At 41.3% G+C, this 230,702-nt stretch overlaps 2 protein-coding genes across 7 annotated transcripts; one reads left to right on the top strand and one right to left on the bottom strand.

Moving 5' to 3' along the window:
* Positions 1-1,675: 1,675 nt before the first annotated feature.
* LRRC40 (leucine rich repeat containing 40) lies at positions 1,676-19,076 on the top strand. Its single transcript, XM_055815787.1, has 15 exons — positions 1,676-1,861; positions 2,358-2,539; positions 3,033-3,106; positions 4,062-4,191; positions 4,649-4,772; positions 5,470-5,612; positions 6,721-6,893; positions 7,196-7,286; positions 9,635-9,680; positions 12,107-12,215; positions 13,079-13,186; positions 14,808-14,918; positions 16,621-16,698; positions 17,468-17,653; positions 18,685-19,076. The coding sequence occupies exons 1-15, from the start codon at positions 1,714-1,716 to the stop codon at positions 18,788-18,790; spliced, it is 1,809 nt and encodes a 602-aa protein (XP_055671762.1). The 5' UTR covers positions 1,676-1,713; the 3' UTR covers positions 18,791-19,076.
* A 474-nt stretch (positions 19,077-19,550) lies between these two features.
* Positions 19,551-203,307, bottom strand: LRRC7 (leucine rich repeat containing 7). 6 transcript variants are annotated; one of them, XM_055815786.1, is made up of 26 exons: positions 203,133-203,262; positions 129,901-130,103; positions 123,976-124,093; positions 122,985-123,063; positions 122,157-122,246; positions 119,127-119,183; positions 92,832-92,895; positions 88,659-88,733; positions 85,742-85,886; positions 83,696-83,768; positions 78,142-78,271; positions 77,636-77,751; positions 68,204-68,273; positions 65,672-65,771; positions 64,830-64,954; positions 59,291-59,491; positions 53,012-53,134; positions 50,979-51,090; positions 50,586-50,766; positions 47,962-49,639; positions 46,018-46,167; positions 41,295-41,414; positions 36,186-36,404; positions 34,814-34,906; positions 32,186-32,260; positions 19,551-27,870 (listed from the first exon to the last, which is right to left on the bottom strand). In XM_055815786.1, exons 1-26 carry the CDS (start codon positions 203,155-203,157, stop codon positions 27,763-27,765), a joined length of 4,530 nt encoding a protein of 1,509 aa, XP_055671761.1. In that variant the 5' UTR covers positions 203,158-203,262; the 3' UTR covers positions 19,551-27,762. The 6 variants fall into 6 exon arrangements, with proteins under 6 accessions (XP_055671761.1, XP_055671756.1, XP_055671757.1 ...); XM_055815781.1 differs by lacking the exon at positions 53,012-53,134 and having other exon boundaries at positions 203,133-203,261; XM_055815783.1 differs by lacking the exon at positions 53,012-53,134 and having other exon boundaries at positions 27,806-27,870; positions 32,186-32,243; positions 203,133-203,307.
* Between the last annotated feature and the right edge of the window lie 27,395 nt (positions 203,308-230,702).

The raw sequence follows: 230,702 nt of genomic DNA, 5'->3' as shown, positions 1-230,702 counted from the left end.
CTGTGACTGTACTTTGATTGCTCTCTATACGTTCTTCTCGATCATTCCTGATGTGGGATTGCAAGTAAAGCAATCTGTTACTTCCAAAGGCTGTAAAAATGATTTTTAAGTAATGAATATGAATCATTCCAGGAAGCTCGGCCCTGCCCCCAGCGCCTTCCAGCCATTGTCTGGAATTTTTGCCTGTTCTGAATGAGCTTCAGCTTGCATAACTTCTGCCCTTCCCAATACATCTTCCTCTTACGGGAACAAACAAGCTTAACTTGGAGGCTTCACACAAAATTCTAGTGCTGGGGTTTTAAATGCTCTGTTGAAATAACCCAGCGTTTCCATATAGGCTGGTGACTCCCAAAGAGAGAGGTGACAGGAAAAGAGGGGAATTAAAGACCAGCAGTAAAAATATAAATGAGGCCAAAAATCCTTAGTACTAGTGCTTGAAGTTTCTTGAGTCACTTACGTAATGTCATATTTGGTCCTTGACTAATTTTAAGTTCAATGGAACTAAAAGTAGAAGTTCTTTTTCAAAAAGGGTAGTGTTTGAAACACAAACCTAGTGTCTGGAAGTGAAAAGAGCTACAGCTAAAAATGTTCAATGTCTGAGGGGAAAACACTCCTTTTTCACAATGTACTTCTCACCGGGGACCGCTGTTGAGAGTCAGGCAGGCATTGCTCCGACTCGCGGACCCAAGGGCAGCAGGGGTGACTGGCCCTGTTAACCTCAGGCGTTGGCCAGAAGAGCGAGGTCATTCACCTGGTGTGCCAGAGTCAATCGACACACAAGAGTCAAGGTATTTATTATAGAAAATGGGTGGTATTCCACAAAGCAAGCCCAAAACTCAGAAGAATAATATTTATGCAGTCTTCCCAAACGTTGCTTAAAAGATACTATTGGTAATTAGTTATGCACAGTAGTTTTCCATTGATCTATACCTCCCTTGCTTCAATTTAAAGTTATAGTATGTTTTAGTTTGCAAACTCTGGACCAAAGGGGAAAGGAAAACCAAATTAATATAAAAGTGCCTTTGTATTTGTTTTACCTTGTGTGTATGTATAAAATATTCCCAGGTTGTTTGTTCTGTATTCACACTTGTGACAAAGGTGAAGGCTTTGGCAAGCTGAGATGGGGGCGAGGAAGGCTGGGCAGGCCGGTCTGTCTGCACAGGCTGCAGTCTCCTTTCTCATTAAGAACGTGATGCCCGCAGTTGTGTCAGCTTGCCTTGCCCCGCCGCAGGCCCTGCGGGTTTGTGCCGAGCGTTCGGGCCACTCTCCAGGGCAGCGATGCTGTGGAGGGGACGGACCTGTTGGTGCAGCCGTTTGTTGGAGGGGGTCACTGCCGACGCTGCGGGCCGAGCCGGGGGATGAACACCGCCCGCGGTGCAGCCGTGACCGGGAAGCCCGCAAACGGCAGCCCCCGTCCTGCGGCACAGGCACGGCCCCGCCGGGCGGCCCCGCGGGGGCTCGCACACCCCCAGCCCCTCGGGGAGGTGCGGGGCCCCCGTGCGCCCGCAGCTCCCCGGGCCGGCAACAGGGGTTGCGGGCCGGCCCCGCGCCCCAGCCGGGCACCATTTCGGTGGCCCGGCCTCCAGCTGGCACGGCCGCGCGGGAAATGGCGGCGGCGGGCGGCGGGGCAGGCCCGCGGGGCGGCTGCCGGAGCCCGGGCCCCGCCTGCTCGGCGGGGCGGTGCCGGCCGGCGCGGGAGGGAGGGAAGGAGGGATGGCGGCGGCGCGGAGGGTGCGGGCTGGGGACCCCCGCGCCGGCTTCAGGCGGCCGGCGGAGCCGGGCCCCGCCGTGCCGCAGGGGCTGATCCGGGCGGCTCGGAAGAGCGGGCAGCTAAACCTGTCGGGCCGGAGCCTCAGCGAGGGTGAGCGCGGGGAGCCGGCCCCGGGGCGGCGGGGGGCCCCGGCGGGGCCGCGCCGCGGCTTGCCCTGCCCTGTAGCCGGCGGGTACAGCGCTTCTGCCCCGCGCCTCAGCCACGCTCAGCCGCGGTTGCCGCCGTGGTGGGCCTGCCGCCCGCGCCCTTCTGCCTTCTGGCGTGAAGAGCCAAGCCGCTCTTCAGCTGAGGGAGCAGGCCGCGGTGCTTGCGTGCCTGGGGTGCCTCCCTGCGCTCGGCGGTGCCACCCGGTCAGGGCAGGAGGACTACAGATGGAGCAACAGCAATGAGTATTTCCAGCTATCTGCTTGCAGATCAGCTTACTTTTGGCCGTTGCTGGCAGATTGCCATTAGCTTGTTAGTGTCTGCTCTGGAAAAATGTCTCCTTAAAAATACAATTGACTGTATGTGTGGATGTGTATGACAGTGGAAGTTGTAGAGTAAATACATGAAGAATTTAATTGCTGCCTGTGTTTTGTGAACATAGTGCCTGATCATGTGTGGAGGATAAATTTGGATACTCCGGAGGAAGCTCATCAAAATCTCTCTTTTGGTGCTGTGGATCGCTGGTGGGAACAAACAGATCTGACCAAGCTGATACTCGCCTCAAACAAACTGCAGTGTCTTTCAGAGGATGTCAAACTACTGCCCGCGCTCACTGTTCTGGATGTAAGTACGGTGATCCCATCATGGCAGGTGGGAAAATAAAGTCTTGGATCTTTGTTTTGCATTTCATTGCAGCGGTGGGCATGTAGAAGTGGCACAGGTGTATTCCCAAGATAAAGATTGTTACAGAGCACTCTGACAATGTATTGGTTTATGTGCTGGTAGGGGTTACTGTTTTGTGGAAACATCTAAGAAATTTTGTTATGGACACTGAAGGAAGAGCTACTACTGGATGCAGCCACCTTTCCTGCACACTCCCCCCCCCTCCCCCCCCCTTCATATTTAATCTCTTAATGTTTGCCGTCAATTAAGTAGAATTTTGCAGATCAGCAGTTGCAATGCCACATTTGGTAATTGCTTTGAGGCACGTACATAGCTGTTAACCTGTGTACAGAATTATTCGCTGTATTAGGTGAGCAGAAACAATCTGAGATAGGCAAGGAAAATGTACAAAGTAAGAATTAGTAAGTGTATTCTAAAAACTTGTATTTTCCAGGTGCATGATAATCAGCTGACATCACTTCCTTCTGCTTTAGGACAACTAGAAAATCTTCAGAAACTTGATGTCAGGTAAGTACACGTTGCAAAACTGGAACGTGAGAAATACCGCGGTGGCTTTCACAGTGAAAACAAGAGATTGCAGTATATCACATTTTCTTTCAGAAAATTAATTTCAGATTTTTAACTAGAAAATATGAGTATATTGAGAATAGTAAGTTTTGAGTCAAAACTGATGATCATACGTTAAAATTACTTTTAATGATCTGCAAAGTCACATTCTTGCCTGGAAGGTGAAAAATGGTGATGTTTTGGATAATGACACAAGCAATATCTACATTCATTTCCTTCAGTCTGGCAGTTTTGAGTATAAAAATACTTTTTGTTGTGATTAACATACATTGTAAATAGTTGTATAGATCTTGTTATTGCTGGCAAGTTCATAACATTGTTTACTGGAGTAAATTTGTGCAGAGGGAGAAAGAGGCTACACTTGCCACTCTTGAGTGTGAACTACATAAAGCCCCCAAAAAAGGTCCATCTGGAATATTGTAAATTCAGATAAGGATTAAAAGTATTCTTGAACAAATAAACAAACAAGCCTAATGAATTTCTCCCAGGAAACTAATCCATTGTAGAAGGCTGTAACAGTTGTAGGAGATGGATTTTTCTTAAGGGTGATGGTACCCTGAACAGTGAGCACATGTATATGCCGCAACATGAGAATGTTTTGCAGAAGCCTGTCTGTCTGTCAATGTAATTAATAGTTAAGTCTGTGCCAGCACAGAATATCCAGTGTTTCTGATGCTGGATGTGCTTTGTGCGTGCTCTCACATCTGAAGGCTCTCACATCTGAAGGGTTTGTGTTTCAATAGGCTGTGGGTGGCTAAGATAAACCAGCTGATAAAAGTGTTGCAGCTGTAGTTTGGACAGCATCATGTGTAGCACAAGTGTTCTGTAAGTGGTTATGTTCTTAAAACTACTTAGTAATTGTTTTTTCCTTTTGTGTTCCATGTTTTAATACCAGCCACAACAAACTGAAAAGTGTCCCAGAAGAGTTGATGCAGTTGTCACATTTGAAGAGCCTTCTTCTTCATCACAATGAGCTGAGCCACTTGCCAGATGGATTTGGACAGCTTGTCAATTTAGAAGAATTAGTAAATTACAACTTTTTTAAAAACGCTTGTTTGTGCAGATATATCTGTGTTTTGCGCTGATATATCCATGTTTTGTTACTGCTAATTAAAAAAATCCATAGCTTAGATGGCAGAACTCTGAATATTCTAATGAGTATTCTAATGGTGGGCACAGTGGTGGGTTTTTGTTTTGTTTTGTGTTGGGGTTTTTTTGTCTTTTTTTTGTTTGAAACCAAGTTTTGCTCTTGGTTTGCCAAATATTTTAAGAAAAATCAAATCCCTTGTGATCTGTCAGTCAAGGGAGACTTTTTTTTCTTCTATTCACATTTCTGTCAGGGAGATCCTGAAGATGTCAGCCATCTAATTTTAATGTTCTGCCAGTAATTAATTTTGCAGTAGCAATACTCGTGGGATATTTTAAACATCTCTTTCTAACCTCACTCTCTTCCTCTTTTTTTTTTTTTTAAAAAATCTTCAGGATCTTTCCAACAACCATCTCACAGACATTCCATCAAGTTTTGCTTTGCTCATTAACTTAGTGCGACTCAATTTGTCTTGTAATCAGCTGAAGAACCTGCCTGCGGATATCAGTGTGATGAAAAGTAAATTACTTCCCTCAGATTATTTAATGCCATACAGCCAGTTCTGTAGTTATGTTCAGAAATATAGTGTATATTACTCAGGATTTTGAAAATATGTTCTTAAAAGAGCTAATGTATTCTCAAGAACGTTAGTTCAGAATGATTTTTAAAAAATCAGTTACAGCTGCTGTATATCAAACTGCAGTCCTCTTATGGTTCATATTTCTTGATAAGTGGGACATGGAGTGATGAGAAGCACGTAAGGATTAATAAGTTCTGCTTAGAAGTTAATAGCCTTAAGGCTGCAGTAAGAAATTTGAAATTTTTTTGTCTTTATTGCATATTTTGAGTGGAAAGTAAAGCATAAATGAGAGATAGGTGGAATTACTGGAGAGGAAAAACCCCTAAATTAGAGTGATAAAGTTCACTTCTAACATTTAAATATTAAATACAAAGCAATATTAGACCCTTTCTTGACAAGAGGTAGTATTTGTCAGTGTCATTGAAAGCATTCCAGAATGTTCTGTGAAGCATAAATGAAAAGCAGATGCCTTGTTTACAGAAATGTTGATGCTAACTGCTTTGATTTCTGTCAGAATTCTGTTTGGCGAAATGTTGTTACGTTTGTTTTGAAAACCAGGATATTTATGCTTCTGTAGAAAATCAGTTTTTATTTTACCTTCTTTTTCTGTCTGTCATGGCGTGCTTACTTCTGTAGGCTTAAGACTACTGGATTGTACTAAAAACTACCTGGAAACTGTACCTTCTCAGTTAGCAACTATGGCATCTTTGGAACAACTTTATCTGAGAAAAAATAAATTACGTTCCTTACCAGAATTTCCCTCATGCAAATTACTGAAGGTAAGGTTTGAAGTGGTCGGTAGGCTGTAAATCTGTTTGCTGTAAACTTTTAAAATAATGACTGTCACTTAAAGCACAAATTTTTGTGAAGTGCTGTGATCAAAAGTTCATAATTATTTGTCTAGAACTCCATTTAATACACCCTCATTTGCAATTACTGTCCACATTGGTCAGTCTTAAGGTCACTAGGAAGACAAGTTTGCAGCAGTGTTCTTCAGATTTGAAAAATAAAGGAAATACTTGAAGAGGAATGACTGAAAATCTAGATTTAGTATTGCCTGCAACAGTTGTGCTATGTTATTGTTTTATCTCTAGGAGCATATTCTGGATAAATGTATTTTGTTCATTATAATTTTTTTATTTGTAACGGCAGAGAAAGTACTGGTTTTTTTGTTTTTTTCCTCTTCCTTCTAGCATAATTAGATCTTCCAGATATTTTGTAGCCTTAATTCCTGGTATGTTTAAAATCGAAAATCGCCTGTCTCAGAACATCAGAAATTTGTTACTCAATCCACAGAAAAATGATTGGGCCAAGTGAATGCCTTTATCGCTGTGTTGTTTTCAATGATCAAATCCATCAAAGAATGCAGATGCTTTATTTCTGCATAACTCTGAACTCAGTAGTTAAAATCCCAATCTATTTCAGCATTTTCTAACAAAATTCTTGGTGTTTGAAGTTGAGTGCCTTAGTCCATACAGCAGCATGTGTGTACATTCTTTTTGGTCTAAAGAACCATTCAATTTTTCCATTATAAATGAAACATTTCCAATAGGGAGATGGAGAGCTACCCTCTCAACTTCCTATAACTTGACATTTAAGAAACTTCTTGAGTAAAGAAGTTGTTGACAAGTTCCTGACAGAAGTGGAGCAAATTTATTCCTGGCTTGGAAATGGAACTTAAAGCTGAGGGATCTGTGATGGTTCCAAAAAAGCTAAGTTCAGACTTGGGTCTCTCTTTGGAGTGTTTGATGTTTCATGTGCAGATGAAAGATAATATTTTCTCCATGTCATCATCTGTTTTTGCCAATGTCATGATTTAGGAAATGAGTAAGTTACAAAGCAATCTTTCTAGAGTGACACAATTGTGGATGATCTTTGTTTCCATAGGAATTACATGCTGGTGAAAATCAGATCGAAATACTAAATGCAGAGAATTTGAAGCATCTGAATTCCCTCTCTGTACTGGAACTTAGAGACAACAAGATAAAATCGGTTCCTGATGAAATTACTCTGCTTCAGAAGTTGGAGCGACTTGACCTCGCCAACAATGATATCAGTAGGTAATATTAAAAGCTGTGTTGTGTCTGAGATGAGGCATAGCTAATGCCATCTAATGACAACTAATTCTATAATGATGTATTACACTTTGTAAAATGTAATTTAAAAAGGGCTCAGTCACAAAATGAACCATTTGTACATTGTGTAATTGTTATGGTCAAACTGTGCCTTTGTTAACTGTAGTATGTTCTGTATCTTTTTATTGGAACCTGAGGTTGAGAATACCAGGCCATCTGACAAACCATTGCAAATTCTTTAGAAATTGTTTGGAAGCCTCTTTGAAATGAGTTGTTTCCATTTGCAGGTTGCCTTATACGTTGGGGAACCTTCCTCAGCTGAAATTCCTGGCATTAGAGGGAAATCCTTTGAGAACCATTCGAAGAGACCTTCTGCAAGTAAGCACTGTAGACTGTATGTAAAGTTTGGTTATGTTGCATATGTACATGATCCAAATTGTGTAGCCAGAACAGTAAAAAAACCCCACAGAATATGCCCAGATTTCAAGTAACCTGTGCAACTTTAATCCATCTCTTTTGTTTGTGTGTATTGTGATTTGGGTACTCTTTCCACTCAAGTCTGATCCAGTGCATAAGACCATGGGGACTGTGGAATAAAGGCAGTCATTGCTTTCTGATGTGCTATAGAAGCTGTAATATATATTGCAAATGAAGCAATAGGTCTGCTGCCTAATCCCGTTGCAATGCTGGGCGAGTACTTTACATCAGGCTTTTCCTAGACGTGCATGGATTTCTGTTTTTTGTTTCCTACTTCCCTGAATTAAGGATCTAGGATTCAATTTCCAAAGCATATTTGATGGCACATCCATTTTGAGCAATAACAAACTGATGTAGTATGTTTTCTTAAGAATAACATACACCTCAGATTTGCCTTCCCTTTGTAGGTGACCGCCAAAGTGAAGGTGTGAGCTCTGTGTGAGCAAACTAGTACATAGGGCAGGAGGGAGGCTGGAGCATGGGCACTGCAGCCGCTATGGAATTGCCTGTTATTTTTATTCCGAGGCAGGCCCCTCTTCCTGTTGGTGGTATACATTACTTCTTTCTGTGCTTCTGCCAGTGTTATAAAATAAATGTTTACAAAGCACTGGGATTCTCTAAAAGTAAGCCTCAGTGAAGACTGTTGAAATGATTTTTTTTAGTATCTGTCAGAAGAGGCAAAACATTGTGTATCTGATTAAATGGGCATTGTATGCACTAAATTAATGAGCAAGGCCTCAGTGGGTGGAAGTCATACATGATTCCAGAGTTCAAACTTGGCTTAAAATGCGCAGACAAAGGAGTTTGAGTTCAGGTTGCCTGGTTACTTCAGTTCTGGTATTCTCTAGCTTCTGAGGATTTGCTGTCTTTCAAATGTAAGAGCATAGATGTGTGTAACTTCTAGTGTGTATTTCAGATTTGTAGAAAACGGCAGGTACAAGGATTATGATATTTTATACTTAGACTGTCTTGATCCATTACCCACATGTGAATTCATATAACTGGAATTTTATATACTTACCTAGACTTTTTTACATTTGATTTAGAAGAGTAATTGGTAAAGCTTGTAGCGTTCCCCAGGCACCACTTAGAAGCAGGTGAATACTGAGATTAAGGATTGGCAGGTACTGGGGAGTAAGCGTAGCACAGCAGGCACTTGTCCTGTTTCTGGATGACTTTCTAGTAATTTTCTGTTAAATCCTAGTCTCTCCTTTTTGTGTAACATACCATCACATGGCTGATGAGCTTTGTCTTTCGGTCTGCTTTCCTCTCTGTGCAAGCCACATGACTTTACTCAGCTTTCTGTTTGATGACCACCTTTTCCTTAAAAGTTTTCAGGTTCTTCCATAGTGGCTTCCCTTGTCTTACGCAGCTCAGCACATGCTATGCGTAGCTGTGCCTGTAGTCAGTCCCGGCCTCCTCTGGCCTCTCTTTCTCAGCCTTTTGTCTTCTGTTTCTGTCATCTCACCAGATTCCTTGCGAGGGTTCCTCCCTTTCCAACATCCACATTTTCCTTATCCCCTCTGCATTCAAATCAGCCAGTGTCTTACTGTGTGTAATACAGATGGCAGCTGGAATGAGAAATGTTAATTCATATTCAGCACTTTAGTTCAGTCCCTGGTTTTAAAGCATTAAGGAGAAGCATGTAAAAACTGTGAGGAAAACCTAGCTTTATCCTGAAATAAATGGCCTTGTGAGATTATGCTTGATTACTCATAGACTTTGTTTTACCAGTAGAAGTTGCTGTGACAGGATAGAAAGTAAAGTCTTCGGAGGATCAAGCTGTTAAAAATTCATGCAAATTATGTAAACTGCAGTGGTTTTCCCAGAGGTTATAATTTTGTACATAAAAAGTCACCAAAGCACTGAACAGTCAGCTTCCTTGACAAAATTTAAATGTCTTCTCCAAAGCATAATGGTACTAGACCTTCTGCAAGGGAAGATTAAGTTCATTTTTCCCTTGCTCTTGGAACCGGGTAACTACTTAAGATAAAAAGCTAAAAATGTGGAGCCTGGGGTAGTGATATGGGATTGGAAGTTTTCAGCTGGAATAAAACAAAATTGTAAATAAGCAAGTTGATCAGCTGCTGCAAAGAGGAGGGTTTTTCTATGGGAAGCCTTAGGTGGATTTTATAGTCAGCAGTGCCACAGGCTCCACCTGTGTGACTGGAATTGTCATTCTTCATTGTCAAAACAGCTGTGTAAACACTGGCTGGCAAATGCTTACTGGCTTTTTTTATTTTTTAAAGAAAGGCACCCAGGAACTTCTGAAATATCTAAGAAGCAAAATCCAAGGTATGTTGCTGTATTGCATTGCAGTTTAAAGAGAACCTTCTTAAGAAATTAAATTAGAACCTATGGAGGGTAGTTTTTTAAATCCAGGTTTCTCCAGTTCTCCTGCAATAAGAATTTTCTTTACACTTTGCTCTTATATCTCAACGCTGTTTCTCTTTCTTATTTTATTAGATCATACTGAATAACAAACAGTCCCTACTGAGGACTATAATTTAGTAAAATAATAATTTTTCCCCTGGTCCCTTTATGCATTTTGCATGAGGAATTCCAGCAGCTTTTTTATTTTTCCTCCGAACATCAACATGGGAAGTTTTAGATAAGGGGATCTTCCTTTTAAGCTTGCCATCTGTCTGCTGGCTTGGTCATTATACTGTAACCAAGAGTAGGTGACATTTTGCAGAGATATTATGTATTACTTATGTAATAGCATGGGCGGTGCAGTCCTGTGATTCCCAGAAGTACACGCGTGGAAATTCTGCCTTCAAGTCTTGGTGATGTCATGAAGTCTACCTCATAGCTGACTAAGAATATAAAAAGTTTTGGGGAGAAAGTAGCTGATTATTTTAAACATCATTCTAATCCTGGCCTGTTAGAATTTATCTTCCTACTGTCCAGTAGCCTTGATCCCAACATTTCCTATAGAAATAATTAAAAAGACATAAAGCAGAAAATGAGATGAAATGTTTCAAGGTGATTCTCTGCGCAAATGCGCTGTGTTTTTTGCAGAGTCCTCTCTTGTATGCAAAGCTCTGTCTCTGTGGATTAAAAAGCACCTAGATGATTCTGTCTCGCGTTTCTCTAACAGATACGATACCTTGTGAAAATGAACCTGTAGTATTAAAACAGACAAAAACCTGTGAGTTGCTTCAGCACACTCAGGTCATTTTCCAGATTGATACTGAGGCTTCTAATTCACTGAGCTACTTTGGCATTTGGATTTGTTTTTTTCTTTTCTGTGTTTTCTAAACAAAATAGCAGAGATATAGTTTATTTTTTGTTATATGGGAAACAGGCTGTCAGAGTCCTTAAGTAGCTTGCATACTGAGAAGATGAAATCCTTTCAAACCAGGACTTCGGTTTACCATCTCTAGAGATCTTAATCTTTCTTAAGTTTTAAAACATAAAGTAGTCAAAATATCTGCATTCACTGGTCGTGTTAAATACGATATTTATATTTATGATTATGCTGCACTTAAATGGCAAAAAATGCTTAACTTATCAAATTAGAAGGAGCCTTGATAATACATGTAAGCAACTTTTATTGAAAATGGTATGTGTGCATTTTCCGTTTAAAGTAGATTTTCTATCCATCTGCCAGAGGATGGCAGTATTAATTAGGTTACTGCAGCATATAAAATTGCTTCAAAATGTCAGTTTCTGTGCAAATCTGACATTATTAACTTAACAGAAATTGAGTAATAAAATAATTGAATGCTAGAGGACGTACTCAGAAGCTTATCTGGTGAACTATAATAATATAATTGTGGATAATAAAATCAGCTAATGTCTTGTATGTACAACAGTGCTTGTGATTTTACTCTACCTGTTATGGTATCTGAGTTGAAGCTAAAGCAGTAGCAGTCCTGTTTCTGTGGAGGTTTAAACTGGAAGAAGGCCTCTTTTTTTGCTTGGTTTTGACCTTTTTGACCTTCCTTAATGAAAGGATAACTAGCTGCTGTTAGGTGCAATTGTTATAGATTTTTATTCGTGAATACTACTGAGTTTCCATAGAGTTTTGTTCAATCTCTTTTAGCAGAAGTTGGATTTATCATATATTTGGACTTCTAGCTAAGTTTTACCTCACTGATGCGTATGTGGATCCCTGGGGTGTGATGCCACACCTCAGATGTGCAGAACAATGCTTTTAATCCGCATTTCTTAAATATTCAAAGTAGCCTTGCAACACCACGAGCTTTTTTTATGTGGATTGTAGGTAGTAATCAAAAGGAACTTAATAGAGAACAGTGTGATGAAAGTTTATAAGTATTAATGTTTAAAAAAAAATTGTGGCCGAATTTGCTGTTTTGGGTATAGGTGGTGTAGATAATTTGTAGCCCAAATTCCTTGTTTATCATTGTTTCTAGCTCCTTGACCGATGGAGGCTGCTGCCTAACATAACAGCTAGCATAACATCTCTATGGCTTCCTGACCAGTTTTTAAAATGCGTGTCGTCCCCTCTCCCTCTCACCTCCCCAAAACCAAACAAACCAGAAGCCCAAGATTACAAAAAATCTAAAATCTTTACAATAAAATTCTTGAAATCATCTGAATCAGATTGTATTCCATTGAGCCAGGATACAGGAAGAATTAAAAAAGTGTGATGGCAGGTGACTAGGGACACCGAACCTTTCCATCCTGGTCATTCAGAACACCACAGCTGGCTGCAGCCTGTAGTTTGTGTGACTGTATATGCTTGTTATCTCTAGATGATGTGACTAGGCCAAATGAAGAGCCTCCTGTGACAGCCATGACTCTCCCAAGTGAGTCAAGGATTAACATGCATGCCATAACATCACTAAAATTATTGGAATATAGGTACGCGTTTTGAAATATTACCTATTTTTAAAGCTGTAAGAATACTTTTCTATTTTTTGACACACACACACCCCCCTGCAAAAACTGGCTGCGAATCCTGCAGCATTTGTGCATTTTTAACTTTGTGTGCTCAGGAATAGGCAGATTTGAATTGCCAGGGTTTTTAATTATTTCATTGTAATCAAATATCCCACAGTAATGTTCCTGTTAACTCAGTGAAATGCTTAATACCTTCAGGTGCTTTTAATACCTTTTAAACTTCTTTAGCAGTTTTCATTAAGTCTCAGATTATCTTGTAGTAGGTGAGTCCCTCTTTGGTTATTTCTTAAATGTAACCAACAATGTAACTAGTTAGGCTGGGAAAGGGGAAGAGCACAGTGTTTGCTGAGACCTGCTGGTGAAATGCGTAGTGCAGCTGTGAGCTGGAAGGTGGAAAGGACCTTGCTGTGGTGAAAGGGCTGGGCCGGCCACAAATGTTCATTTGTGATCCCAAATAGAGTCGTTACTCACTGAGCTGAGAGGGGGAAATCTGTTTAATGCCAGTCTTGCTACCCTTTCTGGCCCACTGTAGCACTTTACACATTTGTTGAGGTAGTGGCATAACTCGGCTCTTGCTGATTTTTCTTAAGCAAGGTAACAGATCAGGGTGCCGGTGTGAAGTGACGCTATTGCCCAGGTGCCATGTAACACTGTACAGTGAATGGTAGCTTTCTGATTAACAGTCCTTCGAGGACTTCAAACTGTAGGTATTTATGTATCTATTCTACTACTCATCTTTTTCTACAAGAACAGGAAAATGTCTTGTTAATAGGAAATTGTTAACTTGTTCATGTTATCCAGCTTAAATGCTTTCCATTGTGTAGTGAGAAGCAGGCAGCTGTGATTCCCGACGAACTGTTCAATGCAGTCAGAGGCAATCCGGTCACTACTGTCAACTTCAGCAAAAACCAGCTGAGTGAAATTCCTCCAAGGTACTTTTGTAAAGGTCATTCTCTATTCGTTGCTTTCTTTTTTATTTTTGTTCCTCAGCACCTTGTGTTTTCCTGAGTTGAGTAGATTTACACTTTATGCGGTGTATGTGGTTGTATATGCACACAACACATAAATGGAAGTATAATTGGGAAGCTGAATAAGGCACTTGTGTTTCTAGTACGAATAGCATGCAGGTGGGTCTGTTGATTAACGTGAAGATGGCGATAAAAAGCAGCTTGGCTCTACTCAGTATTGCTTTCATTACATGTTGTTTTTCATCTTGCTTTGCTAAGCGTTGTTGAAATGAATGGTGAGAGACTGATGTGACTTCTCATAATAATGAAGTGCTGTACTTAGCTACAGTGTAGTATTGTTTTCTCTATAAAGCAGTCTTTTTCCTATATGAAGATAATTCACCACTTTATTGGGTGATAACTTCATACTATAGCTGAGGTTCTATTTAAATTCAGTGTCTTCAGATAGCATAATTGTTTGTAGTTCCTTTTTTTAAGGAAGCCTGAACAATTTCCATGCCTTTTTTCTTGATAGGTTTTCTGTCTCATCGCATAGCGTTTGATATTATTGCACTTGTTATGTCATCCACAGTTAAGGAGAAGCATTCTCTTAACATTAATGGAATAAATAGTCTCTTTGTGTGAGGAGGAAGGTTACTGCATCTCTGGTAACCTTCATTTCATAAGAAAATCATGAAAGCTGTTTTTTAAGGTTACCACCACGTTTGTGGGGGCAGCTTATTTCCATTCTTGGACCCAAGCGTGCTGAACATTTAACCTTTAGCACATAGAACTTGAAGAGGCGTGATCTTTTTCTTATAGGAAAAAAAATTGCTCCTCAGCACAGTTTCTAGAAAATCAATTTAGCAACATAATGCCTGTGCCTCCTATGCTTTTTCTCTATATTAGAGGCTGCTGCATTCACTGGGGATAGGTGTAGGTGTGCAGCCGCTAGGTGCTAGACAATTCAGTGGCAAGCAAGATAGGAGAGAGGAGTATTTTGTCATTTAATTACCTTTTATTTTTAGGGCTAAACCAGAGAATCTATTGTAGGGAATTTTTTTTTTTGGAGGGGGGCTTTTACACTAAAGCATCTTAATACGATACCCTTTTACAAGAAGCAGCAAATGCTATGTTTCCTGGAATTTGTAATCGGAGAACAGTGGGACAGAAAGGTAGAAATAAAATAACAATCTCTTTCTGTTTGTTTGGCTGCTAAAGAAGATGGATAGAGTCTTTTGTTAAAATATTTACAGGGCAGGAGATGGCAGTGATGGCCATATGTGCCATAGTTTCTGAAAATACCTCTTAACTGCATTTACGTGAGCAGGCTTTTGTAGTAAAATTTGCTCTCCTAATCAATGAAAGAAAATTTACTCTCCCAATAACTTTAGTTAGATGATTCTGAGCTTTGTCTTTCATCAAGTGTAAGATGCCAGGACAGGCAACTTTCACAGGTGGAACTTTCCATTATCTTCACAAAACTGCTTCTGAAATGTCAGGTGTCCTTGATTTATGGAATAAAGCAGGGTTTCTTTCAATAATTTAGAAAACAGAATGCAAACGTGAGCTTACATAATAAAAGTATATTCGTGTTGGCTTTCAGGATTGTGGAGCTGAAAGACTCAGTTTGTGCTGTCAGCCTTGGCTTCAATAAAATCTCATCTATTTCCTTGGAGCTCTGCATGCTCCATAAATTGACACATTTGGATATCAGGTTTGTGACGTGTGTTGGACTTCCTTTCTCTAACTTATTTTAATGCCTTTTTAAACCAGCCATCTGTTACAGTGGAATAGCAGTACTGAAATAATTTTTCATTTCCCAAAATGCCTCCGTGACAGTTGAATGACCGGCAGATTGGAAATAGCAAGTGGCCTAGATTTAGGCATTGCTTAAAGAAAAACAGAAAAAACCCCAAGTGGCCAAGCTCTGAGACTTGCTGTGATGAAAGGTCTTGCCTCAGTCATAAAAAGGCTGACAGGGATGTTAAGTTGCTATTTAAAAGCAACCCCCAGCCACCCCACAAAAGAAACCCACCCCCCAAAATCCTGGAGGGTAGTTGGGAAGTGGTACAGGCAGGGTACAAATCCTGTTGTGCTGCCTGAATCTGAAGCTGTCTGTGGCTATTTTGTTTGCAACAGATTGCTACTTACTGTCATTTTACCTTCTCCAACTCCTGAATAATACACAATTGGGATTAGCTTCCTGGCATTTTGTCTTTGGCGTTTCACAAAATGAGAAGTAGCAAAGTGCAGCCGCAGACAGGTTTTACCTTTGGCTTGATCTAAAGTAATCTGCTTGTGTCTGGAGAGAGTCCAGCGAGGGGCCACCAAGCTGAAGGGTCTGGAGCATCTCTCCTCCGAGGAGAGGCCGGCAGAGCTGGGGCTGCTCAGCCTGGAGCAGAGCTCAGGGGTCTCGTCTGTGTGTGCAGACACCCACAGGGAGGGTGCTGAGGACAGAGCCAGGCTCCTCATGTGGTGCCCTGGGGCACGACTGCAGGCAACGGGCACACAGGGACACCCAGGAGGGTCCCTCTGGACACCAGGAGACTCTTTGTCCCTGTGAGGGTGACTGAGTGCAGGCACAGGTTGTTCAGGGAGGTGAGGGAGTCTCCATCCTTGGAGAGCCCCGGAACCCAACCGGATGGGGCCCTGTGCCACCTGCGCCAGGGGCTCAGACCGCATGAGCTCCAGAGGTCCCTGCCACCTCCAACCAGCCAGTGATTCTGCAGTGTACATGCTGCCGATGGAGGAGCGAGGCTGAAGACCACAGAAATGTGTGATCATATTGAGATTGATGAGGGAACGAGGTTGAATATCTTGGTGATTAAGGATTTAGGTCTAAGTCTGGGCATCTTGTAGTGAGTGGTCTGCATTTTTCTGGAGTGGCTCTTTGTGTCACACTCAGGCTCTAGGGGTTTGTAAGGACAAACAAGGTGTCTTCCTTGTATTTAAGAAGCTTCTGAATGGCTTCCTGTCGTGGGAAACACTACGTTGACAGTAGCCGTAAACGAGTTTGTTACAGCTATTAGATAGTGGGCTAAAAGACTTTTGAAGAAGTTTAGAGTTATCCTACCGATTCACTTTGGCACCAAGATGTGGGCGGTTTCTTAAGCTTTCCTCTGAAACACAAGGAGCTGAAGTGCCGGGCAGGTTTGTGGAGTTGTTAGATGCTTTGAAGTACTTGGGAATCTTTAGAGGACAGACTTTACATCTCCTGCTGGCAGAAATGAGAATGCAAACTGGCTTGCAGTAGCAAGCATCTGTACTTGAACGTGGGCTTGACCCATTTATGAAGCAATTAATTGGGTTAAGACAGCATGTTGGCACTGGTAAATATGCATATTCTGTCTCTGTGGATTCTTAACTGGACTTTCATAGAAGTTAGTGATTATTTTTTGTCTTCATTTGATACACAGAAATAACTTTTTGACATCTTTACCTGAGGAAATGGAGGCACTGACAAGACTGCAAATAATAAATCTTTCTTTTAATAGGTGAGCAACTATTTAGATTTTTTAAAAAATATACAATAATAAAAAGAACTGAGCCAAATTCAATGTTATTTTCGTGTGATGTAAGAATGAGGAGGCGCTTGATCAGCAGGCTGTGAGCAATGAAGTGAATATACTACTTTACACAATGGGTAGTGTATTTTGGGAACTTTCCGCCGCAAACGTTTTGGAGAGAGGCAGTAGCAACAGGTTAAAAAAGGGATTAAACAATGTTGTGAATGATATAGATCCAAAAATGGATGCCAGCGGGACTACCCTCCAGCATCCATGGTACAGCCATTCCAAAAAACACAAGGGGAATGGTCGGCAGGAAGCAGGCAGGCGGTGTCCCTGAGGGGCAGCTGCTGCTGCTCTTGCAGCAGGGGCAGGGCTGGGCCGGAAGCAGCCTTCCTCCACCTCGGCGGGGTGTTTCTGAAGTACACGAGAGAAGAGCTGGCCTCCCTTCCTTACGCTGGCGAGTCGTGTTCTGTGAGACAGCCAGTCTTGTAAAATGAACGCAGTCAGCCTGCAGTTCTGTTAGAGGTGCTGAACTGGCACTCATTTTTGAATGTGCGCGTTTTGTTGACCTTTTTCACGATGTGCAAGGTAAAAGAATGGATTCTTTCTCCTTTCAGAGCGGTATGTTTAAACGTGTACCTTAAATGATAAGGCTGAAATGCTGTCTGATGTTTAAAGGCTGCTAATTTTGTTAATGCCCTGTTTCTGCTCTATTTCTGACTTTCATTGGTTTGCCTCCTTTTTCTTCTTGAAGATTTAAAGTATTTCCCAGCGTCCTTTATCACATCCTAGCACTGGAGACTATCCTGCTCAGTAACAACCAGGTTGGGTCCATAGACCCTCTGCAGCTAAAGAAGATGGACAGGCTTGGAACACTGGACCTGCAGAATAACGATCTCCTCCAGGTGCCACCGGAACTTGGAAACTGTGAAACTCTAAGGTGTGTGTTCTAAGTCTATGTAGTGACCTGTTTTATAAAAAAATATATCGTGACTGATTTCTTCAGGGCTTGTATCATCAGAAGAAAAAGTATTACTTGGCAGTATATGTTCATATAGGTCTTGATACATAAAAAAGGTCTCTCTTAGCATTTGTAAAACAGTTAAATTCCTTCCTTGTTTTCTCAGTATTGTAGAGAACTGGGGGCAGTTGTTTCATGATTAAAAAAAAAAAAAAAAAAAAAAAAAGGAAAGGGTATGTTGCTTTGTGTAGATCTAATGTTGGAAACTAAGTCAGTTACACGCGCCTGTGTGTACAGACCCGCTGGTGGTCCACCTGCAGACAAGCCGGTTAGCCAGGCAGGCCAGCTGATACATTCAGCTCCTTCCCGCTGCGTGTAACTCGCGTTGCTGCAAAAGAGACAGGATAACATTCTCAAAATAACCTATAACGAGAGGTGGCTGTGAACACCCTTACATAATGCACACCGAAGGGGACAGTTAGGCATAAGCGGTCTGTCTTGTTAAAGACAAATTGCTGGTCCCTTTGGCTTTCTCCTTTAAGGAAAGTTTCTGGAAGGACTTCAAAAATACAAAACAAAACACCACCGCCACCCCCACAAGCAAAAACCTCCGCAGAGATTTATGCATGCCAAAGAGGCTAGCAGCTAAGCTGGAAATGGGAGGGTTGCAAATTAATGTAGTTTTCCTTTTTTACTGTACCATTTCTGTATTTCAGAAGTTCTTTTTCTCACCCTCTCTTCTGGCAGAGGCTTGCTGAAGAAGTAGGGTATGTGTGTATTATGCGTCTACAGTAATATATCACCACTGATTTATTAGCATAAATTAAAATTCAGATGTCTCTAAAGAAGATAAGTTAGTGTGAACTAGGGAAGCAGGAATTAAAATTCTTTTATTGGAACAGAAGAGGAATTAGTTATGAATTTCAGAAGATTTAAAAACCTCTGTGCAGCTTATGAACATGTTGGTACAACGTCTATACAAGTAACTGAAACCCTCTCATTTTTTCTAGGACACTTCTGTTAGAGGGAAACCCGTTCCGCACTCCCCGGGCAGCCATTCTGGCAAAAGGAACAGCTGCAGTGCTGGAGTACCTGAGAAGCCGCATTCCTGCTTGATACAACAGCCCGTGTCCTTGGCAGGCTTGGGAATCCCAGTACAAGCCAAGCCTTACCCCGTCCGACCAAAGGCTGCCCGGTTTGACTGCCTTCCTCCCACCGCGTCAGCTCATTGGTAACCTGGCCTGTGCCATAAAGCATTTACAATGGTGTTTATAGTTTGCATGTTAAGAATGAACTCGCCTATGAAATACTTTCCCCTCAAGGCTGCACGTTTGGGGAGCGCGTTTTAAGATACCACAACCGATGTTTACACTTTCTGTAATAAAAATACCACTGAAACTGCCTTCAGTAAATGGGGATAATGTTTGTTCTACAGTTAAGCTAATTTTTAAAAAGAATTGTCACCATTGAAGTATTTGAGCAAAAGGCAGAAGCAGCCACTTTGATTTTTGTATGCCTGTTTTACAGTCTCCTGTAAGGTATTTGGTCGCTCTTCACCGCTGCCTCAAAAAATTGGCTGCTGGTTTGTACGTGATGAAACACACGAACTGTACGATGATGTAAGGGCATGGTCCGAGACGTGCTGCAGCCGTGTGCGTGCCTCACGTACAAGGTGGTTGATGTTGGTAGCTGCATTGGAACAATAAATGTTTCCTCTTGGCTGTATGGTTTGGGGTTTTTTTAAGTACACACTGTAATTCAGTTTTCCTAGCCAGTGACATTTATTTGCTTTTCATTTTTTATTTCAATATGCTTCCACATCCTGAAAGTGATACTTTTTTTAGTAACTACTGCGTCATGGATATTAATAATATAAAAGGAAGGGCTGGTGGCTTTGTGACTGCCGAGCCATTGTGTCTCTGTCAGGCTGCTCCAGGCATTAGAAATGGGTTTGAAATGGGTACCGGATGGATTCCTGTTGGTGGCGTTTGGTTTTTTAAAAACTACACTGAGTGCTGCCATAAGCACACAGAGAAGGACCAGCCGCCTGTCACTGGAGCTGTGCGGCTGCCTGTACCGCGTGGCTGCTGTGGGCAGCACAGCACATGTGGCCAGGCATGATGCCGGGCCAAGGTGGCTGCCTTGCTTCTGGTATTTGAGCAGGGTTGTCTGTTTTCTCCCACTTTTTTTGCTGCTGTCCCTCTGTACAACTGCTGCTCCTGACTGTAACTGCTTACTGCTTTGCAACACAGGAAAAGCTTTCAAGTGACAGGTACCCTCATGGAGCTTTAGGGACAGGGGTCTGCCGCACTCTGCCATGCAGCCTCTGTGCGAAGGCTGCCGTCGCGTGGGTATCCTTCCTGGGGTATGTGCTTATAAGGAGGCAAAAAAAAGAGTGTAATGGAAGTGTTTTCCTTTCTCCACTTGTCCTTTCAGTAATGCAGCAAAATTTAATCCGGTTCAACCTTTCCAGGTTTTGTATTTTATGTCGGTTCTGGAGACGTTCACTTAACTCATTCTCCGGGTCTTGAGATTTAGCGAGCACCATCCAAGAAGAGCAAGGCTGGCTGAGGCGCCTTGCACGCCGCTGTACCCTGTCACCCCCAGAGAAGGACCGGAGCGTGGCTGGAGCCGCCGCCTGGCGCTAACCTGCTCTAGATGAGAGGGACTGGGGTGGCAGCGGAGAGGGAAGGGGAAGGCGGCTCCTGGTAAACTTACGTGATCGTGTCTGTGTGCCTTGTTTGGGCTTCAAACAGGTAAGAGCTGTTGTGTAGTTACTCAGGTGGTGGAACTGCTGCTGTCATCCCCCAGACCCTCTCGTGTTTTCCCATCTGTCATACGGATTGGTACCCGAGCAGCAGCTGCTGAGCGGCTTCACAAGCTTGCAGCCACTCTATTTCCGTATGTCATGGCTCACCAGTAGCTACAGCTGCACAAGGGAGGCAGCTTGATTTTGAGGTCTCTGACCTATCTGGTAATGGGAATCGGTCCTTCCCTCTGAGTAAAAGATGACAAAAATGAATTACAATAAGGTGACGGTTTTATTATTTATACCATAAAGAGACTTTTTAATGTTATTCAAAACACTTTTTTAAATACTGAAAAAGTTGGGTACACCAAAGCCGAAAAATGGCTCTGCTATACACTGCACAGCATTGTTTTAGTCCCTGTATTTGTTTTATGTACAGAAGCATCTGCAAAATGCATTCTAAACACAATATGCACCTTACGGGTAAGTGTCATACATGAAATAAAACTGGAAGGATACAACCTGCATGTGCAAATGAACTAACAATATAATTGATTGCACTGAATCAATAGATTTAAAATATAATTTTGAAGTACCTTTCTGCACATAAAATGAAGCAGCTTTCAAGTTCAGTAAGTCTTTATACTGCAAAAAACATTAAGTACATTCACAATCTATGTTAATAAAGTAGTAAATATTTCTTCATTCAGCTTTATTTACATTAATACTGTAATTAAACTGAAAAGTACAGTTAGTCATTTGTAATATAGCAATCTTTTAACACATACAAAAATGACCATTTTCTGTATATAATTTAAGCTCAAAATCACAATTATCTCAAAATATTAATTACAATACAGCCATCTCCATCATAATTAAACATGTCTTTTATAAAATGGTAAAATTTTTATTAAAGTAAGCTGTTGGTTCTGAACTGGATACAGTACTCACAAGTAGAAAACCGAACTGATGAGAGCGTTTGTTCTGCCCAGGGGTTGGGGGCAAAGCCAGACGTGCCAGCACAGAGACAGAGAAGGCCCCGACTGACAGAGATGAAGCCTCGTGTGCTGCAGGGCTGTGCCCGGGCTGTGGTGCTGCGGAAAACACCTTACAAGGGCTGGGGAAATTCTTACGCAATGCAATGACATCTTTCACTTCCAGAATATTCGCTGGAATTGTCCAGGAAGAGGACTGGCAAAAAGCAATTGGGTTTTTTGGTTTGGGTGTGGTGTTTGTTTTGGTTTTTTTTGTTTAAGAGAAACCATTTAAATTCTATGATTGGCAAATAGTGTCTTTTTGAAATTTGCTTTTCCATGGAAGTTGCCACCAGCCGCCCTGCACGCCCTCGGCGGGGCAGAGCGCGGGCGTCCTCGCCTGGCCTCTGCATGCCACTGCTGTGCCGCACACGTGGCTTGACGCCCGCCATCACCAAAGGTGTTCAAAACAAAACCAAACCACCAATTAATTCGTATCCTATCCAAACTACTGGCCTGAAAGTTGTATCGTTACATTGTATTCCGCTCACACTGGCAAGACTGACAAGTGAAATTTAATCCTTAAATCCAATTGCCTAAAAATGAAGTCATACATCTTTCTGCATTTGCTTAAAATTGAATTTTTGAAGGCAGAAGGGAAGAGCGCTGAGGCGGGACAGGGACGTGGTGCACACTACCAGCCCGTGGGCAGGGAGCTCAAACTTCAGATAAAATGTTATTCTCATTTGGGAATCCTGAAACGTAAAATCCCACCAGTTACAGCTGCTGCTAAGGTAAGTGGCAACTCCGCAGCCCTCGACCGCGGCGTGCCAGCGCCTGCTCACGGACTGTGGCAATTGGATACTTGTGTCTAACCCCGTTTCTGTTTTACAGGGCCTGCCTGGCAGTGTGGGAGAGGGGTGGCACGGTGGTGGGACACAGCCCCGCTGCTTGTCAGCTTCCTTCCATGGAGGAGGCTGGGCAGCGCCGCACCCGGGCTCTGGCCCTTTTCCTCTAGGCGGTTACTTCCCCTGAGGCCCAGCGCTCCTGCTGCTGACCTTGCGTCGTGTCTTGAGACCAGAGCCTGCACGTGAGCCGGCTGAAAGGTAGGGTTTGTCATTTAATACTCCCTTTGCATTCACTGTTGCATATATCTCTATCAGATACATACATATATATACACACATATCCATAAGTACGCATTTTTGTGATTGCATAAGGTAACTAAATGCTATATTACAAGCCAGAGAGGTTTAACCAAGGAACGCCTTCACCTTCAAAGTGCTTACTAGCAACAGCACACCAACCTCCTCGATGTTTTATACTGCAATTCTGAGTTGGACTTTGGGCTCATGAAGATTCGTGCTGGTCTGTAACATGAGGGGTTTCACTTTCCAGATGTTCCTGTATGAGCTGGAAATAGAGCTGTTAGAGCAGCGTGGCCAAAGGCTTCTCACTCTGTGGGGAAGAAGGCTGCCCTACAAACGCCTCAGCGGTGGGGCAGGCGGGGTGTCCCCAGCGACCCCCTGAAGGGCTGCCTGCGCCGCTCCCAGCGCTGGGACCTTACCCTCAGCTGTCGCTTACGTGCTCAGCTTTGTCCTGCGCCCCTGGCTGGCACACCCTGGCCTCCCCTCGGGAGCTAGCGTAGGGCCACGAAGCATAGACATGGACATGTTAAAAATATCTTGGAAAACACCAGAGCAGATTTGATGATGTTCATGGTCACAGATCTGCACAACTGACTGCTAAATGTCAGAGTTTAGCAACACCCAGATAAACACTGCGAGCTGTGAATGGGAAAAGGTGTAAATTATGAAGACCGGTGAGCCCTGCAGGTGTCCTGGGGGGCTGCTCTTTCCTTATTTTGGAAAAAAAACAACTAAGCATTTTGGAAACAGCATTTTTTCTCCCCCTGCTCCTTTCTTTTATCCCCACAAGAGCTGCCTTGTAACAAGACTGCAGAAAAGCAAATGAGCTCCTGCCCATCTGGCCACTGGGTTTTGGCACAGCACGCTGGGTGGAGGAGGCCCCGCAGGGGGGTACAGCGGGTAGCGCAAGAATGGGAACAGTGGCACTGACCACTGAGACCCTTAAAACTTGTTGCAAAATGAGGATGAGGGAATTACTGTGCAGGCTTCCTTTTCTAATCTAGCCCTTCCCTGAGGAGTGTTAGTTAAGTGTTTATTGCATGGGAAAAAAAAAAAAGCCTAAAAAAGCCAAACGGTGTGTTCCCAGCTAACAGACGTATTGCCATGGGAACGCGCGCTGGCGGGGGAGAGCTGCTGGCTGCACGCTGGACTTCCCCAGGGTGGTTCTAGGCACAGCCCCTTTCAGTCAGTAGGAAAATTACCACCAGTAGCTTTACAAAGATCCTGCGTTTGAGTGCTTGCGTTGGTGCGGGAGAGCGCTCCGTGGGCTGGGAGCGCTGCGCGGCCTAGAGAAGGGGAACCACCTGCGTTTTGAGACTCTGCTTGCCTGGATCAAAACGCATTCACGCACAAGAAAGTGAACCCACCCGTGGAGCTCACCTCAGGGTGAGCTGCCACCTGACCTCAGCACTTGCCATATAATTGCATTTAGTAGAAAAAAAAAATAAAATACCCTAACTACATGCGAAGCATGTGCATAACGTCATACCCTACCCGTGCCCAGCTGCACGTGGTTGTGTCTGTGAGGTTACAGGAGACCTGGCAGGAAAGACAAATGTGCAAGTTTTTCTGAAAGCCTAATGTAGAAATCCTAAGTAGTCCCATTTAAGTAATTTTAATTGCTCATAATATTACTAGTGATAGCTAAACATAATTTCAGCCAATTTGAATAAAAATAATGCAAAAAATAAGTATTTGGTATTTTTGGGGCGGAGTGGGTTGGTGTTAAAGTGTTGCTGCTGTACGTTTCAGCTGGGAGTCCAGACTCTCCCCCAGCCCCTTTTAGAGTGTCACTGGGAGTTTTGGCAGAGTTAGGGACTTATATGTGACAGTCCACTGCACTAACTTGATTTTATTGTAATTTCCTTTTGATTATAATTCATAAACGAAAGCACTCTGCAATGTTGAATCATAGTCCTGCACACAGCCCCACCGGTGATGCCACTGTGCTTCAGCTCTAACAACTCAGCCTGCAGAAAACCACCTGAGCTCAGAGTATGGTATTCACAAGCGCCAAAGCTCACTTGCTTTTTCCAGTTACCCCATTTTTACCTGTCAGTTGTTACCTGGCAGAGCCTCCTCATCCTTCTTGTATCTGCAGCTCCCAGCCACAGTTCTGGTGCTACGTATGGAACGCGTACATGTAATGCTGCTGCGTGTCTCGGGAGCCCGCCCTGGCATTGTGCTTGCGGGGGGCAGCTGGGTGCGTCGTGTGCTGTATGGTGTCATCGGACAGTGGTGCAGCATCATTGGAAGCTGCCACAGTCACTTACTGCGTTTCCCTGCTGGAAGTGGCATCCAGGGAAGGGTCTCTGGGCTGGGGAGCTGTGCCGTGGTGCAGTGCCTACAGCGTGCGTAACAGCAGATGTGCCGCTTCATCCTGCACGGTCACCCTCAGAAGAGTGATTTTCCGCATGAAAAGACAAAAGGCAGCTCCACAGAATAATTTAATGCATAAATGTCTACTAAGGGACCGAATTCCCATTCAACATAAAGAAAGTAAAAGCTATGTAGGTGTCCACAATTTCCTGAACTTGATATTGAAGAAATCCTTATTTCTGCGTTCAAAGGGCAGTGATGACTTCAGAATGGAAGGTTTGGCCTCTGAAAAGCCATGAATGTTAGAAAAGGTTGAGGAGGGCTCTGCGGTTTGACAGCACATGATGAAACTACATCCATGTGCTAGAAAACTGAAAGCAGAAAAGACTAGGCAAACAACGAAACCAAATCTCGTGAATTCAGCAAGTTTTTTTAGCTTGTGGTATCAGGAAGATTTAAAAATTTGTTGAAAAGTATTAATTGTCTATTAAATCTATGTTCTGAATATCATAAAACCATTTACTCAAACTGTAAATTTTTGGATCAGCTGTGGCTCACTGTGGCATCTGGTGGTGTGTTGCCTCTCTGGTGGTACAGAAGCTCTTCCAGCCGGAACACTCGCTTGGATAAGGTGAAATTCATGGGATGTGGGAACCTGCTCAGTCAGCTTGGAATTTATGTTTTGTTAAAGTTTATACTAATACACTTAATTGTTCCTTTTGACTGAGGAGAAAAAGGGAGATGCAGCCAGCCGCAGCACAGGGAGCTTATGCGCCAGTGTGGAAGTGTCACTTTCCAAGTGACCATGAAAGAAATCCCCGAGCGGAGCGGAGAGCGGGGCTGCAGCTCTGCAGTGACGCAGCCCGCCGGTTCAGTGCCACGGCCTGGCCGGGCTCTGCTTCTCACCACTGGCCACAGAGTCCAGAAAGAAAGAAAGGAAAAAACCCCACAAACCAACCAGAGAAATTATAAAGTTGGGGCTTCATAATAATATTAGGGGGTGGTTCCTACTATACCTATTTGACTAATTTGTAATTTAATTGTTAGGTATGGGTTCTTTTCTCTCTCCTGTGTGCACAGGTGCTCTTCAGCCACCCGAACCCAGAGCGAGTGCTGGGCAGCTGGTACCCTCAGCAGGTTTCTCTTCCCTGACTTTGTTTTGCTGCAGCCCGGCAAAGGCCCTCGCACCCCAAGCTGCCTGTGTGGGAACGGGCAGTGCCAGTGCCTTTCGGTGGTGCCAGGGATGCTGGCAGCGCCTTCCACAGCTCAGTCCTCCCGCTTGCTGTGCACAGGCCGGCAGCAAACCCCCACAGAACGTGCCTGCACCTCTGGGAGCAGCACTAGGCCCACAGAGCAGAGCAGACGTGGGACAGAGTGGCTGTATTGGCTTCTGAAATTGAGTTGAATTTGAAATATAATTACCTCAGTCAGTGTGCACTTGCTGGGAAAAGGAGGAAGGTCTAGGAATTTCTACAGGCTCTTACACGCAGAAAAGGAAAATGTTTGTGGCTGTGCCCTCGTGCTACAGCTACACTCCTCTGACCTGGGGTTTTCGGGGTGTTTCTAATCCAGCTGGAAAAGGTGCAGGCGAGCCTGTCCCTCCTGGAGCAGGTGCTGGCTCTCCCTGCTGTCCCTTGCCATCAGTGGCAGCAGGTCAATGGAAACTGGGTCCCCTGGAAAAAATCTGGTGGGAAGTTTTCTTACATTTTTCCCTCCTGCTGTCAGTTACGGACACCTGGTCTGCAGAGCTGAACCCGGCAGCTTTGCAGTCCTGTGCTGTCAGCGCTCCCCGTGGGGACAGCGCCCGGGCTCCCACCTGAAGGGGCTCCAAGCCGCACACTTCCGCAGGGTGGCTCGGTGCCACTCCTGCTCCCCTGCAGCGTGGCACAGCCGGGCTGGATCTGCTCCCATTAACGAGACCGTGACTGAAGGAAAGGATCACATCGAGGTTAAAGCCTCGCTGATGGTGGGTGCAGCGAGCAGGGGCCAGCGAGGCTGGGCAGCAGTGAAAATACAGACCAATGTAAGACTGGGGCAATGGGCGAGGTAAGGAAAGGGCCTGCAATTTTAAATTAAAAAGTTAGGTAATAAGATTAGCAGCAACAAAAGGGGTTCTACTGCCACCCGTCACAACCTTCTTCCGTTTGTGAAGCATACCTGTCTGAACTCCCTGCGCGTCGTTTAGTGTGTTCACACGGAACCAACTACAAGTGTCAAACGAAAGGAAGTTAACCAATTTCCGTGTAGTTATTCATATCTAGGTCCCAGAGTTGACAGTATAATTTATTAAGTATCTCACCCTGTATAGTGACATTTTTTTACTAATTAATATGGAGCCAGCTATACACACTGCATATGTACAGGTATTTTCATAAGGCATATAATATCTTTGCATTGAAAATAAATGAACACTATTAAATTTAATTTAATATATACTTTCTTTGAGGTGTTTATGAAAATATTTTTTCTCTATATTTTTGTATGTGACATGATAGAAATATTTCATGGGAAGTACAGGTTAATATATTTTATCTTTATAAAGGCATATACAACTTTGAGGCAGTGTTTCTGATGGACAGTAGAATTCCTAAAGAATTTGTATGTGCTTCTGTGTTTTGAAATCATATGAAATTGACTTTTAAGAAGTAACTTGGTTAAAAAAACGCACCAATGCACAGCCAGAGGCTGACAATTAAAACTAATACATAGCCACATGAACAATATTTTATATAGTTAATATATTTTTTCCAAGATGATTGGTACTAACATAGAGTATTATACATTTGGCACTACTGTTTGCCATTGGTCCAGCAATTGGCAAAAAAATTTGTTTCCTATGTATAAATCTGTTTGAACATTAGATCTGGCTAGACATATTTACTATTTATAAAAAAATATTTAGACAGTAAGCTCACGTTGAATAACTAGGTCTACTGTATTCTGGAAACTCTTCAGTAGTAGCACAGCTTTCTCGTGTTCCATATGTACAAAACTGTGTCCGTTCGCCTGTAACACAAAGACAAGAAAAGAGAAATCAAATGAGGTATCAATTAGTGTCTTCATTTTGGGGCAGCAAAGGGGCATGTGAAAACTAAAGCCAAGCCTAAAATAAACGGTTACTGCGTTAACGACCTCCTGCAGGCAGGGGTTTGTGCCACTGAGAGAGCACGTTTCTGTTGGGCAGATGCTGCACCCCGTGGCCTCGGGCAGGGGCTGAGCTAGCTGAAGCCGGGGCTCCTTTCCAGCTCACATTCTTCCCTGACTCTGGGACATCCCGCGTATTTGCTGAAGCAGCAGGAACGCTGGGGCGTAAGGTTCTCAAGCACTGTGAAAAGCTCAAAGTTCATGCTGCCAGGACGCATCGCCGACAGCAAAGGTGGGCTGCGGCTCAGAGCAGGCGCAGACGTTCTGCATGTGCAACGAGGCAATAATTTACTGGATACACTGTCCTGCTTTCAGGCTAACCAAGTCCTTCCATAACTTGGCAGTTAGCATGCTAGTTAAAAGAGTCAAATTTTAAACATAATTGCCAATGGTTGAGTGCGATCCATGAGCCAAAGCAGAAGATACAAAGCGAAAGACTCAAGCGAGCCTGCGAGGCCATCGGACCTGGACGGGGTGCCGCTCTCTGCAGACACCTGCCACCCCGCTGGCCGTGGGAGCCTCCAGACGCCCCCCGGGTGCCCTGCCACAGGGGGGGCCCGCAGCGGGCAAACGCTGCCCCTGCCCCCGCCATGCCCCAGCCGGCCTGGCCCCGGGGCCCATCGCTGCAGGCCGGCACGGCATGGCACAGCGCTCGCTCCGGCAGGCGGCCAGGCTGTCGGGGGTGGAGTGGGGCTCCAGCTCCCAGCCGTTCTGCAAATGTGCTGCACTCCCGCAGCACACGTGCATAGCTGCCTTAACTAGCGTGTACACCAGGTTAGTGATGCCTTTGTGCTTTGGTTAATAAACTACCCCTGGCTGTATTAAAGGCTGCCGGGCCCGGAACGATGGTTACAGAAGGGCAGCACACACGTGGCTGCAGCGTCACCTGGGCAGGAAGCCCCTGAGCGTGGTGGCGCTTCCTCGGCATGTGAAGGTTCCTGCGCAACGGTGTGGGTTGCTGCGAGCTCTGGCGCCAAGCGCTGCACAGGTACGGCAGCGGGCAGGCAGAGAAAAAGCAGCAGCCACGCAACAGTGACAAGTAGCTCACACAATTAACTACAGCACACAATTAACTACATTTGCCCTGAGAAACAGGAATACAGATTTTGGGCAGGAAGTTTCAAAGACATGGATTTATGAGCCACAGTTGGGCACCCTTCTGGCACTCAGTTTGAGGCCAGCTTGGACTCTCACGTAATTCCGAGGGAAACTGAAAAGGTTTCAGTTTATTGGCCACACAGCACTGGGATCTGTACTGCTCATTCGGAGAGGAAAAACAGTAACCACCTGCAAAGAAAGCTGAGAGCAGGCCAGCTCTGCCTGCCCCCTTCTCGGCCCCAGCCGCGGTGAGGGGCGCGGGAGAACACGGGACAACACGACACGTTCAGCTCTTGCTAGTGGAGAAACTTCCCTACAGGGAAGGTTTCTCGGTGGAAGAGGGCTGCAAGGGATACACATCCAAACATTCCTAAGCAGGTCACACCCAGAGGGATTTGCTACTTAACATATAAATTAATGATAATCAAAATCTACTCCTTTCATTCCTGCTGTGGTCTCACACCCCTCACAAAATATGCTATGAAATCTGCACTTATATTTACACATTGAGTTACTATTTGGTTCTAATTATTAGAATGGTTTTTAGCTGAATCATGGAGCCACCAAAACACGATTTCATAGAACTGAAGGGCAGCCTTTAACATACGGTGGAAAAATTGTGTGACATGGCTGACAGAGCTGCTCTCTCCTTGCTGACAGCCGTAGCAGCCATGCGACTGTCCCTCCTTAAAAGTCACCTAGTAAACTGCTGCTATTTTTGTAACAGAAAAATAATTCCTACTTATCAAATAATTCAAGGGCAGAGGACTAAGACTGAGAAAACACAGGAAGGTGGTTCCTCCCTCAGAGTCCCAGCAGAAACTGGTGTCACCACCAGTGGAAGACAAGCGGCAGAGATAGCACCAGAGCCAAAGAGCAGAGATAATGGGTGAAGAGGAACTTCCTCTGATGCGGTAACTGGTGTGACAGAGCCCTGGTCTCTGGCAGGGGGTTGTCCCATGAGATAAATGCAAACAGAGGTGATGGTAACAGTGGAAAATGGGGGCGGAGGTGAAGTGATGCTGGTGACTATCAGCAGTTTCAAGTTCTGTTGCCTAGGGGACTGGATACTTTCAGCTGAAGGCGTTGCTTATATCTGAGACGTAAAACATCCTTCATCACAGTTAGGTGTTTTCCTCTGTTAATTCCTTCATGAGATTAATGACCGCCCTTTTACTTGCCACAATACAAACGAACACCTGGTGCTAGCTACTAAGCATGGGCAGAAGTAATTGCAAATGAAAGCAAAGTGTTCTTGCCAGAGAACTGGACATGATGTGCGGACGGTGACAAACGAGAAACCCTGCTGAGTCTAATCCATGATCCTACAAGAATGCCAATATGCAACGTCAAACAAACTTCATCAACCTGATTAATATATAAGGAGAGTAAAAACTGCTGTCCCCCCAGAAATGCAGCAGTACCTTAAATGTGACTCTGTAAATATACATAAGTGCTCTTAGTTCAGGAACACATGCTGAAACACGAGAAATCCCAGCTCCTGAGGGCCTGCTGCCCATCAGAGGAAATCACCTGGCATAACTATAGCTAGAAAATAAAGGCAGGTCAAAAGCGTACGGCTTTGACAGAGACACGCGAGGGGCACACACGCAAGGGGCCTGACCCTGTGCAGAACACCACGGCCCCCGCACCACTCCGTCAGGACCACTCGCTGCCGTATGCCCACTGCGTCCCCATGCAGGCAGCCCCCTCACCTTATTTTGCTGTTACTTTTTAACATATTTTACTCATTTTTGTTTCTCAGATCAGCTTTCAATATAGCACCTTGAGTATTCTAACTACCTCTCTATTCTGCATTTCACTGGTATTGGAACACAGTAGCCATTAAACACGCGTTGCCTGCTGTAGGCTTGAGCTGGTAAAGTGCAGTGCCTGGTAGGAGGGGCAGGGGGAGCGAAGGACAGAGGGAGGCAGGAGGGGACACGCTACCGAAGACACTTGAAACACCTTTGGTTTGCTGACTTCCTTCACACAAATGATTGAAACACAGTTAACTTCTTACCCTACCCGTGGGAATGGCTGTAAGGACTGTTACAAGCCTTTCCGACAACTACAGTGTGACTCTCTTCCTTTTGTCAGAAGCAGCTGCCAACAGCAACACATTTTCCAGGCTTAACAAAATAAAAATCCAAAATCAACCTCGCAGGACATGGTAGAAAACACTTTTCTACATGGATGCTGTTATTTTCTGTGAATGAGGAATTTGTGAAAGGTATGTTCAGCAATAGCCCGCCTTTCTATTTAAAAGTTCACTGGAATGCAGAAAATACTTGTTACAGAAACAAAAAAGAAAACAGAAAGCTGAGATTTCTCTGTAAATTAGGCAGATGCTTCCATGATCCAGCATGGATTCAATAGTGGCTGTTTTTCATGAGAGTGCATTCAAAAATGCTGAGGCAGTGAAAGAGAGGCAAAAATACTGCAATTCTGTCAAAAAATGTGACTACATAGCTCCTTACCCCAGGGCCAATCAGCTGCAAAGGTAAAAACTAAACACGCCTTGCTTTGTCATATACTACACTTGTGAAACTGCTTGTAAAGCTCCTTCCTCCCTGCACCACTGGTGTGGGGAAGCCGGATATGATGTAAGGATTATTTTGATTTTAGAGTTTAAACATGTCACCTGAGTCCTTTCTGTGACAGTTTATAAGCATTAACCCTTTCCTGCAGTGCCGCCCCCGGCCCCAGAAGGCTGGTGCTGGCAGCCACAAGCCTTACTCAGCACCCCTGGGGAGGGAGCAGGCAAAATGCAGGATGGCCTGGCTCCTGGCTGTGCTGCGGCCCCTCTGCTCTCAGGGTGCTCCCCGGGTGTATTTCAGCTCCCCGCCAGTCAGGCAGCACGCCCCAGTGCCTCTTTTTCACATCCTCAGTTTGCTTTCAAACAGCTTTATTCCTCCCAAGACCAGCTTTCAAAAGTACTGCGGTAACACTGGCATAACTCAATACTGAACTCCTGTAACAACACCATGAGCAGTTAACTTGTACTGAAAACGGCGTCACTGTACTTCTAAGACGCAAAGACTGAGCTGAGTTACAAAGCAGTTAAATCCATCCGTACCTGGAGGATCTTATCGCCAGGCTGGAGCAGGCTGGATGCTGGTCCGTCAGGCTGAACCCTAGTAACAAAGATACCCTATAAGTCAGAAGTAACAGAGGTTAGGATGCTATCACCAAGAACTAGTTCCCAAAATACAGGTGTCTCCCTAACTGGTGTCTGGGGGCTTTATATACTCTGGCAATGGTCTAAACACTAAACTCGTTTTTTGATCTGATTGCAGTCAAACACTAGTATGGGTTTGTAGCGGCTCTCCATGACCTTCAGCTGCTCACCACCCGACAGACACATAATTGTGGGCCATTTGAAACTAAGATTCCATGTCACAAAATAATGTCCAATATGAACATGGCAGGAGTAACAGGGTTATCAGGAGGATAATTAAAATGGAGCAAGCATTGATTTATTGGAATAACGCATACCATAATCTATCAGTGACCTTTGTTTACTTCCTCTAAGAAAAAAAAAAAAAAGTTTAAAAATAATTTCTAAAAAGTGGTCTCGCTATTCAGCCCTTGAGATATTCAGAACAATGGTCTGTAGGACTGGCACTTAAACCAGTGTCTGATGAGTGAATGACTGTGAAAAGGGAAAAGTTGTTAAGTAATATTTTTAGATTTTTTTTCAGAATTTCAGTAAAATATGTTAATAAGCCCCCAAATCAAAGATGGAGTTCCTAGGTGATGAGCACATTTGAAATATTTCCCATACAGCTCATGCTGCCCTTACTTCTGTCCCCTCAGTCCCTCCCCCTGCTGTGCCTGCCCCGTGCCGGGGTGAGCACTACGCAAGCTAGAGCCGAGCTCAGGCTGACCCTTAGCCACTTACACTGCTCTCACAGGCACCAGAGAAATTCCCTGCTTGGTATCACCATGCAAATCATGTAGGTCCTTGAGGGATCTGATAGCCTTCTGCAGCAAGGTACTGTCCAGGATTTCTATTAACCTTATAAAAACCTGAGCTCCTCGGGAGCAGAGCGATGGGCTGCTTAAATTTCATCCACGTGCCATTAACTTGACCCAAGTCTGCCGTTCGGAACGACTGATCGCTTCTGTGCGTTTTATGCTTTTCCTGTCCTTTCCTTGCCAAACCAGCAGCGTGCCACGGCAGAGGGGTATCGTCAGGCACCAGTGCTCACTGCCATCCCCGCTGACCCCACCTCACAGACAGAACAGTACCCTACGTGCGACTTAAACCCATCGCAAACGACTGGCGTGTCTGACGAGAGAGCACCTCCCTCTTAGCGCCTCTGTGATATTTAAAACATGATAAATCTGACTGAACGGTGCAGGCAGCAACATTTCAGAGTAACAACACAGAAACATACAGCTGTAAATAGTGGTCTGCACATTACTGGTGCAGACACATTCACAGTGGGATACAGACTCTTCTTTAGTAATTTCAAGCGAGGGATAGATGGCATAATGCAGCTTAATTCTAGCATCACACACTGAACTGTGGAATAAACCCATAATGTTATAAAGTGTAATTCTAGTGTGCAGTCTCACAGAAGGACATCGAAGTATGTATGTTTTAAGGGAGAGTCATTAAAAAGCCTAATGGTTATGTCATTAAATGGAACTACTCTTGATGTCCAAAACAGGGATTGTCAATGAGAAAACTGAAAGGAATTAAGACTGTGTTAGATTTCTATTTCCAAGGGTATTTTACATTTCCAGTTAGCTTTCTGTTGTAATTCCGAGTCATGGGGAAATGATTTTATTTAATTTGCCTGCAGATCTCAAATTTTTGAGAAGAGATGAAAAGACAGTTTTAATTTCATCATTTGCCAAACATAGTATTTATGGAAGTTATGACTGTCTCTTACTGAACCCAGTACTATCAAAGAATATAAACTACAAGAATATGTTCTACAAAGAGATACCCATAGTACTTGTTTTTCAACAAACTCCAGTCAGTTTTACTGCACGGAACAGGTAAATTCACAGGTCTAAGAGCCCACTTCCTAATCCCAAAGCCCCGTGTAGCTGATAGTCACCAGGTGTTGTGTTTTTACTAGGCTTCCTTTTACTGTACAGAGATTTATCAGCCTCTGAAACATGCAATTCCCAGAACGACTACTGAGTCTCCCTGGCCCTCATGTACCATAACGGTGACATGTTTAATTCCCAGTACAGAGCACAAGGCTGCTTCCACGGTGTGTGTGAGGCACCAATGATCTCCAGGCCAGGGTCCAGCCAGGCTGGTTTTATTCGGCATTTCAGCTACCTAGCGATGCTATTACTGGTTTAGTATCCCCTCTAATGACTTTACTCAAAGTCAAATCAGGGGCTATATTGACTCCTAAAAGAAAGAAGTGAGAGACACAATTCGCCAGAAAACAATCTGAAAAACTCTCTTACACATGGAATACAAGGCAGACACCTATGTGCTTTCTGCTTTGATTCTCTAATCTTCATTAACCAGGGGAAAAAAACAAACAAACCCAAAAATTAAAAGGCAGCGAACAGCACTCCCTTAACAAAAAAAACCCCCAACTAGTGAGGCACAGGAAAAAACTTCTTTCAATTATCACAAAAGAAGTGCATAAAAATTTTACTCATGTTCTCTATGTCTCCACTACATAGCACTCTAAAATAAGGACTAATTAGAGAAAAACTTATAACTTACCTTATCAGAAGGTTTGAATGGATTTCCTTGTCCACTTATTCCACCACTGATACTAAAACCAAGGCCAGGATTCTTCTCTATCCTCACACAAAACTAGGTTAAAAAGATACAGCAAGGTAAGTCAATGCCAGCACTGAAGCTTGTCTAAACAATGGCATCTTCTTTGCACAGATCCCGTCTCACCATTAACAAGACGAGCTGACTCTCTCAGAAGCTGCATTACACAACACCAAGTCAGCCGAATATCGTTATAAACTGAAAGTATTGCCACGATTTTAGCCTGCTGCAACGATGCCGTAATATTCACAGTGCTACATGGATTTTTGCATATATTTTAAGATTTTATTTTCAAGCAGAAAAAAACAACCCTTTAGACTTCAGCAGTTCATACCAGCCAAACATTCCAATTAAACACTGGGATAAATCAGTCTGTGAGGCTTCACCATGTGCACTTTTATTTTTCTAGGTGTCACACATGCAGCATCCCTGGGTGCTATGCCTGGGACAAACCCAAGGAGTAAGTACTGTGAAGCTCTGAGACCTTCAGACCATTTTCAGGACCAGAGCCACAGCCCTGGTAGCCTGCACTGAACACCAACCACTTTTACAAGTGCCATACTCCGGGAAATAGTGCTGAATCTTATCTTTTAGTCAGGATGACTCTAAATGACATTGGGTAATTGGATTTAAAATAAAAATTGCTTCAGTGTAGCTAAATGACTACTCATTGAGCCAGCCTGAGCATGTACTCGAGCCACACAAGCAATTGCTTCTGAAGCTCAGTGCAATACTCTGGGAGTTAATATAGGCAGCCACTCGTGTGAATTATCAACACTTGACACAAGAGAAAGGTTTACTAATGATTCTGAACATTATTCTACAAGTCAGGTGTCTCAGTTGCCATCATTAAGGGACAGGACCACTTAATGAAGAAACTCCTTGGCACCCACTTGGCTAGACAGGGGTACTGGAGCCACAGCTGGCCTTCCGCAGGGCTGAACCGGAGCAGCCGATACGAAGCGGAGAAGACCTGCGCCGTGCCAGACACGCTGCACGCTGAGCACTCAGCTAGGTTCCTGGGAACTGGCAAAGCCAGCCAAGTCATTTGGTATGACCCAGTGACATTAGGTCTGTTTGGGAGCTTCAGTGCCAGATTGTGTCGCTTGGTCCATCCAAGAACAAAAAGGCTGTTGGTGCTGGTGCTGGGGAAGAGGCCAGAGCTGCCCACCCACCCCCAGCTCGGCCGTACCTGCTGATGCTGCCCGGCCCTGCTGCACTGTCACTGCCCCAGCTCCCTCCTCCTGCTGTACACAGGGCAGAAAAAAACAGGGAGTTTTTGTCCAAGTGTTATTTTATAGACACACTTTCTCACCTGCTCCTGATATGCATCCGTACTTCTCTGACCCTTGGTTTGGATTAAACATCGCCCCGTCTGAGGTGCTCGAGAGCTCTGCGAAGAGGGAATCTGAATAGGCAGCGGCGGCTGGAACTGCTGGATGGTGACTTTGTTCATGTTTCCTTCATACTGCTGCTCACGGCTCCGATGCTGTAGGCTTTGCGATCCCATTAAAGTCTGGATATGGCTACCTGCCTGTGGGTAACGTAACCCGTTAGGCCAGAAATTCAGGAAGCTGAAAAGAAGCAATTATTACAACTTACAGAGTCAAGTAAAAGCAAACCTCTTAAATCATATCAGAGGTTTGCCTTTTGACCACAGTTGGAAGAAACTGTGATTAAAAGCAGCAAGGATAAGGCCATTGCGTTCAGTGACCCTAGGCGGTTGAAGGGAAGTTAGCTGTATACAGTATGTTTTATAAACAGAAAATATTTCTTTCCTTCACGTCATGATGTATGCTCCTGCTCAGAATGTTTTGTGAACTGAAAACGTTTAATAAATTGAAGCAGGGTGGATTATTCATCATAGCACACTCTGAAGATAATGGAATGGGTGTGGTTTTTTTCTGAGGGTAGTTTGGAACAAGATTTATAACCCAAATATGGGTATTGGCCAGTATTGTGCACTATGTACGGAAAGCACAATCAGTTGAATCCTGTGCCTTGTCCTCAGAACAAATGTGGCTCTTGCAAAATGTAACTAATCAAAGTATCAAATTTCTATGGTAACATCTGCTGATTTGAAGCTCTAATATTTTGTAAATGTAAGTGAAATACTGCATGTACATTGACATGGCCTTTTGATATTTTCAGAAAAAAATGGATGACTGCTATCACTCTTCGTTGCCTCTGTCCCCACCACCTTTCACGCTTGCAGCTGTGACCTAACAGGTGAGGTCTGCTTTCTGTATTCTGTTCTTGACATGGTGAAGTTACATACTTGCTTACTCTTTGATACACAGTCTCTATTTAGGTACACAGATTACATAAATATTTGAGGCAAATCTTTGCAAAAGATTGCAAAATGTTGTTTCTTATAAATACTCACATGCAACTTAGCTGTAAGGGAACAAGCAAAACCCATGCTCTGTTGTATGATCAAACATTATTACCTCCATGAAATACCACACCGTTGCTACTGAGAGTTTTCAGATTATATGCACCCACCAACCAGCGCTATTATTTGAACAGCTTGAATGTGACAGAGCATTCTGATTGCATGTCCCAGTACCTGTGAGCCTCTACGCACAAAACAGACCTGCTTAAACAACGTTTCACATTGTGTTGTTGGCTGGTGTAACCTCAATCACATCACCTCGTGAAGGTCTAATCCTCAGCGCAACTGAACCTTTATGATCCTGGGTGGAAGAGTCACCAATTGTGAGTCTGTATTTTAGACAAAACTAAATTTAATACAGCAAAAGATCAAAACATTCCTTACCCATTGGCCAATCATCTGGCCTTGGAAGTTATAGCAGCCAGGGCACTGGAAGTAATTGCTTGTTGTCATAGCAAAAATACATATTAACAGATTTGCATCATCTGCAGAACGCATCGTTAATACAGATGCAGCTGGAGCTGCTCGTGTCACTGAACACAAAATCCCAGCGAGACGTGCAGTGATTACAAGCAAAACTGATCTGCTCTGTCTTATTTTTTTGCTGACAACATTTAAAGAAAGGGACTAGGCAGAATTATACGTCTGATGGTTCTTCGTTTTAGTACAAGAGAGATAGTCTCAAGTGCGTAATGACAGAGACATCTCTTACTCCCTGTGCTGAAATCTTCAGTCCCCAAACTCTCCTTGACATGGAATTGCTCAAGAGACGATGACAAACTTACTCCAAGAACAGCCTGGTGAAGTCAGTCTGTACTGTGAACTTCCCTCTCTTACAGGTCAGAGACCTTCAATCAACCAAGATCGGAAGGGAAAGAAAATGCTCAAGACAAACTTTGCAGCTATTCGTTAACTGCCCAGCAGCAACAAGCCGTAGCCACAGCGGGCGGCTGAACCCACGTCACCCCCTGCACTGCGGAGATGCCAGGTGAGCAGGTGACCACGTGCAGCATGGTTCTGCACTTCACATTGTGTCACACTTGTCACAAGATGATCCCAAAAAAGCAGAAACTCATAAATTCTGCTGTTTGCCCAACAGTCTACAGCAGGTGTCCCGTCTGCCTCAGAGGAAGATGTCTATTTCAAATACAAACATTTCTTCACTGAAAAACCTCAAATCTTTTTATCAGGCAAAAAGGCCTCTGTATTGAGCCTCCCATCAGTGGCTAACAGAAACACTCCCAAGTCAGAAAGGGAGAGAAATGGTGACTCAGACACTTTTGTACATGGTAGTTTTGAGGCAGCTGCCTTGCTCCAGTTCCACGGTATAGGCGCCTTCCACATCCACCGAGACCACTACAGCCCACGCAGGCATCTCCACGAGTCTGCATGGTGTCAGGTGCCACGTGGGCTGCTGCAGTCCCGCAGCCGGCAGCCAACAGAGACCGGCACCCCCCAAACCTGCATGGCTCGCCCTCAGTGTCACCACCCTGTAGCCACGGTGGCCAGCCTGAAGCCTGTTCATTTTCCATCTTCACTCTCACTCTTCAACCTCCCTCTTTCACAAGCAGCAATTTTCAGGTTCCCTTCTGGTGACCCCAGCCACACTTCCACCCTTTCCCTTTGTATGCAGAGGCAGCTAATGCAGAATACAATTGATTTAATCAAGAATGTAGCTGACTTCCGTCTTGTTGACATGACAGAAAAAGTCATCTTCCAAGAAGCATAAATACTGTGGTCTTTTAATAAATCAGTGGCTTATTCAATTTGAAGATTAAAATATCCAGCTTTCCACAGGAGAAATAGCCCATGAATTATGGGATGATCACATAAATGATCATACTTAAAATAAAACTGGCATTTAATCTGTATTCTGAACAGCAAAAAGGACAGAACCAAGAATTTACACCCCACATAATCATGTGGAGATTACTATGTAGTATTCCCACCCTGCCTACCATACATAAATAGCCATCACTATACGTACAGCAGCCCCCTGTGTGTGGATAATTTAGGAACATGTATTACTGCGTCTGTATACATAGTACATCAGCCTGAGTACACACTCCATCCATCTGTAGCGCAAGCTCTTCCCCTTGGAAGAACAAGTCCCAGCTCTTCCTCCAGGGATTTCCCAAGTGCAGCACTACCATGTAGTGACTCTGCTCTGCAGGAGCCCATTCACACTAGTGCTGTTAGGTTAGTAGAAAAACAAAACATATACTACAATTTATATTTACATCACTCAATTGTCTGTTATGTTGAACTTCAATTCTATAGATTTTCTGAGTCTTGACTTCAAATAATTGCTATATTTTAATCCCCAGATGCTGGGAAACCAAGACACTCGAGGTCACTTTCAATGGAGAAGAGATTAGCGTTGTCGTAACTGCACAGTGCAGACTACCTCCTGAGAATGGTGGGTAAACATTTTTCAGAATTCATTTTCTCACTCCTACTAATAAACTTTGAAGAGATCATATCACTACTTCTTGTGTATGCACAACGTGGCTCTTGCTGGAGATGGATAAGCTGCCTTTCCTGGAAATGGGAATTATTTATTCTGCAGAAAAAATCTCTATTGTGCAGACTGCTTCCCCTATTTCATTTGTATTCTTCATTTAACATCCACCACAAAAGTTAATTATTTTCAGCTCAGTGTCCAATATTTACAGTATAATTAAAGTAGCTGACAACGGATGTAACAATGGATTGCTCCACTGAGTTAAGCAGATTTCAGTATGGTTACGCAATGTTTGTACTTACCACATCTGAGCAGCCAGATACTGAAATATTCAGAACAAAACAGAATCTGTGGTTTCTTATTATAGTAACACTGATGATGCACAAATGCAAGACATAGACCGTGTTAGATTGTGCGAATGGATAAACACAGGTTTTATACCAATATGCCAACAAAGATAAGCAATGACTCCTTTTAAATTTCTTACCCTAGTTTCTTGCATACTAGAGGATAAAGAAACCCTTCGAGTTACTTGGCCGTCAGAGCCAACTCCATGAACCACGCCAGGGCACCTCCTCCTCACCCTCCTGTGCCTGGGAAGGAGCCTCTGGGCTGCTCTAGGTGCAGTGGCTTTCGTCCCCCATCTCCAAGCACTTGTCTTGTACATATCTCTCATCACTACTTCTGTATGAGTGCTACTGCTTCTGAAACTGTCCCTGGATAAAAAGGTGTGAAGCCAGTAGGGACATACTTGCCCCATCAGTGCTGTTGGTTAATCATGCTACAGAAGTCATTAGTGTGCACATTATGACTTTCACACCGGTCTTCACTCACAAGGCTTTACTTCAGGAAGGAGCAGGACTGATCTCCGTATGGGTAACAATCAATGTAATCATCACTGCTTACATGTGCTGCTCCACCTTCTAAAGTTGACTGCAAACAGTTTAGTTTGTCAAGATCCCCCATTCTCTGGCTTTATGATCAGAGCTTCTAAAAATGAGTTTCTCAGTCGGTGAGCAGAGCCAAGTTGGGGCTGGGAGAGAGCAGCCAGTGTTTTCACAGAACCAGGCCAGATTCAAGCACTGTAATTTAGTATCTACCACCACAAGGTACTTGAAATTAGGTCCCTTTCTAATGAGTTTATCAGCAAATGATGTGTGCTTAGCATGTCTGTGACTGACCAGACACCGGGCTGGCCTCCATCTCAACACATTTATTTTTTGTCACGATCTGAAAAATGTAATTGAAACATTTGAATCAAGACTTTTCAGGACAAGAGGGAACTGATGGCTCTGTGATACATCCAGGAATAAACCTGCCAAGCCCACTGTGCTCATTTCACACACTATAGACGTAACTACTGGCATCTGCATAAATAAATACAAAAATGGGTAGCAGGCATGAAAACACCATCCTTAATACATAATTATTATTGCTTTAAACTCTGAAACAAAAGCATGTGTTTCCCAAACCTGTCCTCATTAACCTCTTCTCCTCCTTCCAGTGATTTGCTGGGGAGAGACAACAACCATGGCTATGTCAGCAGCTTTGCTCTTGCTGCTTACCTTCTTTGTGACGGTGTCCGGGGGCACGTCCCGCCGCCCCAGCGGGTAGGGGTTCCACTGGCTGCTCACAGACACCTCCTCCTGCCCGTTGTCCAGGATGCTGCTCTGCTGCGATGGGGTCTGTTGCAGAAACGGTAGGGCAGCCTTTAGTCACTGGACACACCACGACAGAAAATTCTCTCTTCATATTTACTCCAGTAAATCAAACCAGTTAAACTGCAACACACTATTGCTAAAATGGTAATCCTCTTGCATTTTTACATTATGTTGTTAACGTGCAATCATATTGTTGTGGGAGTCTCTGCAAGCAGGACATCTTGAAAGATATATAAAAGAAATATTGAGAATAATGAATGATGGCAGAAAAGAAAATTAATTTAACGTAACTCATTATTTTCAGAGGAACAAATTTTGGCAAAGTTCCATGCTTAAACGTGCAGTCTGCTGTTATTCAGGTTTAGAACTTTCTTACTGGTCATTCAAGCATCGACAACTTCTTTATTTAGTGTTTGCCACCAAGATAAATTATATCCTTGTATCTTCTTCAGCAAATATTCCTTAATGGCAATATTGAATTTGTGACTACTCTTACCTCGCACTACGGTCTGTGCATCGCTGTGCGCGGTGTGCTTCTCACAGAGCTCTCTAGGCTATGGCTGGTTTTGCCCAAGTTAAGTGTATCATATGTACAATATTAATCAGTAATTAAATGCTTTCCTGAATATGAATGGACATAATACACATTTAAAGTTTCATAAATGAGCTTGATACTTCTGTTATTATTTTCCACTTTTCTCTCCTGTTACACATGTTTCTTCACTTTTCCCCCTGGTTACTTTACTCCTATTTTCAGTACTTTAGAGGACATGTACCCTTTTCTGTCCCATCCTGATTTTCTGTTATCTGTCTCTGTATTTCTTTACCATAACTGGAAATTTTGGTAACAAGGGCATGCCTTGTGTCAGACTTTCCAAAATGCCAACATCGCGGGACCACTGACAGCACTCAGCATTATGCAGTGCTTAGTCAGTTAATGCTTATTCAGTTCTGCCTAATGGCAATCTGCAAAGAAAAAACCCAAGTCTATTCTTCCCCTCTGCCATTCAAGTAATTTCTTCTTCATTTTAGATTAAAAAAAATAATCATGAAACACTTCTTTAGATGACTGAAGAACAAATGAAATCACTGAAATATTAAAGCTGGTAACTGGTCAATTACGAACAATTATTTTTTTTTTATGCAAGCTTAAAAAGCCTTTAAAAGTAAACAGAAATAAATTGTGATTTAAATCATACTGCTCAGAGGTTAAGTGAAAAAATTCAACAACTGTAACTATTTAAAAATCAAAGAAAACTTGCATTATAATTCCCTCACCATTCAAGAAGTCTTCTGGAAAAATGAGGAAAGATGTGATTTTCCTTATATTAAAAACCACTAGAAAAACATTTCCCCTGCTGAAACCACAAGACCTCCCTTGTTGAGCTTTCTTTAGACACATTAAAAATGGGAAAATGGGAACGAAGCTCAGCACTTTTTCCATAGGTTATCCCTCACAACTCAACAGACACTGGTCCCAGAGCCTGATGCAGCAGTGCTGCTGCTCTCAGCTAGCACAGCGCTCTGTTAATGCCGGCAGGTTTGAGCCCAGAGCTGCACGCTGCCATGCAGGCATGCATGCAACCTGACTGTATGGCTTTTAAGTCCCTCACAATGCAGCTAAACCTTTTTATGTGGACAGGCAACCAGGACTGTGAGCAGCCTGCCTGAACACGCTGCCCGGGGTTAGCCCCGGCCCGAGGCTTCCCAGCCCAGGGTGCGCTGAGCCCTCTTCACCCAGAGATCAGTCTGGGTCCTGGTTTGGGCCTTGGTAGGGCTCTTTGTGCCCTCACAAACTCATGAATCAGCCGTTCTGCCCAGTTTGCTGCACGTCCCCACGTAACCGTCACCCAAACGGGAGGACATCATCAGACCAGGGCAGTAAACAGCTTCTCAAATGAAAAAGTACAACTGCAAAAATTTCTGCTCTCAGTAGTAGTAAAAAACAAATCGTCTCTGTGATGTGAGTCACCGCTTCCAGAGTCACCTGTGCACTGAGGTGCCCAAGGCTGTGCTGGAAATCTGCTCACCTCCCTGGGAGGTGAATGTCTAAACCATGCTAGGTGCCCTCCCCACGCAAGGACAGAGGCAGCTTCCTAAAGGAACTTCTGGTTTTCCTCCTAAGTGATCCGTGTGAATACGCTGATTATTCCTACAGGGAGGCAGTACTGTACACTTCTGAGAATGAAGCACACCAAAAAAGAACTGTGAGATGGATGCCAAAACCTGAAAGCATTCTTCTGAAATGTGTTTCTTTTGTTACTGCAGACAATGCTGCGCTGTTTTTATCAGCCACTGACTAATCTGCAGAGGTGAGTTTATACTCAAAATGGAAAAAGAGAAAACACAGAGGGTGCTTTCAGTTTTCTCAATAAATAGGAAAATTCTGTGATAACAGGTTTTTCTTTTCATTTTCTGCAGCAAAATGAATTTGCTTGCAACATTATTCATTTACAGAGCTTTGACAGACTGCAGACAAACTATCTATCTATTAAGTCTGGGTAAAAAATGAAAAGCAGCAGTTCAAACATTGTATACATGGTGTAGAATCGATATAATAAACTTTCCCATAATAAGTAATTTGCTATACTTGATTTCCTGATCTTCCACTGGACAATTAGACCTCACTCATTACTCTCTTGAATCCAGGCCAAAAGAATGAAGAAGAAGAGGTGAGTATTAAACTGCCGTGGCCTGGATTCTTTAAGAAATGCAAATTCTTTAGAACATATGAAGGGATAAAACTAAACAATACTCAACATTCATATTACTTGTCCAACAGTAATTTTTCTCTACTTTCCAAATAGACAGTAAGAGAATAAACCCCCCCTCATGCAGTTCAGCATCACATTTTATATGGGTATGTAGCAATGAAATGCTGGTGAGATATAAAGCAGAACAATTCACGTAAGACCATACCCCAAAACATGTCACTCTCAACAATTTCATTAATTTCCTCAGACACATCCATCTATCAGTACCCACATTCATCTACAGCCTAAAATTCTTAAAGTTTTATATATATATATATATATATATATATATATATATATATATATAATGCCGTATTCCTAAATGTGTGCGGATAAATAGTACCATTGTTTGGAGTTGATGTCAAATGGACTTCTTTCAAGGACTTGTGACATGAATTAGTATATACCCAAGTAGACAAACAAATTCTTTGAAAGAAAAAAACAGTACGACCAACACCAGCAGGCTGCCTGTGCCCAAACACACACACACCTACAGTGAAGATTTGGCCTAGATGTCATCAACTCAACAACAGAGAAGCACACGCTAACAGCAGGACTTGTTTAAATCCAGGGACAGCTGAATGGGAAGTATAAATGAAGTTAACAGTGTACAGAAAGTCAGTTACAGCAGGAGAAATCTGACAATGACGTACGTGTGTGTGTGCGCGTGTGCACATGCTGCTAACCTATCACAGCTTTGCTGGGAAATCCACTGTACCACACATATGCCTGTATTGGTAAGCTAAGCAGCGCTAAGGTCTGTCCTTTGGCCAGCCAGCACAATCTGGTCATGTTGCTGCCATTAAATTATCTTTTTCTTCTAAACAGGCTTGGATCTAAACTCTGAAGTTGGGCATTGGAACCCTCCTTTGGGAATTTCTGGCCAGTGCTGACTCTGGAGCCCTGGCGAGGGATTGCCTGGGAGGGTGCCAGCTGGCCCGGGCCAAACCACACCTGAGGCCAGCCCAGCAATTAACAGCACAGACGATCTCATTTCAGTGCCTGGATCTGTGCTCTGTTACCCTTTAATTACTCACAGACAGAGATGCTGCTAATTCATACCACAGCTACTACTGCTAATGCAGTAAGACACTTAACGATGCTCGTCACTCCCAGCACTGCAGCAGCCCCCTGCCATTACAGACAATCCCAACAGGGCGGCTGCTTGCAAGCGTTGGGCAACTGGCTGCTGCTGTGACTCCGGTGCGGCCATACGTGACGCAGAGCAAGGTCTCAGCATCTCCTCTCTGATACTCTGAAAACACTTCAGCAATGTCCCTCTCTGGCTTGTCATGTGCTTTTCCCATCAAGCATTTGGTTGTATAGAGTTTTGTATGCATGTACTTATCAACAACATATCGTTAATAGCTGAAAAATAAACAGTTAAAAAATGAGAAAATTATTTTCTTTCTATAGGCATTACTCAAGAGAAGCTTAAGATTACTTTAGGTGTGGTAGGCATGTACTCAAAACTCATCAACTATTACAGCATACCAAATTAATGTTCAAATATTAAAATCTCTGTCTCTCCAAGCCTATTTAAATGCATATTAAACATTTCTACATTAATTTTTCTAAGATCAAACAGTCACAAAACAAAACATGTTCTCCATTTCTGTGCAAAGATTAAGTCATTGAGAAAATGATCGCATCAGTCTTAACACGAGAGCAGAAAGCAGTAATGACAGCCATGTGAGCTACTTAATCCAAAAAGCAAGATTATTGAGTAGGAAAACTGTATTATCATCATCTTTGCTTTTTGGATTTTGTATAGTATAAGCATGAATAATAGGCAAAAGCTAAACCAGGAAAAAGCAAGGAGTATTATTAATTTATTTTGTAATGCTGGTATATGCTGGCTATCCCATACTTACTTTCGGTAGAGGTAGCTCTTGAAGCATTTGGTTTTCAAATTTAGATTTAGTCTGCAAGTTTAAAGTCATGCTTCTGCCGGCATGCATTGCTGAAAAACCTCCAGAGTGCAGCATGCCAAGGCTAACTGTGTTGTGTTTGTAAGCAGCGGTCTGAGTAGAGGAAACAACCACGTGACAGGATATGAACACACATGCTCATTGAATTAAGTATCACACATATATGGTTAATTTCACAAAGTTTTAGTTTAAGCAAACAAACAGTACCAAGAAATAAATAGCTTCTTGATGCATGCACTGGGTCACATGGAAGCAAATACATTGCTAGTTATACATAAAATGGATACCATAAAAGACTTCAACGCTGACAGCAGATGAGATATGTCATTATCTGTTGTTTGAAAATTGCAGTATATAACATGGTACAAGTCTTTATTTTGCAAATACGGCCAAATTTTGGTACGTCTGCACAACCATGGATGGGCCAGAAAATATGTATCTAGTGTAAAAGAGCATCAGAGGCAGAGGAAAAAACCCTGTACAAGAAGGCTCTGCGCCATCTTACGAGCTCTGCGACTGCTCCCCAGCTGCAGCTGCGCGCAAGGGACGAGCGTTGCCTGGGCCCTGCGCAGCAGGTACATCGGTCCTGCACGGACCAGCATCGCGCCAGCCCCGGGCAGAGGGGCAGCGGCTTCTCCTGCAGCAGCTGCTGCATCGCAGTGCCCAGGTGCTCTCACCAGCAAAATCTCCACAAGACAGCCCAGCTTCTTAGAGCTTTGCTTATGGTATGTTGCAAACAACTAGAAACTAGCTCACTGGCACCTGCAGGGATCACTATCAGCTCCGTGTCACTAGAGAAATAACCAGTGTCAGCTTTCCACGAGTTAAAGTATTTCTTAAGCAAATACACATTGTAAACTAAGTGTAAAGGTATTTCTTAAACAAACAATATCTGGGAAGTGTTTATTTCCACCAGAAATGTCTCTACTTGGGGTGCACTATTTTGCCTAGGTATCAGGTATTTTCCAATCAGTTTTACACAACACAAGGAAAATAGCTGAAGTAAGGAAAAAGCTTCAGCCTTCAAGCCAGTTTTTAAAATTTACCCATTTGATCCTTAATGATATTTAAATATGCATCGCATCCAAGCAACTGGAAGGTAATGAATATATTAACACCAAACTCATGAAACACCTAGCATAGAATAGGTATATGGACACATTTTGAAACTAACTTATGCATTTCATCAGCAGTAATTTTTCACAACCACTTCAGCTTATGAAGTAAATCAGATTCATGAAGTAGGTCATTAAATAGTCAAGATAGTGATTGAAATCATGCACTATAGTACCTGTACTGATTTGTATAGAAGGCAAATAAACGTAACTTCCTACAGCTAAGAGGATTAATAACCATATTCCTCATTAAAAACAGTGGCAGAGTATATCCCGTGATACTTTTCAGAGTTAAGAGATACCTTTAAATCCCCTCCACTAACAGTGGCATGAAAACTAAAATACAGTATTTTACTCTTTATCTCTGATGTTTTTCTTTATTTCCTTTTACTGCAAAGATGTACCCAGCATGTTTTAACGCTCTCCAATCACTACTGAAGTGGTGGACTTCAGCAGCACGTTCACATCTGTTGATGAGGAGAGATTATCACGGTTTTTATTACTTCAGACAGTGCTGCAGCAGTTACCACGTTAGTAATGTGCACCGAGGTGCGTTACTTGTGCAGAGACTCTTTATCACTCATTTCCCCGGGAACCCCTCACTCCAGCTGCTTTTGAGCACCCCCAGACCCCTTTGCGGGCCAGTTCCTCTGACACCAAGGCAGGGATTTCTTTACTGGGAATTCTGGTGGTTACCACTGTACGTGCAAATAGTTTGACATACCAAAACACACAACTAAAGGCATTAATTGCAGAGAAATGCCAAACATACCCTGTCTAACCTTCTAGCTTCTATATGTCTAAGTAGCTGTTGTCTCCAGTCAGCGGGCATTTTAGCACAGCTCTCATTTCCCTTCACAGGGGTAGGCCTTGTCTTTATATCACTGTTATCGGAAGGCTTGTCGCCATAGTTACCCAAGTTATAGTCTGACGGTATCTTTTCCAGCAGAGCTGCCATTGTTGGCCTCGCTGAAACCGGCCTGGTTTGGGATGTGCCGTAACTCTCTGTACTGTAGCTTCTTGCAGACAATGGCCGCCTTTGTGTAAGGTTTTTAACTGGAAAGCTTCCAGTCTGGGCTTTCACTTCTTGGTAGGAAGGATGCTCGTCTTCGTACCTGCCGTTCCTCTTGAGGAACTGAGACTCAGAGACCGAGATGCTGCTTTGGCGCTCCACAGCTCCTCGGTAGGGAGGCCTGCCATACCTGTCGCTCGGGGGCAGCTCGTGGGGCTCACTGACTCTCCTGAACATGGACATCTCGGTGGAGCTGGCCAACGAATCTGCTCTCCTCAAGAACCCCGGCCGAGACCCCTGGCTTGCGAAGGGGGCACTGACTGCCTCGTCGTTCACTGAAGGCTGGGAGAAGGAGAACATGTGCTCCACAGGCGGGTAGCCGCGGTAGGCCCTCGGGCTGACCAGATCCTGGGGCAGGTTTTTACTCTGCTGGGGGATGTACTCGGGGTTGAGCTGGAAAGGCGGCAGTAGCCTCTTCTCGGCTGTGACCTCCACTGCTCCCTGCGGGTTGAAGCTTTGGTCAAACTGGTAGACCTTCTTTGTGACGGACGACTTCTGCTGCGGCTGCACCTTGACGCTGCCGTAGGTCAGCAGCTCATCATCCAGCATGGGGACCGACTGGCTGCGGGACATGCTCAGCATGCCGTGCTCCGGGCCCAGGAGCTTGTCCACCCTCTCGTGGGTGCCTACAGTATCATTACCAGATGCATAGTTTTCTAAGGGTATATTATACACTTTGTATGTACCAATGTCTATCTCATCGATACTTTGCGACTTCTTAAATTTGTTAGTTTTTAAATCCCGCATCATTGGAGAAAGCCGTTCTGTACTCTTGCTGATTGAAATAATGTTTTTGGAAGGATCTGGGCGACAGTGGATATGGGAAAAGACATTTGTGAGACTTCTGTTAGCATTTGAATCGTGGTATTCCCATGCTATTCCCGGAGTGAAAGTGCTAGTCATTTCAGGAGACTCTTTGACATGGTCTTTCCGCTCAGGCAAAGGGCTGGTGGTGGGAGTGCTTTCCAGTTTGGAAGGAAAAGCTGTCCTGTCTTCAAAAGGACTGGGGGTTCTGGTCCAATTTTGCCAAGGATTGGGAGGAGGCACTTCAGATTCGTGTGTGTTTCTGAGCGTTGGCTGCTCCAGCTCCAGGGGAATGCCAACTATCCTGTCTTGTCTAATCAACGGCCTGCGTCCGTGTGCAGATGTGCTTCTAGATTTCGTGCTCAGGAGGGGGTTAGCACTAGGATTCTCCACCGTGCTCTCCTCCGCCACAAACCCTGTGTTATCGTAGTGTGAGCTGTCATTCCAGCTGTCGGCGAAGGTTTCGCTCAGCGGGCGCCTGTCGGTGCGCTGCGGCAGGCTCCCCGCTGGAGCAGATTCCCGCTGGCTCAGCAATGGCTTTGTTTCAAGGGGCTGTGGAAATGACTGTGCCAGCCTGCAAAACCGAAACAAAGCGAAACAAGATAAAATGCCCGCTATTAGAGCACATAAGCAGTCATCAGAGAGATGCAATTATACAGCGCTTTAATACTCTCCCATCTATGCTCTGGCTTTGGGATCGTATGAGATGTGCATCTTGTGCCACTGGTTTGGCAAGAACAGCTGCAGCAGTTTTTTGCACTGAAGGGCAGATTCCATAAGTATGTACACAGAGAAACTACGTCATCAGTCAAAAGTCCTGGATGGCAAATGCCATGTTCATATAAATCCAGCTGAACAAATTCTCCTGCTTTAAAAATAATTTTCTGTGAGTGCAGTGGAAGATTTTCTTACTTATACTAGATTCAGTTTGTGTATGTTCTCACCACCAAAATTTTACGCACCTCCAGTGAGCAGGCTCTAGCCTCTCTTTAATGGGGCAGAGCCTGTGGATGGAACTGTTAGGTGATTTATAGCAGGAACAGACAGGGCAGGGTGTTCTCGGTATGGCACGAGAATGGTTTCAGGTTGCTGATAGCCAGTGCAAATTACAACTTTCAGAGAACTGTTGTTCTTGGAGGTCCAGGGCAGAGTGAGGCTCAGGACAGCAGTAACAGGAGAGACATACACTGCTGTCTATGCTAAACTACAGCCAGCTGCAGCTCAGGACCACACAGAGCAGAGTAACTGTAGCTCAATGTCTAGGCACTTTTAATGCATGGTTATAGCACATAGTCGAAAAAACAGCTGTAGACTTACTGTCATTTATAGAGTATGAACGGGTGGCCAACTCTGCACAGCCTGGGCTCTGAATAGCTATGTACACCTCTGCAAAACTGTGGTAAAAACATTGTAGTCTTTTAATTGAGTGCCTCAACAGATAGCAAATGATCACTTTGAATGCATATGACAACATAAGATGAAAGGCAACCAGAAGCTGTGTTAAAGAAAGATGATCACACCTGTTCCCCCACAAAGAGTTATTCACTGCTTCTTTAGCCGTTGTCTGCAAGGACCCCATTTTAACATGCGCGTTGGAGGACCCTGAGGAAGCCTGGGAAGGGGAATAGTCTGAGTAAGTGCCTGAGGAAACGCTGTTATTCAGACAATGGATCTTATCTGCTTCAGACTCATCTGTCGATTCTGCAACAAAACACAGCAAATGTTTTCAGGAGGTGATATTTGAAAACTTAACTCCAGAAAAAATTGATACTATGGAGAAATACATATTCGTGTGCACAAATATGCATGTAATGTTTTAAAATCAGAGTGAAGTGCAGAACATCTTAAGTAATGCGTCTCTTTGCGTACATTACGTATGCTTTCATCTAAAAGGTTGTAAGTCAGGTTAGTACCTTTCTTCTCTTTACCCAGAAGAACAAGTTTGGGTGGGTACAACGGAGTCTCTGGCATGGAAGGACGAAGTTCCCCTATCCTCATCTCACTGGCAGGATGTCCAAAGGCATCCTGAGGAATATAATAACGTAGCGTAAACATGGGAAACAGAATCCACTTCAAACTGCAACGAACAAACATTTCACAGCCTCCTTTTCATGAATGTGACAACACACCAAAAGCCCACCAAACGGGTAGTGTCTAATCACGCTGGTTTGTCAGCTGAAGATTCTAATTAGTCCTACACAAATACTTGTAAAAATTATGGTGATGTGTTCATTCTGAAAATGTGGACAAAACAGATGGAACTTGCGACATACATTAAGGCCACATAAACATTTTTGATGAAGTAAAGGTCACAAAAATGCAAGCTACCAGCAGAAATAAATAAAAATTTAGAATAAATAATTACTTCTTATTTCAGGAGTAAGTACTCCTCATCCATTTATTTGTGGCACAAGTCCTTCCACAGATTCAACTGTCCCTATAGCTATATTTAGTTAAAATGACTTTGAAGAGTTTTTTGCTAAATTAAAATGATTTGGATTTCATAAACTTCTCATTGAGAGTTCAGCAAATCTTGACTCTCAAAGACTGCCCTGCACAGCTGTTTCTCTCTTCTAGCCAGCCACAGGATACATACTGAATATAACATGAGTTAAAAAGTGGAAAGAAAGGAAGATATGGTCTTAGGAAGGGATATTTTAAAATAGGACATTTACATTAGGCTCATAGGATGCTAGCAGGGAATGAAGACACAAACAGGGAACCCGCAGCATTTCTTATCCCTGGAAGGCAGTTCAGAATGAGAAAGACGCTGACCTGAAGACAGGTGCCTTGGGGAGACAGGGTAGGAGATGAGACCCTTACTGGAGGAACGACGCTGGTAACCCTGCCCTCAGCAGGGGACTTAAGGACCTTGAGGGAGCCCAAGGAATGAGTGATATGGGAGACCCACTTTGTGGGTGTTGGTGCATGGGCTCAGGGGAATGTCATGGAAAGGGAGCTGGCGGAGACGGGCACAGCAACACTGGGAAGTTGTGCCAATGCCGATCAAGATCCTTGTGGGGAGGCATATGAGAAACATGCATCATCTCGGAAGCGAGAGGATGAGCTGTGAACTCATAAAAAGGACGTAAGTTGGAGAAGGAGAGTATCTAGTAAAAAAGAGGAAGTTTTGAGAGATATTAGGAGAAAAATCAATAATCAGTAGTATAAATGAGGAAGGAAATAGTTAGGAGAAATTTAGGAGGGAGACACAATGGAGACACTATGAGGATCTCTGTACCCTGACATTTTGCTGTTAAAGGTACTCCAGTGATTTTGTAGAATGAAGTCAATAAAGAGATGTAATATTTAGAGAAACAATTTAAAATGAAGTACCAAACTGAAAACCACATTATTAAAATATAAAATGCTACAATATTTTAAAAATATACTTGCTTTTACTCGTAAGGAGAAAACTTTCAGAGGTTTACTCTCCAATAACTACTTTTCATAGTAACAGTTCAAACAGAGATTTGTAGAAGCATTTGCCACGCAATTTATCCTTGAAGAATATAATTATATTTGCACAATAGGTATTTTAATCCTTTTGCATTTGGTGTTTCCTGGAGGTAGTACCATACCAAAACAGCAAAGAACAGGTACCTTCACAGCCCATTTAATTAACCCCCTCAGTGCTAACATTTAAACAAATACAGCTACATAGTGATTCTTATATGGTGTAACGTATTCAGACTTTAAAATACTTTCACATGCAGAGATCCCTTGTTGCGTATGGTATTTCTTACGTAACAGTAACAGATGTACACACAACTTAAAGCTAACAATAGTGCAACAGTATTTTTCCAGTGCAAAACAATAATTTTCTAGTGTGATGTAAAAACTTATGCAAAACCATTTTTTTGAGAAATAAAAAAGTGCATAGCATTCGCAGAGTGTGAAATTCTCCACCTTTGAAGCATGGTGCACATTAAGTTTCTTGTTGTACCTCTGAGCTTTTTGTATGCTTTTCTTCCTCCTTCCTATCTGAGATTTCCAGAGTCAATTTATGAGTGTTGTCTGTATCAAACAGGTGGCTCTTTTGGAATTCTTTATTTTCTCTATCTTGAACCTAGAATCCCAATATTGTGCCATGAAACTTCCAGAAGTTATAAGCTTAAATGAAAACTACTTGCTGTAAGATAGGAAGAATGAGCAGTCCCATTTTTGACATAATGATGAACACAGGTTTTTATTTCAGGTACATGATTTTTTATGAAGTTTTCTATGTTATTTTCTTTTTAGCCCCTAGTCCAGCTATTCGAACAAAAATCAATACACTTTTGAAAGAACTAGTTTGGCATTCGTGAATATGCCACGAAAGTGAAATGCATTGTAAAAACCCAAAATAATATTTCATTTAATTCTACTTTGTTTAAGAGGACATTTCTTCTTACAAGTCCAAGAACAAAAAGGTCACTAATGGAAAAAAAAAAGAAAAAAGAAAAAAATATTATTAATAGGACCGATTGCAAGAACAAAGGGAAGAGATAAATGCAATTGTGTTGTGTCAGAACCTACTCCTCAGGGCTAACCAGCGAAAGATACAGGTATAAGACAGAAAAATATGGTGAGCCGTTTCCCACGAGAAAATACATGGTAAAACCCATTAAAATACCTGGGAAAGAGAAATATCACCAATTATTCATGCTGACAACACAAGAACATTAAATTACAATCTGGAGAGATGGAATTTTCAAAATAATCTATCTCTTAGGCTCTGCTTGCAAAGAATGTAAGACCTCCCAACAGAGCAGACCAGGGTTCTGGGCAGACACAGCATGTGCAAGGCTGAGGAACGCAGGACCATTGATGGTGGATCTATTCCAGAGGAACAATTAAATATACGTAGAGGGTTGGAAGCACTTCTAAACTGGAAAAGGCCAGGTCAATCTGAACAATGACAAGCTAGCTATAAATAAATGGAGAAGCAAAGAAATAAACTGATTAAGGCAAATGTTACTCAGTCCAGATTTTACTAAAACTTTAAAGAAAAAATAAAGGAGATCACAGAAAGTGCAGAGCAAATGCAACCAGACAGCTATCAGAACACCCCCAGACACAAGCAAGACTAACTGAGGCACAGGCTTCTTCCTTGAGAATCAGTTAGTGGTGAGGTTTTGTAAGAAAGCCTTGCTGAGCCCCTTACCCGCGTTGCAGTCTCTGCACAGAAAATGGCAGTACTTCCATCTCTCAGCCCTGTGTGTCAATACTTTCAAAATCCCACTAAATAGTCTGATGTAAACAAAATTCAGTCACCAATACAGGAATGCACTGACAGTCACCCCAAAACAAGGGATTACCCAGAAGAAAGCAGTGGAGGATCTTCCACCTACTCCTAAATCTTTCCCGCTTTCCTGGCTGCAGTGGCAGCTTCCAGAAAGGCCAGTTTCAGTAGCCACTAGATCTGAAGATTGTGCCCAATAGGATGTTAACAGAAGATACAGCTGAGGCAACGGAAGGAAAACTTATGAACGTTGATATGGAATCTGAAAGTGGGATAATGAAGGAACCCCAACACACTTTCTACCTACAGACGTGACACAGCAGCCAGCACAACATTACGGCACTGATGCAATGAGCTCTCACCTTTCCAGCTCCAGCAGGCAGTCTCAGGCATAAGACAGAGCTTTAAAAGGACACGTGCATGAGGAACAGTCTGGGGCAGAGGTAATTTTTTGGACTCCACATGGAAAGACATAACAGATCCTGGAAATCGTCTGCAGGTAGGGCATGATTGGTTCTGCTAGGCGTCTCTTTGCCTTGCAGTCCGGTGGACCGGCAAGCAGATGGAGGAATGCACATGTTAACCTTGCTTATTCAGGTGATCAAAAATACAGCCAAGGGGATGCTGTATTTCTGACTGGAACTACCTATCACCACAGAAGTCAGAGATGCCCCATCTACAGAGTTTTCAGCATGAAAACTTCCAGTTCCAGTAGTGTAACCTCATTTGGCTAAGCCTGTTAGCTGACAAGCTCAGGATTCCACAAAGATAAACTGCAGATGCTTATCTGACCAGTCTTCAGAGAATGGAGACCTAACATCATCCCCAATTACAAACCATGGAGAGGCTCTGTACACGGCCTTCAGCATGAGGACAGAAGTCTCAGTACTGCCCTGAGTTACAGCACCCTGATATGTGAACTGCTCTCTCTGTGCTCTCCCATATCTGGAGGAAACAAGCTTCTGTTGCTCTCTATCTAGATGGAAATGCACCCAAATTGCAGGCATCTCACCGAGGTTGCTGCCAATAGAGAGAGACTGAGGCCTTTTGCAAAAAAGCCCCTTCATGGTCCATCAAACATAAACCGAGTCTACATGTCCTGTGTATACAAGCTTGTACCGTGCCATGTCCAGACATGTAATGCTGCACCTCCTGAGTCCTCATGCAGGCGGGGACAGACAGAACAGGAGCCTCAGGGGGTCAAGTGATGCCTCAAACTGGTTTCATGTAAGGTAGGCTTTATCTTGGAGACAGCCCTAAATAACATCCCTCCAATCCAGACACCTAGATAAGAGCCAGGCAGAAGTCCAAGTAACTCGAAATGAACATTTAGATATTTTGATATCCTATCTGAGGAAAGGTCTCTTGTGGAGTCAGACCTCCAGATGAGTAAATCACTACCTCCTTTCTGCTTTGACAAGAAGGCACCAAGGTCATAACCTCAGTAAAGATCTTTTGTGCCATGAAGAAACCAAAAAACTCTATAATGAAGGTAATTCTCACTCCTGGTAAAATATAGGTAATCCTGTTGCAAAGAGCTCATCAAGGCATAAGCTTAAAGCAGATACAAAACAAAACTCATTAGCATGTATTCTTCTCCCAATCAAGAGAGACTGTCACTGTGTATCTCACTAGTGGAAAACAGCTCCCACAATAGACACATCAGCTCAGTCAACTGAAGCCAGGCGTCTTAGGGGAAATAAAAGTGTACACGTCTTCCTGGAAAGGCAAGATGACCATCTAAAGACAGTTTCAAACTTTCACCAAAAACAAAACAAAAAGAACATTCTCCTCTACCCCCACCCACCCAAAAAAAGCCACAACCCATACCCACAAAGTAACCAAGTCAGAAGTTAAAAGGCTGAAGTCTTATTTTGACTGAGACAAGATGAAGCGCTCAGAAGATCCAGTACAGCTGAGGCAGTATTTTTCTAGCTGTTAGCACTGGTGTCTGCATCAGATCACTGAAGAATGACAATCTCTCCTGTTCAACAGTATCAATAAAACTTCTAGGAATTAACACAAAAGGATGGAATGCTGAAGGCTGGACTAGAAAAGACTTAAGACTTTTCTTTTTTAATCTAAATCTGAGGGTTATATAAAAGTATTTCTGGTTTATTTCTCAACCTATACGTATCAAGAATATAAACTATAAGGATCTTAATTGCTGATTAGTGGCATTTCTCATTGTTTCTCATGGAAAGGTTACAGAACACACTAAGCTATCTCAGACTTCTTTTTGTCCAAAATGCACATCTTTCAGAACGACTTAGGGCAATGAAGAGGTTTATTTTAATTGATGATTAATTAAGAAATTGTTTGCTTGTTATAAATGAAGGTGGAGAAAAATGTAGCTTGTTACTCATTTCCAATGCTCCATTTAATTATTCTAAATAGAAACAGTTTTGTGAAGAGACATGTGTAAACTAATTGCAAGAAAACCTAAAAGAGATCAGAAAAGAAACCAGCTTATCTGTCCTCTAAGGATGAAAAAGTGAGCATTGCACCTGAAATTAAATTACCTTGTTATTAGAAACTGCCTTCAGTCTAAATCTATATCAGAACACATCTGCAATTTCAAACTGTATTTTAACTTGAGGCTTGAGATCATGTCTCCTAATTATCTGAAAAGCAAATGGAGCTTAATTATGTTCTATTTAATATGTTACAACTGAAATCATGTTAATATTATTCACAAAATCATTCACATTTTTTCTACAGTTTCCCATACCTTATCTTCATGCAGAAAGCCAGAGAGAGGAAAATGTATACATCATCCTGCTTTGCAGCCATAAAATCTTCCCAGTGTCATTGTTTGTATGAACAACAAGAACACTTTTTCCTTTTCTTTAGTTGATGAGATAGTTGTGTTACTAGTCTTGACTAAGTAGTAGGAAAATTAAAATCTGAAAAAGTTCCACCACCTTCACTATTACGTAATAGAAGATGAAAACCATCCTCACTGATAAGATGTAAATTCATGGACTCACATTGGTTCCTTGTGGTACAAAATCAACGAGGAAATTGTAATCACATTATTTAATTGCACTTCAGAACTACTGCAGTGTCTTCAGCAATTCAACTATTTTTGTAGAATGCTTTTAATGTTAATTACTCATGCAATTAACAGTTCAGGTACATTCATGGAAAAACTGGGTATGATTATTTTTCTGTTGCAAAAGTAAATGCATTTTTATCAAAGAATGAAACGTAAGAATGAGATCTGTCTTCACCTCTTTCTATATTAGAACACAGTATGTGGTCACACAAGCACTTCAGAGCAACTATAGTATTTTACGGTGTTGCTGCCATTTAGCCTTTCCTTGCACCTCTGTAACAGAGGCTTCACTGGGCTCTGCATACTCACATGACTCTGCTGTGGCTCAGTTAACTGGGATGTCAACATTTTGGTTTAACAACTTAACATTTAGTTTAACAGCAACTAAACCAGTACAGCCACCAATTTCTGAAGTCTGCATCACCAAGTGCAGCCACAAAGATGACCAAACATCTGATGTCTTTGTCAGACAACACTGATTCAAATTCCAGATAGATAACATGCGTGTTTGCAGCAGGCACAGAAACCCACAGAAACCACAGAAAGCTATTAAGAGTATTCAAGGTCAAAAGCTAGATGATACAGAATAAATTATATGTATTCAGCAACAACAGCAGAACATGTCAATACTCATGCCACAAGACGTAAGTTGGTTCAAAGGCCAGACTTACACAGCAAGAAAGAATTTAATGAGTAAAAAGGAATAATGGCGGAATTTAAGAGTTCAAATTTAGATAAAAGCATCAATGATTCAACGTAAGTATTTTAGTTCAAAGTACTAATGAAAACTGTGCCTAGATTTGAAGAAAGTCTTCTGAAGCCATCTTAAAAAGAAATACGTTGGCAGGTTTTTTTTTAAGACATGAAAATGCTTAACTGTAAATAAAACACACAATACTGACAGAGCAGCTACAGTAACTGCTGAATATTTAAGAACAGCCAATTTGTGTTAAGGATATGGAAAATTGAGGAAGAAAAATTCATGCACACACAACTAGCCAGAGACTGGGATATTCCAAGGACAATGAATTCATCATAACGTTTGAATAACAAAGGAGTGAAAAGATAATATAGCAATTTTTTCCCTCATTTATTTCTTTCCAACATTAAGACTTCATAAACATTTTCAAGAATGCTGATATTCTTGTAGAGCTGTCCAAGCTTATAAACTCTTAGTACACACTGCCAGGCTAAGAGATTTCCTTTATTTAAAAATTGTGCCTGCACAAAGTAAGTAGTTAGTGTGAATGTTAATGGGTAGCTGCCCTCTGAGATCAAGCTTCAGCAACGTGTAACAGCTTTGCACAAGACTGCACTATTTAGGAATTCACCTTTCAGTGACTGTATTCACGTTAGGATACAAGACTGTTACTATGCATACTGATCCATTTCTGGCAAACATATTAAGGGCTAGATTCTGCAACTCACTGTAAGTTGCTGTTCAGTACCTGATCTGAAGTTCCCTTCAGCTGGAGAAGCACTCCTGCTAACTTCATTAAGTTTTGACAAGGCTATCTACTACACGTAATGTGACTAGAAGAAGCAGAACCTAATGGCATAGTAGGGTCAGACAGAACAAACTGATTTGTCTTTAACAAATTTGATGCAGAAATACATTTACTTAAGTCTGAGATGTAAATCCTGATCAGGTCCATTCTCCTGCTAATATGCAAGTCTCTCCTATCATTAAAATTTAGAAGAGTGCTTGTACATACCAATACCAAAATTCAGATCTAGGTAGATTTAGAACCAAAACTTAAGTCTGACAAACTCAGTAATATTGGGAAAAACAGCAACTCAATATAAAACTAAATTAGCTTTATGGAATGGAACTAAAAACTATTAGGTATGAAGTTCACAGCAGATGCAGAATATCATTTGATGGAGTTATGTTAAAACCCCATCCTGAACTCTTGAGAGGAACAACGATCCTTTTACATTACCTCCACTGAAATCTCCTTTGGTGCCATGGGCCACTTGTGCTCATACTTTTCTTTCACAGTTTGTTCACTGTTCGCAGTTGGTGTTGCGTTCTCAGGCCGTACTCCATGGCTTGTTTTGCCCACCAGATTTTGAACTGATTTTACCATATTCTTTAAATCCTCCGGGTATGGAGTGGGATAACGTTTTAGATTTATTTCAACCTGAACATTCATAAAAAGAATTAAAGCACAAATACAAAATGAAAACAGCATGCAAACTAAAACCATGGCTACAGTACTATGGCTAAGTGCAAATTCCTTGAATTTTTAATTAATCTATTTGAGGTAATGTGTTACATACAGCTACCTTGAATTTTTGGACTGAAATTTGCTCTCAATTACCCTGTGTCAATCTATAATGGAATTTCAGTGACGTAAATAGTGGATGGGAATGGTTCCCTATAAGCCTATCTTTTACCCTGTGAGAGTATTTTATTTTAATTCTACACTTTGTTTGAGAGTACTGGCATATGAAAGCACACTTTTTCAAAACAATACTGGTGTAAATGCAGAATTAATTTAGCTATGTTCAGTGTACTGAATTAATCTGAATTATCTATGGCAGCTGAGGGCAGAATCTGATCCACTGGGAGCTATTTGCTCTTTAAGATGTATAACATACATACATGCACTCAAGTGTATCTTATTCTTTTCTTATAAAAAAAACCCACAAAAGCAGACTGAAATCACTACAGAAAAGTCACCCTAAGTCACATCGAACAGTACTTTCACTGATGGACAGACCTACAGATTTTCTAGAAATATTTTAAATTTATAAATTTTATCACTCAGAAGTAGAGAAACGTGGTATTTCCCACATCCAAAGCAATCCTAATTCGAAGGCAATTTTACAAAATCTCAGGGTTGAATGAAAAGGGAAGAGTGGCTGAGAGGGCTCATGGATGACATCACCCCCTATCGTCTGGCAAGACATTATGCTATCAGCAAATTGCTCTGAGGAGGTGGTGCAGCAAATGACCCGTCAGGAATGACGCAAGCAGGAAAGACAACATACATGGTGCTGAGCTCTCCTTATACCTCCCGCACTGTGTTACGGACGTACTTTGTCTGCTGAACGTCACACCACATTATGAGAAGACATAGGAAACTGAAGTGTGCATCCAAAACAAGCAGCACCTCAGCCAGGCTGCTTGGGCTGTGCAGAGGGTGGGCAGCTTCTCGGTTGCCCCTCGAGCCTAGCCTGCACCAGGCACTGCCCTCCCAGCACAGGGTCCTCTCCTCCACCTCCCTGCTCCATCCCTGCCGCCCTCCCTGCTCCATCCTTCCTGGTGCGAACCTGCCCTGCCTCCACCGCCTTTGTCTTGCTGCTGCCCAAGCACCAAACCTGGGATCCCCAAGGTGAAGCAGACCGTGGGCCCCAGGGAGTGGCCAGCCCGCTGCTGAGCGCACGAACAGCCACCAAGTGCAGCCACCTGAAGTGCAGAAGGTGCTGGCTGAGCCCACCTCTCCCTTTCTCCCTTTGGGCCTGAGTTTGAAGGATTTTACTGCGTTTTCACCTCAAAGGAGTAAAGTTACAGCTCCCAGTGGAAGCTGTGTGGGTCAGGATAACTGTCCCCAACTATAAGGCTGTAAAATTTGAAATTACTGCACATCTGCCATGTGGTAAGTATTTGGAAGCATTTGCCACAAAGAAGTTTTTATCTCATTGTGTACATGAGGTAAGCAAAGGGAGCTTATTTTTAATAGCTCACTACCATAGCTGTTGGACTATAAATTCCTAACAAGTAGGAAAAATGAATTTTGGATTCAAATGAATATGGTCTGTTGATAGGAATATTTTAGAAGTAAAAGCATGATCGGTTTGGAAAATAAAACTACATGAAATACTACCATACAATTCTGAACCACAATAGAATAAACATTACGGATAATAGATTCTGACATGACTTTAACATAAAAACGTTAAAATGTATGACTGATGTCATATGTTAATAAAAAATTTCAACAGAAAAAATAAATTAAGAGTCCGTAAAGCATTACTGAAGCTCTGGTTGATTTACGGTTGAAAGAAATCATATTTAGATGTGGCCTAATTAGGCAGTTGCTTTTTTCACAAAGTTCAGACCATTATTTAAATGTAAGGTCTACAAACACAGCTAAAAGCCAAGTCATAGAGCAAATCCTCAATAAGTACTAGTCAAGGAAAAATTAACTGAAAGATTTTCATGAGATAGACAAATCACAGACAGGGATTTCAGCAAGAGTTTCATATCACCGTGAGTATTAATATTAAACAGTAAAAATACTGGCAGCTGTGGTAGGTGACATCCACGGGAATGCAGGTATTTCCATCACTGATTTAGACTTATTACAGAGGAAATCTGTACTCCCTGTCAATACAGTTCTTGTAAGTTTAACACTACATCAAAAGTAGCATGACCCTGAAAAGAGAATTTTCCAAGTTCAAAATTCTCGATGGAAGAAGTTATCAAACCATTTCAATTACCAAATCTATTTTAACATAGAGTTGGCTGAGACTTCAGTTTTAACTATAATATAGAAAGTGAAAATTATGTATGTTTTTATAGAACGTTACCAATGTCTGTGGCTACTGCCTATTGATAATTTAAGTTAACCTCCAAATTCATCCCATAAAGGTCTGGTGAAACTGCTGAAACTGCTAAAACTGTTACAACCTCCCTATTGTAACACATGGATGGAGTGACACGTAATTCCATAGTTTTCTAAAGGTTCCAGCAATTAGCTTCTAGTTCATGCACATGCATCTAAACACAGGCTGGTGAACAGTTCAGTCAAGTAATTCTTGACAACACTTCCACTGTCATTCATGTATATATAGATATATTGGCATTACTGGGAAAGAGCACGGACATTCCAGAAGGATGTAAATAGGCATTTCTATCTTACTAACAGGAATTGAATGTGAGTTCATTTTTTCATGATTTGGGCAGAAAGGCTTTTTTCCATGATAGGGAACACCTCCCCCCACCCCCCACCCCCCCCACCCCACCCCCCGTAGGAAATCTTTTGCTTTCACAACCTGGCAAGATTTCCTTGGTTTGAACAGTATTCTTCTACTTTCAGTTTTTACAAACTTCAAGTATTTATGGGTATCTGGTGTATAAACAGTGAGATATGAGAGAGGAGAGATGCTCTCTTCAAGGTACACAGATGAGATGAAATATCTGATCAGCTACCAGCTCCCTGCTTAGCTTTTCATTTAATAATTCTTCTCTATATAAGCAACAGCTATAGCGTCAGTTGCAAGATTCAGTGTTTTGGTCTGATGTGAAGATGTTAGGATCATTATTAAGCTAGAAGAAGGTAGATTTAGATTAGATATTATGAAGAAACCCTTCCCTGTGAGGGCAGTGAGGTGCTGGCCCAGGCTGCCCGCAGCAGCTGTGGGTGCCCCATCCCTGGCAGGGCTCAAGGCCAGGCTGGACGGGGCTGGGAGCAGCCTGGGCTGGGGGGAGGGGTCCCTGCCCGTGGCAGGGGGTGAGACTGGGTGGTCTCTAAGGTCCTTTCCAACACAAACCATTCCGTGATTCTGTGATTATGGAGGAAAGGAACATTAAATTGTATATGGGAATAAAGGAATCTCACGCAGAAACAGACTCATACACTATAACATTATCTTCTACCCACTCTCTATGGATGGGAGGGAGAACAGGTAAGTAGGAACTCCAGGAAACATATTTTAGTGTTGGACAACTAAGGAGCAGTGCTACAGAGGATAAAGACTGTCTTGACCTTCAGATGACCAAGCCAAAACATTACAGAGGTGCAGCCCTGTGGGACAAGGATCACCCACGTGTGACAACCCACTCCCTCCGCTGGCAGAGTGACGGGCTGCAGGCTGCCCTGCTCACCGGCCGCTGCAACTGGGCTGAGACTGCAGCTGACCAGTGCACGCCGCTGGGAACGCAAACCCTGCTCCACAGGCCCCGGCTCTGGCACAGCTGCCAGGGATGAGCAAACAGCCCGGGTAAGAAGCACTGCAACCACAGCATCCACTGCACCCGGAGCAGCGCTAGTACGGAGCGCCAGGGCCTGGGATCACACCACGCAGAGACACTTGCGCGCAGCATGGGCACAAGCCAGCTATTTTTGTTAAGTGCTATTTCTAGGAAACCTGAAAATGTGGTACTGTGTCTGGCTGTGTTTGCCTCGCCGCTTCCCATACAGCAGGTGGCAGCATCTGAACTGAAGTACAGCAAGAGCATTCGGTGCATGAAGGATTTTTTTCTACAATAGTTTACTCAAACGAAACATTTGTTTCAGTCATTCACTGTGTTCTGAAACATATTAAAACCAAAATGGCTAAGTGGTAAAATTAATATATTATATTTCAATATTTAAAATAATGATTGCACATAACAAAATACAATTAAATTCTTCTATGATCTTAGAAATTGGTATCTATTTCTCCGTTAATATTTCAATTGTTTTGTATATTCGGACAGCCATAGTACCCACAGTTAATATTCTGATAAGAACTGGTGGAACAATTTAAAACTCTCCCAGATGCTCTGTTTTCCATATAGGACCCATAAACCATCAATTCACCTGGAGTAAAATTTCAGTTTAATCTATTCATTGTGAGGCAAAGGCTGCTTTCTGACTTCATTTTCTGTTTTACTAAAGCAGCAGAGTCCATCAATTCTGGTTACAAGAGTTGGGAAAAATATTAAAAAGAAAAATAAAAAATTTCCAAGAAGATCTAAATGGAATGCTAAATACCTATTAATAATAGTACTGCTAATTCAAAAAGTAAAATATGATTTAAAACCCTTCATATGATTTTTCTCTCTGGCAATACATTTTAGGCGAGGTATCCTACCAGTTAAAAATTTGCAGTGTTTAATTGTTTGATCTGGCATAATGAATTTATATTATTCAAGAAAATTTTGTGCCATGTAAACACAGATAGTCCTGACAATATCCTTCTAACAATGTAACTGATCAAGGGCTCAACTGAAAACTCTGGAATTGTATTAATTTTGGATAACTGGTGGAAGATATTCACGTTTTGATATTAATTTTTGGTAGGTTGCAAAACTGTCGAGAAACACCCTCTCCAATGCACATTCCTGCATAACTCCATGAGGCTGCAAAGCTCTCCTTGACATCTACTTTCAGAGGAATATGGAATCCCCTACGTGATCTAAATATTTCTAAAGAACTAGGTGGTTGGACATTAATTCTAAGTCTCCCAATATTTTGTGTTAGTTTTGTCCTTGTGACAAAACACTGTCACAGTAGGAACTCGACATTAGGGTTATGGGCCTGAACTGACTTACAAAATCAGTTTTGCTGTCTAGACAACAGTAACAAAAGCGGAAGTCGGTAAGGTGTACTTCAGAGAGAACAGGTATGCTCTTCTTCCTCAACTGCTGTACTTGAAACATGGTGACGAGTACTTACTGGGTATTTAGAACACAGAAATAGTTCCAAGATCTGTAAACTGACCCCGGCCATAATATGTGAGTACCAGAATAAATCAAATAGAACTTACCTTAACTTTCCCTGCATTTTCCTCCTCTTCCTTTTTTTCTTCAAATTCAAAGGCAACAGTCATACGTTGCTGTCTCTGCTCCTCCCATAAAGTAGGGTTAAAACTATCACTGTCTGACTGGAAGTCTACAGTTAAATTGCAAACAGCAATGCACAAGAACAAGTAATTAGTGCACTCAGCAAAAGACTGGAAATTATCAAAAAAGACATGTTCTAGTTAATCCTGTAATTTTGGGTTATTGTTTTAAAACTGCTGAGGGGGCCAACGAAAGCAGGAACCGATAAACAATTACGAACAGAGTTTAATATTAAAACTGAAACGAGTGTGATGGGAAGCAACAGGGTTTTGCGGCAGACGTGGAGCAGAGGGGCAGTACACAAGCTAACTTAACACAGTGATATGAGAAGCCAAACCCTCAATTCTGCGAGGCTCAGAGCTCTGACCCTCACATATCTAGGAGGTGGCTCACCCCCCAGCTCTCTCAGGCAGGTCCCAAGTCTCTGCAGGTTGAGCTGGCTCAGGCCAACAGCCTGTCTGCACAGCAGCAAGGCATACTCTAGAATTTCTGTCCCATGAACACTCAATTCCCCGATTCAAATTGTTTATACAAAGCCATTCTTCTGAAAATATAAGTGTTCAAGAAAATGTAAATCTGATGGCCTGAGAATAATGGATTTGTAAACAAGATTCCTTTGGGTATGACAAAATACGCACGGTTATGTGTGCACCACTGGCTTTACATGTCAGAAGAGCCACTCGCACACAGGACCACATCTGAAACCCCTTCCTCTCCCTCCCTCTGTTTTTTCCTGCCTTTGTAGGAACTGCTGATGCCATTTTACCTTCATCACTGCGGGGTTGCTGGGGAAACATGTAGTTAGTCAGTACTCTCTGCTTTGTTTCTGGGTGAGCCTCAGTTTGCAGTGGAATGAGAGCCTTGGACTGCACAGGAAAGGCAAAACAAAGAACTGTTAATTCACAGCACGTGTGTTGTGACTGAGATGGGATTTTAGCATTTGATAAACAGAAAATACAAGATTAATTAAAATTCCGTATGAAAATAGACTTCTCTATGCACTAAAATAAGTATTATCTAGTGGAAATGCCTCCTCTCCCATTCCTCATTTCTGTAATTCCTACCAGGATCAACAGAATAGCACTAAATGTCAGAAATACTGACTGCATGTTCAGAGTCATACCGGTGAGGAAGCTAAAGGATCAGCAGAACAGAGCTGCAACTACACAGCTAAAACACCCACATTATGGCTGTGATCTATTTTAAGCTACGGCTAATGAGGAGTAAATTCATGATAGTTATTAGTTCATCTGAGGGTAAATCTGGTGCTCAGATGTTATTGTTGCGTTTTACTTCAATTGTTTATTTTTCATTATTGATTTGCTCCAACATAGTATCTAGGAGTGACTATCTTAGTTCATTGAATAGAAACTAATCCATGCTATACTGCAGAAAAGTCAAAATGCTGAAAAAAACCTGTGTATTGAAAAGGAAGTGCATGTCGTGTGGCCGGGCTGAGGAGTCATGCAATGTTATTTTTTTAAGGGCAATCAGAGTGAAAAAAATGAAAATCCTATTGGACCACATTAAAACTTACTCATCATTTTCTATTATCCATCTCACTCAGTCTCCCCTCCCTTTAGCGTTAAAATTTTTTGCTTGGCTATAAAAGTAAAAATTACATTTAAAAAGCAGTGCAGTAAGTATGTACCGATGTAAATCTATCGACTGCATTGCACTTGGCTTTGCCGTGATTTGAGGGCACGGCTGAATGGTACGCTGCGGCCAGGAGCCAGCAGGAATTTGATCTGACATCTTGACAAAGAAACGGCCCCATCTGCTGGGCTGTGCCCCGCGGACAGGCACGGGCCCTGCTCTGCGGTTCCGCAGCCGGCGGTCTCAGCGCAGACATGCACACACCGCGTCAGCACACAGGCAGCTTGCAGGACCCGAGCCCTGTGCCTTTGTCATATGGATAAAAGGGTGGACATGGCCCTGCTGGAGTGAGTCCAGACAAGGCCATGAAGATGCTCACAGGACCGGAGCACCTTTGCTATGGAGGCAGGTTGAGAGCTGGGGCTGGTCAGCCTGGAGAGGAGAAGGCTCCGGGACACCTTCCAGTGCTTAATGGGTGCTTATAAGAAAGATGGGGACAGACCTTTTAGTAGGGCCTGTAGTGACAAGACAAGGGGGAATGGTTTTAGACGGAAAGAGGGGAGATTTAAATGAGATATCAGGAAGAAATTATTCCCTACGAGAGTGGTGGCGAGGCGCTGGCCCAGGCTGCCCGCAGCAGCTGTGGGTGCCCCATCCCTGGCAGGGCTCAAGGCCAGGCTGGACGGGGCTGGGAGCAGCCTGGGCTGGGGGGAGGGGTCCCTGCCCGTGGTGGGGGGTGGGACTGGGTGGTCTTGGAGGTCCCTGCCAACCCAAAACATGCTGTGATTCTATGAGATTCTGCGATAATTTCCAGAAACATGGTAATTGGCCCCTGAAGAATTATTCTCATTAGCTTCAGTTGAAGAGGTGTAATATCTGACTATGGGCGTGACTGTGAAATGAGAAAGATGAGATTATGAGAATGTCCTGAGATTTTTAAAAACTGTTAGGTATGTCAAACTTTTTTAACACTGTACAAATTGAGTATTTCTCCATTTAAGAGTTAAATTATGAAGGTGCCCAACTATTCTATCCACCAATCCTGCAAAGGATTGAGACTTATTTTAGTGCTCAGATGCTGGTTGAAGTGTTACATTTCTCAGTGTTCATGTTACGTAATTGTTTTAAAATAGAATCCTAAAGAATATATAGTAGTGAAACCAAACCCCATGGAACAAAGAAAGGCAAACTTAAATTTAAAAGGAACTCAGGTAACAGTTTTCTCCAAACCAAGACTAAGAGTTCTTGCGCATCTTTTACCTGTTTAAACTCCCACTGACATCAATGGAGTTTAAAATATACAGGAATGGAAGCATGGACAGGAAAAGGGGAAAGGAAGATAACAAGAATGGAGGCACAGATGGAGTAAAGGATGGGACAAACCAACAACAAAGCCTTACCTCTTGAATTTCTATTTACGAAATAGTCTCTTGATACTTTTGGTCTTTATTTACTACTTTTGTAAGGATATAGAAGCTTAGCTAGATGCAAGTAATAAAGCCTGCAAAGGTGATCTTTCCAAGTTAATAAATCACAGGCAGAAGAATCTATATCTATACCTTGATATGAAAGCATAAAGCTGGACTGGGAGCAAACACCTCTAAAATCCTACTACAATCACGTATTAAATTGTAGGTTTCATTTACGTCCCTTACTAAGATCTCTAGTTACTGAAGAACGTATGAATATTGAAAGTCATTACCTGGTTGTCAGAAAGCCACAAAGCTGCAAGTTCTTTAAGTTTAGTAAAAGTGAATGGTAAATTCTTCAGTCTGTAAATGATAATATTGAAACAACATGAATCCTTCATTTTCACAATGAAACTACTGGAAAGACTTGTGTACAGCATGTTTGTTTATCTTGATCATACTGAAATTGCTACAGTTTCATATCTTTTCTCTCACTTTTTACTACAATGTAGTATTTTATTAAGGGCATTCCACATTAAGAGTGACATTTGGAGTCTAAACCTACTGACATCACACCCTAAAGGTACTAAGGAGATACCAGTATTTTGCCTTGGCTATAATGTAATCAAAGTTACAGATTATAACACAGAAAACAGAAAAAAAATCTTGGTCCCAGGAAGATTTATATGAAAGACCTAACAGTTCTTAGTGTAGCTAACAGAAATCCTCCTATTGGACATTTAAGTTTTAGAACAGAAATACTCTAAGATTACTGAAATTTTTTTTTTCAGAAGTGTTAAGAAAATGTCAAGAAAATAATATAAATATTCATAGTGAAACTAAATGATAAAATCAACTGAAAAATTAAAAATATAGCATTCTTATTATCCACATAAACACATTTCTTAGAAGTGATCTGAGTGTGGGAATGGGAAAATGATGACTAAATACTTGTGAAAACTTCATTCATGTTTTTCCCACTCACTAATCTTGAACATATTTTTAGTGTTCAGTCTGCACCAACACAAGAGAGCTGCCCTAATCACATACTGATAGTCTCCCATCTCTCCTTCACAGAAGGTTAAGGAGCTGGAGGACTGTAGGAAGAAATGGCCCAGCCAAAGGTCTGTCTCCAAAGACAAAAGCTAAATGTGATTTAACAAAAAGAAAAGAGAAAAAACCCTTTCCTGAGAGAGTCACACAATCCCATACTGTGGAAAGAAAGGTTCTTATAGATGCGGTCACTCACACCTCACACAAAGACAAGCAATCCACTGGCGGGTATTCCACCACATGCCATCAGCAGGAGAATCCTTTGCCCCTCTACCAGCAAATAACCAACAATACTCCTATAGTCTTCTTCATATTAAAATCTGTTTGTGTTTCTGGGAGAGATGACCTGACGAGCTTTTGTACCACTGCCTCTGTGCAGCACTTACAAAGTGTATCCATTATGGAATTACTTTAGATGTATTTTTGCCACAAAGTCATTACCATTAAAAATCATGTTATTTCAGATAGCAGTGTGTAGTTACTAAAAGTAACGCATTTTAAAGATTTTAATACGAATACCTTATACTAAGAATGACTTACCTAAGAAAGTGAAATAAATTGACATAAATGAATACACATACATATGATGCTATGACATCATTTCCAATTATAAAATGCCTGTATAGATCAGAGCAGCTCTACAGGTGTATGCATGTTTAAATCTAGAATTAAGGCCATGGGAAAGTGCCCTAAACTACCTGAAATTTAGTTTTCATTCCTGTCTTATATAACAAATATATATATTTTTTTTAACAGTGTGGAATAGTGCAGTCTGTGACATTCTTTATAAATTAAGGTTACAAGTTTAAGCTTTAATAGCTAACATAAAGATTCTTAAACAGTGTTTATCCAGGTTTTATTCAGAGCTTTATTTCCTGCATAAAAAGAGAATAAATTATGCTTTTCAAGTGATACCTTTATTTCTTTACACTTTAGGATTCAGTACCTGTAACCTAAATTTCGAAAATATACAGAACCCTTTGTCTGAAGAGGGTTACTGGTAATGTTTCCAATGTGCTCAAGTTGAGAAGTGTGTACGAAAAGGAGAAGCAAAACTAGTAAGCATGCCTCGGAAACGATGTGTGGCAAGGGGATCTCCAAACTGGTTTTCCATTTCCATATGCAAACAAAACACAGAACTCTTTTATTTTTAATTCTTATTTGCCAATAACCCTGGATACCTGTTTTTAAACATCTGAAAAGATCCAATTTTAAGGAGTCTTTTAAAGAAAAAGTCTCAAAATAGAGACCAAAGAATGCAGGCATCCAAAATCATTGATGTTTCTTTAAAAATTTCAACCAAGATAAGCCTCAGCCTCTTCTTCTAAATGCAACTTGTTTTTGTAAGTTTAAGACTGCTTTTTAAATTGTGTACTGTAGGAACATTTCTCCTTCATCTGTACTAACAATGCACAAGCAAACACTGATTTTCACGAACAACTGAATTACCAAGTGATTTTGCATTATACCCACTTTCAAGACAAGGCCCACGGTAACTGTCAGTTACAGCGTTTTAACCACAAAAGGTAAATACATAAATGTTTTTATAGCTTCATCAGCCAAAATAAGGGTATACTACAGCTACAAAGGGTCTCAAGTATTAATTATGCATGGATGCAGGTTGATTAGTTTCTACATACAATAGGCCAGATCCTATTCGGTACAAATCAGCATAATTCTGCTGACTTCAAAGAACTAAGTCACATCATCCTCAGTAAAGGATTTGGCTGCCTCTGAGGAAAAACCTGTTCATCAATAATTGAAAAAAGTGACGAACCTGCACTGCTTCCATTGATCGAATACATGACTGCAACCAGGTATCAGTAAGTACAAAGAAATGTAAAGTTTATGGCTGTGCTATTCAACAGAGAGCTTTTATGCTTAAATGTTGAAACTTCTCACTAGACAGTTTGGAAAATTACAACATGTAATTGTTTTTATAAATCTAAGGGAAAATAAGGGTCACAATAGTAGATGAAACTTTAATTGCTGCATAGATAGTTGATTAAGAAAATGGCCAAATTAAATTAAAACACAGTTCAAAGGCAAACTATGCTGTACCAAAATGATTTATTCTTAGTACAGATGCTACTTCACTCAGCCTGAACAAATAACCTTTGCAGGAGGCTATTTCTTGACTGGAAGGTGGTGTTTGTTTCAGAGCAGCTGTAGCCCAGCAGTCAGGACTAATACAAACAGAGCCATAGACCCTGCACCCATTCCTTCAGGCATCAGCTGAACGGCATCCAGACACATGAAGTCTGTGGGAAAACAGTATCTCCGAATCTTCAGAACAATTACACTAGTTCTAACACCTGGCAGCCACCCGCTGCGCATGCTTTCCTGCGTGAGCAACAGTGTCATTCCTGCGCAATTTTTTCATCACTAATAACTTTGATTTACAAACTGATTTAAATCTTAAACTGAAATGTAAAAAGAGCTGAAAACACAATAGCCAAATTAAAGAAATATATTAGTGCTATAGAGATTATATGTATTCATATTAATTGCTTAAATTACAGGTAAAATTACATATGCCACTGGTAAATTCAAAAGTTTAAAAATTATTAATAAAAATATTTATTTTAAAGTAAACCCTGAAGCACCAACTGTTTTTTCTGGAAAACAACTATCCACAGTAATAGTTTGGAAAAACATGAAATGCATAATGTTCTTTTATAGTGTGTAATTTTCACATAGCAAATGTTTTCTTTTGAGAAAAAAGGGGAAGAAATTTCCCCTGAAGTTCCTCAGGTGAATAAAAAAACCCCTAAACCAAACCTAGCACACCTCTGAAATGACAGCCCTAAACATTAAATCCTTGTACCACATGGCTTCACAGCCTCAAAGAAGCTACATTCATTCTTGAACGAGGACTTCAGAAAAATTCCTTCCATTATTAATCCCAGATGACACATTTTGCATGATTTCTGAAGTTCTTAAGTGCTAAATACTTTAAGAGTAAGATAATGAATATTATTCATGGAACACAAAAAAAGCAAAGAAAATGTCATTGATACTGTTTAAATACAAAAACCACCAAATGTTGGTATTTGAGGGGTCTTATGGGTCAAAGGTGGTCTTTGCTTTTACTATAAGCCTCCTGAAAGACATAATTTTACCTTTTCTTTATTATTAATAATTGCTTTTCTCATGGTTTTGTAAAATAACCAACTACATATTTGTACCAGGTACTAAATTTTTTGTTACGCCTTAAGTAAGCAAGCTCAGAATATGGGAAGATTGTCCACTAAGTTCAAGTAATGTAACGTACAAAGAGCTTACCGAATACCTAGGGGAATGCTTTCTAGATTCATCGATGCATACATATACTTTATACTTTAGTGACATTCAGAAAGAATTTTCAAATAATAATCCAAACATGAAAAATGCATGTCAAAACATGTTGAAAGTTAATTTTAACAAGCAGCATTACCAGTCAGTCAGTCAAGCCCAGAGACAATTGTTATTTGTGACAGTTCTCCAGTGTAACTCTCACCAAATTGATTAATAATAGAGTTTTCAAGGTGTGAAAGTTTAAAAGAACATGATTCATATTAACCCACCAACATATTGTTCCCAAAACCATTTGTGGATATACATGGCCAGAAGCAATTACCTCTTTGGCAACGAGCAATAATGCATATTTAAATATCTAACCAGAAAAAGAAGAGATATACCACAGAACAGTCTTTTTTTGAAAGGATAGTGTCATTTTAGGACCTTTTTTCATCTAACTTCTGTGGGTGAGATTCAGAGCAGTAACTGAGTTCTGACCCCAGGACAGAAGCAGAAGCAGTGGAAATACAGAAAGGTGAAGATTCTTTCAGCTCTTCTTTAAGAACAATCTAAAACTAAAAGAAAGGTTACTTACCAGTAACCGATGCTCTTTGAGAAGTGTAGCCCAAATGTACATTCTAACAATTCTACCTCTCAATCACAGGACTCATACCTGGAAGGACTCTGAGGAGAGAGGAGAAGCAGATGGAAGACAAATGTATATGTGGACTACACATTGTGAAGAACACCGGTTACTGGTAAGACATCTTTTTTTCTTTGAATGAATCCCATGTGTTACTCTTAACAGTGACTGAATCCGAGCAGCTACCCCCAGTGACTTTATGTGTTGGAGGTCTCAATATCTTTCATGCAAGTAGTAATTGCACAACTGCTTTATCAAATGCTGCAGTGGTTCTTGAAGCACTGGAGACAGCGTTATGCCTGGCAAAGGCAAGGATGAACCTCCTGGTAGCTGCACTGCAGCTGGAGTCAAAACTTCCCTGACTGCAGTGGGTGAAGCCACCTAACCTCTGGTCAGTTGTACGCTAAGCCCTCATTAGACTCCACCTTAGCAATGTGATAGTAAGGGATTCAGCCCATCATTGCCTTTTATTGTGTGGAGACAAGAGAAAATTGCATTTCCCAGAGGTGAAGAGCCTGCAACAGGGTTGAAAAGGTTTGGACCTGTAAAGATAAAAGGAGAGAGGACTCCCAGCTTATGAAGATGAGAAGATATAGTCTTAGATACAGATATATCTTAGAGTATATGGCATGGGAAAGAAAAGCTGGAGTCTATTTTCCTGGTTAAAACAGAATTCTAACGTGAATATTTGAAGAGAGTCCTGGAACTAAACCAGCTTCATGTCAATTAAGATCAGCAGGGTCCATCTCACAGTGATGAGGGCCTTCAGAAGACATGGAACAAGACAGCATTGACTACATAATACTATGTAGTAGCTGAAACCGTAGTATTAAAAATGCACTAGAGAGGGACTCCAAACACTGACCCACCTTTGAGCAAAATGTGTCAACTCACAAAAACGTGTGATTCCCATTAGTCTGAGTGGTAAAAAGGTCTATGTCAGGTATGCCTCCTTCCTGAAAGGCATCCAATCAGGATTTTAGACCAAACCTCACAAAATATTTCTGAGTTTCATACCCAGACAAACTTCAGATAATGCGAGGGAGGGAGAGCTCCTCTTTTCCTCTTTACATACTACACCACAGCTGTCCTCCGCTCCATGTGTGCATGACCATTCAGAGAGCAAACTGCACATTTTCTGTGCACTCTGGCAAGTTCAAAGCCACCAATATCCCTGTACTCCACATGCCTTGATGAACATGTCCAGAATGAACATTTTTGGTGGCAAAAGGGCATCTTTCAATAAACACTTGAGTAGCCCACCCACCAGCAGAGAGTCAGTCACTGCGATAAAGGCTAATGGATACACAAGTGCATCATTTACAGTCACAGTTGTAGATACTAGCAGTGAAATCTGGCACGTGACAAAGTAGAAGGAGATGACCCTGAGGTATCATTCCCTGGTATGAACCTGCAGTGGACAGGTACCCAATGGAAGACTGTGTTCCCTTTGTAAAACCATGCACCCATGATGATCAACATGGACTAAGAGTCACGGTGACAGAGTCTGTTCCCTCTGTAAGGAAAATAATGTCCAAAGATGCATGAGCAGCTGGACACCTGTCAGAATGGACATGAAATCCTCTCTGGTAAGGAGAAAGTCATAAAGGACTGACTAGATAAATTCTGAAAGAATACACGTATGTATTTGTTATACAGTACAGGGAGTAACAGCTGCTTTTCAGAAGATTTGTGTAAAGGTTGGAGCTTTCATGCCAAAAAGGCTGCATCAGTAGTGTTTGGTGGGAAGGGGTCTGCCTTAGCAGTGGAGCCCACAGAGTCAGGGCTCAGCAGGTCTCCTAACAGGCTGAGAGGGAAAAGGCTGACACACATCCCAGGACCCAGGAGCCCATCACCAGAGGGTGAAGCACATGCACTGACCCCTTGGCTCTAGAATTGCCTTTCTGCTCTGCTTGCGTGTCTGTGTGTCGTCTTCCGACAGCTCAAAGGGATACCCAGGAAAAGAGGTGGTTTGCTCTACCTCCTCTGTCATATCCGAAGCAGGAAAAGTAGAGGGGCAAAACTGTTTTGGTAACATGGAAAGGATCCCAGCAACAAGCGGAGCCCAAGTATGCTCCTTATTAGCATGTACATGTGGACTCATTCAAAGAAAGAATGGATATTGCCTTAATGTTAATATGAATGAGAAAATGGGAAAACAGAAAAGTAAAGAAAAAAATAGATTAAGAAATCCAACATTAAGATGATACCTGAATTTTGTCCAAACTCTTTGGTGTCAAAACGTTGAAACTTTTTAGTTTCATTAAAGTGGGAAGTTTCTTAACAAAAGCATTATCACAGTGTCTCAGCAGGGCAATATTTAACCTCAGCCAGAACTGATACCAACAAAGGAGGAAAAATATACTCCCCAAACCCCTTAAGAAAAGCACAGGAGACAATTCAAACAGGTTTAAAGGTTGAAGGTCTACTGTCTGAGTCAGTGCTCTCCCACTAGTTCTACAATGCTTACAACTCGCTGTACAGTTTTTCAGGTTCACTTGAGAGAACAATTTCCCTCCCCAACAGGCAAAGTCCTGTTTCTCCTGTCCTCCTCACAGTTGCTTTGGTGCACAGCCACTGTTTACCTTTAGCTGACTTTGGTGTTTGCCAGCATCACGTCGAGCAAACGGACCATGAAGAGTGTTATAAAATGAACACAACAAGAGGAATGATAGCTTCTTCCATTTTCTGTGAGATAAATCATCTCAGTGACTCATCCAGTGAGCCCTGAGGAAGCATAAGGGCAGATGCAAGGCTACCAGCCAGCACAGAAGGGGAGTGGGAAGGACAGCAGCTGACACATTCCACCCCAAGGAACATTACATCATGGGGATGCTGGTCCCGTAATTACCGTCCTCCACAATGGAAATCCCAATCCTCCCGTACAGGGACAGCTAGGGAAAAAAGAAAGGTGGGGCAGGGCTGCTGTTTCGGTGGTGTCCAGCTGTCAGGTCGCCTTGGTTGGGAAACCTTGCCTGCTCTTACTACCTTCGCTGCCTCCTCCCCACAGTGAGCCACCTCCTCTCTTGCCTCAGCAGTAGCACTCACAATCAGTAATTAGACATGAAGTCACATGCCTGAAATCAGCAACTGACCTGGCTGAAAAGTAACTTGGAATAAAAAAGGAAAAAAACCCAACCCACTCACTAGGTTTTCTGCCTCCTCAACTCAAACTCATGGCAGTTACATGCCTGAAAAGGGGGCAGAGTGATCCAGCTCAGATTTACAAGTTTGAAAAGGGGGCAGAGTGATCTGGCCCAGACTGGTTTAACATGCCAGGGAAGGCACCCTGCAGCTGCAGCTCCTTAAACTCCCAAGCAGCCCTGAACCAGCACTGTCTATTGCCTCCCCACTCCTACCCTGCTCTGTGCTTGCTCCTGCCTGCCACTACAGCCAGCTGCACAGCAGCCACTGGAAACGTCCATCTGAAAATTCACCATATTTGTGATAGGCCACTTTCATCTATATCCCTTACGCATTCAAGATCCCCATACACCTGAAAAAAGTCCCACTAGGACAGGACAGGGTATATGGATATGGAACAGTGAAGGGAAGCCAGGCTGCCTTTGTTGGCAAGAATGCCAGCTGGAGTGATTTTAAAGTGTTGCCTGAAATACAGTTTCAGACTGCAGATGTACAGATAAAAGCACAAACGTACACTCCTGTGGAAACATACTGATGGCAGAGTACTCCCTGTCCCTGGGAAGGCACTGGAATCTGAAACCCAAAATCAAGAGACTCAAGATTTGATTCTGGAACCTAGGTAGCTTCAACACAAACTAGAGTTAAACTTTACGTTCTGTTCCATACATAATGTATTTTATGATATACAATTGCAATGCAGAAAATCACCTAACAGAATTAAGCAAATTATTTTAAACAAATGTATTACAGGGATTTCTACATTACTTCGTTTTATATTTTATGCTCTACCTTGACAATGAAACTGCTGACAGTAAATCAGACACAGATGTGGAAAGTCCTTCCTCTAATTTTTACTGAGCATGGATGACAATTACTGGAAACAAAATGGTATTCACAACCCCTATGTTGCACTAAAGAGCAAACTTGTATTTCTGTGGTTGTTCTGGAATTTAACATATTCTTGGAACACATGCATGTATTAACCTCAAGAAAAAGTCAGTCTTTTCTGATGCTTATGGCAGCACAGGATAGGCATCAAGAAAGGCTCATTTTAAGCATTCACTTTCTCGGAGGAATAGTTATGTGCACTAAGAACAGAAGAATCTGTTCAAGTTTTTTACAAAACCTTTGCTCTTCTGAAGAAAATAGAAAATTTTCTTATGATTTCAGCGGAGGCAGGATAACATACTAGTGTGCTTGCATTTAATGATTTCCTTTATATCAGCTTATCACAATTTTTAATAATTAAATATTATAACATATACAATTTTAGAGCCAAATATCACACTTTCACATGGAAACAGCAGGAGATAAAAGAAGTAAACAGGTTTTAATCTATTAAAACACACTGAGACCCAGACCTTGGCCCCATTCAAGTTTTTCTTTGCATGTCAGTGGAACTAAGAGTTGCATGTCAGTGGAATAAAGATTTAAAAAATTAACATTTTTTCCTTCTAGTTTAAATAAAGTAACTCTAAATAATTTTTTTCTATTTTAAAATATATTTTATATAAACGTTCTTTTTACAAATACCTAAAAAGAATAGTTGAAATTTTTTTTAGAAATAAATTCTTATAATGGGTTAGAAAAATTATGTGAACAATACCTGTTATCACTCAGATTTAACACCCTCAGCTTCTGCATCTGACCAATCTCATCAGGAAGAAATTCCAGCTTGTTAGAGCGGAGAGACATCACTGTTACATTTTTACAGCTTCCAATCTACAGGAATGAAAAAAACAAAGAAGTTAGGATACCTACTTTCATTAAGTTATTATCACTAATTTTTTATGCCAGGAGGTGGCCAAATTGTGTTTTTACTGTAAGTGACATAAAGCAGAAAACGCAGAATCTAGCCAGAACATAATGCCCTCCTTTTGTCAGTAACATCAGGGAAATGCCTAGGGTTACCTGCACTACTCTTCCGAGTGACACACTCACCTTTACATGAATTTACTAAAGTACTGGTTTTACTATGTTACTATTGAGCATGTAAGAAAGATAGTGTATAAACAATTGCTTTAACGGATATTTTGTCTAAGCAGGGAAGAAATCTCGGGCCTACCACAAAACCTTTCAACTTGCAATTTAAAAACAGAATCAGCTTCTCACTTCTCTGGGCAGTTCAGGAAGGAAATTCTCATCCACAGCCAACGTCCTCAGGTTATGAAGGTAGCCAATGGTAGAAGGTAAGGCCTCCAACTCATTACAGCTGCAGTCAAATTCTTCTAATAAAGATAAACTGAAATTGTAAATACACTTGTTAGATGCTATACAGGGACTAAATAACTAAATTTAACACTCCAAAACCTTGGAAGTTTTAAAGCATCACACTACTACAGACATCATCCTCTGAAGGGGGAACCTTTATTGCAGATTTCCCTACGAGGAGTCTATAATAATATGATTTCAGGAACTATTAGGGACACCGTTAATCAATCTTATCTACTAAGGCAGTTTAAGAAAGACCACTTAGCTTCCCCACATTATCATTCTTACTTTTTGTAGTGAGGAAGTATTGCAAGCACTTCAAACAGACAGTGATCATGGCAATTCACACTAAGCTGAAGAATCAAACCAAAAAGTTTATAATCTTCACATACAAAAACACACAACAGGTAAAGAACTACTGCTTTGGGAGAGCAATGGGAAGGGAAGCAGGAATTGCCTCCAGGGTACATTCCAACTGACGCACTCGACATAATTTCTAATACAGTTCAGTAGTGAAAAAAGATGAGCTTGGATTCAAACTCAGCAAAGTAATCTCAGCTTGTTGTAGGCAGACACAGCTTTTGTAAAAGTGCTTATCTTTCACATGTTGAGAAAGCTGGCTGAAAAGGGATCTTGGAAGAGTATCTGTATGGCAAGGACCGAAACAAAGCAGACCAAAGTAAGTAATCTTCTGACACTCAAATACTCTCTTAAAAAAAATGAATTAATCTCCATTTCTGCCTTGTATCCCTTTTCCTTGATTGTTGTATTCTGTCAAATTGTGGAAAGAAAGAGACCTGACCTTTTCTTCACGTAATCATGTTTTCAGGAAAGAGGAAGAAATAGACACAGCTGACAGAAAACTCCGCTGTTGAACGGAAGCCCAGGCTGGCCACTGCCCACAGTGCTGGAGAGCAGTACGTACAGAGAAAGCACAGCTTCCTAGTGCTTTCAGTATAGCCCTGCATTTTACTATCCATCAAAAGGATTGTGAAATGAGTTGGAATGCACTGAGTCCTAAATGAAAAGGGCCCACAGTGTAAAAGCCACCACCGCCTCTGACGGCAGCTGGCACCTACACAGAAAGCAAGCCAAGGAAACGCCAAGAGAGCTGACCCGATGCACAGCACTTGAACCTCCCCACCCACTGCTGCTCCAGGACGAAATGGTCATCAGAGGCATTTCTTCAGGAGCCTGTCCTTGCCAGTCACACAGCCCTCAGGACTCTTTTGAGTGTTTGCTTTTCCCTGAAGACAGCAGGTAGTATCAGGCAACACTTAAACATCAGTCCTACTTTGGTGATTAAGAATCAACAATTTGACCTTTGCTAATGCAAATAACACTTACAAACAGGAACATATATATGTAATACATTTTATAGAGAGAGAGAAAGAAAAAAATATATATCTTACATATATATTATGCATATGCAAATACACACATATATAAATATTCAGGAGAAATACCTACTGAATCTCTTCAAAAACTAGGCTGGATGTAACGGTTCTCAAAATGCATGCTGTACTGCACCGCTCATTCAGCTCATGTAATACAAGTTTTGTGAGCCATCAAAAATGCCATTGTTCCCTACTTCTGCTGCCCCTTTTCTGCTCCCCACATACTACCTTTTTCTCTCAAGTGCTTTAATTAATAGTAAGATTAAATGACAAGCAATTATTTCTTCCCCAACATTTGTCATCTCCCTGTCCACTGATGAAGGGATTAGGTGCCCAGAAGACTGTGTCTGGTTTTTACCCAAATGTTTTGGTAGATCTGATAAAGTTTACCTCTGCTCCAAACCTTGCTCCTTAGTACTTATATGGCTTACAGCTGCAGGCCTGGACCTTCACTGTATTTCTAATTTACCTTTATTTCAGTTTCTTCATCAAAAAAAGGTCTTTCAGCCTTCAAATTTTATGCAACATGAAAACAGAAATAGCTATTCCTAACACTGAACTCTCAGAACTTTCCTCTAACTGCTGTACTTCAGTAGGCTGAAAAGCCAGAGTCACACAGTGATTAGTGAGAGATCCATGGAATACATACAAAAGCTCTGCCAGGTTTTGCTCATAGCTTGTCTTTAACACAAGCTTTGTAACCACCACAATTTATTTCAAGATTCTCAGTGAAGTAAAAATTCAGTCATACCTACTTCATATGGAATGTGTGCTTGACAGAGGGAAATCCAAATGGAAACCTTGTTAAATTTCAGGATTCACAAATTCTGCCTTTTACTGATGATAACACAACCAGAAAAGCTTGAAAATAGATAAGCTTAATTGAGAACTACCATGTTTCCAATGGCAATCAGAAAATCTGACACTCTGAACTGTAACTGTGGAAGTTTCCCTGACAGTGAGGAATGACTTTATCAGACAAGAAAATTTTATTTGAAAGCTATTGTCTGGCACAGACATTCTCAGCTTCTTTCCTTCCTGATGACATCAGCAGCAGACAAATGAAGACAGCCACAACAAAAACAACAAAGTCAGTGTAAAACTGTATTTCATCTGTGTAACTACCATGGTTAAAAAAATACGCACTTCAGAAAGGGATTTTTCTTTCACCATGGATTGTGCATGAAAGGAAGTTAACAATAACAGCTATAGTTCCAACTATGCCAATTTAGCTAAAATATCATTAACCTTACTGTCTTGGGCTAAATTCAGATCATTCTTGATAGGTTTAAAGACAGACAGACAAAAATCAGATATGCACCTGCTGTTCAGTTTGGCACCTTACTGAAATGAGGCAGTTCACCCTACATGTCCTAAGGTAGAAGAGGAATATTTTTAGACAGATCAGTAGAGAGATTCATGGAGAATGAAGACTGCCATGAATTAGAGAGTAGTTTCAACCCTCTCAGCCCCATTTCATTCAGTCAGAGACCTTTTCTCCCAACAGCCACGGTACCCAGTGAACTGCTGCCAAAGCAACCTAAATCCTAAGAGTTAGCTACACCCACTATTTATCCAACATCGGGCAAAAGGAATTTTGCAGACCCATGAATACAAGTTAACACTTCCATCCGCAGCATCTGGTACTGTCAGATATGGTACAGCCTAGACACATACACAAAACACTCATCTGACGTAACACACTGGCTCTTGACCTACCACATCATTACCTATGTATGGGTCATCACTTCCCTCGTGACACTGTCCTACTCACAAAGGGGAAGCACGGCCATTCACTCAGGCCCTACAGACCAAATCTCCAGTCTTTGGGTCTAGTTTAGTCAAGTACTTAATCAACATGAATCCACTGATTTTATGTAGAATGTTTTATTAAGCTGGGTCTACTGCATGTAGTATCTTGCAGGGTCAAACTAAATGCCACTTACAGGCTTGCCCTTTGAACAAGACTGGTGGTGGTTCACTATGAGCAGCATCAACTCAGACAGTGCTGAAGTGCTCTGTGTTTCATCATGAAATTGGTCTCTGGAGGGAAAGTTCCCTCCTCCACACTGCTAATCTTTGTGTGACAGTAATATACTCTGCAGTGGGTACCACAACTATCATTTAGGAGAAAAGAGACCCAGTAGGAAACTATCCAAACGGATGAGTCAGAGAAAGGAAGTTCATTTTGATATGGGAGACACTGTCCTCGTTAAATGAGAGAAAGTACTTTATTTAAAAAGCACAACCAATCATCCAAAAATAAGGTGATAATATTAGGCGATTAGCCCACTGCTCTGCATATACACCATTCAGAGCAGCACTATGCATCTTTAAAAATATAATTAAGGCTCCAAGACAAACAATAGTGACCAGATATCAGGCTAAAAAAAAAAAAAAAAAAAAGAGGGGTTCCCCTTCAATTTGAGCAGTTCAATATGAAAATGAAATTCATTGTTAAAGATTATGTTGGACAGAATATCAACCTTTTCACTGAGTGCCCAGTACGGCCTTGAGCTTTACGAGCTTTCACTGCCTATCAGTATTTATTGCTACACAATGATTTGTGTAGCAAAGATTTGCCTTTTTGTGATTCATATAACCAACTTCTAATATTCTCCGTGAACGTCACATAAATCTGAAGACACTGCAAGAAGTACAGCATGGTAAGCCAAACCTGAGCTTTCAGTTGCTACAGTTGTAATAGTTCACAAGTCTGCATTTATTTTCGCTTTCCTGAATGGCATACCAAGAACTAAATTATTATCAAAATTATTACTATAAAAAGGGTGCAGGAGCAGTAAAGCGCTGGCTGTGCAGCTTAAAGATTATTTCCATTCTAGAGACCTCACTGTACTGTCATATTTCTGGACAAGTCTAAATTAAGCCTTCTAGGCTTTAATTTTGGAAGCTGCAGGACAGCCCTGGCTTAAGAAAACTACTTCTAATGAAACAGTTTGTTGAGCTACAACCTGTGGAAGAGAGAACGGGTTTTGCACTGAGGGCAATCCAAGGGCAACTCTGCTCACATATGCCCCCTGCCCAATGTTCCGTGCTGCCAGCACAGAACTGGTACAAATGGTACAGCCACCTGTTCACTCACACCAGACAGCCATCACTCAGGCTGAACTCTGTTTTTTCTGCCTGCATACTACTGCTGGCACAAGGGGGATGATGAAAACACTAGTAGTGCTATAACTGTGGAAGGCAGCCAGGGACCATGTACTCTGAAATTTTTGCCAATTATCAGTTCATATAGCATTTCATAAGTCAAATATGTAGAGGAAGAGTCTATAACAAAAATATCAATGTCTACAAAAATATCAATGTTAGAGATATGTTCTGCCAGAAAGGGATATCTGTAGTGTGAAATACTACGAAGAATCACCTATTTCAATACATGGAGCCACGCTTGCATCCACCTTGAATTTTACAACACATTGTGGATTTCATTTAGCAGTAAGTTCAAGACACACAGCAGTACAAGAGAGAATTCTGCACCAGTAATCATGTAATATCTGACACAATGATCGCTAAAGGGCATCGTCAGTGCTTTTCATAATAAGATTACTTATGCAATACTTTCACGTTTTGATGTATACACCTCTGAAATCGTCATGACTTTTTCATTTATGCTACTTCAGTATTTTGAGAAATCTTCATACATACGAGATTTACAGCCATTTTCTTTTCGGCATCAAGTACTGGCTGTTGCTATGGGAACAGACAAATTCCCCCAAATACTTCTATTTCTCCTGCTTTTGCTGCTCTAATCATCTAAATTGCAAGTAATTCATACAGAAATATATCTTTGTTTTTTTTCTTGGAAAATGTGATACATTTCATCTTCTTATCACTTACGCCAGTATAAGCCCACAGAAGTTACTATGTTGCTCCAAATGTAAAATTTATAAGCTGGGTGTTAGGCACACATTTTGAAATTATTTTATAATTCAGTACATTTTTGTCTTATTTTTTTAGTTTTTAAAAAGACATTCTGCAAGCAGAAGGGAAAAAACATTTTACTTAATGTTGAAAATCAAATGAGACATACTCACTTTCCAATTGCATTTGGCAGAATTGTAAGCTGATTGTCATCTACTTTTAAAGTTGTAAGCCTTTTCAACAGTCCTACAAAACAGGTAAGGAAGAAGTAATAGAAAAATATTTCACATTAATCTTTTTTACTTTCAGTAATCTCCCACACCCTTAAACACACACTGATTTCTAACACCAAATAACTTTGATGTAGATTTTAAAAAACATCCGTATATAGGACAGTACACAGACACATTCTTATCCCATTGAAAATCTGTTTCATCAAAATCAAGCACTGATTAAATGTTAAGCTGAACTGCAAGCGAAGTATTAAGCATACACCTGGAGTCTTAAAAAAATGTAACCAAAATAATAATAGTATCCTATCTGTGTAGGAAGAGTAGTATTTCTACACATCTATTAACGTTTCAGTTGGATTCCTGTTGCTTTGAAAAAAAGGTGCTCACGTCGTAACAGGTATAGACAGAAAACTAGAATCAGACTGAAAACCAGAATCAATCCTGAATGCATTTGTATATACAGCTAATTCTTTTTAAAAGAATTATTACATCTCTAAGTGTAAGCAGATGCATTAACTGGGTAACATTTACCAACAAGGGAATGAAACTTCTGTTTTACCAGTGCATAACAGCAGGACACAATAAAAAAGTGGAAAAATTGGAAAAATATTCTATTACAGTGCTAGAAACAGAGTCTGAAATGGATTTCCATGTTCTGGAAGTTGTTAATATTTCAAAATATGTTTTTTCCTGAAAGAATTCTGGATAACTGAAATAGCATTTTTAAATTATTATTCGTAATTAATGTTGGGATAATAAAAATTAATCACAGGAAAATGTTACTGAATGTGCCATAATATGAAAGCTGAAGCAAATGGAAAGTATAATTAAAGGGCTAATAGAAACACTACTCATTTCAATTGCAGAAGCATTTTGGTTGAAAACTTTTTTCAAAATCAACATGTTCCTAAGAAACCTCTAGGTTTCAACAAGATTTTGTTTTAAAAGGAAGAATTTAACACCAAAATGAATTTCAGCAAGCTCTCATCTTAAATTGCAGTACAAAAATGACTCTTTTTGCTTTACTTCTGTTAAATCTATTACCATTCAGCAACAGGAATTTGGAAATGAGAACTGAATATATCCAACTGCAAGAATGTATAAATCAAAATGTAGATATTTGTTCCTTTTGTATAGGAGGTAAAATGCCCTCTAAAAATCAATCTGCACATACATATCAGAAAACCACATAAAGCAAAGACTCTAGAATTTATGGTGAGATGTAGAAGACCAAAATGGAAAACAGCTGTATGAGACAACTAGTAACATTCATGTAGCACAGTATTATTAATTAGCAATACATTTCAGAACCTTGACTATGTTGATTTAAAATTTGGGAATTTAACAGTTCCATGTTCAAAGGAATGCACTTAGGAAAGTGAAAAAGACTATAATGATACAGTGGGCTCATCAGCTGGAAGCAATTTGAGACAGATCTCAAGTGTTTCCAAAGAAAACAAAAGGGAGCAAGACCAAAATGAAATATCCAGATGTACAGAGTGATATACCTGCAGCCACTTAGCTTCCAGAATTTCTATATATTCTAAATAATTCAGAAATTCAGTGCATGCAATATTGTAAAAAAAGAAAATTAATAGTTCAAACTATCTCTTTGTTTAATGCTCTCACATGGAATTGCACCACTGTGACTAAGAGTAGCAATTTCCTTCAAGAGTTTCACACTGTTAACATAATCAGCATTATACTTACAAATTTAGATCAGATCAATTATATCTTTCTTTGCTTATTTTCTTTAAAATAGCAAATCAGAATAATCAATACCTTCTAACCATGGATTTTTTTCCCAGACTTTATAAAATGGTCTTCATGGACTGTCCAGACACAGATGTTTCAAACTCCTTTGGAATTTAATGGCAGTCCTTATCCCAGTGATTATAAAGTCTCATAATTGCCAACAAAAAAAAGAAAGATATAAATGAAATTCTCAGCTGTAAAAGATTACAAGAAATCCCAAGCTTTTCTCACCTATCGAGTCTGGCAGCTGCTGCAGCATGTTTGATGACAACAGGAGATCTTCAAGTCCTTCACATCCTGATATGTCCAAATCAACAGTTTCTATCCTGTTTTTTGACACATCCAGGTACACGAGCTGTTTTAACTTCCCTATAGACTTAATAGCACGTTACAAAGTGTTACTTGAACAGGTATACACTGCAAGCCAGTTTCTAAGTTTAATTAATGACAATAGTAATACAGGCTTATATTTGGTTAACTCAGCATCCTTTTTACAAGAGCCATCTCACTGAAGCAGTACCAGTGGTGGTCTAACAGCCTTCTTGTTCAGCTAGCTGCAAAAGGAACTCCCAAACTAAATGACATGCTAAACTAATTAATGTGTTCCAGATTCATTAAATCTGCTGAAAGTTTGAGTTCTCAGTCATACAGCTGTATTGTTTCTTCATTTGGACACAGGTCCAAAGGACATTTACTCACAATTCACATCTACTTGACAGTCCTTAAGATCACTGAGGCTAGATGTGCAGGTAAAGCTTTTCTGCGTCAAACATTCTCTGAATTTTATAAAATCTAAAATTAGACTTTAGATATTCATAGTTCAATTAACCCCAACAGTATGCTTCTGTGAATACAGTTAACTGCAGCTATAACATCAATGAGCAACATGACAGGAATCCTTCCCTAATTTCTTTGAAAAATCTGTGGAGCATGTAAGAGTTTGAAGCCTGGAGAAGCAACCTGCTCCTTCATCCATTATAACAAGATGGTCACATCATTCTAGATGTGAAATTTCATCAAGGAAATAACCAAAAAGATGCTGTTATTTTTCTTACAAGGAAAGCCTACAAGTGGAACAGCAAAGAGGTGTCACTGCGGGGTCTGGCGTAACCCAAGCAGAGGCAGAGGGGTGCTGCAGGCTGGAGGGCTGCACAGGAGGAGCCAGGCGGGGCAGCGCAGTGCTGGCATTGAGCGCGACCACGCAGCTGTGCACCCACAGAAATACTTGGTGATCCAGAGGAATTACCTCATTGTTACAAAGATGTTAAATGAGGAATATCAAACTTTGTTTCAAACCAGATGAATAAATATTAGTGGCCTATGAGGGAACTCCCTTTATGGATGTTGAGAAAGCCATGGAAATTACTTGGGAAGCGTATGGACTCTGTAAATGTCCAAGTTCTTGGGAGTGGGTTTTTTAGTTATTATATATACTTTTAGTAGTTATTTACTGTACACATGAAGAAGGAAAATAGTTACAGACAGCTTCATCTACAGGTACTTTCAAACCAATATGAATATAACTTTTCATCTCTTACCTTGCTGAGATCTGCTCTCTGCTTCTAAGGATGCAGTTTCATGCTATCTTTAATCACATCAGAGTTGTTGTATAAAGGGAAAATCTCCCTTTCACCCCAACCTTTGCCATTCTACCCATATTACAGCTGAATACAATCTTTGTTTCTAGCACAGACTACTTATTAAAAAACTGAACTATCAACATTGGAAACATGGCAAATCTCTAAATCTTAAAATTGATTACCATTTGGTATTTTCTTTCCATTTTAAAAAGTCAAATTATAAAGCTAGTATTAACAGTTTAAAACCTTCTTTTGGAGAAGGCTTTCATAAAACATCATCTAGAATCCACTAGGATCAGATTCAGGAAACATGAATTATTTACTGAAAATAATTATGCTCCTTGGGATTCAGTACCATGATCTACTGAACATCTTCAACTAAGTACCCTCCTCCAGGGTTATGAGAGCTCAGCAGGATGGTGTTTGGAACACATTTTAGCACTGGATATATCAACCAATTTCATCGTGAACAGAAAAGAAACAGAATAATGGTTAAAATGTTTTCCCACACTCTTGTGTATCTGATATTTCTTTTACTCGGTTACACTGCAGCAACAACACTGCAATATTTCTGGTTTTGATCTCCAGCTGGTTTCCGTATCAAGAAGTGGCTTCAACAACAGCTTTTCTTTTCACTAACAGAGCACTCAAAGAGTGGATATTTGGACAGCGACTGAAAATGATCATTTTGACAAAGCAGGATGCAAGAACAAAATAAAAAATGAAGGTAATCAATTTATTATGACATAAACCAGTCACTGCTCAACGCAAAAAATTGCATTTTAGTTAACAAATGTTCAAAGCTGAAAGAGGAAGTACTTTTTCTTCCAACACCTAGACATGTTTGTGCTAGATCTAGTTCTACATTTTCCCCGCAGCAATGAAGAGCATTATTATGTGAAACATAAAATGTGTTACCTGTGTGACAAAATGCTGATGACAGGGTTCCCTTTCTCCAGTCATAATCACTGTAGGTATTTTAGAGCAACAACCTCAAATAATTTATGGCAATAAAAATTGAAAACCAAAGTTCTAATTTGGGGTAGCAACAACTCAGAAGCAGCATGAATATATAACCATGACCCTAATGTTTTGATTGTAAAAGATTTTTTGTTCCATTTCTAAATGGAGCGCCTTCTAGAGAAGTGTATCTTCACTGCCTCAGAATTGCTTTTAGTATAGTTCAATCTGTACATACTAGCTGTTACTTTGAAGTTTATTTAGATTACTTAATATTCCCTCTTCCTTTTTAAAACTCATGTGCATTTTTATAAAACTGCTAGTTAATGCATGGTGACTGAGAAGACAATAGGAAATTATTTCCCCTCACAATGAGAACTATGCAAGGCTTAAATAAAACAGGCACATCCCTGTTAACACACTATCATGAAATAACATTTAAAAGGTTTTCATATGAATGGCTATGCTGAGACTTCTATTTCTTGATAATAATTAAACATTACATGAACTGTACCTATTCAAGAAAACGTTCATGCATTCATTTATGGCAAGGTAAATAGTTCATCATATCACACAGTAATTTAATGACTTAAAATAAATGTTCATACCCCAGGTAGTATTTGCAAAGAATTATTGTCCATCCACAATTCCTTTAGATTCTGTATTTGTTCGAGAACCTCAGGCTGAGAAAAAGAATACAGTATTACAATGACAGTTAAGTAAATATATCTTTTTAAAATATAAAGACATATTTTCTTAAAGAAAAGATTCCCTCTTCACCTTCCTTTTTTTTTTTATAATCCCCGTCAGACTTTCAGATAGTTAATGACTTGAACAGTATGCTCATTTCATTTAATTGAGCCACTGTTGCTCTTTTTCAAAACTTGTAAAATTTAAGAACTCTTTGGAAAAGAAATGAATGCAAAGAACTTAGAAGTTCTTGTTCTAAACAGTCCATCGGCAGTATGCAATTTATGAAAAAGGCAAATAAAAAGTGAGTTGTGGAGCTTCAGAAACAATGCACTGAAAAAGACCAAATCTCATCTTGCAGCACATGTGAAACTCTGCCTTTTGCATGATTTATAGTCTTCCAATAGCTTAACAGAGTCACATTGCTGTACACTTTCCTGGATATACTGCAACTCTCATATTCAGTAGTTAAAACAGCAGTATGCAATGATAAAGCCTTAAAATTACAATATTAAACTTTAATCTAAGATGTTCTATTCTTTTCAACACTACAGGATATTAGTGAGAGAAACAGAAAAAGGCAATTCCTGAAATAATTTCTCATTCATTACAGCCGTGAAAATCAAGAATGATCAAGTCACAAATATTTCCATGTTTCAGCCTAAGCAATATTGTTCTTCTTCATGAAACACTTAATTTTCGCAGGTAAAACAAGACTTCCAATTTGCCTTAGCTCTGTAAAGTTATAGAGATTTTTTTCAAAGTCTGCCAGAACCTGATAATAAATATTTCACTTGGTTCTGACTAAATCAGATTTTAGCATTTTAAAAGCATGTACTACTATTTCACTGGAATTATTTCAACACGGCTAGAAACAAGTGTTATCTCTCTAGCATCACAGGACTTCAAGAGAGACCTCTTATCTCCTGTGGTCTAATTTCTCCGGAATGTTGTAATTCCTGTAAGAAATATGATTTTCTGGTTGCACAGGTCACATGGCACATTATGAGGGAAGCTCTCAATGCATCATCAGATAAGAAAGAACCTGCTCATCTTGAGAGCTCAACCCCTCAGCTTTCCACATTGTCGCATAGTGTGTTTCTATTAAAAAATTAGTAGTCAGTATTTTAAAGATAATTTATTTTGCCTTGGCTAATTCTATTGAATTTTTTTTGTCCTTCAGTAGTTAAAAACACTTCTAATTCCCAGGCTAAACTGATTAATGGCCATTTTATACTATTTGTTCCTGTACTGATTAATGTTTCTTTATTCCTCCAGAGTGTTCGCTGACTACCATTACTACAGACAATCATCATTTCCCCTGTCAACTTTAATTTTCTTTTAAATTCCTCTCATTAGACAGGCACCCTTCTCAAAGGCAACAGTATACTCCTATGTTGTACATATCACAGTTTGATTTGAAATTTCTTGAGCATGGATTATGGTACACCATTATTACGGTACACCATGGATTACGCCATAGCATTATGGTATAACATAATCCAGAGAAGATCTCACTAATGTTTTGAAAAGTGGTATTAAAAACTTATTTGTCTCTGTTAGAAATGCTTCTGCTGATGCATTTTTGGGAATATTTTCACCTTCCATGTAGATTGCCACAATTAGATTAGAACAGAATAGAACAGAACAGAATATTTCAGTTGGAAGGGACCTACAGCGACCATCCAGCCCCACTGCCTGACCAGTTCAGGGCTGACCAAAACTTAAAGGATGTTATTAAGGGCACTGTCTAAATGCCTGTTAGACACTGACAGTCTTGGGGCACGGACCACCCCTTAGGAAGCCTGTTCCAGGATCTGACCACCACCTCAGTAAAGAAATCCTTCTTAGTATCAAGTCTGAATTGAAGACTGACATTAATCTTTGGTAAAAGTGTATTACATTTTACCTTCTTTCCTTCTCTCCCTACCTTTAACTATTTTCCTTCAAAATGCCTTTTGAAGCCCTCCTGCTGACGGCAGATTCCTGAAACTCTGGGAAGAACGACAACCAGCCTTACCCCATCTTGCAGGCAGAGGTACAATTGCTGTTTATCATTTGTCCAGTGCCAATTTTTGACACTGCAAAGATCAGGAGATTTCAAATCCTTGACCCACACCTTGTGATTTAATGCTCCAGTTTTCCCAGAGACCCGTGATACAAATTGTCTATTCCCTTCCTTGATTACATTAAGTCACTTGAATATGGCTGCTATTTAGGAAGCAACGATTTCTATTTCAGGAACACTTACCTATCTTGTGATTTCTGTAATCTTGTTTCCAGAAAATGAATCAACAGAATAACTTCCTTTTTGCAACTACCTTTGTTCTTAGCCCCATGCCTATTGCTCCAGTTTGTCTGTACGAAGAGCACGCAGTCTTCCGGTGCAAAGGGAGGGACTTCAATAGTCCAGGGATGGACTCTCAAAGAAATCAAGCTTTTCCACACCACCACAGTTCTAGGTAGTATTTTTCTCCAATAAGAAGAAAGTTTTTATTGAAACTCAGATCAGATTTTCAGAATCCATAGGAACAGGACCTATCAATCCTTTTTTCCAAGTGACCTTGATTTAAACCAGTACCACTATTCCTATGACGTTTCTGCAGATCCATGCTGCTCCCTAGCCTCTTGGCCCATTTTGCCTCTGGCATTTGATTCTAGAGTTCATACGTTTTTTGATCAACTTCCTGAAAAATGAGTCAGCTCAGGGAGTCTGGCCCTAATAGCAGTATGGGGCCACTGAACTCCTCATTTACCATTCTTAGGGGACAGTACGCTACAATGCAAAAACACAGAATGATGTTGCAGTCATTTATAATAAAGACTACAAAACCAACTCACCTCCAAAAAAGAAATACTGAATTCAGGAAGCATATATGTATTTCTGTAATCAAAATTCTAAATACCATTTCTGAAAATTTTTATTCTATTTAGCTGTGCAAAATATTTCTAGCTTTAATTAAAAATGAGTTAAAACCATCTATTTTTTCCTACATAGCAGTATAAATTAGTGAACGTAAACAGGTTTAAACCGTAATGGCAGAAGTTAGTGCGCTGCCTATAAGCCAGATGCAGACTCTTCACTACAGCCTTCTACTACTAGATGACATTTCAAAATTTGTTTAAAGTGAAATTAACTTGATTTTAAGTAAAGCTATAGGAAACATCACCTCATAAAATTGTAAGCCCTGATTCAGCAGCACTATTTTTACAGATTGTTCTATGACTCTAGAGGAAAGGTGGTGAAACTCACAGGGCATAACAGTCACTAGACAGGCTGTTGGTAAAGAAGGTGCACACAGACATTTATTTCACCATCAGTGCAATAACAAGTGCTACAGTATTAATTGGTTGTCCTACAAAAGCACAGGCCCTCCCGAATGGCCCTAGCAGTGATAGGTCTCAAAAAGGATGAGGCAGCAATTTTTCTGTCTTTTGTTTCTCTTAACATACTAACAGTTCCTGCAGGATGAAGTCAGTGAGCTCTCCTTAAAAACAGGCACACCTTAAAACACTGTTTAAGCACCCTCATACGGTTTCTGAGAAGTGCCAATTCCTATAGAAGTAGTAGAACCATACCTAAAGGGAAGAGCAACTTGATTATATTCTATACTGATACTAGAAAAAAATTCCTGAAAGCTATTAAATGTCAGGAAACCTAATTCTCATCTTAGAGGTCAGTTAGGGACAAAAACCGCTTTTGGAGTCCAAAACTTACTTCTGCTAAAAGTGATTTCTAATATTTGCAAGATATAATGATAGATATTAAGAAATGAATACATAATTGACACAAGTATTTACACTGAGATCATCAATTCATCCCAAATTGAAGTATTCCAGCAACAGCAGCCAGCTCAGAGTGACAATCATCTGCAGCCTTGATCTGAACTGCCGAAGCCTAATGCAGATGAGGTATATACTATTATCAGCATTCACCTCATGAACTATGATAGATCTTCCATTCTACATGGAAAAGTGACCACAGCATGTGGCCACAACACAATAATGCCTTTTAAGGAAAAGTTTAATGCCCCATGCACAGAGGATCCAAACCACACAGGCTTTCTATTAAAAAATGATGCATTTCTTACCAGCTCAGAGAATTCATTATTGCCCAGATCAAGTCTCTCCAGCTGAGTCAGTTTGTGCATTGACCTGTAACAGATTAGGAAATTTCTAAGATGAAATTTTTACCTGCAAGATGTCACTCAAATTTTGTTTAGATAAAGTTCCAATGATACTGTTACTGTAAAAAGAATTACATCTATTTGATGCTGATGCAAACGGGAAAAACATACTTCATCCTTCAGACATTAGCTAAAGTTCTTGAACTAAAAAACCTCGCAACAATTATTTTCATATAAAAATAAACATAACATCTTGGTACACTTTCGCATAGTTGCTCAAGGACAATGACCCATGTTATAAGCAATTGAAAGTAATATAAACTGTGGCATTTTTGATACAGATTCATACATTTGTTATCAACTTCTTTATAAACCACTAGAAAGTATTTTGGCTCTTCACAGCAAAAGTATGGCTGTTGCTTCCCTAAAACTGTACCTAACTACAGTCACGATGAAAATGCACTTTTGTGACCAGGATCAGCACGCTAAACGAGGTAAAGTTTAGATGAGGCTTGTTTTGAGTACCTGTGCTGGTTTAACAGAATGCACTGAGCTGCTGGGGCTCCCTCCTCTTTGGCTTGTAGTGTGGGTGACCTGAAACGTGCCTTCCATTTCAGGAATAAGCAAACAAGTTGTCACACTGACAAGCAGTGGTATTTTATGACACTTGCTGTCTGCCAGTAGCTTATGGTAATTCTATCATTGTAACATAAAACAGATAAACAACATAATAGAGATCTTTAACTAAATGAACAAGCTGAGATTCAAGCCTTTTATCTGCTGCAAGGCATATCTAGGCAAGTACTCCTCTCTGTGCAGTTCATGGCACAGCAGCCTGGCAGGGAGATGGTGTGATCCACGACACCGTGTGGGGATGGGAGCAACTCTGCTGGTGCCAGGAAAGCTGCTCCTTTTTGGGCAGCAGCTCCTCCAAGGGCAAGAAAGGCTTCACATAGACTCTGCTGCAAAAGCCTGTGCGCAAATGGCAGCAAAATCAACTCAAGCAGCTTATCCTTTTTCACAGCATTATAAAAGAAAGACTCAAATAAGAACACATCATAAGAAAGTGAACCAAAAGTTAATATCAACCATGCTTTACGCAGTAAAGGGCTTTAAATGAGGAATAACCTGGATTTATGTCTGTGACTGATCACTACGTAACAGCAAAAAAGGCACTTCTACTGTTCAGGCTCAGGTGACTGAAACAGTGAAATAAGAGGAAAAGTGAGAAGTTGCTGAAACCCATGTGATTAAATTCTTCACTTACAGAAGTCAGTGGGATAAATCTCACAGGTTTATCTCTGAATTTGTGCTGTGAGAAAAACTGGTTATCTTAAGTATAGTTTAAACTGGCAAAGGCACAAATCACAGTGTATGTGGACTGACTGTAAAAAGCATTTAAAATCTATCAGCTTTGAATATAGGCAAGCTTTTTAAAAATGCACAGTATTAAAAACTATACTTAGAACTTATGACAGCAGAAACACTGGCTCAAATAAGTAATCCCAATGCAGCAAAGATCTTTTGAAAATGAGAGGAAAATTGCTGATCAGCTTGTGAACATGAGCTGAAGTGCTAAGCACACTAGCAGGACGGCAGGACTGTGATTTTCTTAACTTGAATGGATGCTCTGCAGTTGTGTAGCGGACAACTTTGCTCATACTGGAATAAAGTAAGATTTTTCTAAAACTAATTTACTACATGATACATGTGTTTTACTATTCACTACTGCAGATCTTCCCAAACTGTCAGAATTTCATAATTACATGATTTCAAGATTAGGAAGTGGCATTAAAATTACTATGACATTGGAGAATAAGAAGAATTTCCTCATTCAAATATATCAATCTTGACTTTTTATAATGTTAAAATTTTAAAGTTAGCAAATGAGTTCAAATAGTGCACTCAATACCCTTATTTTATATTTTACAAGGTTATTAAATTTACACCAAATGGCTTTATAAATATCCTGTAAAGATTTCATTCATTATGAAAAAAATTGAATTATGATGACTATATTCTTCCAGTCCTTTTAAGGAAAATTCTGCACTAAACAAGGTGGTTTAGATGGTAAATCTTCCAGGGACCTAAGTGCTATTGCTGTGCGAGTGGTGCCACATGGCGGGCAGTGACCTGGGCGGCTGGCCCTCCGCCATCCCATCGAACCCTGCCACGGTCCCCCCCCTCAGTTTGGCTCCTACAGCTCAGCTCCACCCCAAGCAGTTCCTGGGCACAGCCGGGAGACAGCCTGAGACAGGACCCCTTCCCAAAGGCAACATGGCCACTCTGTTCTGGATCAAGTTCAAATTTAATAAATTAGAAAGTGCCTTTATTTCCATGAATGAAATTGGAACAGGACATTACCTCTGCTGCAGAATTCCTCTTTAAGCCCTGGTAGACCTGACATGCTCTAAACACCATACTTGATTGTGGTGGTTGTAGTGAAAAAAGAGGATAAAAATAATTAAGTAACTTAGCATTAACTGCAACAGCCAGTTCAGAGGACTTCTAAGGTAATCAGAGCTGATCCTAATCAAAAAATTAGCAGAGTCTTAATTGATGTGATCTAAAATATCAGCCATTTTATCTCTGCAATTTGTATATGAAGTGAAACAGATTATCAAAGATGCTATGGCTAAAAACCATAGACCTGTTTAAACACTTAAATTATGGAAAAATGAGGTTGTGATGGGGCCAGATAGAGAACGCTGCCTCATATTTATTACAAGCAAAATTTACTTTTAGTTTTCTAAAATAGGAAAAAAAAAATCACAGAAGTACAAATGCCATACTTCAGTAGCAAAGTGAAGTATTTTTTGCTACACGTTAGTAAAATAAAAAAACCCAGATAAACAAATATTCCACTTTCAAGTTTAAGAAGTTATATACTTCATTTGATTTCTTTAATTAAACACTTTGACCTACTGTATTACTTCACTTTCAGCCTAACTTCAAGGAATGAATCTTACAGTCAGAAATTAAGATCAGGCATCAGATGTGCTTCTGTACAAAAATCAAAGTTCTGTATAGGAGCTGCCTCTCACAAATAGTTCACCACTGAACCAAATGAATAATTCCTTTTGCTAGAACCTGCTGTCTTTCATATCTAGGCTGTTATCTTCCATCTAACATAAACTGCAGTATTTTCAAACAGAAAATTTATGCTAGATAATGAAATAATCACAATGCATTTACTCAACAAATTTGGGAAGTGCAATGCCAAGTCCTAAAGTCCTTTGAAACGGGTGTTACCAGTGCTGCGGAACTACCAGTAATACCACTGCAGGGCATATTCCTATACCATTGATTTCTTTTGTGCCTTCTGTGTTACCATATGGCTGTTTTAACCTTGATGGCCTTCCAAAATGTTCTTCTAAGTGTTCACCTTTCTACTTGCTCACTACTGGTCTTTTTTTGTCCAGTTTCGCACAATCTCAGTTTCCTAATGAGTCTCTGAAACCTAGCAAATATGTTATTCCTGCTGATCAGTTGGTGCTTTGGAAATAGCTAGAAACAGTTTCCTTTCAGAATCATTTCTTCTTTCTATGCTGACAGTCACCCTAGCACAGATTAATTCATGATAATTTTGCTTTTTAATGCTTTCTGATAGTTCACCTATTTCATACTCACTCAAGTCCACTGCTGTATATCGTTTATTTTTTTTTCCTGTCCCACTCTTTTCCAATATATTTTCCAAACTATTTGATCAACATTCACAAACAACTTTCAGGCAAGAAAGCAACAGACTTTTTCCTTGTTTGCTAACATCAATGGTAGCTGACCACACACCTCCAAAGGGATTAGCACCCAAATGAAAATTAAATGAAAAAGTAATGACAGATTTTTTGACTACAAGGTACAAAATCAGATGCTGTAGTTTAAGCCTAGAACATGGAGGTATGAAATCTGGCACTGTTCCAAAACAATATTTATCAATATATCTATGATCAGTACAGACTGAGCACATAGATTCTTAATCAGAAACTTCCTATATACCCTACACAGATCCCCATTTTAGTGATACAAATCTTGATTCATGCTCCCCAGTTCCCAGCCTGTTTCTTACTACATTTTTGTTCTTACAGTATTCGTTACTTTGAATTACTCTTGCTATAAAACCAGAAGGAATAATAAAAATATTTTATCATTTAATGGTAGGTCCTTAGTCTGCAAGAGTATCTGGAAGGTTGGGAGCCATTCAAGAAGCAATAAGCATTCCATCAGCACAACAGATGGGGAGGCTGAAGAAAGACAATGAAGTCACCTGGACAAGTGAATGTTTCATGCTCTCCCCAAAATGATTCCATGTTATATTATAATCTCCATTAAAAAAATAGGGGAAAATGTTTTTAACCCCTCTGGTGCTCTAACTGCACTGTACTTTGCTCTGCAATGTCTTGCAAAAGCTGACTGAACTTTTACACATCCACACAAAAGCTCAGTTTAATAAACAATGCTGCAACACACTCAAGTCAGCTCTTTTACTCTCCCTTTCTCTTTAAATAATATACACATCCCTAAAAAATGTTTATGTTTTGTCTAACTTACTCCTAAAACTTTCACCATTGTCTTAATTGATTTGTTATTAATCTACTTTAGGCTTCTGACATTTAGATACAAGTTGTAAATATCATATACACAATTTTTAATTAATTGAACTCAATGGAATAAGCAATTACATTAGTAATTGCAAACTTGATGACTATGGAGATTCTCGTTACCATACAGAATCTCATTAACTTTAGGAGAATTCTTTACACTAATATGTGCGCTCCCTGCCAGCGTTTGCAAGACTGGACTCAAGAGTTTTCTAAAACTTATTACACTTACTTATACCCAATTTACCAGTTGCCGTTTTGGAAATCAAATTATTTTTGCTTAAAACAAATCAACAGGACACCTTTGAGGACTAGCCACCTGTTAAGCAGTCAGGTAGTGCACACACTTTCAGTCTGGAAGTCGTGAAAAGCATTTAAATATTACCAAAATTCCTTAATAAATCCTGAGGGCAGGTTTCACTCCTTAGTACCACAAAAAGGTTTTATACTACAGGAGACACATTTCAGTATGTGAGCATTGCAAGTTTACAGTTCTTTACACCTGCAGATGTTACAAGTTTTTCAGTTATAATATTTACTCTATACACACAAGCATTACATAGTAGAATGCTCTCACAATCAAAAAAAGCAGGAAGCATGACACACATTTTTAACAGTTTCTACAGTTTTCTGTCCCAGGCAGTATTACCTGTGACTTTATCATTCTGCATCAAAGTCAGTAAAAGCTTCTACTGACTGTGATCCCCCATGCCCAATGTTAAAGTGCTCAAAAAACTCCAGCCACAAGCCTGAAAATACCCACTAACTGGAACTGAAAACTCAAGAGCAGTATTCCTTTGTTATTTACATATATAATTATTGTTTATACCTATACAGAATTAAAAATGTGAAACTCTTCAGAGATTAAATGAATGGTAATTAAGTTACAATCCATTGGTAAAAACTTGTGTATTTCATACTGTATTCAACCTTTGAACACCACATTTTAAAAGGTTTGGTTCTGGTTCTACTACTGTATATTCATTATAAAAGGCAACTTTTAAACATTACTTTCTGTAATTTCTACAGTCAGATACATAGTTTCAGAAACCGTAACATTTATATGGGGGCAGATTAATTTTAGTTAGCTGGTACTACATCAAAAGATAAAGCACACTGCCAAATGTACCCAAAGGACTATTATATGAGATTTTTCATTAGCTTGTGATATTTTTATCTCTTTCATGTAATTACTTATATTTTTCTTATGAAAAGATTCATTCTATTTTTTATGCACGGTCATTTTATAAAGGTGGAACAGGAAAGGTGTGATTATGAGTAATGCTCAGTTAAATATTCATTGCTTAAATGATGTAATGTAATATAATTAATGTGCTAATAAAACTTGCAGCCAAAAATTTCACATAAATCTTTATCCATATTGGATTTGGATCTATTCTACCATTTATAAGTAACTGCAGGAGTTATATGCAGATGATCTGATTCTTGGCTATGGAAGTGGACCTCATGGTAGGTTCAGAATAAGGTCACTCTTTTTAAAAATTATTTTAAAACACAATAATGGAACATGGTTCTCAAAAAACTACAAAGGCATCAAAACCAGCATAGAGAGTAGCTTAGAGAGATTACTGAATACTTGGTGAAAAATTACCATTGCTCACAACAGTTTAAAAACATTCACACTCCATAAATTAGAACTCACGTTATGCAGTTCAGTGGTATTAATAACAATTCATGGTAATCACATATATTGCCTAATATAACTTTCTCATGTCCTTGTATGTTTCCTTTTGCTGCCTTATTTAGAAGATTAACTTATCCACACATTGCAAACACTTCAAATAACCAGGAAAAAAATGTCTTACATTTACAGTTTCTGACAAAACAAATGAGTCAACTGCCATACATTATTTTCATTAAATCATGGTATTCTCATCAAAATCCCGGTCAGCTTTTCTGACAGATAGGAGATGGTGGTTACATGAAGGCTTATCCAAACCTTCAAACACAAACTTCTAATCACACCTGAATTATTCCCACATATGAAGAACTGCATTCATAAAGAACAAAAGTATCTCTTACAGGTAAAAACTCATGAGTGAAAAGCAATTGGGTCAGAGCACAACTAGATTTACACAATGATAAATACAGTGAAAAAGGCAATACAATGTTGCTACACAATTAATCCATGCTTCTTGTATGTCATACTTTACAAAGACAGGACTGAGAAAGTTATAAAGGTTACATACTCTATTTCCTTGTGCAACAATATATAGAATTATATTTTCATTTATGATAAATGGATACCATTATTTTCTGAAGAAATAAAAAGCAAATTAAAAAGCAAGTATGTTGCCATTACTGGATTTTCTGCTGTATTCACTTCAAATAATATTTTCTCACACTTCTGTTGTACACAGTAATCGTTATTTCAAAGTTGTTAAAATGTCACATTCAAGAGTCTCTTCCAGGTTTAGGATTTTAAACCTTGCAATGTAACTTTAAATTCATTAATGAATCAGTTTGGAAGTTACATTGTAAAATTAAGAACATTAATAGTTTACCTGTTGCAGAGTAGTTAAACCTTAACCAGGGCTGAAGAATTACATGGTACATTCACAAGCAGCTATTTACTTGTGCATCACTTAACAGACTACAAAGAAAACTCAGTTTTCAGTGAATCTCAAGATAATGTATATAAGTTCTAGAATACAAAACTTGTATGGTGTAAAGCAAAGGACCCAAAGTATAGATTAATCTATCATAAAGTACAGAATCTATATGTTATCCAGGCTTCAAAATAACAGAGAATGCTTAAAAACTGATTTTGAGGATACAAAATATTGTTATACATGGACTGAAATATGTAACAGAGAAAATATCTAAAATAACATACATAATACGTATACTAACGTCTATTTAATCTTTAATTATCAAACACAATATCCACTTCAACTTTTACTTATATTGAAGAACTTAAGGATTTTACCATCTGCAGTATCAATCCACAAATCAGAGAATATAGCAGAGACCATGGCATGATGCCTAAAGCAATTAAGTCTCTGAAGACTAAATAAGTCCAGAAGCTCTCAGTCAGTCATGGCAGTGTGCTGCTTTGTTACTTGCATATGGACATTATTAACAGAAAGAGAAGCTGGGAGCAGACAACCACAAGGCATACTGCTGCCTCGGCTGCATGGCTATCAGGAATACTGCTGGACAAAATGCCCAGCTGTACACAGTGTTACTTGGGTTAAGTGTGATGGGAAATCCATCCAACATATTCATCCGGATTAAATATTCTGGACTAAGAGGCAGCCTCCATCAGCCTTTGTATCCCAGAATTGTTTGGTTTCAGAACACAGTTTGGGAGAACTACCTCAACAAAGTCTACTCGTGCTGATGCTCCTGATGCTGCCATTTCTGGTGCCCGAAAATCTGCTGACTCCACATCCTCTGCTGTTCGAGCCACTGTACACTCTCAGGCGATGGGCAAGAGCACTCTCCATCTTCAAATGCTAAGATGAGAAAAATGAATTTCAATGCCCAAAAGATGGAACTGCTGATGCAGGCGTCTAAACACAACCAATGCATCTATGGCACTGAAGACTTGCGAGACTTTACCTAATTCTGTAGCAAGGGCCTAAAATACAAAGCACCACAAAGACAAGAGTCCCATTATACAGAAACTGGAGATCAAGCTGTTCCATGATTCAGTCATAATAGAAACACACCGACAACTGATTTCAGGAAAAAATGCGTGCAAAATGTAAGGATTTTAAAAATACACTACTGAGTTAAAATATTGCCTTCCACCCGGGATCCTAAATTCCCATCAGTTTTGTTTATGGTGGAAACGGATCAGATCTCTAAAATTAATCCCATAGTTCAGGACCCAGTCATGAATCACTCTACAATTGGAAAGGTTTGCTCAACTGATTGTAGAGAAAGGTGAAATCTTCACAGTTTTGACCTTCATTCACACACAAATTTCTTTCCCAACACAGCTCTCAAATCGTTGGGGAAGGGAATTCTAAATTTCAGTTCAAATCCACTTCTGCTTAACTGATTACATAAATAAACAGAATGCAGAGAAAATCTCATTAGCTAGTGCAAAGCTCCCGGCAATATCAATATGAATAAATTTATTATCTTTTTTTAAAAAAAAAACTCCTTTTTTTCCTCTTTCTCTTCTGCATCTGCTTTCTGCATTCCTCTACCTTCTTCCTGGTAACTGGCTCTGCATGTTAAAAACAAGGTTAATGTATATTTCCACTTTCTGGACTAAATTACATGAAAGTCTGCCTTACCTGGCAAACAAATTTGCTTACAATATGCCCCATGGCACATAATTAGTTATTCTTGGTGGATCCCCGTTTGTGGGTTCTTGATCACCACATGCTGGGATCACGCTGCTGCATTCTGGAGCAGCAGCTGCTCTGTCAGAATAGCCTGCTTGAACAGGGCTTACTTGCAGAGTAAGCAGCTACACCTACTGCTTTATAACAGCAGGAAAACAGGCTGGGGTCATGTCAGTGGTGTGACTACCACTAACGGATACATGTGGTACTTCTATACAGTATATTTTAAGACTGTATTCCTGAATGCTGGAGCTACAAAAACCCTAATGTATACATTCACAGCATGACCCTGAAAAGTCCTATTTGACTTATGAATCACTACTTGAAGGATCCTTTGATACAGAAAACTGAAAATTACCAGTAAACATTTGGTATTTTCTATTTCATGTTGTTTATCTCAGGAGCAATGCTATCTGGAAAATACAAGAAAATATGTACCCACTTGCAGGATTAAATGGCCTCAACTAAACTGCTATCCCTTTTCCAGAAAATAACCTTGTATCCATCTCAAAATGCCAATTTCAGTGGACAACTTGAACATGAAAAATTCACGTTTGCAAAATTTCAAAGTATAGCTAGTTAAAAACATTAAAAATACAAGTAGCAGTAAACATACACCTATTCTGTCAGTGAATTTCAGAATTAATATTCCTTAGGGCAGGGGTCCTCAAACTTTTTAACCAGGGGGCCAGCACACAGATGAAGTGGCAGGAGGTCATCTGCGGCTGCTTGGTTCCCCCCCCCAACCCCCGGCAGGGGTGTGTGTGTCTGTAAATACCGGGGGCCTGGGGGGGGGTCCCCCTGGGGGGGCCATATCCAGCCCGCGGGCCGTAGTTTGAGGACCCCTGGCTTAGGGGAAGAAAGAGCTTCGGCACATTCGACTCACAGGGTGAATACACTCTAACAGTCACTAAACCTTGGAGCCAAATTCACATCTAGTAATCTGTATGTGGCTCTGATGAGATTAATGATTTTGCTATAAGATGTATGCCTTCGGACAAAGAAACACAACATATCACTAACACAGGTGACATAATGACCAATATAAATTGTTCCATATCCTGGGACAAATACACCCGGCTAACAATTCTGAACCCAGGATGCACTCTGCTTATCTAAATTCAAAACCACTAAAACTGAGAAAGATTGACTGTAGTATCATTCACTGCCACAAAGGTCACCTCACTGTTTTTGCTTAAAAGATTATTTCCTAAATAATATATCTGACAACTTACATTTTGTTTACAGTGTAATAATAGAGGGCAAAGTACACAACTGATCTGTAAACACTGCAGTACTGATCAACTTGAACATGCTATTAAATTAATATAAAATTACTAGTACTTGGGATGTGGGTCTCCACCACCTTGAAGGCTAAGGAGAAGCAGGCTCTAAGCTTCCCACTACTGTAAGTTGACTAAAAATAACCTATGTTTCACCAGGATATACAATATATTATTCTAATATCTGAAGAGTTCAACACAGGCTTTTTACACTTATGAACTGGTTTTGCATAGAATGAATGAACATAAATTGAAGAGAGATCTGGTTTTAACCTGCAAGACTGAAAATACAGTTTTGGCCCTGTTTTCCCATGTTTTCATTGCAAGAGAGCAGGAAGATGACCTAGGTTAAGATGCTGAATAATTAACAGGGATGAACCAAGTTCAAACGGTGTTAATGAATATCTGATGACTAAAAGTTAACTGTATCAGCTAACCCCCCCCCCCCCAAAAAAGAGTAAAATAAATTTACACTTAACATAGGCTTCTTTCTTAGTAATCCTTTTGATTCCATTTCTACTAAAATATAGCCTAAAGACAGCGTGAACACCTATCAAAACCAGGATTATTTCTAAAGGGAAAGCCAGAGAAATAAAATGGGGATGGACTAGAAAAAGACAAGGATGAATTTGAGATGAAAAATATCATCACCCAATAACTCTCTACAATTATTGCGGAAGACGTGTGGAAGTAGTCACAGATGGCATGGGCACCTCAGAAAATGAAAAAGCAGAAGGACAACCCTTGTTGTCGCCACATGAAATATCTGTATATAGTTATAGTTATGCCCCCTCAGAAGTATGGTTGATTTCTTCATAGGTGATCTCCAGTAATTTTAACCGCACAAGTATAGTTTACAAGATCTGGAAGATCTCTGCTGACAGGCTCCCCAAGATAGGTGTTTTCCTAGACTATCAATAATGTGTTTGCCAGCTGGGTACAGAGCACATCAAAGCAAGTTAACCCCATGTGATGCACACTGTGCGCTGGGGAACAGCTGCTAAAGAGGAGGCCAGTGTAAGACTTCTAAGAGACACAGCTTTAAAATGAAAAAAACCAAAGCAACTGCAGGGCCATAATGTGATCTTCTTATCCAGTTATTAGAGAAGTCCTACGGTAGGCATAGAGATGATATTACGTTAGGAAGTATGGCAAAGATGGGCAAGATCTGTTTTACAATCCAACGATAGCAAGCAAGCTGGCAGCAGAGCTTGTGAGCCTTACCAGAATCAGTCCACTGAAGACACTGAAAGGGGAGAAGCATAGAAAAGCCAGAAACACTAATCAGATGGCTACAAGGCATAAATACTGGATATAACTGGTGAATATATTCTACAAAATGTATTTCAATATGAAATACAAAGAGTTCATAAAAGAACTCACTGACCAGCTACAGGAGAATGTAATTGTGACAAAGAATTAATGACCATTGTCTTTTATTCAGACATATGTATTCTGCAGTTTTTCAAAAGTAATCGCCAATCACATTAAGAATATAAGCAGCTGAGTGTCATTAAGTTTTGCATGATTATTTTTGTTTTGCTGATTACATAAATAAAATGCCTTGCAGTACAGTGAAGTTTTCAAGGCTTGAGGGAAACAGTAGCACAAGGTAACCTTTTGCCCACCACAGAGCTATCAGAGGTTAAGCACTGTTTGCTTGCTGGCCTTTAGGAACCTTTGATGCACTGCGAGAACACAGGTCACCAGATATCCCTTCCCTCTTTTGTGGAGGGACAAATGGCCACTGCTGAAGTTCACAGCCCACAGCATCTGCAGGTACATTTTCTATGCTTTGATATGGCTAAGGATGGCAAAAACTAAAAATGTCATGCTGCATGTGTTTAGCTCAGAACCATCCCTCCATAATCCAGCAACCTATTAAATGACAGAAACACACTGTTCCAGGGCATCGGGCTGTGCCATTACTCAAAGATAACACAGGAGAGTGACATACAGCAGGGTGCATACAGACCCTCAGAGGAGGTGTGTGTTACCTGCAAGTCAACACTGCATCAGTATTGCAGCTGGGAAACGTGCTTCTAGTAGTCTCCTATTCCAGCTGGGAAAAAGAAAAGGCCTCTGATCCTCATGGTGGGTAAAAAACCCATCGCGCTCTCAATGCATTCCAGCAGTCATCTTCTCTCTATTTAATCCCTCTTGCAGTTTGAATTGTATGCAGGTGGTTTTTACTCTGGAGATTTTTTTTTTTAAATCAAGTAAAATTAAAAGGATACTGACTTAAGGTGTTCTGAGTACAATGAGCAATTTCCTTGCACACCATAAAACAACCATACCTGAGAAAGCAGAGCACAAAGCCTAAGCATAACCAAATTACATCTCATTAATAATAGTCAGAGTGAACTCTCTGTGTGTGTGTAGCTCCCAGTTTTTCTGGGAGGAGCTCAGGGTTCTGGTATAATTAAGAACAAAACAAGTGTTGGGTGGGCTAGGGTTATTCTCCATGGTTGTAAATGCTCTCCCCCTCCTACCTCTTTGTACTATGAAGTCTTTATCTGAAATTTAGCCCTACTAATCAGATATAAACTCTTTTGAAAAAAAATAATCACTTTTGCAACTGTTAAATGGAGTTTTTAAAGAAGCAAATGAGTGATAAATAATTTTTTTAAAAAAAGTGGTGTATGAAACAGGCCTACAGACAAGGCTCTAATTCGTGCTATGTCTTCCTTTTGACCATTTGACACATTAAAATTATATAGCATGAACACCACCAGCAGATAAGAACCACTAATTACAGATGAAGTAATATCAGGATTATCCTAGATGGCAAAAGCAGTACTGGTGTATGTTCCCTGCAGTACAAAGAGTTCTAGCTGTATCTTCTTCCAGAGTGTCCCTCACTGGAGATATGGCAAAAAAATGCTACTACTGCCTGTAGACAAAAATAATTAAGGAAATTTTACAAACAAGTTTGAGCCACTGTGTATGTTGGAAAAGCATTCTTACAATAAAAAAAGCATAATACATTTTCCTGCATCTTCTCTGAGCAGCAAATAAATTTAATTTAAAAAGCCTAAAGGGAAGATAATAGTAGTGGCTGCTTATTAAAATATTGGCAATATTTTAATAATGTAGTGCCAAAGTAGTAAGCCTTCTGCAATATGATTTATTACATTCAGCCAGAGTTACTATTTGAAGGAAACAGGCCATCATGAATGATGATGTTTGTAATGTCAAAGTGTGGGAAACAGTTTACATCTTTATTATAAACTTGGAAGAAAGTGGAACAGCATTTCAAAAAATAGCAGTCTAAAACTAAGCTTTTAAACCTATATTTGGATGCCTCTGGACAGATTCTCAGCTGATATAAACTGTTCCACTGACTTTAACACAATTAAGACAACCTGCGATTTCTGCAAATCTACTTCCTAAAACCGGGTATTTTGGGAGTGGTAAGGATGTTAGGAATACAAATGTTATTGAAGTCAGTGGGACTAACGTTCTTAAGTCACAAGAATGCTTGTTACGACTCCATTGTCTGCTTAATGGAAATTATAATCACTTTTATTCAGCTAATTTTACATCTGAAGAAAGTTAACTGATTATGACCTTTTCAATGTCTGAATATCTTCCTAGATCTCTACAGGCTTATTCATTTTGAGGTGAAACTAAAGAAACAAGGAAGGCTTTATCTGCAGTCTTTCAACACTGCAAAAGCTGAGAAATGTTTATACTTCTCTCAAAAAGCCAAAGCAAAGCGGTATTGAAATAGGGAACAAGGACAAAATAACTTTCCCTGACAGTGTTTCAAACAATATTCTGATACATCACCAAACGGGCTTCTAAGTGATATATGCTAGTTTTTAAACTAACATGGTTATTTAAGTGGAAGGTCAGTGTTCAACACATACACTGTATCTACACAAGAAGTGATTAATCCGTTTTATTCTGCTTACTTTCTCAATCTAGAATAAAGCCTTAGCTACAGAAGGGCATAATGGCATAACAGTTCTAACTCTCCACATGTTTAGATACTTCCAATTTGCAAATTTAACCTCTGCAAAACTTTTACTACTATTTTATATGTATTCTGCCAAGAATCGTCTACTTCACCTTATATTGTTTTAAAAACAAATTACTCTGTGCTTTTTATACAGTTTTTATGTATATATAAATATTTTTTTTTCTGCTTAGAAACCTTGATCCTTTGAGTCTCCTTATACAGTCTCACTGATATTAATAACCAGTATAAATAAGAGTTACAAATAATTTCCAAAAAAAATGTATTTATGAACATTACAACAGGAACAGGACAACCTCCACTACTTTGACTTGTTTCTGCCCGATTTGTTTGATAGACATTTAGTTGCAGGTAACCGGCACATTAATTTGGGGCAGATCTACACGGTAGCTTAGCAGTGAAATTAATTGTTTGGCATTCCCAGTGCAGCATTTAATATTCTGGCTTATTTTTCAGATTGGAAAGAATTATAGTATTGCTAAGTGATTGGCCATAGAATAAAAGAAATAACAATCCACCGTTCAAATTTTTGATTTAACCAGTGTGTAAAATAAAATAAATAAATAAATTACCCGGGGGGGGAGGGGAAAGAACCTGTATACTCCTCACCACCACTTTATAGAGCTTCTACTTTCTACATGTCTATCTTTAAATTTTTTGGGGAAAAAAAGAAATTAAAAGAAAGAATGTCAAAGGAAAATGTCAAAATTCCACGTTATATTTACAGAAAAAATAAAAGTACACTTGGCATTCAAAAGACAGAAAAAAATCAATTTTATGAAATTTCATAAAAGTAAATTGTTTTGGGTGAAAATGGAATTCTCTATGTGTCCCTCCCTGCCCCAAGCTTTTGTTACAATATATATTTAATTAATATTTTTGTTTGTTATCCAGAAGGAAAAACTTAATACATGGCATCCTTGTTTACATTCCTCTATGAAACATTTTTCATGGCAAATTTTAGATGAGACTGACCTTTTGTGCTTTTGAATTATTGGAAAAAAACTTATCCATTGCCGTTTATCAAGGAAGATACTCAACCATTGATACTAAATATTATATGAAACAGGAAGCTTTTGTTGCATAGAATTTTTGAGAACCACTCTTTTGTGGAACTAGAATGCACAGATGTATGGTTGTAATGTAAACAGTGGCAGTGAAAACCCAAAGACTCATTACAATTTGACACACTTGCAGCAAAATGCAAAACAGATTACCAGTTTGACATTATATTGCCCACAACAGGTAAGTCTAAACATTGATTTTTTCAAGTAGAGTCCAAATTTTGACAGCAAACATAATCAGCAGCAATTCTCAGAAATAAGACTGTATAGCTAAAACATTGCCTCTATTTTCAGTTATATTTTATTACAATCAAAGCCTAAAAATGTGAAATCAAGAATAACATTGGTATACATTTTAAGACTGGAAACATATCAATATAAACCAGCTAATTTTAACAAAAGGAAAAAAAAACCCACCCTACCCTATCATCATCATTGAATCCATAAAGTCCTTTTATTCCTAACTCAAACCAGGTGTACAATTACAGGTATGCAATACTTTGGCAATGCAGGAAGATTGCACTATAACAACTGCAAGCAGAGGAGACAGAAATAATTGGAAAATAAGTATCTATCAGAAATGTGCTGGTTTAAACCAAGAAACAATAGAACAATGCATGCAAACATCTTCAAAGAAATATCAAAGTGCTGATCAACACAAAGAATCTTACAACATAGTTATAAAATTTGTGATAAAAACTTACCATTTCTGGTTGATTTCAGCCAGTTTACCTAATAACCGCCAAAATTTGCTGCATGCAGAGAGCTCAGCTGCTTTGCAACACACCAACAAATTTGAACCAACAGGACTGCGACATGTGCCATTTACGTGCCATTACATTTAAACTTTCCACAATTTTCTGGTGAAAATGGGAAGTCTGTGGCAGGAGGAGGTCAGACTGGCCAGCCAGAGCAGACCGAATGCGCATCCCAGCTTGCCAGGCCATTCGCAGCCGGTTCCTCCAGCTGCTGTGGGGCAGGGAGCAGCCCAGGTGCTTCCCCCACCTCCTGCCACCACTCATCTGCACTGCGGAGACCCACCCCAAGCCAAAAGTGCTGCTTTTGCTCAGCAAAATGTGGAGTCATGGGTTTTAATCTTAAAAGTGGGAGGGAGAAGGTACTGATGACTGATACTTGGATGACTCTGAACTATGCATTCCTACCTCTCACAGCCAGCTTCTCCTTATTTGTTACTCTGCTAACCGCACTCAACTCTGTCCCTTGACCAGGCAGAAGAAGTCATTCTCTTCCAAGTTGCCTACCTCGACTGTGTGCGTAGAGACAAACACTAACATATCTCCCCATAACTTCTGTTTTCTTACATTAATTAATGCATTGTTTCTAGGGTCCATCCATACAACACACTCTGTGTTCATTATTGTTCCTATCAGATTAGGACCTTCTTTAGCTCTTCCCGATGTTTGTTTAATTTGGAGCTTTTCCAGATGAAGTCTCCCTCATTTTTTTTATACAATGGCGCAAACACTTCTTTGTCTCTAGTGAAAATACTTTGACAAAGAACATTTGGCACCGTCATGGCTCTGTTAGAGCGATGACTCATAGACATTTTACATCCTACTAATACACTCCTGTCTTCTTTTTTCCCAAAATCACTTCTGATTGAAGAGCTCCTAATTTATAACATAAATTCTTATTAGTCCCTCGGTACATGACCTTGCACACTGTCCTACTAAATTTCACCCAGTTTTTAATTGTGCTCGTCTTCAGTATTATAGTTCTTCCAATTTTAGAGGTTGTTCTTGCAAACTTGATCTACAATTTTTACTGTTCACAAGGCAAGTTAATCCTGAGCAACAGCTGAACACCAAAAAACCACCCTGGTTTACCCTAACAATAGCTGCTAGGGACCCATCCCCCTTGGTAATGTCTCCATTGTACATTATTTCCTAACAGCACAGCGCTGCAGAAAAACAATAGCTGTAATACCTACTGTCAAGAAAACCAAAGAAGAGATGAGAAGCTACAGCTTCAGTTGGGAAACTGTGAGTCATTAGGGAGAGTATAACAAATACAAGTATTTTCTCATCAATTACCAGCACCTACAGTTTCTCAGACACTAGTGACTCACCATTTACAAATGCAGTTTCTACAATTTTTCAATTTTACAGATGTCTACTGAAAGAAATCCCACAAAACCCTGAAAAGGTGTATTTCTCAGCCCAAACACCTCTCAGAGCAAAGATCACACTAAACTACTTCAATATACTCAAAGATTTTTTTTAAAAAATATAAGCAGGTTGCCTGGCTGCTTGGTGCAGGCAATAGCACAGGTGTAGTTTCCAGATTCTTTCCTGAGGTATGAAGCGCTCTTGATTGCTCTCAGGAATTCAACAGGATGTGAATTCCCAAAACATTCAGTTTAGGAGTGGCAGGTCTGCTGACATTTGTTGCTATGAAGAGCAATGAATATTTATGACAGAGCCTGATCACAGAAAACATAAAATTCAATGCAAATTAATGAGCTTCCATAGAAGCAGTAACCAGACCTGGCTTAAATGCAACTGTTAGATAAATTAAAAGCTTTTGTTGTTGCATTTGAAATGTGCTCAGAACATCCTTTTCCAGCTAAGTTGTGAACTTAGTTACCCGATTTGTTTGAAGAATTGCTGATTTACTCCGATTACCATAACAACTCTGCTGTCCTGACACAACCACAGGTCCTCAGCATGCAAACAAGCAAAGGAATGAACATAAGCGATGGGAACCACCTCTGAGATTTGCATATGTGCCACAGCTTCTAGAATGCTTGGCAAAAAAAATTAGGAAAGTGGGTAATTTTGATCCAGGCTTGATTTAAACTGTGCACTAGCTAGTCTAGGCCAGAGTATTTTTTAGGAGTGGAAAGTCAGAATGCACTTTTCCTAGGGCAGGCCAAGGAAGGCTCTCTCACACCAGCAGTCACATCCCTCATGGGGTATAGGACCCCAGCAGCCAAAAGAAACTGAAACTTGATCCTCATGATCCTGGACTCCTGATAGGCTGCACATGCCCCATCCCCTCTTCTAGCACTGACATTCCGGCTATCCTCCTACTTACTGCTCCTTTTTTGGATTGCTTTTGCTAGGTTGGTTCCCAGTCCATGAAAAGACTGACTACAGATACATATACATAATCTCATGTATGCTTATATAACATATATAGGTGTGTGCAACATATATAGGTGTATGTACATGTAAGTGTGTGTATATATTTACACCATATACATGATATAACTATATTTGTCTACATAAACATACATGCATATAAAATGCAGTTACATACAGCCTCTACATACCTCTGCTTCCTAAACATGCTGCTGTAATTACGCTGTAAGATATTTTTTGCTTTATTGACTCTCTCTTCTCTCCTACGAGGGTTCTTTCATCAGCCTGAATACCCTGGCTCCTTTGAACACCAATGCAAGAGTATGAGTCTTTGATAGGTCTTTGTTACTAATACACAAACCAACTTATACTCAAACTCCTGGAAAATAGTCAAGATGGAAATGAAAATATAGTCTGTACTGATGTGAAGTCTGTCTAATATAACTGCCTTATCACTTAAAAGGGTAAAAAGCCCAAAACTGCGAAAACCATGCTAGGATTTAACCAGCTGCCCTTTGCTTGTAGGGCAGTAACAACGTAACCTTTTTGATATTCTGCATTTACATCCAATTTGAACACAAACACTTGGTTTTCACTTATTTGGGGAGAACATCAGACTGTATTTAGACTTACTGCCTAACGGTACATTTATTACAACTGAACATCCAGAAAAATGGTGCCAGGCCTTGAACTGCAGTCAGAACTGATGCAATCAAACCCAAAGGCTGACTGCAGAACACAGCTGCTGCTGCTGCTGTATGATTTAAGGTTGACTCATCTTAACGTAAAAGTTGTTTTTTACAGTGTAGGCAGCACAAACATGACTTCCATATTTGTATCCACTGTGAACTTTCATTCAACTACTTTGGAATAACTTTCCAGAAACTAATGGTTGGAAAAAGTTTACTTTCTATATGACTATATGTTAACACAAGTGTTCAGTGCCTGAACTCTCACACATTCACTAAAACCCACTTACCGAACAGTGGGAAAATGTTATGGTATTTTATATAATTTACCTAACTCCTCAAAAAAAATTATTAAATACCCTGTGCAACAGAGTGGTTGGATTAATCACACAAATTAGAAAGTCACTGTCAGACCATTCTGCGGTTCTTACAGGAACATACACTATTTATAGCCATTCATAACAGGTAGCCTTATAACGAAGTATAAGCCTTGGAGTTCGCAGCTCCAGCACAAAAGGTATTGGGTAAACAGCTTTAGTAACATCAACACAGACACTACTAGGCTAATTATTTAACCACAGATAAAAAAACGCTTCACTGTGCAATCACACAGGAAAACAGCACTCCGATTTGTTTGTATCAGAGGTGAGACAAAGCCATATAAGCTGAAGCTACAATTAAGAGAGTAGAAAACAAAAAGGGTGAGAGGGGTGTGAAAGTTGTTTATCTGGAATGAAGTGGGAACACCAGAACAAGAATGTGAACACCTAATTCACCGAGCCAGGCGCACACACGTGCACGTGCACACACACTCACATACCTTATAACATTTATCAGAAAACTCAGTAACTCCCGGTTCATTATCATGATTTTAAAGTAGCCAAATGTATGTGGTAAGTAGTTACGCTCTCAGTAACAGCCTCCTCCCTGTTCTTAGGTTTTAGGCCTCTGACAGCTTGAGGAACAAGGACAGTGCAAGCAGAAATGCTAGTTCCTGCCAGCAGCCATATGCTAGGCAGAGGCATTTTGGGGGGTTAAGGCTGCACCCACCACAGCATCCCCATGCAGTGCCGGGGGAACAGCAGAAGCACTTCCACACAGCTACCACTGCCCCGATTGGTGTGAGTGCCTCCAGAAAAAGAGTAAGGGATCATCACCCGGGAGGTATGCGTGCTAACCCTTGTACTGTGAGCTGGTATAGGCAAAGCACCTCCAGAAACCAGGTTTATTACATCCCTTCAGTAACCATTTGTATGTATACATACATATGTAAATATGTATGTGCTCTGATACACAACTGAAATGCGCAACTAACTTCAACGTATTTTTTTTCTTATAAACTTGAGAAAAAAAACTTTCAGTGTTTTCTGTTTCACTAGACACAACAGATGAAAAGTGCAACTGTAACCCCAGGTTGCTATAGCGCTGAACCCAGAGATGCTGACACATCCACTGATGTTCACTGACAACACCCACACAGGTAATACTAAACAACGCACACGGATGATAATACTGAACAACTCTGACAAACAAGCAGGCCTTGTACCGTTGAGGAAGAGGAAGGGAAGGTGGAGGTGCTCACTGGGTATATCTACCTTCCCGATTTTATGCTCAGAACAATTTCTTTTTGGTGCAGGTTTGCCTGTGCTGTCTGTACAGGTGCACACTTAAGCGTGTCACTGGTGCTCTCACCGCGGTTTCCCTCCCGGTGCAGCCCCGGCAGGAGCTGCGCTGTGCCCCTCAGCAGTCAGCCTCCCACACGTGCTTGGCACACATCAAGGCCACTTGCCAGCATGGACTTCACTGCTGTTAAAGATGCAACCTGGATGGACAGGCCCAGCACTACAACACACTGTGGCAGCCAGTCTGCCAGCCTGTCCCTCTCCACTTCAAACAGTGAGTAATGGGCCCACACAGGGAAAAGGTTTGGACCCACACAATGAGGAGACCTTCAGGAGTAATGTCTGGCCTCTGAGTTTAGTAGCTTCAGCCTTTCTCAGGATGGCTCTGGACAGGTATAAGGAAAACAATGACAATGAGAAGTCCTCCGCATCAGCTAAGCAAGCTAAATCGCTGCTGGGAGAAGACCAAGACACTTAGAGCAATACAAAATCATCTGTCAAAAGGACCTGAGAAAATCCAAAGCCAACATGGCAAAGTAGAAAATACAGGAGACTTAGAAGATAGCCTTTAAAAAAGACAAAAACACATCCAAATAAGGACAATAAAAAAGAATGGTTAACTGTAAAAGGCCAAAAAATATCTTCAGAAATATTTGAAAAAAAGGCATTAAAAGTAATAATAAATCTTTCTTCAGGCCCCTCAGGAGCAGGAACCCTGCCAGAATCTATGGAAAAGATAAAAAAGGAATGCTCAGAAAAAAAGGTCAGAGCAGAAAACCTAAATTAATTTGCTGCATTTGTATTCAAACTTTGGGCAGGCTCCCATGCTGCAAAGCTTACGCGCTGTTAAGAGCTCAGACACATAACAGACACACAAAACCTCTTGCACAGTGCTGCAGCGCTAGATGACTGGGAAGCGTGTAACTAACATCACAGTAATTTTTAAATCATTCCAGGATAAGCCTATGAAACTGCAGACAGTGACTTTGACAAATGTAGCAGACAAATTAACAGAAACTCTTTTAAGCAATAGAATAAGGTGATATGAAGACAAATACAACACGCTGGGGAAATTCAACACAGTTTTTGTGATTAGTAGGGATGACTCAAAATATTTTTGGAGTCTTTTGAAAGAGCCAACACTACAAAAGAGCTGGACAATAAAGTCTATCTTCATTTCCAAGAGATGTGTGCAAAGGTCCTTCACTGAAAGTTCTTAACCTAAGCAGCTATGTGATCAAAGAGGGTCTTTATATGGATAAATAAATGACCAAAGACTGGAAAAAATACCAATTTTAAATGAGTGGGTGAAGGAGGAGGAGCTGCCGATAGTCAGGCTCTGGGCTGGGGCACATGCTCGTTAGTTTGTTCATAAATGGCACAGAAAAGGATGTTAACGGAAAGTTTTCTACAGCTACCAAGTCACTCAGATGCTGCCAGTTAAGTGCTGATCACTGCCACAAAAGGGACAGAGGGCAAGACGGACCCTTGGTGGGACCTGTGGGACTTGCTAGTCTCCCAGCACAGCTCTCTAAGTGGTTCCTACCTTGGCAGACCTCCTCTTTTCCCATATCTTCGCATCCAGGTTGAACTGCAGTCTTATTCAGCACTATAGAAACTGGGAATTACATCTCTCCACTCTAAGGAAGTACTCCAACACAGAATAATGAAACACCGAAGCATAAACTTCCTCACTCAAAACCCACTGAAGCTAACAGGAATCTGTCCACTGATTTTAACTGCTTCAAGTTTGGGTGCAAAATGACTGAAAACAGCACCAGCAATTGGAACGCCCCGCCTGTGGCATCACACAGCTGTTCAGCGGCGGAGTATTGCTGAGCAGAACGCCACAGAGCTATTGAGAGCTGTGGTCTAAAAAACACCATCCTGAGCTATCAGACAGTAATATCACATGTTGTTACAGTGAGTAAAGATGATGTACACTTTTATCCAAACAGAATAATAAAAATTATCTTAGTTGTTTTTTCAAGCCAAAAGACAACCCTGTGGATCTAGGTGGTAACATTGTTATAATGTAAGAAACTTGGCCAGAATCTCACAAATGCTCTGAAACATTTAACAGAAATTCAAGAGAAAACCCCACATTTTTCTATTTTTATTGCACACATTAAAGCTTTAATAAAATACTGGAAATTATTTGCAATACTGGCCAAGATTTCCAAATATTTCTAAATGCTCAAAAGATCCTGGAAACTAGTATCAATAATAATCTTTAATCAAACCATATACAAGAGAAAATAAATTACTAATTTTATAAAACAGTATTAAGAGAAAAATAAATTACTAATTTTATAAAACAGTATTGTGAAGATCTACAGATTAAACATACAAATATTTTCAGTATGTTTAAAATATTTGTAAGCCTAATAGTATTTTCTGAAGAGAAAGTACTGCTGACAGAAAATAGGGACATCCTGCAACATTTTCATTTCAAGATCAACGTACGTTTCCAGCCCAGTACGATACAGCAAGACAACATTGTTTAAAAGGTTTGGTATGCTTGTCAGAAAAAATCAGAATAATCTTCAAAACTATTTACGAACCATGCTTCACCAATTTTCTATCAGGAAAGTGTCTGGGAATACAGTGATATGTTTGGACATGTTCTAGATGCCTTAAAATTATGTCACAAATTCAACAAAGGGAAGCTCTCATTTTTTAATACAAGAAGTATTAAAGAGGGACACTTTGGAGATCTATGTCTTGGTTAGAGTGCTACCTTTCAGCCAGCTGTAGTTAGGATTTACTTCATCTGATATTTCTGTAAATAATGTTAAAACATTTTGTGTTCAGTTACTATGGGTACATTTTACAACATTCTTGCCTTCTGATTTAGCATGAAATACTGCAAAATTAGAGCTATGGTAAACACAAAGCACTGTTTATGCCAAAATGCCAAATGTTTTCTTTAAAAATCCTTTATACTTCTATTTTATAGCACAGAACAGATGAAAAAATATGATCTGCTTTTGGTAACTTCTTGTTCAACATCTTTTAAGTTGCACTTAACACGATAATACTACTCAGCAGAAGTTACTTAAAACAGTCTCACAGTGCATTTCACATCTATTTAACAGCCTTATTTATTTGCCTTCCTTTTCCTGTTTTTTCTTACACTAGAACTACTGGACAAACTACCAATATAATCAGGTTACCTTATTCATGATATAGCTAAAAAATGTAGGAAAAGAAAGCAAGCCTTTAAGAATGTACCTGAAAGACCTGCATCACTTTTTTGCAACTAGTTTGTAAAATACATTCTGATTTTTATATATATACTGCATTTATCTTCCTAACTGCAGATGGTCCTATTGTAGACACAGTTTTCTTGTCACAATTTTCCTTCTCTTACTGGCTAAGAGAATAAAAGTCTGTTATTTAACCTTCTGTTCCCTGTAAAGCCCAAGCGACAGCCAGATACTGCTTTAGCTCTGCCTGCCACATTACCATGCCTGTAGTCACCCCCAGCCTTACCACTCTCCTCCTACAACCTCCCACGCTCAGCCCCCATCTTCCTAGGCCCACTCCAGTATGCAGTCATGTTGCTTTAGACTAGTAGGTACTGTCTTTTCAGAAAAGAGGTCAAATTCACCCTAACAAGAAAGGAGGCTGTATATCCTCTAAATTAATGCTCTGTAATATGGGTTAATTTCTTTCCATCACACTGTGCACTTTTTTTTGCTTGCAGAGGACGAAGAAGCCCAGAAATGCACAGATCTCTCATTTTCATCCCAGTTGATGCAAAAATGACCTTGTCAACTTTCTTCCTCTTACTTCATTTCATGACACAGCTGCCCCTTCAATCTCATAGTTTTAAGGATAGCATTTGCCTAAGCAAAACCTTTTATTTCCAGCTTCTCTCGGTAGTATATAGCAAAGCCTTCTGCTACAGCAAAGAGCAGAGAACAAACACGCCTACAAATAATGTTTCCCTTGGTTACAAGAATCAAAGAACCTCCTTACTGTCAGAATCATGCAGTGGGAAAAGTCACACTCAGCCACCTTAAGCTTAGTGCTACTGAAACCAGAGGCTACTACACTTAGGTATGAATCTTTGGCAATCAAACAGTCACCTGCCAAACTTGTCAAAATTTGCCTGTTAAACACCACGTATGACAAAAGAAATAAATAAAAAAATTATTAATAACAACAGCACACAATCCCAATCTTGCTCCCACTGAGTTCAGTAACAACTCTATTATCAACTTTAGTGGGATTAGAATTAGACTAGAAATATAGAACTACTGTCTGATCAAAATCATTCTGCTGTGGCATTCCGATCCTTCAGTCCTAGCGCGCACATGCCCCCCATTTATTCCAACAAGCATGCAAAGGCCATGCAATTCCCTTCTAAAATAGAATGATGTTTAAGAGATAGTCTGGATAACACGGATATACTACAGCAGCTATATAGCCTTTCCGATAATACATATCTCAAAGGCTGCAGATCTGCTGTCCCGAACAGGTCTAATTTTTAAATGCAGATAAACACTTTGGTAGCAGATTGACACTTTTTTACCATTATTTCTTAATATTAAATGTAACTCAGAATCCAGGAAATAGAAAGTTTATACAAAAAAGTGTTTTCAACTGATATAAAGAATATTGCCTTTAACACAAAACATAGCTTTCCTTTAAAAAAGGAGAGTGCTGTGTATGAAAGCCCACAGGAAGTAGTGAAAATGTCACCATACCCCATTATAGGCAAAATGCCTGTGTAGGAGATTTTGATAAATGCACGTTTGCTAAAAAAGGTGCCCTTTTTACATGAGCTGAATAATATGCAATTCTGTATTAGCAACATTTAATACACACAATCCATTGCCACCACTGTTAAGTCTCACTTATAATGGAGACATACAACCCTTATTTCTAACAATCCCCAAATCCATCAATATTTTTTCATTGGTTAGGATCCCTGTTGCAGAAAATATATGATGCTGATCTGAATACAAAAACATATTCTTTGCTTTACGCAGTGCAGCTTGCTATATTTACCATTGTAAGTGTACAGATTTTTTTCACTTCTTTACTGTTTCTTTTTCAAAATATCATTTAGATGCTAGTCAAATTATAGCAACTTACTTTTCTGGTAAATAGTACCAAGAAACACTACCAAAATGACATTTCTGCAATATTCTGATGATGCAGGTTTCTAAATAGTATTGTAAACCATCAAATACATTTAGCTTCTGTACAGATCATATAGGGAGATTGTTCTACTGAGGTTACACTGAGTATGTTTTCAATACATTTGATTATTCATGAGGAAAATACTGCCACATAATCACTGCGCAGGGTTATCTCGTATGTTGTCTTCCAATTTTGTTTACATGTCTTCTTTCAAAATGTCACATTACAGCTTTTGGATATTGAGTTACAGTCAACTAATATATGTCTCCATCTTCAATTATATGTTTGCATTTTGCTAAAAACCTTCAGTAAATTTTTTTTAAACCATGGAAAAAATAACTCTTAACAGAAATGACACCACTACATTACTAACTATAAACATGTTCTGCACTTTTGGAGATTTCAGGTGGAAGAGACTTAGGTAAATATTCAATCACTTACTTTGGTAGAGTTTTCAAGTGATTTTCTCTTAACTCCAAAATTCGCAATTTGACAAGTCTAGAAATATGATAGAAAATAATTAGTTAATTCAACAAATTATTTCTGGAATCTATAAGAATGATTTGAAACTACTGACTTCAACAACAGGGGGGAAAAAGTCAACTTAATGCACAATAGTAAGATGTCCACTTATTGTGGGGCTGAATACGGTACAAATGGTATTCAGAATGTAATAGCTTCATGTAAAGATAGCTTCTGAAGAACTGTGACATACAGCAGGTTTTCACAGTAATTCTAAACTATCTTTATTAATTATTAAACATGGAAAACATAGAAAAAGTTCATCTCTATCAAACATTGCCAAACCTACTGAGGGATAAAAAGCAACTGCTATTTAGTTCACAACTTTCTTTTGCATTTTTTGAGCACTGAATTCTATGACTCCAGACAGGCAGACCAATACTGCAGAACAGATCTCTGTTTAATTTACTGTATTTTAAACAGAAGTAGGACACGTTCTTAAGCGTTAGCATGAATTAGAACCTATATACAATAGTACTTCACAATTCCGCATCATTGTGTAAACTCCAACTGGCAATATTATTTAAGCCACAGCAATAAATTTCATGAATTTGAATAATAGGACAGAGGAAGGATACATCAGATAAGAAATTAAGAAACTAATGTCTTAAGAGTTCCAGAATTTGGGGCAGTATTGTCCAATTACCCATATTGCCTAGGAAGGTAATTTGATAAACATAAAAGGATTTTGATTCATGTCATCCTTTTGCTGGTCCTTTAATCTCAAAATATAATCAATGTGGGGAGGAAAAAGGGAAAGGATATAAAATCAGAAGGATGGACAAGGTCCTTTCCTCTTTATCTTAAATTGAACAACTCCACTCACAGAAAATCTGGGGTATCAAATCAACTGTTTTTGGAGGTACAATCAACGCACGAGCTGACCATGCCCAGGATTGTTCAAGGCTTATGTGAAACGGAGAGGTAATTTGTAATTGTATCATCTCTAAACAGAGATATCGTATTATTAAAGCTTCTAGGCTGATAACATAGTTTCTAAATGTGAAAGAACTTTATTGAGGAACTTTATGGTGAGTTTCAACAATTTCATTAATACTGCTCTTAATATTACTCTGTCTCTACATTCCAGGTCCTTTAGTGCCACAAATATAAGCATGTGTCTGTATCTATGAGAAAAATTTGAAAAAAATTAAATAAAGCTTTAGTTCTTGATCCAGCACACCAGTTTTCTGTTTCATGGAACCTCAAGCTTCCCAATAATATGCTCTTCTAGAAGACTATGATTTTATCTCTTTCCTACCAAATAAGGCTGAAAACATTTCAAGTCCTGCAGTTGTGCTTAACCAGGAGTAAAAAGAATGAGAAATGTGGAGAGATGTTTACATGATGCTCAGGTAGATTCTGTTCCTGACTCTATTCACATGGCTAAATGAGACTATAACAGACTAACTGAATATTAATGTACCAGAAGATAAAAAGAAAGCACTAAAACATGGAGAAGAGCAATAAGGGGGATACAGGTGAAGAGCTACGTGTGGCTAGTATTAAAAAAAACAAAACAAAACCCCCCAAAAAAACCCAGAGCAATCTCTGTATGCTAACGGGGGAAGCTTCAGAAACAAGACCAGGATTTGTAAATGCAAGATACAAAATAGATAATATATTGAAGCAAAATAATAATAAAAGAACTACTGTAATTTCATATAGATAAAATAGGCATTTGTAAAAGAAAAGTTAGTGCTTTCTGCTAAAAGATTTAGAATACTAGACATGTCCTTGAGTGACAAAGATTATTAGACAAAGTACCAGCAAGGCTTTGGAAGAGCATAATGAGTATAAACCCTGCACATCTGACAAATTGCAGGGTATTTCATACAGTTACTTTTCCTTGACATTTGAACATAACATCTGAGTCCAAACTGCAGAAGTACGCAGTCTTAGGATTTACTCTGATACTCCAAACACTCTTCAAATGCAAACAATGACAATTTTTCTTCCTCCTCCTTCAACTAGGATTTTCTAAAAAGTATTCCAGCGTAAAGCCCAGACTCAGATCTGGGTCAGTGACAGGCCCATCAACTGAGTGCTGATAAAGCAGCACTTTCTATTTCTCAGTGACTGAGCATACCAATATAATTTCCAACACAAATTATGTCACCTCAGTATTAATTTTGGAGTGCTGAGTTCATGTTCCCAGTTAAACAAAAAACACACATACGGGTAGCTGGATGGACCAGTAAAAAAGTAATACTAAGTGAATACCGTCTATTTTCTCTATTAATCCTTTGTCTCCTGAGCTATTTGCCCACTGGGACAATCTGAGGGCAGAAAAGCTGCCCATTCCCTCACCAGTACAACAGAGGTGAAATAAACTTGACATTTCTGCCAGACCCGTGCAGTGTTAAGGATCCATCAGCTTCTACTGCCCTCTTAAATGGCCATGGCAAATTGTGTTAACTTTGATTTCCCCTCACCTCTGCTTTGTCCATATCTAACACTTTTTGGCTCGGTTTCTACTGTACTTATTTTTACACTCATTCTACATCCTTTCTGTTCTGCCATCTTTTGAACCTTCTCTCTTGTTCAACATTTTTCCTTTGGTTACTCCACCATGCTCAGTCATTTCTTCCCTTCTGACTCACAACACTTCTTCTTTCTGTTCATTTTTCAACAACCATATTGTTATTTTCTGCCCCTGCCACAATTTAATAACACATTTGATCAAGGACCAGCCTCTTCTTCAATTTCTATTTCTTCTCACCTTTTCCCTAAACCACCAAACTGCATCACTTCATCATAAAATTTTTGCTGACATAACATTCTCTCTAACAACAATAATTCATCAAAACAGGGCTGAAAAGCCAAAATCTCTGGTTTCTTTGTTTTGCTTTATTTCATTTTTAAAAGGAATACAGCTTTAAAATGGTACCTTAAAACCTAAACTGGGTTTATATGAGACAGCAATGTGCTTTGATGACTAATTCTTACCTTCCAAAGTTAGCTGGAAGAAACTCCAAAAAGGCATCATTTAGATAGAGCTGGGTCAAATTTAGAAGTTGTGTGAAGCCATCTGGCAGCCTAAAAAAAACGGTTAAAAGCTTAATGCTCACACCAAAGTTGCTATGGAAATAATAACAATGTATATTTAGAAAGAGAAAGATCACTTTCTCTCTCACCTTCTTTTTCTACGCAAATTCTCAAGACGAACAAACTATTAACAGACAACATTTTTGCCCATTCTCATATTTTTCATGTTGCTATAACCACGTGATATGCAAATGCCTGGCACATTCAAGTTACATCAGCCTTTTCTCCCTTCCTAGCTGAGGGTTTTAAGCCAAAGGTGGTTTTTTTCTTTCTCCCTCTTTTTTTTTTTTTTAAATTAAACAGTGAAATTTCATCCTTTGATCTCCTTCAATCCTTTTTATAAATCATGGAATTACAACACAGAGGGTTTTTTTGCTACTATTATTGCAAGCTTTTTGAAGGAATAAGGGTTGCCAAAGTCCCAACCAAGAGATTATGGCATGTGAGGGTGCAGCATGGCTTACTTCCCAAATACACAAAGCACCTGCCCCTGTATTTAAAAGGCTGCATCAGATTGCTTTGCCAACACTTTCTTTACTATGTGGAAAGACAGACACCACATTTGTTACACAAATCTCTTCGTAGATACATCAACCCTGGATTTAAAACAATTAAAAATAAATTTACATCAATCCTGCAAATGACTTGATACAATGCCTTTAAATTTTAGTTCACTTTGTGTAAGTTTTCTGCATTTGTGGTATGCAAACACAAGTTACTGATACTCACTTAGAGACTGGATTGACACTGGCTTCAATAATTGTTAAACACTTACAACATTTAATATTTTCTGGGAAGTCTTGAATTCCTAAAAAATATTGAAAGAAAATATTGAAATACACACATAAAAACCGAACTTGTTTTGTTCATAAATGAGTTCATTTAGCATTTTAAGATCAGATTTAAGCTATAACAGGAAGGATACATAGATTTTAGTAATACAGTCTAAAAGATGATACTTAAGCACAAAATAAAAACATCAGAACAGATAATATGCCTTGTACTAAAACTATTTTGCTAATGCTTGATTTATATAATCTTCTCGAGTTAGATAGTGATGTCATTTGCACTGATATTTGTGCCTTACATTTCTTTCTGAATTGCTTATCTTTTTCTTCTTTGTCTCCCTCTCTTCTCCGGAGAACATACATAGAATCCTCAGAGTCTCTAGGCATATACAGATCAGAAATGCTTCACATTTTTCAAGAGTGCCTAAGCCTCATTTTCCAAGCAAAAGAAACTTAAGTACAGGTACGTGAAGGATTTTAGGCACATAAATATGTAAATGCATAATTTGGAAATGCACATCAGCAAATTAGGCACTGCCTATATAAATCCTGGTAGTTATTTACCTGCAGCCTTATATGCTTAAATAAACTACACGAGAGCCCAGTAAGTCGAAAGCCACTTTGGAAAGGGGAGTGGTTCATAAGTGCACTGAAAAATGGTCTCCCACTCCTATTGCCAATGTTTATCGGTCACAAGTCATCACCACATACTACGTTAAAGCAAACTTTCCCCCGCCCCAGCCCCTGAGAAAAGTAAATGAGGTAGATAGCTACCCAGACATCTCAAAAGTGCCAGATAGGAAAATAGTACATAATCTAGAAAAAAAAGCAAATTTTCTAGAACACAAGTTCATTACTCATAAATAATTAAAACTTCATTATTTTCATATTCATTACAATTCTTTAAAATATTTATACTTTTGATCTCTTACCGTTTTTACTGATATCAAGTTCTTTGAGATTAACTAAACTAGCAATAGTGGTTGGCAGACTTGAAAGGTCATTGTCTGGTATACTCAGTTTGCGTAAAGCTTGACAGTTGAACAGTTGCTGTAACATAAAAAAACACTTTACAGTGTTTCAGGAAAAAGATCAGTTTGGGATCATTATTTATATACAGAAGCAACAAATACCACAAAACTACATTTGCTACATAAGAATTCATTAATCAAAAACTATTTTGAAAAGCCATTACTTGAGAAGACATTCTTACAGGCTGCTCAGCATCACAAACACAGCTTATACACAGTTGACAAGAATAACCAAAAGAGTTGATTGGTAGCAGGAATGCTCAAAAATAGCTTTCTGTCAAAAACTGTAAACTCATTGCGATCAACAACTTGTAGGTACATGGTATTTCATATCTGTCATATCAATTGAAATTTTTTTCTGGATTTTGGTCAATTAAAATATTTGATTTTAATTTCATGATGATTTAAAAATATTTTGACTGCATGCAGAAGAAATTTGTTATTTTCAAGAAACAAAATGCTTTGACGTTATCAAAATGATATGTTCTTTAAATACCCGCCCAAATTCAGGACTCTATTCTAATTTTTAATTCAAATTCAAATTTTATAAAATGTCAGAATTTCCACTGCAAAAACAAATCCTCCTTTCAACCTGAAGTAATCAATAAATCACGTTGAAAGCACCTATATAACACGGCTGCTTTCCTCAGGAAATATGACGATCTCATACACCACCTTACACACGTAGAAATTTATAAAGCAACCACACTAAGAGAAAGCAATCATGAATCACAATTTCACATTTAGGTACACTGCATAACAAGGTCAGAGGTGCCATACGTGAAGAACAAACAGGTGTATTTTTTAGATAGAGTAGCTTATAGCTTCTTCAAGTCCAGCACGAGGGAGAGGAGAATGAAATATAATTGCTTGGCTTATTTCTTGCCACACTCCATGTTCCCCAGTGACAGTGCTGTGGAAAAGTGACTGCCAAGAGTAGCAGCGAAGGGTGGCACATGGTACCCATCTCGGTGGTACCAACTCTGGGTTGTGCACACAGCGCAGCATCAGTGCAGCTGCCTCCAGCCCCCAGTACCAACCACTTCTGCACTGCCGGTCACACCACACTGCAGGTAAGACCTGCTTATCACTACTCCCTTCCTGGCTGCAGGCTTTAAAAACTTCACTCTTTTCAAGAGTTATAAATTACCAAATGCTGCAGAACTTTCTGCAAATATGAATTCACCAAACCCCAGGACAAGATTCAGCAGGTTCCAGAGAACAACCTTCTTTGCAGGCTTCTCAGAAAGGTTTTTCAAATATTAGTGCTATGTTTACACTGAATGTAGTCTGTCTTTCAGACTTCTACATCAAAATAAAATCTGTATACCCATGTACAGGCTATTTGAGAATGCATAATCGTTTGATTGCCCAGACGAAAAATTCAGCCAAGTATCTGGAGAGGAGAAAATCAACACACAAGTGGTGTGCAAATGCGGACCTGGTACTTCAAGTAAATTTTAGATCATTTTGAAACCACATTTTTCTGCTGAAACCTTCTATCGTAACCCCTTAGAAAAATTCTGCTTTTTCTTCAGCATAATCTGTTTTCAGAAAATTGAGAGTGCATCACACAAATAAAAAAATGCTCAGAATGAAAGCACCACAACACAATCACTATCAACTGGCACCAAATACGAAAGGGCCTTTTTAGCGAAAGCCACTTTTCAAAATACCTTTGTATTCAGAGTTTCTTTCAGATTTCCTCTTTCATGAAACACCCTTGTTAATTCCCAGGACTGCACAGCAGCCCCCTCCCTGCCACTCACCAGCGAGGCCAGCGGCAGGCAGAGCAGCACAACGCGCTGCCACAGCCCCGGTATCAGGAACAAGCAGAACCGTTCAGGGCCTGTGCTTCCCCACCTCATTTACAGGAACAGCCAGAATAATTACTGCACACCCTGGAAGACAATTTGAAGTACACACTTCTGCTTGCAGACAATGTTAATAAAGGGAAATCTCTCTCCAGAGAATGAGGAATTCCTTTGCAATGCATCTGAGAGTGCCCGCTTTCTCTGTTTTTTAAGGAAGTGCATTATTTTGGACAAGACTGGAAAGTAATGTAATTAATAGGCTCTAGGGGTTTGCTCTTGAAATTTCTAGCCACATCACTGCCTGAGAGCAGCTGTAGAGCACAATAACATTCCACATAGGGAACCTGCAGAATTTTAGTACATATACAAACTATACTATGCTACCGTACCTGGAAAATGAAATTCCCAGTGCATGTTCCCAGCCATTCCCCTGCAGAAATATTTTAAAAGCTAAGAAAGGCTTGGAACTTAAAGTTCTGACAATATCTGAACAGCTACAAGGCTTTTGAACTGGTGAATGAAGAAGCCTAATAAAAAAAATATTCCCTCTGGAGTAATTTTACAATGTACTGTTGTATCAGAAATAATACAAGTGTATGAATAAAGGTATGTATGCCCAAAATGGCTCATTTATTTTTACCCACTGCATTTTCAAAAGGTGTCTTTCTCAGTTGCTAGTGCTTTATGGTGTTGCCATCACAGTTTTGTTGTAACCATCATACTGTACGTCCATACACTACTTTTATTCCTTTCAGACTGGAAAGCAAGTGGTGCTAATAGCTGCTGTGATCTGAGTCACCACAATGGGCTATTATTCTGCATATTTCAAGTTCTTGACTACACAGCAATAGAGGTTGTTGGCTTCCAGGGCCACTAGAGAACAACAACATGAAATTTCTGCTCTTTAATTTCCATAGGCATAACTGTGAAAGAGATTGGCTAACATATTGGGGGAATTCGATGTCAGGATTACAAAGGAATAACATTTTCCAGCTCTGCAGAAGAGAAATGTGATTTCTTATTGGCAGATTTAGTAAAAGGATTCAATGCCCTTAATGGAAACTATAACTTACATAGCAAATGCAATGCAGGAGAAAACTACAGGTAATTTATAATACCTACCCATCCATGTGAGCTATACATTAGTGATTACCTCAACACTGTTTATATATTGGTTGTATTGTTTGTTCTCAGTGAGACAATTAAGCATTAAGATGTAGCCTCTAATGGCAGTAGCATATTTAGAATTACTGGTACCTAGTTTACCAACACATGAGATGGCAAAACACAGTGGTGGCTATTTCTAGAATTTGTTGTTAGAGACAGAATTTCCTAAGGCATTATCCAGTAAACTAACTGTGTCCATTAAAAATTAGTCCAGATTTTACTTTATAAGGGAAAGCTGCTGGGAAGAATTTTCATCTCATTCATGTTTTTCCGGATACTGATTGCCAGTGACTCCACCTTCCTCAAAATCGATACTCCTATTTATTAGTCATTGATTCGTTTGACTCATACAAATAGGGACATACTTGCAGCAGCAGCAGCTCATAATAATGAAGTCAAAGGCAAATAAAAGACTTGGCTAGATTTAGGGGGAAAATAGAGACTAATAGTTATATAACAATCCTATTAACCCTTAAAAGATAACAAAAATATCAGAAATTAGGAACTAGAAAGCCATTTCTAATGAAGACAGCAGAAAAAAAAAGTAATTATGATACACCAACTGTAAGGTAAAAAATATTTAAAAACCCAGCCAGAATGAGTTTCATACATCAGTTTACTGCAAAATAATCTGCTGGTTTCCAGCGTATCATATAGCAGTGAAAGTAACTAAGGTATATATGGATTTAACACAGTTTCACCTGTGCTTTTTTTCTACTACATTTTTAAACATGATCAATTGTTATGATCCTAGAAAATTTTAAAAGACTACTGTAACTTCAGAGGCATGTAACATTTAGTAAATAACAGAAAACTGACAAAACAAATTTCCTCTGGAAGAAGTTATTTGAATTCACATTACAATTTCACTTTCGGAGGAAAGTTCTGCCTATGGTAGATCAAGTTAAAGTAATATAGTGCCATTTTAAGAAAACAATGGCATTTTCCCTTCTAGAATATTCATTCAATAGCAAAAAAAAAAGTTCAGAGATGTGCAGCCAAAAGTATTTGAGGCAGAAAATTTGATTAAGAAATTATTTGGACTCTTTAATTTATGGTAACGATAAATAAAGGCTTACGACAAAAAATTATGAATGATATAAAGAAAGCAAATTAACATTGCCATTAATCTTCTCTTATTCAAGGCCAAGACTATGTTAAACAATGCATTTACTGAAACTTAAGACCAATTAAAAGGAATTTCTTCAATACGTAATATTTGATTCAAAATATTTATAACAAAGAAAAATGAGAAAAATAGTGCCCTATACATTTAAATCTCTCAAACGTACGTATTTATCTGCTGTTTCATTTCACAAATAACAAATACAAAACAGATGATACTACAATACAATGCAAAGGTGTCATTAGCATGCACATTTCAGTTGTGACTGTTACTAACAACCACCACCTTCATCCCAGTTCCAGAATTTTGGACCCCTTAGCTTTGGCTTTCAGTTTTTCCATATATAATTATGGCATATTGTTCTTCTTCTGTGCCCTGAGATATTTGAGATATTCCAATATGCGCTGCAATTTAGTTTGAATACCATGGTGATGCATACTTTCAAGAGAACCAAAACAAACAGACCAAAAATCCCTAGCTAAATTAGACACTTTATATATTCTTCAGTAGCATTAAAACATACAAGGTTAACAGTATCTTATTATTAAATGAGAAACAGTCCTGAAGTTATTCATTAGCAGTAAAATGGCCTTCACCACAATCCATTTCATATTTATGGGGACAGAAAAAGTATCTGTTTCTCTGCTGTCCTTTCTAGTAGCAGGAGAGTTAAGGCAGTTTCTCCATATCGTTTTTCTGTGACAAGCAAAAGATTGTAGCTACCCTGTCTTACCAACTGTAGAGAATTTCTACAGTGAGCAATCTTAAGCAATGAACCATCATATCCGAATAAAAGATCTCCATGTAATGGAAAAAGTACGTTTTTTACATTTGTAAATAGAATTTAAATAAAGTCTCTAGGCAGTGTAAGTAAGAAGTATGTTGAGAGATGATGAAGAATGGATTACAGTGGAACGATGTTTAATTACAGACTTGTAAGCACCTTTCATTATCGTTGAGAAAAATTCAATTAAGGAATGGATTACATTACTTCATGCTTCATTATGTAGCTAGCACCTACTATTAATTGGTTTTTCCACTACCTTGCCCTCTTTTGTTTCCAGAACACTTAAGTTACAGTAACTTTTAATTCCTTATAGTAAACATTAATCAGCAGAGGAACAGATTTAAAGGTGCTATAAAAGAAGTTTTACACAGGAAGGATAACTTAAGTAATCTCATTGCAGGACCTCATCTGCAGTTATAAAAATACCAGTCAGCACTGGCATTTCTCCCATAAGGATAAACGACTTATCCTGACAAAGAGCTTGCTTTTAAAAGCAGTGCTACAGAGGATCCAAATGTGACATCACCTGCTCCACAGGCTAGCGTACTCCTGGTCAAGGTATCAAATGCCACACTAATTACTTGTTGTCCAAGGAGTACTTCTTTTGAACAATTGTTAATTTCACAATTTAAAGCTTCATTGGCTGCCCCTGTTCTTGTGTAGTGAAGCAAGGAGAAGTAGGTGGTTCTACTCCTCCCCACACAGCACCATCTGCAAGAACGGTGGTTCAGCTCTTTGGGCTCTTCAGAGAGGGCAGGAAAAAAATATTGTAAAAAAGTAATTGAATCGCTAGATTTAAAAGCCACCACTCTTTCCAGAACAAGCAGGTCTCCTGGTCAAGACCAAGCCCTATTTCAGAACTGAAGCATATGCCGAATACACATTTAAGAACACAGCTTTGACATCTGTATTACAGGCACAACACTGATTACCTTAGGTAGCTCTTCAATTTGATTGGCATCTAGGTAAAGCTCCTCTAATGTCCGTTCAAAGTTAAAAACCTCCTTTGGCACCTGCTGCAGGCCACAGTGAGAGTAATCTAACACTGAGACGATTTCTTCTTCACCACGAAAACACCGGCAGGGCACCAAGCGGCCGATAATTTTCCTTTTGGTTGTCATCTCCAAACAGCATACTGAAGGAAAAGGGGAAAAAACATTTTTCTGAAACTATCAACATTTTGGGGACTATTTTTTTACAATTATCATCAAGATTGCAGTCCATTAAAAACAATTTTTTCCTGAGGGATATCTGTAGTCTCCATTCTGGATTTCTTATTCTACCTTCCTACAAAACATGGAAAAGTGAGAACTGCCAGAGTAATCACAGAAAGCAATCTAAACACATCATCTGTTCTACAGTGGGACAGAAGGAAACATGCCAAGACCATCCACAACTGTTGCATTCTTTAATGATGGAAATTAACTGTGTAAATCCTGCACGTACGAAACATGTTCACCAGACAAAGTACAAAACGACATTTGTACTCCGTGTTTTGGTCCCTTGCTCAGTTTGGGCTGTGAGTCACAGAAGTGAATCAGTCTCATTTGGTTCTGCTTCTCCCTGACAAACATGCTGTTGCATTACACCCGATTTCTCTGAAATCAAGAGTTCCTTAGCCTTCCACAGTTACCGTTGCAGTATATTCACTGTCTTTTCAACCATATGAACAACGAAAAGGGTATGTAAACTTAATTATTACAAACCTAGAACACAAGTAACCCAAACCCAGTATGTTTACCTGTTGTTCCTGCTTCTCTTGTATTACCTTAAGTCTGTTGAAAACTCAGATAATGGACTTAGCAGAAACGCCATTAATTTTACTGCAGTAAAACAAACACCTGGGAAATTCCACCACAGCCTAACTTCTTCTAATCTAGATGCCAAGTTCTGCAGATCTTCCTTGCGCATGCAATTTGCACGAGTGCCTCCAACTCACATGAGTAACAGTTTGCACAATTGTACCTTACTATTTTTCAGTGGAATAAAAATAACTTACTACTCTTGAATTCAGAGAATACCCAATAAGCAGATTTAAAACATGTCAAGCAGTCTCTACATCTGGAATAGATTTTGACATTTTTAGAAGTTATTTTAATATGATTACAGATAAATCAGTCTGTTCTGAAAAATATTACCACAAAGCCAAGAAGGGCTAAACCTTCAGCTCCCATTCTCTAAACCATTTAACAAGGTTTTGAGTTACATTTATGAAAAAAATGCACAAAATTTGTCCAAGTAAAGCCAAGTAACGTTTATCAGGATTCTTTTTCACAGGGTGCCAGTGAAAGAGCAACTACATATTAATGGAAAATATCAGTAGAGATAATTCGTATTGTATGTAAGTAAACGTAAGACAAAAAAATAATTTAATTGATCACATAATGCTCCATCCATGGATCTCTATGACTTTCCTATCATGTAATACATTGATATTTTCAAGGGTAATAAAATACTCAAATGTTTTATTTCCTTGTTTAAATTTTATTAGCACCTAATCTGCCTCTAGTAATCCCAACGAGATGAGCACACAAATACTAGCAGAAGAAACACTGTTTATTCATGTTCTCAGAAGTCTGAGATGTTGAAATGAACGACACTGAAACCAGAGTGCAGCTGGTTATTCATTTGGCAGTGCCAATGACAGGCTTTATGTGGATGATTTTGGCTCAAGGGTAAAGCTCAAAACAGAGAAAAGGGTATAGTAATTTTGTAATTCAGCTTGACTAGACGCCAAGTTTGTGGGTGTAATGTTGTATCTTTAATGACAGTCAGCTGATGCAATGAAAACATCTGCATAATAGTGTACATAAACTTCTGAAAATGTAAAAATAGAACGCTTGTAGGTATGAAAAAAGAAATAATTCATTTACAAGCTAACAAATCACAAAACTGAAAAGTTTTATTTCAGTTCAATGGTATAGTCCACTGCAGAACACAAACAGCCACACACCTAAAAAATAAAGATGCTACACTCCACTCAAATTTACTCTGTGAACTTTGATTGTAAACGTTGTACATTTAAATTCCTGACACCGGGAACACTAGATCTCCAGTCAGGTTTCATACACAACACTGTGGCTGGATCTGGATTCTTAATCGGCCCTCAAAATTTCCTGTGATAAAGAAATGTTTATTTTAAGATTGCCCCTAATTTTCCTCTGGAAATAAGGCTACTGCCTTTTCAACTTCAAATATATTGGCCAATTCCAAACTTATTTGGGAGGAAATTACTTTTATCATTTCCTCAAACTTCAAATAATTTTGTATTTGTCACTTTTTATTTTAGGCAGGAAAATTCCCAAAGCTGTGTTCCAAAGCAAGTCCAGTAGAGACTTGCCCAAGACCCACCAAACCAGAAATGCTCCCTGTTCTCTCTCAGATCAGGGTTTCCTCTGATTGCCATGTTACCTGCTCCCATCACTATAGCACACCACATGCGATCATCTTGTCTAGTCTCGGAAAGTCTGTATTTGGATGTCGGAAGTGGCTTTGGCCACAGCTACTTAAAGTTAGTCACCTTACACCGTGTTCTACCTGACTTTAGGATCATCCACAGTTGCAGTAATTGCTGACTTCCGCAAACCTTCACACATGAAAAGCAGCAAGGAAAAGAGACAGAGCAATGACAAGAGGGAAAGCTGTGAACATCAGCAGGGCTGCAGAAGGGGCCAGAGGGAAAGGATGTGAAGCACACAGTGGCAGGCAGCCTCCAGCCGTGCTTCTGCCTGGGATGCTCTGCTAAGGCAGCGTGGCCCATCCCTTCCCTCTGAAGAAGCATCCCCTGTACACAGCAGGGTGAATCTTTAGGTCCAGGGATCTTCCCAAACGGTTCATTTGAGCGTACAACATCAAAACAGATCAAAACTTTAAAAGCATTGGTCACAGAATATGTTCTTCACAAGAAAAATGAAATTACCTGTCAAGCTGCACAGCCTCTTTGTATTCCAGCATAGGAAGCAGCATTTGCAACTGCGTATTTCAAACCTCGACACAATAAAAATAAATGCCCTTGGAATATCAAATTATTTGTAGCTTTTCAAGCCATTTGAAGATAATGAACAATTGAACAGTGACATACACTTCAAAAACTACTCAAAAAACCATTCTTCCCCCATAGGCATTAAAAAGCACTTAGCTTTGCATTATTCTCCTCTACTGTAGGCACACACATAAAACAAACCCCACGTTTCATTTTAATAGAAACCCAGAACAATAACAGTCTAATAGAAAAGCTAGAAAGTGTACAAATAGTGAAGTGCTAGAACTGTACTAAAAATAGCAATTACAACAGCAAAGACATTTTGAAAACCAGTTTTTTCTTTTGCTTATGTAAACAGAAGTATCTCCATTATTGCACTTCATAAAAATAGCTGTGATTTCTTTTTCAATAGAAAATTGTTTTAAAGATTAGAAAGAAAAAAATGCAAAGGATAAACCAAAGTGATTTAATTACTTAGCCTTCCTCAAAAGCTATGATAAGACTCAATTTTCATGATACGTGAGGTTGGCAGGATTACTTGGTTATGTATTGGAACTGTCCTCTTCAGGACAAAATCCAACCAAAACAAACCAGAATGTGATTTGGATAGACAAACAATCTGTATTTAAGAAAAGATCAATACTGGAATAAGAAAGGGACTTGACCCGGAATTATGATGCATTGCTAAGATTTTGTGAGAAAAATTAATATGAAGCAACTCTGCTGCAGAAACCGCTGCTTACAGAATATGTGCTGGAAGAACAGCCATGGGGAAGTATGAACTTAAATGTATTTTGATATTAAGTGGGTTTGCATGTGTCCATAGTCTGCTCCATTATTTACCCTTTGCAATTAAAAAGAAAACAAACAAAAATGCTGAAAAACCTGTAAAAAAATTGCCTGGGATTTACATTTTTCTTTGCAATCATTTCAGAAAGCACCAGTACGGAATTAAAGGACCTGTGGTACAACTGAAAGGAGTAAAATTTCATGCCCTGTGGACTAATGGTTTAATTACATTATTAATTTCAGTATTATTAATTCCTATCCTGGACTAACTCCAGCTTTGGTAATTACACTTTTCTTACCTACATTTTATTCCTTCATATTTTTTCATAAAGCTTTTCTTTTTTTCTGATGGTTACTTACTGTAAGAGGATTGTGAGTTGAGATCCTTGAGAATAAAACAAGTCAAATAGAGTCAGCAGAAAGCCATCCTCCCAACTTTGGGAGGCTGAGTCACCATACTCCTTGCAGCTTTACAAAATTCCTTAATCCCTGTAAGCGATACAGAAAGTCTTCCTACTTCCTCACAGAAACACCAGTGCTTAGCACTTTCCCCCATTTAAACTACTGAAAGAAATACAATACTCCACAGCTGAACATTAGAGGTTACTGCTCACCATATGTCACATGCTATACACTAAGACTATACACACTAAAAGATTTATATCACAGTGAAAATTAAAGGTATTTCAGGTTGTCTATTCAGTCTCACATGTAAGAACACTACATTTTCAGAACTCATCAGACTACACGTAGAAATGCTCACAACTTGGCAAGCTACAAAGGCTGTCCTGCAAAGGCACTGGGAACAGGTGGATTTTTGCGAAGAACTAGGACAAAATGCACATACTTTTTTTGTGTGTGATTCTGCTTTAAGGAAAGTTATTAACATCTTAGCTAATAACTCATTCTATACCACTGCATTCATAACAAACTAACATATAATTTTTCAACAATTCAAAAAAATAAAACAATCATTTTTCCCCACAAAAGCTTAAAAATGCTGTGACCTGTTTTCTGAATGCTTTTTAAAAATGCATTATTTTTTGAATGAGATTAAAGAAACTACGAAAGAAACAAATATAAACTGCTATTTATCAGCTTCATGCAAGCATCTCATTACCATTATCTGCAGTTTCTTTTCTTATAAAGAAAACCCTTAATCTAAGAAAAACAGTAGTTTTATGGAAATTAATTACAATACAATCTAATCTCTTCTCAATTAATGGATCTTTTGTGCAGTAAAACTGCTAATTCCTGTTTCTCAGTAATCACAAGAGATGTTCTCACCTATTTAAAAGATAGAGGCAGAGAATTGCTGTATGGCTCACAAAACTCTGATTTAAAGATGGAACAAAAAACTTCTAAACTTCAAGTATCTTGAAAGAATAGGAGAGGCAGCAATTTTTTTTTTTTAAAGAAAATATAGAAAAACTTATTTTTTCATCTCAGAAGCTTTTTCCTCTGCAATGGGCCTGCCGATAATTAGATATAGCCATTTTCCTTTTTTCCCCTCACAAAGTAATTAAAAATTTGCTTAAAAACCCCCACAACTAAAAAATGCTGTATCTGTCTGCAAATATTTTTATCTTATCAGTTTAGTTTTATGCTAAAACATGCAAAGTATTATCTTCAATGTGCTTTACTTTTCCATTAACAGTGTTAAAAAAACAGTAAAAATAAGTAGCAAGCGGCAATTATTGAGCAAGCAATTTGAAAGAGTCATAACATAAAAACTAGTTTCAAAGTGCCTTTGGAATCCACTCAATTTATTGTCGATACTGCATTTAAAATAACAATTCCCAAATACTGTCTTTGAAAGATCTGACTGCAATTATGAAGTCAACTCTGTTGATCATCTTGGACCTGCAAAACTTCAAATGCATGTATTTATGCACATGTTAAAAACAAAACAAACCAAAACCATCAAAAAAAGAGGAGAGAAAGCACTGGTAAGACTATTAAAAATAGCTTTGTGATTCATAGAAACTTTGGTTTATATCAGGCTCTTGGGCTTGTATCAAGCATGACAAGAATCATTCTGTTTCCATAAGGAAACCAGTTCCTAAAATACTAGTGAATTCTATGTAGCTCATTCTTTAAAAGAATGTTAAATAACCCTTGATTTTAAAAATGGTCTAGAGTTTACGATAATCAAATCAAACATAATTTTTTTAAATGGTTGCCTGTAGAAGATAGCGATTTGCCCTGACAAAATGTACTGGGTGCAATTTTTCCAGCGTATTCTGCAGAAAGAACAATCTAAGTGCAAACAGGTAAGAAGTAACGGTGACACTGACATTATACATTTTTATTCCACTACGCAGCCAGGACGGATTATCTTCACGCAGCCTTAAGCCTGCTCTCCTGTTGCAAGTTCCACAGGATTGCTGTGTTAACATGCCTGGCATGACAGAGCAGCTGCCCCACATACACATGTTCTTCAAGGCTTTGAAAGTCTTCACTAAACTCAAATAAAATTAAATTTGATGTTTTTTGAAGGCAATTTTAATTCTTAGAAGCAAACAATAGTTTTCTGACATCATCTTCTGAAGTGTCGAGTAGACATATGAAGAAAAGAGGTAGCTAAAATGCCACTGTAAAAAACTTCAGTATTTGTCTCTGTATAATCAGTAGTATAAATCAGCTTTTCATTTTAGATTAATTACAGATTTAAATTTTCTACCAAACAAGTTTTCGATGTACCACTTCATTTAAGTGTGCGTATCTCAGGGAGATCTTAGTTCCCCCCACGCACTGCCACAGGTGATGGCCTGAGTCAAAACTCCAATGGGAAGAAAACAGGTAGTAAATACGTAGGACCAGCCTGCGTGGTCCGACAAATTATCAAACATAAGGTTGGTCATACTATTGAAATTTCACTCAGATAAATGGCAAGAAATTGCAGAGTTTAAGTGATCTGGCAGTGCTAGAAAGTTACTGACAAAACCTGAAAATCAAGTACACAGAAGTCTGAGTGAGAGCATTACAAGGCTGAAATAAGTAATAATGGTAACATTTGCCAGAGGGTTCAGAAAATATTAATTATATTCAAAGCAGCAGACAATTCGCTTCGCCGATTTCTTTGTCATACATCACAGATAAGTGATGATTTTTCTGTTCCTTTTTTCTTTCTCTTATTATCAGCACAATCAACAACATTAATATGCTAATATGTTGGCTCTTTGCAGTGACTTATACTACCAAACTTAGAAATCACAAACATATCAATCACTAAACCAATCACAGTTTCCATCATCCCTTCCTGGTTCTCCCAGAGGTGTTTCATCACTCCAGAAGAGATGAAAGGGAAGAGCACCTCCTTGAGCAACCCAGCCAGCCAACTCCCAGAGTCCCCGAACACCCATCCCACTTGGGGTCTCCGGAGCGGACACCCTCAAACGGCCCCCGTGACACAGCTGAGGCCACTGACAGCTCCCCTTGCTGCGATCTGGCTCGCTCAGGGCATGGCACCATCTACACCAACATGGCACAGGCAACTGATCACAATAGGAGGCTGGAGACCAAACCTTCAGCTACTTTTTTTTTTTTCCTGATACTATACCCTTCTTTAAAACACATCTTACTGATGCTAGTGCCACTTTTTTCTTCAAATGCCAGAAAACACTTGTTCTGTGAAGCAGAAGCCTTTTCTGAAGCATTCGGCATGATTTGTGCTTCTACAGGTGCTGAAGGTACTCCCTCCCCTGACCTTAGGAAGGCACTGGGAGTTCTCCAGTTCACTCCATAGGGCAGAATTCATGTTTTATTTTCTCTGCTGAAAGAGATTTGATAATAGGGACTACACATACAAAACAGAACAAAGCTGAGCATGGGGTTGAAATTAAAAAAAACACAAACAAACCCAACCCAACCCTCAGATTTCCTTCAGCCAAAAGCCTTTTCCTCACCGATACTCTGCTGGCACTGGCCAGACATCCACTTTTGTTTTTCTTCTTTAATTATGTGTGCTGTTCAGATGATTTACAATGTGTCCATTTTCAGTCTGGGTCACTGAAATAATTAGGGAACTTCAAAGCTCTTGGAGCCATCTTAATTTCCAGTACAACTTTTCAATTAGAAACACAGCACTATTAATAATTTAGATATTTTTTAAAAAATGTAGAAAGATGAGATCTGCATATACAAGTTGTGCCCTCTTCATCCAGCTTTTAGTTTTTAAATATGCTGCTCACCTTTCTATTATATGCATCTTTGTGGGCATCATGTTAGTGCTGTCTTGTATGAAACGAGGTTTTGCTCATTTATTTTTTTGCTTAGTTAGACGTATAACTTTATACCTCCATTTTGTATTTTTTATTCTAGTCAAGACTTTTTGTCTATAGCCATAATAACATACTTCTCATATGAGAATTACGGTTATGTAAGCTCTTACATCAGTAGTCATTACTGCTTTTCATATCCTCACAATTCTCCAATTCAAAAAGAAGTTCTGATTAAATGTAATCTGCTTATTCTTTGCCTGAAAACCAGCAGCCCTCTCCCTTAAAACGTCACCTATAAATTCTTTTCACCCTGAAGATATCAAAATGGGATGGTGTATTAATGCCTTTGCAACAGACACCACAATGCTTCACTGGAAACAAATATACAACTTTGCCCATGTCTAGAAGAAATTAAATCGGTAGAGATACAAGGAGGGACGAGAATGAATATTAAAGAGTGCACCACAGCAGGACACAGGCAGCCCACTCACATGCCAAGGGGGCTGCAAAGGGGCAGCGAGGGCCACTGGGACATAGCTAGCAAAAGCCACATGCCGCAGCTCAGTGTGCCTCTGCTTACTGACCCCCTTGCTGGGGCTCGGCACCCCAGCACCTGTCACCCCACTGCTGAAATTCATGGTGGGGACTGCTTTAGTGACATACTGAGGACGCATCAGTCCTCTTCCGCCTTCCTTACGGAAGGGCACAGCGCTTTCCCCAGACACTCCAGCAAAGGCGAGCCAGGTACGCCTAAGGAAGGTGCTCGTACAAGAGTGAGTGCACTTGAATTGTCCTTGGAGGCTTGAGACTAGAACATTTTTGAGAATCAAAGCAAAGTGTCTTTTGCCACCTTGCTTTCATTGAGAGTATGAGGTAAAAAGCCCTGGGTACCTCTGAAACATGACCAATTAATTTCTGACTGTATCTATCCGTATAACACCTGCATGGCAGTATATGACACTGATACCTGGCAAATGGGATTTGACTTTATGGCCACGTGTTTTTACCCAGTGAGTGTTTGGAGCGCAGGGCAGGGAACATGTGTGAACAGGACAGTCATGTCATCCACAGCCAAGGCCTGGCTGGCCAGCCATCCTCCCCATCATGTTCAAAGACATCCACCAGTTTTGTGTGTATGGACTGTTCTGGATATAGGATGAGGCTTGAAATCCACCTTTGCTCTTAATTATTGTGAGCTGCTAAAGAGAAACCAAAGGAGAGACTCTGGGTGATTCTGTTCGTTTTCCAACATTTCTGCTAAAGTAAATACAATTGTGGCCTGAAAGTATCTAACCATGTAGGGAAAGAAAAAAAAAAAAAAAAAGGAAAAAGGAAAAAAGGCAATTTAGTCTATTTTAATAAACCAATGACAACAGTTCTACACAGGAAAGGAGAAGGAAAACGGGCAGTACTAGAAGACATACGGGAGGAAATAGCTATGAGCAAGGCTCTGAGAGAGCATGCTATGAAATTTCAGAGAAAAGCTCCGCTCTGCAGACATTTGACTCTGATTGTGGCTGCCCAGGGAGAACAGAGTTTCAGAAAAACAATGTAGAACTTCCATGCCTTCCAATTAGGGTGAATTTTCCCATTAATATATTTTTTAAAGTGCATTGCTTGGTTTGACCAGATCTCTTTCCTTTTACCTCATTTTCTCCATTGGAAGTCACTATATATATATATATCTCTATAGTGATTTATTTTTTTAGTTAGTTTTACATATCCTGCTTAGAAACTGAAATTCCACATTTGAGCCAGAGGAAGGAGTCGGGCATGTTGCTTTTACATTCTAATTGGTAACTCAAATTTAGGAATTTAGATATTCAGTCTGTATAAGCCATTTGTAATAGTCTTCATTAATCTTCCTGAAAAGATTAAGAAACCATGGTTCTAAAGACACACAATAGCAGAATTATTAGAATGCTTCCAAAGGGGAATTTCTCTTATCAAAAAAAAGGGGTGTGAAATATTATCTGAATTGTTTTCTTGCACAGAAATACCATGATAACCAGCATATCTTACCCAGAAATACCCTTTAATTCATGATAATTGAATTCTCTTCATTATATTTCCACTATAAAATTCTCCATTCAAGTTCATATTTAGATTTTGCTAATCCTGAAATAAAATAACCAAGCATGAATAATCAGATTTCAACTTTACCTTTTATCTCCCAAGAATATTGGTGACAGAAAGTTTCTCTAACTTTGCTACAAGATCTGGGATGTTACTTATAGCTTGGCCAGAGATTTAGGAAATTTACAGAAAAGAGTACAGTAAAATTTAAGACAAAATTATTTCCACAAAATATCAGTCAGTTTTGAATTACCAGATCTTCACCCTCTTCTGTGATACAGGACCTGATCTTTGCCATTTCTGCTAAGATATTAATTGATTTCAGTTAAAGTTTACTATTGGTCTTGCCTTGAAATTTCCTAAGCAGAATTTTCTGAGTAAATGTTTTTTTGATTATCTTAATCGTAGATGATGATGACTCCAAGAACAAAGACAGTTTAGTGACAGCAAAAAAAAAAGTTGCTGGGCCTGGTTTAAAAAAATCTGTATCCTATTATCTCTAAGACAGTCTTTGCATAACCATATGAAAAACTCCAGTTTTGTTCAGTTTTTTTTAATGCAAGAACTGTCAGAATTTCAATAATGTATTGCATATTAGTAGCGCATGCTGAGAATTAATAATTAAGCTCTTAATTGCTAGAAATTACAATCAGTTTGATGGCCCACCCTGCAGACATTTATGTAGGAGAGAATCCCAATAAAATAAGATGAGAAACAGCTGCCTTTGGAAAGCGTGCTTTCTGGAAACTGGGAAATTTACATTTCAACTTAGATCTTTGATGTGTTTCAGCTTTACTTGAAGTAATCCTCTAGTTTGAAAGATTATCTTGTATGAAATTTAGTATGAAATATGCTTTATTTCCTGCTTTATGGTGTAAAGTTGCCCATATGATGGCTAGAACTGTTATCCAAAGAACAGGATAGAAAACATTTTTTACCTGCTAAATACATCAACTAAACAGATTGATATTTAAATATGAGCTGTATAACTTTCATTATGTCTGGGTTTCTTCCTCACAGAGGAACAGGAACATACAGAATACCCAATTACTTTTCAGTGGTTTACACCACAATCCGTCTGCATTATTCCTGACATATTAATCAGCTTAGCAGGAGCTTACTACAGGAAAACTGTATGCATTTCGCTGAGTTTGCAGAATGAAAGTTCCAAAGATAATAATGCACAACTACAAACTGCAGCTAGAAAAGAATATTTTAATTAAAAGTGACAACTATGACTCACAATGAAAGCTGATCTTCTGAAAGAACCCAGGCAGAGATGTGCTGGGATAAGGCACCTTTCCTTCCTATTACTGCTACTTTACTCAGCATGTATGTGATACCAGCATGCTGGACCAGATACTACTGAAGCCCAGAACAGGAGATTAAGTTCATTTTCAACATGTCATAGCACCTATCTGTTTAGACATCTTTCTTTCCAAAACATGGTTATATTTGAAATACATATAACAAACGGCTTAGAACATGAATGTTACTTGCTCACCATGGTAAACGTGCACATCCGGTCACAAAACTTTTTCAAAAACCATTTCCTTTTCAAAAAATAGAAATTTTTTAATCATTAAAAAAATAAAGTTCTGATCCCACGTGCGGTTTTTTTCCAACCTCCTCCACCACTCAAACTCTACCTTGACACAGTTTCTATCCCTTATGGTCACCACTTCTATGAGTGTTCCTACTACTCCTGGTATTTTTCATGAGGTCCAGTGTAGCCCAAAGACCACAGACTGCATCTGTGCTTCAGGATGCCTTAGTTACACGCTAGAATGAAATCTGCTTGTGCACCACTCCACTCCTCCTCATCTGCAGCTTCTTTGCGTGTACCAAAGAAAAATGGGCCTTGCAGGCCAGGCAGAAACAGGGTAATTTGGCAGTGCCACAATAATGTAGATCCCTTCACTTAAATGGTCCCTGCTGGGTGTTACAGGGACCAGTTCAGCATGTACTCCTTGTCACATACAGCACTGGCAGGCAGCTCTGGGCTTCTCCCTTCCCATTTGTGATGCTCCCAGCCACCTCCTCTTGACCTTCTACCAAACTGTTCCACTCAGAACAGCCCTGTAACAGACACTTTTTTTCCTATCACCCTCGACATTATGGCCAGGTATAGTCCATCCAAAGCCTTTTTTGATCCCCGATTGTTGTCTTCGCCACACTCTCCTTGTATAGGAGGTCTTTTGACTTTACCTTGCTATCACCTAGTTCAACCCTTCCACTTTCCAAGTAACTGAGGTGTCAGAAGTACTGCTTATTTCCTGATCTCTGTTGCTTATCTTTCCTCTCCCAGCATCTCCTGGTATCCTTGTATATTTTGCGTAACCTATTCCCCAGCAGTCATCTATCTAAAGGCTAAAGATAGCCTTTTCTGGTCTTACAATTGTCCACCAGCAATAACTTCTCATCTGCCCCATCCTCTCCTTCCTTCCTGATATTAACACAGTTCTTGATTCACTCTCCTTCATACATCCCCTTTTGCCCTTCACATCCCAACCACATGTGTCACCTCCAAACCCCTCTTCTGGCTCACATCCTCCTTCCTCCACCTCCCCAAGACCCTGCATCTGGTTTTTAAGTTACACACTACCACAACTATTTCAAATAATCAGGCTGGCTTTCTTTACTGTGTAATTATTCTCTTCTGTGAGTTCCTATATAAACATTTAAACTCTCCAACTGAATTGCACAAACACCTAACTTAGTTCTTACCATTGTTCACTTGCAACTAAAAACTTCCCCTGCCTGCTACTCTCCCCTTTCTCTATAGATCTCAATTTTTTCCAAGAAAAATATAAAACCTTTCATAGTCCATCAGTTCCTCTTTCTTCTGTTATTCCACCCTCCTTCCTGGCTACGAGTGCAACTTCTTTTCAGTGCCCCCCATTTGTTTCACTATACCCATTAATGCTATGCATCTGTACTACAATATGCCTGCATGTATAGTCATAAATTGGATTATCAAAATGAAAAACCTATGTCTGTACACCAGAATGTCAGCACAAGTGAAATCTTAAAATCATAATTTTCACAAGTATCCATGAAAATTCGTTGCTTGAATATGAGAATACAATTTTACTTCTAAATAGAATTTATCTCTATAAATATCTCACTACCCATGAATACCCGAGTACATCTCCTCTGTATTTCAATGTATATAATAGCTGCCATGTTTCTCTTCCACATACTTTTAGCCAGAATCAAGTAATAAAACTTGAATTTTGCCATATTCCCATAACCCCAACAAGCCTCATCACTAGCCTTGAGCTGTGAAGCATTAAGCACACAGACACCCTTGATTAAGACCCTCCAGAACTCAGGGAGATTGCATATTTCACCTTCAGAGTTTAAAATATACTTATACTAGAAAAAGTTAATTTCAATTCAGTAAAGACTATATTATGTAATTGCAGAACTGTGAATCTTTTATATAAATTCACAGGAAAGATCTGTACAGAGTGCTCTCTTCTCTGTCCAGCCGTACTGACTTCTCCTTAAAACCTTGCAAGGTTCAAATTCTATGGCACGGGACAATCTTGGGAACCTACTCTAAAGGCAGGCATAACAAGAAATACCGGCCGAGAAGGAAAGATGCAGACCCAATGCAAAATTTATCTATGACTCATGGAAAAAGTTAGTTATGCCATAGCAAACATGCATAGATCTTTACTGGTTTTTCACGAGTAAATATCAGTTTATGGAACACATACAAAGACTATTGAAGAAACAGAAAGGATACCACTAGTAACTGGAAGAGGGAGACTTCCAACATTACAGTTGTCTACACAGCCATCAGAGATGACAAGAATGATCTTTTTGGTAACATTACCATCATATAATGTAGTACTGGTAAATGGTTTCTTAAAATCTGATTTCACTTCCCCAAGGAAATTTGTGGGTGGCATATTCTCACTTTCTTTCAGTAGCCCATTTTTTTTACACTTAAATGCATTTTGCAGTTTTCTCTGTGGTTTAAACATGTTTTGTCAGTGGCAGTTGCGCCATGTGAGATGTGAGATGAATTCAGAACAGCCTCACTGGCTGAAATAAAGTCATCTTCTTCCTTTGTGGGAAGTGGAGGGGATCTTTCTCTGCAAATACTGCAGTTACCAAGCCCCTGCATGACCAGCACGACCAGCCGAGCCCACAGTTTTGTCCGCTTCAGCCCCTGAGGGGCTTTCCAGAGCTTTCCATTCTGGAAAGGCTGAGAGTAACTGCCACTTGTACAAGAACGTAGCAGATTGTAGGGCAACTTTAGGACAGCTCCTCTTTTCCAAGTAAATGATGTACCAGAAGGCCTTAACTCTATAAATCTGAAAGAAGCCCTGCCAGACCTCTTTTTGCTTCAAATGTTCCAAGGACCAATAAACAACACTTTTCACTGCCTGACACAAACCCAGCTCCTGGTTTTTAACAATAAATAAATAAATAAATCAAGTCAACAGTTTGTGGATGTAAATTCCATATCAAAGTCCAGGTTATCAGCTTAGATCAGTCTCTCAAAATGCTGCAGACAATGGTCAGTCTAATATTTTAGATACTGGAACACCTACTACAAAGTCAGGTTTACTATGCAGTAGGGATAATAGCAAATATGTTTAGGGGCTTCATGGAGAATAAAGATGTCTACTTGGTTTGTCCCACTCCCCTATATAGCCACTAACATCAACCCCAGCAATAAGACATGCCATGCTGTAAGGGGCTCATTTAACCAAGAGTTGAAAAACAGAAAAAAGAAAAGCAGGCCGTAAAACACTGCTTCAATATTTGTGGGAAGGTATACACTGTTAGCATATCATCTCTGCTGTTTAATTTTCTAGCTCATGTCTACTCTCTCTGCTCTTTCAATGCATAAATCAATAGTACTCAGCCATTTTCTGATCATTTTTTGCAAACACATTGCTTCCATTACTAGCACAGCCACAGCTGAATGAGAATTGACATCGCTGAAAAATTCACATGCTAATGTGGTAGAGGCACCAAGAAGCAGATCACCTCACCTCATCTTTGGCCATGTGGAAGTTCAGGGTCTGAAGCAAGCTAGCCCTTTAGGCTCCTTCTCAGTCAGCACTACAAGAAAGCCACCTTAGTGTGCAGATTTATCCCACCCCAAGTCAGGGGTCTGGAATGGATGGGATGAGTAACCCAGGCCATTCAAAAAAAGGGCATTTGAAAAGAACTGTATTTCTAAAGGTTTTCAGCAGCAGAGGGCTCTAGCACTACATTCTCTTAAGTATCCTGTTCCCTCCCATGATTAATCTGTCCCAGGTTTTTTTAGTCAATTAACATGCTGTTCTTATGGTACAAATGTTCTCTAAAAAAATTCTCACAGCTGAGCTGTCAAACACTGAAATTCAGTACATTGGAATGTCAGGTTTTTAACAAAGTCCTGGAGTTTGTAAAGTATAATGAGAACTTTAATGCCCAATTATGCAATCTTAGCAATGACATTCTGAAGAGAATTTTATCACTTTCACTGTAAACTGGGATCAACAACCAGAACTGTACCAAATTGTTCCACTCAAGAAATACAAGGGCTTGATTCTTAACGGAGGGGTTCATCAGATCATCAGAAATCACAGGTGTGGATGTAACAGTTCTGGAAGATTCAAGCATTTTAGCACATTCTTTCTATTCACCAACAATGATATTTTTTTGTTGGTTTTGGTGGGGTTTTTGTGTTAGTATTTCCCTTGCTTACACATGCTTTTGTCTAGTGGTCATAATTAAATTGCTAATTATTCACTCTTACAAAATACAAGCTCTTTTCTTGTCTCAGCTCATTTAGTTTAGCAGACATTCCTGAAGAGCTAAGATGCCTCCCCTGGGCAAGCATAATGAATGCTACTGTCCAATGTAATTTCTCACAGCCTGAAACAAGATAAAAAAATGTGGACAAAGAGCTAAGCAGTATTTTAGTATCCACCCACCTGCTAAATTAAGTCTTAGCTGTATATAAACAGCGATAGCCTTTTTTGGCAGCAACTTATAAATAGACATACAACTTCCATTGTACAATCTGCTCTGGTGACAGAAAGTCTAAAAAGGAGTGCAAGCTTGGCCTAGAGGCATGTAGTTGTAAGCTAAAGAGATGCGAAATACGGGATTTCCTGTCCTTGACTGAATTAGCAAAAAGATGGTATTTTAACAGGCACGCTTTCTGTACCAGATATCAAATAGTATAATTATTTGGACAGCTCCAAGCCAAAGCAAAAACAGAACTGAAGTCTGTAATATGCTAACACCAAATAAAATTGGAAAGTTACACCCAGATTGGACTGAATTACAGCTATGCCAACATATTCATACCAGTATTTGTAAAGGTGTTAAAATACACTCCTAATCCCATTTTTAAATGCTCAAGTTAATTCTTACAGGAATTGTCAATAATATAATTTCATCTGCTTCAGAACACAACACTCAAGCAGATGTGTTTTACAAAGATTTAAGTAGTTTTTCCGAACTGCATCAATCTAGTATTTGATCTTTTTCCATAATCAAACTGAATAATCCTTATTTGTCATTCTTACAGTGTAAGCAGAAGAATCAAAGATTTTCCTGAAATTTTTATAAATTTATCTAGATAGTATGATTTCAGCAGTTTATTTCAATTCAAATTATTTCAGCAACATTTCTACTAATAATTATGAAAATCATGTAGATAAATTTCTCCAAATGAGCAACACAGCAGAACATGGTCCACAGTACCTACTCAAGTATTCTTTTGCATTTGACATTTTCCTCTTGCTACTGCCTGACTCATCAGAACACTTTAACGCTAATTTATATTGAAATATTTATAACATATTTGTAATTTAACAGTTGAACGATGATTTGTCACTTTTTCATCTCTATCTATATGGATTCATTTTGTGAGACCCAGAGAAGGCAATGGAAAGGGCTGCTGCATCAATGTGGATGTCCACATTGAACACAAAACAATAAAAACAAACACTGATTAATGTACATTAAAGTCCTTACTTCTGGGCAATTAAAAAACAACACTGCACATACAGAAATCTGAAATCATGCACTTACTAATTTACTATAGGTAGTCAGCTCTTACAGCTTGGAGATGATTCTGCTAACATCTAATTATACACATTCTTTCTTTCTGAGTTCTGTAATGGCAAAATAAAAATTCAATTCCTCCATGGCCTAAAAAAGGCAAAAACATCCTATCAGGACTTAATTTAAAAGAAACAAAATTATTTTCAGAACAATCTAGTTATTAATTCCATCTATTGACTGGTAAGCAAGGATATCTCTAAACCACCACCAGAAGACATAAGGGAATAAGACAACACCCACAGAGCTGTTACTGCTTATGGCTTGAGTGGCTACGCACATAAAGAAGAGCATTTAACTGTACTTGCTGCAAGGATTTTCACTATACAATATCTCCAACATGCAGCTATATTGGTTTTGACAGTTTTACACAGTGTTGTCATGCAGGAGAGGGCCTTGCAGAAAACTCTTCTGCAGAAGACACTGCAAAGCCAGGAAAAATACTGGAAAGCACTTCTCCAGCCTTAACCTCCAGAGCCAGTTTCTCAGCCTCAGCTTCTTGGTGAGGTTCACTGATTTGAAGGCATATAACTGCAAATTGAAAAACAGAAAAAAGAAAAAAACAAAACAAAAAACCCAAAAAAGAGATCACCGTACTCAGGCTGTCAGCTGCCTGTTGAAAAAACCAAACACATTGATCTAAAAATGACAGCCAAGATGATGACTGCAAGAACAAGATCAGGACACTGTCCGTTATTTTAATGGAAGGGAAAATAAAGATAATTTGGAGTGGGACATGAAAGAATCTGGAAACGCATGAAAAATCACCAGTAGTCAAGATAATTACAGAGAAGACACATAGGAACAGATAGAGGTAGTACAGAACTGGAACAAAAGCCGAACAAAAGCTTAGGGGAAAGCATTTAGTCAATACACAAGAAAGAGTAAGTTGTAAATCCAGCAAAGGAATGCAATGACAGCTTCATTGATGAACCACTGTCCTTTGATTTTGTAGCAACTGCCCCAGACTTTTTCATCTCTATAAAGAAGTGATTACAGCTTTGTTGGGTCAAGTGACATATGGATCGGGACTGCCCAGAGTACACTACTCTTAAGTGCCACTGAACTGCATTAGAAACTGAACATGAACATCTGAATTTCAGCCTCAATGAGGAAAAAACATTTGGAACAGCTTGGAATAAATCCCATTTCTCCCTCCCACCAAGGAAAACAGATGGTATCAGAAAGATGAACAAAATCCTAACAGTCTATGCTACTGTTCTTAAAGCATAAAAACACAGAGGCAGAGAAATACAGGATGGGAAGGAACTTTTCTGGTGAATTATGACGCCCTACTACAGCTTACAACCACGTCATTTAACTGCTTACCTAAACTTTTCTAAGTCCATCTCCAGTCAAATGGTTTCTTGCTCCTGGCTAGTCCTACTGGAATGTTCTTGTAGAACTTCACTTTTTCTGAGTTTCATACTGCTATTAATAACTGGCCCAAATTCATTCACAGGCTATTTATATATACTTACTCCTTTGCCAGCATACTCATTTATAAGTATGAACTTGGTAGAATAGACACAAGTCTAACAGAATAAGGAAATTCAGAAGAAGCAATAGAAACTGTTAAAGTCATCAAAATCAGATTCATCATTGTAGAATCTTTTTCGACCTTACCTGGCTATGTAACGTATAAACAAAACAAATGTTCTAAAACACTGTTATTTAAACTTTTGTACTACTACTACCTTAAAAGGGAACTACAGCAATAAGAACTGATGCATAAAACGGCTTCTCTATCAGCAAAATGTTGTCAATAAAGGCTTCTTGGGGCTCCCCCAGGCTAGAAAGACTGTGTGGTCAGGGGTCTGGAGCACAGCATAAAGGAGAAGCTGAGAGAGATGGGCTTGCTTAGCCCCAAGAAGAGATGACACAGAATGAACTGCTCTCTTCATCTACTTGCAATGAAGACAGATCTAGGCTCTTCTCAGAGGTGCACTGGAAAAGACCAAGGTAACAGGCACAAGTAACAGCACAGGAAATGCTCATTAAATAGAAGGAAAAAAAGTCTCTGCAATGAATGTGGTCCAGTTCTAGAACCATGAGGCCAGAGAGTTTGAGGCATCTTCACCACAGTGGTACTCAAGAGGATGAGCAGCCTAACCTGGCATCAAAGCTAGCCTCGTTTTGAGCAAGAGTTGGACCACAGCCTCTCCGCTTCTGAACATCAAGAACTCTAAGGTTCTATGATTTGTTTTTTTCACAGGTTTTCTTTTAGAAGTTCAGTTCATACACTGAAAATACCTAAGGCTGGAAAAAAGAATTTAGGTGAAGGTCATGTCAAGCTCTACTTTTTATCAGGTGTTGACTTTCCTTACATAATGCAGTGGCATGAGAAAAGTTTTCTTGGAGTAAAAACATATTCCACTTTTTTCAAAAGATGTCAAAAATATCTGCTCCTCAGAAATGGAACAGATAGGCATTAGCAACCATGTTTCTGGTGTCTTGTAGGATATTAAATATATATAAACAGTATTTTAACAAGCTTGTTGCCTGTTCATTGTCAGAAACCTGACAACTTCCAACTTTGGAGTTTTGAATATTAGGTCGCTTTAAACTGTACTTGTAGACAGCTATTTACAACACATTATGTAGTTACTCTCTTTTCTCTCCAAATTAAAGCTTTGAAACAAACAAAGAAAAAATTTATTTAAAACCTGTATGCATATTTTGTATTTATTTCCTTCCTATTTAGGAAATGTAGTCCTATTGTTTATGAAATTTAGTACTATTCTGTGGTTCAGATGCTCATAGGTATCATCCTGCTCATCTGCCAGTTAATTTTTTAAGACAACATTTTCAGATTCAAACTGTACGTTATTGACAGCTGCCAAAATCAGGCTGGAACTGCTTTTACTTTAGAACTTTTTAAATTTCAGAAATCTTCTGAAAACAGAAAATACGTTTGGTAACAATGCTGATATCCTACAGTTCAAAAGAATTTCAGTAAGTATTTAGTAAGGGAGTATGAATCTGAGATTTGCTCCACTTCATTTGATGACATTCACTTCACAAAATGCTTTCAGCAAATACCATTTATCCTGAATATAATAATGCCTTCAAATGTACATTCAGTGCTGTCCTCAGCAAAATCACTTCTTCATACTTCATTCATTCATTCAAGTAGAGAGATATTTTGATGAAAGCCATTAAAGAAAATTTAAAATTAGAAAGAAATTTTTAATTAAATTCTTGCCTCTTTTTGTTCAAAGTAATCTTTGACACATTCCTCCTGGTTTAATCCTGTCAAATCAGACATCAATCACATATTACTCCTGTATTCAGGCTGAAGCTATCTTCTGTGATGAAACTAGAGATCAACAACAAAATTCAGCAAGTCCTTCCCTTAACTATCTCTCTGCTATACTGACCACATCCAGGTTTACATGTTCTGTATCTCACAGGAACAATTTCAATTAAGTTCCTTACGTTACCTTAAACTGGCAGTGGTATTAAGGAAAGAACAAGTGTATGTATGTAAATTCTAATATTCTGGAATCTTTTGCCAAATTCTACAAAACAGACATTTCTAGTTATGCACCTGGCCTTACTTATTTATCAGAAAAAATAAACAAAGAAAGTATTTTTGGCTGATTTATTTTCTGCAGATAGAACTATCTAGAAAACTAACAAAAAATCAAAGGAGAAAGTTTGCAGTTGTGCCATCAGTTTCTGATAAAATTGGAGACAGGTTATGTCGCAGCACTCTCCAAACTATCAAGCTGCAACAAGGTCTTTTACCATCTCATACCAACACACTCTTCATGCCAGTCCCTCTGCTGCCTTCTCCTTGTCTCGCCCCATCCAGGGCCTGCTCTCTCTTCTCTTGCTTCTTCCTCTCTCTGCTTCTTCCTCGGCTGCTCTCTCTTCATTGGCTCTCAACCACTCAACAAAACCAGCCACAAGGTTACTTGCTTCCTTATCCTGATGTTCAAAAATTTAGGAACAAGGCAAGTATTCTATCAAAGCTTCCATAACTTTTATGACTGTCTTGTGCTTCTGGGTAACACTCAGAGGTCTCGGTCAAACTGTGCTGTCCCATTCTAAAAATTCTGCAATCTAATTTCATAGCACAGGCAAACAAGTAGCAAAACACAAATGAAGGGGCTGATGGAAACAAGAGAGACACCAGTAATATACTGCTACATTTATTTCCGTTAGCAGGAATGTACAACACGTTGCATTTCTGACCACTTCCTGGCTTTAAACAAACTATTTGGAAGGTTTAAGAAGAACTTTCTTCATTATTTAAACCAGACAAGTCAAATGTAATTGGCTATTTAGTGTGAATACAGTACATTGGAAGGGATCTGGGGATAAACAGCATGAAAACAGTTTCACAGTGTGCAGAAAGTATTCTGCATAAAGGGCCAGTCTGTAAGAATGGATGAAAATACCAAAGTGAAAAGTGGGGAACAGATCCTGTGAAATGAAACCTCACATGAGTTCCTTACCCACAGTTATTTTAAGCACTGATTTTGCCCATTCATTCACCAGGTTGAAGGAAACATGCTTGTGAGCCAAAGGAACCCGAGAGCACTCCACTGCTATGCCAGCATGATAGAGCTGATTGAAACCCCTATGTACAGGTGCAAGACAGCACAGTTGTGAATCAGGGCTATTAAGTTTTTATTTAGGGTTTACTAGTTCAGATTAGTTGCAAGCTGAGTTAAGAATATATACATATAAAAGTAAATTAAAAAAAAGAGATAAACTTGTTAAGTTTGAAAATTTCTAGTGAGATGAGGATGGAAGTTGCTGAACTAGTACTGTGAGATTTGTGAGCATCAATTTGCAACAGACAGAATTATAAGAAAAGGATTTCATTTTGTCATCTTCTATGACAGAAAGAAGATATTATTAAGTGACAAAGAACCTGTCTTCTGGATTTAGCAGATGATTACAATAGATGTCAGTCTGCTGAAGAAGTAAGTTCCTACTAGTTTAGAAGTTTTTTTCTTGAACTTTTCTTCAGTTACTTTTTTTCTTTCAGGGATTTTTTTCTTAGAAAGAGCCACCTATTTACAGACACACATCTGAAATTTGAAAGCTGGTTGAAAGATCTCCAGTATGGTATAACTAATGTACAATGGCTCCCTTATATTTGGTACCCTTTTCTTTAAGAAAATGTCTTTCCTGTTTTATGTACATGGGCAGCAGCCAAATTCTAACTCATAGTTTTACCATCTTTTAAGCTGTTGCACTTGTACACAAGTTGCCCTTTCAAACATGGAGTGCATGCTTTACAAGTGAAGCTGATATACCTATAAAAAAAGTCTGACCTGGCCTTTATTTCAAGAAAAAGCATGCCAGCCTGACATTATATGTTACTTCACGATACTGTGATATTAAACAGATGTTCCCTTTCCTCTCCTCCACTTCTTAAACACTCCATCAGTCAATAAAAAATTTAAATTAGCCGAATCCTTCCACCTAACTATACAGTATTTGCCCTTTCCTAATAGAAATGTCAGACACTGCTATGACTAAAGATGACTCACAACCAAAATCTTAGTTCTTAACACTCAAATGAAATCCAGGTTGCAATGCTGCATGTGAACTTTTACTTTCAAAAGTACATAAACATATATGTTTAAAAGTACATTTACATACTGTTATGTTGCCATAAATGCTAAAATGCAGGCATTCTAAATAATTCCCCTCCCTCTCATCTTTAGTCATGCTTAATTTGTTTGCTAACCTTATTTGTACAACAGGTAGTTCACAACTTTTTCATGTGCCACAGGAGGCGATTCTTCCCCTCAGCACTGGTGAGGCCACAGTTGGAGTGCTGTGCCCAGTTCCAGTACAAGGCAGACGTGGGCGTACCAGAATGAGTCCAGTGCAGGGCCAGCAAGATGATAAAGGGACAGAAGCATCTGACACATTGCACGTGAAATGCCATCTCAACGTAAGAAAATACTTTTTTAGTGTGACTGTAAGTGAATGCTGGCACAGGTTGCCCTGGGAGGTTGTGGGGTCTCCATCTGTGGAGGTATTCAAACCTGACTGGACACAGTCCTGGGCAGCTCTCTGTAGGTGTTGGCCTAGGTGATCTAAAGAGGGCCTGCCGACCTCAACTGTTCTGTGATTCTACAAGTCTATGAACTTTTCTAGTTAAAACTTGTTATATGTGAGTTTCCAACATAAAGAGATGTAGAAGCTCTCTCATCTTTAAAGAAAGAGAAGTGAAAAGTTACACAAAACCTGTTTTTCTTTCATGAGTAAAAGAAAAGAAGAATCTGAGACAAAGCTGCCCTGTCACAGAAGGCTCCACTTCTGGTCAGAAGTTATTGATCATTTACTATTAAGGAAAAGGGGAAAGTAAAACTTTCCGTAATCTAACTGAAATTAATATTCCATATTTTAAACATATTGTATTTTACAGAAAATAGTGATATGTATGTATCTATGTTCCAAAATACAGACAACTGTCATAAATTTAATACTGTGCCCCCCAAAAAATAATTCAGACTAAGCATTAATTAGTATCTCAGATCCCTTTACGTTTCAGGAAAGTCAATACACAGAATATTAGATTTATCTCCATTCAAAACCTTTTTGTTTGAATGCTTTGAAGACATTGTTTGAGGTCACTGAAACTCAGTACTTCTGTTTCAAAATAAAATTTCAAAGTTCCAAGACCAGTGTCAGAATCAAACCTTTGTTTAAAAATGCATTTAGTGCATTTTGTATTATTTCATGTTGTTTCAATTATAACAGTGCACAGAATGGCGTGTCTTATCATTTCATGTAGAAAAATTAAATACTCAGTGAACTAGAGGAGCAGATGTTTTTAACACCCATGTGTTAGACTGTGATAACATTTCTAGACTACTGAAAATAGCTACTTCTCCAATTTACTCACAAGGTGTCTTAATATTTTGTGGTTTGAACTGTCAAGATGCTTCTTCATAACACAAACAGGAGAAACTCTGACAAAAAAATAAGGCAAAATGTATCAATTTGTTTAAAAACTATGTAAAACTAGTTTAAAAATAAGATAAAAAAAGATAATATTTTTACTTTCATTTCTATAACATCCATATGCCATGTCAAATAATATCACATTACATCAGATGTTATTATGAACTTTTTGTGACAAGTAATGAACTAATTGAATCAAAAATCAATATATTTCACAGGAAAAAAATTAAATTCTGACATTTTCCCAATAACTTAGGAGAATACCTTCATTTCAGAATTAGCTGTCCAACTTAAAATTTTGACATCTTCAGGATTTTCCTCAAAAGTGTGTACACAATTCTACTCTCTTTAAAACAGACTTAGAGATCCTGGTCAGGAAGGGATCCAAGTACTACTGACTGTGAGACAGTAAAAGTCGGTTTGATTAGTTCACTTTCACAGGGTGGAAATACTCTCATGAATGCTTTAGGAGATGGACTTTGTGCATGTTGATCCAAAGGCACAGAACTGAAAACACGTAACATTTTGCAGAAAGATGTATGAGCATTTTTTTAGTAGACCTGATCGACAGCTTTCATAATCTTAAATATCTACACATTGATTTGTGTGATGACAAATCTTTCTTGTCCTAGCAAGATTTTCTTGTGTCTCTACCATAGCAAGAATAAAGGAGTTTGAACCTAAATCAGCATCTACCTTACAAGGTGTTGTCATGAAATTAAGCACAACATATCAGAAGATGAGGTCTTCTGCTTTTACTGTGTTTCATCATGAGGATGAACCGGCAAATGTATGTTTTAGTATCACTGGCACATAACTGTGGACCTCCCAAGAGTGGTCACTCAGTGCTAGCAACAGTAAGACACATCACTGAAATTCAGCATGAAATGTTCTAGCTTTGGGGAACTCAAACACCAAGCTTTTAGCTTTTCAGCATTGCTCTACATCAAACATGACAGAGTTGTATGATTTTTCCTCCGCTTCTGTTGTAGGAAACACAGACAATGCTCCTTGGAGAGAAAAATGCTTTTGTAGGAAACACTTTGAAATCACTTAGCCAATTAATGCCACAATTTAAAAGGCTTTATCAGTACTACAGAGACAGATAATCCATGTGACTCTACATCAAAAATACAATTGAAATTTGTGACTAATCTCCTAACACTTTATATAGAATGACTTTTTCTTTTTTTAAGGGATGTACCTCTGGTTTTTTGTACATCTAGATCTACAAAAACTAGACAAGATGAACCAAGAGGGCTGGCTCAGAAAGGCCATGTCAATACCTTTAGACTATTTTTCAAATCAACTCACATAGAAGCCCTTAGATTTAAATTACCATTGGCAGTTCATGCCAGAATATTATCTTATTCCTCAGTGGTTTCATGCTTCCTGATTCTAAGTTTCTTCCCTATGTATTTTTAACTTAGGAAAGTAAACCTGTCATTCCTGTATTCACAGCTGAATCTAAAGGAGGAGAAAAGCCGACAGAAGTCAGAATCGCTGAATGGCTGAGGTTGGAAGGGACCGCTCAAGATGATCTGGTCCAATCCCCTGCAGAGCATCAAGCAGGGACAGCTGGAGGAGGCTGCCAAGGACCGTGCCCAGTGGGGTTTGGATAACACTTCACAAACCCTCTGGGCAACCTGTTCTAGTGTTCAGCTTCCCTCACAGTAAAAATTGTTTTCTTATGTTCAGATGGAATTTCATGTGTTGCAGTTTGTGTTCATTGCCTCTGGTCCTGTCTCTGGGCTCCACTGAGAAGAGTCTGCCTCCAACTTCTTCATTCCCTCCCGTCAGATATTGTATAAATAAATAAGCGTGTAATTCATTTAGATCCCTTCTGAGCCTTCTCTCTTCCAGGCTGAACAGCCCCAGCTCTCTCAGCCCCTCCTCATATGAAAGATGCTCCAAGCTCTTAATCACCTTAGTGGCCTTCACCAGACTCGCTCCAGTGTGTGTCTACATTCAGTTGCTGTCTATGCAATACAAATGAGCAGGTTCTTCGCTAGTCTAAACTGGCATCACTATATTGATTTCAGTTGGAACTTAGGTCTCTTTAGAGAGGAGATGGCTCCATAATTCAACAACAGTAAAGGCAACCAGTGTGAGGGTAGGAGTAAACAGGAAAAGTTTATCCTAATCAAACAGCATTACCAATGCTGAGAAGAGATAGTTAAGAAAAAAAATATTTCATGATCTTCAGTTCGAATTCCCCATAAGTATAATAAAAGATTTTGTAGTAGAGAGAATCCCCTTCGGGGACAGATGTTCTGTAGCTGTTTGGGGTCCATAATGCAATTTTTCCCCTTTTTGTTCTCCAAATTGTGAGTTAATCTCAACCCATCAAATAAAATATATTCTGTACTGTTAAAAGTAATCACAGGTATATAGTTAAGTATTGAATATATTGTTGCAATTTGATTTTGTTTTCAATTGTGACATATACTCCAAATGAACTATATACATCAGAGAGTAAGTCCATACTGAAACTCTTACAAGCCAGATAACATGACTATATCAAACTGGTATCATGCCAGTACGAAGTACATATAGGTATAGTATTTTATCAGGCTCTGTGGTCATGAAATAGAATGGAATATTTAATTTGAACAGCTTTGAACTTCTTTGCATTAATCACTTTTTCCTTGTGAAAAACACTGCAAAGGAGGTACGAGAACTAACACAGAGGAGCAGAAGGGATTCACTTGGCCTAGCCACAAAAGACAACTCACAGCCTGATTCATCACTGCACTGCTCAAGTATTATGGTAACGGTGACCCCAAGGCGGAACGATGCATTGACCTCTCAAGCACCAGACACAGGATGACAGAAAGCACCCTGGTCATCTTGATGCCACTTTAAAAGCCCATCCCCATCCAGAGAGCAAAAGCTTGTGTCAGTGCAAAGCACAGATCCCCTTCCCACTTCACGAGAAGCACAGCAGGAGTAAGCAGGGGACTATTCATTCACTTTTCTAAATTCACTAGAGCTGGTAGAAATAACATAACACTTCACCACATTTTAAGTGAGCTTTGTATTATGGATTAAATCCTACTTCTGGTGAATTCACCCAGAGTTTTGCCTCTGAATTCCTCCCAATATGGAAGCAGGACTCAGGGAAAACCTAATTAATACCACAGACATTCTCTCAAGGAAGGAGGTTTTTATATTGCATCTTGCTCACTGCAAAAATCTGCTTCCTCAGCATGATCTAAGAAAAAAAAAAAATCCAACCACGGCAGTCTAAGAACTTTTCTACTCTTAAAATATTACAGCAAATGCCTCATTCTGCGAGGATTAGACAGACTTAGTTAAATCTCTTGGTCATAACATGAGTTTCCTCTCTTCTGTAAAACCGCAAGAATTCTGTAACTGAAAGTGACATATTAGTTTCCAGCAGAGTGGATTCTCCTGTGGTGCTTAAATATATATGTTTATAAATCTATGCTAAAAAAAAAATAATTGTTTGAAAAACAGTATATTGTCATCAGGAAACTGTTTTTGAATCTTGACAAGAAGTTTGCAGAAAAACAATTATATATTCCCAGTGAGTAAAATGACGTTGTAAAACAGACATTCCAGACCTGCATTTTGTTATGGTATTCTCATTCATTCATTGCCCACATGCCAAAGCACAGACAAAAGTTCAGGGTGTTCCAAGTGCTACTCCCACTATACTCGCCTTGACATATTTTGACATGTTAGTGGTTCTTTTCCTTTATCAATTTTTTACACAATTATAAGATCAAACTGGATTTTCTCAAATCACTCCCTTTACCAAGCAGTTTAGAGACTGGAACTACAGCCATTAACTAAACTCATTTGGGCTGAATTTCACAAATTGTAAAAATCGGGAAAATAGAAAATCTGATAAAACAAAGTTAAAAAAAATAATCAAAGTCTTCAGTTTCTACTGATATAACCCTACCAGTAGATAATGTTTTTGAAGAAAAAAGTTTCTTACTAGAAAGAAAAGCGCTCTTGAAAGGTTGTTCCAAAGCTACTACATGCTGACTATTTTTACCTTGTACTTTCCTAATTCACTTGCATTTGAGTACCTGCTTTGCAAATAATCTCTTCCTGCACTTCAAAATGCCATAACAATAAAAATATGGTAAACCCTTTTGACAGATTTATATTGCTGTTTGTTGTTTGTTTGCATTTTAATAAACTGAAATACAACCTTTTCAAGTAGATTTAAAGCCTGTTAAACAAGTCAGAGCCTTCCACTTCAAGATGGAAACAATTCAGTGAAAGGTAAGTTTTCATCAACATACTGAAGCTGATCCAGTACACTTATGACCTTAAAGACACTGGTATTTCTCTCTCATCAACAGAGCATGCCTTGTGACATTGGAGTGATTAGATAATAAGTAGTGGGTAGCTGGAACCTACTCTCAGCTGTACTTGTAAATCTGTAATAGTGCCATTTATTTCATCAGATTTCATCTGACGTAACTAAGAGCAACCTTTGTTTTAAAATGAATAAGGAAATCTTAGAAGTACTTGAAATCTAGTACTACTAAATGTACACTACTAAGTGCTATACTGTCAGTTAATTCATTCAAATGCTTCTTGAATGTCTTCCTCTTTTTTGTTGAGACACTGGAATGAAAATCCAGTGAGTGCTGCTGAGCACCCTTTCAGGATTACAAATGTATGCACCTGCATCAACTGAACAGCTCTGATTACAAGAATATAAATGTTTACTGAGGAAAAAATGGGAGTATCTACTTGGCAGATATTCCTGTAGCTGCAGATTTCTAGGTAGTGACCACTTTGATCTTTGATTCACAGTAGTTTTTCCTGTAGTGGGCTCCTTAAAAAAAAATAAATTAATTAACTATGAAATTAACTATGGTTAAAAAGGACCCAATTTAAAGCAAGTAGGTCAGCACCTGCTTTGAAACGACTGCTTTGAATGAAGTCATTACAGCGATGCTTGTGCTGAGAGCTGTGTACCTTTTAATTCACACTTTCTGCACTTAACATAAGCCCAACCTAAGCAGTGAACTTTAAAATGCATGAAGCAAAATGAAAATTACTTAAAAATGAAAAAAAAGAAGGGCTAAGCTGTGTCTCCAAAATGGGAGCTTTCTGCTGTCAATCAGCTAACACAACTGCACCGTTTTTATGAAAGGCTGATAATCTCAAAATGACATTTATCTTTGTAGTAGGCCAGTTCTGGTATCTCGACACTTACCATGGATCACAATGGGCAGAAGTTATTCTAACAGACATTTGAGACTGAAAGATAAGTTTTCTCGATTTCCTTTTAGTGGTGCAATAGAAATATAAAAATAAAAAACCTGCCATACACAAATTCGCCAATAACACAGTTTAGGATGAAACTAAATGACTGAGCATGTGGGGAAAAGTAGTCATTCTGCATCTTAGGAAAAGTTCTCCAGTAATTAATTTGCAGAAACTCTAAATATAATCTTCATCACAATTTAATATCAGTACCAGCATGATGTCAAAGAAGTGCCAAACATCGGTCCGAAGCCCCTTCAATCAACCTTGTAAGCAGATATGAAAAAAAGCAGATCACAAAGCTCAAGGCATAAAAGAAAATCTCCTTTGCATCAGGTCCATCTTGAGCTCAACAGAGCATGACGTCTGGTATTTTGGTCCAATTACTATCAAATACACCAGTATGTAAGTACAGCAGACATAAGTCCAGACCGAGAGTACCGTCCCCGTGCAGGCTTGTGACCAGCCTTTAAAGCAGGAGAGACCCACGCACCCACAGCAACCCACCTGCAGAACCGTAAGATTTCCTAAGCCGATTTGGAAAGTCCATTTCATGCCACACCACGCTGCTTTGCATCACTGCAAGGGTGACAGGCTTGGGAGCCCCCTACCACAGCCTAGCACCTGCAGCCCTCACAGATACCATGGAGCATTCACAAGGAACAGAGAGGGTGGAGAGAAGCCTCCCACAGGCCACAGCAGCAGGCTGTGCCTGATGGCATCAGGTAAAACATTTCCTCTCTTCAATACTTATCTTCTCTACATGGCAGCTGACAGGACAGACTATTTCTCAAAGTTTAGATGATAAAGAAAGATGGGACAAATATGCAATGCTCCTGAGCTAAAAATTAATGGACAAGGATTCAAAAGTCACTGGACTAGCTTAAGCATGAACAGCAAGCCTAAAGCTGGACTTAGAAAAACCAGTAGTACCTCCTAAAATTTTCGAACTAAACTTTTTTTTCCATTAAGAATAGTATTTTGCCAAAAATGAAACTTGGCATACAAATTTTTTCCTGTGAGAGCTTTGTTTTCCAAATAGGAGGTGTAAAAGCATTTTGATAAACTGAAGATGATCCATTTTAACCTTTCTAGAACAGAATACCAAAATGACTCTTCATGTAAATATTCTATATTCTCTACCAGACTAAATTAAGCATCTAGATTATAATTTTGCAATCTTTGTTCCAACAAAAAAAAAAAAAAAAACAAAAAACCCCAAAATTTCCTCTGGAATTGAAATTCCAGTTTGACCAGCTGTAGTTTCCCAGTTTCCAGGCAACCAAATCTCTCCCCAAAGTAGAATGCTTAAAGTAGGCTGTGGCTTGAACGCATCTTCCCCAGAGAAATGCAGTGTACTTAGCTGTACCTGGGATGACTCTTTTGGACGAAAAAAAGAAGGTGTCTCAAGCAGCCACCAACACAGTCTGGACAACTCTGGCACTGAAAATACAGATGGAACTGAAAGAAAAATATAGGAACCCTCCCTATTACTTACCAAGTAAGCTACTCAGTAAATACAGAGGCCTGTTCATTTATTGTCTTGCATGATTTAACCTTACCACTTGGCAGCTGCATGACAGATAGCCAGTACCAGTAACTCACATCCCCAGTTAGACATGATCCAGGACAAGAAAAATATCTCGGGGGGAGCACACATCAGAAATGTTTTTATTCAATATTTTTAGAATAAAGATGGTATGGAAAGCAACAATGTTTAAAAGCCTTGTATTAAGGCTGTCTACATTCTACTACAGAACACTGTTGCTTTGTACAGCACCTCCAGGGGAAAATCACTTTCATACAGGCTTTTAAACCACATTTATAGGTCCAGTAACAATAATATTTGAAAGCCTTTGAAAACCAGCCTTATAGCTCTTGGCTAGTCTCCTTCATTATTTTCCCATTGTGCATGGCAAAATGGAAGCATATATGGTTGTGCTTCTATAAGGTCCCCCTGAAAAACTATTTCAAAAGAAGCTGGAAAATCAAGCACTTCAAAGTTAAGAAATGCCCCAAATAGGCTGCCCTTACAACATTAATTTTAACCATTTTTATGACTACAATGTGATCCAGTCTTTAATTGTATTCTATTATCAGTTTGGTCTGGGCTCTCTGTGAGATGGGAGTACTCTGAAAAGCAAGGTGAACGTGTAATGAAGTCTACCACATATACAAAAGCACTGTACATTACACAGTTATGATTTTTTTCATAAACACGGAAAAAGGAACAATTTAATTTCAGAAGTACCCACTGACACATTTCCACCTTCTGCACCAGATACCTGCAGTGCCAGAATGTTCAAAACTAATGTAACAGTGTTTAAGAACAGTAAGTAAGCAAGTTTTCATTGATCCTCAGAAGCTGCTCTGATAGCTATTAAAACTTGAAAGTTTCAAAAAAAAAAAAAAAAACCAAGAACAAAAAAATTTTGGCCAGTTACAAGTGGGGGGTGGGGGGGGTGGGAAATCAATCAAATGCTTCATCCAGCCAACTTACGAGCAACTAAAAATGTGTGGATATCCTGGAAATTATTCAGCCTGCTTAAACATGCATACTGATACTGCTCTGTCTAGAAACTAGAGAGGGAGGAACAGATGTAGCATTAGAAATTCAGCCTCAGACAAGTAAACACAGTTTCAATGTAACAGTAAAGTAACTCTTTTGCATTTAACTTTTCATTAAATTTTAATGAGGAAAAGGATAAAACAAGAAACAAGAAGACAGTCTAATCAATTTGTCCACTAAAGGTGGTATAGTGGAAAATGACTGAGAATCTGTTTCTGCAAGTAGCAACTATATTTAAACATAAAAGCCTGATTTCTAGATATTCTTAGCTATCAATACATCTGAACGTGGTCCAAGACATATCAATATTGTCTTCCAAATATATAGTTTTTATCCCTCTGCACCTAGCTTTTTTATCAGCCTGCACCTAGCTAACATGAGTACTTCACTGATTTTTACTTAAAAATTCTGAATAGAGCTGAGTTTATTATGGCCGTTCTTACGTAGGTAGAATCCATCCTCTGGATATATTAAATGTGTATTTGGAGAAAATAATTCCAATGTCATCATAAGCAAATCTTTTCTCTTCAGAACATATAATAACTGGAGCCATGTACAACCTGAAAACACAGTACATCACAATCAGTTTCTTACAATAAGCATGTACTTTGTTAGAAAAGCTGTTCCAAAGGGCCCAATTCTTCAGCCAGTTCAAAATATTTAAATATTTTTCCTCCAGAATGAATTGTTTTCTTTTTAATGTCTAATCTTGATTTACAGCCTTAAAAATAAGAAGAGCGCCAGACTATGAGTATGACAGCAATTACTTTCGCATGCTGCTGTGCCCTTCCCAAATGGGATTTAACAGGGGTAGCTCTGTTTGCACATTACTGGATAGAATGCAAAGACTTCCAATGCGCTTACAAAATGTTTTATACTGCAAAACCATCTCTTATGGATTAAGTGAGAAATACAGATGAGTATCACTTAAGAGCACCATAAATTGCTTCAGATTTGTAGATGTGCCATGGTCTCACTCTTTCACAATTGAGAGCTTATTACATAATTGAATTACTAATGATTGTGAAGCTTTTTTCTTCTTGTTATGTCTTACAACTTGCAAATCAACTCTCCTTCCCCCCCCAAAGAGCAGTACAGTAAGAAACAAAAGGAGAGACTGTTGCACCAAGCGCTCAGTGCTGTGGATCTGACCCTCCCGGAGGCAGCCTTTCATAGCTGGATCTCACGACTTGAACAGGCTGACTAAAAAAGCCTCAGCTAAAACTTTCAGTATAAACTTTTACACAACTCACACGCAGCATAGAGGAAAAGTGTATTCCTGACTAATTTCCAGTAGCTAAGCCCTAATGAGCTACCAGGAACTCACAGGTATACAGTGAAGGGCAACTCATACAGTAGCATTATCATCTCTGATTACCAATAAAAATGACAAAACATTCCTGTAAAATATAGAGAAAAATCTGGATTTATGCCCCAGATACTGGAATTCACCAGACTCACGTTGTCTGAAATCAAGTGAGGATCTGACTTCCATTTATATAGTTTGCAATATTTCTATTCTTTCTTCTTGAATATTTCTGCTATCAGCAGCGTCCCTCTTTTTCTCCATCCTGTTTCCTGTTCTAGAAAACCAGCTTTATGCCAAGTGCTTTCTGGAACCAAGGGTTCATACTTACCAATGCACTACAACAATTAGAAGGTTGAATATGGTTTCAGAAAGTATCAAACTCATTTTTCATTATTTCACTGCTGGTTTAGTAAATAAACTTGGTATCAGAGACACTCAATCCTATTAGAGGAACAGAATGTTATTTCCTATAAGCATCAATAAGATTAATTTTCTATTTCAGGTATTGTGACTTTCCAAAAGGAGACAGAAAACTGTATCTAGTGTAACATAATGGATACAAAATCTGATACTTTGGGTTTCCTAGTAAATCAAATACAATTCTCAAAATGGATACACCACACTTCATTTCTGATACGAATATTCAAAAAACTGGGGGAAATGTGAAGAACTGTACCAAAGCATTACAAACTCAGATGACCATGGAAACAAATACAGAACGAAGCACTACTAAACACCATTCTATACACAAGAGATTACATTTGTTTAATATATCATTTAATCTCAAAGATGAAAAATGAGATGCATCTATTAAACGTACAGAAGGGAAGATTCTAGCCTGGGGAAGAGTCCTCAGCTTACCCTTGAAAATCAGAACTGCTGTCTTCCATTACCTTTTACTTGCAATTTCTACACAGTGAGTTTGGAAACTTACGATGTCACTCACACAGAACGGAATTTATCTGAAAACAATCAATACCACAGTTCAGCAGAACCAATTCCACTTTTTTCAGATGAACTGCATTCCTCCTTGTATTAAAAAGAAAGAAGTCTTAAAATGGTGATTATTATCTAAAATTTCAAATGGAAGCTTCTAATTAAAGAAAAAACAAACTTTAAAATGAGCAAATCAAAACAGGTCAATCAGTCAATGAACACATACTGTCAATGTGCATGCCCCATTCTTCACAGCATTCAGACTCAAGAAAATAAATAATTCCATGATTCTTAGTAGTAGCAAAGTCTGCTTTCCTATGGATATATGCTTCTGGTCAACTGAAGCTTTTTCAGCAGTAGGGATATTTACAAAGTCTGTTTGCTTTGGGGATCTCTCCTGTACAAGTTCATTTTACAACTTTGCGCTCATATGTGTCACACTGAAGAGGAATTCAGAAATTTTTTTTCCTTCTGTCCCCAAATGTGTAAATACTTAAGTACAGTGGAAAATACTACTCTGTCAAATTTGACGGAAATCAGTCAACATGATCAAAAGTTCACAAAGCAAGACAGCAGGAAATATATACACTTGCAAAGTATGACTCAATGAATCTAAGGTCAGTTGAGTAATAAAATCTGCTAATCTGCAGCCACACCTTGCCCTGCCGTGCAGTGCCACTGAGGTAAGAGCTCTGATCTAGAGATAACTGAATCCCAGGAGGCTGCTAAACGCACCATAGAGAGCTTGGGCTCTCCAGGCTCTTTTGACCAAATACTTCAAGGTACATAGAAACCTGGAACAAAACTGGAACCCATGTGGAAACTTACACAAGAGCTAGTGCCACATCTGGAGGTACATTTCAGAAACCTCTGGTACGTTTACCACAACCTTCAAGCCGGATGTTACTGAGATTCCCTTACTAAAACTAATTTATGGTCCTACTAGGTTTGCACTGGAAAAATCAATCGTGGGAAGTAATCTAAATATACATATTTCATATGAATCATACCAGCATGAGTTTATTTCAAGCAAATGTAAGCAAGTGCTATGCATACTTAAAAAGAGGATTGGAAGGCAGTTCTTCCAGCCAGTCTCATTTACGCTTAGTAGGAGCTTAAGTTCCACGAGAAGGAATCTGGGATGGCACCTTCTCTAGTGGTCTCTGTGTATCTCACTGAAGTAGCAATCACAGAGAAAGTACTTATTTTCCTGCTGTTACACACCTTGCCTATGCCTTGCATATGGTAGATTTTCTCATGCAATAGAAGTGTTTATAGGAAAAAAACCAACCAAACAAACAAAAAAACTAAACCAGAAATTTAGCAAGCCACAGAAATTTAACCTGTCCTTAATTAAGGCAAATGACAGACCTGGTTGTACTGACTTACATGCAACCATCAACTAAGTTAAAATGTTAAAATAACCATAAGCATTTGTAATATCAAAGCAGTCTCAAATGTCAGAGCATTTCAGATTAATTCAGAGCATTACTAAATTAATTTTCAGTCTGGATTATATAAACACCTGGCAAAATCCATCATTTTCTTAAGTCATAGAAAGAAGTTTTGAAAAAAAAAGAATGCAACATGAATGATATATGCATAATTCTGGGCTATATTTTCTCATCCACTACACTGTAAATCAGCTTTACAGCTAACTCAACTGACTCTTGCAGCCTTTCTTTTCAATAGGAAAAATCCTCCAGAGCACAGTTCTCCCTCAGCAGTACCTCTTCCATTTTGTTCAGTTGGCTTCCCATTATTAGCATCATGGTGACAAAAAGAGATAAAGGTTTCCTTAAGTGCAGGAGTCACTTCTTTAAGGGCAGCTAAGCATATGACCACCACTTTGGTGAATGTAGTGACACACTTAAGGACAAGGGAAACGGCCAACAACACAAAAAACCCCAGAGACTATATATCCCAAGGTTGAAATACATTTTAGATTAAAATAAAGCTTCTCTCATTGTCTTAGCTTGCCACAGAATCTCTGCAGGCAATGTGAGGGATGACCAAAATGGGAACCTGCACATTCATAGGTTAGTATGTCTGGCTTTACCCACTAGACGTATTTCTGAAATAACTAAGATGAAGTTGCTTTTATTTAGACTGATATTTTGCAAGTATCAGGTCAGTATAAGTTTTATGTATAATCCTATAAACAAAAAAATGCTGCCATTTTTTAGGCAAAGCTTTCAACATCTTTGAAAGTCCCACATGCTGTTGCCTGGAAGCAATGAATGATGTGCTAACACAAGTCATCTATATATCCAGCTGATTAATATTGCCCTGAGCAATCAAGAAACTAAGTTGCCCACAAGTCCCTGGCAAAGAGACACACCCACTGTCTTAAGCCCTGGAATCAATCCCATTCACCCCAAATCTGTGAGTGTCTTTCATTAAAAAGATCAGAAAATAGGGACTTTATATCAAGTGATATTTTCAGCAATTGAAATAATTCAATTATAAATTTGAAAGCTTAAAAACAGCATAGCATTTCCACAGAAATGGATTAGCTGGGACATGCCTATCAAATGCTAGACAGATCCGTACGCCGGTGAATAAAACAAGGTCATTGCTGCAGTTCATTGACTTGCCCTGGCTTGGCTCCTCCTCTTCCATACACCTGGTAAAACATATTTTCAAAGGACTTACCATCCAGTCATTTTAAAGGCAAACAAGTCATTTCAGACTATGTCATTCTTGCAAATAGCTCTCTAGAATGAAGCCTCTAAACTTTGCTTCATTTTCTGTGCAGAAAACATGATTTTCACTTGAGAAAGGGTGATTAAATCCTTAATTACCCAACTTGCACATAAAAATGTCTTTCAGTAGAAGTAAGCATGGGTTTTATAGATAAAGGTTAAAGCCCAGTTTGAAAATATGTCCCTTGGTGTCTATTCAGTAACTACCAAGCTGCTAAAAACTGGGAAAAGTGCACATACATACTGAAATAATGTCAGAGACTCCCTGTGGATATTCAGTGAGGTGCATCACACCTCTGTATTTGCCAGCAACATCTGTATGCCAGAACGCAGTATACCATCTGTATGGTCAGAACACAGCAGAGTAGCACACCCTGCAGCCAGGCCTCAGGCCCTGATGAAAATCAGGGGTTTCTGCTAGTGTGAGGCATATTTACGTGCACTGTATGGATAAGACTTTAAATAGCTTTAATTACACACAAGGAAACTATTTTAGTGACTGTAAGTGCAATTGCACTCTATAACATTCCAATTACATTGTGACATCTCTCCTAAAAAGAATTAAAAAAAAGATTTTCCTGTTCGATAGCACATTTGCACAGTATTTACTGTCTAAGCATGCTTGCTGCAAGATGCAGCAGATATCCCCATAAGACATTCAATTACATTTTAACCACAAGCTCCGAGTACACTAGAAAAAATATTTGGATGCACTGCTATAAGTACTGTAAAAAAGCTGAATGTATATCTAATAATAAAATTAATGGTTAAAGGTGGTCATATCTAATAATACATATCAGTGTCATACAATTTCTGTACTTTAGTATGTCATTCAATGATCTATTTTTCATTATAGCTAACTTCAAGCATTCAAAAACTACACAAAGTTAACACTGATTTAATACTGTGCATGAGGGCAACACAGAAAACAAATCAAGATAAGTAATTTTTCTTTAATTCCTTGCAACAGAATTGTATACAAGCCAAAGTTATAAATTGATTTTAACAAGCATTCAGACCAACAAAGACCAAGTAATACACAAACATAATGCTTGCTCAGGAAGTCTTTAAGGGGCTTCATGTTATTAGGGTTTCAAAACGTATACCAGGGAAGTATGCTCTTATTGGTATCACTACAAATATCATATGTTTAGAGTAAGAGAGACTTAAATGCCAGTATACCCACCCCCAGTTTCTACTTCTCCCTGCAATTAACAGCCTACCAGCAAACTAACACATCACGGGAAGTACACACTGCTGTAAAACCTCTTCAGAAAAATAACAGGACAGGAAAGGGTAAGACTGTAAGAAGTCACGATAGGAAACTATTTACTTGTAGTGTTTGTATGAGCAGAGACAAATACAGCTTTCCTGAGAGCTTTTGGTAAAACTCTGGCATTTGCAGACCCAGACTTCTCTCACTGCACATTTCTTCCCCGGGTTGTTGTCACTCGCAGCCTCTCGCCTCCTTGGCTACAAACATGCCCTGCTGTGAGCAGCAGCAGCCCCACCCAAGGAATGGCACGGACGTACATGCCCTTATTTGATGTCCTGCTCAGCTCTTCAGTTGCAATTTTACTACTTGTATTTTCCTAACAGTGAGGTTAGCCACAATCTGTTAGCTTGTTTATGCGATATATGTGATTTTACTGAAATCAATACAATTTTGTTCAGGTACGGAGGTCTGCTCATGAAGAGAGCAAGAAGCACGCTACAGGATGTCACCAGGGTCCAGTGCTGCAAATATCCCCTGTGAGGCGTTCACAGGAGGAATGGCCTTTAGCTAATACTAGCTAATAATAAACATTTGAAGACTTAGGTCCTCAAAGATTACAACTTAACAAAAAAAAAAAATACCCACCCCAAACCCCCAAAAGCACAGCTCCCCCAGAGATCAGTGTGTATCAACGATTGAAAAATAAATTTGAAAGGATTTGTTTAAATAGGTTATAAAAGTATATCTAGGACGTTTCTTCATGGCACTGCATGGACAGGACAAAAGAAGGTAAATCATTTTCATATGCTGAGTCAGGAATAATTTTTCTTTTTTAATGAGCAGGGAGTACATACAAATGTCTACTGACAAAAGCAGCAGATTAGGGTAATACTAAATACAAGTGGAAAAAGGAGAAAAGATTGCCCAAATGTGTAAGACTGTAAAAAAAAAGACAGACGGCCTTATGAAACAAAGCTGAAGTGCATGAGAAAGAAAAGAAAGCTAAAATGAAAAATGGGACAACTGCCCACCATACATAAGAAAATAATACAAGAGTGATAAGGATAGGTAAGTGCCTGGAGAACAGGGAGATAAACTACGTCATGAAATAAATTACTGGCTTTGAGGAAGGGAAGGCAACTTTTTTCTGTTATCCCTAGAGCAACACATTATGGAGACTGTAACTACCTCTGCAGCTCAGTATGTATTCCAGCATCTTTGCTCACAGGAGGAAGAAATAAACTTCCTGCAGAGAATACCGCAGCCCAGGCCTGTGTACACATGTAAGCGTCTTCACTGCCAGGAAATGAGTGAGCAGAGGACCACAGGGCCGTCCACACTTTGCTTTTCAGGACCTTTCTTTCTTCCATTTTGCTTCCCATCAACTTGCAGAAAGATGAAGACATTAGCAGCAACAATTTGCTCTAAAAGAGTTGGGAATCATTCCTGTGGAACGCTGAAGAAAGAGGGAAAGGGACTCAAGTAAGGGGAAAAGTGAGGTCGAACATTGCATATCATAAGGGAAATCAGAAATGGAGGAAAAAAGCTGCCTCCAAAAATTAACGGTTAAGCACAAGTCTACTAGGAGACAAAATTACTGCAAAAAACTGAGATGGAAGAGATTAAACCCACTAATGATTCACTTCACATTAAAAGGAGAGACGAGAGACGAAGATTAAAAAAAAAAGAACAAACCAAAACCAGCCCAAATCTCTAGGAAGGGCTCTTACTTCGGAATGTTACAGAACTTAAAGAATTATGTCTTGAGCAAAATTAATCAGCAGTTTTTCCACATGACAGATGATAGCCTAAATCATCTGATAACAAGAGTACAAAAAAAGCATGAGAAAGGAAAGAAGCATGAATGAACGGAAAATTTGTTGTGGCTGCAAATCTGAATAGCGATTAAAAACAAAAGCACAAATCAGAAAAACACATTTCCTGATTATTGACGAATACATAACTTAAAAACATCTTGCCACTTTCATGATGTTGTAAAACTTATCAATAAACGTTAGAAATGGACGAAATCACAGAAAGTTATGTTGGGACAATTCCTGAAAAGGAGATAACATGAAAATAAAACCTTCTTTTGTATAAACAATGATGACTTCAAAACAAAGGAACAACAATCAGTTATTTTGAAGAGTAAATGGTACCTAACCAAGCTTATACGGTACTGGCAAGTCCCCCAAAGTTAACCTGAAAAATCTCATGTTCTTATAGTAAGATGGCACTCTGCCTGCCACGGATTTTCAAACTTTCAGCTCAAGAAATCAGGTTTAGCATCCAGCAACATGGCAACAGTAAAGAATCCCAGAATGCCCTAAGTGCTTCCCGCAGAAGTCTGCAGGCCAGAACAACACAGTAAGCGCTGCATTTTGCAAGAAGACAGTAAAGGAAAACATATAACAAAAGTTCTAAATAAAACAAGAAAAACAAGGCAGAGACAAAAAAATTTGGGAGACTTTGGATTAAAAAAAGATGACACTGTCACAACAGACAATATTAAATTTTCAGTTCACCCATTATATTTTATGTACTTTCTTCAAACATTCTTCTAGTCTTACTCTGAAAAGTTTTAAGCAAATGCATTGGTAACATCTAGGTTGCAAAAAGAGAAGTCTAAACCATTAGCTATGTGAACATCCAGTGTCTTCCTAAACCACTGGTTAACTACATCAGCAATTTGTAGTTGTGCTTTAAGGCCATAAATAATAATATCTAAATTAGGAAAAATGAGACGCGATACCTGGAGAAGGTGCTTAGAGTGACAGTTTCTGTGAGCCAAGAGGAGGCAAACCAGTCTATCAGTTATGCTCCTCTGAAGCTCGTGGAAATATACCGGGAAACTGCAGATAAACACTTGGCAGCTTGCTAGAAGAAATCCTGCATACCACTGTATTTACTGCATTAACCAGAGTGAGCACAAAGGGATCCCGGGTTTTACACTACCATCTTGGCAGCAGTAAGAATATATAAGCCATGATTTTAACTTTTGTGCTCAACTTAGAAATCCAAGAATTAGTTCTATTAAATACGCTCACTGTTTTGTTAAAAGAATCCCAAATCAACGTAGTATTAGTAGTTTAGTTATTTTGTATTTGCATATCAGCATGGTACATTTCTCTGTCTTCACCTCAAGATACTCTTAGGGGCTTATTCTGTGTTAACTAACTAAACTGAAAAACCTTCTAAGTAAAATCGTAGAAAACCATAACTTACCAAATTTCACTGAAGTGAAGGAAAGGGGAAAATACAGACCTCAAGTCATTACTAGACAGTTACTCCTCTTCTCTCTTTTATTGGGCTCTCCTTTTTATTTTTTTCTCCCTTTTTTGCTAGAAAGCAAGAAACACACACCTCTGCTACGACCAGCTCGCTTGCTTTCACAATTCAAGCGTTGCTCCCAGGGCAGCAGCTCTGGGGCTCTCCAGTGAGTGCCCACCCTGCAGTTAAGCAGCAGTGAGCAACACACTGCTGCTCTACCATGTTTTCCACCAGGAACTGTGGGGAGGCATTCATCACTGCATAGATGGATGTGGCTTTTGCTGGAATTGCTGATGTTTCATCCTGGTAATTTCATTTCATTAGCTTCCATTTCCAAAGTGCATCCATTTTTTCCCATTGTACAGATGTTCACACTGACAGGCAATGCATCACTCCAAGTTTCACAGTGCTCCATTGTTTCTGCCACCCAGCCTCCTATGGGCTAATGAAACCACTTGTGTATACAGCTAAAACCTATAACTTAGGTTTAAAAAGCTTAGAGAGAAAAAGCCTAACAAAAATATATTTAATAAAATCTGCCTTCTTGTGCACTCCAAGAAGGAGGGTAATTAGCCTGAATGGGAGTTATAAACAAACCATACTTCGGGTGTATGAAATCACTGGACTCCCATTTTAACCTTAAATTTCACATACTACTGCCTAGATCAGGGGTCCTCAAACTTTTTAACCAGGGGGCCGGCGCACGGATGAAGTGGCAGGAGGTCATCTGCGGCTGCTTGGTTCCCCCTCCACAACCCCCAGCAGGGGGGGGTGCGGGGGGGGTCTGTAAATACCGGGGGCCGGATTGAGGACCCTGGGGGGCCATATCTGGCCTGCGGGCCGTAGTTCGAGGACCCCTGGCCTAGATAAATAATGAATTAACTGTGCTTTGCTTTGAAGAATCTGCTTCTGAGCCCACTTGTGACATCCCAGTGAGAAGCTCTAGAATCTGTTTGTGCTTTTATTCCAGGGCCGGCCCAGTAGTGCTGTCTGCTACCAAGATGCAAACATGGGTCTGCAACTCAAAGTTTCCAAGCAAGGGAGGGACTTGCGCAGCAAGGGACTTAACTCACAGCCTACAGCACTGCAGCTCCATGTAGCACTGTCCTTCTGATGCACCAGATGCTCTTTCTCTCCTCAAAATATAACAGCAATTTAAAAGAAACACACAGACATACAAGCAGGCACATTCAGGCAGTCATATTCACACATTCAAATAAGCCCTGTGGGTATCTGTGCTGGAAGCAAATCAAGGACAGATTTATTCTTCCAGTTTTGCCCATTAGATTTTGATTCCAGTATTTCCTCCGCCAGAAATGTCCATGCCTTCACTCAAAAGTAAATGCAGCAATATCATGGATGTTCAGCAACAGAGCAGCCTCGTGTTTATATGCACTGTGTGAATATATTTGCTGAGATTCCAGTGTTTATAGGATTGCATATGTGCACGTATCTGACCACACACCTCCCTCCCAAACCTGGTCCATCCAGAAGAGGAAAGGGACTGTAAAAGTGACTGCTCCGCTGCTGCTGCAGCACTACATCTCGTCAGCAGGTGTGCATCGCTGAGGAGGACTTCTACAACAAGGCATTCCACCAGCTTCCAAACACCAGTGAGGTCACCTTGAAAGCTTGGGTGGGTTCCCCTACAGTTGATAGGATGATGCCAGATGATTGCAGATCAGGAGAACAGTTAAATTGTAGTACACAACTGCCTGACCAAACTTTTGCTACAAAATCACTAAAAGAATGTGTCCGTAGTTTCATTTTTATCAGAAGTACATTATTTTTCAGCAGAATAAGCTACCTAGCTTCCTAATCACACAGATGTTCTTGCTTTTTAATTTTTTTTTTATTTATATAATTATCTTCTGGCCCTTTTCATCTCTGGCACAATGACAAAATAGCAATCCTTTTATATAGAGGTTATTTGTTGAAGCAAAACACACCTGAATAGCTTAAATCAACTTAGGAGAGGAAACATCTCATAGCCTAAGCATCTGGTTGAGCGCCTGGAGATGTGCATCATTTTTTGGCTCTGCCTCAGGCAACACATGACATCAGGCAGCTAATGCTCCCCGAGAAGCCAGCTCCCAGCCCAGCTGCCCAGAGCACACCCCAGCGCGCCCCACTCCCAGCACGCGCAGATGGCTTCCCCACTTGCTCGTGCCATTCACCGCACATCGGCACAGCTCTACGCGGGCGCGCATCATTGCCTCGCTGTCCCGGGCTGGCTGTAGCCACGGGGCAGTCTGGCTACAGAGAAGTGCTCAAGGGAAAAAATAAAATAAACTGGGGTTTTACCCCTAAGCTTGTGCCTTTAGCTGACATGAGGGAAATGCTGACGTGAGCATACTTCCAGGTTCACCCGAGATCAAATTCCACTCTTGCTACTGGAATCATACCACTAATTAATTCAATATATATTTATGCATGTGTATGTGGCGTTTGGAAACAGGCTGTTTTGGTCCCTGACTGATTTCCTTAGCTGAAATTCCAGCCTCACAGAGGGCTGGAGCAGTTCCAAATGACCACAGTCACCAGCAAATCCACTCCCCACAGAGCGCGGGACGCCCAGGGAGCTTGGGCATGCAAGACCGTGGGGACTCTGAAGGACAGCGCCTAACTGACTCTCCAGGACTAACTGACTGTCCTCACAGAGACTAAACAGAAGCCTAAATTCACCCTCACAATGACCTGGATTTCAATAAAATCCCAAGTTAACACGTTTTCCTTTCACAGACCGCTCTTCTCTGGGAGGAGTTCTGGATAGTCCGAATAGCTGGCTTAGAAAAAGTAAACTCTAAAAGATGAACTGAAAGAAGAACTGAAGTCATGAGTCAGCTCCACCACTACACAACTGCTTTAAAAATGTTGATAAGAAGTACTAGGTTTTGCATTCTTTTTCGTTCAGGTCTGACATCCGAGTCCTTACAGACCGCCCTTCAAGCTGTTCTCTTCAAAAATAAAGGTGACTCACCTTGCAGAGGCAGGCGGAGGCCACCTTGGGGCGCGAGGTACAGATCTCCTCAGGCGAGGCAGCGTGCGCTGGCCAGCGCTGGCCCCAACTGGTTCCAGCCGGCTCCGCCACAGCCGCTTCCCGCCAAAACCCACCAACCAGAGCGCCCCGTGCCCCCCGCCACAGGGGCTGCTGGCTGAGGCCAGGAGTTTGTGTCATCAGAAATACGTGTTAATGGGCAATAAGGAACAATTAGCCAGGCTGAGACTTTTTGTGCCATGACAGGTACAGAATAGCGGTGCTTTCCCCTCAGCCAGCCAGTGGTACTGCCAGGCCAGTGCCTGTGCCCACAGCAAACACCACCGGCCATGAAGGAGGCGGCTACACACACACCTTTCTTGCTTGCAAGTTTCACACACAGGCAGTAGCACTTGTGCTACAAAATTAAAGCCTTCTGGAAGGACAAAGCCTCTTGCCACTGACTCATGACCTTCACGTGCATAATCCAGCCCATGGTGCCTCAGCACTGCAACTAGGAACACTGCAAAGAATACTTCAAGAGAAATACGAAACAAGATGTACCAGGAGGAAGGGGGAATTTACCTTTGTGAAGCTAAGTCTTAGAGAAACAGGTCTCTCTGTACACACCGGTGACCGCCACACGCAGAGCATGCTGCTGCGATGCCGCCTCTGCCCGCCCCTAGCTTCCAGCGGGTCACGGGGAAAAACGATGCCCCAGAGCACCAGAAACTAGGCAAGCATTGGAAAAGAAAGCACACTACAAAATATAAGCAAAGACTGACATTAATGTTTGCATTCTTACACATTTAAGTGTTTATATTTTATATATTTATGTATGTTTACAAGCTGCTTATATATTTAAATGTTTATTTTTTATATATTTACGTGTGTTTACATACTTAAATGCCTGTTTATATTTTATATATTTATATATGTTTGGATGTTTACATATTTCTATGTCTATATTTATATTTATCTATATATGTTTATATTTATATACTTGTATATTACCTATTTATATTTACATATTTAAATATAAATATTTTAAGGCATTCACAATGTAACTAGAGAAGCACTGGAAAGAACAAAACCTACTTTTGTAACTGAATATGTCCAGTAGTTGTTGCCTAAGGATAAAAAGACACTGATAACTTTATTTTCACATTAAAAACATTACTTAAGTTCTAGAATTTCTTTCCTGTGCATCCTCTATACTTAACTCCAAGTGACAGTAATGGGAATTATATGAGCCCTTTTTAAAGAACAGAATGAACCTTTCAGCTATAAAGCCTTTAGGTTTATTCGGTGTTTTTTACCCCTGGTGATACCTGAAGCTCTCACATCAAAAAGGAGTTCTGTATTTTACAAAATGCAGGGAAGGAAAAGTTGACTGCCACACGGCACAGAAATCTTTTGTGTTAAAGGTCAAACTTTAACTGGTGTAACCCAGGTTAGTCCTTTGACTTCAACAGAGCTACTTCAGTTTCATAGCGGCTGGGGGTTTGGCTACTTGTGTCAAGATCCACCCTTCTGTCACCACTTCAGCTCTACAAAACATTTTGTGGTTTATCAAACACATTCAAGGCAGAATATGTGATACAGCACAGCAGCATTGCAATGTATCACACAAACTATTCCTGAAAACTGCTGTGGCTTTCTCCTGTCTACTTCCAAGCTGCTACTGAGCTTCTTACTTGCACACAGAAAAGACTGGGAAAATTATAATAAGATAACCTACCTACCTTCTAATTGTTACAGCAAACAAAGGTATTTTAATGTGAGAAATATGGGGCCAATTCAATACACAATTTGTTTGTCATCTATTTAAATTGTATTAAAAATGTGTCACGGTCAAGAGCCACCAGTAGAGATTTGATCTTAGAAATGCATGTCCTCAGATTTCCTCATGAGTGGCCCTGTCAGGTCTTACTGTCTCTGTTCCAAGCTGGCCACTGAAGGCGAGCTTTTACAGGAGTGAGACGTATAGCATGGTCAACTTCTTGTTCAACCAACTGAACAAGAAGTCACCCCCAACTCATACAGCAGAGATTTTCAGCATACTGTGGCATCCTCCAAATTTCTAAAGGAAATGACTGAGTATTATATCAGCCCTGCACAGTCCATTTGTACTCACTGATGCAAAATACCAACTGAACATTAGTCACTGCCTGAGGCTATGCATATCTGCATCACTGCTTCTGCTCATCAGCTTCATTCAGTCATTCCTCCGATACGGAATAATGGCAAGCTCATTCTGTACATACTCATCTTTGCTTTGTCCTTCCATCCCAGATCACAAAACTGAAAATCTGCAAATACTTTTTCTTTGTTACAAATGCATTGGCCAATATTTTCCAACTGGCGATTAAAAAAACCCAACAACAAAACAACACAATTTTTTTTAAAAAATTCCAACAGTCAATCAAAAAAAGATCAGACTCAACGTTAAATATTAATGATTCATTTTGTTTCCATTACAGGATAGCTAAGAGGCAGCAGCTCAAGACTGTTTAAGAGCCCTCCATAACGTTAAACATGCTGTGGATGTGCATGTCTATCTGCCACAAGCCATTTTGCTCCAACTTACTGACATTCTCCTTATATATATCACAAGGCACTAACCACAATTTCTGGGTCACATCCAAAACAAGAATTACTTCACTCTCCCAGACACCCATGATTTCTAATGTTATTTAACATTCATGGCTGCTAGCAATAATTAAACACTCCGTGGATCTGTGAAGGGTGTTTCTGGCAGTGAGAGAGGAGGACAGGGCATGAAACAGAGACAGAGAAAAGGGTGGGTGACCAGCTCAGGGCTGGCTGTCCTCAGTCAGTCTGAAGAAGCAGGACTTCTTCGAAAGAGCTCATCTCAGCATCCCATTTACTCGAGAGCGCATTGCCTGCAGCCCCCATGGCACGCAATGCTGACCTGCACGCCCAGCTGCTGATGCACACCAGCAAGCTCTCCGGGCCCTGCAGAGCAGGGCTGCACATGCCAGCGCCTGTCTGACACTGCTGGGCTGCCAGCAATCCAGGGCAGCTGGCATGGGTGCCGTGTTGGAGCGACCTAAGGCAGCTCCAAATCATCCCCTTCCTTGTGCCACCTCACATTCTCTCTCTGCAGTGTGAAGACATTCCTACGCTACGTTCTTAAACACAGATTTGTTTACTGTGAGTTAAATTGTGCTACCTAGTACCTGTATAGATACAACTGCAGGAAAGACCGCTGCAGGACCCCCAAAGTTTGTGGTTTACCGTCAGTCTGGCAGAAAAAGAAACAGACTGTGATCCAGAAACAAAGCCAGAGGAGTCTAACCTGTTCCTGAGGAGGAACCAGCACCTTCTGAGAAGAAATCAAAACGCAGAAGTTATAGGCATGAAGAACACCTGCCCTTCTCCTCCCAGCAGATAGTGGAGCGGTGCTGAGCACGTACCTTGTGAGCACATGCTGAGCCAGGAGGAGGTGGGCACAGACCACTAGTAAAATGATGGTATTTAACATACGTGTTAGGTTACCTCACTGAGACACAACTCACTGGCCTCAAACAACTTTTTTCTTTCCTTTCTGCACACAGTTTTGTGGAATTGCCCTTCCATTTGCTGTTACCGTAGCGACCTTTTAAATCACTGTCCAATGATTAAGGCAAGTGACTTCATTAACAGAATCCAAAGGATGACAGACTTACTGAATATTTAAAAATCATTAATACAACAGCATAAAAGATAGCAAACAAATCTGAATGTTAGAAGCACTAGGAAGTCAGGAATTTGGTCTTTTAGATTAAAGATGTACATGGATATGGCAACTTTTTTTTTTTTTTTTTGCAACACCTTACAGTTGGGCTTTCTATCAGAGGACATCCAAGAGTGATTTAACCACTTACCAGTTCATCCTCACACCTCAGTGCCTGGCACAAAAACAGCATCTGAGCATCCTAGATTTATTTGATACATCAGAATTCCACTTCAAACTTAGTTTACATTGTCACTTGAATAATGTTTATTTAAGCACAGTTGAACAGCAAAACTTCAAACAAAGTATAAAAAGATTAACATCAGTCAGACAAAATTCCCATATACATTGTATTTAACCAAAACATTTATCCTTAATTATTCCAATTAATCTCCTCCTGGGATCTGGAGAGCGAAGCCCTTACCCCAGGGCTATGTAACTTGTAGGGGCATTCTGAGGTCAGCTCTTTGGGCAAGAGAATGAGTAAATAGGTACATCTTTTCTCTCTTGCTTTGCTTCTTCTAGGAATGCCTTCTCTCTCTTATCTTAGAGAAATGCCAGCAATGAGCTTTCATTTCCAGATGTGATGTCAATAAGAGACTGGTTTTCTCTTATGTGCAGTCTGAGATTGAGTTTCTTCCTCCCTTCCCTTGTTACAAAATGCAAAAGGTAAAACCAAGACGTTTCCCTTTCCCTAGAGCTTCTCTGAGATTGCTTTCCTATCACAGTCTTTGATTAGCACACTTTCCCATAGCTTGCTGTGTTCTTGCTCCCCTCAGCACCACAAGAACACTAGAGAAATATGCCATGAAACAAACCTCTGAACACAAGAGTTTGATAAACTTCTAGTCCTCCGAACACAACAGCTGTGACTATCAGATGACAGCTCTGAATTCAGAGCAATTTCTCTACCACCGCATACCCCGCACTAGCCCCTACCCCACCAGCTTTTGCCAGTTTAATGCTTCATTCTGCCACAAAATGTCTGCTGAGAAACATCCCTATTTTGGAGACATCCCATTTCTCAAGGCTGCACTGCAGTGACACCCATGGCCTTTGGCAAACCAAGAGCAGAGACGCAGCACTTCAAGTCTTTTTGTCCCAAGCCTGCAGCACAGAGGCCATGTGTTACGAGCCACCAGCCTGCACACCCCAAAGCGATGCCCAGACTTTCTCATTTTTGCTCAGAACGAACCACACTGCAGCTCTCACAGCAGCATTCGGACCTGGCAATGTCTATAAGCAAAATGGAAGAGTCTACTGACATACAACCATAAGGCAACTATAAAGCAGTCTCCTCCACCGAAAACAGAGGGACCTCCATGCGTCTGCATTTTCTGAGCCCCTGACAGAGCCATAGGGCTGGGAGATTTCTGCCACTGAGCCCAGAGGAAGCAGAGGATAGTTATGCTGATCTCCTGTACCAGATTCATTCCCAAAAAACACAATTCCTTGCTATGGTAGTCTCCAACAGCCTTAAAGTATTTTTTGAACAAGAGTGGTTGGTGTAAGAGAGGAGTCTGAATTTAAAGCATTATGGTAGATCAACCCAGAGCATCAGCTTTGCATCATTTTCTTTTTGAGCTTCACCACACATCTGAGGAAAGGCAGAATGTCTTGCCCTGGTGTATCAAGAACACCTCAGCAGAGCCTAGCATTATCTGGAAAACATTTTCATAGTCTCTGAACAGCCGTTCAGAACAGTAGGGGGTTCTATTCCTTTCTTAAAATAGATTTTCTGATTTTACAAATCTGGCAATGGCTCAGTAGATAAGAAAGAGAGCCATAAACAGCTGTGAAAGTATGAATTTCCCTACAGTACCAGGCCAGCGTATAGAATCGGCCCAAAAAGCCATTTTGTTACACAGTAGTTCATATTCAGAAAAATTACATTTTACGGTAATATTTTCCTGACAAATAAATTACCAACCAAAAATACTAAAAATCAAATGGTAGCTCAGTAGCTATTACCCCTTCCTTTGCTGCTGAGTTTTGATGAATTACTTTTCTTGTAAATTAGCAAACAGAATGACATCGCCTGTCTCAATTTGTAAATAACATTACTTTTTTTTTTTTTTTACATGTTGCCATGAGATATTGTCCCCTTTTACTGCTTGTATGTACATCCTGCAAGTGACCTGTGGTGTGTTAAATCATCCCAAGAAAAGCAGCCTTCTGCAGTGAAATCTAAGCCTCAGCAACGAGCAATGGCCACGCAGCAGGTGAGCAGACAGCTTGAGTCTGGGGTGGTTTCCAGCACGTCTGACAAAAGCTGTTCTGGCTACGATTACACACTAGATAAACGCAGTTCTCCACATATCGCAGCAATTTGCTTGCTTTCCAAATAGGGTTGAGAAGTGCTCATGCCAAATAGCTGTCCTGCTGTTCACTGCCAATATCTCAGGAAGAAATCTAGAAGTAAAATAAACTCAACACTTATTGGAGCAGTGAGTACATTGATGCCTCTGTAGACTGTTCTAACATTGCCTTAACCAGAACCTATAGGAACCTCTGGGGGTTTATTTCAGCAAGAACCAGCAGGACAGTACAAGCCAATCTTCTCTGCACTTTTCTCCTTTATATTGGGCCTTTTCTAAGAGCGGTATCTTTAGAGATTTTGTCTGTATTCATCTGGAGCTTTTGACTTGTGTTCCAAGACCATCAAGAGCTTGGTCACAGGTATAATAACAATAACCTCTTTTGTGACATATCGCATGTCCTTGGCAAGGAGGGTTAGAATGGACCAAGCAGCTGCTGTACCAAATGATTAATAGAGCAAATGGGATAATCTGAATAGTTACGGGCCTGTCAGCTTGACACTGATCCTGCACAATGTAATGGAATAAGCAATACACAACAAAATTTATAAAGAATTACAGCAGCTTAATAAAATTAATGCTGGTACATGTGTGTATCAAAAAATACAGTGTCAATGTCAAACTAGCCTAACAAATTTCTTCTGATGGGATTACAGGTATGGGAGATAACAGTACCAGTGTTAAAGCAACATAACTGAGCAGGCGTTGGATGTACTACTGTACAACTTTTGACTGAGAACTCAGAATGTTATAAATTGGTGTATTACACTAAATAGACTTAAAACTTACAAAAAAAAAAGTTCAGAAAAGAAGCCTAACTGTAGATGGGAAACGACCACAAAAGGAGTGTGTTTTTAATCCAGGCTCATCTGGGGCCTTTTGTTGCTTCACCTCTTCTCCAAAGACTTAAGGCGGCATGAAATCGTTCCTGTGCAAGTAAATTAAAACCAGCTGAGCTGAAAACAACTAAGAGGGCAGGCAACAGCCCGTGGTCAGACAAAAGGGAACAAGCAAACAACATGCATTACCACACGGCCAAACAGTGTCCTATCTGGGCAAAAAAATACCAGCATCCAACTGGGCCTGGCAGAGTAAAGGACTTCAGGATGGGAAGCAGCGAGAAAGACCTGCAGACAATGCAAAGCTGCTCGCTGCAGTGCAAGCAATGTGAGGGAACGGGCTAACGTCATTCAAAGATGTCAGGAAGAGTCAAAGGGAGGAGTCCAGCTGCTGTCTGGACCGCTGTGCTGCAGTATGGTTCTCTGACAACAGGAAGCAATATTTGTTTGGGGTATTGTAATGTTTAGAATAAAAACAGAATATAAAATTAAGAATAAAACCATCAGCCTGTTCTGTCTGCACTCCCTGCAGCTGATACATCTCCTGCAGGAAGACACTGCTCTTGTGAACCAGACTGTGCAGGGTATATTAATCAGACCCGTACTCCAAAGCGCCAGCCGCAACAGCAACGTTCTTCTGAATTAGGATAAGATCCAAATATCCATTTTCCACAGCTCAGTTCTTGTAGAAGCTAATTTCTTCCTAATAAAGCTGCAAGAGATTAAACCTCCAATGTGAAATGTTAGCAGAAAAAGAAATGTTCAAAGGGCAGGGGCTGAAGGAAAGCCATCCAAGTCCATCAAGTCACACTAGATGCTGGATAAGTCAATTAAAGGCAGCGAGAAATGCTCAGATGTGCTGAACAGGGCTATAGGTTTTTCATTAATTGTGATTATACGGAGGATAAGACACATCCACTTAGCTTGAGAGGAAAGTGAATAAGAATATTCAAAGAACTTCAGTATCACCCCCAGGCTGATTATCACAGTCTTTCCCCTGAAGAAGCGTTTCCCTTTCTGTGTGTGTTTTGTCCAGAAGGATGAAGGGCGCAGTTATTGATGTCTTCCCTTCTATAGTTCTTTTTAACTACGTGCACTTTCCTTTCACAGAGCCAGAGGAGATGCTGACACATCTTCAACCTTTTTCTTAGAGAGTCATGAGCTAAAATAAATCCTACATATGTGAATAGGAATTTTAATTAATTCACACTCCTAGGATTAACAAATGTAACAATTTAAAAACATTTAACTCAGAAGACTTAATAACATGCTTTTTATGGTGTTTTCACTATTCCTACAAGAAAGTTGCCTTCTACCAAAACCGGGAAGTATATTTTTAAAAACTGTGAAACTGGAACTAATATTGTAAATTACCAAAATCAACAAAGCCTTTCAGGGACAATTACAATGGCTGAGGATCACTTCTAAAGCTGTTTAAATGCTTACATTAATGAAGTTTTAAGTTCATAAGTCCATCATGAAGAATGCTACAGGTATCTTTATTCCAAAAGTGAACTATGTTAGTCCACAAGCTGCATTTCAAGTATGCATAAAGATTATACTGCTAATTTTGGACCACTCCTCCCTCCCCTCTCTTGATTGTGGAGTTGCAGTAGAAGACACAACCATCATTTTAGGATGAAAGGTCTCAGGGTATGTAAAATGACTGGCCTTAGGTTTGATCTTACCCGTAGAGCATCACACACTTAAAAGGACTAATAAAACTCTCATTCAACGATGAAGCACAAAGAAACAAGTGTTCAACTTACAATAAACAAAGGTCATTCTGACTAAACTGGAAAGGCTCCAGCTGCTGGAAAGAATCCAGAATAATTTTATAGGAAAGTGCCTGCTAATGCCAATGTACATTCAAAAAAACTCCACCCAAATCCCAGACAAAAAACTAAAACCCAACTAACTGCTGAAGGCACATGGGCTCAGACTTCTAAAATATTCAGTCATTGCACTTCCAGTTTTGAAATAAGCTCTGACTTATGCAAGAGCTTAAGGCATGCTTTTGAAAAGCTTGTCTTAATGCTTCTCCACCAACAGCTCAGACAAGACAGACAGGAGCACCAGCCTAAGACGAGTTATATAAATGAATGTATATCAGGATGAAGAGCAGTGGAATGCAGGTCCAAATTGCTAATTAAGAAATGAATATAACATTTGAAAATACTGGAAAGACTTAACTGTCATCTGTTAAAATTTCTTGGCAAAACTTCCAAAGTTTCCCACAGCTGCCGGGTTTCTCATGGCTCATAGTGCTTCCCCATTGAAGAAGGTAGAAATAAAAGGTCGGGGAAACGGATACGACTGTACAGCGGCGTCGGCAAGGTGACAACTGTCACTCCATGGCTGTATTCCACCAGAGCTGACAGAACATGCCAGCTTTGCCTTATCTTTCTTTTCCTGAAGAGGAGCAAGAACAGATACTGCCTACCTGGAGCATGGTCCCGCATCACAAGCATTAACCAAGCAAGCAAGCAGGTATCTTTCCAGATCGCTCCACACACACTGCACGGAAGCCTTGGCTAGCCGTACAGGTGAAATCAGGCTGTGAGGTTTACCTTCTGGTGTTTCAATGCTGCTGTAACCTACAGTGAAATACCAAGGTAAGGTCCCTTACTTTCCTAAATGTTACTAATGTCTAAAATACTGTTATTTTTAAAGATATCTGTGTTTCTGAAGAAAGACGAATTTTTATTCCCACAGTAAAATGAACCAGCTAGCTGAGGGTAAATATGTTAGAGGACTCTTTAAGAACTTTACAGACAGCGATGCCATCACTGATGATAATACTAAGATCTGTCTTTGTCCAAATGGAAAAAGACAAATTTGTTTTAAATTAAAATTCCTCTTTAAGCTTTCCAAGGATTATTATCTATAAGGTGAAGTATACAAAGAAGGCTGTCTATAAATAAGTTATATATACACATGGGCAATAAATTATTTATGAATAAAAATGTATAATTACCCTAACGCAAATTTTGAGCTAATGTGGAGTAGTGATCATATTGTGTAAAATACGCAGTTACAAGCCGCAGTCACAAAGATGTGGTAACTTCTGTGAAAGGGGATACAAACTGCAATGAAAACAAGAAGTTGCTACTTTATAGTAAGTTCAAAGGAAGTAATTTACCTGTTAGACACACAGCACCACGGGAAACAGGGAATATACAACATGGAGGGACAACACTAATATTTCTTCCCTGCCATGGTCTCTGTCACCATTTTCTTTACAGAATGCTGCAACAATTAAACAGAAGAAACTTGAAGAAAAAGCACAAAGAAACCCACTAGTGTAAAAATTAAATTATTTGTACTGGATCCATAGCCCTGGCAGCTTGCAAACCGAGTGCTGATCTTTGAAAGGCTATGGGATTCCTGAGCTTTCCTTACTGGGAACAGCAGGCAGACAGTAAATTCATCTGAAACCCCCGAAATAATCTATCAAAGACTGGCAAATGGTAAAGATGAATGAACACATCATAATGCTTGCCTTCTTGGCCTAGAGATGCTGCCTTTATTTAATCATTTTCATAAGTTACTTATTAGCTCATCCATAAGTCTCCACTGCTCCAGGAACCTGACTGGGGCTGATCTAGGCACTGTCCCAGGTGAAATGAAGCTGCAAATTAGAGCAGCATGAACCTCGGCTGGGCCTGAGCTGTTACTACGCCTGAAGAGGGACCTGGCTCAAATAATCAGTGAACAATCTGGCTCATAATTAGTATTAAAAGGGAAATCAAAAGAAGGAGACAGGTCACCTTCAGCAGATAGGCTTATGGCCACCAAGCCATAAACATTTGCCATCTCACACAGAGGACCAACAGTTGTCGCTCAAAGGGAAGCGCGATGACTGCTAGGACACAGCACGTTAAGGCATTCACTTGAGTAGAAGCCTATTTTCCAGGCATAGTCTTATAGCCAGAGACTGCTCAAAACAAGGGCAGATATCACAGCTGGTCCCCGAATCTTATGGACAGTGCCTAATCCAAGTACTTCTATGAAAATGGATACTTTTAATTTTCAGCTTCTAAGGATGCCATACACTAAAATGATGAGATTATTACTAATTTATATGAACATCTACCTGTCTAAAATTAAGACCTCTTAACTTTTACATGCATTTTAAGACATTTGTTCATAATGGCAGATTTAGCAAGGACCTCTTTTGCTGTTTAAGTAGGCAAGGCAATGCTGCTGTTCCAGGCTATTACAAAACTATTGCACCTAACTTCATAACTCACTGTGGGGCATACTGTAAGAATCTAACTAGAGCATACAGTGCTAACAGTAATTAATGTTATCTTTGTTTGGCTGGGAAATGTTAATTACTTTCAATGTTTTGGTTTTTTTTATTTTAGATTTTTCCTTCCAAAAGTCACAAAACTCACAATTGTTACAGAGACAGGAACTGTGACACTGGCCGTGAGACTGAGCATACATAGCTAAAGCAAGACCACTGGAACTAGTCTATTAAAGGTAAGATACAATACGTCAGTACCGATACATTTCACAGAGGCTTCCACTGCTAATCCTTTAGCAAGAGATACAGTTAAAATGCTTTTCACTCTCACAATTTAAAAAAAAAAAAAAAAAATTGAAAATACCACCAGAAAACAAATTCCTCTTCAGACATACCAAAAGTAAGTACTTCAGGTTACAAGTTAAGAAAAAAGCAATTATAATGCACTCTTTTGCAGTTTTACCCGACACAGCAGTGCCAGTCAATTATTACTGAGACAGGCCAGGTGCAGACACATACCAGTAAAACCGAACGCAGCCATACAGCAGCATTAGCTAGACCCCAATGTATCTGCTGTACGGATAAGCCGTGCCTCTGCCTGGCACTTCTCCCAACCTCCAGTACACGCCTTTGCCAACCATTTTCTGCAAGGAGAATGGGAAAAGCCAAGCTGATATTCATAGATAAAAACAAACAGGGACAAAAAGGTGTCCTGCAGCCCACCCCATATATTAATGGATATTTTATGGATCTGCCACATTACGGATCAACCATAGTAATGCCACTTCTAACAGAAACATTTAATGTTACCACAAAGCCCTTTGCAGTTTAAGATGATAGCTCAAAACATCTTTATTTTAATGTACCTTAAGATCTCAGCCAGTATTTTTCCTTCTGTGAAGATCTAGTTACGCCAACAAAACCTCCCAAGTTTGCACGCTAAAGAGCAGCCAAGTTAGCTCGTCTCTGAAGCTGCACTCAAAAGCGAGCTACGGGAAGGCCACAGGCCGAGCACACGGCACTCCAGCAGCAATGTGCTACAGGACAATGCTTGAGAACATTTTACTATCTACATTTCCTAGTGACTCTATTTTGATCAGTTCTGGTCAGTGCTTACAAATAACACAGCTCTGTATTTGGTGCATAAAATGACTCCTGTTGCTATTTAAAGGCCCCACAAAAAAACCCCAGTGACGAAGCTTTTGGAGCTGTTCCATACCAGTAAGCATTAACAAACATGCTAATCTGCGCAAAGCTAACGCAAAGACAGTGGGTGAGCACTTGACGCAACTTGAATGGTACGAAAACTCTTTGCAAGCACCACGAGTGCAGACTCTTCCTACCTGAAGGGATGCTCGCCAGAGCACTCCACCCCAGTAGCAGAGCCGACCTGCCGCTTCAGTCACCTGCCCTGGGCTTCCTCGCCTCTCCAGAACAAGTGCATTCAAGGGGGGGAAAAAAGCCCCAAACCCTTTCCCATCATTTGTGCAGAAGATCAATATACTGCTGTCTGGTTAAGAAAACACAACCTTCCCTCTCACCACACACAACTTGCAAACCAGACTGGGTTTCCCCAGTAATAGGCACTTGAATTAATCACACTGAGCTGTTATATCTGGTGTTTCCAAACAAAATTTTGCAGTATAAAATGAAATATTATCAAGGCATGACACTGTAGAGAATAGTTTTTGAAACAGTGAAAGGCACCTCAGAATGATCTCTTACCAATATTTTTATACTGTCATTACACTATGCACTATTTCAAGTACAAATATCAGCTTGCTAAAAAACTGTATTTAGCTCTGTGCAGAATAAAACCTCTGATAAAGCTGTGCTAAATACATAAGTTTTGGCAGCCTGATTTATATCTCATGCAAGTTCTTATGATCTCAGGGAACCTTTGGATCAGGATCTAGTTTGTGTTCGTGATTCTGAAAGTGTGAAGTGACTCATAATTTCCTATCTTTCCTCAATGGTTTTAGAAAAAGAACGAAGCTATTTGGGAGTTCTTTTTACAACCTTCAAGAACTGAGACATCATACCCACTTGCAAAAACAACGCAAAAAGCCCAGAAAAACAGCAATAACAAAATGGAAGACATTATTTGTCTTGTATTAGCACACTGCACACAGCTAATAAAAACTTAACAGAGTAATCGGTGATTAGAAAGTCACCTATGCATTCATCATACAGCACATCTCAATGCCTTAAACAACTCTGGATCTTCAAAGCTATACGATTGTTTGGGGTCCTGTATTCATCCACTGCCTGTGTCTTATGGACACTGCTACAGACACAGCTCAGGTTAAATCATACAGGACCGCTCTCCGCCCTCTATGGCTGGGTCATTTGTACGTCTGCATAATAGCCTGAACACCTGTGCTATTTGCGTTCCACTCTTGTAACCACACATGAGATGCCAAGTTTGCTCAAAGCTAACAAAGGACAGACTACAAAACATCTGGAGCTGCAGGTCCTTTCCTGGTGCTTCTCAGAGCTGAACCTCTGGCTGATCCTGGGACTTCCATCACGAGGGCTGATCCTAACACCTGAATCCTCAACAGCTTAATACATACTAAAGTAAAGAATTCCATTCCACCTACCATACCATGTTGAGTGACTGACTCCAAATTTACATTACCGTCAAGGAAAGCAGAGCAGGCTCCTCATTCTGTGGAACTCATGAGCTGCCTGTACATGGCTTTGTGCTCAATGTGGGTTCCCATCTATCCCCTTCATCGCAAGTTACACAGCTGCAATGATGTGGTAACTCCAAATAAATAATTGAATTTACACCAGTGAAAAGGAAAGGTAAAGGAGACAGACAGCAGTTTCTAGATGCAGTGAATCCAGCAATGTCCAGTACAAAATATAAAAATAAGATCTATGTAACGACATGCCCTTACAATACAGAGTCTGTAGTTCAGCAACTTAACTGAGCCCGATACAATATTCCATTAACGTTGTGCAGTATAAACCATGGCTGAAGTTGCTTTATATCCATTGTGCGTCATTAAATATATATTCTTACAGGACTCAAGCTACTATGAACAGATCTGGCTTTTGCTCATCTTGTTGACAAATACATCACAAATATGTAAGACACAAAAATATCGTAAAATTAAAAATCTTCCTCCAGGAAATCCATTACAAAATCATTACCGATGTTGCAAAAGACCTAGATTTCTTGGCATGTTTTTCTTTAAGGATTGGTGTTTATAAATTATTTTTCCATGTAACCACTGAGGTTACTGTCTCATTCTGTCCCTGCTTGACTGCCGTTAGTGTGTGTAGGAGAAGCTGTGAGGATGCAGCACAGCACCCTTCAGCTCTATTTTCTTCCCTGAGAAGGACGCGACACAGATACTGACACAGGATATTTCTGTAGGGTGGGTGTTAAACCACCCAAAACGACTCCTTGAATGCTGCCAGGCTACAGCAGGTGCAACACAGGAAAAACCAGTTTTGCCCACAGTATGTGAGCCGACTCCCTCATCTCACACCCATGTGCTTGCCTGGGGTCTGCCAGACCCTCATGGGGCTCCCACTCTACTCCCAGTGGTACCCACCATGATGGTGACTTTCTGAACCAGCAGTTCTCAGGTGGAGTTTTAAACTGGCACAGCCGCAAAGGCCAGCACATCCCATCAGCTCCCTCCTCCCTGCACACTCATAACATGAAGTCATAATGTAACACAGTATATATAAACTAAAGAGTAAAATAATGAACATGAGCCGGCAGCATGGCCGGGTGGCCAAGGAGGCCAGCGGCGTCCTGGCTGGTACCAGAAACAGTGTGGCCAGCAGGGCCGGGGCAGTGACGGCCCCCTGCGCTCGGCACTGGTGAGGCTGCACCCCGAACCCTGTGTGCAGGATCGGGCCCCTCGCGGCAAGGGGGACCTGGAGGGGCTGGAGCGTGTCCAGAGCCGGGCAGGGGGCTGGGGAAGGGGCTGGGGCACAAGGCTGGCAGGGGGGGCTGGGGGTGTTTAGCCTGGAGAAAAGGAGGCTTGTGAGGACCTTCTCACTCCCTACAGGTGCCTGACAGGGGGGTGTAGCGAGGGGGCGGTCGGTCGCTTCTCCCAGATAACAAGCGATAGGACAAGAGGCAATGGTCTCAAGTTGTGCCAGGGGAGGTTTAGGTTGGGTATTAGGAAAAATGTCTTCACGGGAAGCGTAGTCAAGCCTTGGAACAGGCTGCCCAGGAAGGTGGTAGAGTCCCCATCCCTGGTAGTATTTAAAAGATGCGTAGATGTGGCCCTTAGGGACACGATTTAGTGATGGACTTGGTAGTGCTGGGTTAACAGTTGAACTCAGTCTTAAGGGTCTTTTCCAATCCAAATGATTCCATGATGCTAAGTGGGCAAGTTGCACATCCACACACAACACACAAGAACATCTTCTAAAAGAAGAAAAGAAAATGCAAAAAAAGCTCTGGTTTGGCCAGCAAAGCAGGTGACACGAGGACTAAGGGTCTGACATGGTAAGCTGGGCAAGGCAGCAGCCACAGCCTCCCGCAGAGAGCTGAACGCCAGCACGGCTGATGCCCAGCCTGGCACAGGACAAATCTCCTTTTTGCACACACCAACTTACAATGATAGTAAGTCAAAGCAGAGTTTGTTCCATCACAATTAAGTAAAAACAAACAGAAAACTAGACAGACAAAATGTAGGAGAATGACCTTAAATTATGTTTAGCTGTGGACTATCTTTGCTTTCAAAGTCACTTTAATAACAAAATGCTCCTCTCCAGAACAATGTCATGAAGTAGCTTTCTAATAAGCTTTTTTTCACTCACTAATTACTAATATGCATTCATGTTATATCCTCAGTTAAATGGTGTCAGTAGTCACTACTCTATTTTATTTCTTTTTAAATTTAAAATACCTATTGTAATTCCATTAGCTAAATAGTAGCCACTCCAGCTGAAACGTTGGAAGCTTTTTCAAAACAGACACTGGTGGATGGCTTACTCAGTAGACTAGCAGCCAATTCATTCATGCGCTACCACCTTTACTTGAAATTCAGTACCCTCCCATACTGCACTGGTATCTAATGAGCGCACTTTCATTCATACCTATGGAGCTCTCTTGAACTTCAATTAAATTATGAGGATAGGAAGGAGCAGAATTTGACTTTCTGGGTATCTCCAGATAGAAAGTACAAGCTGTACAGTATCTCAGAGTCAAATCTCATGCATCTGGTCATAAACTCCTTTCCAAAGATGAATTAAATTAGCCTGCGTAACAGACATCAGAGCAAAAAGCTTAATGTGTTTTGATGTTGAGATGAGCTACACAGAATTTATTAGGAAACAAATAATCATAGTGAATTACAGTTCACAGCTGAAAAGAAGAGAAAGTGCCTTAATATTAATAGCTTTTACCACCACACAATTTCCAAGTACTCTTTCTGTTCCTCCCTGGATCAAGCAGTGAAATGCAGTCTGCTACTGCAACACCGTCACCACACCAGCAAACCGAAATCTGCTTTACCCCTTGAAACTCCTGCATGCAGTTCATCTCAAAAAGCCTTCTGCACCACTGTCTTGTACCTGAGATGGTAAAGGAGTTTGTCCCTTCTACTATTGCTTGGCAAGAGCTTGTTACTTCACTTGTGCAACGAGCTCTACAAACCTGCAGTGTGGCACACACCACCAGCACCCAGACCTCACTGCAAGGTTTGGGCTGATCTCTGTTCTCAGCCATAGTCCTCAATGGTCAGGGAATAATGCAGGGCGTCTTCAAAGTCATGGCAAAAGCAAACAAACAAGTCTTCAGTTTTTCTCTATGTTTTCTTGTAGCAGAGTTGGTTAAGGTGAAATCACAACAAAAGCAGGAAAGAATTATTAAAAGATCTTACAGCAAATCTGGTTTGCCTGTTAATGCTCAACTGGTAGTTTAAAACTAAGGGCCGCCACATGACTAAAACAAAATACATGAAGCATTAAATGCATTACAGAACTGCAAGTAAACATTTTCAGAAGATAGCAACAGACGATGTATATAAAAAAATAATACTAACATTCTACCTTTCCATTTGTGAAAAAGCCTGTGTTACAGGATCAAAACGGCAAGTCAAGCTTTACAGCGGCACGGAATTACTGCTGCTTCGGCATTAAGGCAGTTTCGTGCGCCTTTTCACGACATCGCCTCTCACCGCATGGCCTCACACCAATACCTCCACAGAACAGCTCCTTCAGTGGACATCTGGACAATTACTTCATGGACAGCTATTCTTGTCTTTGTATCTTTGTTCTCCCATCCTTGCTCAAAGAACAGTTTTATCTACTGAACACTGTTTAAAGCCTTAGAAACCAGAAGGACTCTCCATATGACTGTGTTTCTACAGGTATCATGCAGCTGCTGCAGACCCTTCCCTTGCGGCTGCCGTGCCAGTCCTTGCTCCCCTGCCCAAAAATGCTTGTTCTCACCTCAGGACACTATGCTAAGCACCCCAACCACTCAGGGTGGTGTGGCTCCTGAAAGCCAACAGCATTCGTCACTACAGGATGGGCGGCACTCTTCCAAAAGCTGGCATGTTGGTCAAATCCACCTGGATTCTCAAGAGGGTGTAAAAAAACTCCCTGCTGAAAGCCTGGCCACCCCACACCAAACGACAGCACACTCTTCTTCTAAAGGGCAAGAACATTTCAAAACTGAAGGCCATCAAAGGTTACCATCCTAGGCAGAGAACTTTGACCCCCCCCCAGTTTTAACAGTCTCAAGAAGAAAACATTTATCAGGGAAGCAATTATGAACTGGAAAAAATCAGTTCAGGACCTAAAGTCTGGCAGATGTGCAAGCTTTTCCATGAGACTAAAGAAGCGCAGAGCAGGTCTGGAAAAATGCTTGTGTGCCTGAAAAGATCTACTTTTTTTTATGTAGATATTTCAGAAATTCAGGGTAAACTTGAAAAAGAAAAATACCACCCCAAGCAGCTTTCCAAAGAGCCAGTATCCACCCTTGCATCTTTTCCACAGGAAACAGCTTTGCTCTTTGGTCTTCCTGAAGACCCTAAGGCACAAGGTTGGAACCTACACACAACCAGAGCATCCCAGTCAGACTCCAAGATCCCACCTGCTGGACCAGCCCTGCTGAGATGGCACTGGGGCTGACCTGAACATCCAGCCCTGTGCCTTGCATGCAAAGGCAAGCAGAGGACTGCACAGGACAGCGAGTTCACTCTTGTCTCTAAAGAAAGCTTTCAGCGGTCACCGCGGATCACAGGATCACCGTTTCAAGGTTAACAGGCCAGCATGGCACAGCTGAGGAGGAAAAGCAGCGCTCACAGAGCACGCTGTTGTGCAAAGCGCAGCTTGCCTGAGCTGGGGGCTGCTGCAGGTTGCTGCTGCGGTGGTGTGTGGGATGGGAGCCTAACCAAAAGCTGCCCAGGGCTGTCACCTGGCTGCTGTGCTCCAGGAACGGCAGGAGCAGCACGGGTCTCTGCAGCAGCCTCTGTGCACGAAGGGCTCACAGGAAAAATCAAGCTGCTTGTTAAAAATTCCCGAAATGGCAGCTGAGCTGCGATGAAAACGTGACTCAACAGGGTCATTAGGACCCGCAGGATTTTGGAGCAGCCTCTCCCTTTCACAGGGGGCACTGTCTGCTGAACACAGACCCAAGAAGGCCCACATGCAAGCAGTCTGGCCTTCTTTTCTGCAACAAGGAACATGAATGCTCTTTGGACTTCGAGAAGAAAACAATTCCGCTCCAAGATTTCTTTACTGTGCCATTTGCTTTCACGCTGCTTTATGGAGTGCCTGCCTTCACTCATTGCCTCCTGCCAAATGCAGTGAGTATTTGTGACATTTCCTAGACACACACATCAATTGAAACATGCTCTGCACACCCCATTTCCAGTTTAACCTGTTCCAGCAGAGATTACGCCACTACATATCTTTCAGAGGGAACCAGGAAGCCCCAGGAGGTAAAAATGAAGCCCTGACACCACCACATGCTAAAGGTTTTGAAAGTCATAAAACTTTTAATGGTTTGCATTTTACTTGCTAAAAGTTTCCAGGTCCTCTCTTGTGAGAATGGAGCAATCTCTACGACCAGTGTGAACTCAAATTTTTATGCATGTATTAATATAAATCTATATTTAAATATATATACACATATACTATACATGCACACACACAAATTATGTTTTAAGAGAACAGGGCTGATAGTGTTTTGTACTCAGTGCTAAAGTGCTTTTTCTGAACCCCCAAGAAAGTAGCAGCCAAGTTCTCTCACGTACAGTAATGGTGAAAGAGGATGGATAGAAGCTAAGAGGTAGCTTCTCTAGATGATTTAATATTCAGACTTATCAGTTCATTAGAAAGATAATGACTGCTCTTTTTTATTTCTTGTCAACTATGAACATTTCTCTCAAATGGTATTGTATTTTAGGTAAGCATTTATTAAGAAGAACAAACTTACTGTATTCTGTTAATCTTATATTTCTGTTAATACCGGTTATGGGGTTTTATGCTGCTCACCCCATGCTGCCAAAGTCAGTGCATTCAGACTGATGGACTAGAAAAACGCAAAGTATTTCAGAAAGGACACAATTTCTTTTGCTTTAAGGTTTCCCAGCGCTATTCTAAAGGTATTAAAAAACGGTCCCCTCATTGAAATAAAAGGCAAGGACATGCTAGATATGGAAGATGCTCAAAATAGGATGAAAAGGACAGGCAAAGGTATAGACTTCTCTGTGAAGAGTCACTAAGTAGGTCAGTTTATAAAAGACATGAGTTGGAAGAACCATGATAGATATCTACCAAATCCCAGGTGGCATGGAGAAGATAGATTGGGAGCAGCTCGTCGTCATCTCCAGTGCAAAAATGAGAGCTCCAAATAAACCTGGCATCAGAGAACAATTTCTGATAGCACAGTGCATTAATCCTACCTCTCAGTTTCTCCTAAAGTGACCCTGTAACTTATTATAATGAGTTTAGTGTGACTAGTCAGAATCAAATCTAGCAGAAGTAATTAAGATTTATCTAATCTCAGGCTAATCTGACAGCCAACACTGACGAGGGTTTTTTTCCTGCTTTAACCAAATCTACAGATGACATCCCAATTGCAGGAGCTGCATGGAAGAAACACAAGTCCTTAGAAATGCCACTCTCCTGACTCCTTGTTCTTGTCCTAATTTCATTCCCTGGGGGAAGGCAGCGCCTGAGCAGGTAGAGGGGCTGGTGGGGCATCACAGTGGGTAACAAAGACGACCACAGAAGAGTTCCTGCTGAGACATAATATGAAATATTGAAAGGTGGAAAAAACAACAGCAGCAACAAACCAAAACTCCATTGTATAAGGGAACAAAGAAACCTTAGGCGTATGTTAAAGTACCACATTCTGAATAAGGGATGTAGACCTGAATGTTTCTAAAGACAACTACGGACCAGAGCCAAACTCGACAACAACCAGCATAATCCCATTTAGCTCCATGCACTCTTGAATTTGCCACAAATTAAGCAGCCCTTTAAGTTACTGCACAAAACATACACCTCACAAGCAGGGTCATCGCTTCACTGTATTGGAAACGATTTGCTTTGTTGTATTTCACACAAAGTCAGTTAAAGAAAAACTGGGGAGGGAGGCAAATTATACAACTAGGTTTTGGTTGTTTGTTTTTCCCCACCCCTCCCCATGGATACAGATGGACTCTCTTGATTAATTTTATACAAAGAGCATCATTCCAGAACTAAGATGTCTTGGACAAGGACTAAATATGGTATGACACTTTGCATCACACCTATTTATGCTAAATCTGTCCACACAAAAATAGCAGCGATGATTAAAGAATGCCAGCAGCCCTTGCGCTCTGACTGGCAGTTCCAGGATCTTAATTTTTAACTTGTGGAAGTTAACATATTGTTGCTATTATAAATGGAAATAATCATTCAGCAGGAAAGTGTTAATGACATCCCATTAAAGAGAGTGCCTTTCACTGGCATAATGAAGACACAGACACCGGTTAGCCTCAGAAAATGCACAGAAATACTTTAAAGGAGTTTTCTGTGCCGAGATTTGAAAGTTGATGTGCTAGCATAGGCAAGCATGTCAGTGTTCATTTTTTAGTGTGGCCTCATTCACAGATACTTCTGCAGGAATCCTGAAGTGTGGCTTTCCTAGGGGAAAGAAAACCCTAGAAAAATACTGCAGCATCTGCAACCACGGAACAACAAATAAAGAAAACCATAATTTTGAAAACCCAAGAAAAATTCCTACAAATACATGCATATTAAGCGAGGTTGTTCTCAAATGTCATGCAGACTGTTGCTCCCCAAAATGCACACCAGGCAGAAGCGCCTCGCAGTCTGTCGCCCAGTCTGTGACAGCCCATGAAGATGGCCTTTGTCCTGGAGATAGTTCCGAGTCAAATCCTCTGTTCTAGGTGGCACCTATAAACCATGCTGTTATATCAACCACATCAATATATGGCTATAAATAGAATATATCTATGTTCTAGCATTTTTCACATAAACCGTTTTTCTGTTAAGTATTTGGTAAAAAATATTGTTCAAAACCCATTAAATTTTGTCTCAAAACTCGATAGCTTCTTCCTTCCAGGAAGCAAGAGGTGGTTCTACTTAATTGTCACTCCACTAAAAATCATAGAGACTTTCACAGCATCTGATCCAATTTGTTTTGGTACTTAAACCCTACCTTAAAAATTAGAAGTCACCTGTGTAAATAAGTTTTGCTCAGTGGTAGAACTTTCAAGAAAATTACTAAACCTTGGAATGTTATTCACATTGATCATAACTAAATTTCTGTACTATAATGATTCATTTTCCTGCCCATATACAGGATTACAACATTTTCTTAATTCATGGGACAACAAACGAATCTATGAATGAAATTCCAGAGGGGACTACGTGCTTCCACACAGGTGACACAACACGGCTCCCTCGGGCACTGGAGGCAGGTGCCCTGTGCTGTGCATCAGACAAACACATCCTTCCCACGGAGCAGGGATCACGTAGACCCTCCAGTCCTACAACACAGGTCACTGCCAGCACCCAGTGCTACCCTACAAGGACACAGGGGTGCAGGACATTCTGCCAGACAAGCCTTTGAAGCAATACTTTCTAATCTGTCACAGGACAAAGCATGGATGTAAAAAGGAAGAGGGTACCCAAGGGCCACCAAGGCAATGCAGTATGTGACCATCAGCCCAGGAAGTCCCAGAGGATCCTGCGCCTCCCTGTTCAGGCTGCACCTCCAGCTGCTCCCCAGCACCTGCCTGACCCTCACATCTCCTCACGGATCCCTGCAGAACCCCATGGATCCTGACAGATCCCCACTCCTCTGTGCCTCCACACTAGGTCATTTCCTTCCCTTCCTGCCATATGCCCATGCAGGAGAGGACCAACATGCATAGTCCCTCAAAACAAGGGTGGTCACAAAATCTCATGAAACAACATTGCTCACAATGGGTAACAGCATCCATGCTCATGTCATTACTCTTCCTTCTCTCCTGTGCACACTAGCTGGCTGCCCTTTACATTGGGTGACTCCAGACTGGGTGATGACACAGGCTTTGCACTGAAACAGCCATACAGCAAGGAGCCTCCAAAAACAGGTGGCACCATGCCACGGTGCTGAGTGACCATGGCAGGGTCCCCCCAGCTCCAGCTGCAGCACGTCCAGCCCCTCCTCCAGCCTTCCCAGTAACCAGCATGGAGGAAGCCTCACACCTCCAACTCTTGCATACAACCACGAGCATTACAAAGCCTTCCTGTTACAAACCAAAAGGATTTTGGAGCGTGATGCCACTGGGCAGGAGTATCTCGTGCAAAAATGAGTATTCCTCAACAAAATCCATTTGGGCGTAACTCTGCTTCTCCATGACCCTAAAGAACTCCTCACCCTTTATTTCATACGTTTACGAATTTGTAACCAGCCTCACACCAACATTCATTCAGAGCATCACGAGGTGCTCTGGGTAACTCGAGTACTTCACAAATCTCACTGCATAACATGGCAAGATACCTTCCAGCACACGACTGGAAAGCATGGCACATTGCTGTGCAATATGTCACTGTGCCGTGACATGCAGAATTCTTAGTTTCTTCTACAGTGCTTGGCTGCCTGTGCAGCAAGGAGACTGCAACTCTGCTGTCGAAATGGCTGAACACAAGGAGCAGCATGTAAACTCACAGCAATGATGAAGAGAAGCACAACACCAGGCAGAAACAGCACCCTTGCTGCTTTCATGTACTTATCTATTAGTTTGGCATCTATACATTGATTAGCTGTTTAAAACCATCAACCATTTCTAGAAACAATTTCTTAAAGGTTTACAAGACAGAGCAGGTCACACTGCAGGGTATCTTTGTCAGGAAAAAAGAAAGCCCATTTCATATTTCTGGTTCATAATCAATATCCAGCCTACAAAGCATCAGGAAGATAAAACTGCATTATTACTGCAGGAGAAAGCACTGATGGATTTAGGAAAAAAAAAAATCCCTCACCATATAAGGGCTGTGAACATTTTCCCACTTAAGACAACGTGTGGGATCATATTCACAGACACAGAAATATGTTCTGTTCCCTGACACCCACAGTCCTAGAACACCGGGCTGAAGTGCTGGCAAGAATAAGAACCATTTGTTAAGTACAAAAAATGTCTCACATAATTAGAGAACTGCTGAAAGCTACCAATTTAGTACTCAGGCTTTAAAATTTAAGAATTTTTATCGTAACAACAGCTAAAGTTTCAGTATGCCTAGAGGTGGGAACGCCTAACACATGCACCATACAGTTTGATCAGTTTATCGAATACCTGAGGCAAAATTAAACACAACGTACAAAAAGATTTCAACACCACTCAAACACCACCTTTAGCAGATTTTATGCTAATTAGGAAGTGAAGCTGCCCACCGGGTATCAAGAGGCCCTTTCCCACCGGGGTGATGTGCTCCCCTCCCCAGCCCCATCAATATCATCACCAGCTCCCCCAGCTGCAGGCATCGGTCTGTAACCATCCCCAGCTTCCCTCTTGTCAGGGCGGTGCTTCAGCCTGCCAACCTGCCCTTTTGTGGAGAGCAATGAGGACGATAAACACGTCACAAAGAGTCTACCGGGGGTGAAGAGCCTCTGCCCGAAAGACTCTTCAACGGTCAAACACGGAGAATAGCAACGGCAAAGAGAAGATGGGATGTGGTGTTGAAAACAGAACATATGGCATTTGAATGGAGGTTTTTTTATATTTGAGAATAAAGTGATGCAAAAGCAGCAGACGGTGGGAGGGTCTGGTGGGGTTTGACCTGGGAGGAGCTGGAGACAGAGCCCCTGGCCCTGCCAGAGCAGCTGCTGCTGCCACCCCTTGCTCTGCCACCAGGGCCTGCCAGCCACAGCTCCGCTCCTCGGCCACCAAAGGCACCAAGGCCTCCCCGCCGATGGCTTCTCTCAACTCCTTACAGCTCTTCCTAGGCCTCTCGGCTCGGCTCTCTCAAGGGCTTGCTCATCTCTGACCACAGGCAAGACCCAGCACCCACTACAGATGAAATGATGCATGTTGCAGAAAGGAAAGACGGCACTGATGATGGCCTCCGCGCAGCTCCCGAAATAACACAAGTCAGGTGTAATCCCATTATGACAGCGGACCCCTCTCTGAACAGTTTCTGGAATGCCATCTTTCTCCTGCCATGCCATCATCATTCTTCTCCAATCTTCCCTAGGTCAACAACAAAGCAGTATTTTAAAATCAGCAGCTGAAAAGCAATCCAAGTCAACCAAGGCTTTAAATTCCGTTCGAGTCTCCACTTCAGAGCAGCCCTCTCCAGGGAATTGAGCATCAGCTACGTGACTGGAGGTCAGCGCCCACAGCCCGCCGACTCCTACCGTCAATGAGCAGATGGGCATGCTCTGCTCTGTGATGCTGCTCACGATACATACAACACAACCTTCTGAGCTCACGTGGCTTCCTGTTTATAAAAATGCTCTTTAAGTATGTATTTTATACCTGGAAGATTGCTCTATTGATTGCTCTATTTATAGTCTGCATCATAACTTCCAAGCACCAAACTTCAGTGATAAACTAAGCATCAAAGATTTCACAAGTGTGTCTTTACATCTTAAGCACATCATTGAAAAAATAGTAATGACTGACAATTTATGCAACAAAGTGTTTGTTTCCCATCCCTGGGAACTCACACCACAAGCGCAGACCCACAGGAATCCCACCGTTCCACACATCTTGATTATTGGTTCTGAATAAATGGCATCGCTGCCCTTCATCCAATTGAGGTAGATTGTGATTTTTTCTGCCCACTGTGTCCTACACTTACAAAAGGTTCAAATTGCTCTCTCAGATTTTCTTCGCACCAGCTTTCATTTTCATTTCTCCCCAGCAAAATGGGAGGGGGGGGGCATTTTCCTCCAATAAGCTCAAACTCCTGTAGCTGTATTCATTCACTCTGGATACAAGTGAACTAAAGGATGAAGAATGTTCTCCTCCTTATATTGAAAAAGAGCAGCCTTCCTGAGCTTACGGCTTCCTCTCTTTCTTTCTTTATTCACCATAACTTGACCCATTAACATTTTACTTGCTCCACCTTTCCAGGGCACCTCCCAAGCTGCACAGATTTTATGCTCTTTTACTTCCCTCATTTTGCACTTGGCTACAGAACTGCCAGTGGCAGCCCCTCCTTCCACGAAGGTGCCCCCTGCCTGCCTGACAGCTCCTTCCACACGTTCTCCTTCCCGACCACTACACCTCTCCAACTCTTCCGTAACTTCTAGGCAGGTCGCACTAAAAGGCATGTATCTGCCCAGTGAAGACACACAGTAAAACATGTAGGATCTCTCTGCCATCAACAAACTGCTGCATTCCCAGAAAAACAGATCTGATGAAAAGCTAACAGTTCTGAAAGACTTGTCCTAGGATTTGATGCAATCTGCCGTGCCGGCAAATTAAAGCCTACAGAAACCACGCTAAAATTAGAGAAAGCTGAGATGAAAACCAAAGACACATGGTGGCTCTTACAAATCTTTAAATAGGGCTTAATATAACATTCAGGTGCTTGGTCTGTGCTCAGCTTAGATCTACAGAGATCATTAATTTATATTATAAAGTAGCACTGAACTATCTCTGGGACTGTTTTCTATACGGCACTTTACAGGGCAATCGGTGCAGGCTTTCAGACACTGATCCGGCTGACCAGCAGATTTGCAACATGCCAGCGATCAGTCTGATGGATTCACACACCCTGATTTAAAGGGCAGCTTTTGCTCCTACACCCACCTACAGAAGGTCGGACCCTCAGGGCACCAGTCCAAGCAGGTCCGCCCAAGGCTAGCCGCCCAGGACCACCGCTGGGGCTTCTGTGCGACTCCAGGGACAGAGCCACCGCTCACATACCACCCACCAGCAGGTCAGGTAGGGGCTGAATTCGTTGCACGTCTAGCAGGCTAAACACCACTTCCAAAGCACTGGAAAACCTTTGGTCCCCACCTCCCATCCATAACCACAGGCACCAAACAACCCCTCCCGGGCAGCAGGTCCCAGCATCTGCCAGAGGACGCAGCACCATGGCAGCTGGGTGCAGGCGAGGGCCGGCGCGGGGCCCACGGGTGGCTGAACGGGCACAGGGCTCTGGGGTCACCATGCAGCTGCAGCCTGCTCTCCCTCGGGAGCATCTGCTGGTCACGTTCAGATGTGGGTTAATCCCTGTTTTCCAGGTCTATGATGAAGTTTGACGCTCTGCTGGATTTTGCATCACTGGCATTTCTGCTTTAAGATCAGTGCACACAGGCGAAGCTTTGTACAGATGCAAACACCTCAGGGGCTATTAATTCCTCATTAATCTGAAGTTTTGTGGCTTTAATAGCATGCGCATGCTGCTATCTTGCAACATTCCAGAGATAATGGACCACCTTCCTTTTAAAATCCCAATTTATAACTATGACTTTAACAATTTTTTAATGACCAACTGAGAAGCATTTATAAATTCATGTGGGACCAAGGAGCAAAGAATTTGTTCATGCCCACGCACTGCTCCTCCTTTCGATGGACTCCCACACGTGCAGCAAGCACTGGGCACGCCGGGTCCGAGCAGCAGCCTCTCCGCAGAGTGCAGCGTTTGCTCCCTACTTGTTAAGCATCCAGCACACAGTGGACAATCAGCGATGATCACTATTACTCCAGCAACTGCAAAAATTGCTTTAAGGTAAAACCATTTTTTAAGTGTTTCATATTATTTGTATAACAGAAAGACACAGAAAAGCTCCTCCTGTGTGAGACAATTACAAAAAATTAAAAATACTGGTTTATCAAGGAAAAGTTTAACACTGCAAATACTGGCAAAGGTTAAAGTTCACATGGATGTCAAGCTAAAATGACAAATCAAGATATTTGATTATAAGACCATTAATGTGGTTTAGAGATAAATTACAGTAATTAATGCTGTTTGAAAAATGAAGGCACCTTCTTTCACTGCGGTTGCATGAAAAGAAAAATACATGACCTGCTCAAGAGGCTGACTCCCTCTCCATCCCCACACCTATGAACCGAAACAACATTAGTATTCTCAAAAAAAAAAGGTCATGTTTTCCAAGATGCACAATTTATTTATAAATACGCAGACTCTGAAATCAGCTGTTCCTATTTCTTTAACAAGTCTCGCTACTTCCCAAGAAGTGGCTGTAATAGGCGATGGGGAGGTTGCCATGGCAAGCATACATCCTCTGTCAGTATCAGAGCAGCAGATGCATAATGGCAAAACCCACCAGATTAAGTCACTTCTCCGGTCGTGTTAACGAGGAAGAAAATGCCTTCTGGTTCACCTGTGCCTAAGGATTACCGTTACCCAGAACACCTGGGGCTAAACCCGAGAACGGCACGTGGCTGCAGATTTTAGCTGAAAACCAGAGATGTACAAAAGCAAAATGAGGGGATTTAACGGCAGCGACAGGCGTACCAAAAACACCCGGGGTGCGGGTCGGGTTTCATTTCCCAAAACGCAAGGAACTTTCAACGGCGCTTCCACGGACGTCCCCCCTCCCCGGGCTACCAGCCCCGCTGAAATACGGCGCGGAGCGCCCGCCCCCCGGCCGCGGGGCACCCCCGGGGTCCTGCCCAAGGCGGGGGGCGCCCGGGGGGACGCGGCCCCCGAGACCCCCGCCCGGGAGGCTCTTTGAATTCCCCAGGCGCAGGTATGAGCTCACGCCTGCTGCCCCAAGGCTCCCCGCACCCCGGGTAAGCGACTCCCAGAGCATGCTAGCCTCCTCCGGCGGGGCCGGGGCTCCGGAGGGGCCGTGCCAGCCCGGGAGGGACAGCCCGGCGCCACCGGGACCGGGACGCGCGGCGGGCTCTGCGCAGGCGGCGGGTCCCCGCCCGAACGGCACCGCTGCAGCCCGCCGCGGCGCGGGGCAGGTGCGGAGCGCCGGGCTCCCCTGAGCCGCCCGAGCCCGCCGCCTCCTTTCGGGCGGGCTGCGGGGGACCAGCGCGCAAACCCACCGGCCATGTCATTTCAGTGCGGGGACCGGGGGCGGCGGCGCCCCCCGCCCCGAGCGCGGTGCCTGCCCGAGGGCTGCGCACCGAGGGGCGCCCGCCGCCCCGCGGACCCGCAGCCCGACCCCGGGGACAGCCCGCACCGCGCAGGCGGCGGCACCCCAGCGCGGGGGAGCCGCCGCCCCGCGGGACCTCCCCGGCCCCGGCCCCGGCCCCGGCCGCGGCTCGGCGGTACTCACGGTGCAGGCGGGAGCGCGCGTCCATGCGCGGCCGAGCCGCGGTCCGGGGGCGCCGCCGAGGGCTGCCCGCGCCCGCGGCTGCCCGGCCCCGCCGCGCAGGGGCCGCCTCCGTGCGCGGGGCGGCGCCCAGACACAAAGGCGGCGGCGAGCGGCGGCGGCGGGGCGGGCCGGGCTGCGCGGCCGCGCTGCGCTCCGCGGCGGCGCAGGGGCGGGGCGGCGGGGCCCAGGCTGGCGGCGGGGGGGCGGGGGGTGCTGAGGCCGCGCCTTCCCCGCGGAGCGGTGCGGTGCGGTGCGGGAGATGCGGAGAGGTGCCGCCCGTTCCCGCCCCGACGGGGCGGTCCGTGGCCGGGGGAGCATCACCGGCGGGGCTGGGGCATCCCCGCGCTGCGCGGCAGGGGGAGATGCCAGCTACCGCGGCGCCCGCTCCCCCCGGCCGCCTCCCTCCTCCCCCTAGGGCAGGAGCCATTTTCCCCACTTGGGAAAAGTTGCTGGGCCGGGGGCTGGCAGCCTCCTGGCAGCGGCGCGGGGAAGCCATGGGGGACGGCTCAGCATCCCAGCCACGGGCCTGGGCGGCCGCAGGCCACAGGGCTGCTGGAGCGTGGGCTGGGGGAAAGAGCCCGCAGGGGCATCCTGCGCGTGGTGGAAGCTGGCCTCCATCACCGGGAACAGCCAGCCACCGTGGGAGGGAAGGGGGACAGCGGGCAGGTGTCAGGCCTCCGCTCCCCTCGTGAGCTGTGCTACCTGGGAGCTATGCTGAGGACCGTGGGTCGTTGGGTTTCCTGCAGCTTCTCCCGCTGATCTGCAGAGTGGTTGTTGCAGCCAGCAGGTGCGGGTGCTGCTCTGCCAGTTTGTTTTCACTCTTCATTTCCAAATACAGCAGCAGCCACGGCTCCAGTGTGTCCCCTTTGGTGGCCACCTCTGCCTCTCCCCGTGCAGAGCTGCGCTAGCTGGGGCAGCCGCCGCCGAGCGTGGCTCTTGGGCAGGCCATGACGATGGCCCATGATTTCCTCAGTGACAGGGTGGCTTTACAGCCCGCCTTGCTCTGTGCTGTGTAAGGTCATCACCTTGCTCTTCCAACACCATCTGCCCAGCATCAGGGAGGGAAAGCATTTAGTAGGAGCTGGAAAAGGATCACAGGAGGGTTTATCCCAGCAGTGAGTTCTCCATCCCTGTTCCATGTCGCTAATCCGTCAGTGCAGATAACCTCTCCCCATCACTGATGCAGGAACGCGACACTGATGCTCGGGGGATGGGCCAGCCCAGGCGGCTCCCAGACTGTCCTGCTCTCGCCATATCCAGAGTGGGAACTGAAATTCGGCCCAGAAAAGCTCACCACCAAAATGTACTGCTTGAAGTGGGTATTCCCTAGTTTGATTTCAGCAGTGAAATGGGGAGGGATCTTCGATGTTAGCAGCTCCCTGTGTGCTGTAGCCAGCCAGAGAGCACCCACAGCCTCATTGGTTTCTGGCATGGCACCAGCCCGAGTCCTGCCTCCAGCCAGGAGTGACCATGAAATAAAATATTATTTCAGTAGAAACACAACAAAGAAGAGAAGAAGCCTTTCCTGTTACAAGCAGTTGTACACAAAACGGGTGCCAGCCAGACACAGGTAGGTGTTGGGTGCTGTGCACACCAGAGAAGGCAGTCCGCACAGGAGTGATGGTACGGCACGGGCAGCTTCTGGTAGGCAGGTCATGGAAATTTGTCTCCCAGGAGATTCACTGTTATAATGGGAGTTCTCCATTCCTGTATGTTCCTGATAAATATCTCCAAGATTTTGCAGGGCAAAAGGACTTGCAACTGGAAAAACCCTGGAAGAGTCTCATCCCTACCTATGAAATACAGGCAGATCTTTCTCCCCAGTGCAGACCATTGTGGAGTGGGAGAAGTGCATGGCTGTGCCACGGGGGAGCTGCAGAAGGACAGGGGTGGATGGGAACCTTCTCTGAGTGGCAAAACCCCCGCAAGCCGAGGCCCAGGAAGGGGATGGCTGGGGCATGGTGTAGGAGGGAGGTTCAGCTGCGAGCTGGGCTTTGCTTCCTGCTTAATGTTACTGAGACCCCCACGTGTCCCCTTACAACCACTCCCTAAATTTCTGTCTTTTTAGCAGCATGTGTTGGAGATGTTTCTGCGCCACCTGTGTGCGTGGCATTGATGATGGTGCAATTAGGAGTACAGAGGATTTTCTTTTCTTCTGGCTTCAACCTTGTCCATGACTAATCATTGAAACAGACCACCAGGTTGGTTTTGTTGATGTAGGGGTGCGACCACTCAGAGAAGATGCTGCAGAGCTGGCAGATGCCAGGTGTGCAGTGAGAGGTGGCACCCACCCACCCCCGTGCAGGGGGAGCAGCTCTCTTTCAAAAGCCTGGGGCTGCAGCGTGGGACCTGCTTACCCCATCCCACAGCAAGATGGCCCAGGAGCACTGAGGGAGCGACAGTTCCCGAGAGGCACCAGTACCTGTAACTCCAGCCATCCCTGCGCCTTTCCCCATCTGCTCCTCATAGAGAAAAAAAATGCAGACAACTTCCAAGCAGCTGGGGATGGCCCTGGGTGTGGTTGCTCTGCAAGATGGCGAGCGTTGCTCTCCGTGCCTCCCCATGTTGCTGTTGCTGGCACAGCAAGCTACTCTGGGTAGCCACATCCAAATAAGCTAGAGCTGATTTACTGTAGTCTGGTATTTTTGTAAAGCTTTGCTGTGTGCCAGCAGCCGCTGCGCTGCCCCGTGCTGCAGGGCAAAGCGGCCGTGTAAGCAGTGAAACCTCTTCTGGAATCACTAGTGGGGCAGCACCTGGTTGGGCTGGGCTGCGGCATCGCTCTGCACAGGGATGTGGGGGTGTCGGGAAGAAGCCTGATGCTATTGTTCACCGGTTATCAGTGTGTATGCGTTATCGCTTCTCTGTGGCTTACCATGCAAAGACCATCATGGATCTTGAATCACTGCTGAACTTACACCCCCGATTCCCTTAGTCTTGCATAAGTTTAATAGTGGTTTCACTTCCACTGACTCCGGTGGAGATTTGAAAACCAAGGCAAATAAAGAGCAGGCCAAAATACTCGCATTCTGAAAAACCATGGATCCTGGCATATCCATAAACACTGCTTAATGCAAAACTAAGGTTGACAAGTTGAACAAGTCCCTAGCCTGGGCTTCACCAGCTGTACTTGAATGTATTTTCACAGATTTGCACATATAAATAACCCCCCTCCATACTGATTTCTATTCATTTGTAGACTTGGCTAAGGAAAATTTTAAAATCATAAAATTCCGTCAGCAAATTTTATCAGAAAGCTGGATGCGTTCCTTAAAGGGATTCTGCAGGTTTGGGCTCAGTAGTGTCTGTTGGAGTCACACTAGCTGGGAAGACAGCATGGTAAATCAGAGCAAATCCTTAAGACCGATAACACTGAAATAACGTTATTTTTTTGTCTCATTTTCAAAAATATGTAGAGAAGGAACAGTTATTAAGGACACAGTTCTGTTTAATAAATGGTGGTGCTACACAGCTTTGAAAATTTTCCTTGTAGAAGTCCCAATATAGGGTTTTTCTTCCTTCTGGTTTTACTAAGTCCTCTCAAGTGCTACTTTATATATTCCCAGACAATGCTAATCTCCATTTCTGGAGGCTTTAATTTTAAGACTGAGAAGAGCGGATGAGTCATGGGCTGTGGTGGTATAGATGGATGCTGATTTTTAGGTCGCCTTCTAAGTAGGTCACGGTGGACGGTAACTAAAAGTCCAGTTGGGTGCTGGAAGACGGTAACAGCAGTTCCCAGCTGCGTGTGTGAGGGACTGGTCTGTGCAGTGTCTGGCAAAAAACATCAATAGTTTTGGAAACAACATAAACTAGCAATGATGATCCTTCTTCTTGGGAGTCTTGGGGGAAAAAACAAGATGGTTCGGGATGGGACGGGATGGATGGGAGCATCCCTGCCTGAGTCAAGAGTCAGCACATCACTGCACTCCCACTGTCACCATTGGTGCCACCACCACTCCTGGCCTTCCTGTGGAAGGGGAGGCCAACACGCGGCTCAGAGGCAGCAGGTGCTTGCCCACTTTCTGGCATGTTGAAGAAAAAGGCTGTGAGATCTGTGTCTGTGGGAAAAACTGGCAGGCAGAGTGATGGAGCTGTGATACGAGGGGCAGTCAGAAGGAGCAGGTCAGTGGAACAGGCTTCACCTGAACAGTCCTTGGCACTCTCCTGATTGTTGCAGAGTTTAGGGGACTGTCTAGAGGTGTGAAAAAGTGTGATTGAAAGGAAGAAAAAAATTTTAATGGAAACCCAAAAAGCAGCCTACTACCACACTCCATCCCAAGTTTGCCTTGGCCAGTACAGCTCCTCCCTCTGAAAAGCAGACTGCACTTGAGTATCACAGACTCATAGAACATTGGAAGGGACCTCCAAGACCACCCAGTCCCACCCCCCACCACGGGCAGGGCCCCCTCCCCCCAGCCCGGGCTGCTCCCAGCCCCGTCCAGCCTGGCCTTGAGCCCTGCCAGGGATGGGGCACCCACAGCTGCTCCGGGCAGCCTGGGCCAGCGCCTCGCCGCCCTCACAGTAAAGAATTTCTTCCTAATGCTGGCATCCCTGCAGCCTGTAGTAGGTAAAAAAAAGTATTGAAAGTACATTGGAAAGGAAGAAGTTAACTTTTCTTATGTGTATGACATCAGCAGGCTATAACGTTGTAAATTATAACCCTTTTTTCAAAACGGAACAACTTGTTTCTTCTCCTTAATAGTGAAATTATTTAATCTATATTATCTGGAAGCACTTGAGAAACCTGTTATAAAATATAACAACCAGGCACCTTAAACTACTCCCTCTGCCCTCCTGGGAGAATGAAACCACCCCTGCGGGCCCCGAGAGTCTGGTGCTCCCGCAGCCAGGACACTGGGGAGACTGGCCGGTGCAGCGATGGCCGCTCCAGCTGGAATTAACGGCTCCCCGTGCTGGGTCGCTTCCCAGGTGATTTTCCCCACGAGGAGCTGAACCTCCATCCCACCTGACACCTGTTAGGAGAGTCCTGGCCCTTTCCTCCCCCGGACAGGGGGCACAGTTTGCACGTTAACAATAAACCAACAAACCTCATGTGGTTTTTTTCATCAGAAAGCTGAGAGAGGAGCTGGGACAAGCCTGCATCTCCTGCTCCATGATTCTCCCCGCAGGAGCTGGCAGCAGCCTTGCCAGGGGCCTCGGGGGGCTCAGGGACCCACAGCTATGCCCCCCCAGCAGAAGGGGCTGGGGCAAAGCCCTGCTCAGGCTGGCTCGCAGCCACCCTGGAGCAGGTCAGGCCAGAACAGTGCTGAGGTGAGCCCAGGCACTACCTTATTTCCTGACAGGGCAATTGCTTTCAGATTCTACTTTTTTTAAAAAAAAAAAAATGTTAATATTGCAGGCAATGTGCAGGGGCCGCTCAGACATTTGGTGCTGGCCACAGAGGTCAGGACTTTTGTCAGAAGAATCACTAATCTTCTCACTTCCATTTTGTTTTCTTCCAAACCACGTACCTGTCTCCCAAGCTCTGATGTTCAGGTGGTGCACAAAAGCCTTTGCTACTATTTGAATTCTGCCCTGGAGAAGGCTGAGCTCTCTAGGTCGATCCAGCAAAAAGTATTTAAATGTCTGCTTCAAACCTAATTACAGCTGTCTCTCAAATCCATAATTTCATCTAAATTTGCCACAATTCATGCATGACTTTCCCTGTCAGAGCCGCCTGTATGAAGAGCAGATGAAGGTCACTCCTAATTCCACTGCTAACACAGGGAAATTAGAATTGCTTTGATGCAGAGGCTTCCCACTTGTGTTTTCTGTCAGTGCTGGCAAAGTTGTTGGCTATTACGTTTTTGCTGTACCTTTCATCAAAGCACACACACGGTGCTTTCCACCGAGTGCAGAGGGAAGAAAATTTGACTTCCCTCCTCTGCTGCAGTGGGCTGCACTCTGCAGCAAGCGTGTGTCAAAAATACATTGCAGATACTGCAGCAGTAACAAATACTCACCATGTGCTCCATTATATTTTCACAGAAACAGTCTGTGTTTATTCCCTGTTTCATATCCTTCTGACCTTTAAGATACTTGAATTCTTTCTTCCTCTAAAATTAAAATATACGCCATGTAGGCGAGGTGCTTGGGAGGGAGAGCTGCCAGCAGGCGCCTGCGCCGAGACCCCCACCAGCAGCTGCCCCTGCTGTAGACAGGCTTCCAGCCCCAAAATGCTTCAGATCCCAACAGGCAAGATAAAATTAGTGATAAATAACAATCCTGCACCAGATACGGACTGATGTGGCAATAGGGGGTGAGATGGTGCCAGCCGGCCGGAGGATGCGGCGTGGAGCCGTCACCACAGCAGTGGGCACATGGCTGGCTTGCAGAGCCTGTGGCGCGCTCTGCTTCAGGATGCTGGGGTGTTCTGCCGCTCATAAGCGAGTACCTGGCAATGCACAGCCGTGTGCGAAACAGCATGTGTGCATGTGTGTGTAAGGAGGACTCATAAAAGTGCCCTGAAAGAAATGCCGCAAAGGAGGACTCAATGGTAAGACCATCACGAGTTGCAGAATACATCCAAGAGCAAATATTTCTTCACAGGCATGAGCAACGTAAACCATCTACCAGGTGATCCAATTTACTCCTCTGTAAAGGTTCACTGCTATGATCACTCTGACTTTAAATATCCTGGGAAACTGCAATTTTCACACTCAGGACTCTGTTCGTAACATACCTTTCATCATTTTTTAAACAAACACGTATTTTCCTGGCATCCTCTTATTATTCACAGCTATCAAAAACTCTCCAAATCATTTCTGGGGTTCTGGGTATGCGGTAACTCACCCTACTTTCCTACCAGTAGATGGTTTTTGAGTAGCTGCTGTGGCCAGGTTTCCCCTTCCCAGAAGGGCACCGCACTCCCAGGGACCCTGCGCGGGCAGGAGGAGAGGAGCCGGCAGCAGAAGGCAGCTGCAGCCTGGCAGGGCTCCCAAAACAGCGTCACTGGGATATCTCAACAAATAAAGCAACCATTTATGTTCTGGTTTATTACTTTCTTATTATGATCATTTTGTAGCAGGAATAATATTCATGGCAATCAAATGTATACACAGTAAATGGTTTTGCAGTTACCAAAGCCCTGAGCCTTGTTTTGACATTTGATCAACCACATAACGATTGATTTTTTGCACATCTTTAAAACCATCTCACTTATATTAAACCCACAACAATAGGTGATGGTGGCACAAGTCTTTTGGGACAACCTGTTAGCAGAAAGACCAGCTTTTTATTGGCACTGGGCTGTCCCTTGGCCAAGCACATTTATGTCCCCGAGGGATTTCAGTGAGTTTATCTGCTGTATTCTCGAGAAAGGAAAAGAACTAATAAACACTGATCATTAGACCTGGGTGGAGGGAAATATGCTGTCTGCTGCAAATCCCAACAAAGGTAATTAACTTTCCGTGACCTTCAGTGGATCAGGCACAGGGGTTAGTCCAAAACAACTCATCCCGTTTATCTCAGTGCTTTTAATGAGGGAAGATCACGCAGGCAGGACATGGCCAGGACCATCCTGGCACTGCTGCGGGGCAGCGCAGGGGGCCAGGGCACAGCCCTGCGCTCCCAACTCCACGGGACCTGCGAAAGCAGTTTCCCAAATCAGATGCTCAGGATGGTATTTTAGGAGATTTGGATACTCCTAGAAATACATTTTAGCAGAAGCTGTAAGAGATTTCTTTCCAAAGGGACTTTGGGGTGGAGGCGGATCACCCAGGGAAGGAGGGCAGCCGGCCGTGCCCCCAGAGAGCCCCTACTCCTGCTTCCCAAGCTCCACTGTCTGCGCCCACGCTCTCCTTCCCCACCAGTCCACCTGTAGCTGCACAAAGCAAGTCCCATCACTTATTTTGACAGGTTTTACCTGCCCACTCCAGGAGGTCACCATGAGCTGACAACACTGAGGAATGCGTAGATTTTATTGATGTTTTTTTAAAAATCTATTGGGAGAGCTGAAGGTTGGTGGGGGCAGCTCTGCACCGACAGCCCCCAGCCTGCTGGCACAGGGCTCACAGTGTCCACAGCCCCCCCCCCCCGTGCTCCAGCCAGCTCCCCCAAGGCCAACAGCCACATCCCCATTGAATTTAACGCCTGTTAGATCAGAGATTGAGCAAACTTTCATTTCTTTTGGTCTAATACCCTCTTAGCATTTAAAAATAGAGCTGTTACTAAGCAATGGCAGTAAGTAGAAAGCAAAGCCTATTGAGGATCGCTTCTGTGAACAGGTACTTTTCCCAGCCTAAGTACTGTAAACATTGTGGGTTGACAAATTATGAATCAGAGCCCTCCCTCCCCAGCCCGCGCTGCCTGTCTCCCATTATCCCTGAGAACAATAGCAGCAACCATTGCCAGCTGTTTATTTGCACTCTGGACTTGAACATCTTGATTTGGCAGGTCAGATTTTCAAGCATTTCTGCACATTTTAACATCTTAAAACAAAAAAATGGGATGATGTTACCATATAGTGGTTTAACCACGGGGGGAAAGAGCTGGAGGAACATCCATGATCCTCAGGTTTGAAAGCAAAGTGCAGCCCTGAGCAGCCACCTCTGCGCCCACTGTCTGCTGCCCCAAGCTTGTCTGTGTGTCCCGGGAGCCCCACCTCATCATCTGGGGTGGGAACCCTCTTACATGATGACAGGTAGGAGCAGGGAGGTGACTCCAGCTTGATGTTGGCATTGCTGCAGGAATTAAAATTCTGCATTAAAGTTAGGGGTTGAGGAGAAGAGCAAGGATCTCGGTTTCCCAGGGTAAGCTCACCAGGCTGCGGGCAGAGCATATGGGTGCAGGAGGACACAGACTGATGTTAAACCCAGTGACCAGTGGTAGGGCAGGGAGAGAAATCACATCATGGGATGCAGGAGAGAAATCCATTCCTGCCAGGAGTTTCAAGGACTCAGCTGAGTGTTTTTCAATGCTGTTTAATCTCTTTTTTTTCAGCTGCCCTTTCTATTCCTGCTTTAAGGAGAGGAGAAGGCTGGGGATATCCAGCCAGAAGACAATGCAGCAGGAGGTGAGCAGTGCTCAGGCTGCACCTTTGCAGCACAGACTGTCCCATGTAGACTCCAAACTTACTTCAAAATGAAAACTGATATTTTTTTTTCTCCTTAAGATTACTTACCTCATTACCTTGTTGTTATTTTCTCAAGGGATAGTATTTGTTTCTGAACTATTGCTATGAGCAGTTCAGCGAGCTGCATCGACCTTGGACCTTGGCAGGGTGGCTGCGGGTAGCTCCTGCCCCCAGTAAGAAATGTGCTGCATCCAAAGTGATGCTTTGCCTCCGGTGGGACACAGTTGGAGATGTGACTCCATAAGATACAACTCTGCTCTTAGCTTTAATCATTGAGACCAAAATTATCTCTACCGATCTCAGCAGGGTTACTTCAGTTGTAAGCTCTAATTCAGGGCAGTACTTATGGGCTTAACTTTCCCAACATGCTGGAGATTATTTGCTGTTGGCAGACGTTTGTGTTGGGCTCAGACGGAGGGAAGCCCAACGCGCCAAGTGGTCCAAGGCACTGCTTTGCCCACCCACCCACCCAGCTCTCCCCTAGGGGTCCCCAGCACAGTGCTGCCACCCTCCCGCCACACAGCCCCGACAGACACTTGCTCCCAATGGCAGCTTGGCTCACAGGACCTTAAAAATGAGATGGTCATTTGTGGTTGGAAACCCAGTCAAATCATATGCATGTATTTGAAAAACAAAACACATCCATGATGCTCTTTTGCTCAGGCCCCCAGGAATGAGCATCAGCCAAGGAGCAGCCCTGCTTTCCTTTACAGCTGCTTGCTGCTACCCAGCCACAGCCCAAAAACCCGGAGCCCCGCTGCTGCACCATGGGGCTGTGCAGTCCCTGTCTGATGTGGGCAATGAGGAGGGCAGCGCAACACTCAGCACCCAATGCAGTGGGACCCTCAGCACCCACAGCCCGACCCACCCCGCACGATCCCTTTGCTGTTCAGGAAAGCACACAGAGCATTTCCTCACTCCAGTTGCAGAATGGGCAAGGAAAAGGCAGCTTTTTCAGCCTGATTGTTTCCATGTATGAAATCAGTCTAAATTTCCATCATTCAGATGATGCTGTTCAATAAGAAGAATAAAGACAAAAAGGAAAAATCACCACAAGACAAGAGCTGGTGGAAAGGCATGGGTCCCTTCAATTGAGTGAATTTTGGGAATTATCCCTCTCCTCAAGCCACTGGGCTCCTCTGCAGCCCTGGCTGCAGTGGGGACGGGGAGGAAAAATGGGACGTGAACCCCAGTGTCAGCACAGCTCTGGTCAATGCTGGCACCTTGGTGGCCTTTCCCTTCCCATGTAACATTGCAATCAAGTTTATTTAATGTCTAGCAATGATGGCTGAGTAAAGCAGAAGCATTCAGGTAGCATCAGAACAGAAAAAGCCCAACCTGACATACTGAAAGTGAAATTTTAAACAATTTTTTTGTAATTACTGTGCTCATTAAAGCATCGATTTGCTGTGAGAAGTAGGAAAATCCTTAACAGCATGCCTGTGAGCTATCTACATAAGACCACTGCCCGCAGACGGAGATCTCCTTACAAGTTGGAGTTACATGTACTTCAGCATCACACAACTTCCACCCTGGTGTGCTCCCTGAGAGTCATGCCCACGCAGCTGTCAGCTGTTCCAACACCCATTTAAAAATTCCACATAGTTGTATCACTTTTCTCAAATGCTGTTATACTATGGATTTCTCCTTACACTAAAACTTTCTGCATTTTACAAATACTATTGTAATGCAACATGAACTGCTGTAAAAAACGCTTTGAAATGAAAACATGTTACCTCCAGTATTGAGGTTGAACCACGAACAGAGTGTCTGTCCTGGATGGGGACTTTAAAGCCGTTGCCCACAGACAGATGCTTCAGGAGCTCCCCAGCATCGCACTGCCACTGGGAGCTGCAATTCCCATGTTGGAATTGCATTTGTGCTTTTACAGGCATTTGAAGGTGGTGCATATTTTTATCCAGCTTTTGCAGTTCTTGTACCCATTTACTGTTAAGGGCTTTTTGATCTGAATTCATCAATACCTGTATTCAAATTGGATGCAACCGCCCCAAAAATATTTCTCAAAATGTGAACAGCAGATTAAACAAACTGAAGACCCATTGTTACTATGCCAAGTGCTTTCATCGTATTTAAACAACATCCCAAAGGACTTTTCCAACTCAAACGATTCTATGATTTTATGATTATGAGTGACCGGGGGGTCTGTGCTGTGGGGCTGGGACAGGCTACTTTGGCACCAGATGCCGGGTGCTTGGTGCATCCCCATTCCCACTGCAGAGGAGCAGTGCCCAGGGCCCTGAAACTCAGCCTCTGGGGATGTGCCCCATGTGCTGGCTGTGCTCACTTTGAGGACACAGCGTGACTTTCGGCAGCACCTCTTGCTGGTACGCCAGCTAGCAGCCCTGACCTTGGAGGCTGTTGCAAAAAAATAACCTTTCCTCTGTTCCCAGGGGCTGGGAAAATCAATGGTTTCAGACTGTCCGGTGGCACGGTGCTGCTCCAGAGCAACCCCAGCAGGGCTGTGCTTGGCCAGCTCAGCGCAGGCAGCAGGGAGGCCAAGGAGCTCCCTGGGCAGGGCTGGGGACCTGCACCTCCTCCTTGCCAGTGCGATGAGCAGCAGGATGGGGCTGAACTTGATTTACTCACATGCTGAGGAAAGCATTAAAAGCTTGGTGAGATGTCCAGGTTTTAACAAGTTATTTACAGTTGCTTTATTTCTTGTAGTAGGGAAAAAGTGTAAGATTCATTATTGCATGCACTAATTACTTCAATTAAGTGTCAAACCTGCATAGTGTAATGCTGTGTTTTCATATATTAAAGACATTAATTGCCAGGAAACAGTATGCCATGACTAATTCTTTTTTTTTTTAAAAAAAAAAAGAAAAAGAAGAAGAAGAAATCAATATTATTTTTACTATTAGGAGCTGAAGCAGCACAACATATCTGAAGTCAATATTTCCCCACTGAGCTGTACTGGTTAAGGACTCAGGCTTAGCAATTGCATTATTGTTATCAGAAACTGTTATTTGCTCAGTGAATCATGTTACTGTCAGGTTACCACATACGCATTAATATGATAGTAACACCCAGAGCCCAGGGGAGCGCAGCCGGAGCTGCAGCAGGCTGGATGCAGGATGTGGCCATGCCTGCAGCTGAGGGGCTGAGCTCCCGGGCAGTGGTGGTGCAGGGTGGGGGGCCGGGGGAAGAGGCAACCACAGCAGAAGTGAGTGGAAGCAGTGCTTCTCCTTTGCTTCTCTTTGCCTTTTAACAAGTAAAATTGTTGGAATCTGTGGGTGACTGTTAAATGAAAAGCAAGAGGCAAGCTTGATTGCAAGGACAGAGAGTAAGGCAAAAGGCAAAAACATTTACTTATTTTGTTCTTTCTTACAACTTACAGGTTCCCCTAGTTCTTGACTCCTCGTACGTCTCTTGGCAACACATTAAAATAAAGCTTTTGCACTAGTATGGTGACCTGGTCACTTTGGGAATTTAATCACGTATTTCAAGTGTCACGGTGAATTTCTAAACAACTTAAGTGAAAACTGATGGAGAGAAAACCAGCCTGTGCCCTGCAAAGCCTCAGGCTTAGCATGCCCAGCCCGACCCAGCCCCTCCATCAGAGCGTTGGGGAAACCCAGCAGGAATGGAATTTGCTTTAATAAAGGCACTGCGAAATGGAACAGTATTCCTCCGCGACATTAGAATAAGTTATAAAGTTTGTAGGAAGAAAAGCAGCTGCCTGGTTACAGAATATATTCATAATGATATAAAGTATCTCATTGGATCAAGTCTCTTGCCAAGATCAGATATTCAGATTTTACTTAACGATGTTTCTGTGCAAGCTCAGTGTCCCCCTGTGCTGCCCAATCCCCGTCCCTGCGGGCAGCGCGAGATCCCCCCCTGCCCTCCCAGCTCTCAGCACGGTGCCACAGGAGCACGGCGGCACTTTTTCCTCTGCTTGTAATAAAGGCAATATTCCTTCACACACAGTTAGCCTGTGGCTGCACAGAGAACACCCCCGGGCTCCCCTCCCCCAGCACACAGCCTGGCCCTGGCATCACTGCCTGGGCCCGTTGGTTACAGCTCACACCAGTATTCCTGTTTCTTCCATTAAATACTCCATGCTCAGCAAGAACCTGCCACAGTGGCCAAGCAATTTTAGTTTCTTCCCTCAAAGCCCCTCTTGAAACTCTTTTGCCGCGCTGTCTAGGAGCTATTTCAGCAGAGCTCTGTCGCTGCCCACCCCAAGACCACCTGCCCTGCCCCGGGCGCTTGCCCCTGCCCTGCCGGTCCCTTGCTGCCCCGTGCCTGTCCGGCCGTGCAGCCACCAGGCAGCACCCACCACACTGGGTCTCGCCTGTGCAGCAGCTGAGGCAATGCGGGGTGGGTTTCTGGACACCACATTAACAGATATATTGTTCGTGATATGATGTATTGGACGTGTTCACAGAGCACCTCCAGAGCCTGGCAAATCTGCCCGAGGAGCCTGAGCAGAATGCTTTTCCTCTCCAGTGACACAGAGCAGTGGGAGCTCCTCACTTCTGACAGCTTTTTCGGCAGTTCCCCCCTTGCCGGTCCAGCGCCGGCCGGGAGCTCCTGGGGAGCAGAGGGGGTGCTGCCTTCCCTCAGCACATCCCCAGACGGGGGGAAATACTCAGTTTTCACCCAAGCTTCTTCTGCAAATAACTGCTTAATGATCATCTCCATTGAAGGCTGCAGTATGTAAGTAGCATTTCATACCCCATAAAATCAAAGTCTCAATTCATTTAATAGTGTCATTTTTTATAAGCCATAAACCACAGCACTTGCTGCAGTCATGCCTCAGCAGCGTGCCGTAGTGCCCACCCAGGGCCGGACCTGCAGTCACCTGTCACCGAGAGGCAGGCAGCTCTGAGCGGGAGAGCTCCAGTTCTGAAGTGGGTGGCATTTTTGAGACATCGTAAGGACGTAAATCTCCTGGGAAGCCACTGGGTTTCAGTCACTGAAGTACTTTTGGAAACTCATGGCTATAGACAGTAAAGAGGAACACCAGCTACTAAAGGGACGAGAGTGGAGACAGTGTTTTAGAGAATATTAAATATCACAGGTCAGCGCCGAAAGGTGCTCAGGCTTGGATTCTCGTTCTACAACCAAAGCGGAATAACAATTCCTGTCTGAGGGCAGAGTTGGTCTCCCCGTGCTCATTTCCCGTCCTTGTTCATTTTTCTTTTCTGTATCCATTCTTTACTCAGCCAGATGGTGAAGGACAGTCAGATAAATTTAAGAAAAAGAGCATATTTGAGGATAATCTTGAGCCTTGTCAACCTCTTTCATGATGATTAGGAAGGAGCTTTGGACAAGACGCAGAGTGAGTTATGGCTACAGCCAGAGAATAAAAATGATAGCGCGAGTAGACTTTTTTTTTGATGATGGTATGAGGGTCATTGTTCTTCCAGGGAAGAGTGGTTCACGGGTCCTTGCTCAAATTCAATTGCACATTTTCTTCTGCCTTCATTTTCTGCTACTGATTAAGCTGAACATTGCCTAAAAGTCTGGAATAGCAGAGAGTCTTACACTTCTTGCTAACTTCCACGTCTTGCCAACGTAGCAGTGGAAGCGGCAATTTTAGGGTTTTCAGATCTTGAAGGAAGTAACCCACAATTGTAACTGGTTTCTTTTTTTCCCTAGAAACAGGTTATCCGTAAAATCCCCTGCATCAGACTTTCCAAGAAGATCAAATTTTAATCCTTAGTCATAACAGCCTGGATAATTGACCTAGACAGCTCTTCAATTCTTTCCCCCATTGCTACAGCCTGCTCCCACTGCGCTGTTTCCCAGCATTCAACTCATTTTCCTAAACAGGTAAAATGAAAAATGTGAAGTTGTTTGGGGTTTTTTTCATCTTTGACTTGTGTTTGGATTTTTTAGGATGCTGGGAAGGGACTCACCTCCCCAAACTTTAACCATCTAGAAGCCAGACATCTAACAAACTACCCTCTACAACGGAGGAGCAAACATCTCCAAGGAATGCATCCCCACCTACACCAAGTGTCTGTCTGTCGTCTCCTCAGGGCTCTGTTCCTCCCTGCTGACCTCAGGGCAAGCTGGGTGGCTTGAGCAACCTGCCTGGCTTTGGCAGCTACATTCAGTGGAGCTGAATCTTCTCCCTGGCTGTTTCCACACACCTCTGATACATCTGAGTGCGGATCCACAGCACCTGATGCTCTAATGCCACTGCTGCAAGCAGAGCATGTGCTATTTCATCAGATTTATTTAATTTCATGGTTCTCAATATCTCTGTAACAAGCCAAGAGCAGCACTGGCAGAGATGTAGAATACATGAAACTAAAAACAAGACTAAGAGAAATTGGAAAAGTATCTGTACTTGTTCTACAAAGTATTAGATACATGAGAACTGAGGTTTAAATCCCAGTTACCTGAAGTAGCTCTCCTGAATCCCTTACTCATTTGTGGCAGCTGAGACTTTTGCACTGTGTCTTTATGACTAGATTTAGGATAAAGTCTCTTCTCACAACAATCACTATCACAGCCAGGGTTATAGGGGAGAAAATATCACCAAATACAATAACTGACATTTTCAATTAACCAAGACTTTGCAGAGGAAGAAAGCAGCTTAGAATTGATAGGTCTGCTGGAGAAAATGCAAAAAAAAGTACAGCTCATGGTAATAAAAAATTGTAAGATGCAGCTGAAGAAGCCCAGGTATTAAAAAAAAAAAAAAAAAGTCATACATTAAAATAGGAATGATAGATTTGTCTGTACTCAGTGCTCTTTTGTGTCAAAATAATCACACACAGAAGTAGAAAAGCAAACATCTTCCCAACACGTATAGCTTCCTATAGTGAAACAGCCATGCACAGCCCACCGCCTCGGTGGTATAGAACGGTGCAGCTCAGCCAATCTTAATGGCTCTTTGGAAGTGAGTAACACCTTGATCTCTTTTTATTTTTAGCAGCAGGATTTCTGGCACTCGGTTAAATGGAGGTATTCAGATTTACACTGGAATTAGGTAACTTCAGGAACCATATGTGCAAGGCTATATGCCAGCTCAATGTAATTGCTTTACTGTTCTGAAATAGCAGTATATGACTTGTATTAGGTTACTAAATTATTAAATATAGTATACTAAGCCAGTTTAGTGCAGGTAAAGGGGTAAAGAGAAATGAAAGGATGAGCAAACCATTCACCTGTCAGATTCTTCCAGCTCCCTTATTTGCAAACCAGACAGTTTTTTAGGCATCTAAGAAGTCCCTGAGTTCAACTTACAGGCTGCAAAGGTTAGATGGGACGACATTAACACTTCTAATTCCTTCTGCTTCGTTACAATAAAGTTCATAATATGAGAAAGGGAATTGGCTGAAAACATGGCAGGGGAAAGTGGGGGTGACCTCTTTGTCAAAAAACACACTGCTTCCTGAGAAATCATAGAATCATGGAATCACAGAAGGGTTTTGGTTGGAAGAAACCTTCAAGACCACCCAGTCCCACCCCCCACCACGGGCAGGGACCCCTCCCGCCAGCCCAGGCTGCTCCCAGCCCCGTCCAGCCTGGCCTTGAGCCCTGCCAGGGATGGGGCACCCACAGCTTCGCTGAGCATCCACAAAATTGCTGGCCATCCAAAAAACCACTGAGGGATGAGAGTCAGGGCCATGGCCACCCCCATCTGGGGAGCACAAGAGTCACCAGGGGGAAGCTTCATGGCTGGGCAAGCAGGGGCAGGATCTGCTGCCTTGCAGGGAGAAGTCCCATGGGCAACCATCAGAGAAACCAGTTCCCAGCTGGAAACTGCCAGCCACGGCCTGTGTAAAGAGTGGAGTTGAAACAAGCAATGTCTTTAAAGCAGACCTATTTTTTTAAAAGTTGCACTGTGATCTGCTCTCATAGCAGTCCCTGTTTGATAAATTTCTCTTCAAGTAGAAAATCGAGCAATAAAAGAATTCAAAACTTCCATTAAAGTTTGCTGCCAGATACATAACTTAGCACACCGGCTCGTGGGGTGCACATGTGCTCATGATGGATTTCACGTGCCCCTGCAAAGCCGACTTTCCTCCTCCCAAACTACAGTTTCCTAATGACAGGTTAAATTTATCATAAAGCTGGCTCCAAAGTGCTGAAATACTTGAAGACCGCCGAGTGTCTGTCTGCCCCAGGGGCCACTAATGTCTGCTGACAGACCGTGTGGCCTCTAATCCCAGCACCCATAAGGAGTTCACAGTTGCCTGGGATTCAGGTTGCTGCTCTGAATTATGGAATTGATGTGAAACAGCTGGAAGGCAGCAAGCCAGAACGATGCGTATCCTCTGCTTTTCAAACGATGGTTTGATGGCAGACACCCTTTACACTGCTCACAACAGGAAAGAGGATGATGAGGGTGACTTTGCTGCAGTCAGTCCTGCCCCAGCAGTGCGTCAAGACTCCCTGATTTTCCGTGTTTATTTTTATATCCTGATTTCCTGTGTTCCCAAGGTCCTGGGCAGACTGCTGCATGTGATCCTACTTCGAGCAGGGGCTGGGGCTGGACCATTCATGGAAGTCCCTGCCCCCTCAGCCATCCAGTGATGCTGTGATTGTGCAATATGGCTCACAACACGTTTCTTGTGACAAAGCCATAGCAAAGGGGGTTGGAACTAGATGATCTTTAAGGTCCCTTCCAACCCAACCCATTCTATGCTTCTACAAAGGGTAGGCAGGAAACTGTCTTTCTCCCAGATTTTAATTGAAAACCTTGTCACTTAAATAGAAGAAAAAAGTATCTTCAAAACCAGTTGGGTTTTCCCCAACTCTGTATGACAGAAGGTTAAAAAGTCAAGTGTGCATGAGAAACCACATGCTGAAGAAATCATCAGCTGTTAGGAGACAAACACATTCTAATCTTTCTTAAAGGAATAATGATGTGATGTAGCCATGAAGGACAACTCGGGGAAGTTAAATGTCTTGGTACTAGATGCTATGTCAGGCAGAGATATCAAAAAGATGTTTACTTAAAAGGAGCAGAGTGCTTTGCCACAGAGCATTGTACATTATCACAATAACCAGCCACCACCACCATGTTTCAGTTGTGTTTATCTGTATGGGAACCAACAGCCCAATGCAACCATACCAAATAGGTCCAAAAATTCCTAGAAGATGCTTTACTTGGGACACCAAACTGGGGTGTCCTGGCAGAAGGGGGATGTAGTGTTGGCAATGGGGACTGAAGAGAGCTTAACCTCTGTGGGGGTGAGATGGAAGAGCACAGGTATCGCAAGGAGCCCCTACCAGGCCTTCTGCACCAGCTCCCTTCAGGGACAGCAAACGTTAAACATGTGCAGCAAGGAGGTACTGCCACCTTCTCGCTGATCAACATGCCCTGAGATGAACTGTTGCTGTCTTTGGCAGATTACTCAGGAGTTCCATGTTCATTTTCTGCATAACTTCATGAACAACATGAAGCAAAATACTTGGTATATAATTAAAAGAACAACAGTTTCCATCCTCCTGAACTGTAATATAAAGTATTTTTTTCTGCTAATACAATTCTACATCACTTTCCCCTTATTTTTTTGCCTAGGTCTGTGTTTTCCTATTTGGCCAAAGCAAAAGCTTTCTGATTTCCCACACAAAATGACTAAAACATATTTTCCTCTATCAATGCTTGCAACTTCCTTCATATACAGTAAAGGCTTTATATACAAAATAAAACGGCTTTTCACAGAAAGACATTGCACCCTTAGCATTGCAAAAATAAAATGGCCAGCCTTAATTGAAACGGTGCTAGATCTCAAACACATGCATTGCATTTCAGCTTCGCTTCCCAGGGCAGGTGACATTCCCAATATGTAGCTACTCTGTGCTGAGAGCTGGCAGCCCCGCTCTCTGATGGTCCCGATGGAGAGCAGCTTTCCGGGCTGTGCTTGTGCCCAAAGCAGGAGGCAGGTGCTGACTGGGCTGCTGAGGCACCATCACTTCCCAATTTTCCACCTTGCACTGCTTCCCCACAGTCCTTTTGCAGCCCGTACTCCATGCCAACCCCTGCCACAGTATTTTTCCTCCTGCTCTTTTTCCTGTGCAAAGTTTGCCTCACAGCCCATCACCAAAAGCTCATTTTCTCCATCAGTGAGTTGTCATCCTTCTTGCATTGCATGAGGAGCAACTGACCTTCTGCGTGGAGGGACGAAAGGACAAAACAAAGCAAGCAAACCTAGGCAGAGGGGGAAGGCTACAGCTCCGGGGCTCCTGTGTGGCTTGCACTACTTGGGTGCCCAAGGATGAATTACCAAGTGCTCAGTGCCTAGTTGTCCACCTCCCCAAAGGGAGGGCATTGCATTGCTGGGCTGTCCTGTGGTAGGGCTGCAGCAGGTGATGGCTCAAACCCGGGCAGAGGTTTTCCCAGTGTGTTGACACAGAGTGACCATGCAGGCAGCACATGCATGTGGCGGGGGCATGGGTCTGATGCCCCATATTGGCTGGGCAGCAGCTATGTCAACCCTCTGCCATGCACAAAAAATCGGCTGAACTGATTAAAAAGCTTGGTGGAAGATGACGCCCTCCTCTTTGGACTTCCAGTAGTTTCCAGAGCACAGCCCAATTAAGTGTTTCTGTGCTCAGATGCTTCTTTGATCCAACTACCTTTGCTGCATGCTTCATTGCCTCCGGAGCTGCTGTCAGGGTCGGGGTTGGCTCGTGCAGATGTGGCTGCTCACTGCCTGGCCAGAGGCCCACAGGCAGCTCACCCCATGGGCAGGAGAAGGGCTTTGGTGGGCCTGGTGGGATCCCCATCTCCCTTGGCTCATCCCCATCCATTGAAGGTGCTGCTGTGTTTCCCTGTATTTTCCTTCCCTTCAACAGGGGACACAGCTCTACATTATTTATAACTAACCTTTCTTGTTCATGCTTTAGGACAGACACAGCGAAAAACTCAACTTAAAAAATTTATTTTCTTCGGGAAAATATAGCAAGTGAATATGAAAAGAGATCGTCTCCTGCATTAGCTGTTATGTGTTCCCAACCCATCACAGGGGATGCACTATGCATGTAGCCTAGCTGAGGTGGGGGGGTACGCGGCCAGGGAGTACAAAGAGTGTGAAGCCTCATTTTTCATCTCCTTTTACATTTATACAGTCCTTTTTACACAGTTCCATCTCGGGGTACTGCACCTCTGTAAGCAAGGGACCGAATCCTCCGGCACTCCAGCAAAGCTCTCCACATCCTGCCTTGGGAAGGAGGGAGGCTCAAGCCTGGTCCCTTGGGGTGACAGCTGCACTGTGAGTGTGAAACAGTGTTTTCAGGAGGGTTGATGATCTGTGCTCACCTGAAGTGCCTCTCTGAGACTCAGGTTTACAGAGAAGGCCCTGATGGCTCACAGCACGTCCAAACACCGGGCTCCAGGTACACCACCCCTTGGGACACACAGGTGATTTGTGAAGACCAAGCTTCTGCCAAAAGGTTGTAGGTGTAAAGCTGCCTACACCTGCAGCTGATTTTGTGATTGTTGCCAACGGTTTTTAGTTGAACCACAGTTTTCCATCTCCTTCCTGCCCGTCAGCTTCTCCTGTGCTCTCCGGCACTCCCACTCCATCAGCTAGGCTGCTGTGTAGAGCAGAACCTTCACCAGCAGTGATGGTTCCCACTCCCGGTGTGACAGGTAGCTCCACTGCAGGGCAGCGCTGAGTGCTGCAGGTAGTCATTGCTTCTACAGCTTTCCCAAACACTACTGCATTTCATGAGGCAAACAAGCACGAGCTTGTACCTGCAGGCCAGGCAGCTGCTGCGAGCATTTTACTGTATTTTGGACCCTTGAGATCACAGCTTTTCAGTGGGGAACTGCTGGTGCCGTCAGACACGTCTTGCCGGGAGGAGGTTAGTGTCTCCACGGGCCATTGCAAGCAGCTGTAAGATCCCATGTCACCTGCAGGTGAGGAGCCACAAGTCCTGTTATTGTGATGTGTCATGCTGAGCAGCCCTTCGCTGTCCTCTTCTCAGTGAGGCGGGAGAGCTGGCAGCTCTTTAGTGCTCCTGGAAACACCCCCATGTACAATGTTTTCCCCTCAGGTGGGGGAAATATTAAAAGGCTGTTTGGAGACACATATCTCTAGAACTTCTCCTGATTGCACTGGCTTTGGTGATTGTGTTTCTGGTCAGCCTTGACAAGAGAAATATCATCTGTAGCTCCAGAACCATTCCTGGATGGTTCAATATTTTCTCTCTTAATTTTTGACACGAAACACTTGCTCTTCATCTCCAAATGATCAAGGTGGTCTCTCTCCCTCCTGCCCACACAAGGACAGCCCAGGAGGTTCCCCTGTTAGAAATCTGAGCTTTTTTACAGAAGGGGTAACCTAAAATCCTACTGCTGTTGATGGGGCAAAATAATGCAACCAGCACATACATAAGGCAGTAGCTCTAGCAGCTCAGATTTACTTGTAGCCCAGTTTCACATTCATGAGCAACTCTGAAAGAGCCCTGGTAACTCTCCTCTCCTCCTAGCTGTTTGCCCAGTGCTGCTCTGCATGGCTTCAGCCAGGCTGGGATGACAACTGGGATGGATTAAATCTCATGGCAGAAGAATGCAGCCAGGCCCCCCAAAAGAGACACCCATAGCTGCACAGTGAAAGGATGACTCCGTGAGACCCCCTCCAAGCAAGGGTTCTCCGCAGTGAAGTTCTGGAGATCTACGGTGGATGTGCTGTGAACACGCAGTGTGGAGCTGGAGAAGGTGCTCACAGCTGTCCACGGCAGCATGGGCAGCGCTTGGGGCTGGCACAAGCAGTAGGAAGGAGGTACACTCACAAAAATGTCTGAGAACAATATATTGCTCTTGGACCTGCCACTTTGAGAACAAGCCCATGGAAAGGAAGAGGTCATGCACACTTAGTGCTTTTGTATCTAAGATCCTACTTCTAGGACTTTTCGAGGTCTTATGTGCAATCAGTGAGCTGCAAGGTTTTGGCTAGAGCTAGGCTAGACCTCCCAGAATGACCTTATGAATAGGACATCACCGATCCCACATTTTCATCACATCAAAGCAGCATCACCACACACCTGCAGGAGAAAGAGCCTCCAGAAAAGCCACAGCAGGACTGTGCCATGGGAGAAGGGCAATTACCTTCTCATCTAACGCATGCTGTGATAACTTCGGCTGAGCTAGATGGGAGCAACTAGCAAGGGATTTTGCTGTATTAAGTCCTACTTTCTCCCTATAGTGTTGTTTCCAGTACCTGGAAAGTGAAACAATATACTGCTTCAGTCCTCTGGTAAATTACGTGGGGCTTCACTTTTATAATAAAGCGTAAGGTAACCCCAGAGAAAGCAGCCAGGCTTTGAACACAGTGCTCGCAGGAAGGTGGTTGTAGAAAGCAGGGAATGCCAGTGGTCGAGGAGCTGAGGGTAGGTGGTGTGTGTGCTCATGGGGCTGTGAGACCTGGGGACCTCCCCAGGTCTCCAGGTGCCTTTGCCAGCACTCACCCTGCCAGCTCACAGAGCATAAGGACCACATGGTCAACTATTTCCAACTTATGTTTGCTTTTGCATTACATAAATTCTTGGAGGGAAGATCCCTTACCAGGGTTCAGAGCAGACAAACTCCCAACTCCACAGCCCCAGGGAGCACCCAGGAGCAGGCAGGGTCCTTTTCTCCTTCTCTTTCTTTTCCCAGAGAACAGCTTTTAATGATCTGGCAGGGTATTTTCATATTTACCATAATCTTTGCAATGTCAGTGAGTTAACCATGCATCTTTTGATGCTCAGACTTGGAGCAGCAAATGAAACAGCTTTGCTAAGTTCCTGCAAAGGCAAATGGTGTCACGAGAGCAGATGGGACCCCCTTGGAGAGGGGGATCGCTATAGGGGCCAGCACTCAAGACAACCAGGACACGAACCTGTCCAGAAGGCCAGACTAAGAGAAGCACCACCCTTTAACATATAAAAATATGTTTTGCTTCTTGCAGAAGCACTGCAGTGTTGGTTCTCCTCTCATATCAGCTGTGCAGGATTTTCTGGACTCAAGTGGAGTTATCCCTAGTTTGTACAATGCCACTAGACATCATCATCACCTCTCTGTAGCCTGTTTGTACAAATAATGCGAAGCCACTGTAGCCTCTGAAATCGTAAACTGCCTGTTCTGTAGCAGGGCAAAAGCATTAAGATCAGAATGTGAAAAATAAAATTAAAAATATACTAATTAGCAGCAAAATCATATGGGATCACATTGGACTGTACTTATGGTATTTGCTAGCTGCTGTATTTAATATTGCAAAATAACCATGTTGTCAGTAGCACATGACCAGCAGCAAAGGAACGGCCATGAAGGCACTAAGAGCACTAGGATTCCAGCAGCAGAGCCAGGCAAGCACCATCGCACTCGGAAACTGTTCACATCTGAAATGAACTGTTTGCAAGCTGCAGGATGGGGAAGTTAGTGATGGAACCAGGTGCAGAGCCGAGCTGGAGCACCCGTGCGGGCCAGCCCCGCGCTTCCCAGGAGGTTGTACAGCTTCTGGACCTCGACAGCCAGAGGTCTGCAAAAGGAGTTGCACTCCTTAAAATCAAAAGCATGCAAGTAATTAAAAAATGCAAAGTACTGCCAGAGCACTAGGAGAGCAATGCTAGAGTCTTGTTTCACAGTGAAACAGCCTGAAGGCACTTCCATGGACGCACAACCAGAGTTCTGCTCCTCTCTCCACTGAGAAGCTCAAGGACTTCTTCTCTCACTTACTAACAACAAGTTTCCTGAAGCACCTTGTGTAATCGTTTGGGTTTTTTTTTAAGCTGGGCTCACACCAGCTTCTTATATTTCCGATCAAGAAAGGAAGATATTGAAAATACTCTGCTTAGACATATCAGGGACCTCAATCTGTTTGCTCCTGGCTTTGCATTAGAGCCTCTGGAGACCTGTATGCTTTCGCAAGCTCTAAGTGTTTAATTGAAAAGTAAAACAAAGCCCAATTTCAAGGGGAGCAGATGCAATGCCTCTCTCCCCACCTCCGCAGCTAAGTGTGCAGCGTTACTGACATGCCATTTCCAGGCTTCCTGGGCAGATCCAAACAGCTTCAGATCACGTGAAAATTGAAATGCCACAACAAAACAAGGCAACTCCAAAATCTTGCGCAGCAAAACCCCTACATTGGTTTCTGCCTCTTACAATCCGCACGCGAGGGCTGGTCCCATCAGCAGAACATCACAGCACCGCATTTGCAGACAAAGCTCCTGCCAGCACCTCTCATGACTTGCTGGCTCCTTTGGGACAATTTTGTGGGGACAGGAAGGACCCAGCCCCTACCACCCTGCTCCTGCACCCGCAGTACCAAACCAGGGTGAAGAACTGCTCCCTTGCTCCTTCCCCCAGGGCTGGTGCCCACCAATTTCACCTCCATCCCCTTGCACACCCTGGCAAGAGCTGCAGCAAAACTAGGGCTCCCCAAACCTCTTGCATTCTTCAAGGCACCCCAGACCCCGTGGCATCTGGCTTACCGCAGGCAGAAAATGCATCTCTTCACTCCCAAGGAGAAGCCCCGTCCACCTCCTCTCTTAACAGCAGCTGCTTAATGCCAGGCAGCGCAGCATCCTTCAGGTAGCAGCTCTGCCAGCGCAGGGTGCTGTAACGGTGAGCCATCACAGCCCCATTTCGGTTTGTAGCCTGGCTTTCAGGGAGCAGGATTTGCAAAGAGCGACAAGCAAACTCCTCCAGCCATCCAGAAGCAAGAGCAGCTTGAAAAGCTGCCTGGAAATGATTGTGGTACACGAAATATTTCAATAAGGGCTGTGAAAACCTGGCACTGTGTCTCCTGCCCTCCGCTGGGAATGCATGACAAATTTTAACATAAGCCAGCATACAAAAATAAGCAGACGACAACACTCCAGAGATCTCTAGTCTCCCTTAATTACAGTTATAAAAGTAAAATCAAGTAGACATCGAGCTCATGCTTGATTTAAGCCTAACATCAAAAGGGGAGAACAAAGGAAAATGCTCTCTTAGTTTACTGCATTTAGTCACTTATCGACAGTTTTAACGCATTCCTGCATTTGCTTTGCCTTTGTGCCAACGAGTCCACGTTTCCACTCCTCCAGGATTGCTTTTGCTCTATGTACATAACCACAAGGGTTTCAAGGAGTGTTTTGCCCCTCTCTGCAGCTCCAAAGCCAGGAGCTGCACCCACACCAGTGCCCCATGCTGGGATGCTCATTGTCAAGGCACCCTGTGGGGATGCTTTCGCAAGGGCCTGAGGAGGCACGTCCCAGGGGCTGGTGCTGCCGTGTCCCAGGATGGTTGGGGTGGGGGGCAGATGCACTGCCCTGCACTGTCCCAATTGCTCTGGGGAATGCAGTAGTCATGGGAACATGGCAGGTTTAGATGCAAGCTGGACTTTGCTTTATTATCACCCTAGTCCTCTGCTGCTGCTCGAGGAACTGCTCCACCCTGCTTCAAGCAGCTTATTATGCTCGCAGCGAAATGTCAGGTGGGAGGATGCATAGCCCTGTGCAGCAGGGTGGACACACAGATACAACAGGATGGACAGGCAGACCCGGTGGGATGGACATGCAAAGCCCAAATCCTCTGTCTGTGCACCCATCGCACACACTGCCTGTAGCTGCCTTTACCAACTCTTGGTCCCCTACAACCTCCCAGCCTTTGGCCGGCAGAGAGGCAATGTCCAGAGGTCCCTCAGCTCTGGCCAAAGGAGGGTCCCCAAGGGAACAGGAAGGGCTGGCAGAGAGGAAAGCAGACAGACACGCACAAACCAAGGCTGAAAATGTAGCACCCATCAGCATCTCCTAGCAGAGCCTGAACTGCAAGGATGTGCTGCTTGACACATGTTTGGTACTTTAATGGGGTCAACAGCAGAAGTGTTAGCATGAAGATAGGGTAAGAGAAGGAAAAATCCAGACGAAGGGAAAGGGAAAGGACAGGGAAATTAAAAAAGAGAAGCAGCTATGGAGATGTTGTACGGCCAAGATGCCTGAGTGGACACAGGACCTGATAATTGAGGTCTATATAGAAATTCTTGAGGGAGCTGGTTTATGATTTCTGAACATTATCCTTCACCATGAGACATCCTGGAGCTTTGTCACTCCTAAAGTCAGCCAAGCACATATGACCTCTGCAAAGGGACCAGTTCTGAGCAGCACCCAGTGCTGCACAGGCTGTTGCCCTGAAGGAACAGGACTTTGGTCTTCCTAGGGACACAGAAAAGCTGTTCTATAGGATAAGTCCCTGTTAAGTTAAGCAAACTTTTACATCTCCTAATGAAAGGGCCTTTGAAGCCACCATCCCAACCCTGCAAGGGGGTGGGAGTAGGATGGTATGGGGTAGCCAGCTCTCCCCAACCCTGGAGGTCACTGTGGTTATCACTGCAAAAAAGTTCCCTGCAAAACAAAGAATATTTTCTTAACCTCTGCCTAAATCTGGCTGCAAGTTTTCAAGCACTAAGTGGCCCCTACAGAGCCCTAATTTTTTATGCTGATGAGGAAGCTGGGTGCAGTTTCCCCCAAGTCTGTCTATCAGATAAATGCTTGTTGGTAAGTGCTTGTTCTTGAGATTCATAGAATCATAGAATGGTTTGGTTGGAAGGAACCTTAAAGATCATCTAGTTCCAACCCCGCTACCATGGGTTGGGACACCTTCCACAATTCAGAAAGCTCAGGGTGTAGAATTCATGTCCTATGGAGAGAAGTCTACTTATTCACCACAAATGTGGGTACCGCCTCAAAACCTAGCTTTTCATCTCGGCATTGCTGAAAAATGGAGAGATGTGAGCTCAGATACAAGGTGTAGCAAACATATTCCTCAGAACCCCCGCAGCTGGATTGATGACAGTGTCCTTCAAAACTTGCTCCCTACCATGCTGCTGCCTTTGGAAACAGTGGGGTCTGACATCTAATCGCATTTGAAGCCCTGTGTTTGGGTTTTTTGCTTTAAAACTTGTTTCCATCTTAGGTTGCCAGATAACAGCCACAGCCTTCCTGGAGTAGAGTCAGACCTTCAAGGTTCCCAAAGAACAAAGCAAAGGATTCCAGGATGCATTTGGATAGAAGGGGGAGTGTTTCCAAACACATGAAAGTGCAGAAGATGCCTCTGACATTTTATACATTCTCTCTTTTTTTACATTGATAGAGCAAGAGTTGTCCACTCTTTAATGACCCGCAGATGATCTCTGTTGGTATCTGAAGACCAGGAGGTCCACAATGGTAGCAGCATCTTCTTCACAAGACACAACTACGTGCAGCAGGGTGTGATTTGTGTTCAGGCTGTTTCAAACTCTCCATTTATTTTTTGCCACTGATACTAAAAGAGCTGGCAGGAAAGCAGGTTTGTTAAAATTCAGCTCAGACTATCCTCCCTGACAACTGAAGGAGAAAAGTTAGGCTGGAAAACCTCCACACCACTGAATCATTCGCCTCCCTGCATCGCAGAAGGGGCTCTCCTGCAGGAGAAATGTCTTTCCTTTAAATAAGCAGAAAACAAGCAGAAAAAACCCACAGACATCCTTTGTAATAAATATCATAACAACAGAAGAAAGCCG

Source organism: Falco peregrinus, chromosome 10 (genome assembly GCF_023634155.1).
Source record: "Falco peregrinus isolate bFalPer1 chromosome 10, bFalPer1.pri, whole genome shotgun sequence".
NCBI lineage: Eukaryota > Metazoa > Chordata > Aves > Falconiformes > Falconidae > Falco > Falco peregrinus.
This window is presented reverse-complemented; position numbering and strand designations above follow the sequence as displayed.

What these genes read in the sequence shown, in the direction of transcription:
- LRRC40 (XM_055815787.1), top strand. Translation starts at nt 1,714, where the DNA reads ATGGCGGCGGCGCGGAGGGTGCGGGCTGGGGACCCCCGCGCCGGCTTC. An exon ending in TTCGAAGAGACCTTCTGCAA is followed by an intron (nt 7,287 to 9,634) that starts GTAAGCACTGTA and finishes TATTTTTTAAAG; the next exon opens with AAAGGCACCCAGGAACTTCT. An exon ending in TTGACACATTTGGATATCAG is followed by an intron (nt 14,919 to 16,620) that starts GTTTGTGACGTG and finishes TTTGATACACAG; the next exon opens with AAATAACTTTTTGACATCTT.
- LRRC7 (XM_055815786.1), bottom strand. Translation starts at nt 203,157, where the DNA reads ATGGACGCGCGCTCCCGCCTGCACC. An exon ending in AAGAGCTACCTCTACCGAAA is followed by an intron (nt 41,415 to 46,017) that starts GTAAGTATGGGA and finishes TTTCTGCAACAG; the next exon opens with ACCCCATCGCAGCAGAGCAG. An exon ending in CGGATGCATATCAGGAGCAG is followed by an intron (nt 34,907 to 36,185) that starts GTGAGAAAGTGT and finishes TTTTTAACCTAG; the next exon opens with TTTTGTGTGAGGATAGAGAA.